Source organism: Parus major, chromosome 1 (genome assembly GCF_001522545.3).
Source record: "Parus major isolate Abel chromosome 1, Parus_major1.1, whole genome shotgun sequence".
NCBI lineage: Eukaryota > Metazoa > Chordata > Aves > Passeriformes > Paridae > Parus > Parus major.
The window spans coordinates 37,758,833-38,047,190 of record NC_031768.1 but is presented as its reverse complement, the minus strand read 5'-3'; the positions used below and the strand labels follow the sequence as shown (position 1 = coordinate 38,047,190).

Here is a 288,358-nt window from a genome sequence, read left to right as displayed (position 1 = left end):
GTCACTTTAGAAGATTTTCCTCTGCATAAACTGGAGCCTTACATGGCTAGCAGAGTGTATGGCCCCAGCCAGGCCTGCGTGAAGATAATCCTCATGCATTTGCAGAGGTGGCCATCCAGCATAAACATTTTTTTTCCCAGGCCACAGGGGCTTCTTCAGCCAGTGTTTAATAACTTTTTATTCAGAATGGTGACCTGAAATTCCCAGTCATATTGCACTTCACCCACATTCCCCCCCCCCAGACAAAACTTCCTAATGGCTCCTTCCCCATCCTCTCAGAGCCTGTAAATGCACCCACTCATTGGGGTATTCTTGCAGCTCAGGGACTGTTTCTCCTCTCCAAGCTTCATAGCTTTCTGTAGTGTAGTAAATACACTATTGATTTCAGAGAACCACTCAAGTAAATAAAAGGCCATGTGCTAAATTACCTACAGCACCGATTTCCACTCTGAGCCATTTTCCATGGCAGCCTGGAGTTAGAGACTCCCTCTGCAAGAGTATAGGGACCACACTGGTCCCTGTGCAGGCTCCCTACCTGCTCACAGTTCTGTGCAGCTGTCTATTCTCTCTCTGACTGTGGCTAAATCTGAACTATCTCCTGGGAAAGTATAAGAACATGCTGCTGCTCTGAATCCTCTCTGAGCCTCTGATTTCTAGCAGCTCAGGGGAGAATTTGAGTGAGTTATAGTTGCTAAGAGTTTAGTAGCTGTCAGTGGAGTTCCTTTCCATGAGCATGAACAAGTGTCCTTAACTTTTAGTAAGTGCACCATCCTGGGGCAATGAGTTCTTCCACAGCTCAGTTAGGACTTCTCTTTGTGCCTACTCTGAATGAGTGCTGCTCATCATATTTTCTGTAATAGAAATGATTTAGAAGTTGTTTCCTAACTTTTTGTAAGGGTATCGTATATAATACTTATAATTAAATTGTATTGCATTATAATTGCTGATATTATATTATTTATCATATTTTACCTCAGTATACTGCATTGCATGGCACATTTGGGGTTTTAAAACCGACATACCTATGAAAAATAGTAAAGCCAGTTAATTCAGATAGGCTATGTACAGTTAGGCCCATGACAGAACCACAACTACTTTATGGGGTCCTTCCACACATCTTACAGTGCTTCAGGGTCTCACATTTTACCACATTAACTCTTTTACCTCTGAAAGTTATGAGACTTGTCACTGGCTTCCATGGGAGCAGTACTGAGCTACATATGAACTGTTCAAGGGCACACAGGTATAAAGTATCAGGTGCAGGAAATGAACCTTTATTCTCCTGACTCTTTATGTATTACTTTAGCCTCAAGGTGAGCCTTTGTTTCCTTGCTTTTATTTGAAAAAATATTTTTACCAAAACATATTATTTTGTCCATGATGTTGCATGAATAATTCCTCTTAAAGTATGACTTTGTTACTTTTCTCATACATTTTTGATCTAGAAAGAAAAACAACATGCAGCATCTTCCAGCTAACTAAGTTCTCTGTTGAAAAATTAATGGAGCAATTTTGTACTTTCTGTTGGTCAGATCTTCAGGTTTGTAAGCCAAAACCTGGCCAGGAATCAAAATCCAAAATCTTGTTCAATTGCTTGCCCACAATTTTGCACACCTTTGAATAAGCTGTTATTAAAGTGAGGACTACTCCAGGGCCTGTAGGTGTTGAACACAGGCAGAAAACATGTTGGATAATTAGCTGGTGCCAAACCTTTGCACTCAGTTATCTGCCCAGGAATATGTGGAAAGACATGTGACTCCATGATCTGTTCATCTTATGATAACATATTGACAAAAAATGAGCAAAGAAGTTGTGAAAAACACATATCAGCACTTAAAATACTTCTGAAATTCATCCCCCAACACTTCTCTAAACAACCTCAGCCTTTTGGAAAGATTTTTGCCCATATAATTTATACTGAGGACCATAAGGGACAGCCAGCCAGAAACATGGAAATCTTCTAAGGGCAGTAAAATTATTTGTAACAGAATGTTCCCATGCTGCCAAATAGACCAGGCTCTATGGCAAGAGAAAAACAACTTAGAAACAAAAGGGCAGTAATCTCCATTATGATGCTCCTCTCTAAACATTCTCTGAAGGCATTTTATAAACCCATTTGCAGGAAATGAATCCATACAAGATATGGGATTAGGAGGGTGAAAACAGCATAAGCTGCTATTTATGTACACTGACCCCAGAAACTATATCAGATTGGCTGTCAGTCTCTGTGGAATAAGTTGAACAGCTCCTGACACTGGGGATTTATTTCTTTGCCTGCTTGTGTCATTTCTGTCCCAGAGATAGCTGTGGAATTACTGCTGTTTGCTGACACTTGCAGAAGTGTGGCTATTACCTCAGTAAAATCAAGGAAATATGACAAAGATCTGAATTAATTAAAAAAGAAAAGCAAGGGGGAATTCTGAATTTCATTGAGAAGTGCTGCTTGCTATGATGTAGCATACATGTGCAATACAGGCTACTACAGCTGGCACTTTGGGATGTGATGTAGCACAGGATTTGCATCACTGTCCAAGCAGTCCCCAGGTTTGGACTGTGCCAGGACTGACAGCTCATGATGGCACCTTTCTGTGTTGCTGCATTTGCTGTTTGCTGTGGTATTGGTGGACAGGAAAGAGCAGGACATGGAAGTGTATTTCTCATGTTGTGTCTGGTACAGCATGAAGCACGTGTTGCTTCTTTCTAGTCAGAGACAGACAGTCCTTTTCATGTTCTGTCGTTTACTCACAATGTGTTACAGTGACACTCTTCAAATAACTTTGAAATTTCTTTCACACCACTTCCACAGGCAGGCAAGATTATTGCTATATAGAATGTGAACAAATGTGCTTGAAGCCACTCAGTTATCTAGTACACCAAGTACAATGAACAACATTGAAGCATTGGTTATAAGAGTTGATTTTCAACAGAAATATACACTGAATAGTACCAAACCTTTAAAAATGATAATTTTATTTAAATTTTAACATGCTAATCATGGTAATAATTAGAAGTTAATATGTTAATAATTATATGTTATTGTATTCCCTGGATGTAGTTTCATTTTATAGAGTTGACAGAACAAATTCTCTTGATTCATGGTTTGGAGAAGTCTTGACTGTTAGTGAAGCCTTGTTAGCAGTGATATAGATTATTACAGCATTTTCACTTTGTTTCTTTTTCAGTACTGTCAGTCTGTCTCCAGACTTTCAGGAAATCTTGCTTCTTAAAAACACAAAAGCTGTCTGAAGACTGAACATTTCTAATGTCTGTGTTTCTACCCTTTGAACAATTTTCATGCTGTTTTTCACAAACTCTGTCTGACTGCATTTTTTTCGCTTTTAGCTGGAAGTTTTGTCCTAGCTCTATATCATCTTAATGGTTTACGATCCCAGTGAACTTCTGCATTTTCTTGATTTTACTTCTGAGTCTTGAATCCTGATCTGAGGCTGTCTCCTCTGCTCTGAGTCTTCTAATTGCCTTTTTCTCTAATTCCCATTTTACTCTACTTGGGAACTCCACAAGCCTACCAAGAAAGACGGTGTCTCTAACACTGGAGACATGGCTTTGTTATTGCTTTGCAAAGGATCCTGAGCCGGGTTCACATGCACAGAGACTTCTTTTTGGGGTCTGTAGCTACAAACATACATAAGCTGTAGTCCTGAAAGTTACTTCGGGGGGAAAATACTAGAAATAGAAGAGGGAGCAAGTTTAAAAAAAAAAAAAGCAGAAAGGCTTTCCCTAGAGAAAATTTCCTTTTTTCCAAGAGAAAAAGTGATGAGGCTCCCTTGTCAAACACTCTTTGTAGATGCCCTCTCCAGTGTATCAGGATCCTTTCTCACCCCCAAAACATTTTTTTGAGTGACTACATTTTCTTTTTTCAGAACCTGATCAAACTCTCTTTGGTTGTCTTGCTTACAGTGCTATCAGTGATAGGAGTATGCTTTGGTGAGGAGTTGCTGCTCTTGGTTGAAAAGCTCGGTGCATGCATATTATCATAGAATCATAGAATGTTAAAGGGTTGGAATGGATCTTAAGGAGCATTTAGTCCAAACCCTTTCTCCCATGGGCAGGCACACCTCCCACTGGACCAGGCTGCTCAAGGCCTTATCCAGCTTGGCTCTGAACACTGACAGGGTTGGGGCATCCACAGCCTCCTGGGCAGCCTGTTCCAGTGTCTCACCACTCTCACAGTAAGGAATTTACTCCTAATAGCTGACCTAAATTTCCACTTTTTCAATTTTCAGCCATCACTCCGTGTCCCATCACGACAGTTCCAGACAGAGTCCCTCTTGGGCTTCCCCGTAGGCCCCCTTCAGATGCTGGAAGGCTGCTCTGAGATCTCCACACAACCTTCTCTTCTCCAGGCTGAACAGCCCTGACTTCCTCAGCCTGTCTTCAGTAGGGGAGATGCTCCAGTCCTCTTATCCACTTCATGCCCTTCTCTGGACTTGCTCCAGCAGCTCCATGTCCTTCCTGTGTTGGTGGTACCGGTGCTGGATGCAGTGCTCCAGGGGGAGCCTCACAGGAGCAGAGCAGAAGGCAAGAATCACCTTCTTTGACCCACTGGCCACGCTGCTTTGGATGCAGCCCAGGATTTACTTGGCTTTCTGGGCTGTGAGCTCACACTGCTGGTTTATGGTGAGTTTCTCATCAACCACCACCCCCAAGTCTTTCTCTGCAGGGCTGCTCTCAATCACTTCTCTGTAGTGTGCCTGGGATTGCCATGAACCAGATATACAGAACCTTGCATTTTGCTTTGTTGAACTTCATGAATTTTGAATAAGCCCACCTCTAAAGTCAGTCAAGGTCCCTCTGAATGACGTTATTGTCTCAATGTAAATCAAACACTACAACCAAGGGTAGGAGACAGAGGGAAAAGGAGGTGGGATTCTCATGCCAACAACAAAAAGAAGATTCTATAATGGCACTTAACAGAGTTTGGAGATGCAAGGTCGTGAGAATAATAACATGAGAGCAATAGTATTAGAACAATAAGGAAAAAATCCATGCCTGGAGAATCTGGCAAATGCTGCTTTTTTTAGCCTGAGTGAGAGGGAATGGAGTCACCAGGAAAGGGTGGGCTGCAGAATTGTGACTGCAGCACCCACAGCAATGTAAAAGATACTGGGCACTGAGCACTTATGAAGTCCAAGATTTTCCCTAAATTTTTCACTTCTTATATGAAAATATACTTCAGTTCTTTATAGGATTATTTTGTAGTTCAAATCTCTTTAATGCTCCCAGATAACTGTCCTGTTCTTCCTCACTTAACTGCAGAGTGATAAACTTGAGCCTCTGACAGGAAATATTAAAGAAGAGTTTTTGAAGCATGAGGAAAAGATGGGTTGTTTTCCATTCTTGATGTGCTCTGAAAAGTTAATTAAGAGATAAATGAAGAACATGTCTGTGAAAGCAGAAGAAGAACTTGTACTAAAGGTATCCACTAAGTCTAATAGATCCCATTCAGACCAGAATGATGGATTTTCTAGTAAGCCAGACCAGAAGGTAGCCTACTTTTATGTTTGCCATCTCTGAAGATTCTGTCTGGGGCCCATAGAGGAACTACCTCTTACATAAATGAAGTCTGAGTAATCTTAGACATCTCAGAAAGCACAAGTCTTGATCTCCAAAGAGGGAAAAAGCTATAATTTCTAATTTCGTTGTTAGGGCTCACTTCATGCTCAAACTCCATTTTTTGTAAGGAGGGGTCTTTCCCCTTCAAAGCTTGCCACTATTCATTTTGTAGCTTTGAAAAGGCCCTTAGGCCCATCTCCTCTCTTCATTGCCTCTGCTTCTTTGGTAGACATGGCAGGAATTTTTTTCTGTGTGTCCTGTACCCACCTGTTATAAATGCCGTCCATTTGGAGGTTACCTGTTGCTTTCCTCAGGAAAAAAGGCAGTTTACAGATGTTTGTTGATATTTCAGTGAGATAATATTTCAGTGAGATAATGGAAATAAACCAGTAGGTGTGACATATGTGGCAAGGTCCAACACTCTCAAAAAAAAGTTTTGAGGGCAACTCCAGCGTACCAAGGGTTTCTTCTCAGGAATGAGAAGGTAATTCAGAATAGAGTCCAGATGGAGACTCATACATTGGCCATGATTTCCCCCTGTGGATGGTGGATCTGGAAATACCAGCAGGCTTTGTGTCACATGCAACAACTTCTTCCACTGAATTACAGGCACCAAATGTTAGAACAGATGATGCAAAATCATCCAGTTCTCTTCAACTCTCTCCAGATAAAGTTGCCTCTCTTCCCACCATTATCAGGAGAGAGGACAGAGGTGAGTTCTTCACGTGTTCTCTGTTGCTCAGTATAGCTGTAATACAGTGAGATAACAAGATAAGTGTTGCTAGCAGAGCAACAGATCCTAACAGATGAAAGCACTTCCATTTTATATATATAAAAACATCCAAGGCAAGCATTTATGTGAGAGGAAGCTTTGGGACTACAGACCTGCAAAGCGACACATGCATGTGTTTCCTAATTTGCTATAGGCAAAATCAGTCAGGTCATCTTCAACCAAAGATTTAAACTGTCTAAGACAATCAGTCTAAGTTTGCTTGAGAAGAATTATGGTGCTGTTCCACTGTCACATTGAACAATAGTTTCTGACAAGGGGTAGTCAGCATCTCTAGAGCTGGATAGGGAAAAGAAAAGCATTTCTGTGGCCTAAAAATGCTTGTAGAATTCAGCCTTTGGGAGGTGGTGTCACTTCCAGGCTGAGCATCAGAACCTCGGTCAATTGCAGTGAACCTTGCCAGTTACAGAGTAGGCATCCTTTTTCCTGTTAGTGCTGATAAGGAATGCAATACCTCCTTCAAGGTCCTGTCAGCACAGATTGTCCATCAAGGTAATACAAGTGTCATAAGAACACCCTTAGGAATGTCAGTCCCATGTTTTATCTGTGCAAGCTCTCTTTTGGTAATAAACACACTTTTTATTTCCTCCTTTAGACACCAGCAGAGAGATGTGGTTTTGCATTTCAGTAAGTGTATGCAATTCCATTAACAGTAAGAGAGATTGGAATGTGCAGCAAGAGAGGCTATATCCTAAGGCATTCATCTCTCATCTCTGCTGGAGAACTGTACTGTGTTTATCTAGGAGTACAGAAATTTCATCCTGGTCTTTTTGTGTAAATTCTATATAAACTGATAACTAAAAAGTCACCTTTTTTTCCCCTGAGATTTTTTAATGATAATTTTCTCTGTTTACCAATTGTGGAATATCAGCAGGTCATACATCGCCATAGATTATCTCCAAATCCCAAAGGCATTTATTACATATGAGAAAAAAAACCCAAACAATGTGGTTATGACAGAAAGGATATTTTGTCTCATTGATAGATGTGAGATTTGATGGGAAATCACCTAGATCACACTTTACTTGGGTGTGCTTGAAAGTGCTGTAAGAATGCATAAAACTATGAAGAAATCTCTGTTAAAAAAGAAAAAAAAAAAGTATTTTGTCTCTGTGTGTTTCCACCAAATATTGAAACTTGCAAGCCAGCCTAAAGGTAGGCTTGTAACCAAGTATAGACACTGATGTTTGGGTCTGCTTTTCAGAGGCAACTTCTGTATACACAGGTTTGAAACCTGTGGCTTTTAAGTAAAGGTACCTTTTCTCTTAAGAAGTTGGAGAGAGTTACAAAAGTGGGATTCTAAAAATTGGCCACAATCTGCATTTTCATGTCTATAATCTATGAATGAAATGTCTCAGAAAATGTTCCTGGGTAACTCTTTATTCCACTGAGAGAGAGATTAAAGAAAATGAAAAGCTGAAATGGGGCTGCAGCTAAGTAGGACTGGCAATTTGTTACTGGTGTGGGACTAGGAGAGCAAGAAAGAGTGACATTGAGGCTGAAACACAGACAAATGTCTTCAGAGTGAAATTAACAGCAGTGTATTTGATAGAAGTGAATTTTCTTCCTTTATTCAATGTTTTTGTGTCAGAAATTGGAAAATGCAATGACCCAATTATTTCTTTATTGTACTGGCATGACTTCAAGTGGCTGCCATTTCATGCTGATTGAAGATTATAGTTGCTAACTATGGTGCTGTAGAAATTGCAGAAGCTTTTTCACTTCCATCTGAAAGTGTTATGCTCAATGAAAATAGTCACTCTGTGCTAGGAATTGCAGTTCAGAAGTTTGTCCCACAGGTTTTCGATTATACTAAGGCAGCAAGATCAAGGGAATAAAGAAGGAATGAGGATGTAGAAGAAAATTATTTCCCAGTCTGACCCTTGTGACTAAAACACTGGAACACCTTGTTCAAGTCACTGTGGTCTTTATGCATGCTCAAAAGGAAATAACTTTCCCTTCATTTGCTGGTGAAGTGCCTTACAGTTCACAAAGTTTTAATTGGAAAGAATGACCTACATGCAATCCAGAGATTCAGTGATAGTGTGTATGAACAACAAAAGGTCAAAGGCTGAGGTAAAGCTTGTATCATCACCTCAGTCTTTTTTTTTTATTATGTACTAGGAACATTAACAGGCTAGGAGACCTCCTAAAACACTGATTCAGCTGTGAAATAAAATGCAATAATCTGTCATTTTATCAAACTATTCATGCATTGTTAAAAGGCTGCTGGGGATGGTAGAGCTTGAATTCATTTCTACATTAATTGGCTATGAAGATCTGAACTCCTCTGTACTTCTGCTATAAAAGAATTCACATATGAGTTTAATTAATGCTTGGCTTTAGAGTTATTCATTATGACTTACTGTGTTGTTATGGTTTATTGTAAATGTTTCATTTGAAAGGAGTTGACAAATTTGTGTCTGGAAGAGACGGCATTTTTAATTTTGCAGGTGATTAAAAGTATAGGCCAGATTCTGTCCCTAGATTTGACTTGATTTCTCTGAGACAGAGTCTGGCTTCAGTTTACAATGCACTTTTGCCAGTCTTCAAAGAAAGCTCATTTGCACAGTGTTGAAAAGATGATGTTCTACAAGGTATATAAAGCAGTTTAGCTTGTCTTTAACAGCAAACAAACTTATGTAGGTTTGAGCTAATTACTTTTTGGCACAGAGGGACCTGAAGTCTTAGTTGCTTGTTCTGAGCTGTCACTTATAAATTAACTGTCAAAAGACCCCAAACTGTTGTGAGTTCTGTGGCTTATTGCTTCAGCCAAAGGCAGCATAAAAGCTTTATATATCAATTTGTAAAATACATGGATATTGTCACTTGAACTCTTGGGAAGACCATTATTTTTCCTGTGTTAAGTTTACTTCACCCATTTACCATTTTTAGAAGTTTGGTGCTGAGGTACCTAAGCTTAGGCAACTACTGGGAAAACTCCTTAGGAAAGCATCTTACAAAAGGTAGAACCAGCTTAGCTGAGGCAATATTACAATTCCTGGTTAGAGAAATGGATCTCCCACTGACATGAGAATGCTTAGGATTGGACCTTTTGTGAATACATTTGAATTCTTACAGACTTCCACTGCTTTTCCCATGCTTTTCTAAACTGTGTTTTCTATGTTAGGAGGGGCCTGACTGTAAATCCAGAATAGACCCAGATCATAGTTTACTTGAATCTTCACATGAAATGATTTAAGTTGCATTCTAGAACACTATAAATTAAAATAATTTAATTTTATAGTCTGTTTTTTGTTTCTCGCACTGATTTCAAATGTGAATCTCTGAATCTATATGTAGACTAAAGAAGAAAGTTTCAAAACCAAGTGACTGGTATTGATTTCAGAAGTCTGATTGTAGTTAGACAGTTGGAAAGTATTGGCCTGAGATACCATGTACTTTGGAAGATTTCTCATGTAATAACTCTTTGAAACCTGATCATGCTTCATTGCAAATGATGTTATTGACCTGTGTATGGAAAAGACCTTTCTTCAGAGAATTTTCATTTCATATATTCCTCCTCTACTTTGCTTTGCTTTGGTTTGAAGTGTTTCTTTAGGGATTTTTCAGAAGTGGTTAGTAACTAGGAAAATATTCCTGTGTCTCCTCAGATATACAACTCCATGACTGTCTTGCTACTTACTATTATTTGGAATGCAGCCAAATGAATTATTAGTGGCAATTGTTCAGTTGATGATTAATGACTCAGCCTTCAGAAATGGTGGGAGAGAGCCAGTAATTAAGAGTTATAAAAGGCATTTCATAAGGCTATGCATGCAGCCTTACAGAAAAGTATTTACTCTCTCCTACTTTAGATCTACATCTGCTTTTCTTTTATCTCTAAGCAAAAAATTGAAAGCTGTTTTGTTATTTTACTCTCTGTTTTTTGAGGGCTTCATTATTTAATCTGATGCCAGCATCTGTGCAACTCCTAGTCAAATTTTTCTATTAAACACTTTTTTTTTGCCAGAAAACTCAAATCAAACATGGATGGAGCTTTTTCCCCACATACTTTCCTTTCTCCCTCATTCAGATTCTGGTTGCAGCTAGAAGATACTGTGACACTCTGATTTGTCAAAATTTCAACACCTTATTTCAACACCTTTGTGAGTACACATTTGTGCCTCTAATCTCTGCTTTGTATTCTGTTTGTTCATTTCCTCCATTTCCTTTTAATCAGGATATGATTATCTTATTTTTCGGTCAGTGAATATGATCTCCATGATCTTCATACCGTAGTTTTAGTCTGTAGTTACTGTAGTTTTAGTGTTTAGTTACTGTAATTTAGTCTGTGAATGGTAGAGCACGGTAGAAAAGGAGGATCCTCACAAGAATTCCCATCCCCCTGCAAATGAACCAATGTACATTAGGTTTCACTTGCCCTAGAGTGAACATATAAGATATAAACAATCCAAGTTGGTGGAGTTGAGAAAGGGGCATAAGTGAGGTAAGAATCCATCTGAAAATATTCCAGCCAATCTCCATCTTGCCTCATCTGAGCAAGGTGCTTCAGAAATTTTTAAGGTGCATAAATTACTGTATCATTGTTGTCAGATTTCTTATGAAAGATCTAATTGCAGATCTAATTTGCTTCCATGACAGACCAGCTAGAGCTTATGAAGATACACTATTTCTTCAGTCTGCATGCCCAAATCTAATGCTAAAACATTCCTCTGTAGTTGTAACTAGTGATGGCTGAAGCAAATTTTCTATTAATCAGATTATAATTATCAAAAAAATAAGTGTTTTAGTGAATGGGAATATTTTACTTGTGAGACTTTAGTGTGTGTGCAATCCACAAGTATAATGTTAGACTGTTGACTGGGAATTTGCAGTTGACCTGGAGAGCTGAGTACCGCTGCATACCTTCCCTGAAAGCTGCTGCTGAGCAAACCACAATGGTGTCCTACTGCAGAAAAGAAAAAAAAAGTTAATTCTTTACAGCAGGTAAAGAATATTCCTTGGAGCATTCATTTTGTCCCTCCCTGTGGAAAGGTGAACTTCCCTGGTGAAACATGCTGACAGCACTGGTTGTCGCTCTTAGAGTATCTTCATTTTGATTAAATCTGGATGCAATTTCTTCAACTAATCTTCACCATCTGTGGGTTTAATGCATAAATTTAAACTCCTTTTGTTGTCAGTAGAGGGAAAGAGGCTCTAAAGAAGTCAGCTCATCTCTTCTTTGGACAGTGGTTTGAAAGTGCAGTGTCACGATCAGCCAATATGAGATGTGATGGTGTTGAAATGATGGGCCCCAAGCCTATCCCCAGCCTAGCATCTGTGCTGCCTTCCCTGCAATGGGTCTAGAAAACCTTCCATAGCTAGGGTGACTATCAGTTCTGATTCCCCTCTCTCTTTCCTGTAACTATAGGAGATGCTAATTCTTAGAGGACATAAACTGGGTGAGATGAATCTTGCCATTTCATTTGGACAGTAAGAATAACTTGTTATGGACATACTGCAATACTTGGTTTGTTTTTGTACAGAAGAGCAGTCAAATTACAGTCTGACAGAAAGAGTTAATAGCGATTGAGGATTTGTGAGAAGCTATGATTAACTTCTATGCATTTCCTGGGAATTTATCCAGTATTTGTTTCCAAACATTCATACGATTTTCTGGAAGTAAATACAAATATTTATTCTTTTACTTGAGCTTTGTCTCCCTCTTCTTCTCTTACTATTTTCATTCACTCCTCATTCTTTACTTCCATAATGTCTTGCAAATGCTGTGTAAGATTTTTGAATAACAGTTCTGTCTTCAGGTAAGACCATCTGTGTAACCTGGGAGCCCAGAAACAGAATCATCCTTTTGTTATAGATAAGCAGCATCCTGAATTTCTTAATTCTTTTTCATGAAAAATGGAGTCTCAAGGTTAATTCAGGTGCAAACATTTATATTGTAAAGCTTAGTCTTCCAAGGCTAAGTTTACTCTCATCTTAGTTGCTGAAGATTTATGTCTGTATATCCATATGTCTGTATGTCCAGATGCCCAGTCTGGGAGCCTAGTTGCCCCTGCTCGCTGGAGACTTTTGCCAAATTACATCTATGTGGTTTCTCTGAGGCCTGCAAATGGAGGAACTTTGGCAGTAGCCTTTCTCTTGCTTTTTACAATTACAGGGTTTTCTCCTTTGCTAAGTAGGCTGATTTCACAGAAATTATGATCAATTATAGCACAGACATGTGTTTAAGGATACCTGCAGCTAGGTGGGTTGAATCCCATCTAGACTGGTCGTGCAAGACTGCCTCCAGAGAAAAACAGGCTGAAATGGGTCAGGAATTTAAAATAATTGCTATCCCTACATTAGTCTAAATGAGCATTTAAAAACAATGCTGGAGTTATCTCAACAGCAGCACAAAGTGCATTTACTGTGTGAGTAGAATACACATTTGAAAATTTCAATTAGATTTCATTGAGGGTTACCAAAAGTTCAAAGTGAATTGGAGCCTTAATATTGCAACTGGGCCTTCCTCTTAACTTCATCTGCACAGGATTAAGTCAATAGTGAAAAGGATGTTATCAATTAGATTCTACAACAAGTGACTCTTTCACTTAATTACCTGCAGCATTATCCTAGTTGTAAAAGATGCATTAGCAGTACATACTTGCTTCCAAAACAGACAACCCAGTTTCTCTAAAAACACATTGAAACTGAGGTTAAAATACCTTTGTGACACTTTTTCATGGCTCAGCAAATGCAGTAACAAAAATAAACTTACCTCTCACTTTGCCAGTTTGAATGATGCCTAACAATCATGAATATCAAGTTATCTCTTGGTGCAGAAACAGAACAGGCTGTATTGCCCTGTTCCTGAAAAGGCATGACCAAATGCACCTATGGCTAACAAAAAACTTAATAATTAAAGAGGCAGGTTTTCTTTTTTCAGTTCTTCCAGCATAGTTATTAACACACATCAATTTCTCAAATCTTTCCTGAGAATAGAACAGCAGTTTAAACAAAAGTAGCTCCATTATATTTCACATTGCTTTTCTTTGTCTTTATTCTGTTCTGGTGACAAGTTCACCTGAAGGTTAAGGAAGTCTAATCACATTAGCTATATAGCTTATATTAGCTATATAAGTGTTAACAGTAAGGAGTCATTTGATGCAATGACTTTTCTGGTGATAAAGATGTCTAAGAAGTTCCTACCTCTTCTCAAACCCATCAACATGTACCTGTCCTCTGGAGGCAAGCTAATCCCTCTTCTGAATTTTGTTCAGATAGCTGAAATAAATGTATGTTTATGCTCTAAATTGGATGAAGAAAGTGATCCAGATTCTGGAAAATTGTTCGAATATATGTTTGTGGGGTTTTTGTTAGTTTTTTTTTTTAAAAAAGTAATCTTCACTAGCTCTATGTTTATCATCAAACAGGAAATGAAGATGTTCAGTCAAATGCCAGGCAATCCAAGCTCTCACACATTCAATGAAATAGAACACAGGACAAAAGGTAAACCTACAGAAACTTTTTATTAGCTAGGTGAGCCTTGACTTCAATTCATTCAGTCTTTAAAGACAGCATAAACAATTTTTCCTAGCATAAAAAGCTTTCATTTTTCCATTTTGTCATTATGGGTATGGAGGATGTTGTGAGTTACATCTCTTCAATGCCTCAGTACTTTTCTGTTTGATGCTGGGATTCAGATGATCTTTTGACAGCTGCTTGCAGAGAATTTTCTGGGAATAGCAAATCATCATAGATCAGGAATAACCAATAACTTTTTTTGGTTAATAAAAGAATAACAGAAGTGTGTGGTCTTTTAGAAACAGTTTTATTTGTGCTGCTGGATATGAAACACAGTGGTGGGAGTCTGATGTGGTTTGACCCCAGTCAGAAGCTCAGCCACTCACAACCACTCACTCAATGCCCTGGTGGCATGAGGGAGAGAATCAGAAACCACAGAAAAGGTGAGACAGCTCATGGATTGGGATAAAGACAGTTCAATAGGTGAAGAAAACTGTGCACACAAGCAAAGCAAAGCAAAGCAAAGCAAAGCAAAGCAAAGCAAAGCAAAGCAAGATTCATTCACCACTTCTCATGGGCAGGCAGGCATTCAGGCATCCCCAGATAAACTCTCTTCCATTATCTGCAACAGTGACTCAGGAAGAAAAACAGCATTATTCCAAACATTTCCCCTTCCTTTTTTCTTCCCCCAACTTTGTATGCCAAGTATGATGCCATATGGTTTGGGATATCCCTGTGGTCACTTGGGGTCAGCTGTCCTGGCTGTGTCCCTCCAAACTCCTTGTGCACCCTCAGCCTGATCACTGATGGGGTGAGAGGCAGAAAAAGCCTTGACTCTGTACAAGCACTGCTCAGCAACAGCTGAAACATCCCTGAGTTATCAACACTGTTTGCAGCACAAATCCAAAACAATCCCATACCAGCTGCTGTGAAGAAAATTAGCTTTATTCCAGCCCAAACCAGCACAGGATTATATACAACTTGCTGGTGTTTGATTGCAAGGATTTTCTCAGTACACATGCATCTTCTTTGATCAAAGGCTCCTGCTGGTTGGGTTCTCTGACTAGACAGCTGTACTTGACCAAAAAGTCTGTTATAAAGAATGTACTTTGTACCTCACACTGCATAATCATCATGCTCAAGGTTCCCCAACAACTATTCAAAGATACTTCTGTAGAAGCAAACTTCTATTTACTTTTCATCCAGCTTCTCTCTTAGCAAAGATATTGTGGTGGGTGGAGCAGTCCTTTGAACACAGACAGGAGAACAGGACATATGCAACAGATTTCCTGCACAGGTGTTTGGTTTACCTACCACTTGGACAATTCTTATCTTTGCCATTCTTGAGACAAGTTTTCGGTCAGCTCCTGCTGTGGAAAAAAATGTCAGAATATATTTATTTTAGATTAGGTATTTCATTAGGAAAGTCTTCTGTAAGGGGAGGAACCACTTTGTTCCCAAGGGTAGTGGTGTGCTGCTTTTGTTTTTTTTTTTCCTTTTTGGGGAATGAATAGAAGCTCCTAAGTTAAATTGATATTGATATGCAGTAAGGATACAGAAACAATCTGTTCAGATCTGCAGCCACTCTAAATCACAATGGCGCAGAGGCTTCATGGCCACAAGACTTGGCTCAACCAAAATCAACCTGTATACAAGAGTTTTGCATTTTAATCAGCATGATCCAAGTGTTCTTCCCCACTAGTCTGTACTGCAAAGTATCTACTTGGTGGAAAAAAGCCATTAAGCACTTAAGAACAGTAGTTTTTATGATGTATGGTTCCCTTAATTATGCCCTGTAACTTTTCTGGGGTTGGTAGGTTGTTTTGTCCCAGGATTACATTTGGCAAATTTTTTTTAAAGCAATCTCAAGTTGAAGTGACTGGAAGATTTACTCAAATGAAGATGACTCTCTCTGATTTATTATTCTGCCTTAAAAAGGATGAATAAACACCGTGCTTAATCATGGCCTTGATAAGCTCTAGAAGGCGATGGCTCAGATACTGCTGGCTCAATCTCTCTTTGGGGTGGCTTTTGGACAAAGAATTAGGTGGAATCAATTTCGTATGTAATGGACCACATATCATTTATTTTTATGATCTTCAAAAAATAGTCAAATGCAAAGATTTACAGTAAGATTTACGCACTTTATGTTAGTGTGTCCCTACAGTCTTCATTTCAAAGCTTTCATAGTTCTGTCAGTCAATTTGATTCAACATCATCATAAAAGTAAGTCTAATTTTCCCGACTTTCAAAATACCTTTATTTTCAGCAAATCAAGCTTCCAATAGCAAGAATCAGAGTCATAGACTATCAGTGCAAGTAACAGATGAATCTCCCAGGGTAAGTAGTCATCTTTCATAAAGGGTGCACTGATTTATCTTCATTAAGGCATAACAAACAACCACAACATATCACACTTGCCCATTTATTTGTCTACCTTCCAATTCACATCTCTGAGTCTTCCATCAATTAAGAGAGGGGTGTTAACCCCATTTTTTAAAGTTACCAAAGACTTAGTTTTGACCTTGTTTTTTGGTTACTGAAAATTTTCAAATGCTTCTATGTCTAGAAACCCCTGTTAAGAACTGAGTGGAGCATTGCTAAGGGCTTATGCAAGTGTTCCTCTGCAGAATCAGGTAAGTAAAAGTAAAAATGACTCAAATATTTCTTTTCTGCCCTAAGGGGTGGGGAGCAAGAGAGACAGGTAAAATTGATGAGGCATTTTCAAGTTCAGTGTGATTTAAAAGGAGCCCAAGTTTTAAGTGGCTGTATATGAAATTATATGAGATGAGTGAAAAGGCTTGAGGCTGTGAGTGGAATTTGTCAGGGAAACAGCCTTTGCTGAAAGGAAGCAACTATGCTTGTTTTGTGGGGAATTGGTGTCATTTGACCAAGCTAAAAGCCTTGTCAAATTATGAGCTGTAGCTGTAAAATATGCAGCTTTTAAAAAATGAGCAGCACACATATGCATGGCAAACTTACTACATAATGAAAAGTCTAGTCAGGTAAATTGCTGCAATTCAGAGAATGCTCTTTGAAAAAGGTGCCTAGCAAGCCTTGTCAGGCACTAAATGACTGCTTGTGCAAAAAAGGGTTCCTGCTGACCTAGTAGGAGACATTTTGCTGCACTTATACCTCTTAGGGATATATTGCTTCCTGGCTATTGTCAGGGACAAACCAATGGATGACACAGAATTTTGGTTTAGTTCTGTGTGGCAACTCCTATATTTCTAAGAACGTAAATTTTACCTAAAACTGAAAAGCTAGTATCGCAGCCTGGGTTCTCCTAGGCAAAGCTCATTGCATTACAAAATGGAAATAATATTTAGTCTGGTTTCATCAGAGATTTTGCCATGCCACAAGGAAGCCCCTGGGCCAAGACCTCTGTTAATTTTTATACCCATCAGTAAGCGTGGATGTTTTCCTTTGCAGGCCAGATTCCCACCTGAAGGTTCAAGGATGGTCTTTTCTGCATCTGTGTTCTGAGTCTGTGGGAGAAGCTGTCCATACAGCTGCTCAGTACAGCTGCTGTCTTGCACTGTGCATTGGCCTCCACATCAACTATGTAGTGATTTTAGTGTCATTTCTGAAATCTCAAAAGAAACAACATCCTGACCTAAATAAACTTTTGTTTAAAAAAGACAACAAAGAATTTAAAATGAAAGAAACACAGCTCTGTAGGTATTTTCTGTAGGAATAGGGGTCTCCTTATCAAAGGTATTTGAGTGGTCAAATGTTTTGTGACGACTTAGCTTCTTTTGGTCTTGATTCTTAAAATACTCCTTAACTGCAGTCTCCTTCATATTACATATGCTTCCTCTCTAATATACCTTGCTTGGAATCAATTCACATGCAAGTTCTATCCAAAACATTTGCTGAAAGTACCTACTCCTGAGAGCACTAATCTCAATATTTAGTTAGTTATGCACTCATACTGAACATCCCCAGCTAATACAAAAGGCAATTAGTTTGCTGATTCATGGACTCTTTTAGTTCAGTTTCAGCTAGAAGCAATAAAAATTAAGGTTGAATGTGCCTCTGAAAAGGCATGGTTTACATGAGAACTTTGAGCTGAATGGCGGTTGATGTTTTGTTCAGTACTGGTGCAGACTTCTCCTCTGGGGAGCTGTTGAGCTCCTTGAAGGGAGAAACTCATTTAGGAGGGCTGCCTCAGGAAGAGCCACAGACCCCCTCATCCACATTACAACAGGGGAGTACCTGAACCCAAATGCCTACCACACAAAAAAGTCCAGCAAACAGCACAGGAGATCTGGTTCTGGTTGGAAGGTAACTGTTTGGGTCAGAGCAGCATCAACTACTCCTACCATATTCAGAATGCTGATCATTTTTAAAAGGAAAACTTTGAAGAAATAGTCATTTGAGCTCCTGTGTGTTTCAGCTCTTAAAATCAAGCAGGGCATGATGCCATATTTCCCTCTCTCTGGGACTCGTTTCAGGAGACTGACTCCCGAAGAGCTGTCAGCCAGCTGTGCTTCTTAGCAGTGATGCTGAAGCATTGACTCAGGAAAGGAGGTAGGAGGCATTTAAATCACTGTCTCAGGCTGCCAAGATCAAAGCAGAAGTTGCACATTTTTAAAAGTGTAATGTGGCAGAACATCTAATAGCTGTAGCATGGCAGCTCAGCCAGTGCTAGGACTGCGACACATGAGTGGCCTTTGCCTAGGACACGGCTGGTGGCAGCAGCAGGAGTTGCCTAGCCCAGTGGGAGAGTGAGGGGGGAGAGACACAGAGCTTCCTTCTAGAAGGCTGAAGCAGGAAAATTAGGTCAACACTGTTCTGGGAAAAATAAGTCAAAGAAGGGGAAGGGAAATATCCCCCAATTACTCTAAGGACCTGGAGAAGGAGCAGACAACTCTAGATTTTGACTTCAGAGTGCAATTAGGTATTTAAGGACCCATGCCCAGAAGCTCTCAGTCACCAGAGGGCAAAAAAACATAGGCTTAGTATGGTGCCTACTCTTAACTCCATCGCTGCAAAATTCACCTGATTGAAATTGCTGCTGATGCAGGGAAGAAAGCAGGGTAATTAGGCAGCCGTGTCACTACTCCTGTTTAATTTGTATTACCAAAGCAGCAAGAAACAGGAGGCATTTCTGTGTCACTATGTGTTACACAAATACAGAACAAAGAGACGGTCCCTTTCCTCAAAACCTGCAATTTTAATATCCACAGACAAGAGACCTTACAGAGACAGCAAAAATGTTGAGATTCATGAGAGGTAGCAGGCTGAGCATTTCCCCAGGACCTGCTTGTGGTGAGGGAGAGAGGAGGAAGAGGGGGTTGAAGAGGAGGAAGGCACATATGACCTCTGGCTGATGCAGCAGAGATGCTGAAAGGTTGTGTGGAGAGAGTGAAATGGCAAAGTCATGGGTTTAGGGAGAAAATCTTTGTGGTGATGTGCTGGCTGCACCTCAACAGCACAAGATGACATTTGTCATTTCTGGGGAAAAATTTGTTGCACTGGCTGAGGCAAAGGATTTTAATGCTGGGAAAAAGTCAGCAAAATATCCAGCGCATGTTCAAGTGCATCCCAGGCAGTCTGTGTCATCTCTGAGGAGCAGAAATTACAGGTAAGGACAAGGTACTGTTTGTGAGGCTGGACAGTCAATTGTAGCCAGAAGCATTTCCTTAAAAAAAAAATAAAATAAATCCAAACCCAGACAATTCCCTCACTGCCACAGGATTCAGACCTTGTCAAAGATGTCAGTCTGACAGTCCTGGAGCCTGAAGTTCTCTCATTATCCACAGAGCAGGTGCAGCACAGGGAGCAGAAGGACAGGTTTTTCAGTGCTGATCTGACAAGTCTGCCTTTAGCAGTAAGATGCCACTTTTCTGTGACAGATAAATTGTTGATCTCCTGATGGAGTCTGTAATTTGTGGTGGTTGGAGCAGTGGAGTTCAGAGACTGATTGCACTCTCATGGAGAGCTGAGTTGAGGCAAACCACCTGCTTTGGATCTCTTGAGTGAGAAGTCCATCAGAAGCAATGCCTTACAGTCAAAACACGTTACAGTGTAATTTAAACCACCACCTCAGACAAAAAATTAGAGCCCCACTTCAACACTACATTTTCTCAACAAAGTTCTTTATGTTGGCTTTCAGACCCTTGAATCATTCAGTATCTTCAAAATTCCTCTCTTTGACCTTATTATCCTTCCTGACCTGCCTCAATAACTAGGGATGTGAAGATTTTAGGAGAAACTATTGAGAGGGGCATGACACAATTCTGATGTAGCATTAGCAGAGCCACCTCACATGGGTACTGCACCCAATCATAGGTACCTTCACCTGGAAGTGTTTTTCTTTGCTTGTCATATGGTAAAATGCACATATGCACCATGGTCCACCTCTCAGGGTGTCCCATGTCAGACAGCTCCTAGAATACCTGACAAGGGCTTCCTCTTTCTGACTTGGTCATGAGGATGTCTTGTCTCAATGCCATAGTTTCCTACAACTCCAATCTCTATTCCTAATCTATTCCCATGGATGGAGCAGAGTTTATAGATTGTTAAACCATAGGTTTATTCTAAGCTAAGGATTTAGCACATTTGGGAACTTGGAAAGCACTGGTAGATCAAAAACTGCTCATGCCTTATAAATGTGTGATATGTAGGTACAAAAACTTTTTCTTAATTATTGCTCATGTCTTGAACAATTTTATATCTTCTTCTCAGCCTTTAAATACTGACAGAGCCTGCTGCTAGCAATGGTTTAACTGGGGGTTTTAGTTTGCTGTCTTCTGTTTTCATATCAGTCAAACCAGCTTGCAAACCTCCTGCACTCACTTAAGAGTTGGAATTATACTGGTTGTGCTCACGAGTTCACTAGTTTTACCAAGTCCCTGAGGTAGATATTTTATTTTTCAGGATATCTGTATACCTTTTTGACTCGCATTTTGGTATTCTGAACTGCCACTGCAATTGTCACTACTTTCCAATATCAGTCCAAAATGAAATGATCATTTCAGGAAGGTCCTTCCCTACTTCCCTTTCACATATAGATTATTTCTCTTTATGCAACATAGAACGTGTGCTTTATCAAACAATTCCCTACCACCCTTTTGGATATCAATAGCAGCATTCTCCAACAGCATCAAATAGGCTGGATACCCCTTCTTCTCTGATTTAAAACATGGAATGTGACGTAAAATTAATGTTTTTAAACCATTGCTTTCCATTTTTGCCATTTGCATGTGTGTTATTTGAAAGGATGCTTGTTTTCTTCTGAGTATGTTCTGAGTAGCTTTTAGTACCTTTATCACTATTGACTGCTTTCCTTATCCATATTTGCGGCATTTCCTTTAATCTACTCTTTAGGTATCCAGTCTTTAAGCATTGATGTGTTAATTTTTTTTATTAAACATCAGTGCTTAACTCATTTTTCAAAGCAAGGAGTTTCTTGCCCAGAAGATTTCTGCAAACTTTAACTTTAGAGCATTTTTGAATCACATTTAAAATCATGAGCTATGCCAACAGTTGTTTTAATTTTTAGAAAATGTGTTTTCAAAGACATATTTTATACAGCATCTATGGGTATCCTGTCTGTTTTTACAACACAAGTGCAATCTTTATCATTGCTACCTGGGCAACAGTTAATTTTTGTGTCATTTTGTACTAGTGATTGTCTCATATAATACTCCATTCCCTGGAAACAGGCACTTATTGTTTTGTGTGAGAGAAAACTCTCTGGTCTAAACAGCAGCTATTTACTGTCAAATGTAAGCAATCACTGTAAAGTCATTAAAAAATATAGAATGCCTTTAAGCATTGGTCCTTAAATTTTGATAGCATGGGCTGTTCTATTACCTGAACAAGTTACTCATCCAAGTAACTTGGATAACTTCTGAAGTGATCAGTAGCAAATGATCAGCCCCCCAGAGTGGGAAGACAGCTATTGTATCAGCTCAGAATATCTTGTTTTGTGGGGGATTCAGTCCATTCCATCCGCATACACCCTAGGGGAAGCACATGGGTTCAGGAACATTCTGTTGTTTCTGGACTGGCAGCTTCAAGGCATGCACTTCTCCTCCCTCCTGTGTAAAAGTGAAGCATTGCCAGGTGTGACTAGGAAATTAACTCAAGCCTCTGGACTTTGTGGAAAATTGGTCTGATCTTGCCTGCCAGTTTTGCTGATAAGGAGGGACTGAGTGAATGTGATGGCTTCTTATTCTACAGAACTCTTAAATTACAGCTTGGAGTCTCCTGCATAGCTGCTATTCCCTGTTTTGCTCCTTCCTGGATGAGCCGACTCTACCTAACAGCTAATATCACCACCAAGACCATGTCAAACACTTGCAGAAACATTACTGTTATCCAGGATGGCATAGTCACATTCTCCATCTAGTGATTGGAAAATTTACCTCCATGTCCCTTTGGTCAGACAGAAGTCATTAAATCAGATTATATTGCCATCTATGCATCTTTAAGAGAGGAAGATGGGACTTTACACATCAATGGACAGAAACTGTGCGTCATTTTAGCATTAAGTAGGGGAAACCTCCCCAGAGGAATTGCATGCACCCCATGCCTGGAAGTATTTAAAGCCAGGTTGGTTGGTCTTTGAACAGCCTGGTCTAATGGAAGGTGTCCCTGCCCATGGCAGGGGAGTTGGGACTGGATGGTCTTTAAGGTCCCTTTGAACCCAAGCCATTCTGTGATTCCATGATTCTATGAAACAGGACATATTTATAATAACTTCCCAACCTTACATATTTGAAACACTTGGGTAAGATAACCACTCAGCTTTTTAAGTGGTTGCCATAGGAGAAAAGAGAAACATTTACATGAAGTGAAAGAGAACTAAAGCAAGTCTTGTGAGGTACTGCTCTGCATTATCTCAGGCACTTCAGTGTCAATGGGGAATTGGGCATGGCAGGCATCCAAATACTCAGCTTTTTACTACCAGTGATGTTCTCTTTAATGTTTTTGTCTTTGAGGGAAAATCATCAGATGTAAAACCTGAAGACACATTATACTCTTCTGATCATCCTTCATTATTGTTGTTCCATATGTGTTTTAATACAGCTGACCCCAAATGTTCAGAATTCACAAATCACACTCCTGCAAGTGATTCTTGAGTTAGAAGCCAGACATTTTAAAGGAAAAAATAATTTTTTATTTCCTTATCTTTTATGAGCTATTATTTTGGATGTATCATTATCATAAGGATTCTTTTTTGAAATTAAAGTCTAGATATTTCTCCTTGCTTTTTGCCTTTCCTTTTACCTTCCCTTTCCTTTCCTTCCCCTTTTCCCTTTCCCCTTTCCCCTTGTGGACAGGTCTCTCAGGATGCTCTTTAGTTGCCTTTTAGAATGTGTTTTTGAGGAATGATGCTTCTTTTTCTTCTTTCTGATTAAGGGAAGCCCTGGGTAAGGGAGATGTCCTGCTCCACTTTTTCTGTCCTAGCTTTGCACACTGAGTGGAAAGACTGTGGTCATTTCTCATGTCTTGCTTCAGGTCTTTAAAGTAGGGAGGATAATTTTGTGTTTAAGGCATGGCAAATCTGTGAGAATTTTCTGGCTTCCTGTGAGCCACAGCTTAAAAAAATATGATTAAATATTTGTTTTTTTTTAATTTTTCTTTAATGAACACAAAAGACCCTTGACTATTTAACATGACCTTTAAAAAAGTTATTTTACTTTTTTTTTTGGAGGGCTGATCATGGAGGTTAAATTAAATAAATTGAAGCGTCTCTCTGTGCTTCTGTGTCTGCTTATGCACTGTGTGCCAAGCCTCTGATACAGGCCTTGGAGAATTCTGGAGGAATTGCCTTGGATAAACACAGAGCTGTAGAGTAATTTTAGGTCAGTCAGCCTCCAGAGCCTCTTTCAGAAAGAGCAGTCTTCCATAAACTGGGGCTGTGCCTGCCCACCCTCTGCGCCTATCTGGGATATTGATGAGCTTCCCAGCCCCTTATGGGATCTGGGCATCTGAAATTGTGGTGTGTCAGGTGATGTGTGGGTGCCCAATGAATTCCTCTCCACACACTACTTAAGGAGTGATCTGTTAAGGTATTCTGAACACAGATGTACCACATATCTCTGATGCCCTGAAGGACACGTGGGCTGGACTGACAGAGCTGATGTCTTGCTCATATTTTGAGGCCATGGTGTGGAGGTAGTTGGGATGCCCTAGGGCACCTCCCATGAAACCAGAGAGCAGAACATGGAAAAATTAATTAATTTCTAATGTGTTGTCCAGATTTCCATGGAGTTTATTTGGAACTAAGAGACACAGCTTGCACCTTGAATAGTCTTAAACTGTGATCAGAATCCATGTTTGGTTGTTATAAGGTGCAAACATACGCTGTTTAAATCTCACGTAGGTATTTCATCCAGTGGTATTTGTACTACAAGGTGTTACATCTGTACAAACAAAAATTAGACATTCTCCTTTGTGTAAGAAAAAAAAAAAAAAAGGCAATGATTGCATAAACAATGCCTGGGAATTTTTTTGGCTCAGTTTCCAGATTATTACTTATTGTCTTTGTATGTCAGTGTTTCTTTCAGTTCAGTGATGTATTTTGAAATCTGTATTGCACACTTTCTAAATTCCCAAATGAATTATTAGAGAAGCACACCAAATTATGGGTTTTCAATGGTAAGATGGATATCTGCCTCTTTGCATATGCATTTTATGTAAAAATACAAACATGCTTCTAATTTACTCGCTACAGTGTGACCTTTGTATTATGGTTTTGCTATGGGAGTTTCAAAAGTTGTTTCAGACCAGTGGATCATGTCTGAAGCAACAAAACAGCAAATATATTGTAGCTTTTTATTAAGGCTAATGCATGCTAATAAATGCTAATACCATTTTCTAAAGTACCAAATAGTGATATTAGACTCCAGCATAAGAATCTGTGGATTAGTCTCAGGTAGCTGAGAGATAGAAAGACCTCTAAAGATCAGTTAAAAAGAGAAAATGGAAAACTCAGGGAAGAAAGCATGTGTTTTAAAACACTAAAGTCAGACTGCTTTTGTCTTTTGTTGATGGGGGGTCTCTGTCCAGATCTTCGCTGTTTTTCCCCAAGGCTCACATGCCTGTAAGCCTCCTGCTTCTTCCAGCCTCATGGGATCACCTCTTGTGCCTGCTGCTGTGTGAAACAGTGGTAGATGCTTGTTGTGGGCAATCAAACCAAAGGTGAAGGCTTGAGGTTTCACTGTTTGCTGAGATCATTAGGACATATTTGGCCTGGCTGTGCTGCTTTTATCCACCAGACATATCTGGTGTCCTCCCTGCTCTGTCTGAACATTCCCTACTGATATTTGAAGGATTCCTCTGCTCATGAAGTCAGTCAGTGATGAAAAAAATACTGCAAATAATAGAGAAAAATTAATGCCAAGGACTGAGTTGTTATAGACCCTTGTTAACTGAGGGGCTAGCAGTGATTTCTACCACTTCTTAAGTGAACAACTGAATTGTGAGGGTTTCACATGTTCTGGTCTTCTGTCTGAGCCAGACAACCGGTTATCACAAGAACTCTTATTTACCCAGGGTAGAAGTGAATGATGCATGAATATAATTCTTTCTCTCTGCTATAATTCTGGGACCTGCCCCAGCAGGCTGTGGCAACAGCTGCCCACCCACAAACACGGAGCCATGCGATAAGGCTATTGTGAAAAAGATTTAGTTAATTGGATTAATTGTACAATTACATAGACTCTCAGGAATAATCACAGGGAAACAGAAATCTCATAAAAGGCAAGAACTGTTTTTCAAAATTGTCTCTTCAAGACTGACAGAGAAGAGAGCACAGATTTCCACTGCAGAATTTTAAAAATAAAATTAAAAAAAAAATCTATTCAGTGATTAACTTCTTTAGAGTTGATGTCTTTGAGGAATCTGGGTGAGTCTGAGCCCTGCTCATGCCATATAGCCAGTAAATGCAAGCCTTTGGTGTTTAGGGATGGTACTGTGGCTGCAGAAATCTCTTGTGGTGCAGCCATCAGAAACACTGCAGAAGCTGGAAGTGAGACTCATTGAACATTGAAAGAAGGAGCTGTCACCATGTCTCCCTTTATTATTTGTAAAATATTTGGAAGAAGGCAGTTACTGTAAGCATTTTCCAACCCTTTCTTAGCCTTGTTACTACCCTTCTGCCCACTTTAACCAGAGTACACTAACAGCACAATTAAGAAGAGAGAGGATGTTTTTGGTTCCTTAAAATCAGAGGCTTGCTGTGCCTGGCTAGTATTGCTGCCTGTTAGCCAGGGGGAAAACTGATGGTTTTGCTTGTCTGGTACATTGAAAAATGCCTCATCCAAGAAATTAGAGAAAGAAAATAATGACTGAACATACAAAATAGCCAACAAGATGACAGCTAGATGATGACAATAATATGTAATCTTGAGCATGAATTTTGTTCATTAAGTCTGCAGGGATCCCACACTCAGTTTGTAAAACAAGATCGTTAAAAATGGACAGAAAGACTAAAATGGGCATAATACTTCCTTTTGTAAGTGATGAAGCAATCACCTTAAAACATTAACTGGGGCTCTGCAACGTGACTTGAGTCCTGACAAGGACCCAAAGACATGAGCCCTTTTCAAAAACAATTTTCATTGAAGAGTTATGAAATAAAACTATGAGAATAAAGGAAGTTGAATCTCTCTTTAAATAATACAGAGAGATGGTTGTAATTTTTGTTCTGCTGTTATTAATTGCATTCTGTATGCTATCCACTTTTTAAAATCCTCTGGAGATGCTCTTTTTTTCTTATGCTGTGTTTCTATTTCTGAAGTGAAACTCTGGACCTACTGAAATCCACAGAATTCTTGTCTTGTTTGTTGGCAAGGAGTCATATCTGGTTCACCTCGGCAGCCCAAAGAAAAATCTATGCTTTTTTATATATCCAAGCTATTTGTTTTCTCAGATAACCCTTCCTCATTCCTTTGCTGTTTTACTGAGGAGATGTGTTCTCATTCTTCCGACTTCACTGATAGCACTGGCAGTAGGTGCAGGAAGGTGCTCAAGGAGCACAGTAACTCCGGCAACAGATGGAATTAGCTCCATTATTGACACTATTGGCAACTGTGTAGTGAGGGTTTATGTATTATTTGTAGTATGATGGAGCTGAAGAACCATGTTTGCAGGCAGAGAAAAAGAACTTGATCAATCAACACATTCACTTTTTCACGTTGAAATGACTTTTTAAGATTTGTCAGTAAGTAATAGAAACACATTGAAGGTATGTTTAACATACATTAGGTTGGAATGGCATAATTTTATTCATATGAGGTGTCTTTCCACAATTAACAAGACTGAGACGAGAAAACCTGGTTTTATCTTTAATTTTTGCTTGTTGGTAGTTAGATGTTTTTTGCAAATGTGTGGAGTAAGGAAAGCCAACCTTCAAAGAAAATGGAAAACTATATTTATTGCACAAAGACCTGTTAATGAATAGGCTGGTAGGAGGACAAACAAGTTAAATGTTATGGGCAAAAATCAGTCGAGCCTGTGTAAACTCATCAATTAAACCTTGCAGAGTCTGGTGGGGCAGTCTGCATGGGAGCTGTGACCTCTGCTGTTACTGACTGAGACCAGGCTTTTCTAATTAACATGACTCTCCAGGGACCACTGAATTGGTGATGAGTTTTGTGCAGGTACCTGATCACCATTGCAAATAGAAGCTCAGAAATTCAGATTGCAGGTGCTTCGCTCTGTGCTGCTTAGATGAGTTTTCTCTGTGCATGCAAAACACAGAGTCCTACTAAACTGTTGCCCAGGCACTACTCTGAAAATTCAGTCCACAGAACTCAGCTTCTTTTTCATTCTTGTCATTCAGCCTTGCTGAGACTGAGTGTGACCTTCCCTTTATATGATTCTATTTAAGCGATAAATTGCCTACTTCATGAGAGTGTATTTTCTCATGATTTCCAATGGTATTTAAATACACCAGAGGTTTCTGCTTTGTCTATTTCTGGTGGGAAGTTGCTGTGTATGGACACTTTTGCCTCAACAGAGGAGAGGAATGCCTTATTAAAACTGGTAGTTTCTACTACATGACCTTTTCAAAAAGCATTTTACATTTTACTTAAGAGTCTCAAGAAGTTGAAAGGCTATATTCACATTACATTTCTGTTCCATTTAATTTCCTCGCTCCTATTTTGAAACAATTAGAAAATGGACTTCACTCTAGCTTTGAGGAAGAGACTAATTCTTAATGGAATGCAAACAGGACCTTCTCAGAAACAACATTATATCCTTACACCATGGAGATACAGGCAATGGGCAGTGTCTAAATAATCTGGGCTGCCTTTCCATTAGGAAAATAAGAAGTGTCAGAATTGTGGGCTATGCCAGACCACACAGAGGGGATCAGTTTCAATTGCATGGGCTGGCTTCAGGCTTCACGTACTCCCAAACAAACTGGCAAAGACTCTCATTCCTCTCAATTATGTGTTGTAAGTATATTTCAAATACCCCTTGGGATTAAGTTACAGGTCAGGCACCTCAACCAAGAAAGCTGTTCAGAAAAGGAAAAGGGTGTTGGAAGTAAGTGGTGTAAAGCTGGAAATAGTTTTGTCTTTGCTATGGTAAGGTGGAGTCAGAGATACAAGTGAGGAGAAGTCCCACAGCTGCCAGATTAAATCCAACAGGGAGAGAGCTGGCAAAAGGATATAGAGATCTGGGGTTTCAGCTGCAACAGAAGCCACAGGGGAAAATAAAAATAATAGAGAAAGAAAGATGATGTCAGAAAGCTTGGATATGCGAGGGTTTGATTGTGAAGTTGAGATTCTGTGAGGAGTTCCACTGAATATTAACCCTTGGTGAAGCGTGGAGGTCCTCAGCAGCCAACTCACACTTTTTGATTTATGTGGCAGATTTGCCAACATAATTCAAAATGCCTGGTGTTTGCTTCCACAATGGCATTACCCCCATTTTCTGAGGAAAGGAACATGTGGGATGAAGGTAAAGAACAGTGACACAAGGGTTAACATCCCTGGGAACTTCAATTTAATGTTTCTTTCTCAGAAGACCGTTTCTGGTGCCATGCTGGGATGCTAACAGATGAAGCATGTCTGGATCCATGTCCCTTCATATTTCAACCTTTTATCTTCTGGTCCAGTGAGGAAGTGGTGCAGAACTGAAATGCCACCCATACTGTGACAATTCAATTGTTGTTTTATATTTTAAAAATGTCCTGTTGTTCACAGAAATACGACACCAACAAAAACCCAATAGGAACTAGATGGAATTATTTACTTGCCTAAAACACCAGCTTCTTTATCTGCAGAAAATACATGTTTCTTTTGTAAGTATCTGCTAGTGATGGGGCCAGCTGGATTAAAATAATTGAGGAGTTAAAGTATCAACCCAGGAAAAATGCTCATTAAAAATAGTGCAAGGCCAAAAGGAAGCCGCCCAAAAATGTTGCCATTGTTCCTTAACTTTTTATTGTATTTCAGAACAGAAAATGAGGTTTGACGTTAAATGACATACAATAATCCAAACAGCTTGTGTACCTATGTTTGTAAAGTTTATCAATTACATATTTTTCTTTTTCTTTTTAATAATTTTGGACTTTTACATTTCCATCTTGGCATTTCTAATATGTTTGCTGCAAGTGGAAAGGATGATAGCAAAACACTTCAGAACAGCTTCCAATTATATTGACCTTGAATTATAAACCCTTTTCTGGCAGGATAAGCTGGCTACTGCTGCCCCTCAAACAAGGCTGGTTGACCGAGAGCATCTAAACATGAAGGTGAGCAATAGTGGGTCACAAATTATCGATATGTGCATGCACAAGGCTGAACCCATATTTGAATATAATTCAAGAAATATGTGGTTTGATGTCCTGAGGGGTTGTGTTTGTCACATGTGTTCATTTGATACCGTCAACAAGTAATAATGGGACCCTACAAGACCCCCCCAAAAAACCAGGAAGAGTTATTTGTAACAAGCTCTCCGTTTACAGGAATAATTCTGTATCCTTTCCTATGCTATATAACACACAGTTGTATATCAACTATGTCTGAAAGGAAAATTGCTTTTATATAAAATAACTGATTTTGAAATTGAAGAGCAAGTAAGAACACTGTACATTTTAATATAAATTTGTAATGTAAGTGTTCTTAATAAAAGGGGACTGTTATTTTTTCAATAAGCTTTTATTTCTAGTCGCTAAAACCTTTACTACTACACTGCAGTAAAAGAAAGCCAAGTGATTATTGACGTATGCTCTAATTAATCATTTTCCTCTTCCAGAACTATGTCAGCACCATCATTACTCCTATTTTAACAACAGAAGATGAAAAAATAGGCATAATTCAAAACTGCTGCTTAGTATAACATGGATGGGGGTGTAGAACACCAGACAAAATCAAGCAGACAAGTAGAAGTAAAATGATTAATGATTTCTTCAAAAAACACCATTGATTTAATAATTTGGGGTTGAATGTGGTGCATTTTGGAAAGTCCAATTAACTGCTGGTTAGGAGGAGATAACTGTGTGTGGAGTGCCTTTGCTGAGTGCATAAAGACAGCGGTATCTAAAGGTTAAAAATGGATGCAGGAGAAAATGCTTGGAAACAATTCAGGGCTGAACATGCATGAGGTCAAGTGTGACAACTGTTTCCTGCTTATTCTGTTTTTTATCTCCAAGCAGAGAAGAAATCAATAATCCCATATAGTGCACACTTCTGAATAAGAACTAGCCACCCCATCCTGAGTAGTCCATTCACATGAGCTCCATGCATTGACAATAATAAAAAAAGAAAGAAAGGACCTTTTTTCTCCATTGCCACAAATTAGGAACAGTATTTTACCTCATCCCCTCAGTGCTGCTTTAGACACGGGTTAGCTTACTGCCATTGCACACCTGAGAGGGACACAAAAGGTAACATTCAGCTATTTGGATATAAAATGAAAATACATCACACAAACTGCTTTAACTTAAGCAGACTCTGCAGGTGAAGCTGAAACATCCCAGAATGGGCAGAGTACTTATCCTAATTCATGGAGCAGCATTTTACCATCCTTTCATCTTTCCTTTCTCCTTTTTAAACATAGGTGATTGTCTACAGGAGCCAAGGCAGGAACCATAGACCCCATTCCACGAGTCAGTTCCTTTCAGTGAAGATGATTTTCTTTTCTCCATTAGCAAACATTGATTTTCCTAGTTTTGTTTCTTTGGACCTATACTCTGCAAGGCTCCGCCTGCTCCCATTGTGCTGCTGCAGATCATCAGTAACAGCAAGAAAAACTCTGACAATAATACAGGCTACTTACCTGCTGGTTTTGAGCCAGCAGAGAAAGCACAAAAGTACAAAAGGATGCAGAATAAAGATGCTCTGGTGGTTAATCCCTTCTTAAAACCTTCCTCTATTGCGGTGCCAGCATCAAAACTTGACAGTGGTCAAGCTGCAGCTGAGCAGAGACCTCTGCCCAACGCTGTGGTTGGAAACATTCTTTCAGCCTGTGGTCTCTTGTATTTCTCCATCTGATTTACCCACCATTTGTAAAATATTTTAGGTAGGCACTATCTTTTCAACTGCTATGTCACAGGAAGATGCCACACTGTGCTGTTTAAACCCAATCTAGATAAAAGAGGCCTATTTACTTATTATTGACATATAAGGTAACAAGAAATCACTGAAACACACATTCAAGACATACACAACAGGCAAACCACAGCACTAGATGTTGAAAAATCCTTAATGAATGCTGAGAAATTTCTGGACATCTTTCTATAACAATCCCTAGGATGTTTTAATCCCATGCCATCTCGCAGTCCCCTCAGCAGTGGGTGTCCTGCTCATGGGTGCAGGTGTCTCAGCCTCATGGGTAGTCCTGCTGCTCCTCCCAGCCTGCCGAACCGCAGCCCTGGCATTTCCAGAAAGCCATCTCTGCTGTTTAACTTAACCCAGGATCCTTACCTAAAACATCAGGATGTGACTCACATCCTGTAACAAAGCTAAACGTGTGCATTATTTTGCTGCGTGCTTTGTAGCCCCCACTGAGCGATCCAGAGGTGCTGATGTGCTTGTGTTGGAGCTTGGGCTTGGCAAAAGAGTGGGGAGAAATCCTGGTTTTGTCTCTTGTTTTGCAGGGAGAGCATAAACTGATTGAACTTTTTATTTTTAATTGAAGTATTTCAGGATTTAGTTACCACTGCTGCAACAAAAGGCTTTTGCAGAACCATCATTTTTTCCGAGGTTTAGAAATATATGTTTAATTTCCGTCCTAAATTTATTCATGGCCACTTTTTACTCACCAGTGCTTGCACAAGCAATGTTCATTAGTCTGAGTAACAGCTATTTCACAGGCTGCAGCACTGGAGGCCTGGTAGAAAGCTTCAACAGCCAGACTTGTGGGCATCCTAAATCCATTTTTCAAGGAATTCTTCAAGGCTGGAGGAGCAGCTTGGTGTGATAGCTGCATGGAAGCCAGACTCTCAGCTGGGGGGGAATTCTAGCAACAGTAGGAAAGATTTCTGGATGAAAACCAATAAATGCATGGTTACACAGGATTTTACATGCGGTGGGACACAGTTAGCTTCATTTGGGAGTAGACGATGAATTTTCCTTTGCCTTTCCTTATCTATCTCCCACACCTGATGCAAGATGACTTCCAAGGGAAGACAGAAACTCTTCAGAAGAAAGTTAAATTTTCATCTGGATATTTAGCTGCATTATCATAGATTTTATTAAACAAAAGGAAGAACAGATTTAGTTTGCATGCAAGAGTGTTTAAGTCAACATGAAAATGAGTTTGCCAGTGTCCATGTGTCGTCCCAGGGGAGCCTCTGATAGCTTCACTTGATAAGGGAAGAAGTAATTTGTGGCTTTGTATCTGTGAGCTGGTTATGCTCATTTATAGTCCTATTGGGAGGCAGAAGCCTCTCCCTCAGAACACAGCCTGCTCTTCATTGCTGTGTCCTCTCCTTCTGACCAGGGTCACTTGAGAAGCGTTCAGCTTCAAGAATCTCCAGACGATCAACAAAGCTTCCACGGAGGCAGGGCACCAGCTCTCTCTTCTCAGGACCTTCATTGGGTCTCAGCTGAGGAAAAAATTATCTTTTTCATGCATGGCTAAATCAAATAATCAAAGGCTTCCCTGGCACAAACAGTGTTGATCCTGTGCTCTGTTTGATTGCCCATAGACTAGGGGTATTACCTTGCCTAGGTATGTCCAAAATTTAGTGTAAGGTGTCAAAGTTAAGTCACAGTTTCTTCTTGCAACTCCTAGAGAAGTCCTGGAACTACTACTGCTCCTTCCAAAGTGCCATGAGCCTGGAGGTGCCTTCACAGACATGCCCTATCCATACTGGATTAATTCCCGGTTTTTAGGTGTCCTGGATTTCTGCATATAGCATCCAGGTTTGACTGTTTGCCTAAAAAGTAATATTTTCTTACTTAAAGCTAGAGAATCAGGTTTGTCTACCTGAGAAGGAGAAAATAGTTTCCATAATTTTCATATAATCACCCTTTCAAACCACATCAAGAAATGAATCTGAGTATTTATATATTTATATTATATGAAGTGCAAACATTCACTGTTAGCTTTGGTTTTAAAATATTGCCTTCTCAGAGTTCACTGATGACTTTCAGATAGTTGGGAACATGTTATGGCTCTGGCAGACATCCTGGGAAATTCATAAGTGCAACAATTCTCTAGTTCTTCAGGGGTCTTTGATTAAACTTGCATGTCAGCATAATGAAAACAAGCAGCAAGCTGCTGTTGGTAGTCAGGGACCTTATAAGACTACCCTGGGATAGGAGGTTCTGGAACTTAATAACCTTTAAAATTCTGCTTTTAAAAATGTAGATGCAAATAATTGTGTATATATATGTGAATCAAGATCAAAAAGAATGAACTGTGGAAAGAGATTTATTTGTGTAGGTCATTTCTCAGCTTGGGTGGAGTAATTCAGCTGGATGAGAAGTAGTATTATTTAAAAGCATATGGAAAAATGAGGAAATATTTCTGCTGAAGTCAGACTCCTGAGTTTTCAGATGATGTAGTGGCAGGACTGTGACTTTGAGGAATAGGCCACTTGAGCTGCAAGTCTAGCTAGTAACAGGACAGAATTTACTCATATATGCAAGGCAGTTTTTCTCTGGAGTTCAGAAGCTGATTAAACTGATGTATTTCAGGTTGCCACATATCACAGACAAACTTCTTTCAAGATGATTCTTGTTGTTTATGCACATTTTGCATGTCAGATGGGGCCCATGCTCTACACATACAATGCTGTTATACTTCCTCTGATGATGGGGATTGGAACTAGATGATCTCTAGAGTCCCCTTCCAATACAGATTATTCTATGATTCTGTGAGGGCCTGTCCTTGGTCTGTTGCTTAAAGGAGAAGGCCACGTGATATTTGGCTGCTGTTGAAAGAGACAATGTCCAAGCTGAGCTTTGAATGTGGGGCTGTGCCAAAGATCCCAGATATTTCTGCGTATGGGAGGACACAGAAGGAGGAAGAGCCTTAGAGGCAGAGGTTTGTGGAGTAGGAAGCATCTGGGTAAGTCTCCCACTCAGCAGTGGCATTGTCTGGTAAGCTGAGAACCCCACCCAGCTGAGTTGTGTCACGTTTTCCCCCATAAACTGCAGACTACAAAGGGACAATCCTCAGCCTCAACTATACAGCTACAGACACCTACAGACTTCTGTAAGTGAAAACTTTCCCATAGCTTTCCATAGCCACCTTCTATAGCCCAGGGATGAGTACTGAGATGTCTTCCAGTGCTTCAAAAGAAGCCAGTTTTGGTAAAAAAGACTTTTAGTTGAAAGTAGGCACGGTGAGCGTTACTTTGAAGCGGACAGGAGCAAGGCAGCAGTGGAGCTGTATTTCCTAACATTTTGACACGACAGGAGCAGTTCTGCTCAGGAATTTGGGAAAGTTCCCTTAAGCAGTTCGTGGAGAATCACCAGGCTATGGGCTGAGGAGAGGCAGCTGCAGCAGCTTTAGAGCCTGGCACATGTGAGCAGGGCATGGGTGTCACTGGTTTGGTTATGGCAAATGAGATCTGCAGCACAGACTTGTGCCAGTGGCTTTTGCAGGTGTTCCCTCCAGTGCCTGGACATCTGACAGCTGTGTGCCACAGGCTGGACACATCTCTGCAACGGCATTTTATAAAATGCTCCATTCCTGCTGGTGTCAAGGATCTTCATGTCTATAGTGGTGTGGCCCCAGGCTTTTCTCCACAGGAATTTAAAGATTCTTTTAAAAGTCCTTTGGGGGAAAAATTTCCTCTTTCTATGCATTTTAGAGCATCAAGGAGACCTGAGCTTAGCAGAAACTGTCAAATAAAAAGCACTGCTTTTGTGTGTCTCCCAGATATATATATATATATATATATAAGTACTGTTCTTGGCAGGGAGACCTTTCTCCGAAAACAAGGAGATGATAAAATAATTATTATTTGTAGCCTGAAAAGCCTGACTTTGCAAACTCAGAGTAGTTTTAAAGCAAATCTACTTTAAAGTTTGTTTTAACTGTGTTCTTTCATCACTTATCTCAGCAAAAGAACAATGGCCAGGGCTTTCATGTTTGGTAGCTCATATTGCATTTGTGTTTACATGTCCTGCAGTGCCCCTCATCAGTTGGAAACAGCAATGTAAAATAAAAAGGAAACTAAAATCTGATTCTATGTTGCCTTGTTTTGTCTGTTGTTATTAACAGAGATTCACAGGAGAAGAGTAGCAATTAAAAAACTGCTGGAATCGCTTTGAGTCAGTTTTTATTATTTGTCACAATAGGATTACAGGTCAATGTAGCAAAGGTTTACTACTCCTGCCAGAGAAGCCACAGCTGTATTTTCACTGAGATCACACGGTTTGCTGCTTCAGGCAGGTATCATGACCAAGAGGATGCCGTCAATGGCAGGTTGCCTCAGGTGAGCACACTAAAATCAAAGGACACGTCAGGTATGAAGGTATTTGGAAAAGACAAGCAAGGATCCATTTGTGTTGGTGGTAGCTTGGCCAGAGGTATTTTATCTAGTGGACAAGAAACATATGAGACCTTCACAGCACAAACAAATGCAAGGAAAAACTTGTTACTGCATCTCTGTTTGGCAAATGGTGAGCCATTGGTATCCCAAATCTTCCAACCAGCTCCATGGCAGCTGGCTCACAAGACTTGCAGAACAAGGTGAAGAAAGATGAAAAAGCATATTTCTCAAATCAGAAGGCCACATATCCAGTCCCTGAGTAGACTCTGTCAAATGTCCCTGGGAGCTGTGCAGTCTTTTTTGTTTTACTTGTACATCAGACAGATTTCTGCTGGCTAGACCTATTCTTTATTCTGTCTCATCTCAGTAAAAAGGCAAAAAGCTTTTCCACATTGTGCCACACAACAGGAGAACTATTGTTCACCATAGTAGTACAACAAACTATACCAGAAAAGGCTTGTCTTCTACTTTATGTGGTATTTCAATATATATTATAGTCCTATGAAATATTACTATAATATAGTGGAAATAGAAAGCAAATACTGCTAGTAGGATGCTTCTGATCATTTCTGTTGTATCTCCCTTGTATTGCTTACAACTTCAGAAGACCAAAAAAAGGCACAAATACTATTAAAGGATTTTATTTTCACTCAAGTATTTAAAGTTTTTCTTGTAGTTGCTCTTACAGACCTAACCATAAAACCAGAAGATTGGCTTCACTGAGCCAATCTAAAGATCCAATATCCTGCCTTTGGCAGAGAGCAATGACAGATGCTTGCAGAAAGAATGTAAGAAATAGCACATTTATAGAGTGATCTTTCCCCTGGTATGCACTCGCTGTTTCCAGCAATAACCATTTAAGAGTTTCCTGTGCCAGCCGTGGCATCCCGACCATCATGTTTAATGAGGAACTCCTCTCACTGGGCTGTCACCAGGTTGTTGTAATTAGGTCCCGAGTAATTCTGCGCCAGCTGGAGCTGGGCAGAGTCCAGATGCCTCCTGAAAAGGGCTCCAAGGTGCAGTCCCTGGGGCAGACCTCCTGCCTGGCACTCTCCTGCAGAAGGTGGAGCTGCCACTCATCCACTCCTGGGGCGGTGGGACACTGTGTGTGCTGAAACCCAGGCCAGCCACCCTGGGCACAGGTGCTGTGCTATGCAATGCTGTTCCTTGGGCTGAGCTGGCAATTGAAGAAAAAAAGAAATAAAGGAAGAAATATGAAACACAAGCCTTTCCAAGAGCCTTCCTGAAAACTTTTACTGCTGGTAAGCTGTAATTTTGCATGTTTGAGGAAAAAGAAGTAAGCTTGCATACACTTCCCTTTGTGAAGCAGCCTTGTGAAAGTGTTAAGTGCCTGAATGAAGGTGATGTCCTTAAAGTGAGAGTAGGTTTAGATTAGATATCTGGAAGGAGTTCAGTGATGTGTCCCTGGAACACATTACGCAGAGCAGTTGTAGATACCCCATCTCTGGAAGTGTTCAAGGGTATTTTGATAGACTTTGAGCAACCTGGCCTAATGAAGGGTGTTCCTGCCTATGTCCCTTCCAAACCAAACCATTTTATGGTTCTCTAAGTCCATGATTCTTGTTTAACCCCATTGTGAAAAAGAAGGGAGGAAACATGTATGGCACACATAAGAGACAGCAGAAAGAACCTTCAATTAGAAGACCGTCATGGTTGAGAATTGCTGCTTTTGTTTTCAACATCTTTCACCCACCGCTCTGTAACAGAAAAGCTTCATCAGAGACCACCCTCACTCTCTTTTCCACTATCTCAACATATCCCAGACTCATTTTCAGTGGTGCTTATATATCATTCTTTCTCACCTGACTAATCTCTATGCTGAGCTTGTGCAGCATCAGCCTGATTCCTTTGTTTGAGGGAGAGCGCTTTTACTGAAGAGGTTGACACCTGAAATAAAGCAGGGTGTCACGGTTCTGGTTCTTGGTTCCAGTAATGCCCTTGGCTTTGAAGCAGCCTGATACACCATCATCTACAAGAGGAAATGTTTTCCCTTTGTGCTCTAAGGAATTAATTCTCCCTCTGACTATTAATTTTGCAGTGTACTATGCACTCACTTGCAGGTGTTAGTGAAGATAATTTTTGTGCCAATTAAAGCTCTGACTTGGCACAGAGATGATACAGCTTTGCAGGTTGCTTTTCTCCTGCCTGGAGAACATATGTTTCCCTCTTAATTCCACACCTCAGCTTTGGGGACAGCACCGTGATAAACAGTGGCACGACCTGTCTTCCTGAGCTGTTCCCTATGATTTTAAACAGAAGTTACTGGAGACACATCTGAGGCAATGGCTGTCCCTGATTACCCAGTCTTGCAGTGCTGACATGTGAACTCACCTTACTACCATGTGTGACTGGTCCCATGTCCTTTGCAAATAACCCCAAAGCCCACTGACTACCACAAAGGCCCTTGAGCTGGAACCCCCTTCATGGCTGCCCCCCTCACTGTGACATCCCTGGCACCCTAAGGACCAGCCCCACACCAGCTAAACTACCAGTTAGTAATGACAAAGGAACAGCAGGCCCCTGCAAGGCCCTGCCTACTCACTTCTGCAGATGGAAAGAAAACTAGTATCTGCTGGAAAGCGCTGTAAAGTTTTCCTGAAAATTTATTTTATGCATCTTTCTTACATTCTACCTTTGCTGCTGTCCATTGCACATCTTTAGGACTTGCAGCCATTGGAGGGCTTTATCAAGTAGACAGATTCAGTAAAAAAAACTTCCAGACCTTTCTCAGCCTCTTCTTTGTGGGCTGAGGAAAGTGATGCATGGGAACATGCTGCCTAGAGGATCCTGTGGATGCCTCATCCCTGGGCGTGTTAAAGGCCAGGTGTGATGGGGCTCTGAGCAATCTCATCTAGTGGAAGGTGTCCCTGCCTTTGTCTGGTGGAACTAGGGGATCTTTAAGGTTCCTTTCAACCCAAACCATTCTCTGATTCTGTGATCTTTCCCACATCTTTCTTCTGGGCCTTTGGTGGAGGAATCCTCTCACCACTGTACAGCTCTAACTTTGCTGCAGCCTGCTTGCATTTATCAACAGAATGATCACAGGAATTTCCAGCAATTCCTTCACATGGGCTGAACCTCAGCTCCTTCTTACCAACTAAATGTTGGAATTGGAAAGAAACAATGCAAGGTTTTTACACTGATTTGGGCTCCAGATTACATTTTTCTACTGATAGGTATCTCACTACACACAGGAAAGAAAAATCTCTCTGTGTCTTGTTGCTTCCCCAGCACACAAAAGCTGAGCAATGCAGGCAGTGTTTAACTGTGATACCAAAGCAAAAGGAAATCACAAGAGCAAACCTGCCCTCGCTGCAAGGTAGAAGTGCCTTGTGTGCTCACAGGTTGTGGGCTGCTTCCTGGACACTGCTTTACAATGCATTTGAAGCAATTTCCAGATGTGCACTGGAGTTTTCAAATTAAATTCATGCACAGTTCAAGCTGATTAATCCCTTGCTGAGAGTTTACCCAGGAAATATTCTGATATGGCAGAAAGTCTTGTGGTTCATGTTAGAGGAACCCTTGAGGAGGAAGCACAGGATGTAATTTGAAGTGAAGATGTGAGCATGTGACTGAATGTGGGTGAACCACAACTGGACAAGTCACTGCACACAGCTGGGAGCTGCACACATGTGGGCATCTGAAGTGGAAATGAATCACATTAGTCCAAAGTCCATTGCACCTGTCCATTAAAGAGGGACACCAGGGGCTTAGTGCAACTGCAAGAAAACTTCATGCTGCTTTTAGTGGATATTGTGCACCATTCTGTGCTTCTCTTCCCCTCTTTTCCCTTTACTGTAAAAAATTGTTATGAAAAAATTACCCCAAGCACTCCCTGTTTTCTTGATAATGCACAGAAAGCAAGCTGTACTTTCAAATATTTCTCAAAATGATTAACTATCCATCAACAAATATAATCTGTTGTGGTATTTCTCATCTAACCATAGCTTGTAAGTGAACATATGTGGATACTTGCAGCCAGGCAAAGAAAATCCAGAAACAGAAAGTAAGCATCGTGAAAAGCAGGCATTACTCATCAAATTATTGAGCAGAATTTCTGTGTCCAAGAAGTGAAACGTGTATTTATTTTGTGGCATAAGGCTTTTGGCATCCTTAGCTATTTGTTTCTTCAGTGTTAGTATCTGGATTTTGAAAATGGTCTTATGAATTTTCCTGAGAATTGATATGCAAATTTAAACTGCATTTCATCTGACATGCAAATATTATAGCCACTAGAGATCCAGAAAATGGAATGCTGCTGCTAACTAAATCTTCTATTACAACTTCTGTGCACATCATATGCAAGTGGGAATTCAAATGTCATTTGTTTCCCAAAAAGTCACGCTTCCACAAACAAAATCAAGCAGCTTTTCTAGAAGTACTATAAGGTCAATGAAAGGTCCCTTGTTATATAATGATGGTAGAAATATCTTGTCACTGCAGTGTCTAAACACTCTACAAACTGAAATAATTAATCCAATATTAAACCACTACCACAAAGAGGATCAAGCTATCTTGTGTGAATGTGTGCAGAGACCAGTGCAAAGTAACGCCAGCCCTCTAGTGTTAAGAGTTCACAATTGTCATAGTTCTGTGGTACCTTGGTAGGAGTTTCAGCTGTCAGAAGTTGTTGAGATGGTCTGTTTTTGGCAAATCTGACTGTCCATCTCCAGGGGAATATAATGTTTGATTACAACTGTGGATGACTGATTGTATATTAAAACTCTCTAGTTAGATTAGCTCAGAAAACAGGTCTTAGAAATGGTATGAAAACCTTCTGATGAGAAGCACTGATTTGATTGAAAGTAGAAAGGGTTTGGTGAAGGCAATCTGAGCTCAAGTCAACTGTTGGTGTCTAGATGTGTGCTTTGTTCAGCTCAGTCATCTGGGATAAGGCAAGGAATGTATTGCACCAGCCACAGCATGGAACTGAGAGGATGTTCCACATACTCTGTGGCATGCAGGAAAGATTGCAGAAATATTGGGCGTTGAAGAGCTGCTCACACCATATCCAAGGACTGCATGAGGTGGAGGGAATCTTACCCAATACAGACTCACCTGAAATGACTCCTCATGAGTGGTTATTGGTATAAATTGCCCCAAACTTCCCAACAATATCTTGTGGCAAATCGGTTGGAGCATCACATGGCAGAGCCAGGGCTGCCTTGGTGCTGGGTTCTATGGATGCTCAGGCAGTAGGGAGACAGATGCTTCTGAGACAGCTTCTAGTTATCATCTCAGCTGCTGCTAGAGATCATAAGAAGGGCCTCCTCTACGCAAAGGACTTGGCACCACATAATTAAAGGTGCAGGTATTAAGAGGGCTGATGTGTAGACCTGTGGGAGCACTCTTGCCATTTGAGTAAAAGCAAGGTTATTTGGGTTTAAATGTAGATCAATATAAAAAAATCTTTAAACTGAAATAAGAATTTCCACAGGTATTCAAAGTGATTTAGAGAAATCAGTTTGCAATAACAGGTTAAATTTAAGCTGGTCCAACTTCCTCACGTAGATAATCCCTTACAGATACACACTGAATTGATGAATGCATAAAAAGTTGAAATACATCTATAGGCCAGCATCAGATAAATATTCTTGCTGTTGCTGATGCAATTAAGATGAAGGTTTTAATACCTGGATTTTAAAATCTGGAGCATTTTACAAGTCTCAGAAGAAGTAACTGGGTGAGGGGTAAACTGGCCAACTTCAGAGCATTGTACCTTCTGGTGGAAGAGCTGGAGCCAGCTACGAACAACTGCATTTGACAGCAACCAAACCTGTTACTGGATCACACCCTTGGGTGTGATCCATTCCTCTGCAGCAGAGGAATGGATAAATTATAGACCTAATATGACTGATCTGAGAGTGCTGGCAAGAAAGCTTAGGCAAGCCCTTCTGTGTCTGTTGGCTGCTCTTGGCTGCCCAAGCACCATGGTGACAGAGGTGTCCCACCCCTGACAGAGCAGCCTGAGGGGACCTGCATCTTCCCAGCCCCTGATGACATCTTTAGAGCATTAACTCCTCCCCACTGTGGGTACAGTGAAAAAGAGGAGTTTTGTCATGGAGGACAGAAGCACAGGTACCTATTGGCACCTACCAGCTTTGAGAAGGAAGTGGTTGTCCAGCACTTTAAAACTCACTACCAGGTCTCTGGTGGCACTGGAGGACTTGGCAGGCAGCTGAGAAGGACCTGGGAAGAGTGATTTGTTTTTCTCCTTGATGATGTTTATTTCTTGAAATACTTGAATTGCTTGGGAAGGAGATCCAGTGATGCCAGCAATGCAACATTTTCTCTGAATAAATTTCTGTAAATAGAGTGAAATGTTCTTGTTGTGCAGTGTTCAGCACTTTATAATAACACATTATCACTATAGAACTAAGGCAGTGTTCATCTTCCTCCTGGGTGCCATTTTTCTGTATGCCAGGTAAAACAATTCAGTAAACATAGAATGATTTGACTTGGAAGGATTTTAAAAGAGGACCTAGCTCAAGCCCCCTGCCATAGGCAGAGACACCTTCCACTAGACCAAGCTACTGAAAGCCTGATCCAACATGGCCTTGAACACTCCCAGGGATGGGGAATCCACAACTCTGGGAAACATGTTCCAGTTCCTTACCACCCTCAAAGTGAATGATTTCTTGCTAATATCTAATTTAAATCTACTCACTTTCAGTTTAAGACCATTAACCCTTGTCTTGTCACTACAGACCTTGATAAAATGTCTCTCTCTGCCTTATTATCACCCTGCTTTAGGTACTGGAAGGTGCTGTAAAGTCTCCCCTGAGCCTTCCTCAGGCTGAATAGTCCCAGCTGTCTTCACAAGAAAGGGGCTCCAGCCCTCTGATCCTTGTGGCTCTCCTCTGGATTTGCTCCAACAGATCCATGTCTTGTTTGTGTCAGGGACCCCAGAGCTGGACACAGCACTCCAGATGGGATCTCAGAGTGGAGCAGAGGAGCAGAGTCCCCTCCCTCTACCTGTTGGTCACACTGTATTTGATGCAGCCTAGGATATGCTTTGCTTTCTGGGATGGAAACTCACATTCCTGGTTCATGACTAGTTTTTCAGCCAGACAAACTTTTTCCTGGAGGACTTAAAAAAAAAAAAAATTGGGTGAATTTTATGCATGATAAAAATGTATGGGGAAAATCAGTTTTTCATAACTAAAATACTGATAATTTTTAGTCAAAATCAGGACATAGGTTTTGATGAAATTTAAAAATTAAAAGTAAAGACAAAATGTGAAAGCTCTTCATTTCAAAACAGGTGCATTTGAAAAACAGAGACATTAAAAGTAAAACTTTTCTTGTTTTCTTAGATTGGTCAGAAAAATTGAGAAGCTTGTCTTTGTATAGAAACAAAGATTTATTTATTTTTAAATAGCTGCTAAAATAAAAAGCAAAAAAGAAAAAGCCAAAAAAGAGCAACACTTACTACCCTTATAAACTGGCATCCTATATGTTTTAGTGAAATCACAACTGTTGAATCTCCTGTTTCTTGGGAGGACATGATGAGAGTGAAAAATATGCTTAGACACTGTCTACCCTATATGAAATTGGAGAGCAAAACATAAAAGGAAACCAGAAAACAGGGCATGAGAGATGATGTAAAATCCAGCTTCTCTTCCAATGAACTCAAGGGTGAACTCCCTTTTACCTTTGAGGGAAGATATACTTACTGACAGCAATCCCACCAGAGTGACTTCCAGCATGTGGAGGACCCAGTCATAACCAGACTGCCCAAGTCTCTAGGACACACTGATATCTACCTGGTATAAACCAGTTTGTTTCCAACAACAGCAAAAGCTTTCCTGAAATATAGTAACTCCCACTGAGACACTGGAGGCTTGTGCCACTTTTGGTTGATGCCCAAATTCATAAAGAAGAGAATGCTAATGCCAACAGCTCTTCAGGTTGGTGATAGTGCTTTGGGTTTCCCTCTTCCTTTTCTACACGTACTAAAGACATTTCTTGTGTTTCCAGTAAGATACCCTTGTATGAAACACACTTTTGTAGGTGCTCAGGTAGTTCACCCAAATTCCCCAGGGCAGATATGCAAGTCAGGTAAAAGTATGAAGCCAGTAAGGGTACTGGAATAGCCATCTGAGACACAAACCTGTGGAAGGGGGATAAAGTGCCACTGCCCATCCACTTAGCTCACTGATGGGTTAATAACTTCATGCTTAGAGGTTCTTCATTGAGAACAATGGGCAACAGCTGCTAATGGGGTCTGACACCAGCACCCTTGGGATGAAGAGGAAGGTTAATTGAATTCTAGTGAGGCTCCCTTTGTGTTTCAGAGCAATTGAACAAACCAGGGCAGCCAACTTCCCAGCATCAGCCTATGCATTGTGGCAAGTTTATCTGTGGTGTGACTAAATTGCCTTCAATAGCAGGAGTGAATTCAGGCTCTGAAAGCTAGACTCAGGGAGACTGAGATAATCCTATTGGAAATTTTGATTGATAACTCAGGCCTGTGTTTGTTTTTGCTTGCGGAAACACTGCAGAAGGAATTTTGGATGGGAGGTTGCTCGCTGGTCCTCCAAATGTACTCGTACAACAGTGCAAACTCTTCTACTTCAGTTATTCATGGACACCCTAATCTGCATGGGCATCTTGTGAATAAAAGAAGAGAACAAAATAGATTATTTTCACAAAGTTATTTGCTTTCTCTTGGCATTTAATCTTTGGCTTCTCAGAAGCTGGGATACTGGTCTTTGTATGCAGACAATACCGAATGTAATGTTATTTTGAAGATGTTTAAGCCTGATTGCTCCACATTAATTAAAACAAAGATGGTATTTTCAAGTTGTAAAAGCATACTTTATGTTTTCAGTTCTTAATTCAGTTTGATGTCCTCCAAAAGCAAATGGTTTCAGGTTATTAATTTCTTCATTAAAAAAGTGATTGTCTGAAATCCCACCTGACTTTGGAATGATATTGATATGCGTCTTTGCTGTGTATTCTCAGACTTCCCACAAGCAGGTTTTTATTTTAGCACTGAAAATATGCACTACACTTTCTGTCCAATAAAGCCATGAACACTTTAACAGCTTGCTTCCTGTGAAACAGATCTTTATTAGTGGATGAAAAGAAGCCTATTCCTTTATTCAGTTATATAGGATAACTCTGCAGTTAGTACTATTCCCCCAGCAATTTCTTGTTTACCTTTGCTTAGGATCTACTCCTGTTTGAACTTTTCTCTAAGGCAGTCTGGATTGACTCTGACTTCCTGACACACTATTTCCTCTTTGTGTCTATCCATTGTTGGTGTAAGCTCTTTGAACTTCAGTTATCCTTCAGCTCTCTTCTCTGCTTCTTCACCTTCATGTGCAAATGTGCATTGGTTTCTCTGCTGCAGAGTAGGACCTTCCTCAGTTATGTTGGCAATGCTGTGCTAGGGAGGTTTTCACCTTAAACTGCTTGTGTGCCTGTGTATATATTGTTTTCGTATCTTTGCAACTTCATTCTACTTCCTATATCTGCAGAAGTAAAATGGCACATACATATACACACACACACACACGTAAACTCACACATACTCACATCCAGGTTCTGAAGCAAAAAAAAGTGGCTTAAATAAATAGTGAACAGTAATATTTAGTCCAATTTTTTTGACTGAGACCCCTTGTGGCAGTACTGATGAGGTCAGTTGCTGGAGTGAAAAAACAAAGACCCTCAATTACAAGAGTTTGAAAGCACCCCTACATAATCCTGTACAAACCACAGAGATTGTTACTATGCAGCATTATCATGGATGAGCCACATATAACCAGTGCAGTTACAATTAAAACCAGAGGGAGGAATATTGCTTAAAGCAACTCACTTTTATTGACAATGTACTGTAAGGCAAGGAAAAATGTTTGCCAGATTTTTTAAAAAGGCTTGCAGCAAGAGTGATCTGCAGCTCAATGTATTATTGAACTGTCAAAGATACTCTCTTTTATAAATCCAATATTTATCTTTTTGTTATATGTACAAAAGCTCAACTTAAACAAGCACAAAACAGAACAAAGTAATGGATTTGCATATGAAGTTTTGTTGATGGTTCATGGTCTAGTAAACAAGAGAATGCACATATTCTTTTACTATAGAGTTACAGTTGACTAGATTTAAACTTAAATATACCCCAAAACACATAAACCCCCCCCCCCCCCCCCCACAAAATACAGATGTGTTCAATATGACTATTTTAGAAAAAAAAATCAAAACAGTGTTCAACCATACTCTGGGAAAAAACATTGACAGATGCCAAGAAAGCTGTATTTGATGGCCAAAACTAATTTTGCATTTTTGGTGAAGGCATCTGTGTGTTTTCACTGTTGTATTCTGACCACTTTAAATTAATATCTCGGCCAGAAAAATTTGCAAAACACTGGCTTTTGTCTGCTTTGAAAGGATATCTTTTTGAAGTGGTGATGTAAATAAACTGTGAGCCTCTTACAAGATCTCACATTAGGCCATGTAACAAACTATCATTTCCATAGGAAACAATGGTAACAGAAAGGTCCCAGCTATGCTATAAAACCTAGTCAGGGGCCAAGCAACAAAATCTGCAACCTCTTAGTTCTTCCCTGAGGGAAGGGCACAATTTTACCCCACATTCTTTTGACAGCCTTAGTTTCTGAAACTAGCAAACACAGTTGTGTTTTGTGGCTTTCCTTCTCCACCTCCATATCCGTATAGCACTGGCCTTTCACTGGAAAAGCTTTCATGAAAACGACAGCTGCTTTTTCACCAGCAATAATGTAGCACTATTGGTGGCCCATAAAACAAATGAAGGCTAACATGTCAAATATGATGTGTTGGGATAAAAGGGACAAAGATACTTAGCCACAGCACAGTGCCATGCCTTACCACTGCAGGCCTGTAGCATGAGCAGTAACATGGGTAAGTAAAATTCTACCTATACAGGCAAAACTGAATGTATTTTTAAAGACATACAATACTATTTTGTAATTAGAATCCCCAACATGCTGATTTTTATCACAGACAAGAAGAAAATCTTATGACTATGAGAAAAATGGGACCCAATTAAAAGAAGAATAATGACACCACACATATGTAATTAATATTTGCTGAAAATGAAGCATAAACTCATGTTTTTCATGTGAAACTCTTCTGCTGGATGCTTAAATGCACAGTTTTTAATGTATTTTTTCCTCCCTCCCCCCATTTTCTCTATGAAAATCAAGCTCTTTGCATAATTAACCAAACCTCAAAGATATTTACATTTTAAAAGCCAATCCTTCACCTTCTGATTTTAAAATGAGTAAGTCTGTATCTTGCATATTTTACAAAAAGATCCAGAGAAAGCTTAGAATCATAATGCAGTATCTGTACTTAGTAAAATACTTCCCTTGAACATGAAGTCAGTGCTGACCTCTTCAGGTTATTTGTGAATAATAAAATTTTTCTAAAGAGAGGTTACTAAGTAAGAACTGAGGGAAAACACAACAAGAAGAAATACATTATCCCTGTATTGTAAAGTGTTGCCACTTTAAAGTATTGTAAAGGTTGAAGGAAAACACAGAGGTGTATATATCCAACTTGCACTATGATTCTACAGAACACATTAAATCTTTCAAAGCTCTGTCTGCTAAAGGCAATATAGTCTTTCTGGCTTTGTTAGTACTGCTATAGTATACAGGTTTCTCAGAGTACAGTTAGTACCTACAGAAGTCAATTCTAGCACAGAAGTGTGTGCTACACTTCATATGGCAGGAGGATAAGCGTAAGAGAAAATTTATTACATTGATTTTAAAGAAATCATACATCACACAGCATCTTTAATTCTAAACATAGAAAATTAGATTGTGATATGACTTAAATGTTCTCAGATATCAAGAAGGTCCTCTCCACTCTCATCACTCTCCACAGTTAATTGTCTTGTCCACCATTTCTTGACTTCTGATCCACAGGAAGCAGCATCAGACATTGGATTCATTTTGCATGCAACAGATTTCATAGTTGAACGTCCACCAAAACGGAGGTTGACTGAAGACACTGAATGGCTTATTGGTTTGGGGGCTAGGAAATGAAACAGAAAGTTCAGAAGGTCCTGTATTAGAGTTGATCTGCTTCTTGAACATTTTTGCTTAGAATTCAGGTATAGAGAGCTAGCTAGACTAGGGCACCTTTAAACTGATTTAGTTCAGAAAGAGTAGGGCTCTGTTCTAATTTGTTTGTTTTCCCAGCTCCAGATGTTCACACTACTCCCACTAATCTCCTGGTAGAGAGGCACTGAGCAGTGCCTCATTTCCTTCTGCTGGGATAACTGATGCAAGAGATCTCTTCTTATCCAGCTAATTGAAAACTAAATGATTTAGGCAGTACTAACATGAGCTAACCTGCTGGCAAAACGGTGAAAGTTGTAAATATGAGGAAGGGGGGTGAGGGTGCTTTTAGGAGTGGCTGCTACATCTAGAAAGTGATACTTTACAATGCCCTAGGGGTTGAAGTCAGTACAAGTTGCTGGAGTGGCACTAAACCACAGGTCTAAGTATATAAACCCCACAATGGATCTTACTTATGCTATTCATGATCTTAAATACCTGTCCTTGCTGGACTGGAGGCAGACTACTTATCTGTCAGCTGTATTGCACATGGAAATGACCCTCCTTTTTAGGACCATCCACTGAAGAATATTCAAAACTGACACAGACTAGATCGGTGCTAAGAAAGAAAACCCTGGGCTATTCATTCAAGATTTCTCACTTGAAAAACATATGCAGTTGACCACAGTAGTATGACTCCTCCTTAGCATGCTTCCTCTTTCACTCTCTCTTTTCCAACAAAATGTTGGTCTTTGCTGCTCAGTGATATTTAAATGGAAATCATGGATTGAAAGTTTTCTATTAAACTATCCTGTTTCTTGGACAAGTACACTGGTAACAAAAGTAGGGTCAATGGTAGTCAACAGAACAGCATGACTGTCTCTACTCTTCCACTTAGATATGGTTAGGGTCTGAACAGTGGCAGCCTTTGGGGGCAGCACCCGGATTCAGAATAGGACTGACGTAAAAGGTCCTGAGTAAATGTATGAAAAAAAGTAAAAAATGTAACCACTTGCACAGGGCAATGCTTGAGTCCATCTTCCAAACTTTCTGAATTGTGAAGAAAGGCTTTATTCCAAAAAGCATGAGGACAGGAAAGCCCTGATGTGGGTGCAAGCAGCAGCCAGGAGGGAGAATTGTGAATCACGAAGCCTCTTTTGGCCTTGTTATTGCATAACAGGAATTGTGCATGTGGGCACTTCACTGATAAGCCTTTTTCGCTTACCTGATGGCAAGCGCCATTGTCCAAATTTCCGCTGAGGTTTCCCAGCATCTCCCGTCTCTTGTCTATAGCCACCTCTGTCAGAAAGTGTTGGGCTAAGCAGCTGCTGCTGGCTACTTGTCTGAACAGAAAAAAATTAATCTCAGTCATAACTCCCCTAGGTAACCTTAGGAAGGGATACCTTTCTATTCTGTTTCAAGCTTTACCACGAATACAAACAAAACATATTGCCATTGGTTAGGGCAGCATGACTTCTGCTCTTTAGTACCCCAGAAAACTACTACTAACAGACAAAAGTAAAAAGGTCATGTTGGCTCTCAATGCCATTCATCCTATTGATGGATATGAAATTATTCTCAGCCTACTACAACCATTGTAGAAAGCAACCCTTGCATGGTACCTTCTATTTTTCCTATCCTGGAAGAGCCCAGGAGACTTCCTCAGAGGTCCCAGCATGCCCAGTGCTCTCACTCTCAGTGTAAATACCAGTTCAGATTGTCTGAACTGGAAAGCTTCACATCCCCAAGCCTGCACACAGCTCATGCAAGAGATGAAAGCTGGGGCTGTCAGAGTCATACAGCTGAGTGTACCCTTTAAGGTATTTAGCACCATATGAATTTAGCAAGACAGCTAAATATGTTATGGAATTACTACCTTACAGCATCTTCCCTTTACATCTGATGGCAAAAACTGTAGCAAAACAAGGTATTGTTTTTAATTTTTTTTTTTTTCAGTTAAAATGATGTTTTAAAAAGAACAAATAAGAAACATGGAAGGTTTCTGAATTTGTTATGAGGAACTGATATTTTTCTGGATAACACACCTCTGGCTGTGCACTGTTATCTTGATTAATAGCATTCATATCTTCACTTGGCTGTGTTGTCTCAATGCTGGGAGGATTCAGAAATCGGCTCAACTCCTGCTGTTGGCTCTCTCGTAGGCTGTGGATAATGCTGCACGACTGCTGCTGTTTCTATCAAGGTACAATATGGGATGAAAAAAATGTTCTCATTGGTGTGTCACACTAATGTGTTTCTTTCTTTTTTTAAAGCATTCCAAATATTTAACTGAACAGTGAGCACCAGCTGTGGATCCCAGGTGCATCAATAAAGATCCATGTATTAGATGTTGCTATTTAAACAAAGTGAATTCCAGCATATTTCTAACCTTTAGGGAATAGAGGATGAAATTTATGAACTACATTAAGTGGAAAGCATGTTTCTCAATTTTTGGTTTAAACCTAGAGTTTAAACACAAGCAAAGTTTTGAATTTATCAGTTAAAAGTTCTTGCAAAGAAAAAGAAAACAGGAAATTGGTAGAGATTCACAGGGAATTACATGAAGGCAATGAAAAATTCTGATTTCTTTCATGGACTTTGAAGTAGGCTGTCAATAAGACTGAATAAAATAGTAGTGAAAACCTTGGGACTAAGTATAGATTTACAGTAAAAATAGAAAAAAAAACCAACCTACTACCATTATGGTTTTACAATCTAATTTGCTTTTAAATTAAAATAAACAGCACTTAGGAAGGGTTTTGCTTTTCTTGGTAGTTTTCACATGATCCTTCTAGGGAGATTTAGAGAATAACAAGAGAATTTGAAAATATATCTTAACTTTTGCAATTACATTCAATTTATAAAAGGTTCATAGAATGTGAAATGATCTGAACCATATTATTAGAGTGAAATGAATAGCATATTTACTTTAACATAGTGTACTTCAATATCATAATGAAATGAACAACAGAGTTAAACAAACCCAGACTGAGAGCTGAGATTAAATTTACTGCCATTATTATTACAGAGATGAAATCAAAATAAAATTATGCAGTGTATGAACACTGATGTTTCACCTGGAATGTATATGATTTCAAAATGTCCAGCTAAATACTTTAATAAATTTACAAACAGAAGATAGGTGCCATGATCACAGACCACTATGGAAAATCTCCTATCACAAAAAGTAATTTTTTTATGAAAACAAAAAATATATGTGTCTAAGCATGGAGTCAGACTCCTAGCAACTGAAAAATTGGTCATCAATGCAACCAGGTTGTGACTTGGTCCATACACCTGCTTTCCACGTACACACTCTGCTCATTTGCACACACATTAACTGTAATGGCTCACTCAAATGATTTATCTTAAAACAGGCTCCATCTGGAGAGTCATCCACAGGTTTCTCATCTGCCAGCAGAGGCAAAGAAGTTACACAATTACATTCTGTGAGGAAAGATTAGGCCTATGAAGTTCCATCGAATTACATTATTTTTTCTTTAGTCCTTTGACTTTGATCTCTGCATATGCATCTTTCTGCTGTATTGAAAAGAATGATAAAGTTTGGGCAGGAAGAGAGTTTTTGCTTTCAAAAAGCACTTATTTTTGTAGCACTGTAAAGCTGTAACAAACAGCTCTATTTTTCTAGAGCTGTAACAAACTTTCTTTTGCTCACTTAGCAACTGCTACATACTTCAAATATGTAGTATCATGACTCCAGTGTAAATGAAGCATAGGGACAGCAGATTCCAGCATTGTTGAGCAGCTCAATTTATGCAACCATTTAGAAACTGCTTTAGCTTGACTTACTGCTCTGATTCTCTTTAAGCACTTTTTCAGCCACATTCGTATGGTCTGTTTGGCCACCTCCTCTTCTATGGTATATTCCAGCTGTTCCCTAGCAAGCAGCTCCTCCAGCTGAAGACTTTTTCTGATATCAACTGACCTGTATGAAAGCATGCTGGAAGAAACACAATTTATTTATTTTTAAATGCAGGTGCCTTTGCATTTTTTAGAGAATCAGAGCTCATACTTAAGACCTTAGTGTGAAAGTACATAATTTAGGTGTGCACAGTAAATTCACATTAGAAACTAAAAAATTGATGACATTATTCTAGAAGAGACTTATTGTGCTCAAAACAAAGGCCCTGTCACCTACAACCAGCTATCCAATACAAGTGAACTGCATTTGTGGTGGTTTGAGTTTTTTCCCCCCTAAGTGTTTATGCTTGGATAATGTTTCCATTTCTATTTTACTTCTAGTCAGGCTCACTGTCATATTGCTAAACTTGAAGGTATATTTCATTAGTTAGGATACAAGAGGAACATGTGACTGTAGTTTGTGACAAATCTGCAATGAAAATGTTAAAATTCCTTGGAGCTGATTCCCTAGGAACTGTGTTTCTCATCACTAATATTTTTACAGAAAAAAAAAGGAAAACTAATTTTCGTAAAACATTTAAAATTGCAGTTCCTCTGTTGATACCAGTCTTAGCTTCTCCTGAGCCTAATGGCTCAACCTGTTAGCCTGGAAAGGTATTTGTTCTAAAAACAGGGAGAAAATCTCAGGGTACCTGAGTACGTCATGAAAAGTGACATCACCACCATTATGGAGACGCTCCATTTCATAACACATGTGCTTGAACAGCAGCTTGTCCTTGTCAAGATCCACCTCCAGCCTGCCTCGCAGAAGCCTCAGCAGGAATTTCACTCGGAAGGTAGGGATTACACCCTGTATTAAATTGCATAATTGATGGTAAAATATTACTGTTATCTAGCAACTAACTCAGACATTCAACTTGATCACTGAGAGAAAAACTATTTCTTCTAGCATATTTAAGTCACTGTGAAAACACTGCAGAAGAATGTGCACATTCAGCCATTTCATCAGTAAGTTCACAGAAGTTTTTGTGGTTATTTGACTCATATATAATGAGAATCTATACTGTTAATTTTGCCAGAATTTTTCAAAATTGCTTGGGGATTTAGTTTCCCCATTTGCATTCATCTGTAATTAGAATCATATTCCCAAAGAGTTGCCCTTGTAAAATGGAAATTAAAGTATAGTTTAAACACTCATAGCCATATTTATAATTTGTTATAGACCTGTGCCCTTCTCTGTGTATCCTGAATGAACAGGAGAATGTTGAGAGTTTACTGGCTTTCTAAAGATTATCTGCTCTAAGAGGTAGCACATCCTGCACTTTTGGTAACAATTTCTACCTGTTGTTACAAAATTAGGACTGAAAGTTCTTCCTTCTGAAACTGTGGTATTCCCAATCTTCAAATTTTTTTTTTTTTTCTGCTAAATGAGACTCATCAGAACTATTTTTGCTGTAAGGTGTTTCACATCAGAGAGTGATATCAGTGCTGGACACGATGGATTCAGAACACTCTACCCCTGTGAGTACAGACTGCAGCTTCCCTCTCCAGCACAGCCATGTGCCAACTATAAACAACCAAATACTTTCACCATAATGTTTTTCACATTCAAATCTCAGTGATGTCATAAATCATTCAGATTTAATTTGTGTGAGCATCTGAGCAGCTCAGTCTCCCAGATGTTATTCTCATTTCAGAATCACAAAATGGTTGAGGATGGAAGGAAACTCTGGAGCTCACCTTGTCTCACCCCTCTGCTTAAACACAGTCTCCTGAAGCCAGTTTCCCAGGATCAGGTCCAGATGGCTTTTGAGTATCTCCAAGGATAGAGACTCCACCATCTCCCTGGGAAACCTGTGCCAGTGCTCGGCCACTCTCACAGTGACAAACAGTTCCCTGATGTTCAGAGGTAACTCTTTGTGTTCCAGGTTGTGCTTGTTGCCTTCAGTTCTGTCACTGTCACTGGGCATCACTGAGCAGAGCCTGGCTCTGTCCTCTTTGCACCCTCTCTGCAGGTATTTATATACACTGATGGGATCCCCCTGAGCCTTCTCTAGGCTGAAGAGTGCTAGTATTCTCAGCTTTTCCTCTCAGGAGACATGCTCCAATCTCTTCATCATCTTTGTGTCCCTTTGCTGGACTCTCTCCAGTATGTCTATGCCTTTGTGTACAGAGGAGCCCAGAACCAAACCCAGGACCCCAAGTGTGACCTCACCAGGGCTGAGCAGAGCAGGAGGATCCTCTCTGCCTTGGCCTGCTGGAAATACTTTGTCTAATGCAGCCCAGGATACCATTGGTCCTCTTTTCTATAAGGGCAGTAGTGGCTCATGTTCAACTTGGTGTCCATTGGGGCCCCCAGGACTTTTACTGCCAAACTACTTTCCAGGTGGGTGGCCTCAGCTTGTACTGTGCCTTGGTTTAATCTTCTCCAGGTGCAAAACTTCACAGTTCTCCTTGCTGAACTTCATGAAGCTTCTGTGAGCCTATTTCTCCAGCCTGTGAGGGTCCCTCTGGATGGCAGCACCATTGTGGCATATCAGTCACTCTGCCCAGCTTGGTGTCAACAGTAAATGTGCTGGAGGTGCCCTCTGCCACTCTGTCCGTGTCATTAATGAGGATGCTGAACAGGACTGGACCCAGTATTGACCCCTGTCAATACTGTCAATACCCCCTGCCCCTGACTGGCACACAATGAGTTACTGGCCTCCAACTAGAACCTGTCCTGCTGATCCTCACACTCTGGGACTGACTATGCTGACAGTTTTCAGTCCAATTCATTGTCTTCTCACCCAGCCCATACTTAAGTAGTCTCTCCATAAAAATTTTACAAGAGACAGTGCTGAAATCTCAGCAAAGATCTTCTCAAGAACAAACACAAAAAATGAATATGAATCTGCAGGCTTCCAAGCGAACAAATCTCAGGGAGCTGGGAGGAAACATGCTATTATATTTATCCTATAAATAGGTACTTTTGCTTGTAAATCTGCTATCATAAGCACTTCACAGAATACAGGTTTGTATTTGAAGGGCCATGAACAACAGTTGATCATGCTCATTTCTCAAATTTGAACAGTAACTACTCAGAGAATTTTGTCAATACACTTTTCTCCCATATTAATTTTCAAGAAAAACTGGAAGTTTACTGTGTCTCTGTGCTTATTATCGAGAAATTATTATTTCTTACCTCTCTTTTGTCATCAACCATGTTCCATATAATTTGAAAATGCCTTAGATCATTATAACTTAAAAGCTGATCTTCTTCAGTTGAGTAAAACAATGAGAAATTCTCCACAATGATAGCTGAAAACCACAAGAACAAAATACACCTAAATAAAGCCTGTAGTTACATTGTAACATCTAATTCTATTGTGAAAACTCCTCATTAAAAAAAGCCTGTATGCTCAGACAAGGATTTTGAATACATAATATACTGTCTTGCCACATCAATGTTTACCACCCTTTTTAAAAGCTGTATCTTAAATGCTGATGAGACACCTAATCTAACATCTAAGATTGATTAAGTGAATTCCAATGATGTTTGAACAAAGAAATAAAAGCTTAGAAAACAGTGTTCTGTAGGTCAACCCTGCAAACAGAAAATATATCTTTTTTCCAAAAGCTTTAATTCCAAAACTTCCTGAGGTTTGGCACTCCTGTGCCAAAGAAATACCAAAAGCATTATATGCATGCAAGGTATCATTGAAGGTACAAGGTAGCCTCATACCTGAGCAGCACAACAGACTCACATCTAACATACTATATGCCAAGATGTAGTAACAACCTTGTTGTTATTAATGCCTATTTTCACTTACCAACAAGCAAATTTAGCATGATGTATGCAATGATGACATAGAAAGAACAGAAATACATTAGAGCACCAGCATAATTTCCACAGTCTGTTTTCCAGTAGGTGCTGTTATCTGGTGTACAAAATGGAGGCTGAACCTTCAAAACAAAATAAAATGAAGTAAAATAATAATAATAGAAAGAGGTTATTCATTTCACTGCAATCAATATAATATTTAAGACTATTATGTCTTTAAGGCTTCCCAATTAGGGAATTATACTGTGGGCATTATTGTGGACAGGTTGTTTTTCTTCCTTTAGTAGACAGAAACCAGGAAAAAGAGAGAGGTATGACAAGAAAGGCTGAGGCATGGATCTTACTACCACACAGAGGACACATTGTGCATTATGCCACTGTACAGGAACAACCTGGTGCTTTGAAGCATAGTGGTTTTCAAAATGTTTTTTCCCTGCTCATTAATTTTAAAAAGGAGAGGCATGTGATCTTCCTTGCAATGGAAAGCACAGATAAACATTTACTTGGGCAAAACATAATGATTCAAGGAGGAATTTTGAGGTCATCAAGACTATCATTCACATGGAATGAGCCAAAGAGTAGGAATGAAAGACTAGGTTAATCTGAAAAGACACCTTGCCCCAGTCAAAGCAATAATAGTGAAAAAGTGAGTTACTAAATTTCTGATTTTGAAAACATCTGTTTATTTTTGTTTTTAAATCATCTAATTGCATAGCTCCATGAAACACTATACTGTATGTGACTGGAACTTCAATTTGTGCATCATGTTCTGAGGTTTAGTGAAAATTATTTTCTTGAAGAGATAAAGGCAAACCCAACATTTGTTGTACAAAGCTAAAATACTGAAAACAGAGATGGAAGGGTATCTCTCATTTCTTGTCTACTTATCTCTGGTGGTATTGTAATTACCATGCAGTCATGCATAATTTTGTTCCAGTCTTCTCCAGTAACTATTCTGAAGAGTACAGTAATAGCCTTGCCAGCTGATGAAAAATTTGCATGTCTGTTTTAAAGAAAGAGAGAGAGATTGAGAGTGAGAGATTGTTTCACTTCCCAGAATTAAAACATTAGGCAAGAAAAAAATGTTTCCATTTTCTACTGTTCTACTATTTTAAACCAAAAATAGTTACAGTATTACTTGAATCATTTATTTAAAGACTTAAGATACAATAACTGAACTCTAACTCAGACACAGGTCTGAGTATTTCAACTCATCAGAGAGCTAAAGGAAACTCAAGGCCAGATCCCACTTTCTGTCTCCATTTTGATTTGTAAGCCAGATGATGACTGGGAAATCTCCAGCTAAGAGCCAGTTCAGAGAACTATCTCCTTTCTGTATCAGCCTGGTATATGGATCCTGTTCCTGGGTGATGCCAGTAAAGTGCAGTAGGTACTTTGTTTCAGCATCTTGTGGGCTAGCACAGTTCTGCCTTGAAACATCTTTCAGCTGGCATAATGAAGAACAGCTCTCAGTCTACTCTGGGTTGGATCAGGTGTCATTTGGTCCAATGCACAAGGACTGGAAAGCTGGCTCACTGTCTCTTATCAGAAATTCTCTTTAGAGCACTTCAGCCAGACCTGCAGATCTGTCTGGTTTTTACCACAGATAAACTTCTCTAGCACCATGTGATTTCTTCAGGCTGTTTGAAGAACAGCCCTGTGAGGTGGGAACTCCATACTGTACCTGTTAATGTTCTCTCCATATTTCACTGTACCAAACAACACCACTCCAGCGAAAGCATAACAAAGAAGCAGTAAGAACATTCCCACTATGATGAAGAAACTTTTGTACATGCTGACAACCACAGTCAGGAGAAGCATTTTTAGTGTTACCTGCAAAGACAGAAAGAAAGCAATCCATAAGAGCATTCAGGAAAGCAAAGATAAAACCTAAAAGAGAGTTCTTGCACTTGCCATTTTGACATCAAATCCTTTAGACACATTCATCAATGGATGAGCTCAGTAAAATGGTACATTATGAATGTGAACTGTGTGTGCTTTTTACTTGTCATAGATACGAGCATATCTTCCTTATTTACAAGGCCAAGGTGTTCCTCCAAAAAAGTATATAGAGGATAATACAGCGTAGATTATTACAGTGATGGTACAACATAAGCTTAACTATAATATTCTAGGATCAGTATTCTTCTGAAGTATCAGCATTGACATTGCATGAACAGTGGTGCAATAAACTACTTTGGGCTTATCTGAAAGTGATCCTAACTGTTAGAAACCACAGGTACTGTGGCCTACCTAAAGGAATATTTTCATTTATGGAGAAGATTTAAGATCAGTAAGCTTAAGATCAGTACAGCTTTTTTAAGCTGGTAATTTCTCATGGAAGTTTGTGGAAGATCAGGGACACCTTCCAGAAGCCTTCCAGTACCTAAGTGGGGCTGACAGGAGAGCTGGAGAGGGACTTTTTACAAGAGCATGTAGTGACAGAACAAGAGCAAGTGGCTTTAAGCTAAAAGAGGTTAGGCTTAGATTTGGTATTGGGAAGAAATTCTTCACTTTGAGGGTGGTGAGGCACTAGAGCAAGTTGCCCAAACTAGTTGTGGATGCCCCACCCCTGGATGTGTTCAAGGACAGGTTGAATGGGGCTTTGAGTAACTTGGTCCAGTAGCAAGTGTCTCTGCCCATGGCAGGGGGGTTGGAATGAGATGCTCTTTAGGGTCCCTTCCAACCCAAACCATTCTGTGAGTCTATGATTCTGCAAAGTTGGCCAAAAAACACAAAATGAGAGCATAATTTTGAAAATTCCATAGGCTGTGTGCCTTGATAATAGATATTACTTTCCCATGCATGTATATTTTGCATTTTACTCTTGATAAATTTATTGCCCTATATTGTCCTAAGACTCTCAAATTATTTGGATATGATGAAAAATCCCCTTTAACGGGACTGAGGGTTTCATTTTTCTTTATAATCATGCCAAATTCCTGCTGACCTTTAGCCATCACATTGCATCAGGATGGGTAAATTAATGAAACTAATACAGCTGGTAACATGAAAGTACAAATGACTAGGTTAAAACCTTGAAAAAAACATCAGAATTAATCAGAAAGCTTTGAAGGCAATCACTTGGTCTGGATGCATAGAAGAAGCAAGGATTTTTCATTTGACTTCCAAGGCTCTACAGGCTCTGTACAGTCTGATTGAAAGAAAACTTTTTATCTTTACTCAAAAAACCCTTTGACTTACTGTTCTTAACCCTGGCAACCTAGTACAGCAGTTTTTTCATCACATTTACTTTAATATGTCAGACTTCACAGAAAATATTTGGATAGTCTAAGAAGTTCTACAGCAAGGGAATGCAGTGTCACCACTTGTTAAATAAATGTGTTTGTTCTCTGCCTATGTTTATTCTGCCAGTCTACTCTCAATTACACCAGAGGAAATCCAAACACAAAAGAAATGTAAACTTGAGAAGTGACTTGCTTTGTCACCATCCCAGTATTTCCAGAAGAACATCTCAGCCCAAAATTATTTTTAAATTGAATATAAATCCTTTACTGTGACAAGACATACATTGTAGAGACAAAAGACACAAACCTGCACTCTGGAAAAAGAAGCCTTTTTAAGAGACCACTGTCATAACAAGAGGAGTGCATTCAACCACCACTACAATAGTCTTGCAGAGAAAATAAATAAAGAGCATGCCCATCACATCTCACTGAAACGGAAAGGGCTGAAAGTAGCACAGTGCATGTTCAGAGTTGTAGAGAGCATTTTTAAAAGCTGTGGTATTGCAGCTGCACTTTGTTTTCTGAAAAAATTCAGCTTTTCCAGTAACCATAGCACTTATATACAATCTACTTAAAATCCTGACATTTTAAGGACAGCATGTAAAGTTGCAGACTGTTGTTTCATTTTTTTTTGTTTTTGCCTAGAAAACAGAGCCTTACAGAATTTGCATGAGAGATGCACAGCATCTAGTCCTTTAATCTATACATGAGCACTGCAATGATTGCAGTTTCTAATTTATACTTACATGCTTCCCACAAATGGAGAAAAACCTGAAGACAATTACACATGCCCCCATCATGTATGTGTATGCATTCTGGAACACAAACACAAAAGATTTAATACATGGTTCCCCAGGAATCTCTTGAACAGATTGTGGTAACTGATGTTTTAGTAATGTAGGGCAGTGCCCATATGAAATAAGCTAAATAATAAACTATTAGCAACAATATGAAGAACACAAACCAAATCTCCCCACACATCAAGCCAAAACCCCTTCAGTCCTCTATTAATTATGCACATCAGGCCCAGTTTACTTGTCTAGGAAACTGCTGGATTATAGATTACAGAAACTCCCCAGGCCTACTTAGTAGCAGGGAGAAACTGTGAATGTCAGGGCAAAATGACTAGTCACACAAAGCAGGTTTTCCTTCAAACAGAACTTGGGGCAGACAAGAGACAATCCTGCAGACATTATAGTGTTGGGACTTTGACAACTTGTGACTGATGACAAGCATCAACCATTCCCTCTCCTTCCCCTGTAAACAAAGAAACCAGGAGTGTAGTCAAATTTTAAAAATTGGTGTGAAATGGAGGGAGAGCTGATTTCTTCCTGTCTCTCCTACATGTCTTGAATTAAACACTGCCCCTTAACCAAAACCAGTGGTACAGAATCACTTTTGGGCTTGGGAAAGTTTGTATTGAACAGCAGTTTTGAACCTATGCCTTCTTCCAGTCCTCTGCTCTTGTTTGTATTCTGTGCCTTGCTTCTTTTTTCCTTCAGGCTCATAAGATCTTTGTTAGCAAGAGCTCTCACTCTCTGCAGTCTCCTTCCTTTTCTCACATCCCTCTTAAAGACTTGTTTCCTACCACATTTACAGACTCTAACGTGCATCAGTAAGACAATTTTTGCACTACATGATTGTCCAAGACAATGATTCATTTCTCTTAGCATGAAGCTTAGTTTCTTTCAGACATATTTCAGCCTTATTAAACATTCAAAGATTTATCTGGATATATAGCAGCAATCCTTCCGCTGGTATTTAAAGATAAATAATTTTAATCACTGGAATTACATTTTGTGTATCTTACCAGTAAGGCAAAGTGAAGTATGACCCATATAACTCCAAGAGATGTCACCAAGAGATCATACCGATTTCTTCTGCTTTGCCAGAAGCCAGAAGGTGACATGGCAATAATCTTCATTGTGACCTATGGATAAAAGAACATCTCACTTGAAATGAAGAAATGATTATTCCTTCCATTCCTTGAATGGAAGATCCTCTTCCATTCTCCAAAATGTTTGATTGGTTCATTTTATGAAATAGTTTCAAACAACAAGGGGCAGATTTAATCTCATTTAATCTCATTTAATCTAAATATTCCCATGTGGACTAACTGGATAATATTAGCTTCCATTAGGTGGAGGAAAACTGGTACTTGTGTAAGACTACAGATGACCAAGACCAAGGGATGAACATCATTCTGAATTGTCTCTCTGTCTCCACCAAGTATCAAAGACAGAAGTGCAGCTAACTACCTCAGACTGACTGCTGAGGTGAATGTGGCCTTGAAGTTAAACAAGTCATGTCTATAACATGTAGCTAAAAAAGGTAGCAGTGTCCTGTCTGTCTGTAGGAAAGCTAAAATTACATAAGCACATCTGATCTCAGGAATATAATTGTGTTCTGCAGGATCTACAGTTCAAATTTATTAAAAAGCTTTCCTATATTGCAAATATTTCTTGCTTTAAGGAACACTCTGTATTCAGCACCATCTGTACCCAGCAGCATGTCAGAGAAAAAAGCTAAGAACAGTAAAGGCAGTATATTTGACAATGTACCTGGTAAAAGGCAGCTTCCAAAGTGCTTGATATTTCCAATTTAGGTAACAGAAATGCAGACAAGAAGCTCAAGAATAGATACTAATAGTTACAGAAATAGTCACATCAGGTAACAGATACAAAAGTAGAGCGATGCATGTAGAGGGAACACCTAAGGGCTTCCCATACACAAGTTCTATTAAGTCTTTGAGCAGGTTAAGAGTTACTGTATAAAGGCTATAAATGTCAGGCATTCATTACACTATTTTTTCTATCCCACCTTGCAACCCTGCCATTTAACATTTCTGAAAACAAAACCAGATATAAGAGAACACTAGCTTGAGGTAAAAGGATGATTTTCCAGTTAGCTTTTTGCTTTATAATATTTTCTGAAACCTGAGTACAAAGCGAACAATATGGTCTCTGAATCTCTAATTACCATTTGAGTTACCTAAGGTATCTTGCCTTCAGTTACCTGAGCTGCCTTAGAGAACTGAAGATGGATGGATGGGGCTGACATAAGACCTGTAAACAGCCACGGCCTTCTGGAGTGGCTAGTTGAGGTAACTGAATCTCACTCTTCATCTCCCTTGATCACAAGTAACAGCTTAAACACCTATTTCACACGTAGAATTTTAACATCTAGCTTCAGCTGTCCATAATCTTGAACTGAATACCACACCATGGAAATTAAAAAAAAATCACATCTCCCTTTGGTCTGTCATCATCAGTGTGGTAACAAAAGTGAAATCTTGAAATTCTTCCTGTTTTCTATACCACATATATATGATTTGAGCAGTAGAGGTTTAAGGCTAAATCAGGAGTTAGACTGGACACAGGGCCATCAGCTATGCAGAAAACAGACTCTGTGACTGGACTATGCTGCATTAAGGAAGCTCCTGGGCAGGAAGCTGCTTCCTCTCTCTATAAATTGTGTACACTCACAGTGTGATAGCTTGCCTGTTGAGACAGTCAACAAATTTTTCTTGGCTCTGACAAAGTTCCTTTGAAATTCTAGAAGTGTATTTGTTTCCTCTGGCAGTACAGGAGAAAAAAGTATTTCAAAAGACATAGTTACTAGGTAAATTAAAACCTGCCTGTGTATTGCACAAATAAAACTTTTCTGTGTTTGCTCAGTCTCTCCAGAGACACTGATTTCTCCTGGGTAGGGAAAAAAGAAGCAACAACATGGACATACTCTAGCTACAGCTGCTACAAGGTATTTACTTCATTGTTTATTCATCACTACTGGCAAAACCTATCAATGGAACATAAGAACTGTCAGATTGGATTAGAGCAGTGGGAAACGTAGCCTACTATCCTGTTTCTGATAGTGGTCAGTATCAGCTATTCAGAAGGGACTGACAAGAAAAGTAGTCAACCAAAAACTTATAAAGAATTATGTACTATCCTAACCACAGAGGAAGCATCTTCTTTATTGTTAAATCAATATCCTTACACATTAAAAAAGTATGTTTTTCAAAATCACTGGATTCCAGTCTTATGAAAATAGGCTAAATACACCTTACAGAGATTGTAATAACAATATTCTTGTAGATTGAGAACTGCCACCATATTGAAGCCAGACTAGTGCGGCAAAAGATAGACAATACTGGAGCTGGGGAGTAGCTTATTAAAAGATACTGAAATGAAATATGATATTTAAAACAAAAAAAAAAGGTGAGAGAGGTTTGATTTTGTCACAGGTACAGAATAGTGGGGATTATTAACAGATTAGGCAAAACATAAATGAATGAAGAACTGTGAGAACACAGACCTTCTGTTGTATGGAGGGAATGTAACATGATAAGTTCTGCAAGAAAAGGGTTCACTGGGTTCACCAAAACACACTGTTAAATACTCAGACTTGAATATATATGAAAAGACACAAAGCTCAATGTTGTAGAGAAGTATGACTCTAACCCATTAAAAATTTCTTCTCACAATACATGCTTAAAGACAAGTGACATGGAGAGCCCTGAATGTACACATTTAGAAATAAACACCCTAGTGAAGAATGAGAAGCATCCCAAAAGACAAAATGAAAAATATATATATATATATATACAAGTCTTAATCTCAAGAAGTCATAAAATATATTACTTTACCTCAAGGACAAAAATGAAGGTGAAAACAACAGACATTGTTGCTAAAGGCACGGTCACTGGATCTGCAGCATCCCACTGAAAAGCAAGGATAATTCATTTATAGAAGAATAGCTGTTAAACAGAATAAATGCCTCTTCATTGCCTTAACTTGAGGATTTTATTAATGAATAAATTTCACTTTAAAGTATACTCGGACAAGAATGGCATCTTGCTGTACTATTCTCTCAGATTTACAGTTTACCTAGAAATTAAAAATAGTGGACCAGACTATAAAAAGGCAGAAATTGACTGATTTTCACAAGTTACAAATAATCTACAGTGATATATGCCAACTGAGATTGCTGTACCTAGAAATCAAATTTCCTTGCATTCATCACACTAATGGCTCAATTGATCATTAATTTGTGTTAGGAAATGTGCAAACACATGCTGTACTACTGTAATGAAGTGCTTAAGAGAAACACAATTACCTTAACTGATAACAACACAGACTGGGCCAGAACTAGTACAGCAATAGTCCTCTTAAAAAATGGATGCTGAGTTATATCATACATCTTCGCTCTAAAGCCATCGTTATCTGTAAAAGAAAGAGTTTGAGGAGGAGAGTTAAAATATGCAATAACATTTCCCCCTGATTTCTTGACATATTTTCCATGTCCATTAGAGACAAAATAATCCTTTCCCATTTTCAAAATACATTTCTAATTTTCTTCCACAATTTTCCATATCAAATAGGGCTTCTGAACATATAATTCAAATACTGATCACCAGTGTTGCATGAAAGCTTCGGTACTTTTAGGGCAAGTGCATCATTCAACTGCTGTCAGGTTAATACATTCCATTCATATCATTACAGCCAACTGCAAATATTTTTCATTTAGAAATTCATTTTTTCATTAAGGCTTATCTTAAAACCATCGAAGCACAACCTTTTTTGGGTTGATTTTAATAGCCTTATGGAGAGATCTGTAGTTGGAGCCTGTTTCCACATTAACTTATGCACAACCTCCTAGTGGCCTCACGATTACAGTTTTAATTTGAATCGCAGACTCCTGGGGAATTACGAACACTAGGGCTCAACATGAATAAAATCAAAATATCTTTGATACCCGGACGAGGTGGGAGATGAAGAGGTTGTGCTATCTTCAGTCTGCTTTTCAGATCTTCCCATCGTCTCTGATCTACAGTCAGCAAAGCTGTCCCCTTAATAAACAAAGAGAAGCATATAAAGCTTTTGTCATTTAACAGCACTGCAACATGAAAACAACATTCTCTTTGGTGCCTGAAATAAAGTTACATACACAAGTTCCCTTAAATAACATACAGCTTAGGGAAAGGAGTCTGAAGTATCAGCTATTACTCAAGAGGATTTCTGGATGCATTAGCTGTGAGTTTCTGGGACTCAACTCAGCGGGCACAGTTGCTGCTCTTTGTAGCAGCAGCCCAGTGTGGGCAAAGAAACACTGCAGGAGGTCTTCCATTTGACTGATCACCATTTGCCAGGAAGCAAAGTGGTGGATTTTGTCTGGATTTTGCAGCAGAAAATCTTATAGCTTGCTAGTGCCACTAGTTTCTTCAGGGAAGGAGCCCTCCAGGAGACCACTGCTGCTCTCCACAGCTCTTCTGCTTGGGGTGTAATTGAAATAATATAAAACTATGCTATGAATCTACAAGAGCTCTCCACTGAGGAAGCACAAAGAGAGGTGAAGACATACTTTTAGAGTGGACGGTGGTAGCTAGTAATGTGTATAAATGTTCAAGTAACATAGAAAACTTCAAACAGAATTCAACATTATCTAAAAGTGACCTTCAAAACAAAATGAGTTCCATATGACTTTAGAGAATTGTAAAATCACACAGACGGATTCTAGAGTTACAAAAACAAAGGAGACCTTTTCAAGGTAAATGTTAAAAAGTCTGTCTCCCAGACACTTGGTTCCTGTCCCTGTCAGAAAGGAGCTGCACTGAGCTGGGTGAGGGCTGGTATGGTTTTTGCCCTTACCTGGGCATTGGCTTGTCTAGATGCTGAAACTGTGGCTAGCTGTTCAACTGGTAAGGTCAGGACTTCTCCCTCTCAGTGAACATAATCTCTTTATGGAATTGTGTCCCTAGATGGTACCCTGGGAAGAGGTGCCTTCCAACACAATGTGGACAAAGTGACCGATGTAAAGATGCTGACTACTCCCGTCAGGCCCGAACAGCACCATTTAGAAACACTTAGATTAAAAGACAACCCTAAGGAGTGTGTCTGGCATATATTGCTGGGAGAGCCTTCACGGCAAAGAAGACAAAAAGTGGCAAAAATGTGGACTTTTGTAAGATCTAGTGGTGCCAAATTACTTTGTTGCTCAGAAACCAGCAGTTCCACAAGCAGGATCATCATAAGGGAACCACAGAGCAGAGCACTGCAAGCAGGTTGAGGGTTGGAGGAGCTGTGCTTGCATTTGGACTTAGTGCCAGGTAATATTTGAGTCCTTCACATCTTCACTGCTGGCTGAACTCCTGGCACTTGGGAGCTGTGACAAGTGATAGTTGGGGATTGAAATGTGATTGGGGGTTGGAATAATTTGGGATATTGCCCTGTCACTGGGACAGCAAATGACAGAGTCCAGGACTTGCTGTGGTACTTCCCAGTCTAATGTTTCCACACCTACAGTTCCAACAACTCATACAAAAAACGAGCATATCTGAAATGATCATATCTTTTTTCTTTTTAGAAAATTGTTTGTTCTTATGTAAAATAGTTTGTTCAGTAATTGTCCAACTCTGATCCTCATCAACAACTCCTGTAATTGTTCTAACCATATATCAGCCATGAAATTTCTAAAGAAAATATCTACTTTAAACACTAATACATTGGTCAAGTAACTAGTTTTAAGAAAATGTGACCAAACCTTACACTGTGAATTGTTTTACTCTACTTTCTGGGCTAGTTGTCAGCCATCTCTCTATATATTTTTTTTAGTTTCTGGACATTTCTTCAGTCTACTTGAATATTAATTGGGCTGAAACTCTTGCCCACTTAATTAACATTAATCTTTCCAACTCAAATCTGAAAACATTTTCTTTTCTCCTTAGTAAATACATAAAAAGCAAGTAGTCATGAAAAAGGAAATAAAAACAAGTGTTACATGACACTTCAGGTTCCTAAGAAACAACTGAAGAAGCTGAACCAGAAGATATAAAAGATTTATACTTGAAGTATCATGTGAATTCTATAGGAATATTGCCTGATGTGCCTGATCAGTGCAATTTACAGGGAACTGTTACTAGTGAGCAAGGACAAAAAAGCATAAAGCTTTTTGTAGTCATCAATGTATTGAAAAATTTGAAGGAAAAGTAATATTGCACAGCTGAACAAAAAGTGACAAAAGCATCTATAAAAATTCAGTAGAGTTCTCATACTGTACAAATTTCAGCTTTGTTAATTCATAGCCAAAATTTAGTGAATAAGAAAAGAAATTATAAGTACATTCCTCCTTGTTCCCTAGAATAGATAAATTTTAACAGGAATGACTGCACTTCATCTTACCAAAATTACACCAACGTTATGCAAACATAAAAAATACCTTCAGAACACTAGAGGTTATAGGTTATTTATTTGTCTCACAATCTGCTTGATCCCATTTCATGATGCCTTGCTTGCCCACATTAATGCACAGTAACGTGCAGCTCGGCTCCCTTCCTGAAGGAGTCAAGTGGTTTGCCTGATGGACAAACTCAATGGTGGTGGTTTCTACTGGGCTCAGGTCAGGGCCATAGCCAGCACCCAGCTCCAACACAAGCACACTGGGCTGTCACACATCTCCACAAGCTATAGTGTGTAATCACCCTTTCCCTTCAGAGGCATGAATGGTAAAAGTATCATATCTCATTATTTTTGTGACTTTGAACTGAAAGATGAAAAAAATTAATAATTTTGTCTTTTGTCATAAGAGGCTCAGAAAAAACCCTCAGACTAAAGGTTGTGCAGTGTGTGTGCAGCAGTCCCATTCAGAGGATTCTATCTTTTAACAAGTGTAGACATGAGTTGGTCTGAAACAGTTCGCCTGAGGGCAGGTTTTTCTGCTTTTCAAAGTAATCCAAAAAGCCCATGTGAACTTTCCCAGAATACTAGCTACATTTTTATTTGAGTGATGGACAATTATTTTTACAATGTACACTGTGGTTTGTAAAGAAAAAGCCACACAGCTTTACTTTGGATCTGAAATACTGCAATGGCAGGGTTCTAGAGTTGCAACGCAGGCAAGCATAACACATCTTTTTATCTGCCACCACATGTATGCCTACATGAAACTAACCAGAACCTGTAAATACGTACTGCTTTATGTTCAATCTCCATCTAGCAGCACAGCTGTACTAGAAATAAACTAACAGTTTTGATAGAGTGTGTGATGGATTGCTGCCATCACAGGCTTCAAATTTCTAGCAAGTATGGATTGGGTGTACCTGAAGCCATATTTTCAGTCTTGCAAAATGTAAGACTGGTAAGCCAGTACTAAAGGCAGCCTTACCTGGTAATGTAGACAGTGCAATACCAATTTCAGGTTTCTCACAGAGCCAGTTCTACATCCAATCAACCCTCTCACTCAGAATAAACCACCTCACTTAGTACCTTGTTTTCATTAAAATTGGCGATGACAACTCCAACAAAAAGGGTCAGTCCAATCATGCAGCCAAGGAATACAAAAACATGGATGTAGATTCCATGGATCTGAATAGACAAAAATAAGATTAATAGTTAAAAAACCACAACCCATCATTATTTGTTGTAGAATTCAAAGAATCTGATGTGTTTCCTTACCGGCCCAACACGATGAATAATAACATCTCTGACTTCCACCCAGCCTTTTAATGACAGAACTTCAAATAGTGCCAGCATTGCATTGCCCACATTGTCAAAATTAAAATTTCGAGGATTTGCCCTGAAATGCAGTACACAAATAGGTGTAACCAGCAACATTTAAATACCTTGCAAAGTTGGGGTGAAAGCCTCTGAAACATAGAAAAGTTCCATATCAAGAATGAGAAAACAATAGTGACAGCAATAAATATGTAAAAATAATTTTTTTAGATCCCTATGTATGTTTTATTTTCTTACTCAGAATCTGACTCACAGCAATAAAGCTTAAAACATGTTCAAGGCCAGGCTGGATGGGGCTTTGAGCAACCTGGTGTGGTGCAAGGTGTCCCTGTTCATGGCAGGAGGGGTTGAAACCAGAGAATCTTTAAGATTCCTTCCAACCCAAACCATTCTATGACTCTATGTTGCTGCATTTTAAAGCTTTTGCCAATGAAATAAGAAAAATACATCATTCATGGAAAAAATTGATCTGATGGCAATGGCCAGATTCTAAAATAAATTTACCTGCAGGAAATAATTCTCTAACCCACATAAATGATTTGGACTCCATGGTCAGTGAGATTGTTTAGAAAATATGTTCCCTACTTCATTATCGTGAGGAACTGTTAGCTTAAAGCAAAACTTACTGAGAGGACATCACATCTTCTTGGCTTTCCTATACCATGTGCTCCGTCCTTTTTTATCAGTTGAGATTCAAGAGAACATTTCCAGTGGAAGATTAAAAGTATGCTCTTTGGGCTAAGTTAGCACACTGCCCTGTCTCTACAATCCAAGCCAGATAATCCAAGGAGCCCAATGACTTTTCAACAGTTTATAAGGTAAATAGTTGTACTCCAGAAGAGTTATTAAGTGTTTGGTGCTTCTTAAAACCAACCATTCAGTGAAAAGAGAGCTCTCAGATGGAGATACTTCTTTTTAATGCAGTCCTTATACTGACATCTGGCTCTTGAAAATCTGGCCTAACAGCCAACAGGTGGTATAAATGTCTTTGTGGTAAAACATTTTTCTGAAATAACAAAACATTCCCCAAAGTTTACAGTTATGCTGATTAAGACAGTTTTTGCTTATTTCTGGATCAAGCTGAACAGGATTGAATTTGCTTACTTGAGGAAGAATTTCTCTGAAGCATACAGAAACAAAGACTTCTGCAGATGTCAGAATTTCACTGACTGTTCAAATCACAGCATACTATTTCATTAGTGTAGGGTGCCTCTGAATCTACCACTGCTGGTACATTCTTTATCCACACACATGGCCAATTAAAATAATCATGGCTGTTAAGTTAATTTTGCAAAATGCCAACCAAGTGAAAAATATAAACAATTAAAAATTTTGAGTTTTGCCTGTTCAGGTGTTGGGAACTATTTCAGGACCTTATTAGAATACTAATAAAAAACTTACATTAGCTTTTAAATAAATTTTACTGCACTTCTGTACCACATAGACCACAAGGATTCCCTACACTGGAAAAAAAAGAAACTGCTAGCTGGCATGGTACATGGTCATAGAAGAGAAAGGCTGTTTTTAGACATGATATAATAATTTGTTTTTATGGGTAGCTGTAGGCAGGTTGATTTCCATTTCTTTTCCTTCCCATCTTCTGCTATTTATTCTTAGGCTCTATTGTTGCTTTATGGCTCTCAGGTTGCCTTCATAATAGTACTAAAGAATAACTAAGTGATGATACTTTTCAAGAAAATAACTCCCACTGTAATAATAATAATAACCAAATCAAATCTAATTCCTATTCAGGTTCAGTACCTAGAGGGGTTTATTTTCCTTTCTGTTTTATGAAGTGGAGGCTAAGTCTGGAAAATTTCATATATCTGGCTTTTTACTAAATATACCAGAATTTTTTCTCTTAGTATCATTTGAATTACAATAAAACCCCTCCATCAGTAATTTAATGTCATCACATTTGAGCCATTTTTTCTACACCAACAGTTGCACTTTTGAAGAAACATAGGCCAAAGTGTAGCAACTCACCAGACTCGTGGCACCCAAAATCCAGGCTTTTTCTCTCCAGGTCTTAACTTTAAATTGAGATTTTTGGAAACACTTACATTTATTCTGAAGATGCCATGACAATCTTCCTATAGTGAAATAAACCACAGCCCGAGATTAAACAGAAGCCTGTGAGAAATGCTGACATGCCAGCATAAACAGCATATTTGCCATGATGGGAAAGCAATGTACACAAAAATGAAAGGTTATTTATATGTCAGTGATTAATAGTCATGGACCTTTACCTAAATGAAAAATGCATCTTAGTCAGTGTATACCATTTTCCTTCAGGACTGACAGAGCTTTTCAATTGGAAAGACGATGTAGCCTTTCACCTCTTTCCTAAAGACCACTGTGCTCTTTAGGTCATGATGATATTTCTCCAAATGGAGAAAGAAACACAGATAACTTTCTCCATGTAACCCACATGGTGTCCCCAGTGATTTGGACCTTTAGCAGTCTAACCTGTTTTTCAGTTGTGGATCTGGGAATGCAAAGGTGCTATTTTCCATGATTAATTCCATGTTCTATCCAGTCCTTTGCAAATAACATGGCATTAATTTGACAACTTTTTTTAAAGACAGCCCCCAATAGTTAGACCTGCTTTACTTGGAAACCCCTGCTTTATATGGAAACCCATCCTTACCCTCATTTGCTGACTCCTTAATCACCTTTCCCTCCACTATCCTACTTCTGAACAATAAAGTGCCTAAGATCTCAGTTTTTCATATGAGAGTTCTTTCCCCAGCAGGCAAAAAATGGCACAACATACCATTATTTGGAAGCAGAAAAGCAGTTCTTACCCTAGAGATGATGTGAGGGTCATTGCATTTAGCCAGTTTTCCAGCAAATAGCTGCACTCCAAAGCTTGCGAAAACAAGCATTAATGTCAGCAGAAGAATAGAAACCTGTAAAGATGAAGTTGGACTTGTCAAGCTCCTCTTCTGCAGACTTGAGAAAGGGGGTCAGATCCCTTGGTGAACTGCAGGGAGGATCGTTTTGTGGTATAAACCTGCAGATACAGCTTTTGTGACAGACGTGTTTCTTTAGGTCCTGGTCCAGTAAGCAGGTGCTGCGTTATATTTATCTTATTTTAAACACAGGATCTAAGAATTGCAGATATGGATAAAAGCTTTCTTGTGCTCAGTGTACCACCTTGCTAAATTCTGTATGCATAAGAATTGCAAACTCACTTTAAATAAACTGTTTGAGTGCTTGCATATGTTCTGGTTTGTTTTGCTGATTCAGTCTAATTAATCTGATTAAGCCATTGTAAGATATTTAATTCCAGGATAGCTCCAATAAAGATAAGCATGAGCAAATTAAGATGTAAATGTCTTTAACAGAATACAGTATTTATGAAATGCCAACTAGCTTCATACTTTTTGTCCTTGCTCTGTTACTGTCTGCAAATATTTTGTAGCTTAGTGTTTTATAACAACCTGACCTAATAAAACCTTCTGTTAAGGAATAAGATGGCTCTTGCTTAAGCTGACCAATATCACATAGGATCCCAAGACAACAGACTATGTCTGATCAAGCAATCACAGACTTCATTGTTGTTCTTATTACTGTAAGGATGGCCATGATCATTATAATAACTACAATGACATAAGAAAGAGATCCAGATCTGTGATGAATAGCTGTATTGTTTTTGTCTGCCTCTCAAAAAGCTTGAAGGTAGAGACCTGCAGCTCGGAAGCCAGGTTTGCAGAGCTGCCATACACTACTTCTCATCTTCCTTGACCAACTAGAACTGTGTAAAAGGGAAAGATTTTTTTCAGTAATCCTCCTTTGTAATTATGACTAAAAGTATGCTAAAGAAGTAATATAATTTCTAAAAGAATTATTACTACAGCTTTACTCAGTATGAGTTACTTATATTCTAATTTTTAGCTTATGTGGTCATCTGCAGTGATACCTCAATGAAAAGTAAACGGACAACAACAGCAAAAAGAATAGAAAACATGAATTTTATATCAAAATGTTATCTTATATTCATATATTCATATATTTTCACAAGAAAAAAATAATTGGGACATACCAAAAAGATTTCCTTAAAGCCACTAAATAGCTCTCGCACCACTTTCCTCATCTGAGGGACCAGTTTGAAAATTCGAAGAGGTCGGAGGCAGCGGAGCACCATTAAGAGCTGAGCTCCAGATTTGGCAGGGACGTTCTGAGGCATCCAGCACAGGAATATCAAACTCACCTGGAGGTGGCAGGATAGGAAGAGGCAAAGAAAGGTCAGGCTTACAATTTCTTACTTGGCATAGACACAGGACAGAAGGTCAATGAACACTTCTTTACCTTAAAGAAAAGAATAAGGCAAGAGAGCATCTAATTTAGGAAAAGGGCTTAGATCTCTTATGTCCTGGCTTATTGTTCTAAATAAAGGGCACCAGCTTGTCTTTGTCTCCCCCTTTGACTAAAAATCTATTTTATACACTTAGATGGAATATTTCTAAAAGGTGAAATCAATTTGGCTGATTCAAAAGAGGGACACAAACTATATTTTTGGAGCAGGAAGCATTATTTCTGTCCCTCCTTCTCATTTCAGAGATTCTACCCTGGAACTGAGAAATCCTCACCTGGAAAGTCTGTTAACAGTTTTCCTGACAGTTTTTCCTACCACTTTGTTACAGACATAAGTGGTTTTGTCACCATGTGGTTTCACTACACGAATGTTATGTTTTTGGAAGTGTTTTCAAACAGCATAGTTGTGTTATGTAGCCTGGACAATCTGTGACAAATGGTTATTGATTTCACATCTCTTAAGTGCTTCTTTTTTTTTAAAAGCCAGTGTTATCACAGGGGGACAGAGGTGAGAGTACTACAAAGAAGTGCACAAAAAAATGAAGGATCGAGTTGATATTACCAATTATTTAAAACTTGATACAATTTGTTTAAAAAACTGATAAAAGGCAGCCACCCCAGCAAAACAAACAGACTTGACAGCACTTCTGACTTTCTTCCACAGTCACTTAAGATCATCACAGTCACATTTGGAATATCCAAACTACACCACCTAAATTTTTCCTTCAGAAAAGCACAGGGATTCAGAGAGATTTCAAGAAACTAAAGCACATGAGAATTATGCATACTACAGTAGGAGTTTTGTACAAGTATGCATATTTTTATTTATGCTAACAATAGAATCTTTGATACAAACTGATAGTGACAAATTTTATGCAGCCCATCTGCCTTGTGGATTAATCTCTGAAAGATTTAATCTAAATCCATCAAAGCCATTTTTCTCAGTAATTTCTTCAGTTAGAAAATATTTCATACTCTATTATACTGAGCACTGGTTTTGACACATTCTGTGGTGTTTACTGTCATATGTGAAGAGGAAATGGACACCCTCCTCTTGTATTTTAATGGAATGCAAGAGATTTCCCAGAAAATGTTTAGAACTCTTGAGAAACTTTTTTCCCTGAGAACCACTATTGATAGATATGGGATATAGGTTTTTTTACTTTCTACAGTAGCAACACCAGCAACAAAGACGTGCCCTCTGTGAAATGGTAAAGGCTTTTGAAACACCCTCAATAAAGTAGGAATACTTTTGAGAGGGGAAGAAACAATATCTATGAAACATGTAAAATTAAGATTCTCCTGCATAAAAATGAAGTAAGGTCAGAGTTCTCGAGTCTACTCTGAAGGAATATCAGATCTGATACTGAAAACATATCAACAAATAAAGAACTAAAAGGGGCCATACAATGACCCCACACTAAATTGCAGGGTGTTCATCACATCTCTGTATCACTACTGCATATGTATCAGGGTACAGAGCCAAGCTTTTTCACACTACTAAACATTTATATAACCAAATATATCAGAATTAAGAATGTCACAAAAACCTTCCATAAATATCCAAACTTACAAGATATATAAATATGTCCATAACTCCTCCAAAGTCCCTAATGACAGCTGTTGGTGTAAAGAACAAGCCATCTGCCATAATCTTCAGATTAAGCTCAATGCTCATGAATATTACAAAAACATATTCAGCAATCTGAAAACAAAAGCAGAGAACAACCATAATTTAGGAATAGGCAGTGAAGAAAAGCAAGGTGACTGTGGTTCAATAATTGTAAAACAATTCAGTGGCAGTACCTGGAGTGTTGGAGCATGCATAACTCTTCTAAAAGGGGATTCGAACATCATGGAAATGCAGGAGCATATTGTAACAATGATCATGACCCAGTCCAGGTAAGTAACCAAACCCAGCAAGTCACTGTGAACAACATATAAGGAAATGCCATTACAGGAATGCCCTTAGCTCTGTGTACTTGCATTGTGCCTACACTACAGTTAAGTGCTTTCCTATGAAAAATAAATTGAGCTGAGAAGTGTCAAAGATTTCAGTATTTCAGAAATGCATAGGAAAACTAGAGAAGTTGCATGCAAGTGAAGAATTAAAGTCAGATTAAAAAATTCTGTTCCTGTTCATCCTTCTCTCCAGACAGCTCCATGATAAGAAAAACCTTTTTTGGAAAAAAAAGGAAAAAAAAAAAAAGAAAAAAAAAAAGGGAAAAAAAAAGGGACATACACATGTGCATGCACATTTACACACATCCATGCAAGTGTGTGCACACACACTTATACTGCAGGCTTATCAGACCAAGCAAAGTTACTTTTGCAGCGCTTACTAAAGCTGATGGTATTTGGTATTTTTCACAGCTCCAGTAACAGGATCTGTTTTAGAACTATAAAAAGAAGAAAAGATAGTCATTTACATTTTATTTTAGTCAGCATTATAATTATACCATGCATCCATCAATTCAAAGTAATTTCTGTCCAAAATCAAGGCACCATTTTATGCTGTCTTTATTTTAAATGTCTGTATAAGTTTCATATAATTCTATGCAATTAGATATTATAAACACTTTAACTCATTGCATACCTGTAATTCCTCTAAGATTCTGTGAACTGACAGGTTTTTTTGGGTCTTGATTTTGTAAATAAGGATTTAATCTTGTAATTTTCTTGTGAAAAAGGTATATAACCTGCTACTGAATATTATGTACCAAAATACTCTTTACAATTACTTCAAAACTTCTTGGACTGTGGCTGGATGAGGCTCTGAGCAACCTGGCCTAGTGAAAAGTGTCCCTGTCCAAGGCAGAGGTATTTGACCTAGATGATCCTTAAGGCCCCTTGCATCTCAAACCACTCTATGATTTTGTGATCATATGATATGTGATATTATATGATATCCTCAGTTAACACACACACACACACACACACACACACATATGCGCACTTGTGAAAGGTCCTCCTTCCATATGTCTTTTATTACTTCTTTAATATTTTTCTGATTAATATTTTTTGATTGTCTGTATCTGAATTTTCCCATGTAATTGCTGTGTTCCACCTGCCATATCCGAACACCCACCATTGGGCAGTCCAAGAGTGGGAACTACTCTATAAGTAGTATGCACATATCTAGGTGACATGTGTTAAGTTCCTGCTGCAGCAATTTATCAATTTCATACAAAGCAGAATGACTGCTGTGGGAGAAGCTACAAGAAACTTTCCAAGAAGCCTTCCCTGACCCACTGGTTTTAGGCAGTTGTCTTCCAACTCCCCTAGGAAATCATGTCAAGACAGGATCTGCACTGACATATCCTATATTTCATTGGAGGGCTCTAGCCATTGGGATGTGAAATTGCCATTACTTCCTTGCTAAGCTTAAAGTGGAAAATGGACTGAACAGACTTGAGGAATCGCCACCAGAGAGATATCATGGTTATGAATTACAGGAATGCACAAGATGCAGGGAGAACAAGAAACATCTTCCATAGGCCAGGTTCAGCCACTTAGACCAGTAAGCACACAGAACACACTGGATTAGGTGCCTTCCCACTGAATCCACAGACTTTTACTTCTTAAACTCATGCCTCTCCCTACATTGTACATAGCAGCATTCTTCAGCCTTTTTTTTGTTAGAAGAAAATATGTATCCTTTCAGTTTGAAAATGATACCGGGAATATCTTCCTTGGTAAACTAGATGGAACAACAAATAAAGCAGGAGGGATTTAAGTAAATTTAAAAAAACCCCACAAAACTTTAAGAAAATAGGTTTATTCTTATAATTGCAAACATTTTATTTAAACTGTTTTAATATGAATATCCTGTTACCACTGGGCACTCAACAATGCTAAGCAGTACTGACAAGTACTTGCTAAGGGGATTTGATTGACTGTGTTTTGTTTTTCTGTTTTAATTTGCAACTGCTTCATGGACCAGTGCACCACAATCAAGTTAGCAGTTGCATAGAAAAGTGGTGATGTAGCTCAAGGACATGTCTGTAAAAAGGTGGCAGAAACTTACATATAGGTATTATACCTGAGTATCTAACCATCCTGTCATTCTAACTGGAAGTAATCTGTTGAAGGACACAGAGAAAATCAATGGTAAAGCAGCTGCTGAAACCAGTCCTTCTAAGTGCCAAGCTCATGGCCTCAAGCTATCTTCTCTCTTACACTGCTCTATGCCAGGTGACATGCATTAACCCTTTAAAATCAGGGTGCCAGCAACAGACAGAGGTTTAAAAGAAGAGTTGTGAGATGATTTTATAGAAAGCTGCTTGTACATGGATCTCTACCTGCCACACTCACATACACCTACAAATTAGTTGCTGAGTCCTCCTAGTTTTCATTTGGTTTCAGCTTTTCTCCTTTTATCTCCCACAGCTGAGCACCTCCCCAGCCCACTCTGAGTCCCTTATTATGGGATACAGAGTATTTTGGTGGGCATAGGTGCAATTCATTTCTCTTCACATTTTTCTGTTCTATGAGAAACTGTTGGTATATTAAAACTTCTTGCCTTATGATGAGGAGTAAGATAGAAATAGCAAGCTGATTCCCAAATGTCTGAAAGTGGGAAACATTAGCCTTTCCTCTCAGCTCATGCCTGCAGTTTCCTCACAGTCTTGTTCATCTCACCATCACAGACTGCTCAAACACTTCTGCCCTAACACAGCATTTTATTGCTTCCTTTCCTCCAGCAGCAAGACTACACCACAGACAACTGGCTTCCAGCTTATGTGGTGACCACACTATAAGCAGTTTTAAAGTGTATATAAGCAGTTATAAGTGTAAAAGGAAAGTTAGAGCTTGATTTCTGAGGACATGGAGGAGAGCAGCGGTTGGAACCCACGTTGTTATGAAATGAACTTACGCATTGAAGCGAGCCCGTACCACCACTCGGCAGAAGTTCCTGAATCTGTGCTCACGGCCAACTATGAAAAGGGGTTTATCAAAATATGGGTGATTCTCTCGTAGCTCCTCCTCCTGGACTTTCCTTTTGAAAAAAAGTAAATTATCAAGTGTTACACATTATCCCTGGCAAAAAATATCCCTTACACTTTGTACTCTTTTTCATGTTGACTCTTAATACTTTCAACTTCATACAGAGAATAGTTAATACAGAAAATGTGCGCTCAGACTTTTGATTTTTAAATACCTTTTCATTTCAGCTTGTTCCTTTTTTTCTTGGATCATCTTTATCTCACTGTCTTCTCTCTGTGCATTTCTGTATCTCACTGTGTTGGAGTGCTGGAAGCAAAATGATTCCTTTTAATCGAGGTCTAAGGGTTGTTATTTTTTAATGTTTCAGATGAAAGTAAGATATGGTATTTTACATAGAAATATTCAAATGAAAGATCTTTATTTCCAAATGTACTGCACATCAACTCATTCAAGCATATTGCATAGTATTTTCTATCTACAGCATAAGGCTCCTTATTTTCATCAAGGTTAATTTCAGTTCTAATTTCATGCTTGAGGCTCCATCCAATCTAACTTTTAACTTTAAAACCAGAGGTCCTGTAACACCAGCCAACCTCTCTGAACTGCAATGAATACAATCAAATTTATTAAGGGCAAAGACTGGGAAAGAAAAGGCTTTAGACACCCTTTCAGCTTCTCAAGTCTTCTGCATGGCTGCCAGACTACGAGGCATGCAGATCATACAGTTAGTGACTGCTGAGTGCAGGGATGAAGGGGAGAGAGGGAGGGAGGGAAGGAGGAAGGCAGGATGCTGTCTGAGCTCATGCAGAGGAGGGAACTATCAGCATTACTATTCTGAGTTATGTGAATCTTTGAAGCACTCCTGGTGGGGTAATGCTGGGTGATATCCTTACTGTTAGATACTAGCAAAGCCACATCTGCTTTAGTTACCTTTAAAGACTGAGATAGTTTGGAAATGGGGTGACTAATATGCATCTTGAAATTTCATTGCTACAGAGATCCACAAAATATCGTATGAATTTGCAGAAATGAATATGCTCTTAACTGCATGAAATTACACGACAGTGAAATCCATGATTACTATTCTCCCTTTTAGTCTTTGTCCCTTTGTATGACAGTTTTGCTGCTTGGAAAATATTGCTAAACTTCCATCAGAAATTTTGAAGTGCTGTTTTGCCAGCCTGAGTGATTTGTATAATTCCAGAGTAACGCTTTTTAAGGTGTCCTGGGCAGCAATTGTTGTGCTCTTAATGCAGTGTCTACAGATTCAGTGAATCTGTCTCAGCAAGTGTTCCAAAACTATAAGTCTATCAATGAAACAACCATTTCAATTATTTTGAGGATAATTCTAATGCAGTTACAGCATTTGTCTTACGACTTCCTTTCAAGATTTCAAAAGACTAATTGCAAGCAAGCTCATAAATATAATTAGTCTTCCACAAGCATTTATTTGATAGTATATATTCTAATTTCTTGTATTCTCAAGCTGAAACCAGCATTTCTATGAGGACTTACATCTTGAGTCAATGTTTCAAGAGATTTTCCTCTGCTGATTCGCTGGCTGTTCGAACCATGTCTCAGTGACCTGAAACAATCATAATCAATTTAACAATACATCTCAAGATGAAATTTTGACCTTTATGAGATGACCATTATAAAGCACTTTTCTCCAGCCACCCAATATCTCAAATTCTTATCATTTTTCTCTTGCTAACATCAGAAGCTTATATGCTCTTCAATTGTTTTCAATCTCGTCTAACATAAGCCAATTTCTTTTCTTCTGATCTTTAAATTGATAGCTTTGTAGTCAGCAAAGGAAATGACATTTGAAATAAAAAGGCATTTTTTTCCATTTATACAGTACAATGAATTTCATTATGGTTACAATGAAGAATGGTGAATTCAGTTCTCTGCACAAGGAGGTAGTTTTGGCTTTTCACATGTTAGGGATTGCTCAAATTTATTTCCTTTTGTTACCTTTATTTTAAGAATATTTTAAAACCACCCCTTCAGTCCATTTTTACCTGCGTTCTTGTCGTATATGATGCTGGACACTAAGTATTGATCTTTCCTTTGCTGGCTGCCCCTCAAATGATCCGCTCAGCATACGTTGTCTAGTGCAGGCCCTACAAAGAAATGTAAAGATGATGACATGGAGTTTTCAGTATAAATGGTAATTTCAGAGGTAGCACATTCAGAGAAATCAGCTTGGCTTTATGGCTCAAGAACAAAATAAAGTAACAGTGCAAGAGCAATGGACTTTCCATGAAAATATTCCCAAAGCAATGGGCTCCCACTCTGCAACCCTACTGGTCATCTGATGAACCTTTTCCACACCTTAGCAAGGACCATCTATGAATTTTTTTCAGTTTGCTGTAGAATTTTTGGTCCCTCAAGACTTGACTAAGTGTGGAATGGGTCAAGCAATGCACTGACCATCAGTAAAACCAGTTTCTCAGCAATAACGAAGGGACTAGAACAACAGCAATTTTAGTCCCTTTCGGGGCTATACATACATGCTTAGGATCTAGAACATAACTTGGAGTGTTCAAAACAACTGGTACTCTATCTGATATGAAATGAAAAGCCGCACACTGTGATATTCTGTAATATGAAACGTCTGCTCTCCGGTGATGCAGTCAACTTACAGCATTTTGTTGTGTGGGTGTTCTCACTTGTTTGTTCATAATTCATTTTGTTTTTTGCTTAATTTTGGCAAACACATTTTACACATTTTGGCAGAAATGAGTATTTGTTGGCCAGCAAGTGTACCACAGCTAAACAGAGCATGCGTATCTTTATCTTGATGGCTACAATGAAATTAATTTGCTTAAGAAAGAGAGGTTTCCACTAAAAGAGCTCAGACAGATCCCTCTGATGGCTGAGAAAAGGAACTTCAACATTGGAAACATATTTTAACTTTCCAGAATTGTTCAATTTAAAGTTTACACTGTGTGTTCCTTATTGCTCATTTTGTATTATGAGACCATTTAGAGAAACACAAGACTCAGCTGGTAATATTCCATACTTTTTATTGAACTGAATCTTCACTTTTTTTTTTCTGAAAAGATGAAAACAGCCCTACACCCTTTGTGTAACCACTCTATCTGCCAGTCTGTAAGGCTTAGATAAATGCCTTGGCAGCATGGGATGATCATGCTTGATGTCAAAAGATGTCCATGACATGTTCTTTTTCCACTGTGGTTTTGTTTTTCACTCTTCTCCACTTTTTCTCCTTCTTTTGGATTTAAACACATAACTGATACAAGTAGGAATCCAAAGTGATATCTGGAACAAAAATGAGAAGCTTAGAATGTTTGTCAGTGTCACCATTGCCAATCAGATTAGCATGCTAGAAAAATACGTTGTGTTACACTTGTTACAGAAAGCATTAGGTTACACTACACTGAACTAAAGTATCATGACATATAAGAAAATTACTGTATGTCTTATAAAATACAGCTCATCTTAGACAAATAATGAACATTTTAATACCAAAGAATTTTAAGCATTATATTGTAGAGGATAATACCACATGACACTGTCAGAAAACAACCAAGATATTTTAATACCTTTGCAATTTTTGATTGAATAACAGAAAGAAAAAGAATTATTTCCTAAAAATAGATCCTGTCTCACTCCATTAAAATGATGATCCAGTTTCTCCCAGCAGAGACAACGAAAAGTTCTGGTGTCTGACTTCTATATAGAGGCTTCTTGGTGTGACAAAGAGGGTAATTTATCTCTTTTTTAATCTTTTCTTGTAGATATAAATTATTATGCTCTGCTTCTAATAGCTAAAAATTATTTTCTTGACATCAAAACATAACTTCTACATAAACTTTTCATGCTCTTGTACATAGCAACTTGAATTCCAAATTACATAATCAGTTTTCATAATAAAAGTCAGCTTTAAATGCTTAAGTGATAAATTCTTTACCTGAATAATGAACAAGATGGCTTATTTGATTGTTAATAGTGTTGTGAAATAGACATATACTGTGGGCATACTATGGTAGAATGGGAATGTATAAAAAGTAACACCTATAGAAAGTATTGTTTATGGTCTCTAAGTTCTGGAAGCCCTGCAGCTCTTGTGAAGTCAACAGAGAAATAATGAAATACCAGTTGTTTAGCACAGAGATCAGAAATTTTTATCAAGCAATTGCAAAGGAACATTTTTGTATTTCCAAAGAAAAATAGATGTGCTGAAAAGGCCTTGTCTACTTTAGACAGCTTCTCTCCTGGTATTCTCCACTTCATGGGAATTAGTGCCTTGAGAATTAATCTTCCTTGTATGAACTCTTAGTAAGAGCCACACTTAGTTATCCTTTTGACTCAGAATCTGGATATTTTTCAGCTGCCTTGACACGTAGAGTTTCAGATCTTTGGGGACCTTTGAAAAATATGGTAGGTGCCATGTATTTTTCAGACTTCCAGAGTTGCCAGTTTTAATGTCTGCAATAGGGTTTGTGTTCTCATTGTAGACACGCACACACGCATGCTTCCTCTCAGTGCCTGCCTGTGAGCCACTTGTCCAAAGTTTTAGCCAACTCATAGCCAATGGAGGATTAGGACCCAATTAAACTGGCTGTACAGAGGTGGCCAGCACCACCTGCCATGCCTTGGAGTATTGTGCTTTGCTTCCAGCTGCTGTTCCAGCAGAGTGCAATATCCCTATAAGTTTGTGTATTCCCTGCTATCTTCCAGAGGATGTTTTGGACATACTCTTTCATCTCACAAATTACTCTATGTCCATATGTGAACAACTTCATTGAATGCTTGGTCAATTATTTTAATTAAAGATGTTTGGAAGGTATTAAAGTAACCATAAATTGGGCATCTAAAGACAAAGCAGTCAGCTAAAGATCTCACTGGACTCCATTACCTTTATTGGTTAGACTTTTGTCAACTAGATGGTAGAGTACATCCCTTAGCTTACAGGCAGATTTGGCTACCTGGAGTTGAATCCCACACCAGGCACAATCAACATGCCACAGTGCTAAGAATTCAGTTCTATGTGGTTTGAAAATTGGAGTTTTTAAAAAACATTTTTCTTGCCTTGATACATTTTTATGTAACTGTAGCTGGTCAGAATCTTTTGACCTTTCTTCAAACAATAGATACAAAATTTCCCTTTTTAGTTAAAACTGCCCTTTCCATCTTCCTATACCACATAGCTGAAATATTAGGTTTATTTTCACTAGTGGAGGAATAAGGAAGGTATGAAACAAAGGAGAAGAGACAAGAAACATGTCAGCCTTCTGGATTTTGTACTCACCTTGCAGAACTCTGAACACAATTCAGCAGCTGCAAACCACACGCTCCAAATTTGCCTTGAAAAGTAATAAATTTGCCTTGAAAAGCAAATGTAATAAACTAGCCTGAAAGAGAAAATGCAGTTTTTTAGGTAACCAGAAAGTCAGGTGAAGATCACACAGAATAAGACAATACTAGTATACCGTGTAGTTTGTATTACCTGCAACCAATTAGGAGGTCCACATTTTTGAAGTCTTTCAAACTATTTCATGCCTTGGAATTCCTGAAAAATAAGTCATGAACAGAGTGTCCAAGTACCATTCTTTGACCAAATGTAAAATGTTAAAGGTTTTGATCAATAATTTGAAATACTGTACCTTTCATGAGTATTCTGAGGTCTCTTGCAGAGGGCAAGCATGTGGCTCATGCTTTTCAGTCAGGCATCCTTTCTGCAAAATTGTTCACTCATCTTGCATTCCAGTATAACACTGCTTTGTTTGTTTTTTTTCTGTATTTTAATGAGTGAGTATTTACGTAGTAATTGTAGAAACTACATATATTACTATGTACTTTTGTTGTTCTCTCTGAAACATGCTCACATAGAAACATTAGTAGTCTGGTGAACTCCAGTGTGTTGAAGTCTAGAATACAGAATTTGTGCCCTTGTTTCTGATACTTAGTTATAAGATCTAAAAAACCACTTAATTTCATATAATATGAAATTCATGAGCATGTTTTCATGGTGAAACATGAAAACAAATGTTAAAGTTAGATAGAAAAAGCTAAAAGAGTAAGTGTGTAAATTAAAAAGCTTTTTTAATCATTGAGTGAAAGTTTAGAGAACAGGAGACAAGATAGAAGATTTAGGGTGTTGTCCCTTCTTCTTTTTTCTTCATGTTCTTTTCCTAGAGGTTTTTGGGTAATAGTAAGTGATTGGATAGAAAATGTCGCAGTGCATCACAGAGGTGATGGGTCATTGGGTCATCAAGAAAAATAATATACGTGTCTACTGTTAATTGGGTAAAAATAAGTATAAAAATAAAAGAACTGCGTAGTTTATAGCCATTTTGTGCATCAGACATGAAGAGAGCCACAGAGCCTTGTTTGTGCTATCAGAAGAAAGAAATGTACCAGATTGCAAAGATTAACCTTGTGTAACCAGCCTGGAGAGACCTGTTAAGTTTTGTGATCACCTGTTAATAAACATGAGAAACAAGATTTTAATGAACTCGAGAGTTTTCTTTGAATCAGAAGAACTGAGATAAGCAAAACTCCCCACGAAGGAAGATCCCAAAAAAATTCAGTCCAAAGGACGCTGAGAAATCCAAGAATATAAAGAAAAAATACAGAAGAGATGTAGCAGAAACAAAGAAACAGAAAAAGGACTTTTTAGAAAAAAGTTACACAGTGCAGTTATCAGCATCATTCAGCACTGTTTTCACTCTCTAGGACTCTCTATCCTTACTAAATCTTTCTATGTTCTCATTGTAATTCCATATAACTTGGAGTATATGGTTAAATGTGACAGCCTAAGATTCATGGGCACTCCACCTGAGAGGCATCGTAGTGTTTCTTTCCTTCATTTTTAAATTTAATTTAGTAAGGTGCTTTTTAAAGAGCAAGTACAATGAACATTTTCACCACATCTACAGTACTGTTCTTTGTGGGAAAAAGATACTATTTTTAATAGAAATCTGAATATGGCTGGTGAAATAAAATGGATTATTAATACAACTTAGGAAAGTCAGTATTTTTTCTTTTCTATGTTTTTTCTTGTTTCCTTTCTTATGTCTCTAAAGCGAAAAACCAAATAGTCACTTGTTTTCTTTAGTGACTGCTCAGGCAGTTGAGCTACGGTAGGAGACCTTTTCTTCAGCAATTTTTATTGTGATTATCATTTTTGCCTTGCTGTTTCAGCTTCTCCTCTCACAGATGTTTATATAATAACAATTTTTATTGGACTGTAGAAGAATCAATAAAAGGAGTGCAGAAGAAGAAACCTCAAGTGGCTATCCAGTCTACCACCTCTCTCAGAATGGGATCAATTCCATACCTGCAGTGTTGGAGACTCCACAGCCCAAAAACTCCGCTTCCAGTCTTTCTTTTTGTTTGTCTTTGCATCAGGCAGGTGAAATCCAGTGATGCCGTACACTTGTAGAGATTTAGGAACGTGGTGACTAAGTTTGGATTTTGCATGGAGTGACAACAACCATCAATGGAACTTACCTGGAACATTTGTTCTGAGAAATGCATGGGGTCAAACCCTCAAAGTTATGAAGAAAGAAATCACATTCTTAAGAGAGAAAACATAAAATATATGGCAAGAATTTTGTTGCAAGTGAGTCAGAATCACCTAATACAAGTCAGTTATTTAACAAAGACAAATTTCTAATAAAGGATACCAAAGGTGTATCTTCTAGGATCAGAGAATCATAGAATCATTTAGGTTGTAAAAGATCTGAGCTCGTTCTCTGTATTTGTGTTCAGGGAGATTTTATTTAGTGATAAACTTCATAGCTTTCCTAGAAATCACTATATTTTGCAGAAATACTTGTATGAACAAAGTCTGAATTATCTTCTAGCATATTAACAAACTAGAAAGGATACTTAATTCAAGCAATTCTTTCTCCCCTCTCTCCCTTCTCCATGCCTCTCCTGCCCCCAGAATTCTCAGTTTCAAACAAAAGATAAATGCACTTCATTCAGTTAGTTGTTTATGAAACTGAATATTCCACTTAAGCCTGAGTTATGTTACTCCCTCAGGACCAGGAAGCACATCAGACAAATCTTGTCTAGAACAGTGAAAATCCTATTGCACACCCCTGTTTAATCAATTTATGCCTTTACTATAGCATCAGTTGAAATGAAAAGCAAATAAAAAGCTGCCCATTTGGAAAAAAAAAAAAAAAAAAGTTTCCCAAACTGTCACAATATATATTTTATATCTATGTTGTAGAGTCTCCTTCCCTGGAGATATTCAAAAGGTGTCTGGATGTGGTTCTGGGCAACTTGTTCTGGGGTGGTCCTGCTTGAGCAGGAAGGTTGGCCCAGGTGACCTTCAGAGGTCCCTTTGAACCTCAACCATTCTCTAATTCTGCGAAGCACAGTTTAATTCACACCAGAATCAGGTTTTGCACTATTGGCACTTTGATTGTATTCTGGACTATGTGAGTATGTGTTATTCTCATTTTCCCCACCATTCTGTGCTGTTTACAATTTATCCTCAGCACTGGAGAGAATGAATTGATTTCTACACAGCATTTTGACTGGACCTGCTCTATTCTCTCTACTTCAGAAAGCCAGTGGGACTAACAAAGGACTAGAACTCACTCTTAGATAACAATCGAGCAAGGAATGAGGGTCAGAAGAACCACAGGCACAAAAACTGCTTTTAAGAGAAAAAGCAGTATTTGCACCAACACAGAGTGAGAGAAAAGTGTGAAGCATTGAAAGTATGCAGGGAAAGTAAATTTGCTAGAAGTGGTTATTGCTGCTAAGGGAAATGCATTGCAATTTTCAGAAAGGAATAGAGCTGATTGCAATTCAGAGGCTCTATTAAAATGGATCTTGTTTTGAAAAAGTTTTTCTAAATGTCTGTAAGTCACTTGTACTTTATTTAATTTTTCAAGGTTGAAGTCTTCACTTCAGAATGGATTTATGGTGAAGAGTTAAGGCTTTCATGCTCTGGCCACTGGCATTGGTGATGCAAAGCACCGATCAAAGTACCAGAACAGTAGTTGCTACATCCTTGAGTTGGTTCCCATGCCTAATTGCACAAAGACCTCAAGGAGGCAAGGTGAAGGTTAGCTTCTAAACAAGGATGCTCGGAAATGAGACACTTCCCTAGGGGTGCAGCAAGAAAGCTGCAGGAAAACAAAGATACCCAAGACATCAGTTTTGCTGCACAATGTAACAGCAGATGAGCAGGTGGGACACCTGGGACTGAATGCATGAACCATCTCTCTTGGTGTTCAAAGGCTATTACTGTCCTTCTGCCTCATCTTGGGGAAGAAGATGTCAAGCTGAAGTTCAGCATATAAAAGGGATAAATGGAGACTGGATAGAGAAGGATGCACAAGAGAAACATGAAGGCTATGTGTAATGCATGGTCCTTCTATACAGTTGGCTGTACTGAAACATTCACAATTTGATTAAAAAATAATTCGGCAAGGTTTAAAAAGTAGAGGGGGGGAAGATCAGAGGTGGCCTTAGGCTGGAACTGACTTAAAATTTCCTTTCCGCACATCAATTTTATCAAGCTGAAGTTGCCCCTGGGCAGCTTTACATATAGAGGTATTGCTTTAGAAAAATGCTTCTTAATTCAGGTAGACAAAAATTTAAATTATGCTAGAAGCAATCTTTTCAGAAGAAAAATTCTGAGTTAACTCTTATTGTTCTTGGCAGAAATGACATTTCTTCTTTTGTCAGATAATCTGAATACTTGAGAATCACCTAGTTTTATAAGGGAGTTTACAGCATTTACAACTAAAGCAAAAATAAGAACTATAATCTCTCATGTGTTGAGAGTTTGAATTTTCCTGTGTTACTTAAACTGAATCTGAAATTTCAGTTGCAAATATTATCACTTCTTTTCCTGTCTGTAAAATTCCCCTGCGTCAACAGGGCTGTCCCTGTCATTAACCTGGAAACACTGGCAGTGCTCAGGACGAGTCAGCTCATCACTGGCAATTTCTATCAGTTTGCCCACCAGATGCACCATGAACACAATCTTCTTATGCTGGAACAGATGAATTGCAAGTGTCATTACATCAGAGCTTATTTAACAGTTTTGAGTCAATAACAAGGAACAATAAACAGTATTTGTTCTTTTTCTCAGAAGAGAGAAGATTCTTTGTAAGATTCTTTGTAAATCAGCCCAAGAAAGTGTTAGAGGACGTGATCCCTGTTTTTCTTACTTGATGGAAGTTCCCTCCTTTTCTCTGTGTTCCTCAAAATTTATTGCTGATGATCCAGGAAATAGATTGGAAAACTCAGTAAATAAAGATTAAATTAACAGAGTGAATAGATAATTAAAAACAAAGCAGTAGATGATTAAATGAAAATTCTATTATTCTGCCTCTGAAACTTCAGAGGAATTCAGGTGAATTGAAAAGGAGTCCTTTTACATACATGACTTTGGCAGAAGCCATGATCTGACAGACCAAGTGAAATTCAGCAGGATTGAAATTGTCAGGACTGATTTCTGGTACTGTCCTTGCATCTCTGAGAACTTGGTGAAGTCCAAACAATTCTTTGCTTGGATTCTCCTCCCACTATTTCAGACTTCTCCTAATAAGGAGAGAGTTCTGTGCTGATGGGGGAATTCTGAAATTCAATTTCCAGAATTTAAGTTTTTCCTCCTATCTAAGAAAGAATGGAGCTTCTACAATATCAGTTTTTTGGTCTTTTTTTAAATTTTTTTGTCTACATTTTTCCTCATGCAGTATAGTATATGAAAAACACCAAACAAACTGACATTTGTGGAGCCCTGGAGGTGTCAATAACATTTCACTGTTCTTATATAACACAGAATTTCATTACAAATGTTTTACTGAAATACTGCCAGGATGCCTGTATCTAAACCTGTATTTTTAGAAGTATTTTGCTTATTCTACCTGTAACAGTAATTCCTGTGAAATCAAGGCACACAGCTGAAAGAAATGCTTACAAATAGTGCACTAAATTTTGTTAAGATTGAATACTTATGATATTACATTTACTTTTATCAATAATATTTTTACAGTGAGTATTCATTTGAATTAGTAATTGTTTATGTTGTCATTATATGGGTTTAAAGAGAGAAGAAGTTTCATGTTAATTTCTACAGTTCTCCCTGTTCTGTATTCTTATAGAGCATTAAAAAGAACCAGAGCTGCAAGACTTCTCAAACGGTTTTCAAGAAACTTCACGATTCAGAAATAACACAGAACCCCTTGTGCACTGCTCCTCATAAAACATTGCCTTACTTAACCTGCACTTTTCACATCAGTGTTCCTATTAATACAATGTATTTACCTGGCACCTCTCACTGACAAAACACAAGCATCACTATAAAAAAAACAGTGACCTATAAATAGTTTGCATTATTAATTCACCAATAGTGGCATGAAAAACTGAAGCTCAGAGTTACCTAAATAACTTCAGAATTGGGTCTTGGAGACTTAGGCTTGCATTATTTGCTTATGGTGCTGTGTAGTTACTTGATAAGGAATACAAAAAGGAGTGATCACTATTAAAACATTCAGGAAATGTTTCTACAGAAGCCATGGTTGTGAAATCTTCACTGTCCACTTGGTACTTGGAATATGACTAGCTGTAGTCTATGCTTCTAGCCCAAAATCCCTGAACACATTTATGTGCAGATATTTGCAAGAATCAGGTTAGAATTATTTAGGCAAAATAACAGACATGTTTTGGTTAATTCAGAAGGAAGAAGTGAAGAGAGCTAAAATATGATCTTACTGCATGATACAATTGAAATATATACTGAAGAAGTACAATCCCTTTTTTTTTGTTGTTCAAGCATATAAAATAGCCAAAGAGCAACTTACCTTTGATAATGAAGGCAATAGATGTACTACAAAGACATCCGCTATTATGAATATTATACATCCAGTAACATGCATGATAAACAAGGTTGTGAGAAATCAGATGACAGTCAAAACAATATCAAATCACATCTGACTCTTACCTTAGAATTTTATTGATTGCCGTCTCTTTTTCCAGAAGGTTTCTTGCTCTGATGCTGAAAACAGATTTACGGAGCTATAAAATTAAGAAAAAGACAGCATACTTTTTAATTGTCTTAAAATATAATGTGTATGTGACAGAAGAATTAAATATAATGATGCTGAGTGCATAAAAAGGATGGTGGAAAGCAGTCAAAATGCTTATGTACATCTTTTGGCCTTCCAATCCCAATTGTTAGGTAGTTCTGTGTAGAAAGCAGATAGTTTTGCTTGCTAGCAGAAATTTGCTTTATTACACATTTCTTCTCCACTTGGCCAATTCATACTGTTTTGGTACTCCTTCTTCACTTTGGATTTTGACTAGGCTGGATCATACTCTGGAGATGCCTTGATTGTACAAAACAGCCAGCAAACAAAGCTCAGATGTCTCATTTCAATGTCTTTTTTTTTTTTTTTTTTCCCACAGATGCAGAGAAAAAAATGTGTTGAGCAAAATATGCTTATGCTTGCCTCTGGTCATGAACAGTGTTTCAGGAATCTTCTTGTGAACAGGACTTCCTGAACATGAAATGAAAGGACTGAGATACATGAAGAAACAAGCAAGTGATTAACAAATATGACAAATCAAGGAGCAAACCACAGCTGAAGAATTTAGCTCAGGAATTGCATCTGTGATGAACAGAAAGCCTCTGGCACATCATAAGATTTCAATCTGTCAACTGTTTAGAGATTGTTATCTTGAAGAAAATGGTTGAGAGAGATTTGGAAAGTCTTAGCAATCTGTGTCCTGGTTTTGATCAATCTGAAATGGAATCTTTAAGCACGTTTCTTTACATGTTCTTTAAATTTTCTAAAATACTAGCTCAAATCAAGAGTAATTTGACAAATAATTTTGCCAGAACTTCTCTGAAGACTCTTATTGACTCTGAGCTGCAGTAAGATCTTACTTTGTAGAGAAACAGAAGCCTAGAAAATACCTTAAAGACTCGCTAATTATACTGGCTGTACTTAATGAAATGGGTACTGTTTTTTAAACCACTACTCTAACAGCAAACTACAACCTCTTTCCTACCCTTTGCCTTTACAAGTGTGGCCCCTTTAACCTTTCTTGAGTCCTAGCTCTTCTCTGTACAGCCTGGAGAAGTAATAATACAGATGATTTGAAAACACCCCTATTTTGAGAATCTGTGGGTTCCTTAATAAACCGGGAACTTGAAAATGGAAATGAAGCATGCACCACTTCAGAATGTAGTTTGGAAAAGAAGGTATTGGAATTTCAGTTAAGATTACAGAAAGAGTAATAAACTTGTTGAATATTTGAATATAAACAAGAGAAATTTCCATTGCCTGGATATGGTTAACACAAAACTGAAATGAAAATCCTAGTATGAGATACACCTGTTGAGGAATACATCCAGTGCAGGCTGGGTGTGCAGCTGCAGTTTGAGCTGCAGATTGAACTCTGGGGGTGCAAGAGCCTGAGCCCAAGGCAGGAGGCTGTGAACTGATGACCCTTTGCCTAACAAAGGCCACAGGGACCTGTGGCACTCAAAGACATGGCAGGAGCTGATGACCCCAGACGTTTTCTTGCTTAGACTGTGAGGCTATAAATGCCTGGGGTGCCTTTGCTTGGGGTGTCTCCTTGAAGGCACCCAGCTCAAGCTGCTATTTTATTATTCAGTTATTGTACCAAGATTAAATAATTTTAAGGATCTGGATGTCTGGGACTCTGCTTTGGGAAATGTGGGGTCAAGCTGGTGAGGAAACCTGGTGTGACTGTGTGAGTGTGGGGTGTGTAGCTGGGGACGGGACTTGGCACCAGATGCCAGAGTGACTGCCAAAGGGGCTCCTGGATGATCAGACAGGGAAGTAATAAACCATTACAATAAATATCCTGTCGGTACAAATATGTCATATATTGAAACACTTTTGTGTAGATTTTAACTCATTTTCAGTATCTAGACACAGGTTTAGTGAATTTATCAGCATTGTACTTAATTACGGATTTATATACATCTGATTATTATGCTGAAAGCAATGGCAACTCTTTCACATATTTTCTTTTTCTAATGTCAGTGAAATTTATGTCAGTGAATGCTGTGTAACCTTTTTTCCCTTAGCAGAATTGTAGGAAGAAGCCTCTAAATTATGGGAGGACCTATTTTAAAATATGTTTGTTGATATTTTTTAGGGCTCAAACTTATGGAAGTAACGAGGGTGGAAAACCAGAAGTTTTGTCTCAGTTCTTTTTTCCTGTTATAAATAAACGCTTTAGAATAATTGCAACTACATGAAGTAGTTCTACATCAGTGAAAAAAAAGCATGCTACCTAGTAATGTGTTATGTCCATTACTATGGACATATTTCTAGTAACAAAATTTTGTTGACTTCTTAGAAATTGAAGCTATTTCAAACATAGGAAGCATTAATTTTCTACCAATTTTCTAGTTTTTGCCCATCTGATTTCAGTAAAAAAAGCTGAGTCATATAATTTTTTCTTGAAACTTTTCTACAGCTCCTTATCCGTCATAGACCACTACTTTCCAGTGTTTTAATTAGGTGACAGAACACCTTGGCCTTAAAGGTGTGGCCCAAACAAGGAAATTCACCCAGGTAGTCAGCAAGTGAACATGCCCTGGGAAAGCAGAAATGAGGAGTCTGTACTTCCAAAGACTCCAGAAGGACATTGAGCAGTCACTTAGTGCTTCCACAAGCCAAATGTTAAACTTCCTCTAGCCAGCAAGAAGAACATCTAAAGAAAAGGTGCTGGCAGGTCTAGGACATGGGCTACTTATACAGTAAGTTTGTAACCCACACCAGGGACTGCTGAACCCTTGCTCTAGGCAGCAAGACTAACAAAACAGACAGTGCTGTATGTTTTACATAAAAACACTGCTAAATCCCTATGCCACCCCAGCTGGAAATGGTTTGACCCCCTGTGCTTGATGCCTTCAATGAGCACATTAGTTGTCTGCTGGGGATGTGCAAGAGCAGTGCTGTGTTATGATACTTGGCTGTCACACAGCCAGAGGTGCAGCAGCCAGAGAGATGAAGGGAAGCTGTAGGAAGGAGAGCATGTCTGGAGCCACTCAGCTGGGAGAGAAAAGACTGGGTTCTGTTTGCATTTTCAAAGCTGTTCATGAATTTTATTTAGTGATGCTTGAACAAATAAATAACAGAATTACAGAATCACAGAATCAGATGAGTTGGAAGGGATTCAAAGGCTCATGAAGTCCAACTCCTGCCCCTGCAAAGGACACCTGAAGAGTCACACCATTTACCTGAAAGTGTTGTCCTAACACGAACTCTGCCAGGCTGGTGCTGTGACCCCTTCCTTGGGGAGCCTGTTCCAGTGCCCAACCACCCTCTGGGTGAAGAACCTTTTTCTAATATCCAACCTAAATCTCCCCTGACACAACTGCAGGCCATTCTTTCAGCCCTGTCATTGGTCACCAGAGAGAAGAGACCAGTGCCTGCCCCTCCTCTTCCCTTCAGGAGGAAGCTGTAGACTGTGATGAGGTTTCCTCTGACTCTCTTCTCCAGGAAGAAGAGATCAAGTGACCCCAGCTGCTCCTCATATGGCTTCCCCTCCATGCCTAAGAAGTCATAGGAATGGAGAAAGGTATGAGAACAGGGTGTTGCATCACATTATTAGTGTAGAGTGCATTTTTTTCAGGACTAGCTGTGAAACTTGCAGCTGAGACAGGACATCCTTGGGCACCCCTTGGCCTAAACACACCCAATGGACTGCAGCTTAGGCAAAGTTTTGAAGTTTTTTTTACAATCCTGTCTGTGTCTGGACTGTGATGGAATTTAGATTGGAGTCAGGTATCCATTCTTTAATCCAGAATACATAGGCACATACAAGATCCTAGAGTTCGGTGCCTAGAGAACTCAGTGGTCCAAAATGGAATTCACAAAACAACCCGGCACTTCCAAGGATTATGGCTTTTGAAGACAATGGTCCTCCTTCCTCTTTAGGAATCAGGAGCCATTCTTTCAGCAGAACACTGGTGAATTTATCTTGAGTCAAAAATATCCAGAAGAAGCAATGCAAGAAAATATTTTTAGATAACACAACTGATCTATTTCTCATATTCAAAGGAGTCAGCAGTCAGTCAAATAGCAACACACATATGTCAATATGCATGCTGAAGAAAATCAAATATTACTAGTGTTTTTTAAATTATGCATCCTTATTTCTATATTAGATAAATGAAATAAACTACTTCCCATTTAATTTTACAAATTTGCATAGCACACCAGGCAAATGCAATGGGACTGTGCAAACAGAAAATGGGGGTGATGATCAGTATTTTGTTTAATAATGTCTAGATGCCTCATGCTGGTGCAGAATGAGGCTGGCAATTAAAACTTGTGATACCTGCCGAGTTCTGGTATGTTGCAGAGGAAATTATAAACAGTGCTAACATACAAAATACATTACTCAATCAGACAATATGAAATTAAATAAGTACAGTACACTCTACTGATGTTATTTTAGGGTATATCTGTTTAGCCTGCTGGGTTTTTTTATTACAGATTGTGCTGTACTGCGAGGACACCCTCAGTGTACCTTTATTAGCTTTTATTTATTTATTTATTTACTTCTCTATACCACCTATAAGTACACTTCATGCAGAAACCACAGTGTCATATAGATTTCTGCTAAATAACATTATTTTTTAGCATTTGACACTGTCTTAAAATCACATAAAGGCATCTGATTACTCTAAAATACGTTTTCAGCAACACACTTTAGAGAACTATTGCATGTTACTTTAAACTGCAATGATCTGCTGTAGCAGGTCAGCAAATTCCCAATAGTATTTCCTGGATGAAAAAGCTTTAGATAAATATAATGTGCTGCTACTATACCATGAACAAAGCTTGTGTCTTGGTTCTCATATTTCTTTGAGTTTATTTACACAGACATGACCACAGAATTAGGAAATCTGCAGGTAGTGCTTCTTTTCCACAAGTGTTGACAACCTTCTCTGCTGCTGTTGGCAGTACAGACTTTAGGCAGACAAAATAACTCAGTTCAGAGTGAACCTGGTCTAAATGCTACATCCCATGAAATCCCATTTGTCGACAAGGACACAGCAACCGTTGTAAAATAAGCTAAATCACAGAACATTGTTGCTCTGCAAGTGCCACCCTCTGCTTTGAAAAGGTACTGCAGACATTTTCAATAGTACTGTTTGTTTAGCAGTGTATTTCAAAAATCAAGGCTTTCTACCCTGGAAGAAGAAAATCCTTGGCATAAGATTAAAAGCCAAGCAACACAGGAAAATACCTTTGTGAAGTGTCAGGAAATGGCTGTGGACCAATCCTATATACTAAGCATACTGGCACAGCACTGCTGACTTCAGGGGGATCTATGCCAATTTATACCAGCTAAGATATGGCTGAATGGTTTTATGTTTTGAGAAATGCTGTATATTTTGATTTACTAAGGTTTGATGTATTTCTCTAGCAACGTGTTTGCAGTGCCCAGACCTCAGTGAATGCTACACAAAGCAATTATTTTCATCTTGAATTTGATAAATGATTGTATGCTATCAACAGGTAAAATATGTGGTGATGAAGTGTATGATTTTTGTATCCGGCTACTTCAAAGTTGGAAGAAGAGACAAGTATTGGTGGGTGTTCAGGAACACAAGGTGAGACAAGGTCATAAACAAATCATGAAATATGAATATCTGAAATATTTACTTGACAGTAGAAAAAAAAAAGCAGTGCATGCAATACATTTTTCTAAGGTAATTTCTTAAGTGTTATATGAAAATAAGTAGTTTTGGCCTAGAGTTGTTAATAATACTCTTATAGGCAACTGCAGGACCATATGGGAATAGTCTGCTGTGCCATGCCAGAAATTCCAAGGAAGGAAAAAAAAAATCCAGAGCTTCTGTTTCAGTTTGGAATTTGTTGCATGCCAATGGATGGTTTATGTAGACTTGCAAAATGAACAGATTGTTAGGTATTGTATTGTTATTTAAACATGTACAGCTACTAGGAAAAATATGAAGAGTCAGTACAATAACCAATATATCAGAATAGTTTTTACAAGAGAGCAAGGAAGTATTTAGGAAGAATTTGTTCAAAGCTTGAGCATTCTATAAACATAGGATATTCCTGGTCCACAGGAGTTTGCTGTTTAGCCTCTCAAATGCAAATATTTGTTCAACAACATTCTGCCAATGTATCTTTGATGTGAAGAGATTGGACTCTTTCAAAATGAGTGTGACAAAAGTCACACAAAGCACCATGGAAGGCGAGACTTCAAGTTTTTGGTAGATACTTAACAAAATGTTCACAAAAATTTAAGCAAGTTAAGTGACTAAATCCTATATGTAGCTAGGAACTTCTTAATCTCTTTTGAAAACTTTGAATAAAGGCAGCAATTACAAGACAGCTCTAGAGATCACTAATCCATTTCCCTCTCTCAAACTAGAACTAAGTATTTCATCTGGGCTTTGAAAATCTGGCCCTGTGTGAGGTTGTCCTATGTAAGAAGTAGGCTTACTACACAGTCAGGAAAGTGGTCTAGCATTATGTAAATGCCACAAGGACTCATAGGCTGTCTCTTTGGATTAGATGTCTAGAATGAGAGGTGGGCATAATCTCCTAAACTCTTGGGAGTCATTGACCTGAAATAGCTTTGATTCATTTTGTAGCCCTTGATTGCTGCCTCTCTCTTAAGGAAGGTAAAGTTCTTCTAATTAGCTGACTACTGGTCTGGAAAATCTACATGTCTTTTCATAACCAAGAACCTTTTTCAATTAAGTCTGAGAATGTGGACAAGGCTATTAGCAGTCATAAAATCTCTAAAGACCTAAAGAGGGCGTAGTCCATCTCAGACTCATGGAGGAGCAGCTCCAGGGAAAGAGAAGAATCCCTCTCTTTTATGCCTTATAATGACATGTTTTGTTTTGTTTTGTTTTGTTCTGTTTTTTACTTTGGTATACCTGAGTTCTAAACTTTCATAGGTTTAATGGGTAGATTTTCTGCAAAAATATAGAATGGTTTGGGTTGGAAGAGACCTTGAAAAACCATTTAGTCCAATCCCTGTGCAATGTGCAGAAACATCTTCAACTAGATCAGGTTGCTTAGAGAGTCCCATCCAATCTGAAAGTGAATGTTTTCAGGAATGGGGAGCTCACCATCTTGCTGGGCAACTTGTTTCACTGTTTCACCACTGCCATCACAAAAATTTTTTTCCTTATATCTAGCCTGACTTTACCCTTGTTTAGTTTAAAACCATTACCCTTTGTCCTATTGCTACAGGCCCTTGTAAAAAAAGTCTGTCCCAATACTATGAGCCCCCTTCAACTAGTGAAAGGCTTCTAAAAGGTTTCCCCAGAAGTTTCCTTCTCCAGGCTGAAAAACCCTCTTTCAGCTTGTTTTCATAGGAGATGCAATTCATCCCTCTGATCATTTTGGCAAGTGCAGCCTTGAATAGATTTTCTTCCTTTTGTTTTCTAGCTACTCAGTGCAGCAGTCAGGGAGACCCTGTGCAAAGCTGATAAAGAGCAGAGGGTAGATTGCTCATGGCAGCCAACAGCAGGTGGAACTGAGGACTCCTGGCCAAGCTGATGTGGGGTTTTTATACATTCAGCTGGGTTTATAGCACTGCAGGAGAAGGCTCCCCTCCACACTTTGAGCTGGGGATCTTGAAGCTCTAGGGATGAAGGGACTGTCAGGCTGGGCTGGGCTGGGGATGGAAGATATGGATAGGGAGTTTCAAGGGAGAGGTAAGGAACTTCTGGCTGTACAAGCACATGCACTTGCCTCCACTAGAAATAATTGATCATTACTATTGTTAATCAGTTCTTGTGAATGAGTCCTGTGAGTGGATGGAGGACACTGAAGGGCTGGAGATGGAAATCTGGATTCTTTGGTAAAAGCAGGAAAAAGTAATGTAGAAGGTTCAAAGAGAAAGGCTTTCCTGTAACTCAATCCCTCATTGCCTCTTTCCTCCACACCAAAGTAATGTGTGCTCTTTGTTAAAGTACTAAAGTAAGTACTTTGTTAATTGCACTAAAACTTTTGTTTTTATTTTGTTTGATTAAAGAAAAAAGAGAAATGGGAACATATCCTTGTATCTCAATACATATTCAAAGCTTTTGTATCAAACACTTGAAATATTTTAGTGTAAAACTGATGAAGTAGAAAGCAAATGCCAGCAGGAGTCCTGAATTATGGCTCTTTTTGAAAATGGCAAAATATCCAGTCCCTCACTTCCTTTCTCTCAAAATGTAATTGAAAACTGGAATTTTTTCAGGCAGACTTTTGAACATACTATGCAGAGGCAAGAGTGACAAAGCAATTTAAAATCATTAGAAATCAGAGACAGACCACAACAAAACAGTCTTGCTACTGTTGCAGTTTTGTCTTCTCCACTCTGAAGGCAAACATGGTCAGAGAATTAAAATATTACCAGCTCAAATGTGTATTTGGTAAAATGCTCAATGAGAAATAAATCTATACGTTGGTTATTTAGACATAGAGACATTTTTACATATCCTTTTTTTATGAAAACAGGAAAATCTTTAAAATGTAAAAGCAATAAAAAGGTCAGCTGATTTTCAGTAAACCTGAAATACATCACTGTATTTTCGTCTATTAACTTCATTAGAAATAACTGATGAGAACATACATGGGAAAAAATCATCTTTGAAAATCATGACTGTAATGAGTCAGAAAATGTTGGATCCATAAGCCATTATCATTCCAGCAGGTACATTGTTTTAATGACTTTTCTGAAGGTCATAACAAGATAGATTTTGGTATTTTCCTGTGAATGATGTAAATAGGTAAGACTTGAAGCACTTGGCTATGTTTAATTAACAAGTGGTATATGGAAACCAAAACAGTAGGACAGAATTGGGTTCTGACAAATTAAGAAAATTAATAAAAAGTTTGAATTATTTTTGTTGATATGCATGAAATTCTGCAATAATTACTTCAGAAAAAAATGTATTTAGTAGTATTTAAAAATAATATTTTCTACTTGGAATACATGTGCATTTACACTTTATTAATTTCTGCTATATTCAAAAATAATGTAATAAAATTATTCTTTCAAGTTACTTACAGAAAAGAATAATTAGGAACACAACACTATTGTATCTTTTGTGCCAAAATTCTGCTTTGCACAATGGAATGCCCAAAATAAAGTTTAGAGAGGTTGATTAACTTGGGACATATATTTATTATAGTAAGAAACAGAATTCTGAAAATTGTAATTTATGAATAAATATTCTATCCATAGTTTTAAGGAAAAAATGTACAAATAAAATATATGAGCATGTCTTCGTGCCTGATGTTTTTCTGCAAGGTATCTTGGGACACCCTGTCTTCCATACTAAAATATATGCCTTAGAAAACCTGAAAGGGTATTTCAGCTTTTGCAATTACAAGTACTTTCTGCAGGAAAAGTCCTTTTGGAATACTCTCAGAAGCCTGGGGTGTTTTTTCTCAAGAAACAGAATAGTTAAAGAAGCTGAGCACAGATCAGAAAAAATCCCAAACATAGAACATATATCCAGATGATACAAAAACATCAAGATTAGGTGGCATGTTTCAGCAGCTCAAAAAAGCAGTATCTATGATATTAACAAAATATGTTAAACACAGATTCCAGCACGAGGTCTTTGGAAATTGCAAGCACAGAAAGCTCTCAAAATCTTGTAAATGCAAGTTTAGACATAGACATGGACACCGGGTTTGATCTAAGGCCTTGGAGAAAGCTCCCAGATTTAGAATCATAAGTAAGAATACGAGTTTAAATAGGAAGACATTAAGTTATGTTGTAGGAAATTTCAAGGTTTTAAAGTTCAGATATAGAAGTAGTTATAAAGGTAATAAGAAGTTTAAGGTATAACAAGTAGTTTTGTGTGTCATTATATGATTGGTTAAGAATATTTGCACTGTGGCAAAGAAGTATAGAACAAAATAATTAACTATTGGTGTGAAAGTAGAAATATTCTTTGTGGCACTAGTTTATTGGCTAATTACCCTTTAAAAAACCTTGCGGCCTGTAGTCTTGTGACCACTCTCCGTGAACATTTAGTAAACATTGTGAAGATGCTCTCATGACTTCATGAGACTGTAGAAGATTAATAAATCATGCTTTAAAATGCCTTTAAGTGGTCTCATCTCTTTCACAAAATCCCAATAGAGGTCTGCTGCTTAATATTCACAGTCCTCCATGATAATATCTCTGGCTACCTCTGAGATTGGCTCTCACTTCCTGACCATAGCTTCCCTTCACAAAGGAATGTTCTGCTGGAAACAGGAAATCAACGAGAGAGCTATATGGTGTGGGAGGTCAAGCTTTCCCAGGAGCTAGACTGGCTCCCACTGGACAAAGGAATGACTACTAACTGCACTGCTTGTAAAACTAAAATCAAAACTCATACATGTGAAAGGAATCAGAAAATGATAGAAAGATGATAGAAAAGAGAGAAAAGAGACATTTGCTACTATCCAGTTAATCTTATAAGCGGAGAAATAAGCGAGACGACTTGATTGTATTCCCTCGATTAAGTGGGAGATGCTCCAAGTCTGAACTATAAAACATATGGATATATTAAACGCTCTTGTGCTTTCTTGTGTAATTTACTCCTGCTTTGCCACTGTTGTAAGCATGCACATGGGTTATCTGTATTATCTGTACATATCGAACCAAAAGCATTTTCAAAGTTCATCTCATGAGTCTGTCAGTTTTGAACTTTAACAGCCATGTGCTGTGTTGTATGGCCAAGGATTAAGGATTAACAAGGATTAATGTTAAGGGTAACTAATCAGTTCAGAAGTGTCCATCTCACAATAATTTTCTGCAAGGTTTGCTAAAAGTTGAGTGTCTCTTAGGAAAGCACTTTGAAGGGTTTCTGTGCCACTCTGATTCCAGTCTTGAAGTTAAGAAGACAAAGCCCATGCTCTACAGCCAACTCAGATGTATTTCACTGGACACCTGATTTGTTGTAAATATCACATTAATTTAATTTTTGTCCCCCTGAAATTTGCTGCAAATATACCTCAGGCTATGTGAAAGCCACTGAGATGTCCTTATTTTCTTCCAAGTACCTTTCTTCTCATCCGACCACTTGCACTAAAATTATGTTTCCGTATATTTTGAATCCATTTTTATCCAGTTCTTCTGGACAAGAATTTACTGAAATATTGGCAATCTAAGGAAATTCCCAGTATACTGGGAATAATTTTCATACAAGTGAAGAAGTATAAAAGAACACTTACCACTCTGTCCCTAAAACTCCCTTTCCCCTGCATCTACAATGTACATTTAATACCCTAAATCCCTCTTTTAACCTCATACTTTTTCCAAGAAATCTTCCTTCTTTAACCAGAAAATACCTTCACAGTGCTTTCTACTACAACAGGGGAATGCTCACCAATCTGAACAGTCCCGGTTTCTCTAATTTGACCATGGCTTTTTCAAATCATGGCCTGCAGACCACATCAGGACAGACCAGAACAGCATTCAGGGGGGCAGGTCTGTGGCAAGATCACTGATCTTTAGTAAATTTGCTATGCAGGACCTCAAGTGGAGAGCAAAAAATGATCATCCTCCATCTCCAGCAGTATTAAGTTCAGAGAACCCCAGAGAATCCAAGTTTTACACACAAGATGTTACAGATAATAATAAACAAGTCAAACAAAGCAAAGTGCTAAGCTGCCCATCAAGCATCTGTATGTGGGAGAGCCCAGGTGTTGCTGGAGTTGGATGTAGAAGGAAGAACATGATACAATCTGCATCCACACACCTACTCACTCCATACACTGACAGAGAACTCTTAGGGGATGCATGAAATGTAAAGGGCATTTAGGTATCTAAAAGTGATTTTTTTTGTAATAGTGTTTGGTTAGTTTATAACTTTCATAATAGTTTAAAAATTTGGAAGAGTTAGAAGAAATGACGGAACTCACAGACGTGACTAGAAAAAAAGGATTATAGCAGAGAAATCTGATTTCCAAAGCTGTTCTTTTGATTTGGCATAGATGAAAATCATATCAAATGGATTGTAGTCATGGTTACAGTGATTTACACCAAAAATAATTTTTTTCCAATTTTTTCGAGAAGGTAGACTATCTTAAAATAAAAAAAATAAAAAAAAAATAAAGAAAGAAAAGAAAAAAGGAAGAATGCACTGAAAATCTACTCTCTCTTTGCACCTTAGAGCTACTTTTAAAGGAAGTGGTCAATTTTAATAATTATAATACTGAAAACTCTAACTAAATTCACTCTATAAGAGAACTTATATAAAATCTGCTTTATTGATCATCACAAATTATGGGGCAGATTGATTCTGAACACAAAACCATATAGTGGCAGATTTCCAGACAATGAAAAAAGAATATTGCTGAAGTGGAAGTAAGGGAAAAACAGGGGAATGTAAGGACTTCCTATCAATTCAGCAGGTGTGGAACATAGAGATACTGACTTAGGTCCAGGAGTAAATGGAGGGAGCAGCCACAGTTCAGCTACCACAAAAGAAGGACAGTCAGATCTGCCAGCAAGATCTCACCTTTTGATTCTGCCTTTTAATTCCACTTCTTTTTCATCAGCTACAATGTAAAAGCATGTGAAAATTTTCTGAAACCATCCCACCACTAACAGGAGCAGTGAAGAGGCATCCTGCCAGGCATTGAGATCAGTAAAATATTTTGTCATGTTTCTTTTTTTACAAAGAAAAGTAAAGTATAGATGTAAAGTTAATACTTAGGCAGAACCAGCCATTCCAAGCTTGTTTTAAGGATATTTTTAAGAAGACTTTTTCATACAAAAGTGAGGTTGCCTTGGCAACTGTAACTATAGAAAGCTCGAGTAATTACTTTCAAAAATCCTTCTTAGTGCTTTCTCCTCTTAATAGGAATATGTAAATACCTTGTTTTAAGCTACATTTATCAGAAATACTACTCATCATTGTTTCTACCCTTGAGGCATGGGGATCCTAGAGTATGTGCTTAAAGCAGGTCGAATAGTGCAAAACCAATTTGCAAATGCTTATTTAAATTCAAAAATTAAAGTCAGATAATGCATATTTGCTTTTGAAGGGAAGCAAAAATTTGAAAAGAATGCAGCATTCTGTTTTCATATTGCAAGATCTCACTGAATAAACTGTGCCATGTATTCATCTGTCTTCAAACACAGTAACAATTCACTTTTGTAAACAGCAAGCAAAAGGAATTAAGATGGAACTTAATACACCTAAATTATATTAAGGTAAACAGATCTACTGAGCCACTGCACAGCTCTGTATTGCATACTGTGGACTTACCTGGGTGGCTGAGACAACTTTAAGGTCTTTGTTCATCTCTTCATTACATGGTAGAAATGTATTCTGATTACCCTGGCATAGTGTTTGAGATCCATTATTAGTGTTTGAGATCCATTATTAGTAATATTTGGCATAGTTCTCCTAGCCCCTAGGCTTGTCATTAATAACTTATTCAGTTTTCCTGCTGTGCTTGTTAAAGCAGATGATGTCCATTTAGGCTTGACTCCTTCCTACAGCCTTCTTGGCCTGATATGCCATATTTTGACACAGTTCTCCCTCCCAGGTCATGCTGCCCAGCATTCTGATTCTATGGCTTACTGATGCCATAGAATACATCAGCTACAAGAACGGGTTCTTGCAGAAACCTAGGGATGGCAATTTACACTGGTTCACAAATTGTCTATTTTCATTCATTATCAGAAGAGTAATGTTTTTCCCAACTCTCCTTTCCCAATTCTGCCTCCCAGCTCTGCAACTGCCTGTATGTAACACACACTAGGAAAGGCAGTTATACAATATAACAGCAATGCATAGACTCTATTTTTTTTTCTTCTCTGTGGTTCTGTAACTTAAAATGTATTTAAAAAACACAGATGTTAATATTCAAAGAGGACTCAACAATGAACAATAGTGAAACAATACTGAAACATTACAATACTGAAAGCAATTTTCTTTTGTCTATAAAAATGTCACTAAACTATGCAATATTACAAGTGATCAAGGACTGATATGCAGGTGCCACTAGAAATATGGGAAACCACTAACTTCCATGATGCACATGAATATTGTTTTCTGCCCCTTTAGTTTTATAAGGTGTCAGAAGTCACATACATTTACTTATGCTGCATCATCACCATCATCATCCTCATCATCATGCTCATTATTCCAAGCAGTGTTAGTATATTTCAAATCCATGGATGAATTCCACGGAATTCATCCATGGAAGACTAGCAGCTTTTAGCACAATGGGTATCAAATATATCTGTTCAGTGTCTATTTTTTAGTGATTCCCAGGTTTACAGATAAGGTAATATCCTTTAAATAATTAGAATAATTTTTAATTTTTTACTCATCTTCAGTGATTACACAGAGATCTTAATAATTTATCCAATTTTTCTGCTCTGCTTGTTAAAGCAGATGATGTCCATTTAGGCTTGATTCCTTCCTTCACAGTTCCTTCACAGTTCCTTCACACTTCCTTCACACTTCCTTCACACTTCCTTCAGTGAAGTGTATTTTCAAGATTGCAATAGTATCAAGGTACTCAAAAATCCAGTGTGCTATTCAGAAATTTTAATTTTCCACTAGCTTCTCAGTGTATAACAGCAAAACGATTTTTAAAAAAATGCTTCAAATAATGCATGTATTAAACAAATAATGTATCAAATCTTGAATTTTGAATTCAAAGGAGGTGGAAGAATTTTAACCAAAAGAAGATCTACTATGATGCCTGTTTTAGGCTAAGTTAAACATAACCTTTTAGCCTATGTTCAATCATCCTAGCTTTTATTCACTTTTTATGTAGTTTGACAAACTGAATAACCTGATGCCTTTTCTCACAGTACTCTAGGCAACATATATACCACCCTATACTCTTGATTTACCTTTTGATCAATATATCTGTTTTCTTCAATTGCTGATCTTTTAGAGTGGTCACACGAGGAAGAAGATGCTGAAGGAAGCCTTCGCAGCAAACAGCTGGTGTCTTGTTGCTGGCGATCAATAAACTGCTTCATGAAACTTTCCCTTGTGAACAAATAGAGGATATTGACACATTAAAACCCCAAGAAGAGTTAATATTTGTTTTTCCTTATGAAATATCACAATTCATTACTGCTGAGATAGATAAACTCCTGAGAAAAAGTTGTACTGGGGTATAGATGTATAAATGAACAGAGTGCCTGAACAACTGACAACCCTTGAATTAATTTATTAAAGAAATCCATAAAATAATTGAGAACTGAATCTCTTGCATGTGGATTAAAAAAAAATTAAAAAATATTGCTTTATTTTTATTTATTTTCCAATTAAAGTGCTAAATATTTCAAGTGCCTTTTGCAGTTTTCAGCTCTATTGAGCTCATTAAACAGCAAGTTGTTACTTCAATGTAAATCAAATGCTGATATAATCCAAAGGAAACATACTCTCTGCATGAAGTTCTTTCTTGAAGATTTCAAACAACATCTGTTCATATAACTGCTTTGAATGTCAGTATTAAGGCACTTCAGCAATTCCGTGCCTCACACATGCCATGTTTAAAAAGCAGAAGCATTTCTGTTTACAACAAATATACATTCATCATACCATATTTTATGTTCAGTAGAGTTGCCTGTTTTCAGTGTAATCTATGTCAAAACTATTTTTTCTCTGGAGAGATATTTTTACATAGCACAATAGCTTCAGATTTAAAGATATGATTTGCTCCTGCTAGTCTGAAGTTTGTTTCAGTAGTTAATAGGATCACAAGTGAGTACAGAATATGCTGGGAAAAACACAACTAGAAAGAAATACCAAAAAAGACCAAGACTAGGTATATAACATATACATATAACCATATGGTAACATATATATATATATAACCATACGGTAATTTGATACTAAAAGTAAAACGTCAGTGATTGTTGAGGTTTGGAAGGCTGTTTTCTTGACCCTTCTGACCAGCATGATTTCTTTGGTTCAGATAAGGTACTACAAACAGGTCAAACCAGTTGTCTTAACTTCCTTGTGAATTTAATCAAAAGAAATGCAACCTTGGGAGACTCAGAACAATGGCAGCACATTGTTTCACATCATCTTCTCTTCTGGTATGTGCTTGTTGAGGATATTGAAATGGGCACGGCATCTGCTCAGCCAGCTTGTGCTATTTCAGCAGACTTTGCTGCCTGTATATACTAGAGCAGCCCTTGGATTTCTCTCAGATTTTTTTGACACCAAGGAAAAATAATTGTACTCTAACTGATGATCACAGATTTGTAGAATAGTTTGGGTTGGAAGGGACCTTAGACATCATCTTGTTCCAGTCTGCCTGCCAAGGGCAGGGACACCTTCCAACAGACCAGGTTGTTCAGAGCTCCATCCAGTGTGGCCTTGAACACTTCCAGGGATGGAGCCTCTACAACTTTTCTGGGCAACCTGTCCCAGTGCTGCACCACCCTCACAGTAAAGAATGATCTAGTGGATCACTGAGTGTCTGATCTTTATTTAAGGTGATTTTCACAGGAAAGTGGTAACTACGCAAATACAAATAAGGGACAGGGTCATCACAGGCTAACTTGGAATAGATGATCTGTTTTACCCTCTCTAATTATTTCCTCCTGCCAGTTCACCCTAGCTTTAAAAACCTACATGAAAATCCATTAGACTGCTAGTTGTCTATGTGAGCCAAGAAACTAAAATCCAAATGAAAGAGGAGAAACAACACACTTTTCAATTATATTGTACTTGTGTCAGTTCTGATCAATCTAGCTGCTTCCATGAATAAGGTATAAGGAATGCTGGGATTGCTTTTCCCCAAATGAGAGAAATGAGAAATACCCAAAATGCCACATCTTTTGAATGTCTATGTTAATTCTGTTTCATTTCTTATTTTCTGAACTATCTGCCTAACACACAAGAAAAGAAATAAATATTTTGGGTGTTATATAGCCCCAGAAAAGGGGGGCACAGCATGCTAGCAAAGGAAATATTTCAATACCTTATTTTTGGAACTGTGAAATCTGAAGGAAGCTTTGAGATTTTCACCATTTGTGGCCTGTTTGGAAATTTTTCAAAGATGCGTAGACGCAAGGGAAGCTTCTCCTTTGTATCTGCATTAGCTTCACTTTGCTTTAGCTGAAAACAAAGAAATTAAAAAAATAACATTAAGGGCAATTTTTCTCTGTAATAGCCCACTAATTTTTCAGAATCCAAATAACAACGGCAATCATTTAAAGAAACAGAAGATGGCAGCAAAGACCTACAGAAGGTATATCTGATAGGAATTAATGGCTAGAAGATTATAAATGCCTAACAATACCATGCCTGTAACTGAAAGACAAAATAGAAGGATTGCTAATAATTTTTATTTTAAAAAACAAAGCATTAAAGCTTTAAAATTAAAGCATATTTGCATAATATTCAATATGCTAATTTCTATGTTTTCTTCATCGATTCTAAGACTTTCATCAAATAAACACCCATGATCTTTTTTATCAGGCACATCTTCCTGTATATGCTGACAGCTCTTTGATACTCAAAGACAACATAGCACTGTAAAAGGTAGAAATTTGAAGACAATCCAGCACCCAGAACACAAATAACAGGAAAATTACATATAGATGAGTATTATAAGTAATGACAAAGAACTCATAAGAATCCATATACATCAGCGATACTCAGGTATGGCAAATCACATAACAAATATTGCATTTATAATAATCCAAAAACAGTTATTCAATGGAATACCACCCGTCCAAATACAGAAAAGGGAGATACATCTATGTGGACAGGTGATGGCTAAATAAATGATATAAGATAAATGGATATGATATAGAGATACGATTCTTGAATACTGATGACCTTTACACAGAAATTCAGGTGTGTTATTGCAACAAAATACCAAGTCAAAAAGAAACACTGAAATTAATTTTCACATTTGTTTTAAACTGTATGCGTACTGTATACAATTTCAGTAACCATCCAACTGAAATTTCAATTCTTCTTCTCACCCCTGTGTGTAAGCAAAGGATTAGAGCTTAGATTTTAAAAGACATTTTCACCATCAGCACCTGCAGGGAATACTGCTGATAGACATCAGCTACAGATTTTTACCAGGGGCAATTGTCCATGAATTCAGACAGAGCTTTAACTCTCATTTGCCCTGCCTAGTGAAAGTCATGCTCCCACAGCATGCTATAGAAGAAAAACTGCTCTGCTGCACTGTCACACTATCAGCAACAGCACCACTTCCAGCCACAGGACAGCTTAAACTAAAAATCAATTCATATTTGGTTGGATAGAAGTTGTCATGTGGACTGAAAATTGAAGAGAACTGAACAGCTACAAACAAAGACTAATGATTAATGGTTAAACTGAATCAGAATAAAAGGGAAATGTTGCATAAATCTGTATTGTGTCCAGTACTGTTTCACTTTATTAATGATCCTTAAAAGGAAGAAATTATGACATTTGTGCATACAATATTAAAATGTGAAGAATTGCAAATACCCCACTGGACAAGGAAAAGGACACATTTAGAAACAGTGGCAGGAAATAAGAGACTGAAAAAATTCTAGATAAAGAATAAGAGCAGAAACTAAACAAGAACCTGGACTTCCATATAGCATCAAAAGGCCAATTTGGGCACCAATTGCATTACCAGCCAAAGGCTATGTTCACAACCAAGCTCTGTTGGTTAGGTATTACAGAGGTATGAAAAATGATACAGAAGTTCCCAGCTTGTCTCTGTGCTCTTTTGAAGAGAGCATATCTGGGTATGCACTAATTTCTAAATGCCATTTTACCATTTTCTCACTGACAAGAAAAAATAGTGCTGAAGAGAGCCATAAAACCAGGGGAGGGCTGTGTAAACCAACTGGGACAAGGGAAAAAAAAGAAAAGAAAGACTAAAGCATCCCAGTATTTATTTCCCATCTACCATAACTGATAATAAAGTAAGAGCAGAGGAGATGAAGCAAATGTACATAATTATGTAAGAAATATTTGAAAACAAATAACTTCAAGAATACAATAGTATACAGCAAATAAGGGAATGAGAGAATGAAATTCAGAAACAGAATTTCTAGGATGGGAATAAAGATTACTAGCCTTGTGGGGAAATCTCTGAGTGTTCAGAGAGATCTCCAGAGGGAAGTGCCTCATCATTTCAAAATCAGACAAGTCAGAACCCCTGAAATGTCAGAGTATTGCCAAAAGAAATCGTTCACTGAAAAGGAAATTAATTAGATAATCTAATAGGGCTTTTCTGCAATATTGTACTGTTGAAAGCTTTGGGAAGGGATTATTTTTAGAGGAAAAAAAGGTTTCCAATTACTGACATTTGTTTTTCAATAAGAAAGAATTGCATAAATATGCATAATTTTGGCACAGACAATGTCACTTACAGCTATGAACTCCTGTTTTCATCAGTCAGTGTATACAGAATAGAAAGCACTGCAATGTTTGAAGTCTTAGTGCAGAAAAGAGCGGGGAGAGTTGAAGGCAGAAAACTGTATAGTTCAAAAGGTAAGGAAGGGGATAGGAGAATGATTTAAGATAGGCTTTAAAAAAACCTAAAGTCAAGGCAGTTCTATAGAATATCTCCAATTACTCATGCTGTGATAATATTACATATTGGGGAGTTTGAGGTGTTTAGCTTCCCTGAGTTGTTCTTTGTGCATTTAGGGTGTAATTGTTGCTCCATGTGACACACATCCTGTTTTGTATTGCTGCTTAGAACCTTTATATTTCAACTTTCTCTAACACTTGAAAAACGTATTTTTTTTTAAGGTATAGGACTATTTGAAATGGGGCTATGATGGTGCGGAATGTTTCTTGTAACAGCTAGATCCAAATAACCAAATAAATAAAATATCTGGATATTTTTCTCTATGATTTTTAGGTTTAATTTATTACTCTTAATATTGACAAGGAAATGCACACTTGTCACCCTGGGAATTGGAGCCTTCTGATAATGTTTTCATAGTTTTAGTTACTTTCCCATGCAAGTGCTATAAACATAAGCTGTTTATCACATTCCTGGTTGTCCTAAATACACATAGTAGGATGAATGATGGTGAAAGTGGAAGTCTGGGAAAGGCAGGGCACAATAAAGGAGACAGCAGATAATGACTGTGCATGAGAAACACCTAGACATACTGTCACCCAGACAGTATTCACTGTAAATGTGGCCAGGGGTGAAAGTAGTGAGCTCTTTTAAAGTACATAAAGAAACTCCTTTAAGAGCAGGGTTTCTGAAAAATCACTAGAGAACTGAAATCAGACAATCATCAGGAGCTGATTACGAGAGCTGCATTTCCATAATCTCTCCCTGTGTTTGGCAGAAGAGACATGCCACAGTGCATTTCAGATATCCAGCTGAATGCAAGGCAGCGTCACACCTGCCCTCCAGCTGACATCCTCTTCTGTGAAAGCAGGATGTGAGAAGTGCCTGCACATGCAGAACTCTCATGATGTTCTCAGGTGGAAGCTGACAGTCTGAAAGGTGGAAGTGCTCCAGGATCTGGTAATATGAACAAGATCACTTGAACAGTTCAAAGGACAAACTAACATGACTATATTTTAATATCACTGATTTGCATTTAGGGACAGAAACAACTTAAAAGTATTGATCTTGCCGAAACAAACCAAAAGCTCAAATTTAACACAGTCATTGAGTTTCTAAGACATTGACACTTTGGTGTGAACATGCTAAAGGAGATATAGAATTAACCATATCTAAAGGGTAAGACCTACCCATACTAACTTTATGTTTTGTTCTCTATTCATTTAGTTCTGATCATGGAAGAGGAGCCAGTAATGTGCAGAGTGGAAAGAGTGAAAGATGCAGTTTTCATATGGTGTATGACACAAGTGTATGTGAAACTCACTTAAATGCTCTGTAAGTATTTCAATGAAATCAAATGATTAAAAAAAAATATACAGCAATGCTCTAAATCTTTCATTTTAGTTGACAGGCTGAAATGAATAATTCCAAATTAAAAGCTTTGCCACTGATGTCCACACAACATATTTAGGAACTGGCCAGATGCCCAAAATAATTTTATGGTGGCCGAAAAGTTCAAACCTTTTGCCAAAGTTCAGGAGTCTCACTAGTGGATGATTTTAAATTAATATTGTTTGGTACATTACAGTGCACTTCTAAATATCAACATTTTTCACTGCAAATCTTCTTTAGTGACTGCATGCTTAGCAGGATATCGTGCTCCAACATCAAACACTTTGAGCACAAGCGTGCACACGGATGAAAGACATTATAAACTGATACCAGCACCCAACCAACAGCTTTACAGATTTTTTTTATTTTTCCAAGTTCTCAGATTTACCATCACCTTTGACTTGTCAAAAAGAGCTTTGAATGAAACCCAAGTAATTAGCACTAAATGACATCAATTAAGAAACTAAAAATCAGAAAGGCAGGTTAAATGAGCTTCTTTTTTCCTTTCTGTTATTCTGAAATCCTATGGACCTGGCAGATTTCTGGACATGAATGATCTATATGAAAAGAAGATATGCATATGGGTAAGCTGTCACATCACACACTTGGATTTGGCATCAAATTGTAACATTTTTCTACCTGCATTTGATTTAAAATTCAACACAAATCAGTTACTATTATTTACACATTCAATTTCATTTACAAAGAAAAAAATTTTTTTTTGAGCACCCGCACCATGAAATAAAAAGAAGGTAAAATCAACCTGGAAATTAGTATAAAAAAATTGGATAAATAGAATTTGGGTAAAACCAACACTTGCAGTGTTAAAAAGAAGTATTTATGAAGAGTAGATCTTATTAGTATGTCTGCAGTCCTATATAAAAGACTGACAAAAGCCTAATCCATTGCCTAAAGTCACATGACACATGGTGAGTTCAAGCCATAATATTTGCCTCTTGGTTCTTCTAGGCCCTGTGTGGTGGCCCTGAGAAATGATTATACCAGTTATTTTTCTCCAGGTTTTCCAATTCTTCAAGACATCTGAAACAACATGTGAGCTTTTGTGTGCAATTCTCCTGCACAGAACTTCTGTGGCATGACATTTGGTTGTTCACTGCCTAAGTGAGAGGCAGTTAGGTGGCAGGTGGGAGAGCACTACAGAACTGTGTGTCTTAGACTCCAACCTGGTGGAGTCTTGTCTCTTCTTTCTTTGAAAGCAGTCTCTCAATTAAAATATTACTTGAACTATATCAAAGTATTGTCTGGAATAAAGTACCAGGAGCTAAAGGAGAGAGCCAGCAGTGAGGGAAGAGTTTTGCACTGTGCACAGACAAGTGTTCAATGTTTCAGCTTGTTCTCTTGTCCTCTTTTACTGCTTAGATGTACCAGTAGTGAATTTCGCCCTTTGGGTTCACCTAAACAAAGGGGATGTTGCAAATGTAAAAAATTCTCCCGTGTATGTATGGTTAAACAGAACCTTAATTGATTTGTGTACATGTTCAGTACTGCCATGAGGAATTTTCAGTGAAATATACCAGAAACTACAATCACAGTGGTGCTGGCATTCAGAGACAAGAGTGCACTGTTGATAATATAAGAGTAAAATAAACTGAAAAAGTTCCTGACAGATGGAGGAACCAGACTACACGCATATCTCATAGGCACAAGATCTGTTTTTGTAACAAACGACTTCTCTCTGTAACAGGATATGTAAGCTGTGTGTAGTATGGTTTGGTGCTGTGACTACTATCCCCTAGTTGTTCATTTAGATAACTCTTTCTTAACTTTTGCATTAAATCTTCCAAATTTAACAGATATTGAGTAAGATTTCACAAATGTGGGATTTTTAATAACTTCCTTCCAATAATTGTAGCTCCTATCAGTTCTTCAGGAACAAATGCTGCTGACAAGACATGATTCCAATTCAAATAGTGGAAAACTTATCTAGCAAAATTTGGCTAAGATATAGTCTGTTAATTTAAAAGAAGACAGGAATTCAAATTTTCATAGTTTCTCTGTGATCAACTGAGATAAGTAAGATGAATTTTTCAGAGCTATTACTTCTTACTGACTACAGGCTGGCAAACATTGCTACATGGTTTACACTTTAGACTTCTAAATATTTCCAAATATTTTTGCCTCTTCAGGGGCAAGTATTACACAACTTAAAGAAAATGGGCAATCCAAGATTCTGTGCAGTCAGAGTTTGTAATCAGGCCCCAGGAATGTGCTTACCACACCAGATTCAACCTTCTTGTCTTTAGACTGAAGTAGCCACCTAAATTCATTTAGTTATGTCTTTTGATAGCCAAAAATGATGAAGAGACACTTGTTGAGGTCAGTTCAGATCTTTGGTTGGCTATTTGTTTCACACATTTACTTTTTGTCCACAGACTAAATAGGGAACTTGAACCAGTATGTTCTTTAAATCAGATGCCTGACTCCCAGTGTTAGCCAGGATGAATCCAAGCCACAGCATCTATGACAACATTCATCTCAGCGAATGACAGTCCTCCAAATGGGATTGTACACTGTACATTGTACAATCATCTAGACATTTCTTACATTCAACTGGAAAAGGTATCTCCAGATATGGGCTCATCCCATAGTAACACATAAATGAGACAAGCAAGATGGCCTTGGTCACCTGAGGGTAACTCCTTCACTGAATACAGGGTGTAAGGCCACACCTGTACCAGTAGTGGGGTATGGGCCTGTGAACTGGAATAAGATTGCCCATTGTGTTATACTGTTAGCAAGACTGACTGCATGTTTTTTGTCTTGGCCAGCTAGCACTCTCCCTGATCATGCCTGAGCACAGTTTGTCACTTATTCCAACTGGGCATTTTTCCTTTAGGCAATATGGACACTTTTAAACGGTAGGTTGTTTTGGGAGAGGAAAATAACTGCTGTATATGCAAGCCAGGCTGTGCCAGCTGGCCAGCTTTAAGGACAGAGAGCACATCCTGGACAGTTTTCTCTCTTGATACAGATTGGCTAAATTATTATCTTTGAGAAGATGCTTTAGGGTCAGGAAGATAAAATAGTTTATTATTTATATTTAATAGTTTAATAGATAAAATAGTTTATTATTTATTATATATATATTTATTATTTATATTATTAAAATAGATTCATGGAATCATTTAGGTTGGGAAAGCCCTCTAAGAGCATATCAAACCACTGTTTGGATAAGACATCTTGGATAAGACATCTTGGATAAGATAAACCACACCTTTGTTTTAAGACAGTTCAGGGGTATGCACATATTTTGCTGGATAGTTTAAAATAGATAATGAGAGCGAAACATAAATTTCATGCTAACATGCTTAACTCTTATTTTAATAGCTATTTCACATATAAATGACATGAAAATACTATTTTCATATTCATTATTTTTCTCTTGGGATAAGTAGCAGATACATTTTTGTTTCCATACAAAGGTTAGTGAGTTACAAAAAAATATCCATTATAATAGAAAATGCATTACATGCTCCATTTCACCAAGGGAATCTTCTTGAGACTTCATGTAAACTAGGTATCATTATTGGTTACGAACTATGTATGTGATGAACAACAAGCAACTAAAATATTTTCAAGTGAACAAAAGCACAAGATGCATGAATTTGGCTCTTGTACAAATGTAAACATTCAATATTGACTAGTTACAATGTGTTCATCTTCAAGATTAAGGGAAAAATTCATTAAAACCTGAAAGGGTGCTTCTCCATGGGAAGCAAACAAATTACCATTGCAAGACAATTCAGAGATTCTTAATATTTGCTTTCCTATTCTAGTTTCTACACAAAGGAAGATTCCTGGAGGTAGCTTTGCAAATGGTCCTTACCTATATGTAGCTGAGACACACATATCTTCATCTGCTCTGCCAGGTTCACGGGAAAACAGAGCCAATCTGGAAAATTTTAATTGTGAACTGACTTTCAATGGTTCTCACCATAAGCAGCTCTCATTTATGTAAAAAAGAGCTGAAGACACTCGGCAAACTGGGTCATGATTGACTGACAAAGTCATCATCTTGACTTTCTATCAGGATACAGACAGTGAGAGGTATTTCAAATGCTGAAGAGCAGAGAGGTCATAGGGATAAATGACTTAGTCTGCAGAGAATGTGTATGTCCCTGCCCATAGTTTAACAAAGGAAGATAACTTTTACCTAGGTCTTCTTAGTACCTAAGTACAGAAAACCTGAAATTTTTCCCATACATGCAAAACTTTTATTCCATGTGATTTGTATAGGCGGCTCTATGCCTTGTATGGGGACAGAAGGCATATCCAGCTTGACCCACTACTTAGTTTCATCTGCATGGTAAGAAACACACTGTGCTGGTTTTGGCTGGGGTAGAGTTAATTCCCTTCAGAGCGCTTGACATGGGGCTGTGATTTGCATTCTTGCTGCAAACAGTGCTGACAGCATAGGGTTGTTCTCCTTATCACTGTGCAGTACTTCAACAGAATCAAGGCCTCTTCTGCATCTCATCCCACTCTACCAGTGAGGAGGTTAGAGAGGCACAAGAGGTTGGGAGCTGACCCCAGCTGACCAAAGGGATATTCCAGAACATATGGCATCATGCTCAGTATATAAAGCTGGGGAGATGTTTGAAATGATGGTGTCTCTCTTCCCAAGTCACCGTTACATGTGATGGAAGATGGCTTTCCTAGGGATGGCTGTATACCTGCCTGCCCATGGCAAATAGTGAATGAATCCTTATTTTGCTTTGCTTGCATGTATGGGTTTTGCTTTACCTATTAAACTGCCTGTATTTCAATCCATGAGTTTTCTCACTTTTACCCTTCTGATTCTTAGAGTGAAGGAGCAACTGTATGGCTGGGGTTAAACTTCTCCACATACCTTTGCTACGTGAACCTAACTCCAATTTTCAAATACAACCTATGTGATTCATATAAATTTTTAAGTGCCGCCTGGGGTGGAAGGAGTTTTGTGTAGGTGCTGAAAAATATTTGTCACAGATTATGATGTAGGTGCTTGTGCAGCAGATGGCATTTTGCTTCTGTTGGCTGTGGCAATGCAAACCTGTGTTTCCTTCTTTTTAGGTGTACTACAGTGTGTTTGGACACTCTTGTAAATGGAAATCTTGCTGGCACAGGCCAATATTACAATATCTTCTAACACACAAATTATCTCTAAAAAGACCAAACAGATGACCTACTGTAGCTAGGACAAGAATGTTTCATTTGCAACATGAAACACAATTCAGATGAGACACTAGATAAACATTCCTAAAAATCCACTTAGATAAGTACCAAATGTAATAATGAGTTCATTATTCTTGCTCTTATTCACAGGAGTAAGCAGACATCAACCACAGAGCACAGTACTTTTTCTGTACTTTTTTTCAAGTGTTTTTGTTATAAGCACCATTATCATGTGCATTTGGTTCCTTAAAGGTATTCATCTAAATATGCATGTGGCTGTACACTTGATCTGATCTCCATGTAATTGGATTTGTTTGGGATTGCCACATTGGAGAGGGTCTGTGGAGGGGCTGCAGAAATTTTTTTCTGTTATGCATTTCTAGAGAATATAAAAGAAGACTCTTCACAAAGAGACCTAGTCACAAGACAGGAAGCAAAGAATAAGCCATTTGCTTAATGAGAGAGTCTCTCTAGATAGAACAAAGCAATTCTTCATTATGAAGACAACCGCTGGAATAAGGTGTCTAGACAAGCCAAGGATATTTTATCACTGGGGATATCCAGGACGTGACCTGATAGGACACAGGGTAACCTCATCTAATTGCCTGCTTTCAATACAGGTTGGACCAGGTGTTCTTCAGAAGTTCCTTCCAGCACAGACTTTTCTATGATTCTATGATTTGCTGATAGCTATGGACTTCAGGACAACAGATAATTATGCTCTTCAGTTTCACTGTTGTGCATAGGCATACATCTGTCGCCCTGAAAACTCGGCTTTTGAGCTTGCTAACATAGTTTTCTAAAGACTTCCCCAGGACAGTAACCGTAAACATAGATATGTGTACATTCTTTCTGTTACACGTCTTCTGATGGGCATCTCTCATGGCCAGTGCAGTGACAAAGTGTTATCCTGACCAACCAATCCCTGGCTGTGGCCAAAAGCCTATAAATCCTGGGAGGAAAAAAAACCTCTACTCTTCTTTTCACCACACCTCGACCTGTGTCTGTGTGATTTATTCATCTTCAGCAGCAACATACATTAACTCTCAATAACTTCTACTTTTATCCAAATCATTATTGGGCCCTATTAGACTCTCTTGGAAGATAACTAATACAACTTAGATTTGAGTATTTGCCATCCACATAGTGGAGTAATTTTTACAATCAAATATCCTTACTTAGAAAATATAACTGAAGTTGAAAAAAAATCCACAGATGTAGCTGAGACCAAAATCCAGGACATTTCTTTAAACAGGAGAGACTTTGTCTTTGCACAAATTACCTTCCCCTTGCCTTTTTGTGGATGGTTGGTTTGCTCATTTTGAACTAGAGGCAGAATACTTAATTTGACATAAGTGGTCTCAGTTTTAATTCATTACAGTTACAAAGTATTTTTCCAGTACAGAAGTTCAGATAGAAGATGTATTTTACTAAAGGACACACAGAGACAAAGCTATACAAGTGGTAAATGGGAGGTCACAAAGGCTGATCCAAACTACTTCAGAAACCTTCTGGGCTGAGATAGATGCAAACACAAATAACATGATGTTACTGGATGCCCTTTCTCCATGCAAGTTTGCTGATGAAATTTGAGCCAGGGCTAGATTTCTCAGTGCTGTTATTCCTTTTCACAAGAGATGAAGATGTCTTCTTTATGTCTTTGTGGTTATGGACTGTTTCTTTAAAGAGAAAGATATGTGTAAGAATTCTCCCTTCATTCCAAAATAGTGCTCCCACTCATTGGATATTATGCAGGAAAACCCTGCAGGCTTCCTCATCTTCTGTCACATTTTTAAAAGAGTGCCCGGTCCATTCTTGAGGAACTATAAAAGGATAACTCCTCTGAATTCTAAGTGGAAAAGAAGTGTCTGTCTTAGGATCAAAAAAAAAAAAAAATCCAGTAAATCAGTTCTTCTAAGCTGCTAGCTCTTTTTAATGAAGCAGGAATTAAATCTCATGCAGAGGCCAGGCCTCTACTTTTTTTTTCAAGAATGCAGAAGTTAATTACAATGTGTACAAAAGTGCATAGATTCAAAGGTCCTATGGGCCTAAAACAGTTCAAGAGTTCAAACAGTTCAAACAGCTCATTCATTCAGAAATGCAGACCTTTGTGGCACAGAAGGACACAAAGGCAAACACAGCATGGATTTTAAATAATCCAACTGCTATCAAAATAACTAGCAATGCTACCATAAGCTCTTCATTCCAAACTGCTGTAGGACTGTCCCTTAAATCAGAGGACAGAGCATCAAGAATCACTCATGTACCCTGACAAGCACTTTCATTTTCCTTTGCTATCAACTAAATAAAACAAAAAATAAAGATTAAATGAGCTCCTGGTGATAGAAAAGCTAGGTAAGCATTTTATTCCCTAGTGATATAGATGAAGCTGCAGAAACTTACATTTACATTTTTGTTACTGCTATTCCCACATCCATAGCAAATAGAACTCCCATCCCTCCTCCTTGAAAAATGTGTGCTTTGAAAATGTTCCTTGGCTAGAATATTCAAGGGTCTCTATTTTATAACATTTTATACCATAAAACCTTCCTCTTGAATTTTTTTGAGTTTTTTTGGCAGATTGCATATATCAGAAATTGACAGCTTCTGAATTAATACTTAGGTGTTTATTTCACCTTTACAAGTAGAACATATCACCCAGAATTTGTGATCCATTGATGCTGTTTTTTAAAAAAGTGTCAGATGAGGTAAGAGGTAGGAAAAAAATTCAAACAACACTGGTGTCTTGGAGTTACAGCCATCAAGGGATTTTCAAAACTTTCATAGTTATTAAAAAAGAAATAGTCTAGCATGAGTAGTTTCCCAGATGACCTTATTTTCCAGTCTTGAAAGGTTGCCTTGTCTTCTAGAAATGGATTCAGTCTCTGTAAAACTTACTACTTTCGAAATAATGCCTATTTAAATGTTCTGCGTATGTCCCAGAACAGGGGACCAATTTGAATTTTGTGAAAATTCTATCTTCCCTCTATGATAAAAAGAAGAATTTTATGCATTTTATGTAGTACATAAATTTTAGTGTGGAACCATTACTGTACTTACCATTGGTTAATGAAATGTGCTTGACACTTATCTTCCCTGCCACTTGTTAAAAATCCATTCACATGGAATCAGATATAATGAAAAGGTAATTTTTCATTTTTATTCTATTTTATAGTTATTTCCCATTTAGAATTACCTCAAGCACTGTTCTCAGAATAAAAATACTCTGGAGGCAAGTAACTCTAACTAGGCTTAAAAAAAGCTCCTTGATCTTCACACACAAATTCACATATATAAAATTTTATGCCAAATGTGTTTAAATTAGATATACCAATTATAACACCTTGTTCACACAATATGTTCATGAAAAATCCCTATGCTGAAACTCCCACTTTAATGCTGAAGCCTCGACACACAAAATTTAGAAGCGATGCCACTGCTGAAATTGTCATTGGAGTCTTCCTGGATCTTCTGAATGCCTGGAGGTGTTTGGTGAAAGGCACAGGGCTCTGGCAATGTATTCTCACCAAATGTGTTCAGCATCCCAAATCCTGTCTTTCCAACTCCTCCTCTACTGACAGACAAAATGTCGCTTCTGAGGTATCACTCAACATAGCTTCTGGAGCCAGGTACTTGAAAAGCCAGTTACTAGTGTTTGACCTGTCATTGTTCATGGTATCAATTAAAAAGATTAGTGAACTGTGTGCTCTGGTTCTACTTAATCAGGGGAGAAGGGAGCAGAGGGGAAGAAAAGGTCCTGCACACTCAAAAGTAAAACTGGGTCATAAAGTATGAGGACTGGTTTGCTCCTCACTGAATAAAGGAGTTGTTAATATGTCTGTCAAAATGATATTTGCATTACCAGGATAATGAGACTCATTGGTATTAACAGGAGTAACATCAGAACTGTCTTCTGAATGAATAAGGACTGCATCTGGATGGCCAGGACTTCCCCTATAAACACCTTGCGTTCAAATACTAAGCCACCTCACAAGAAAAGAGATCTGAGGAGAGCAAGTGAAGAAAAAGGGAAAGCAAAAAACTAAATCCATGAAAAACAGGACTACAGTAAAGCATCAGCAAGCTAGCTGCATGCAGGGAGATTGGACTTGCTAGTATCTTTTCTATTGTGGACTAGGTATTTTGAATTCTTGTTAAAAATAAAACAAGAAAACTTTAAAGAAAAAATGTTACAGAAATTCTATTCTAATAATTTCACATGCTGACTGATTTACTTTGAAAAAAAACAATAAAAGAGGGAGTTTCTAAGAAATACTAAACATGACTTTTTCAAAGATGTGTTAGTTTAACTGCCAAATTTTCTTGCAAAAGGAGATCACTTAAAATAGAGTTACCCAGTGAAAAGAAACTTTGGTCTGATTCTAAAGCTAAATGTACAGGTGCACAAAGACAGAAAACACAGGAAGTAGTAACAGGTACTGTAGGAAAGTCAGAGCACTGAAGAACCATTTGACTGGAATGACTGAACATCACAGGCTAGAGGGCATCAAATGGAAAAATCAAGTGGAAGGCTCATTAGTTGAAAAAGAAATATCTTTTCACAAGGTGCATTGTTAAATTTATCTTTGCTACTGCAGCCAGTAAATGCTAGAATATACCCAGATTTGAAAACTGAATTAACAGACAGGCAAGAAAAAAATCCATCAAGAACTAAAAGACAAAGATACACCATGTTGGACACTGGAAGCTCCTATATCTGTGGAAAGTAACTAACACTCAAGTATGAAATATCATCAGAGAAAGAAATACCACTTTGTGATTGCCCATTTCTTGTGTTAGTTCCTAAACATATTTTTCTGACTACTGTCAGAAACTAGATACTGATCCAGGAAGAACTTTGCTTTCGTCCAGCAGACCTGTTTATTCCAAGCCTAGAGATTCTTCCTCAGTAAGCTTCATAATAATTGTATTGGTATTTGGCACTGTTTTTTTTTTTTTACCAGAAACATATGATGAAATTCTACCAATCACTGGCCACAAGGAACTGCCAAGCAACTGTGAACGCCTTGGTTCTACTTTCAGGTGACACTGACAGTGACAAAGCATAGTGCCAATAACGCTAAGGCTGCACGCTCAATCCCAGGATGGGCTATTTGCTGAAAGAGTTGGACTCAATGATCCTTGTGAGTCCCTTCCAGCTCAGAACAGTCTGTGATTTAGTGACATAATCAGAGCTACTACAGAGGCATGAAGCTATGGCTTACTAGGATTCGAGAGGCTTTCCTCTGATGTCAGTGCTTGTCATGCTGAATACCAAGCAACGCCCTACTTAAGGAGAAGCAATTTTAGTGTAGAGGTCTGAAAGGATTTACATTTAAACACAGTACACCTACCAAAATAAAAGTCTTTAGTAGGACAATCCACTGTCAATACAAGCAACATATGTATTTATTCCGTACCATTTCATTACTGAGAATAGATAAAATAATATTGTGGAATTATGACATTCTTATTGGGGGGAAAAAAGTGCTAAACAGAAGGAATCTCATTAGAGGCACTATTGGAGATGTTAAGGATTTAAGGATTTTGTTTTAAAGAAGAATAAAGGCATTCACATACATTTTCAAGATTTGAGAATACATTCAGCATTTCATAAAACTGGCATGATTTGAAAAAGGATCTGTTTTTCTGCAAACTGTAAAAATCGGTCACTTTGAAAAACTCTGTATATTTGGCAAGTTTGTTGTATGTGGGTGCGTGTGTGCATGCCTGCACTGACCTATGCATGTGTACCAAAGGTATCTGGAGGACCTGAAATGGAGAAAAACTAATGATTCTGAAATGGTTGGAACATATGTGTATGTCTGTGTAGTTTCAAAATCACAGGCTGCTTGTATTAGAGAGCAAAAATATATACTATGCTTTTATGGTAAACAGACCCAAAATATAGATAGGATATGATAATCAGATCCATAGAATAGAAAAACAAGCATCTGCAAATACACTCAGGAGATCTAAAATTTCTTATACTCTTTTAAAAGAACATGGAAACAACTGCAGAAAGAAGAGCTTGTCCTGTCACTTTGGTGCCTTTTTGCCCTGAACATAATTGCTTATACTACTGCCTAAAGGGTACCTCATCCTCTGAATTCACGTTATTTTTAATGCAGAATGGAATGTAGCACATTGCAAGCTTTTGAACTACCCCAAGGCACTGACAGTATATCTGTATATCTCATTCAGAGTTTTTTGGTATGCTTTAGACAATGAATATTAAGACTCTTTACTTTTTTGCCCTGGAAAGGGGTTTGGATCAGATGATCTTCCAACACTAATGGTTCTCTGTTCTCATTGTGAATGATCTTATGACTTTCTCCAGCCCCTGCTCATGCTTAGTCAAAATTGTCACATTATTGTGAGCTTAGGGAGAGCCAGGGAAATTCCCACACATACACATAAAAATATGCATTCTCAGTCACACCTTGAAGATAAAAAGGTATTGATTGAAACTCTTACCATCTCTTAAAAATTGCGGCTTTCAACAAGTTTCCCCAAATATTTTTTTCCCACCTATTTGCAATAATACTTAAATGCGTTACAGGCTTTCAAGTCAGTTTTTCAAGGCAAACACATTTGAAAGAAAAAGAAAATATGAGTGGTGCCAAATATAAATGTGCACATTGTGGCTCTCGTGGAGAAAATCTTTTACAATTCCTGAACTCTTATACAAGCTGCAGCTTCAGCAAATGAGCCAGGAAAGTTTGATCTCCTAGAACTAAACCAGAAAATAATTTTCTTCTGGCATCAAGAAGGCTTTTTAGAGAAGCTTGATGCAGATCTGTTGATATCACAGTTCAAAGTTTAAAAATAACAGACACCATTAACAGTTTCAGTTCATAGAGCCATTGCAAGCAGCTTGATTATATTTCTTCAACTCCTAAATCCATATTAAAAAGAAAGCTTTTATTTTTGTACTGCTTCTGGCATCCATGATGCCAGAATTATACATTAAATTATTCTTCATACCAGACAAGCTTTCTTCTCCTACTAGAATCAAGGTTAGGTAGACCTTGGCCTCACTCATGGTACTGGAGAACACGGACTTCAGTTTGGTTGACAATCAGATTTTAACTCCTCTCGTTTCTAGGACCAGCTCTGCTTTCTGTTAGCCCTCAACTCTGCAAGGCTCTCACAGGGATTTAATTATGAAGACTTCTTGACAAAAACTAATGGATGAATGCAGAAATATTTATTTTTAGAAGCTCACAGTTAAAAGTTAAAGAAAAACAAGCAGTGCACTTAGTTCAAGTTGTTGTTGCCTTTATTTGTTCTACAGACAATAATGCAAAAAGGCAGCAGCAGGAGCATCTAGCAGAAGTTATAAAAATAGCATGTATTTTCACTAGAGAAGTGAACTGTTTCAGTTGTTAGAACTGCTTTACATGAAGATGTTGTGAATATCTGAAGGGCAAGAGTGTATAGAAACCAAATTTCACAGCTTAGTATCTAGAAATAGTGAAAAAAGCAAACAAAAAATGAAAAGGCATAAACATACAGATTGACTGCTTCACCAATCATCATGAATGTATACTCAAGAGGTCAGTAGTAAAACCTTGGCCTTCTCCTCCTGGTATTTGATTTCAACAGAACAACAACACCAAAAACCCCCAAACCTAAAAATGAGTTAAAATCTGCAGCCATCCCAAGCACTGAAAGCAGAAAGATGCTATGTGTGCAAGAGACAAAATAGCTAATGGAAGATTAGGCTGCAGACCTGAGTTCTGTATTTCATTCAGGAAAACATTATTAAAATATTTTATTCTTTTTGTGAGTATAATTTTCATGCTGAAAACCTCGTCTGTGTGAAAGACATCTCTCACATCATGAATTTCAGCCCACTATATGCCTGGGACATAGAAACAATTATAAAAGATTATTAGAGGATGTTTTAGTCCAAAAAAGAGAGGAATGAATATTCCCAGAGCAAGAGCCAACTTGAAAAATGAGAGATACCCTTAAAAATGAGAGATTCAAGGAAACCAACACTCCATCTGTGGATGTCTGGAAGCTCTCCTAATAAACAGATTGTTGTTTTGCAAATTTCCAGCAGTGGATGGATGGGTAAACTCCTTTGACAATGACCATGGAGAAGTGACCATTGGCACTAAGAAATGTATGTTCTAATGTAAAGAAAAAACAGCACTAACTCTTTCTGGATGTGAAAGCTGAGAAAATGGGAGCCATAATGGTGGTGATGAAAGGAGAAAGGTGATAAACATATTGGCAAGAATAATACTGGAACAACATAGTAATCACAAAAAGGGAATTCCAGTGTCTTGATATTGATGCAGCAACACTTGTTAACATGTCATTGCTGAGAATATAAGATGGATATCCTCAACATCATTGTCACAGCAGTGAAACCTCATTCTCTGGGGAAGCAATTATTTGTTTCTTTATCTTTTAAGACCAAATATAACTACAAAGTCTTAGTGGGATACATTAAAATGTGCAATAGCAACATTTCTGACATATTCCCATAGCAAATGGTGAATGTCTGGTTTCACACAGACCACACTGCTTTTGCCACTCAGCATACGTTTTGCTCCACAAGTGAGGCAGGGCCTGTACTGCCTTCTGAACCAAACCAGGTGGAGGTCAGGAACCTCTACAAAGATTCTGTCAAATTTGTGCTATGTATCCTTAAAAACTGAGGTGCAAATTCCAGGGACTTGCTATTTTATGAACCAAATTCACAAATGCAGGCTTTGTTTTCTGCTGTGAATGAGGAGAGATGATCAACTCTGAATGCTGACTTTCATCCTTCTTTGTTGCCATTATCATCTAAGTCCCTAACCTAAATTAGGATCCCAGCCTAGACATTTCAGTAAGGTGCCTGCTGTTACACACTGTGATTTTTGGCTTCATTAATGTGAAAGCACCCATATGATTAAATGTCAATGAAATACAGGTTCCTAATTCATTAAACTTGGATATTTATGTCGCTTAACGTTATCCACTGAAAGTCAGGCATTTTGCCTAATTAACTGTCTAGACTTCCCCTGTAACAGAAAAAAGAGACCCCCCTACTTGGAGGGGATGAATCATTCCCTGGAGGGTAACTATGACTACAGGCAAGTGTTAAAATATTCCAACCTATATCTAAATTAATCAGAATTTTTTTTCCTTGAATACAAGTGTTTAAAAACTTGAAGATAGTTGCTCCTAAACACCTGAGAGCTGGCTTAAATATAAAAACATTAAAACTTTTGTTATGATGCTTACTGCATAAGAGTACAGTATTATCATGATTTATTTTTTTTAGGGCATGTCAGAAGATAATCTTACTTCTTTCTTAAAAATAATTGCATTTAAGTGCATGAAGATTTTTATTCTTGGAAGGTTTCTTTTACATGGATTAAAAATGTGAATCCAATTGCTCTGAGTTAGCAATGAAAAGCACAGACACTGGAATCAAAGTAATAAGTGCAAAATCAACAAATGTTTGCACATGAATTTAAGACCGAAAGTACAAACTGTGCTTCTTCTCTTCAGCTTAGAGACAAAGAAAGATGAATACTATAGGAATCACAGTAAGAAAATTTCATGTTTCCTCTGGGGCTGTAAGTTTGGATTGTTTGGCATATAAATACTGCTTTAGTTCTTACAGATTCCAACTCTGTAAGCAAACAAGCATCTGTGAGTTTTCCAAAATCAAAAGGATACTGTGGTGATCAGTCAGGAAACAATAAAAAATACTTTATTCTACTTAATATAAATATTTGATTTGAAACTTCTATTCTAATGCACTTTAGAGAAAAATGTAGGACTCAGCACTATCGCTTTAGGGACTGACTTGCTTTGTCTTGACTAAAATGAACCAAAAATCCACTTATGTATTCTTGCATAAAAGGGAAGCAGTGTCAAATGCATATTTAGCATACATGTGCCAGAATTATCTTTACCAATGTTCAGAATCAGATAATCTCCCTTTAGATAGCAGGCCACCAAAAGTCTTATTATAAATCAGGGAATTTTTTGAGTACTGAAAAAGGAAAAGTATCTGTGTAGTGATAAAAAAAAAAGAAAAAAAAAAAGTGTAAATTGCTATGTTTCCCTGACAACAAGAACAGAAAAAATAGAGTAGATTTTAAGATAAGAGGAATTAACATATAAATATTTATTAGTTTTATAAAATTATTTTCAAAGTAGCCTATCCTCTGCTGCATTAATTCTGGACAATTAGGTGGCAGTAGATCCCAGTCTGGACCTCCCTATTGCCTCCATCACTATCACCACCACCACCAAAACACCCCAAGCATTACAGAATGAGATTCCAGAATAGTTCTGCCATTTTTGATGACACTCAAATCCTAATTTACTTTATTCTACTGCAATTGTGCTTTCTTATGAGACAGATTGCCTAATGGATTCCTTTTATTTCTTTTATGCTTTTGCTGTGAAAGCTCTGGAAAGACCACTAAAATTTGCTTAACTGCCTCTTTTTTGAAAAGTTTGTAAGCATTTCAAAATGTGATCCTGAACCACTGGCATCAAACTGAAGTGTTCAGACATTAAACATTGTTGAAAACAAGAATCTATCTCAACGGACAAAGCCAACAAAGAATCCATCATTATCTCCTAGCTTTTTTATAAAAGCCTGTTTTCAATATAAAAGAGTTAAAAGTGAGATTTAAGAGAAAAAATGAACATGGTAAAAATACACTACTTCTCAAGTATAAATCTAAAGGCATCTCATTTAAAAAAGAAAATGCATACTATAAGTAGAAATAAATATATACCATGATATATAGGTATATATATACAACTCTGTGGTGCTTGCTGCTTTGATATGGATTTAGGGGAAAAAGAAATCTTACACATATTTTATTGTGTGGAGCAGAACTGGAGGGAAAGGAGCATGAACATCTGTCAAGTACCTTCACTGGTTAGAGTGTAAATTTAATCAAATTAGAAGAAAAATGTCCCTACTGCATATTGTTGTTTACTCCTCCAAGAATTTCTGTTGCCAGGTAGTAAGGCACAGGGAAAATATTTTTAGTAATGGATGTCATCTGTACTGATGTTGTAAGTGTGCACTAGAGAGCACAGACAGTACATGTGTGATATGACAGAAATCTGATCTTCTTTAAGGGATTTTTTCTTGAAGCAGAGAACTACACTTACGTGAGATTTCAGCAATTGAAAAGTGGACATATGTTCCTGATTGACTCAAGGGGCCTAAGACCTAAACCAGACTTTTTTTTGATTCCTCATCATACTGGGAATTTGTGTATAAACCTAGGGATGTCACTTCAGCTTTGATTCTCCAGTATTAAAATAGGGACACAATAATCTTACCTGACACAAACTCCAAGATAAACCCTCTAAAGTTAGTGAGGTAAGCTGGGTTTGTAATAACAAGCATAAGGTAAACAAAGAAAATGTTATATTTCAATAGCTAAAATTATATATAGATATAAAAAATATGTATCTTACTATGGAATTCCATGAAATAGGATTACAGAGGTAAGATTACAAGGTCAAGGAAGACCATGTCTCATGCTCAGAGATGCTTGAGGTGCTTGCTCTTTTCCTTGTGGAACTATAAAACAGTAAAGTGATCACACACAAGGTTTTAGCCACCAATGGGTTCATCCCTATGCTATTTGCAAATTTTTTCTGAAATCCAATTCAGATTATGAAACACCAGAGGTGTAAGAATGAATGCACTATGTTAGATGCAAGGTCCATCTATCCAGTACCCTTTTTCTGACAAGGATCAGCCAAAGGGTTCTGAGATATAAGAACAGATCAAAGACAGAGTAGTCTTATTTCCTGTCTGCTTTCCCAGGAAAGCTGGGATATGCACTTGAGAAGCAGTGCCACACAGGTTTCATTGCTGTAAGCCACAAAGCATGCTGCAGATGAAGGGCAGTTCATACAGTGAGGATGGCTTGAGTCTAATCTCATAGCTGGCTTCAAATTTTCTTGTAGCTGCCCTATAAAAAAATATAAGTCTCTCAAAATTTCCCTCTGAAAGTATCTGCTACTATTCAGTGACTAGAGAAGGAATTCCATATGAATATTTCAAACTGTATATACAACATTATAATGGTGTAGTGAGATGAATTCTACCCAGGTGTTTAAATCTTCATAAATGTTTTAAGGAACTTCACTGGCTGCAAAAGCTGTTAAAGGAGCAGGTACTAAAACAGTAGAGTAAGCCCAGATTGAAGTAGTCAACTAGGCAAACATGAGTCTCTCCATAGAGAATGAAGCTATGGTAAATCTAAAAGTTTATAAAATTCTGATAGGAAACAAAAAAAAAAACCCTAAAAAATAAAGACATATTAAGGACAGGACATAAAACTCTACAAGAATAATACATATACAGGCTTTTATATTAATTACAAAATTTTAAATTCCCCCATGGTTGCATTAGAATTTCTGTTATTAAAAAACAGGCAATGTATTATCCAGATGGAGAGTACCTGGCACCTGGTTACAGAATGTTATAGAAATTCTTCAATCAATGCAGTGAATAATGTAAATGCATATAAAAAACCACAGGATCCATGTGCATTGAAACTGTGTCTCAAACTGGCAGAAATATTCTGCACATGTGTAAATGAAGATTATAAAACAATTTCAAAATGCAAAATAGTATTCAAAGCCAAAAGACAAGCAGTAATAACACTGGGAAGCCTTTGTTTACCCTCATGTATGTTTAGAAGAAAGGGAAGAAGATATTAACTTTTTACTCATAAGTGACTCCTTGCTGACTTATATAGCCAGAGAACACCTAAGTCAAGAAACATCTCACGGTATTGAGTACTGAGCAAAATCTATTTAATGGCATAAATATCAAAAAAGCTCTTCTGTAACAGTGATAAAAATGGTCTCAAATTCAGATTTAACTTTAGAAGTAGAAAGTCAAATCTACCTATTATACTGAATTTAAATGAAATAATTAATTACTTAAATTCATAAATCTTTTGAAAAGAAATTTCAAGGAATGGACAAATGACGGAAACTGAGAAGCGGGAGTGTGTGGAGTAGCTTTAAATATCCTGTTTTATTAGCAGAATACATCTACCACCTACAGAAAAACTCGAAGAAGGTCAACAAGACCAGCAATGTCAAATGGAGTGCAAAGAAGACTTAAAAGTAAATGGATACATTTAGAAAAGAAAGCCATATGCTAAGCAAAGAATAGAGGAAAAAACCCTCAACATAAATTTTAGCACTTTTTGGTATAAAAATAATGGCAGATCATGAAAAAATTTGAGGGGCTAGTTTCTAAAGAAATAAACTCTAATAAGAAAGCTCTTAAGGACATAAGGAAAGGAGGAAGTCTAAAAGAGCAACAGACTATTAATTGTGTTCTGAAAAATAAAACCAAAGCAAGAAATTAAAATAAACAGTTTTGACCACAGACAGATTTAAAGAAGACTCTAAGCTGTGCCAAAGACTGATCTACAAAAATGTCAGGAGAAAAGTTTTTGGAAGATAACTGACACAAGGTCAATTTGTGACTCCCTGAGTCCTCTCTCAAGACTTCTAAAGGATCTCAGATATAGCAAGGCTGACATACAACAATGATAGATAATTTGTCACTTAAATAAACTTTGGAGTGAGAGAAAAGGAAGTGGCAAATGTGACTAACTTTAAAAGACAGATCCAGGGTAGAGCATGAGAAGTGAGAATCTAAACAGTCTGACTTTGTATCTATGCAAATTGATAGAAATATGTAACAATGGAAAAAGTAAGTATATGGAAAATATAATGGGAAAAGTTAAAACAGCTGCTGCAAGACAAAGTCATGCTTCAAAATCTGTTAAGGGTGATGAATTTCTAAAAAGAAAATTTATCACAAAAGGCAAAAGACATCAAAGAAATTCTCTCAGTTTCTTTTTAACTTTGGGACAATAGTTTAGGGAGAGTGTGGAGAAGACAGGTGTGAATGAGAAGGAAGTCAGGATTGTAGTTGATAGATTTCTTGTGCCTGAGTTTGATATCATCTGCATAACTGATTTACTGAATGCCAGAGAAAAGGGCTCCATGGGAAGATGAGCAGGATCAAGGTCATACCTGGAGACTCAGAAGTTTGTTAGGGTCAGTCTGGGTCGCTGCAGAGGGTCAAGTTTATTGCACAGATAGGTAGTGACCATGAGCTATAGTAAAAACACTTTCAACTTGAGCTACGATGGCAGACAGACAAGAGGATGAGATGTGGCAGAGGTTGGGAGATGCATTGCAAGTAAACAGAGCTGTAAGGATACAGAGAATGACTGTTCTTAAACCGGCTGAATTGTGTCTTGGAAAAGCAGATTCTGTTCTTATGTGTACCTGTGTTGCTAAGTAAATCTCTTAAATTAAACTCTCACAAGTTTTATGTTTGTTCTACATACTTATGTGGTGTACCATAAAAAAGACAGAAAGGAGATTAATAGACTTGTCTTTGTAGCAAAGCCTGAATGCTGTGCAATAAATAATGCACAGGATCACACACTGTACAATAAATGGACTAGTAGCTTATTAAAAGGGACACTACCTACTCTTTGCACTGAGGCCAGAGTTTTGAAATTTATATTATGTAATGAGGTAATTAAAAACCGAATCATGATGCACATCCTTAACTAAATTTGCACTGGCATATTTAATTCTAAAGGTTTACTTTCTTTTAAATAAATTATATTATAGTCTTACTTAGACTCTCCTATTTACTGAAGCAACACGAATACGAAGTGTTTACATATCATTTTACATTCTAGAGTACATTGCAAATATTAAGTAATTAATCCTCTCCCAAAAATTTGAAAGTTAAATAATAAATTTTTTCTTATGAAGTTCCAGAAAAGAAATTAAGCCACAATTAAGAAGAACACAGTTCAAAAGGGATTCTTAGGTAGGTGTGATTTCTGGCACAAATATATTCTCCTTCCTTCCTTGAAAATCATTCAGTATTTCATCATCGAAAATGCTCTGGGACTTGAGCTTTAAAATCTGTAAAGGCAGGGATAAAAATACATCCCCAAGGATTGAGAGCATTACAATTTCATAATTTTCAACCAACCACTGTCTTTTACATTAAGTTTGAATTATTTGCCTCCTCTCTTTCAACACCATTAATCTTTTAATTACAAATGTAAATTTTTTTTCTGTGCAGCAATACAGATTTCTTTTTTTATAGAAATGGTCTTGATCAAAACATAACAATTACCTTATAATCCTGCTTCTTCTTAAGTCCATTTTTTAATTGAAAATTCAAAATTATCATTCAATTAAAAAACTCTTTTTGCTTTATCTTCTGAGATAAGACAATCAATATTTCAGCACGGTAGAGTACAGTCACCATCAGCACTGAACCTGTTGCACCATTGTATTTATCCCTCAGGAAATCTTTTCTGTTCTTGGCACTTAAGCAGTTGTACATTCATTCTACTAATCTCATATCATTGAGATCCAGGAAATGATCCCTTGCCTCCTTTCACCTTAAGCATTTTTAAAATACGCAACACCTTGTACAACATTCATTTGCATAAAATATCAAAAGGGAATGCAATCAATAGAACTGAGTAATAATCTAAGAGGAGACACGACTGTTCAAGAAAACATTTGAGAAACATAAGTACAAAGGAAGCAGCGTCAGCCACCTTGGCCATTTTTATGCACCAGGATGGTGTATGATATGCATCATAACACATGTAGAATCCATACACCATTATGCCAGTCAACCCAGCTGGTGTGTCCAATGGCACAGTGCTGTGCTCTGGTTAAATGCCCTCTTGGGTCACAGTCTGTCAGCAGCACAGTAGCTAGAATGTCTGGTGGCTGGGGCAGCAATTTTGTTCTGGCCTAGCACTACTCTCATGTAGTTATGCTGCTGCAGTCTCAAAGCTATGAAGTTGAGAGATTTTTAAAAAATATAGTTATGTTTTTCATTTAAGTGTTCTCTATTGTTATCACAAAGACAGAATTCCTACCAGGCTAATAAAATTTCAGACTGAAATGTGGCAAGCATTGCTAGTGGTGGCCTCTCATTATTGCTTTTTGCCCACCACTTCCAAAGCAGGTGGCTAAAGCACAAAGCCATGCTGTTGCCATTTAATAAGCAAAAATAGGGACTTTTAAAGTGGTTTATGAATCAAAGATGTGACATTTCACACAAAAAAACACTGGATTTCACATCTCAAGCTCTTCACTTTGGAAAATTTATTTGTGCTCATAACTCATGCAGACACTATGAAAAATTTCCTGTAAGATTATCAGTATGATATGACATTGCTTACCACATCTGAGCCATTTTCATTTCAGATCATATTACCTCTTGAGACTGATAAAGAGAAAAATTAATGCCTTCGATTTGGCCTACTCAGTTTGCATACTCAAGACTGTCCCACCATCCCAGAATCATCTGTAAGATCTCTCACTCATGTAAACTGATCAACTGAAGTCCAGTATTTGTGTTTCATTGTTGCAGAAAATGCTTGTCCTTTTAACTTATTTTAAGTTTGCAATACATATGGATATTTAATACTGCAACAGCAAAAGCAGCATTGATTTCTGCATTGAATTCTATAAATAAAAACTGAAAGTATATAATATAGTAATGTAGAACTACAGTGTACAATATCTCAATTGTCTGAGTGAACTGAACGAACATAATTCTATGGCAATTGCTGAGGCACATGAAAGATGAACAAAAGCAGCAAATGATGGCTATAAGCCAAATATTACAGAAGAAGTTGCCATGTGTTAGTTCATGCTATTTCATGCATGAAATAGTGAAATGTTGATGACTTTGCTTCTCTCTGTACAGATTAAAGGACATTTAAAAGCTATGGGTACCTTCGTCTCTGGTGGTTTGTGCACAAGGTCAGAATTTAATTTTTCCTTAAGGTTTTGTGATAGTAAACCATCCAACAAAATACTGCTAGTCACTTCTACATGTATTGTTTTGCTCATTGTGATGGAGATATTTCCCATCTTCTGCCACACAAAATACCAGTAAAGTAAAATGCCTTACTGAAATTACTTCCAAGCACAATAAAAACATGTTCTTACTTGTTTAAGTTTCTTTAGATCTTCATCAAGTTCCAGGTTGTCCAAAATAACAGCAACAAACAAGCTGAGTAGAATCTACAAAACAAGTAAGTGATTTGTTAAAGTGAATCTTAAGAAAGTGTACTTTCTTAATAAGTATTATTAAATAACATGGAAAAATGACAGCCCAAATGATCTAAATGGGATTCTTGCCTTTGACATCTGTTGAACTAGTAACACCTGCTACTATATATCTGCTAGCCATTTTGCAAGTAGTAAATTATTTTTTATCTCACCATAAAATTATTATGAGCTTAAAAATGCTGAATTCTAGGTCTTATGACCAGTGCATTATATATGTTGAACAATATACTCATTAAAATGTACTTCACATGAAAAGAAAATTAAATTAATCAGAAATAATAACAAAAATCCCAACAACAACAACAACAACAACAACAACAATAATAATAATAAAAGAAATGCAAAGCAAAATCCTAAAACATCTTGTAAAGCTTAGGTGGCTTTCAATTAATGTGTGACCTTTTAGTCATTTTACAGCCATTTACTTTGTGGACTTCCTTTATACTCAGAGTGCCTCTGTGAAAAGTAGCTAAATCCACTTTGGAAGAAAAGTTAGCTGTTTCATTATTTGCATGCATCACATGTATACAAAACTCATGTCACAGAAGAGGAAAATCAAGTGCCTCCATTTACTCTACATTAAATATTGTTTAGGTAATTTTCTAGGAGGAAGAATTCCAGGGAGAAAAAAAAAAGCGTGTATCAGTATCAGATTATTACATTTCCCTTGTGTACAGATGCTGACCAGAGGCCAAAGAAGCTGAAAATGTGACTGATATAGCAAACAGAATTAGGAGTATCGTGGGTGAGGGAGGATACCACTGCTCAGCATATATTATCAGACAACTTCTATCTAAGGCAGTCAATATGGACACATACATAACTCAACAGATGTCAGTAACTGCTGAAGTTTTAATCTCTGAAGTTTGATGCAAACATCCTCAAGCACAATTGAGTTTCTACAGGCAAGCAGTTTCTGATACAGAAGAGAGGTACCAGAAGATATAATAACTCTTTTTTTAGATAGAGTTACAGGCCTAGAATTTTTCTGCTGTCTTGGACCACTAAGTGACAACCATATCCTTCCACTTGTAAAGGAAGACTACTTGTAAATGAAGTGGAAGTTTGCCTGTCACACTGGAAATTTATTCCCCACCTTTACAGAAGATGAAATTTACATGGTTTAATATAACAGACAAGTAGTTTGGAAATCAAAATACATCTAAATTGAATGGACCTTATTCCAAGGCAGGATTTTCTTTTGCTCCATGAACTATAAAAGTAAAGAAGACATATGAAGGACTCTGGCCCATACATTTAAAAAATGTCAGTACTCAGAAAAAAACAACATTCTTTTAACAAGAAGCTGGCTTTAGCAACATGTAGAATTTCCTGCAGCTATTCAAAATGACATATTATATGTGCCACATAAGAATACATCATATAATTTTCAATGATCCAACTACTACAAACAGTGGAAGTAAAGATTGCATTCAGAACAGCAATGCAAGACACAATTCCAATAAAATACACAATACTTAGCATAGTGTAGAGGCCTGGAGAAGGTGACAGGATAGCCTGTGGTGGTGCACCCCTTCTCCCACTCAGGCCACACTGTGAGCTGAGAAATGCTCATTAGGCCTCACTCAGCCTGGATGAACTGCACTTGGACTAAGCCCCTCTTGAGCCTATCAGAAACACTGTCTGTTCCCAGGAATTAACAGGTGTCTAACGAGTGCCTGATCTTAACCTGGGAAACATACTTTTCTTGCCTGCAAAACAGCCAAGAGGAATAATATTTCTGTTGTTGAACCTTCAAAGAAAGTGACTCAAATTATGGCCAGGATGGAAAATGACTGTGACTAAAACCCACTCTCTAATGATCCTATAAACAGCGGTCCAAAGTGAGATCTGTTTGAGCTCTCAGTTCCCAGAGGAAGGGGTGAATGTGTGTCTCACACAGCAACAGCTGGACAGCTGTGGAGCCAGCCAAAGGCCATTAGTAATGACAGGCAAAACTCGTTGGTAATCATCAAGAACTATAGGTACTACAATGCCATGAGAAAGAACAAGGTTTGGAAAACCAGTGTGAGGCAGAGATAGGGCAGCACTTTTACACCAGCTAAAAAACAACACAGCACAGTGCAAGTGCAAGAATGACTTGACATGGACATGGCCATGGCATAGGCATGGACTATAGGGTGGGATTGACACCACAAAAGACCCCCAAAGCCCTCAAGCCCATTTCCAGGAAGGCCTGAATGAACAGACTGTAAATGATAATTAATTAGCATAGAAAGAGAGAAACCTCAACATAAAAAGGTCCTCCCCAAGCCCAAGCAGCACCCTCCAGTACCTTAAACATCCCACTGGCCATACTGACACAGATGGATCAACACTTGCCAGCTGGATAATCACCCCCAGGATCCTGGACATCTCATGAGCTAGAGTGATGCTGCTGGATTGATGCTGAAACCAAGCTCATCACCCCTCCAGCTGGATGAATGCTGGAAGCAGCACTAGTGATCTCTTCTGCTGTCTCTCTTTCTTTCTTTAATTCATCTATACCTCTTTAATGTCTCTCTTCCCTTTCACCTTACTGCATTATCCAAAACCCACTGCCATGCACTTATATAGTAGGTCAGGGACTAACATACTAATTTCCATGCCAAGTGGAACTTTCTGATTGTTTTTGGACCCTCTGACCTTTGTCATTCCTTGTGACCAACAACAATTTATGAAAACTACTTTGATCCCTAGTTGCTAATGAACAGTTTTGCTATAACTGTTCACATTTTACAGTATGGTGTTTTCCTTCTTCAGATATCCTGTTCATTCCATGATAATCCAGTGCTGCTCAAAGGATACCAGTTAAGGAAGTTCAGTTCCATGCTCATTAAATACATCACCCCTCACAGTTTTGCTGATTCATACACTGATACGTATCAAGGAAAGACTTTCATTAACTCCCTTCTTGCTTTTTTTTTCAACAAGAACCAAAGACAAGGTACCACAAAAGAAAAGTTAAATGCAATCTTGTTATTTGTTTAATTTCCTCTGCTGCAATCTCAACAAATAAAAGTCCTTGTTTCCAAGAGAGGGAATTCTCTTTGAACTTCAGTTTTTCTTTGCCTTCTAATGTGAAACCTTTTAATTTCTTTCCAAGTCTCTGTAGTCTGCTATGCCAAATGCCTGCAGTTATCATTCTCACTTCTTTTTCCCCATTTCTGGTTGGTGAAAGTAACTTCTTCATTTGACTTTACTCCTATTATTCTCTGATGGCTGTTTATTCTTAGAGTGCTTCTTTTTTGGTTTTAGTAGCAGCCCAACAATTTTCATGCTCCCTTACCAGTTCCATGCTGTTTTCTTTTAAATTTCTTTTGCCTACAGACAACTTTGTCCTACATATTTTTTCCTTCCAAGGTCTAAGGAAGATCTTAGATCTGAAACTAAAATTTTATAAGCCCAGATAATTCTGCAAAGTTGTCGTTGCAGGGTTTCCTCATTCATGTAGAATTTGCATAGGTGAATAAGAAGAAAAGTGTACCCTTATGGAGCAAAGCAAGGACTGTGTATTTAAATGCAAATTCCCTTCAAAAGGACTGAGGATGGTGTACTGAAAAGTGACTTCGCTCCTAGCAAAATCAGTGCTTTCAGTAAACAAACAGAGAAGTCCCAGATGACTCTTTCAAAACAGGAAACAAAACAGAATATTAAAATTGATCTTACAGCTAAATTATTTCTCAATTAAGATGTGAATTTTTAGCAGAGAGGTCACCTGACATATTTTACTTTATGGACTTGCTTAATACTTCTCTATCTAAGAAGTAAAAATGGATTCTTGATTAGCAAATGTTCTTGATGAAGCATCAAAGACACATCAATAAGATTCTCTTATCAGTAACTGCTTTCAAATCTATGACCAAAAAATCACTTCCCTTTTGCTTTATAAACTCAAATTCCAAGGAGTTTAAAAGAACACTCCAGCATGAAAAGCTGTATTTTCTGACCCCTGTGAGCAAATTACGTGTGCTATATATCTTCTGATACATACATTTGTTTGGCTTATTCTTTGATGTAATTAAGCAGCTCTAAGAGCATGAAGTGCACTTTATTGCCTTTTATAAAGTGTGTATAAGTATAAAGTCAAGTTTTCAGTCCATATGAAGTAATCCATTGCACCCACAATTGTAGTCTGATTATTCAGTCTTTATAAGTGAAATGGGATATACTGTGAAGTAAAAGAAGTAGATAGAAGCTGGTGGAGATTGTATTAATACACTTAGGGCCTTATGTAAGTAGACATCTGAACAAAGAAAGAAAATGGAATGGAAAAAAGTGAAAATAAAACTAAGTACATCAAAACCTGCAGTCAAAGGAAAATCCAAAATGAACAATAGTAGGAGTGAATTAACGGTGCATAAAATAGTTATTTTCCTGATTATGGTATTTTCTCTTTGTTGTTATTCAAATAAAGTAACAAGCCCTTATTGATACAGGATAACCAGGGATGTTTTCCTTCCCATTTTCCCTGTAAAAGAATGCAATAATCACATTTGAAATGCATACAGAAAAAATAGTTGTTTTTAGGATTTTTTATATAATCCACATTTCTGTTTATGTGCATATGTATGTTTATGTACATATATCTGTATATGTTTATGAACTAACTGCTGTATTAGTTCTCATAATTTATTGATTGACATACTATATCATATATTCTTCATGCATTGATTTCGTATCAGGCAACAGGACAGTAGAGATGACTACTTAAGGGTTTATATCTTAAGGTTTTACACTTCTCATTTTGATTGCTGCTGCAAAGAGAATGCAATGAAAGCTGAGGAGACCAGTCCTACATGGTAAATAAAATCACTTCACTGGAATCATTCGAGCTGCAAAGGTACAAGACAGATAATAATTATATTGTTAGTCTGGCAGTGTGACCTGGGTCTAAGTAGAACACCACCTCACACCAGAACAAAGGCCACCACCCCGTGTCACATGGCTGAGGGGTAAATTTATTCTACCACATCCACAAACTAAAAGCTGCCTATGTTAAAAATGAGTACCACAATTAGTTTTAACTAACTGAGAATAGTAAGTAGTACAAGAGCTATGAGAGTAGTTCAAAATTAAATGAAGCACAGCACATATGCAAGTGAAAACTTACCAGAGTAGCAAAAAGATGATATAGTATAAAATAAATAGCAACTACTGGTGCCCACATATGTCCTACAGCATTCAGTGTCTGATCCATGACATCCACCCATCCCTCCTGTGTGAGAATCTGAAACATTGACATGAATGCCTGCAAGAAATAAAATTGCAAACATATTAACAAGTTATACTAATATGGTTTTATTGACACATTCCTATAACTGATTTAACAGAGACACATACCTGTTTTGGTTTTATTTTTTCAACCTTAACAAATGTATTTAACTTTCAAAGCCAAGTAAAAGGCTACTCATGAGCTAAAGGAGAAATAAATAGCTTGATCTTTGACAGAACCATAATCTTAATTTGGTAACACAGTCCTAGCTTCATCAGTCCATACAAAGAATGATCTGGTTTCCTTCATGGCTCAAAAATTAGGATAAATATCCTGAGCATCAGAGATTAGTGTTCTGAATATTTTACAGTATTGTGATTTTTTGATTATGCTTTTTCTTCCACGTTTCCTCTCTCGAAATATACCTATAATAAAGCATTATAATTAAATGTGATCATAAATTATGTTATCTTAATAGTAGAAGCATTTGAGGCACTCCACAGATGAGAATAATCAACACGGCAAGGTCTCTGCACCTGCACTTGATTCAGTCAGTCAGACTCTTCCTCTATATTTTGTAAATAGCATTTTTTGGTGGAACTACTGTAACATTTTCAAATTCCTTGAGACCAGGTATACATGTCAACAATAGAGGAAATAATGGGAATGTTGCAAACAATTTATTTATTTAGCGGTGGGAAGATATGAAATCAGATAAGCCGAGAACACAGACAACTTTGAAACCCCAGCTGGAGCCTACAGCACTAACCAGAATTGAACTCAACATGAGAAATGTGTAACTGCAAGATGTACATCCTACACAGACATTGAGGAATGCACACTGCCTTGGAAACAGAAGTTTGAGAATGGTATGAAAGTGAAATATCTTGACAGTCTCAACTGTCTCAAGGAGGCCAAACTGTTGCACAAGTTTCTTTTGCTTTTGCCTGACATTGAAAGTATTCTCTTTCCAGACAGAAAGGATCAAAGCTGGTATCTTACTTTTGGTTTATGCATAATAAAATGTGTTAGAAACTGAAAACAACAATGCAGCTTACAGCTAACAAGATTCTGAGAATTCAAAATATTGACACAGTTACAAGGATATATTAGATCCTTGCTCAGTGTGCCCAGCAGCAGCAGATTAGCACATTAGCGTGATGGCACAAAGAGAAAACGATTCTTCTTGTCAAACCTATGAGGAAACAGTATCCAGACAGCTCTTCACATCAATTTACCCTAAGTCAAAACCCGTGCTGGAAAAGCTGAAAACAAGTAGCTGTACAAACTTTTGTGTTTGGGAAACAATGAAATTGTTCTAATTAATTTTTAAAGCTGCTGGCAAAAACAATTGTGTGGGAGACTTCAAGTTTATATTATTATTATAAACCACAGGAAAATACTTTGCTTGGGCTCTTTTTCAAGTTTATAGTGGAGTTTTCCAAACAAAACAATTTCTTCCAATGCAAACAGAACTGTTAAGGTTATACCCCCACCCTTAGGGGACTCCACCCCAGACTGTCACTTCTCACCTGCAGTAAAAGCAAATTTAATCTAGACTGTCCATGTGCATGCACACAGCACTTGGTTTTGGCTCTATGTGAGATCCTATGACTAACAGTCATTAATATTTGGTGACAAGAAGCTGGTCCAAACTATCTGAAATAACAAGGAGGCTGTGGTATGACTTGCTACATGCTGATCCTGTATCATGAAATGAATATAAAGGTCTATCTGCCTAAAATTTGGAAGGAGGGCCTGCAATTACAAAGCATGCTGAGATGGTGTAACAGGGCTGGGTAAGGCAGGGACAATCTAATCCAGCCCATCATCTTGTTATACAGGCACTGCATAAAAGGCACTGCCTTTTTGGAGTGCCCAGTGTGAGAGGACAATTTCCATGTTTGTACCCAGTGATTGCCTTGGAGAAAGTTTGCTGGAAACAGAAAAAAAGTTGACAACTAAGTACCAGAAGACCACTGAGACTACCCGTCCATTCTTTCACTGACTGCAGATAAGGATCCTAGCACTAAATCTTTTTCTCCTCTGTTGATTTAAATAATACGTACTTTAAAGTGCAAAAACTGAATCATGTTGCCTCTAGGTCATATTCAGAGGAAGAACTATGAATTTTTACTCTGTTACAGGGTTCACAAACATTTAGCTGCTGAGGGTTTTATAAGTAATTTGCCTGCTGACTCACACAAAAAGGCTTCTCACCAAAGTCCAACGCGGTTTCTTATTGCTGCTGTGTTTTTGGCACTCTGAAGCAGATAGAAGCACAAACACCCTGCTAGATTAAGAAGTTTGGGAGTTATCTTTACAGCTGCTTTTCAGAATTAACTCACACTAATCAAATTTTCAGAGATGCTTAGACCTACAAGTCCAAATTACAAGATGTGAAGCTGCGATGAACATGGGGCAGATCAGGGCATCCATATGAGCAATCACACATGTTCAGAGAGAAGATAAATATCAGACTTTAATTTCTACACTAGAAACATCCTGACCAAATGTAAATTCCCAGGCTTTCTTTTGAACATGAAGATCCCACAGAGGACAGAGGCTAGATGAACTAGAAGCAGCAGAGAAAAATGCTGGCAACTACTTTTCTGTAAACTTCTGTAAATCTGTAAATAGGGTGGTTAAAGTCATGTATGTCATGTATTTGAAGACACCAAGCAAGAGGGCTGAAATTTGCACAGTACCCTCTGCTTTATGTTTCTGCCAGTAAACTTGGCCTTAACCAGCACATTGCCAACCTGCAGCCATATCCTCCCTTCAAATCAGTGCCCCCTCCCAGCCATGTGCACAGACTCTATACTGTACAAAATTACAACTCTTACTATTAGTTCTTTTCCTTATATAAAAATAATTTGGTCCCCACGCAAGTGATGCAGAGAAAGAAACATTTGGGATCTTTAGCTATGCAAGGCCTTTCGTAGCCAGCTGAGCATGCATGAAACAAGCAGAAAATTCAGTCTCCTTTAGATCTGCCAGGGGTGCTTTAGGGTGAAGAAGACAAGGACCCCAGCAATGGCCAGCACTACTTCTCAGGTCTCAGGTTCCCTTTGTAATGGGGAGCTGAAGCTAAACCAGGCAGCTGTTGTTTGTCTGCACTCAGAGCCCATGGCCATTGTACCTGATTGGTGTGGCACTGCCTGCTGAAGCATAAGGTGGGCACTACATTAAGTAACACACCCCACTGCCGGCTTGAAAACATCTGGGGGACTGGAAAACTGAACTAGTGCAGTATCTTTTCTTCTGAATCACACTTAATTACTACAGCTTACTGCTTTTTAAAAATATGTATTTTACTTAATTCTTCAAGGTATAAAAATACCATCAGTACTTTATTTTGGACTCCTCTTTAATACAATTAATAATAGATTAATTGGAGAAGATATTCTTTTAATATTAAAGAAACCTAATCTTCCATCCAAACAAGTTGTCCATAAAGCATATAGTTTTATAAAATGGGCTTTCAATATAATTTAAGCATTTTATTATGACATGAAATTCCAGTATAATGCAAAACATTAGTATTAAGTAAATAAAGCAGTGCACAATGAATATGTTCTTTGCACCAAGCAATCTTTAGAGCAAGTTATTTTTAGCTGAAAGGTGTACCTCCCACTGTTCATTTTAAAATTAATTTGAAATGCAACTAGCTGACAGAATCAACATCTGTGAAGACGAGACTTAGAAATTTATGCAAATGGTGATTTTCTGAATTAATTTGTGTTATAGAAAAGACTGTCAATTTCTTTGAGTATTTATGCCCTATTACTTAATGAGCTGTTTTGATGATGGAAGTCAAACTACCTTTTTATTTATAGTTTAAGATTGGCAAAGGTTTGGTAGAATATATGAGCCAAAGTGCCAGTTCTGACATCTTGTCCAACTGTTGGACAGGTGGTGCCACACAAATTACTATTTACAGTTGTAACGTACTTGTCTTGTAACTGGTGCTTGCCCACAAAATTTTGGGGACCAAATTCTACTGGCCTAATTCATAGAAGCAGTTCTCCAATGATAGGGATTGCTTCTGCAAATTAAATTAATGAGATTTAGGACATTGCTGAAATATCTTTGCAAGATGTTCTACCAGCAGAAATGTACGTTTTCCTCCTGACACAGTCACAAGGGCTCAGTAATGCCCTGAAAGAAGAGGAGCCATCCTTTAAAAATGTGGCAGTGATACTGAGATTTTAGTGGCATCAGAGAATTAAGACTTCATTGTTCATCTTTGTTTAATGGGTATTGCTTAGGTTGAATTAATATTTCACATCATGAACTTTTACAAGTTCATGATGTGAAATCACACAGAGCAGACACGTGCTTTTGTGAAAACCGGGGAATTGTTGCTGCTATCAGTTGGGCCTGGCTTTCATCTTGTGTTGACCCATTTAAAAGAAGGACAGCATTCCCAACTTTGTAAATTAAGACAGAGCAGTCAGCACACAGCCACAAACTCCAAAAGAAACCAGGGCATAGAAGTCAGAGGCACTAACAATGTGTTTTGTTCTCCATAAAGTACATTTTCTTAGCAGCCACCTTACACCTATGCCTTCTTCAGGAGGCCCAGCCACCCCTGTCCTTCCTCATGGCTCAATATGTGCAGCCCAAGAAGATGTGCAAAAATAACAGATAGCAGATGGTTAAAAACAAAAAAGCAAACATCTATATTTTTGTACTTAGTATTAGAGAGAAAGTCAGTCCATTTGGCAAGCTGTAATGGCCAAAAGAAGGGTGAAATTAGTAGCTATGGCAACATTGAGCTTGTGCCTATTGATTTTCATCAGGAAACCATGTGAAAACATGCAATTTAGAGACATTAGCAAAAGGAGGAGGTCTATTTGTTCCAAAACCCATAGTGTGCCTTCTTATAAAGCACTTAGTTTCAAAATGATTTTAGGTTTTGTCGGTTTCAGTATAGAAAGCACTTTAATGTACAAACTCAAAATTTAGTGTCACCATTTTTGTTATCATGCTTTTCCTCTGTATTTGTAACTGAAAAAATTCACAGCAACAGTCCTGGCTATTTAAGGTTTGCTCTTCTTTGAGGTCAAGTTACACTAATTTATCTTTGCAAATTCTGGTACTGCAGACTTCTTATAATCTAGTATGTTATATAGCATGTCTTCAGTCACGCTTTGAAAATAATTATAATTGTCTTATTGCAAACTGATTCAGTGATCTTTCTTCAGGAAAGGAAATTTGAAAGCTCCCAGACTTCTCTAGGAAGACCCACTCCTTCAGAGGGATGCCACTATTTCACATGATCTATCACAATTTTGAGTAAAAAAAAATTCATTATTTTAACCAAATAAGAGATACTTCACTATAAAACTACAAAAAGTAACCAAATACTGTAAATTATGCATTTCTGAAACAAATATAATGAGGTGAATATGAATACATTAAACAAAATAATGAGGGACTCATGCTGCTGGCTATCATATGAAAAATACTGAAAACATTTCAATTCAGTATTGCTGGAACACTCTTCTATTTTCTAGCTGTTGCTAACAGCTCTTCTCTTTTCCACTAATTGTCATAAAATAGAAGACCAGTAAAATAATTTTCTGTTTGTAAAAGCTGTATGATTTATTGGAGAAAATATTTTCTCACTCTTCAAGCATGTATTTAGTATTTAGTATTACATATACCTGTTAAAATTCAAGATGCTAGAAGCCCTTATTTAAGCTTAAATGTCAGCAGATTAAAATGCTCAATATAATCCAAAACTTTACTAATATATTGACATAAATTGGCCATTTTTCATTGCAAGTGGATCTTTCTCAGGTACTTATATCAATTTATCTAGTTAAAATGTGAAGGTGATTGCAATCTTATCTTATTTTGATCATACTACAATTATTCTTTCAGGACTTTCATTGACATTTTGCATAAATAATAAAATAATTCTAAACCAAAATTCCATGGTGATTTGAAACCTGCAGTTTTTTCAGAAGTTGTGCATGGGAATTGAAAATAGAATATGATGGTAATATCACCTGATTTAGAGACCTGACTTAATTAGGAAAGCTTAAGTTCTATTTTTTTTTTTTAATTCAGCATTTAATGAATGATACTGAATATCTAATTCTTGTGGCTACTTTTCTAAGCATGTTTTCCAAAATAGGAAGCATGGTTACATTATTCCCTGTGGGTAAGCATTGTCTCACTTTGGATGGCCAGCTTCCCATACATCAAGTTCAGTTTGATAATTACAAATTGTTGTTTAGCCATTTTGTTCGCTAAATACATGACCCTTGAGGCTGCATCATTCATTGTTATTTAATTGTTCCAACCAATGCACTTTCACTAAAATAGATACATTGGATACCCAAACTGGAATGACAGAAACAAATAAATTGTCACTGGAACCAATCCATGTACACTCAGTCTAATCCACTATTAAAGAAATTGCACTATTTTCATTCAGAACAGTGTGCTTCAATAAATACATTAGCTTCAATTTCCACTGATTTTCAGTGTTCTGTTCTGAATTAACGCAATGCCCATAAATAACCATTATATATACCCAAAAGGCAAACACTTATTTTGTCAGTGCAGACAGGTTTTATAATCCTGCGTAAAACAAGCATTCCTGTACACATCAAGAACAACCAGTTTCATAATATGAAGACATAAATCATGTGTAGACATGTTTTATATAAATTCTTGGGATAATGTTCATGGCTGTGGACATGAATCCTCTTCCTGTAACATGATAGAGTACTGTTAAAGCCATATGCTGTGCTGTGTCATCATCATGGTACATGGGTAAAATTTCTCTGAGTTCCCTTGACAGCAGAAATAGAATACCTATTACAAGGAAAGATGGTTTTCACTATACAAGGACTACAGGAAGACTATTACACACAGAAAATATATTTTTTTTACTCCATACATATGGAGATAAACTGCATCACATTGCTCAGAAGGAAAGTAAGACTGCTAATGTAATAACAAATATGATAGAATCTGTCCTGGTTTGGTCAGGAATAGGACTAATTTTCTTCCTAGTAGTTGGCACAGTGCTATATTTTGGATTTAAGATGAGAACAATATTGACAATACTCTGATTTTTGGTGCTGAGCAGTGTTTGCATAGAGTTAGGGCTTTTCCTACCTCTCATCCCACCAGTGAACAAGCTGAGCGTGCACAAGAGGTTGTGAGGGCAAGCAGCCAGGACAAGTGACCCCAAATGACTAAAGGGATAGATATCCCATCCTATATGGCATCGTGGTCCCCATATAAACTAGGGAAAATCTGGTTATGAGCTGAGGGCTGGCTGAGCATCAGTCAACATACACTCAGCAACGGCATTGTGAGCCACAATGTATTTGTTTATTTTGTATACAAATACAATGATTTTGTATATTCTAATTATTTTATCATTATTGTCTCCCCTTCCGTTCCTGTCCTACTAAATTTCTTCATCTCAGACCACAAATTTTGCTTTTTTTCCCCCTCACTTCTCTCCTCTATCCCACTGCAGGGGGAGGATTGAACAAGTGGCTGTGTAATGTTTAGCGCTACTTGCTAGATTAAACCCAAACAGAATCACAGAATTGTTAGGATGGAAAGGACCTTTAAGATCACTAGGTCCAATCATTTACCAAACACTGTCAAATCTGAAATCAATGGTAAGAAAATATCCATGATAAGAAAATAGTGACAAGCAAATGAGTAATCAGTGCTGTTTATACTTGCCCTTGGAAAGGTTGTAAATCTATCCAGCTCTTCCACAAAGCAAAACATCTGTAAACTGATTGCTGACATTACGATCAAAAGGCTGGCAGTAAATACTACCAAACTCCCAAGTTTTTTTCCTGGTCCAAATATCTTATACACAAAATCTTCCAATGCAGGAGAAATCTTTATAAGCCGAACTACTCTAAGAACCTGCAAAGAAAGAGAAGAATGCAACTGTATCAATTATTCGATTATTGCATTAATAAAAAACTTTCAAAATCTTGGACATTCATGGCCAAAAAGGGACCTGCAGCCTTGCAGACCAATAAACATCAAGTTGCCACCACTTGTAATAGATGAGAAGTTGTGTGTCAGGTTAAAAACACAAAACCAGGAGCATAAGCAGCGTTGAGGCTTACAGGAATGGGATGATAGTACAGGCAAGCCCAAATTCCCCAAGGCTGTAGTTAGCTCACGAGTCCTGAAGAGTCATTTCAGAAATGCAATTGAGTGAAGCCAGTTTTGGGGTAACAAAGGGAACAAACACATAGACAAAACACATCACAGATATCAAATATGAATGTAATGTGGAATCAGAGACCAAAGGAGGTTTATAGTGTGTTACCAAACATAAGAATGCCTTCAGGTAGGAGTTAAACCACATCAGCCTAGATTTAGCAACAGAGAATCTACTGAAGTGCTAGGTAAATAGATCCTGTTTGATTATCATCCCTGTTAAAATTTCATTCATATACTAAATGGACAGGGTTCTGAAAAGTCTTTGATGAAAGCTCTGCCTTGAGCAGCAGGCTCAATAATATGGCTTTGAAAAGCCACTTCCAACTTAGATTTCTCTGATTTTATGATGTTTTTTATACCAGACTACATATTCACACAAAGAACTGCCAAGTCTTTTTCCAAAGATCATCTCTCTGTTTCAGTGACCTGAAGCAAAATTGTTTGGCATTATGTACCAAATAACCTAGCAAATTTGGTAATGAACATATTTTGCTATTTCATATTATATATAATGTGGCAAATTTTGGGTCATGTTTCTCAGTATCAGAGAAACTCAGTATCTCACAATAGCACTGTTTGCCCCTGACATATTTGACACCTCTCAGTACTGGCAGCAAAACTTTGATCTTGTGTGGAACTCCTGACCCATCCACTGCTGAGTCTACTTTGAAAGAGCTGCTGACAGCTTTGATTCTCTTATTTCTGCATTGATGTTGACACAGTGACACAAACATCAGTATCAACAAGAGTCAGTGGCAGCCACAGCAGTTGCTGAAAACAATGGACAGCAGCATATGGGCCAACTGAGATTCTGCAGTTCTTAGGAAGAAAAAGGCTCTCTATTCCAAGGTATCACCTGGATTTCCACAGGAATCATACTGAAACTGAAAGGTAGGAATTACAGTGCAATTATTGTCTGACCTTATGTACAAGTCAAATACAATTTCTATGCTGTTTCTGGAAAGAAAGAAAATATCACAGAAGCTGTTCATAGAATGAATTCACTGTGCCCTGTAGTTTGCTAATAATGCACACCTTTGGATTTCACATGAAGCTCATGTCCCTACCCATTTGTAAGCTATGCAGAATATGCTTGCCATCTAGATTTAACCACCAAAGGGGAGGAAGAAAGAGTCGGCTCAAGAGAGGAACTTATACTAAACATACCTGAGCCATTATGTGAGATGGGATAAACATTCACTGTCTTCAGTAGCAAAGAAGGGTCCTAGATTCAAAGGTTACACTAGACAGCTTAACTTTCACAACATTAGCACAAGGTGAGATAAAGCCTGTGCTTTCATATTGGTATCAAGACTACATTACATATAATCTGAACATATGAAACTGGCTACCAAGGCCGACAGTGAGATGAGGGGGATTTCCAAGTACTATTAAAATGTAAACATGGTGCCTTCTTACTTACAAGATTTACTCATGGTATAAATGTTAGCTCTGCTCCCATCAATACTAGTTTCAACACAGACCCCAGTGGGGAGATTTCATGCTAGTTGGTATTCTGAGTGGTGTTTTAGATTAACTCAATTATCTGCCTTACTTTTTTCCCCTTTCTTTGGGGAACTTTAATTGACCTTTAAGCAACACACTAATCTTATTGATACTATTTGGTTTCTTCATTTATTTTCATTAAGTAACAAATTGAATCTAGCATAAGTACACTCTAATGAATTTATGCATTTTGTGTAATTGGATTGCAAATTGTATTAAATTTAGGAGCTGTAGAAGATGCACTATTTGGATTAAATATAAAAATACATTAAAAACAAATCAAAATGAATAATACAAAAAAGGAACCACAGCTTTGTTACAAATAATGGCTGTATCTTCTGCATGGGATGATAATTATTTAGAAAATGACTCAGCAGCATTTTCCTCAGGAACAAATACAATACCATCTCTTCAGGCCAGTATAGGTTAAATTGTGTTTAAATCTCTCCCTTTTATGCTGGTTCATTACACATCTCTGCAAAATCTGTCATTTCTTCACTAATTTTATGTCTTACAGACATATCTATGTAACAGTCCTTTGCTGTAGTCTTCCACAGAGGGCTTTGCAAAGTGTCTTGAACGAATGTGCAGTGAATGCAAGGAAGATAGGTGGGAGGGTGGACAGTAGTCAATGTAGTAAAGACTGAGTGATATGTTGGGAAAGGGTAATGATATAGACCAATGAATAATGCAAACTGAAATGTATGCAAGGAGGACTGGACAAGCCAAACAATAATTCTTGCTTGCTATCCTGCAATGTGTCAAGAAGGACTTTTGTCTTCAGTAATCTGTTTTGTTGGTTGACAAGGAACACATTTATCCTGTCATCATGAATACTTAAATGTCTGGATATCTGCCTAACATTAAAAAGTATTCATGTGAAAAAGACTTTTTGACCTTGGTTGACTTGTAAATATGTTATCTAGCTTGCCCAGAACTTAACTGTGGAGGAATATGGCGTGTGCCTTACATGCTGACATCAAAGGTATTTTGCAACCTTCCAATCATTCACCTACTAGGGAGATTGGATTGCAAAATACAACCCAAATCTTTCAGTGTAGCAGGTGTTTCTGCTTGTAAAACATATGTCTTTCATGTATTTTGGAAAAAAAAAATCACATCTTGAAATTTTCTGAAATAAAAGCCAGCACTGTGTAATTAAAATACCACCACCACCATTGCTCCACTAAACTAATTAAATACATTATAAAGAAAAGATTTATTATTTTAATACCAGCATCTGCCTACATTTTAATTATACTTTCAATCCTGTGAGTTAGTGATTATGTCATCCATTTAGTCCAACATTTATAGTTTATGCTGAAAATTCTTACAAAGAAACCACCAGTCATAAGTGGACTATGTCCTAATAAATACCAACCAATTATTAACTAAATTGCTGACTGCTTTAACTGAGAGCTCCCAGCTACACTCCCTGTGTGCTTTTGACACAAGAGTGAAATTGCATACACCTGACAGATCATCCTTCCTTGCATCCTTGATGTATCATGCTGCATTGAGTAACAACATTCTACATATTTGGATGGCAAAATAAAAGCTGTAACAACTTAAAAGTCTTCAAATTATATCAAGTGAAAACAAAATATATTTTTTCATCCAGAAATCTTTCTTGAAGTTTGCAGAACCATTTAGAAAAAATACTGGATGACATTTGCAGGAATCTGAAAAGGCCATTATGTTTCAACCCACACTTGGGGAGACTGCTTCGCCCATGAAGTATTCATTTTCACAGTATTTGTCATTATAATTAATCATATTTATTGACAGGACACTGTCTGATGATTTATTATTTTCTCTTTTTGAGTTTTACTTATGCACATGCCAATCCATTGCTGAATAATGAGCAGATATAAAGGCTTTAATAAATATTTTTAAAAAAAAATCCTTCCTTCAGCACTGTGGAACGTAACACATAATGAGTCCCAGTGCTTTCTACCAAAACTCTGTTTTAGGGATCAGCCCTAAGCACTTGAAGGAGGATGAATGGGGAATTGGTTGGGCTGGCTGACAAGAAGAATCATAAGTCAGAATTAATCAGTCTTTTTTTGTCTCTCTTTCCTGCTCTTCACCCAAGTGAAAATGCAGGAAAAGCCTCAATAAACACATTTTCCCTCAAGTTAAGGAGTGGCTGAAGAGCTATAAAACCCAAGCCTAGGATGATTCTGGAGAAATTACTACAGAAGACCCATGGTAACTTAGCTTAGCACGTGATTCCCACAGAGATAAAAACTTGGAGAAACAACAGCAAGTAAATTGAGGCCACAGGGCGAGCAGTCAGGAAAGGAGCAGTGGGCACTACAGGAAGGTGATGTGAACAGCTGTGTAAAAGGTCAAGGCTCAGTGAAGAACAATGAAGAAACAAACCAGAACTTACTGAACAGTGAAGCTCAGATAAGAAATGGGAGTTACTGATAACAGAAAGGACTTCTCAGCAAGGTTAGAAAGAATCCTATTTTTGTAAATCCACCCAATGACTATAGTTAAAAACAGAGATTTTTTATTTTAAAGTTATTTTCAAAATTAGTTAATACTGTGAGAAAATTGAAATTTGTGTGAAATGTGGATGGGTAACGTTTTAATTTATTATATAGGGTAGAAAGTAGAAGTAGCTGATCATACCTGAAAATATGTAAATTGAGAGTGATAGAGGTCTGGATAAATATGGAGAGTGGTTCCGATTACAAGCAGTAACTCAAACTTGTGAAGAGATGAGCTGATGTATCCTGTGAAACCCAAACACCAGATCTTCAGAAGAGCTTCTAAATCAAACAGAACTGTAAAAGCAACCTAGACGAATATACAAAATAAGAAAGAGGAATTCAAAACACTGAGTTAAATTAGATGTTTCTATGTCATGATGTGTATGAGGGCTTTGTATGATAAAAATAAAGATCTAATAATATTCATAAAAATATAATATTCATAAAAAGACACCATATTCTAATCAGAATGAACAATAAAAAACTACACTTCATAAAATTTTCTAGAGTCAACACAGACAGGTAGATTTCATGATTTGGAAAGCATGAAGTAATAAATCTATCCAGATGACCTTTCACTTTAAATACATATATAAAAAAGAAAATATGATTTATGACTCTTTCAAAATATTAAGTTACACATATGAGATTTCTGAAGAACTTTAAGAGATCTAAGAAAGATATCAACGTTTGAAATTTGCTACTTCAGTTTTCTAAAACATCCATAGTAATATGAGGACCAAAACAGATAGAAAAGAGGTAATGTTTTTTAAGCATTAAACAATTAAACAATTTTTAAAAAAAAAAAAACACACTAAAAATATTTTAAAAGGAGAGGAAATTCAAAGTTCAGTCCAGAATTAGTTAATTTTCATAATGATGTTATAGAACTTGGAGATAGTGGAAAGTTACAAGGGAAGAAATCTACTTGTAGAGAATGATTATGGGATTCTTCCAGAGGCCTTTCTTGAAATATTTTCACAGTAAAATGCATAATGTTCAGTTTGAAAAAAAGCAGAGGTTGCATCTTTAAGATTCATTTTATCTTCTCTCACTACCAAAAATCCTTCTGGCTGGCACACTTCCTCATGTGCCTTCTTAATTTACCACTGTATATACTCTGAGATGCTCTCTTCCACACTTTCCAACAGCCAGGATATGCAATGGAAATACTTTTCTGTGACTCAGAAATGTTCTTCTCTGACCCTTTACACAAGCTGAGGCTTAAAAGAGAGACACTAAAGTAACATCAGGTCACATCTAAATACAAGTAATGCTTTCAAAGTGCAGTACAAATAAAGAAAATGTAGCTTACATATCCTTTGAAGACAAGCATTATTAGTCTGTTAAGATGGAGAGAGACCAATTGACTGTGGGCCATGAGGTCTACTGAAATTTGCAGGGGATAAAAAAGTTAGAGACTAAGATTTTAATCCTGACCCTGACAATGAAAATCTCTGTGATGCTGCCTTAAGTATTTACGTTATTTAAAATTTAAACTCTACAGTCCATCAAAAATATATTTATCAACATGAAAGAGGGAGGTTGTGAGATAGCTATATAGAATTTTATGTATTTTATGTGTACAGGACTGTCACAGGCAGGATTGGAGATGGAAATTAAACACTTAAGTTTATGCCATCTGTTTATTCTCCTAGTCCACACAGCTATTTACAAGCAGTGCTACTAGCTATATTATATGACTTCCTCAAGGCATGTAAAATAGTTATCAAGATTCAAATGTCCGCAGAATGATTAAATCGAGTCAAAATGCTTTATAGCACTCAAGAAATCTCATCAGGAGATTTTCCTTTTCTTAGGAAAGAAAGACTACTAAGAAACATTTGTGTGCTTTCATTCACAGACAGTGAAGGGGCACATTTATGCCCTTATCCTCAAATGGATCTGGTCAGTTTTTCAGCCTGTGTTCTGGGATCTCAAAGAGCTCCAGGAGAACAATGAGCCAGGTTTGAAGAGACTACTGCTTTACATGAAAATGTCTAAGACACAAGGAAGACGTTGTAGCAGAAAAAAAATCTTAGAAGTAAAGCTCGCTTTTAATGACACAACAGCTAACTGAGTCCTAAAAGAAGAAGGGCATTGAATTAGGCAAAATGGAACAGTGGTTAGAAAGCAGCTGGGATTCAACTCAGAGCAGGTGGAATAACAATGGCATTTAAATACACACATACACACTTCAGAGCACATAGGCTTCCTATTAGAACAAGACTAACAAATATGATGTTAAGTGTATTTTAATTTATTCTAAAAATGTGTGGGCAGGATCATTTGCATTTCACATACTTGTCAAATGAATTCAAACCACTGGCACTTAAAAATGTATCAAATGGTTTGCATAACATCTGATTACATTTATACACCTGTCTTCCTGCTGACAGAGCTTGTATTTTTTTCCTTCCTTGTAATTAATTACAGGAGAAGATTCAGAATATCTGACTAGAACTTTTTGTTAGGTGTGAAATGCAATACAATTTTATAGTTTCATGAGTTTTTTTTAAAGTTGGAAAAATTCCTTTCATTGCTGTAGAGACAAGGCAAAAGCAAACTCACATAAGAAGACAGAGCAGAAAAAACAGGTGTAACACATAAGCAATTGCCAAGCAGCCACCCTCCACTATGTTGCCAATTCTGCTTTGGGGAGGACAAAGAGGAGCTAACAGGAGTGGGCCATTTCCCTGATAGTCATGTCCCTTTTGGCCAGCTGGAAATTTTACAGCACCTTCATTGACATTAACTTTTCTGAGTAGCCACTCAGCGTTTTTTTTGGCAGAGGCAAAGCTCACTATCAGTCAGTATTCAACACTGACATTGTTTTTTTAATTTGTAACTGTGTCCTACTTAAAAGGTTATCAAGCTGTCAGGAAAGGTAAGAATTCTTCCAAGGAGGATCAGTGCAATTAAGGGCACAGACCTCTAGCATTTCCCTCACTACCCAATTTGACACAGCATTCAGTCCTTCCCTCATCCAGGACAAGGCAAAGGCTACTCAAAGGCAGCAGTGCAAGAGAACAAGTTACAAAAGGAATCTAGGAGAAACTATATAGGAACACCTGGTTTTGGACTCCAGTCTTCAGACAGTATTTGTAGGAACCATACTCAAATAAGACAGCTAGTCTGTAACATGTTATAATGGAAGACCCATATAAAAACAAACATCCATCACTATTCTGTCTAGGTATTGAGCACTTAAAGTCAGCATCCTCATTAAAAATTACCAAAGTGTGTTTGAAGCTCTCCTCTTTCCAGGATACTGTGCTGGGGCTTTGAGTCATCCTGTTAAAATTCTGGTTTTGCTTAATATGCAGAACTGATGCATACAAGCTGAAATGCCTGTCAGAACCTCTTATTTACTACTGGGTATACAAAATTATGCAAACAATGGGATCTGGGTATAGATTATTTTCTTTTATCTTCTTGTTTAACCTTTGCTTTCTTGGGTTTGTCTTATCTTTCCAACAATGAAAACAGGTTTCATTTCTTGGTATGGGGCATCTCAATAAATTCATGTAGATTTGCCCACTGAATTTAAGCAGATGTATTTCTACAATTCTAGGCCACTACAATGTGTGATACATAGAATAGACCAAGTGAGATATTTTATTAGACATGTCTTCTCCTAAAACCAGCAGCTTTCAAGATAACTTCTGGAAAATATATCAGAAAGCCAGATATGCTTGCTGTAGTCTATCTGGCTATTTCCTTTAGCAAAGTGAATCCTCACTGCTGTTGGCTGCTCAAGTCAGCTCCCACTGAAGTGAAAGCTTTTTGTAGCCTTCTCTAATGGAAAAGACAGAGCAACACAAGTGCATCCTGCTCCAACTCATCCTCTTCACCAAGCAGACAAACACTGTTGAATAACCTGCATTGTTTGAGTATTCTGCTTCTTCAAGGCTCTTAGAAATATTTCCTTTGTACACCCTTTGTGCTACAAAAAAGAAGTTCCACAACAACCAAATAGGAAATGACGCCAGCTTATCAATTTTTCCTCTCTCTCAGGATTCTTTTTTTATTCTTCTGCTCTTGTGATACTTTGTTCCTTCTATAACATACTAGGATTCTGTTAGTTTGATTTTTATAGTGCCTCTAGTAAAAGCATCACAGGATTAAAAAAAAAAAGAGAAACAAAACCAGGAAATCCAATTTATGGACATAAGAAATGGTTTGCAAATAAAAAAACCCCATCTTTCTCTATCCCAGAATAATTCACCTCATATACTTGGAAATATAAAAATATGAAAAAATGAGTTTTCTGACAACCTCTCCACTAAGAAATCAATTATCTAAGCTATGCAGAAAGAGAAAAATGTATTGTTAAGGAAAACTGGACATTGCTTATAGGACAGAATTATAATACACTAGTCTACATTATATACTCACCTTGAATAAACCCTGGCAAGTATTTCTACTGAAAAAAAAAATCTTCTGCAAACTTTATATTTGAAATAAATGTTGAAGAGATTGTTTCTAGCACTGATTAATAAAAGCATAATTATACTATATATTCAGAACCAAAATAGAAATAGGACATGCAACGTTCCCTATTTTGAATATAAATAGAATGAATGCTATTTTGTTAAGAATCCAGGCTCCACTTGCTGCATCCTGGGCACAAAGCAAAAATGTCTGCTGTGCAGAGTTCATGGCCTCAGGCTTTAATGCTGACTTAATTATTTGTTTCCAGCCAAGGATATTGTATTGGATTTGCCTGTGACAGAGTTAATTTTCCCCATCATAGTTTGTATGGTGCTATTTTGGATTTGTGCTGGAAACAGTGTTGGTAACACGTGCTTGTTTCAGCTGTTGCTGAGCAGTGCTTGTACAGACTCAAGGCTTTTTCTTCCTCTCACCCCATCAGTGATCAGGCTGGGGGCGCCCAAAGAGTGGGGAGGGGGAAGCAGCCAGGATAGATGATCCCAACTGAACACAAGGCTATCCTATGCCACAGGACGTTTTGTCAAGCATATAAGGCTAGAGGAAGAAGAAGGAAGTGGGGTGATATTTAAAGTGACACTGTCTTCCCAAGTTAGTGTTGTACGGCTGATGGAGCCTGGTTTTCCTGGAGACAGTTTCCCTGTCTATGGGAAATGGTGAATTAATCCCTTGGTTTGCTTGTGTGCATGACTTTTGCTTTACCTATTAAATTGTTTTTACCTCAGCCCATGAGTTATGTCACTTTTGTTCTGACCATTCTCTGCCCCATCCCACTGAGGGAGAGTAAACAACAGGATGCATGGGGCTGAGCTGCTGGCTGGGGTTAAACCATCATGGAGATTAAAATGAGTTTCGCTGTCCTCAATTCTGCTCTAAAATCTGTGGAGCATTTTATATGAGAACACAGCATTTGCTGGTTTTATTACAATGTCTTATTTTCATGATAATAATTTTAATGTTCATGTTGTTCTTCAAATAGTCTTAGAAGCTGAGATAAAATAAGACAACACATTTCATAATTATTCTTGTAATTGCTGCTCACAACAACATTGACTCAATACTCATACAAAATACAGCAATCCCCAGCAGCATGAGAGACAATGAAGAATGATGCAGCATTGCTGTCTATAATCTGTACTTTTTTTAAAGGTTTGGACTCTGGTGATGTTTTTAACAGGTTTTTTTTGCTCTCATTTCTGTCCCAGAACCAGTGAACTTCATATATGAACTTCATATAATTTTAAGAGATCAAATACAAATTCTAAAACTAAGATAAAAAATATGTACCAACTTAACCTTCCTTAATAAAAGGAGATTCATAAAGTATTGTACTGTTGAGGACTGAAGGGTTTAAAATTGGGCATGTGAGTCTGAATATCAAATATATTTAGATATAGAAAACCACACAACAACCAAAACCAGAGAAACAACCAGGAATATTCTTCTGTCATTCGTTCTAGTCTAAGAACGACCCCTCTGGCTCTAAAGGACTGTGTAACTATTGAAGCCAGGGAAACTGCAGTGAGCATAAAGTAGAAATGTGCCCAGTCCAGGCAAGGTTCTAGGATCTCTAGTGCATGCTCTACAGTAGGATCCTTGCCCAGCTAATGACTCAAGCAGGCTCCTGTCAGAATATCACTTGTGCCTCCAATTCACTAGTTCAGGAGCACAGACTCCTCCTTTACACAATTCATGACTGCATAAATCTTTTTTTTGTGATGTGTTCTTGCAATTGCTGAAGCCAGACAGTTTGTAACACTATTTTGTTTATGCTTATGGATCTTCTGTCAGCTAAGTATGTAAACAAAATAAAGATGATTTTGGAAGAAGTTCTATATCATATTTTTTAAATGCAATGTTTTGTCATCTTCTTAAAGTTATATTCTTCTGATTGTTACACTTCTGACAGAGAAAGATAGCAACTCAGCAGCCATGCATTGCAAGCAGATGTTATACTTAAGCCTCAGCTCATGACCGCTAACATTTTGTTTGAGGAAATTACCTTTCAAAATGTTGTAAGATAGGGCTGTCAGCCATTGTCAGGCAGAGGAAGTTGAACAAGTTAGCAAAGTATTCTTGGAATGCTTAAGGGAATAAAAAATTACATGCTAAAAGGTTCTTGACAGTCACATTTTTTACTTTAGCTTCTCTTGAAAATTACCCAGATAGTCATATCAGCATACTCACCTCAGCAAGGTAAAATTCATCATATTGTCTCTTGAAATTTTCTCCTTTATAGTAGTTGCTAGCAGCAACAATCACATCGACAGCAACCATGCTTAGTATGAACATATGAAACACAGATGACCTCATCATTTTCTACAAAAGAAAAAGAAAATTTTATCATCAAAAGGAGTCAAACTATGTGCATTTTAAAGTCCTATTACTTTGTCAAAACATAATCAACTATAATATCATGTTACTCTAAAGCTTCTTCATATGATTCTAATTTATTACTCTTTAAAATATGTTTTAATATATTGCTTCAATGGGTTTATATGTGCAGGTTTTGAGATTTTCTTTTTTTACTTTTTAGTTTTTATTTGCCAATTGACTTCTTACTGAAGTTTTACAATTTAATATGATATCCATTACTTTAGTATGTTTTAAAGTATAAAGAGCACATCTACCTAGTCATTTGGTCTCGTTTAATACTCCTGCATTATGATTTATTCATTAAAATCTCGATGACTTATTGTTCAGGAAAAAGTTATATAATTTCTATCTTGTGTACTGCTTTTTTCAAGAAACACATATTTTATGGTATTCACTTGATGTCAAACTATTGCCCAAATGAATTAAACACATCTACATACAGTAGATATACACATCTGGGCCTATGAGCTATGAAGTACTCACAGATAATTCTTGTATCTGTGTACTTAATGCTTTATGTCACTGCTGATGCAGCCACACAGGAAAGAGAAAAAGAGGCACAGAGCACTGTCCAGGAGTTTACATCTGTGAGATGCCAAAACATTACTGATGAGATACATAAGATGTATGCAGAAGTTCAAAGAAGTAACTTCTAAGCCCCACCACAAAGACCATGGACTTACAAATTACCTTGAAAACTTAACCACTTCCCTCACTGGGTAAGCCACAGAAGAAATTAGTCAAACATACAGAACATACTGTTATTTTACATTAAAAAGTCTTTGAATTAATGGTCATTAATACTGATATTGTTTTACAAATTTCCACATGTAATACAGTTCAGGTCTTTAATATGAGTAAGTTATGTACCATTATGGTTCCTTGTCTTTGTGTGTAAGCTGCACTTACAGTGGAAAAGACCATTTTTATTTGTTCCTGAGTTTATATGTAAAAGTACCTAAAAAATTTCAGGAAAAACAGAACTCAAAATTTAGAAGAACTCTGCCTCCTTTCATCTTTCCCCTAAAGATTCTGTGTACATGTACTGGTTTATGTTCACATAATCACATAATTATTTATATTGGAAGGGACTTTATATGATCTAGTTTGGCACTGCCTGCCTAAGCAGAATCAGCTAGAGCAGGTATTTTGGAATTTTGTTCAGTTAGAGTTTGAGTATCTTGACAGATGAAGGCTTTGCAACCTGTCTCTGCAACCTGTTCCACTGTTTGACCACCTTCACAGTGGAAGAGTATTTTGTTTTGTTCAGCTGTTCATCATGGCTCCAGACTTTCTCTTAAAACTCAGGGGCTTGAGATTCCTGAAGGTCAGTCTTACCTATCAAGATGGGTGAAAAAGGCCTCAATCATTTCTCTGTCATTGCCTTGCCTTGTAAGGTCTCCTAATCCTTTCAACAGCAGGCACACATTTTTCTAGTCTTTCTTTTGCTTCTCTTACATATGTAGAAGCCCTTCTTGCTGCCTTCCATGTTGTGTCATGGAAGATTCAGTCCTATACCTCAGCTCTCAGATAGGTATTTGTATTCCTCCTGGGCCACTTGGCCCTAATTCCATCTTTTGTATGCTTCCTTTTCAATTCTGAGTTTTGTCCAGAGCTACTGGTTCAATTATGTGGACCTCCTGCCACATTTGTTTGATTTCCTACTCTTGGAAGGAGACCATTTTTAAACTTGAAGGAGGAAGATCCTTCAATCACTTCTTCAGGAACCTTTAATCTCTAGTATTCTATAATCACTGTATATAATCACTGTATATAATCACTGTATACTGTGGGATTCTTCCAAGCAGAAAACTGAACATGAAAAAGTCTGAACACCAGGGTTGTGGTCCCATCTTTTGGCTTTGTTCCTCCCTGAACTCCACATTCTCATGGTCATTGCAAAAGAGAATGCTCCTGAATCTCACAACCTTGACAATTTCTCCTTCCTGGCAAGTATGAGGTCCCTCCAGAAATTCTGATCTCATCAGTATATGTTTTAGGAAGTTACTACCACTGCAGTGCAGAAACTTGGATTGTTTTCTGCTGTATTGTCCTTCTAGCAGAGTAGTTACACTGCCCTAGGAGAACTGAGACTTGTGAATGTGAAACTCATAGAATCATGGAATGGTTTAGGTTGAAAGGAATCTCAAAGATTATCTACTTCAGTAGTATGTAAAATTTAAGGAACACACATTTTTACATTTGTAAAGATATATTGACATGTTAGAAAATTCATATATATCGTTGTAAAATACTGTCTCAGTCTTTAATGAGCTGAGATTGTTCATGAATTGTTAGCATTAACATTTTATGTTTAACCCTGCCTGAAGCTCAGTCTTAACCAAGCTATTCTTCATACAGGGTTGTCGTGTGTTTCTTTTTTGATGAAATTAGTACATAATATGGGATGTATGGGAGGCTGCAAAGACTAGTACTTGCTCAGCTTTTAGCAAAGCCTCATGCCTGCCTACTGAAGAATTCATCCCCTCTTCAATTCCACTGGAATTTAAGACAGCTTGCTTAAATTGAAGCTGAATGGAGACAGACATATTTAAGGACAGACATATTTACAAGCATACAAGCTGATAGAATTGCCTCTTGTCTCTTAATATCTGGACTTTTTTAGCATTGCAGACAGAAGACAGCTCAAACCCTTCTCATGCAAGATGGCTTTCTTTTGACCCTAGTGACATAAAATGGTTGTATATTCTATTCTAGAAAGAGAGGTTTAGGAGATAAACCTTACATTCAGAAATTTACAGAATAAGCAGGGCTTAATAATACCTAAAGCACATGTAATTCACCAAAATAGTGGCTAAATGAGGTCTTGCTTTTTAATCCACAACTCAAGCTATAAGAATACAATAATTAAAGGTAGGGCTACTGGCGTCAATCATGCCTTTTTTTCAGTGGTGTGATTCAAAACAGGTGTCATTCTATCCTTTATATTTCCATTTCACACAAATTCTAACCAGATAGTCTCTCTGCATATTTTACACTGTATTTTTAATGGTGTTAAAATTTCCATCAAAATAATGAAGTGTTCTGTCTCAATTGTAAAAGTACTTGCTAAAAGAAACTAGTAAGTGAGGTTGCAAAAGGCACTTTTATCTCCTTTCACAGGGAAGCAGAATGGTAATATAGGAAAAGTAAAAATGCATAAACTGTCTTGATATGCATATACATATATTCATACTTTGTCACCCTAGTCTGTACCTTTGGGCACTGGTGATTTAGGAATGCTACTCCTCAGTTTAGTGCTCCAAACCACACTGCCACGTGCTCACTCCCCCTGTCCCCCTCCCCCGCTGGTGGCTGAAGAGGAGAATTGAAGGCACACAAGGTAAAGATTGCAAACTAAGGACAATTTACTGGAGATGGCAATGAGATAAGAAAGTGAACAGTTACAGCAACAACATTAATAACAAGCATACAAGAGAGAGGTGAATGAATCATATGCAAAATGTTCAGAATCAGAATTACCTGAGCACTCCCCCTGCCACTCCCTCTGGAAGGAGACTCTTCTCATTGCAAGGGACTCCTTCCCCCCTGGCCCCAGCAATGACATGAGGTGGTACAGAATAATCTCCAGGTTCTAGTCATGCCCTGTTCTGGCCACTGCAAAGACTAATCTTGTCCTGGCCAGAACCAGAACAGACAGTCATAAAAAGATTTTGCAGTGGCATATTTAATCCTGGAAGATAAATAGCAATAACAGAAATAATATCCTAATCATAGTTTGGTTCATAGAATCACAGAATGCTTAAAGTTGGAAAAGACTGAAGACCATCAAGTCTAACCTAGCACCACCACCACCATGTTCACTGTTATACTGTGTCCCCAAGTGACATAGCCACAGGTTTTCTTAAAATTCCAGGGATGGTGACTCCACCACTTCCCTGGGCAGTCTATTCCAATGTTTGACCACCCTTTCCATTAAGAAATTTCTTCTAATATCTAGTTTAAACCTCCCATGGTGCAATTTGAAGCCATTTCCTCTCATCATGTCACTTGTAACCTGCAGAAGAGACTGACCCCCATCTCACTAAAATCTCCTTACAAGTAGTTAAAGAGGTCCTCCTCAAGCCTCCTGTTCTCCAGGCTAAACATCCCCAGCTCCCTCTTTGTAAGACTTCTGCTCCAGCCCATTTACCAGGGTCCTTGCCCTTCTCTGGACTCTTTGCAGCACCATTTATTTTCCAGTAAGATTCAATAAAGCTTGTTATCAAGGTCACCTTCTCAATTAAACTGAAAAGAGACTATTTAGCTAGTAGAAAGTATTACCCTGGCATAACGTGATTCAACATTAAGATAATAAGGAAGGAGGCTCACACAGGATGCAAGCCAGGCACAGGCAATGTGAAGGCAGGAACAGCTGGCTGAGGCAACAAATTAAGGTAACTGTGGGGACGAACAATAAAAGCACCTAGGTGCTGGCAGAGAGACAGAGAGCACAGAAGGCCAGCAAGGTAGAGGTATCTGAGCAAATACCTCCACCGCACACACAGCTAAAATGCTATGCTGAGGAGATTAAAAAAAAAAAAAAATTGTTATTTTTAAATCCCAGGACTGGCCAGTTCATGGGGGTAAGATTGGTATCTGTGTTTCTTGATTTTCTTTTACGTCATGTCAGAATCTAGCTGCTCACTTGTCACAAATGCTGGGCATGATAAGCAGCTTTGCTGTTGGACTCAGACAGACTGCTGTATCTTTAGGAGATCAATCACAGTACTCTCACCCACACACCTACTGTGCCCAGCTTTCTCCCTACTCTAATCTGCCTTAGTTTGTTTTTTCCGCATCACAGAATTTTAATTTGTATTTGCACCCTTAAAACAGTTCAGACACACCTCTGCTGCTATGTTCGACCATGAGAATCCACTGTCTCTTTATGTATTTCTGTATTTGGAATGAGGCCTAAATGAAAGCTGAATTTAGTCCACAGCTCTTTCCCAAGCCCTGAAAGTCATTTTGGATCATCGGATCAGCAGTGTATCATTTGGATTACAGCCCTTTTCAGAGCACATAGGCATGGAAAATTTTCCATGCAAACTTGAAAGAGGAGATATAATGCCAATTTTTGTTCTTGTTTAATTTACTGACCTTTTTTTAGCCCTTGGATGTATGTTTCCTAAGCTGTGTAGGAATGAGATGAAAGAAATGTTCTGATGTTGCTGTCAGCTAGATACATGGTAAATTGTATCTAATATTAAATTGGATTTAAGATTAGCTGTGTTGAAGAAGTCTCAAGTGAAATGCCCTGCTGCTGCCATCAATCAACTACAACAGCGATGAATTTCTTACATTTGCTATGAATTACCTATAATACTGGCATCTGACTTTATGCAGGATGCTAATTCTCAGTGTCCAGGACACGGAAGAACCTGTATGGCACAGTGCATTAGAGATGCAGTGGCCCTAAAAACCAGTACATGGCAAACTGTTAATCATCCAAATTCTTTCATTGTTTGGAAACACAAAAAGGAGCCAAGGATTTGTTTTGTGCTTAGATGGGAATTTCATAAATGCAAAAAAGACTTCTTAGATACTACTAATTTCTTTAACACTAGGGACATGCTTGGTGCAGCTGAAGAACTCTGAATGAAAAACTGTATGAAATATCCCAGATTGACCCAAAAACTCAAGTAATGACACTGCAATTGCTGACAGGTAGAGACTACCTGGCTCACTTAGTCTTACAGAGCATTACCATGCATGGCCTAAAGCAGTATTATGTCACTCTCATAGTATCAGAATGGGGCACACTGCTTTAATACTCCTCCCATGTTCCTGCATGGCAGAGGAAGGATGAGTGACATAAATTTGCCTTTGCCAGCTCACTGCCCTGGAGAATATCCACAGCAACTGCCACTTTGCACAGCCAGAGCCACAGACGCTGGCTCAGGAAAGCAGTGGTCCATGTGAAATGCAGTCACTAAGTAAACTGGAATTACTGAATATGAAACTACATTTTCCTAATGCTAGATTCCCTTTGGGGGCTTGATATGTACATCAGGTCACTCATTGTATCACCAAAAATCCTTCATATAGGATTTTTGTTTCAAGTCCATAATAGGTCTTACTTACCAAGCAAGATGGTACACTTTGCAAACTTGTAGCATCTGACAGACTTAACAATGCAAGAACCCATGAGCCATATTACCCTGATATTACTAACTCAAAACTGACCCAGCTGATAATTAATATTATTGTGTGAAACCTTGAAAAAGGTGTCCTCAAAGGGCTCAGTGGTTTCAGTTTAGAGCTACAGAAATTTAGACTGCATCTGATAATGCTAACAGTCTTGGTGGTGGTCTAAGAAAAAAAAAAACAAAAAACAAATAGTCTTGAAGAATAAAAAATTACCTACAAACACATCAAACTTAGTAATGAGAAAGACATGGTGAGGATCTGATATGTAGAAAAACTTTCCTTACTTTGGCTATTTAGTGTGTGAAAAGCTTTGAGTGCATAATTGTGAAACTGGCAGGGTAGCTCTTGAAAAGTACCAAACCAATTAATAAACAGTGTAAACATAATTTAACTAAAAGACTTTGGTAATCATTTGCTTATATGGGTAAGCAGCTTCCTTTCCACATTTTGATACTCTTAAATTATGCATTCATCAATCATAAAAATGCAGTCGTATCTGTATTTCTTTAGATTTTAAATAAACTTTAATGCTTCATAAACCTTTAGCATCTCCTCCTCTGTGTCATAATGGAATGGCTCTGACAAGGCTCTTACTTCCTTTTTGTCTTCATTGGCTTTTGCTATTTGCACAAGGAAGCTAGACCCTGCTAAAAGATCCCAGCCAAGCTTCCAGCTATACCTGTTTAAAGGCATTATACTGGCAACATGATCACTGTGGTTCAGTTTACACACATCATTATAAATAATAATGCTGTATGTTATTTGTACTCCTGTCTTTACATGCCTACTGGAAGACCATCCTTTCTGGTAGTTAGATTTGATTTATTAAAGTTGTTTAGATGTGCACAAAAGAGTTGGGATGATAATTATTGAACAGCAACTGAAAAGCTTACATTTGTGCTAATCCAGCCTTTTTTAATTATGGGCCTGTTGGAGCCATGATCCTTCCACTGCAGTGACACAAAGGCAAATGCAAGTCCCAGCTTATTTCCATTCACGGAATCACCTTGATGTGTGAAGATGCATTCTGGAACAGAACTGCAAATCTTATGGTACCATTTCACTCCATAAAGCCCAATTATCTGGAGTTATCTGGGCATCACAGAATACAGAAAACTTGTTCAGAAGAGTTTTTATGGGTTTTATAGAGCAAGGCCAGTTTAAGGTGTGTGTGTAGAATTTACACCACTAAGAAAGGAACATGATTGCCAGTCATTCTTGATTCAATGTTGAAAGCAGGACGCATCAAGCGCCTCAGAAACTATTATAATGTACAAGACTAGAAATAGCAAAATCCCCTTGACTTTAGGATTCTATGACATGATATTTCTGAGAGTCAATAAGCAAAGATTCAATCCTGGCCTAAAGAAAAGGGCAAGTTTTTTTATCCCATACATGTTTAGTATACTTATGGTGTTTATTTCATCTCTTATTTTTTTTTGCAAAGTGCTTGAAGATACCTTGAATATGAAAGAAGCTTTAGAAAATCACATTCTATACACTGCTAATCACAGATAATTCATAGCGTGAATAGGATAAATTTGATTTTCATCATGTTGGTTAATGGCCATCTGAGCAAGTACAAAATTGTGAAATTGCAGAAAATTTTCCCTTTTGTTTGCAGTACATTGTGGAGCATTTTTACAAGTATGTAACTAATTTTCTATAAACCATTTTGCTTTCAACTTACTTTATGACTGCCTGACAAAGATATACTTGTGAGGAGAATTTAGCAATTATTCCCATGCTCTGCAATCTGAACATTTCTGAAAATTATTTAGCATTAACCAGAAATTTTATGGGAACAAGCTTTTTAAAACCTGATATTGATGCAGTTATATATCAGTGTGGGACATTAAGAAACATTGTAAATCTAAGATACCACCTACTGTATTTGAGAGGAACTTCAATGCTAGATGAATTCAACTAATGCAACTTCATTGAGTTAAAAAGGTGAAGGAGTTTTAAAGATGCTGGAAGAGGTGGCTTTTAGACACTGCAAAGGAAGTAAGTCAAAAGCCACAACTCAGATATTTGATGATGTCAAGGGGGAAGTCTTGGCTTTACAGTACAGGCTGAGTGTCCCAGCGCAATGAGAGCAGGGTGGTTCTTCAGCAATTTTGTCTACAAAGACTTGCTTTAACAATTTTATTATAATAGAGAGGAAGTTCTTAGGGTAGTGATATAGTAGAGATGAATGTAAAGACCCTTTAAGATCCACAGTCCAATGAAAAATCTCCTTAGAAACTCTATGTTACTTTCAGATAACCTTAGCACAGAACCTCTGTTATCAGCTGCAGGAGATAATTTAGGTGGTATAGTGATAGTCAAAGGAAGAAAATGGTCCCGAAAACACAAATTTCATAACTCTTCCAAGTTTTAGAACATGCATTTGGAAACTCTTCTATAAATGTTTTCTGCCTGCAGCAGAGGTGACACTGGCCTAGCAGAGAGAGCACTATAGACAGTATATTATTGTGGCTAATAAAATATTCTGCAAGTTTCGCTCTACTGTGCTTCTCTTTCCACCTTCTACCACATCTGATCAGGATAAAAAACTCAAGGCAGCCACCCTATCTGTGTTTTCACAAGGCTTTCTATCATGCAGCCTCAAAATAAGCTGGAAATGGGACTATTACTGAATAAAGGTAACATTTCAGGACATGCAAATATGTTCTCCAGTCAGTAAGCATGGGATTCTGTGCTACCACAATATGGTTTTAAGGCAACACACATAATTTTCAGATGACATGGTATAGCTAAAATCATAAAGGAATCAGAAGTAGTTAAGATCTTCCAATAATCTAAATGTCTCCACAACATTTGAAACGACAGAACAGTCATTAACCTGTCATATTTACAGATTCTCCTGCTTTTTAGCATAGCTAATTTTTATTTGAAAATTAAAAGCTACTTTAAAAAAGGCAAACTGAATTCTGATCAAAGGAACAAAGTAAAGTCAATAACACAGCAAGAACAAGAAAATATACACTTAGGAAGCAAACAAATGGAAATAATGATAGAAAGCCTAATGAAGATAAATGAAAACTTAGAGGTTTTTGAGTAACCAAGCTTTTAAAGCTAAAGTTTCTGTCAGAAATTAGATACATTTTTTCCCCTTACATCCTAGGTTTGAAAGCCAAATTTCTATTTCTGCCATAGGGCTAAAGAATGTGTTGCATATGCCTTTTTCAGACTAGCTGCATCCTGTTAATTCACATCCTGCAACAAGAGGATAAAGCAGTAGCATAGATACACTTCTCTATGCCTCTTACTAACAGCAGCCACTTTTCTCCTCCCACAAACTTCTAACAGAACAGTCAAAAAAGAAAATGGTGACTCTTCTGCCCTAAAAATACATTAAATAATGGCTTCTTTGAAACTAAACGACTCTCCTCCCCACCACTTTATAAATCAGCTAACACAGTATGTCATTTTCTTTGCAAGAAGAGAGGAAGTAAGCAGCCTTTCAGCAACTGCAATCTGACTTAGAGAAATTGAGAGCAGCTGCTGCAACATAAAAGAAATCTAAAAATACTATTTAAATTGTTCACAATAACAACAATGCATAGAAATTGTTACCTACCTGTCAGATTTTTAGAACTGTTAATAAGTATATCATCACCTCAGCAGCAATTTTCTCTAAATCTACATAGTATGAAATGCAAAACAGAACCCAAATAATATGAAGTTTTATTCTTTTTCCTAAATATAGCAATACAGATCAATTCAGAAAATATGAGTCAAAATAATTAATGACTAAAATGTGAAATTAAATAGGCCAAATTAATTTTTATTTTATATCTAGTGACTTCATTAAAGCTGTAAGGTGGACATTCACTCACTACTATACTAAAGTGCAATTAACCACCTACCTGTCCTATGGGGATTAATATGCTCCCTAGTCCCAGAGTATTTGCAAAGAGAAAGCGTAAAAGTTTTTTTCCTCTCACAATAAAAAATACTGAACTAGATTAAAATCACAATGCTAAACATGTTTAATTTAAGTGCATTTAATATATATTAAAAGGCATTTAACCTTAATGCATTTTATATGTGTTAACCTTAATGCATTTAACCTATGTGAGTGACCACACACTGGAACAGGTTGCCCAGAGAGGTTGTGGAGTCTCCCTCACCGGAGATATCCAAAACCCTCTGGACACAATCCTGGGCAACGTGCTCTAGTGTGATCCTGCTTGAGCAGGGAGGTTGAAGCAGAAGTCCCATTGTGATGTCTTCCAAGCTTAGGCAGTCTGTGAACCTCAGGTACAGGAAGAGGTATAGACACACTCCCACCTGCTCACATTATGGATAAACAGCACAGAAGTACATAATTACATAAACAATATATGTATGCACGTATATACATTTATATAAATAGACACTTATAGGGCAGGCCAAATTTATAGCCAATTGCTGATGCTGTCCTCAGTCAATCACCTTAAAATGGACGCACTTGACATTTTTAACCTGTATTTTCTAATTTCTTCTCTGAAAACTCCAGCTGATTTACTATCTGCATTATAGCGTTATCTGTGTTTACATATTGTTGCCAAATCCTCTAGATATAGTCTTCTATTTTATGTATGTCAACAATGTTGACATTTCCTATGTTTTCATATTTATATTTTGAAAATATGTTGACCACAAAAGAAAAACAAAAAAGTAATAATGTTTGGCTTACTCTGCAGCAAGATAGCACCATCTCTAACACTACATCTATTCCCTACCATTTATTGCAACATTCTAAATATTGCTAATATTTAGAAGCTGTGGCATTTATGAGCTGTGATACCGAATATATTGCTCACTCCTTCAGATGCACACTAAACATAATTTTGACAAGTAATTGATTATTACAGGGCTTCAACTTTCCCCCAGATTTCAGGGAAGGTGAGTGATGATGGAAAGAATTTGGAGACTACCTGTGCTGTGGTTTTTTCAATGCCTTCAAAATTTCTGTAACTTTTATGTTTTAGAACTCCAGGAACTTCACTTCCAACAATTTTCAATTAACACTTGTTCCTTGAATTATATGCCTTTGAAGATCTCACCTGGAAGGCCTCCCTGAAATTGCTTCAATAGAATACTTACTCTTTCACTTACATTTCAATTCAAGACTCATTTCTCTGAAATGCTATTTATTAACCAGGTGTGAATCGGCCATTTTCACTGCCTCTGTTTTCTTTGGCCTTTTATTTCTCAATTAATTAGAATAATTTTTATTTTTATGTTATTGCAGTATTGTACATTTACTAGCTGTTTCATAAATATGAAGGAAAAGGTTGCTATTATTATAATGATTAACTCATGAGCTGAAAGAGCAGTAGACTGTAATGTAAGAATTGCACCTCATTCTGCAATTAGTATTTAGGATCATCATGAAATCCTTCAGAATTCTTTATATTATTTTTAGGAAATTACCCATGTACCAAGACAGGTGCAGCCGTGCTAGAGAATAGTGAAATGCACTGCCTGCCCTTCTCTTTGTTTGCCCCCTCAGAGTTTAAACCATGTGCTCAAGAATTCAGCGCAGATTCTGTTTTGTGGCTGTGCCAACTCCACGGAGCGAGTTGCTCATATCAAAGTTGGTATCTACTAACTCTGCAAATATTCTGTGGGGGACATGGCTCAGTGCTGGCCACATGTGCTGTCACCCAGTTCTCCTCACAATAGTGTTTGTGTCTCATGAATGACTTGGGTGGGTGTTCTGTTGACTGTATAAAGTGACAGAAGGCCGGAAAGAGCTTACAGTACTCAGAATGAGTTGGAGGACTGAAATGTAAATCCTGCTGCTAGGAAGACTTTAGGGCATATCTTTACTTATGGGCTTGTGGAAAAACAACATAGAGAGCAATTCATGATTAGCAGAGATTGAATTTCTATTTGCCTGCAACCTCTTGTACAATGATGAAGTGCTATTTTAAACTCCCAACTACTGAGAAAGCACAAACAATTTAAGAGAAAAGAAGAACAATAAAAGAAAAAGAGAGATGGGGAACAATTTTTTTCATTTTGAAGAAATGATGGTGAAACAGAATTAAATCCAAATGTTTCAAGGAAGCTTTTGCTTTTCTGACATGGAAACAGCAAAAAAAGATGTCCATCTAAATTCCTTTTCTAACATCAAAATATACATGTGGATGCATCTACTTTTGTCTTTGGACAATCTGCTGTCTGTATTTCCAAACAGCATGAGAGCCTGGAAAATGAGATTTTTAAAAAGTATTTATTCATGAACGGGAACATTTATTTAGTGGGTTTTCTTTGTATTATCATTGTCTTTCCTGGAAAACACACAAAGATAAAACCCTCCTTCATGGAAAAGTTTTATATACAGCTAGAGCTTCTTATATCCTCTTGGTACTTATTACAGCTTTTTATCTTAGTACAATAATTATTATAACATGTGTGCTTTGAAATTCTTTACATGGCTGAGCTAAATTTCAGTGGTTTTTCACAGCTTTGGTATTATTGAGCTGTTAAAATTTAGAGACTTGATCAGCATTAGAAAAATTAGAATACTTCAGTTCTTTGGTAACTCCCCTTCTGAATTAAAAGGTGCTAAATGTGTACTTTAGGCAATTAAGACAACTCTACCCAGAATTAATGAAAATCTTTTCCTGGGTCATACTGGTCATTTATATTGATTATTGGTTTCTGATTGCAATGCCTTGCCTCACAGAGTACATTAATCTTCTTAGTTACTGTATGTTCTGCATTTGCCTTGGGAACATGGTGTACAGTGCAGTTCAGACTATCAATTGCTACCTCCTTTGGAAGCCTATATAAATAAATATCAAACATTTTAACAGAATTTCCACCTTTTGATTAGAACAGTTTTTCCTTGCATTTTCCTTGCATAATTTAATTAGCACACTCTCAAACTCGTGATTTACATATAAAAAGCAGAGATTACTTTGAAATAAATCAAATGCTCCATTAAAGAAGTGATCAGATGAATAATTAGAAGCAAAAAAAATATTTTTTGCACTTAGGCTCAAAACCTACTTTCTAGTAAAGTGGCTTCCAATCAAATGAAATTTGACACAGAGAGAACAGAAGTATTTCTTCCTACCTGAAATATCACTGGAAACTGTGGACAATTTAGGCTCTATTGCCTTGGGCAGGGGGATAGCAGAGCTAATCAGAGATTTTGATTGCCATTAATTCAGAGGGCAAGGGACAGTGATTGGCTTTGTACTTCCCTTTTTCTTGCAAAGCATCCAGCTTTATCTGCCACATTATCTTTACTGCAGTCAAATTGTGATATCCCTTTTTCCTTCAGTAAGGTAAAATCAGTGCTTAGACCTGTCTAACGAAAAGGATATGGAATGACTACTCAGTGGCTTGGATGAAACACAGTAGCATCCCAGAATGAAAATACATTTATTGTTTTTAATTGCTTCCATCTCACAGGTAGTAGCAGAAGAAATTATTTCCCCACTTTCTAAAAAATTCATGATGTTAAGGTTGGATTTGGACTGGACCACGCTGGAATCATGTCTCGTAAATCTCTTGGAGATGCTGTAGTCATACGACAAAGGAGACTGCAACCTTCTGTTTATATTCTAGAAATATCCACACAATTTCCAGTGGGTTTTTTTTTTTATGTTTTTCCAAATAAGATTAAGAAGAGTTCAAAATTTAGGTGCCATATAAAAAGAAATAAGCATAATGTGCAGTGTTACTGCACGTAATTATGCAGTAACTATGGACATAGAGCATAAAGCCAAGCAGGTCCTACAAAAGACAAACCAACAGATGCACCAGATGCAGGTATTATATGTCTTCTTTCAAAGGCTGGGAGATTGTGTGTAGAGGGGTACAAGGCAATTTTTGGACTCCTTTCACCATTTCAGCTTCACAGAGCTGTATTAACTTCTGCTCATCTATACCCAGCAAACTAAAAGAGCAGTTCAGTTGCTTGTAAAGCTGATTTATAACACTGACAGCTTTAGCACTACCTAAACAAGAGCTGCTTCACTGACTGCAACTAGAGATGGATGTGATTACACAAAATAAATAGGACTGAACAAGCAGTAAAGACAATAGAGACACATAAGGTAATGTGTGATTTTGAATGAAAATCATAAATTCTGTGGAATGACCTCAATACTGAGAAGAGACATGGCTAGAAAGAAGTTGATCAAGTAAGAGAGAGTAAAGAAAATACATAATTTTCCTTTCCTACAAATTCCCGAACTTTTAAAAAACCCCAAAATTTCTTCTCCCTATAACCCATTCTTTCAAAAGTTATTCCCATATTTCCTTTAATGAATTTTGCCTTCAAATATACTTTCTTGATGTGAAAGCATACATACAGGGAAGAATTTAAGAAATGTTCACACCAGGGAAGGACAGAAAAGCAGAAGAGCAAAGGAGGAAAAACGGGTTTAGTACCATGGTGAACTTTGTAAGAGTGTTTGACAGAACTGTGGTGGGATCTTGTAGGGAAATTACTGTTCATGGGCTATGAAAATCATTCTACAAAAAGGATTTGTATGAGCCTCACTTCCAGCTCCTGCTCTTCAGCTGGTGAGTGCATTGTCTGCCTGAAAACACAGAGCATTAAATCAGGCTGGGAATTAATAAGAAAGAAAATTAAATAATAGAAGGCAGGTTAAAAGTTTGCCATCAGCACATACACAGCTGTTTTTAAAAGTTTAATTACTAAAAAAATCTATAATTGTGATTTGATTTTGTTATATGCTAAATCAAAATGAAGCAGCTAATTAGTAAACTAAATCTTGTCTGGTCTGTATGGCAAGAGTTTCTATTGAAGTGAACTTCAAAGGATTTCTTCAAAAATATGAGCATCAAACATTTTTTTGAACAACAAAGGAATATCCTTTGATAGAAAAATGTGGTTGTCCTATATTTGTAAAATATAATTCTTATTTAATAATTCTCAATGGAATTCTAAGGTATCTCATAAGACTTTAGAAAAGTAGAAGTATACTGTAATTAAATGATAAAACAAACTAATAATATGTCTGACAATATTGGTGCAAGTTCTGCAAATTTAGATGTTTTCTTATTTGAAAATCATTCAGCTTATTTTATTTTTCCAAGTAAGATCTATAGCACTTTTAAAAATTGTCACATCAATAACATTTTCATTTACAGTCATTCCTGAAAAATGGGAAATTACAGAATTTCTGGATTTTTTTAATGTGATAGATTTATATAATTTTGACTGTATCAATACAAAGAAATTAGTCTTTTTTGAAAATCATCTCTTTAATTACGGAATTGAAATACATCCAAAACTGAATGCTTCCCATTATGACCATGATGGTGGTTTAGACCTATAGGAAGAGTAAGGCTTATCGAAAATGCATTACCACACTATGCTATTCAGTATTTCCACTGTGAATTCAGCTGGAATATTAACATTTAAATGACCAAGGTTTTGAGTTATCATCAATGACTGTCTTAAAATTACATGAATTACCTCTTGTTGATGCCTTTTTCTTTTGATTATAAAGTGCCTAAGGTGATCAACTCCTATCAGTTCATTTAATTGCCAGACTCATAAGACTGCCAAATAAATTCCATTCCTTCTATGTCTATGTCTGTACAACCATACCTATGCATAGCTATCTATTCTTGCCCTCATTCCCACCCCTAAGGCTTTTAAGTATTTTTAAAATTAATTTCTAGTTAATATTGCTATCCCACCAGTGCAAAGAATAAAATCATTAAAATTAAAATGGTATCTATCACTGCCATACATCCCCTTCTAAGCTGCAGTTTTATTCCATTATTCACCCTTTGCACACTGTATCTTATTAGTCTTTTAAACAACCAGCAGGATTAACCTTACAGGTTGTATATATAATGATTAATGATGAACTGAAACAGTGTGTACAGGTTAAACTGTACATTAATTTGCAATGTGTGTGGGGGGGTTTGTGTCAAAAAGGAACTTCAGTGTCAGCATTAGTACAGGCAGTTTCCAACTGATCTGCAAAAGTAACTGCAATGGTTTACCATCCTGTCACTTCAATGATGATGCAAGTCCATACCTTTTTTTTTAATACACTTGCATTATCACAATCCACAAAAATAAATAAGTTCCTGGCATAAAACATGAGTCATATATATACTTACCTGTCTCAATATAAACTCCTTACTGGTTTATGAAAACTCAGTACACTCAAAAACACTGAAGAGTTTTCTTAGAGGTCAGGAGTTTCAAAGCAGTCAAATGGATTTAGAAAGGTAAATTCCATTAATGTAATTAAATTCCATTAATTCCATTAATGAAATAAAAAAAGCAATTCTTGGAATTGCTGAAGCATACTACATCATTAATTCTGAGAACTAGGCCTTATTCTAGAAATGTTAGCAATACTGAGTGAAGTAAATTTAAGGAACTCCCTTTTTTCATTATATTTATAGCTGAAATAAATAAACATCTAGTTTCTCCCATACATTCCTAAATCTTTGTATTTTTAAGGAGGAACACTCAGCAAGTACATGGCTCTTTAACATCACGGATTTTTGGCATTTTTATTTGTTTCAATACTGTTTGATATGTAGCTTTGTTTCAGACTGCCATTTTTAACGACTACAAATCCATTGTTCTATATTTAAAACATTAGAAATTAAATCCTTCTGCAGAGCAGTCAGTGACAAAACTCTCACTGATTTTGATGATGCAACGGTTCTATTTCTTCTCTTCTACACTTCCCCTAAACTAAAGGGGAAAAAATCTGTAGGAAGAGTGGAAAAAACCCTGTGCTAGTCTCATTCCCTTCCCTCCTCACCTCTTCTCGGAGGAATGCGTAGATGAAGACCAAGAACTAGTGTTTGACTCTACTTAGCTCTGCAGTACATCGAGAATCCCCCATCAATTTTCTCTCAGAAACCCAGTAAAAGAGCAGTGAATCATCCTCTTTTGCAGCTCAATCAGTGAATAACAACCTGCCTCAGAATACTCAGCTGTAAGACTGACAAGCTAAAGCTGGTATTTCTGTATCACACACAGCTCTTTGCCCAAGTACCATTGCAGGCAAATCTTTACTACAGGTTTGGTTTTAGTTTACTCAACAGCAGACTCAGCTACAATAAACTCCACTCAATCTGCTCTATATCCTAGGAAGTTACTCCTATCACTTCTTGAAGGATGTTACTCACTGCCACCTCTAAGTCCCCTGACATAAACTAGAAGCTGCCAATACTGTAACACAGCTATACCTTGCCAGACTTCATCCACATCCTTTGCAGTCTTCATGTGAAGCATTTTCAGTAGTATCCTTGAAAAAAGAAACAGTTCTACCTGCTCCCACAGAAATCCTTCTGGACTGGTAGCAGCACAGGAGCCATCATGGTTCCACAAAGCATAAGAAGTCAGGAATTCAGCAGAAAAGGAAGACCCCCACCAGAAGAAATGGTACAGATCATCTTTCAGAGACAGAACATAAGATTTTTCACCCATGAAAAACTTGCTAAGAGAGCTCTTCCAGTTGTTTGCATTGTTTCTGTCCTGTTTCAGTGACTGATATACATAAAGCTGTACAAATGTGTACACATGTGAGTGGAGGAACATGTTTATAAGTTCTGATTAAGCAAGAGCAACTAAAGGGAAGAGAGAGAGTTGTTCTAAGCAGTGGCGATTATCAGCCTTGGCTAAGGACAGAGAGCATTGAGCAAAGGTTGCTGAACCCTGACTAAAGAAGAAAGAAATAAGAATTTAAGGGTCTGTGAATAGACCTATTGGTAGTGGCTTCTGTGCTATGAAGCATTAGGAAATTTTACTTTGGGCAGAGGAAGAAATGTACCTCCTGAGAGTAAAAATAGTAAGACTTCTCTTGCAAACAACCATGAATAGTCAGTAGGAGGGAGTTTCTCAGTAAAAGAGAAGTGGCTTACAGGATCCTAAAGAAAACTGAGATATTCAGGATTATATGAATAACTGAATAATATGAATAACTGAATAACAGACTGGATGGCAAAGGTTTATGCAGCTAAAGAGAGGATGAAGCAGGGAATTGGATGTACAGTCTGCTTTCACTAATTAGTGTTTCAGTTCCTCCTCTCAGTTATCTAGGATCAGGGAAGCGAAGGCCAGAAATAAAGAAACACAGCACATGTACTGCCAACTCTGCTATATTATCAGTGTCTGTGGTAAAACACCTTCTGAAATCAAGCCCACTAGTGCATATATTTGCTTTCCTCAGCCAAATCTTCTGAAAAGTTTATGACGGAGAAAAGGAAATTATTTATATACACACTTGGTAATGGGCAATTAATAAAATGTCACCACATGTAATACATGCACCAGGTGGCATTAATAGCAAAATAATATATGGCACTTAAAGTATGATGTTTCAGGCTACTATTCAAAGGATGAGGTGAAGATTCAATGACAATGACAGATTATGGAAATTAATTATGAAAGTTCCTGAAATATTGCAATTTAAATATGTTGTGGGTCTAGGCCTATAAAAATGGAAAAATCTGTCACAACTGTTAAGACTGTGATTACTCAGAGATGCCTGTGCCTCAATTAAGGTGAAAACAAGAGCATATGCTAAGGTCAATATTAATGATTTTATTTAACAATAAAATTTCAGGTGGAGAGACAGAAAGAAATGGAGGGGAAAGGAGGGTGGGGAAAGGAGAAAGAGAGAGAGAGCTCAAGAAGACAGCCACCACTCATGGACCCAGCAGCATCCCATTGACCATTTTTTTTTACCCTGGGCTTCTTGGTGGTAGGGGGTCCTGAGGTCATTCAAAACTTGTCACTATTTATACATTTTACCAAACAAAGGAATTAATGCTCATTGGATAAATTATTCCCTTGCCTCTAGTGGTAATTAGTCTGCATTTCTCAGTGTTTCTCATCTTTTGGGTTGGTGAATTTCTGGGGAAGATGGTCTATGAGTTGGTCATCATGATCTCTCCCTTGTGGAACTCTTTACCCAGTCAAAGTTGATTTCAGCACAGTTGCTGGGTTAGCTTTCCTTGTGGCTGCATTCTTTATGTCCATCATCAGAGATGCATTCTTCTTCCCCAGATTTGTTTACACTCCCCAAGATCTGAGATAGTACTTGAACAGCAGTACCACCTTTCTCTTATCTCAAACTCTTGTCACAGGGGCTAAATTCACAATCCAGGTTTCAGGCATCCATGGGGCTTCAGTGATCCCAGATGCCATCTGTCCTATAACGTGGGGTGATGTTCACTGGAGCAGTAATATGTGCACAAGCAGTTGCTTCTTTACACAGTTTGCTGCAGTGGGAATTTTTGTCTGGATGTATTACCTAAGATGTGCTAGCCAGATCTCACTTCTGCCAGGCTTGGAGTTAGGCCATCCTGTTGTACCATTCTGTGCTTATCTCATGGCAAAATTCTTTTCTGGCCCTAACAGTGTTTGAGATAGGCAACTGTGATCTTTAAGTACTTATAACAACTAGCAAAGAAATTGTCTTCTCTCCACTAAATACAACTCTTTGCCTCAGTTGGACAAATAATTTTTAAATAACTGAAGTAAGTTAAATGTCCATTCCTGTCCACAGGAACAACTGGTTACTGTTTATGAAGAAATAATATGGTAGTGTTTTGCCAACCGTCCTGACAAGAAGGAAGCCCAAGTAACAGCTCTACACTAAACCGAGGTGGAAATATCAAGGCTCCTTGTATAGACAAAAGGCAAAGCCGAGGAAAGAACCCAACACAGCTGAGTGCCTTTTTTACAGCTGTGATTAATTTTTGCCTTTCTCAAAGAAACATAGGATCACAAAATTGTCAGGGTTGGAAGAAACTTCTGGAGATTTCTCCTCCCCTGTCAAGGCAGGATCCCCTAGAGCAGATCACATAGGAATTTGTCAATGTGGGTTTTGAATTTCCAGAGAGGGAGACTCCACAACCTCCCTGGGCAGTCTGCTCCTGCCACCCTCAATGTAAAGAAGTTCTTCCTCATGTTGGGGCAGAACTTTCTGTATTTTAGTTTATGGACACTCCTTTTCTTTTGCTGGGCACCACTGAAAACTAGTTCATTTCACAAGAGAGAAAAATGACAATCTGCTGCACTATACCCTTATCCCTACCAATGCAGAATTACTTTCTAGCATTTTTGTTCCGTTTGGCCTGACAATGGCTGCAGACATTGGAAGGGTATTTTCCTGCTACCACACAAACTCTTCCACAGACTCTGCAACATATATTAATGGCCATCATTTTTTTCTGATTTTAATCATGGATTCATAGAATCATAGAATGTTAAGGGGTTGTAATGGACCTTAAATATTATCTAATCCCAACCCTCTCTGCTATGGGCAGGGACAACTCTTACTAGACCAGGTTGCTCAAGGCCTTATGCAACTTGGATTTGAACACTGCCAGGTTTTGGGCATCCACAATCTCCCTGGGCAACCTGTTCCAGTTTCTAAGCATCCCCACTGTGAAAAATTTCTTCTTAATATCTAACCTAAACTTCCCATCTTTCATTTTGCATCCATTACTCCTTGTAATGATCATAGTTGCTTGTATTATATAATGTATAATGTATATCCTGCTCTACCCTATCCTAATTTTCTGGCCTCTGAAATCACTCCTTTAAAATACTTATCATTAAAAATCAGGCATGTTTGTTTTTTGTGTCTAAGTATTGTACTGTATAGTTTTTGACTCTGTGTTATTAAAGAATTTGTTAAAAACTTCTCACTTGAGGAAAACTCATTCTCTGCTACCATCTGGTACTTTCATTCTGTTAAAAAAATGAAAGCCAAGAACCACAAAAACTGATGGCCTGTCTGCTTAAGTGTCAGGTGCATGCATGTGTCTGGTTCGGACCTCTTCAGAGAGTTCTGCTTAAAAAACTGGCCAAGCATGGTTCTCTCCATTCTGTACAATTGTCTAATATCACAAAAGTCTTTGCACCCTTGAACAATCTCAGTCACCCTGGTATCAAACCTGACAGCATGCATGACCTCAGCACCACACCATTATCATTCTGGTGAGCCACCACTACTACCCTTAATTTATTCTGGATACCCAGAAGAGAAATAATTGTGCCTGAAAGACACAGGGATGCCATGGAGCCCCAAAAGAGAAAAAGGGACAAGCACTATGTAAGGTGGACATGACTGATCTTTATGGAGAAGGAAGTTCGGAGGGTTATAGTCCATGTCCAGTAACATCTAGGCCAGGTATCCTTCTTTAGCTAGAAAAATAAAAGTAAATATTGTCTTCCTATAAGATGGAAAGCACACTCTGATTGTAACAGTTTGGTTTCATATACTGTCTGAAAGCTCTAAGACAAGAACATTACAGGGTTTTTTTTGTTTTGGTTTTTTTTTGCGTAGAAGTATTGAAAGAACAGATTTAAAAAAGAGCTCAAACTTCAATATACTCACCCTGAATACAAAATGAAATCTAGGCCTAGAAATCAAAGTACATCTATGCTAACAAAGGGTTGCAAACATGTGCTATCTGTTCACATCCATTAAACACGAAGAAAGCCAGTCACCTTTGTCCATATGCCACATTGCCAGCTTTCTTCTTTGCTCCTGTTGAGCCTCAAAGATCCTCTTTCCAAAGGTCTGAAGAAAGAATAGCAAAAAAATGGAATCCCAGGAAAGGGAAACAAAACTGTGAGGAAATCAGCTTGATGATCTGAATCTACTGTATTTCACTGCAGCCTTCAGCTTGTTAAAATGCATAGGGCAGATAAAGATGCTGCTCTTCAGTTATTACTCTAAAAATTCATGAAGGATAAAGGTTGGTAACTTCGACACGATTGTGCAAACACTCTCTGTAAAACAGCTGCATTTATGTGAATGAAATCACTCATAGGAAAATATGATTCTGAAAACTCTAGGTACCTTCTACTGATTTCAGTATGATTTAATAAATGCAAAATACTTGTGAAAATCCAGTATGCATGTTTGCTGAAGCAGGATTTAATTTTTCTTTAAATCTTCACATCAGAAATATATTATTAAGGCCTACTGAAGACAAAGGAGGTACAGACTTTGGCTTTAGTGATTCACAAGAAAAACACTGGCACACCTACAATAGGAAGGTAAACACCTGCAGTCCAATATGGCCTGTAGAGTGATGGACTGGATTCAGATCCTCCACTGCCCTCTGGAAATGCTCATTGCTTTCCATTGGCTCTGTGTCACTATGGTCCTACCACTGGCATCTGTTTGGGTCTTAAAGATACATGAGATAAGTCAGGACCACACTGATTCTCAAGAGTCAACCAAGAGTAATAAAAAAGATATTACGAAGTGATTTGTTTTGAAGGGTTTCAAAAGTCTAAAAATTACCCTAGAAAGAAAAAAACTAATAACCTACAGAGCTGTAGTACAGGATATTCTTTGCAGTCCCAATGAAAAGAGACCTTTCTTTGTGAAATATTAGAAATAGGGAAAATACTGCAAGGTAAAACAACCCACATGAAGCAAACATACCAAAACCGAAACCCTGCTAGCTTTATTCCAAGACTCTGCAGTGTTCCACTTTGCTCAGATTTGTTGTCCAAATTACAGCTCCAAAAGAAGTCATGCTGCTCCTGCTGCTGCTCCTAACACTTTGATTTCTCTAATTGTGCTAAGCACAGAAAAGCCACATGACAATTTAAATACCTGTTTTCAATTTGATAGGATTTGAAACACTGGACATATTTAACTCCAGAAGTAAGACTTTCTAAAGGAAACTCAGATTAACTTCAATTTTAGTGGCATTACTGAATAGTTCCTATAATCCACTGACACTTATGTGGCCAAAAATTTCTAAGTACAAATTATAAGTACAATCTGTACTGAAGTCCATTACTAAAAAGAATGCTAGAAAAATGCCTGCTCAGGTCAAAGAAAAAGATAGAGGTAAAAAAAAAACAAACCAACAAGAAAAACACTTAACTGAAGCAGCCTTTAACAAAAAATTAAAGCAATTTGCATATTTTATTGTAGAAGATTTTTGGCTTATTAGTTTGACCAGGATGTTGTAAGAACTGAATGTGTCTGCCTAATGGATGAACTCTTGTGGTGAATTGAACCTGCCTGGATGCCAGGTTCCTACTGAGCCACTCTATCATATTCACCTCCTCAGCTGGAAAGACTGAGGGGAGAAAAAGTTCATTGGTCAAGATAAAGGCAAGTTAATGAAGTACAAGCAAAGGCTACATGTGAAGGCAAGGGAAAACAAAATTTATTCTCTCCTTCCCATCAGCAGGTGAAGCCCAGACACTTCCTAGGAAGCAGGGCTTCAGCATGCCTAGCAGTTTCTCTAGAAGAAACATTTTGTAGCAACAAATATGTGTGTGTCTTCTCCTTTCTCTTAGCTTGTATAGCTGAGCAGACATTCTATGATATAGAATATCCCTTTGGTCATCTGGGGTCAGATATCCTGGCTCAGTACCCTCTTCAGACCTTGTCCAACCTCAGCCTCCTGGTGAGGGGGGGAATGTCGGAATGAGCCTTTACGCTGTTTAAGCACTGCTCAGCAGCAGCCAAAACGCCTTTCTAACAAAGCACAGCACTATGAGAGCTTCTGTGGGGAAAATTACCTCCATCTCAGCCAGACCAAACATGTCTCTACAGACCTGTACAAAAGAAGATCAAGATTTATAAACATTCCTTGTGTAAAATCTGTTTCTTCTGGAGAAGATTTTCTGTGGACCCATTTGAAAATCAAGGGATACACAAAAGGTTCTACTTTAAGCTTGTCAAAAAACAAGAAGTTTCAGACACTTTGACTAACTGTGTCAGCCAATCCTTGTGGCTGGATGGCCATGCCCAGAAAGTAGTGGTGAATGGAGTTACATCCAGCTGGCAGCTGGTCACCAGTGGGGCTCCCCAGGGCTCAGTGTTGGGACCAGTCCTGGGTAATATCTGTATCAATTAACTAGACGAGGGGATGGAGTGCACCCTCAGTCAGCTCACAGAGGACACCAAGTCTGGAAGTGTTGATTTGCTGGAGAGCAGGAAGGCTCTGCAGAGGAATCTGAACAGAACAGATCAATGGTCCAAGGCCAATTGTATTAGGTTCAACAAGGTCAAGTGTTGGGTCCTGCACTTGGGTCACAACAAGCCCGTGTAGTGCTACAGGACTGGGGGTAAGTGGCTGGAAAACTGCCTGGCAGAAAGGACATGGGGGTGCTGGTCCAGAGCTGCTGAACATGAGCTGGCAGTGAGCCCAGCTGTCCAAGAAGGCCAATGGCATCCTGGCCTGTATCAGCAATAGCGTGGCCAGCAGGACCAGGACAGTGATTGGCCCCCTGTGCTCAGCACTGGTGAGGCCACACCTCAAGCACTGTGCTCAGTTTGGGGCCCCTCACTACAAAAAAGACACTGAGGTTCTGGAGCACATCCAGAGAAGGGCAACAGAACTGGGGAAGGGTGTTATCAGAAACAGGGAGCTGAGGGAGCTGGGGTTGTTTAGTCTATCTGAAATAAAGTTTTAGTGAGATGGGGACCAGTGTCTTCTCCAAAGTGACAAATGACTTGAGAAAAAATGAGTTAAAATGGCCACAAATTTCACCAGGGGAGGGTTAGATTGGATATTAAGAAAAATTTCTCCACAGAAAGGGTTCTCAGACATTGGAACAGGCTGCCCAAGGGATTGATGGAATCACCATCCCTGAAAGTGATTAAATGTTTAGAGGTGACAACATATGGCAATGTTGGGTTAATGGTTGGACTTATTGATCTTAGAAATCTTTTCCAAGCCTAAGAATTCAATGATTATATGATATAACTCTGACAAAGAAAAGTTTTTGAAAACCTACTAATATTCAAAATATTTGATCCTAAATCTCTCTAGAAGATGCCAGGAGCCTGATGTGACCAAGTTTTCTGTTGCAGAAGGCTCTCTGCTAATAAGAACTACTGCCAAGGAAAACTAATACCCTTTCATAAGCTTAATCATATTGTCTTTTAGATGTGATTTCTATCTTTTAAATCTGCAGGGAATTTCCATGTTCAGAATGAGTAAGTCATGCTTTATTTTTCTAAATGCAAATCAGTGAGAATAATATTTCTTTCTTTTTTTGTTTAGTTTTGGGAGGTACATTGCTACAAACTGTGGCTAGTCATTTACTTTGGTTGCAATGAACAAGAACAGACAGTTTGGCAAGTAAATGGAAAGCTATAGAGAAAAAAATAAGAACACAAAAGAACTGTGCCTAACTCATTGTTAACATATGTGGTTTGGTATAATAGTTACAAAGAAAAAGACAGGCAAGAAAGAGGAAGGAGGGAGATCAGGAGGGAGGCTGTATATCTTGCAAACTGGAAACATGCATGCAGTTCTGTATCCCCTTTTTAAAGAAATTACTTTTCTTTTTGATGCAAGTATGCAATAACAAAGAAATAAAAGCACAGACAAAATTACGGTGGGGATCTAATAACTATGATGTTAATTAATATTTGTTAATGTCAGAAGTTACTTATGGGAAGATTTAAAAGTTGTCTTAAAAATGACAGCCTTGTCACCAAATACATAAATGTCTTTTTATAACACTCCTTACTGATATCCAAAGCCTGTTTCCTTTTCTGATGTTTCCTCAGCTTTGGGAGTTCTATTTGCATACACAGACACAAACAAAAAGCAACCATGTCCCATGGCTGGTATTTATAATTCTCAGACACTCCTGCCTACCTTCCTCTTGTTAGTGATTGCATGTTACAACAACCTATATTCCTGATTGTCAAGTTTTGCTGTTTCAATTCTTTGTTTTATTGAAACTGAGCACCCATCTCAAAATTGCAACCAATAATCTTTGCACTGCTTTGTGTTATTTCTGCATAATTTCAGGAAAATAATTTCATTAATTTGCAACTGCAATCAATTAAAATGCTGCACTGTTACTTTATGTAACTTCTCCCTATGAACAAGTTCTGGTGGCCAAAACGATAAATGGGTTAAAAAAAAAGGCTAGACAAGTAGATAGGTGATAAATCTATCACTGGGTACTAAATATAATAGCCTTAATTTAACATCCACTCCAGAAAGTCCCTAAATGACCTACTGCTGGAGTGCAAGACAGGGAATGAGGGCATAAACGGGTATCCAGAAGTTCAGAAAAGTATGAGCTATATATGCCTATTTCTGGGACTGGCCAATATTTAAGACATGGAAAATGCACTGTTTATCTGCTAGTTTTATGAGCACTGCAAGGTTTCCAGTAACCTATGACATTCCTGGATATCCATCCAAAAAAAGGAATCAAAAGGAAAGCAATATGTTAAAGTATTATTTTTTTGGGGGGATAGCACCCCAAATAGGCTTTAATCTTATTAAATGTGAATTACTGACCAAAATACTGTGAAAAGAAAACAAAATCTTAAAATCTGGTTAAACCCAAAGATCTTTACTAATCCCACCATGCATTATTGTTTCAGTTCTATCAAACCAAATGAAAATGAATGTAGACTTCCTTAAAAATAATGCATTTGCAATATATTGAAGGCATCCTTTATTTATTAAGACTCTAGTGAGAGATATATTGGCTATTTTCAAAGGGTCTGGGTGAGTTTTGTTGCTCAGGAACATGGTGCATAAATTTGAATCTATGAAAGAGTTAATCAGATTGGAAAATATATATCCTGTTTTTAGGACACTTTAAATTAATATGCATTCTTCTGGCCTTTCTTAGCTAAGTATATTGTCGCTGAATATCCTGTGAAATTTTAATTAAAATTTGCAGGAAGTTTGGTTTTATTAATTCTTCTCTGGGCTTTGGAAATGCTACTACTCCAAAAATGAAAGGGCCTATTATTAAAAGTTCTGTTTCAACAGTTGCATGAGTCTGGGCCTGTCCTTTGGTGAAACTCTACTTATTTAATTTACTGGGTTATTTAGAATTTAGTTCCTCAACACACTATATTGTGCACTGGGAGAAGAAATTTCCTAATGGCTAAGGGAATGGAGAGGGACTCTGGAGATCTGGGTTCAATTTATTGTCTAAGAACAAATTTCCTGTAGACCTTAAGAAAACTACTTAATAGGTTTCTTGCTGTAGTTCACATTCCTTATAGTGGAAAAAATTATCCCTGTGAGATTTGGCTACTGTGGTATTTAAACATATTAACCTAACTAACTACTTGAGAGGCACTGCAATAAGATCAGACTTTTCTATCTGATAGATAAATAGTGCTGATAATAGTCTGAGTTGGGAAATAGATATATCCAACTCTCTAAAGCAGGGAGTGATGGAGGAAAGATTAACTTGATTTACGTGTGGTGTGTTAACAAAAATCTCCTCCCAAATACCTGCTTTGGAAGACACTTAGAATCACAGAATAACTTGAATTGGAAGGGACCCATAAAGATGACCAAGTCCAGCTACTTCCATGGAACTTCCATGCTACAGCCACTTTCCATGGACCAGCTAGATCTGTTGGGTTTTACTAGTCTGGTCTTTGTATAATGATGCTTGCTCCCCCAGACCAGGGCAGGGTTTTGCCCTTTCAGGCCTCTCGCTATCCAAGGCAAAACATTGCAATGGTGCGTGGAGCAATGCAAGTCTGGTGCTATGTCTGAGCAAACAATAATTCAGACAGAAATACCCTACAGGATCTGTGCAGAGCCTTTGTAACTCTCTTTGTGTCACACAAATGTGACAAACTGCTCAGTTAGGTAAAACAAATGAGGAGGTTAACCATATCTTTACTTCTGTGGCAGCTGATCTACAAAGAGGGTTTTCAAAGGAGTTCCAGCATCTCACCTGGTGAGTAGTGTGCCTTGGTATGTCTAACCTGCTGGGTTGGTGAATGACACTGGGCTTGCCAAGATACCCCTCTTGTCTCTCCTGGGAGCCCACTGGCCTATCCTCAGGGTGCACGGCATACTTGCAGAGCAGAACCAACATGCATGGACAGATAGGGGACCTGCAAGGGACTCTTGCATACAGCAGTACAGTAGCTTAAAGTAAATCGGACTAGACTGTGACAAGAGGGCAGGAAAAATGGGCATTATGGTGTTTTTAAAGAACTTTAACTCAGTCACCTAGGTTTTCCTTAATTTTACAGAAGTGGCTGGAATTGGCAACATGAAAAAAATAGTATGGTTTTTCTGATTATGACACATCCTAATGTGGGCCAAAGAAGCTTTTATTTTGGTATAATGGTATTATATTTATTGCATTTTCTTTTTGAGTGTTCCCAAAGGTGCTTTGTGGTCTTTTGTTACTTGTTCTCACTGTTCCCTATGACTGGCATTGATTTAAAATATTGATTTTCTTTTCTTACTGAAAAATAATCTTTGTGTTTTCCATTTCAACATGAACCATTTGGCATGAATGCATGCTGAGGCTCCCACGTTGCCACATTATTTTGCTGTTGTTGATATTACTTTAACATATTGTAGTGTGTTAGAACTTCCTGCCTACCATGAGTTACTCCTACAAGCTCAGTAGGAAGCTTTAGGTTCACAAATAAAGAAAAAATGAAGACCAGTTTTCAGAAAAAAAGCCTTTAAAATTCTTTGAGCAAGTATTTACCCTTTAAAGGTAAGTTATATCTCATATTTTTCTTTTCCTTTTAATTTTAGAGGTTGCTCATGATTTTGTCACTGCTTTCTTCTTTTTGTCTCCCTGTCTGCAAAGACATTTAAAACTGAACTGGAAAGATTCAACTCATACCATCCATGAAACTGTGGTTGGTATTACTAACTTCAAGTAATGACATCTTCAGCTTTCTCAATACATAGTTTTGTAATGAACAGAAAAATTATGAACACTTTCCCAATGTGGCTCCTGTGTGAAACAATGAGCCAGACAGTAGCTCCCTATTTATGTTAATAGTTTGGGCAAAAATGAAATGCACAGCTGAAAAGCATGAGGACACTGTGTCAGATATGTCAGCATAAATGGAAGTGGTCACTTACAAACTCTGTGTGCACTCTGACAGTAAAATCTTCAACAGATTAAATATACTATGTTCACTTTTAATCATATGTGCTTCACCTACGAAAGAAATAGAAGGTCACAAAGCTATGATATGAGCAAGTGACATTATTTTTACAGCACTTTTGAGCATATGATTAGTGTCAGAAATTTAAGCATACCTTTTTGCATCAAAAAAAGGTCAGTCCTTCATGCTATGTATTATCTCAATTTGTTAAAGAATTCTGTAAAATTACAGAACTCTAGAGAAACTTGAAGGAGACAAAAAGATGAAAAGCAATATCCAAAGGCATAAAAAACATAAAGGGTGGAAAAGACATAGCCAGAGAAGAAGGAATTGAGTGTTTTAGCAGTTTCATGATTGGATATATTGAATGTGAGAGACACGAAATAAAGCAGTACTTAGGGATTTTCACTGCAAGAACAACAGAAGAGAACACAAGTGGGTTTTCTCTTCTCTCATGGGCAATAATTATTGGTGAACAAAAAAGTTGGTAGTCTATTTATATACTATTTTGACCTTTAGTGTAACTTAGGAATCAACAGCAGAAAGTGTGCCTACTCTGTCCTATTATATTCTTATCTACAGTGTCTTTCATTAAATTGTATACATGTATTTCTTCCAATTAACTGGGATCTTCTCTTACAGTGGAAAAAAAAATCTTCTCTTTCAGTTTGCTAAAATTAAGTTTTTATTTGAATGAGTTTATTATTTGTGTATATGAGTTTATTCAGAAGATTAACTGATTCCAAATCCTAAACTTCTGAGGCTGCAATTAAAAATAACCCTTCTTTATTTTATGCCCTGTTCTCATTTAGAAAGCCTAGAAATTGCACCATTTAACAGAAGCTTGGACACTTTCAGTGATGCACTTAGCACTGAAACAGTACAGAAAACCAACCATATTAGTTTTACTGAGGAGACTCAGGAACAGAATATGTCAAGTGTAATGTAAAAGCAAACTGTTAGTTTTGGTAAGGTAAAAACAGTTAAAAAACGAGGAGGAATGGGAGGCTCTATGGAGAAACAAAACATGTTGGCAACAGAAGAACATACACAATACAGTCCAACTGCATCCCATCTTGCTATCCTCAGTTGTATATGGGGAGATAGTAAATACTGGGCATTATGAAAAAAATAAACAAAAAGAATTCCATTATTTTCTACTTGTACATAGAGTATGGGAAGAAATGGTGAAAGTTTGGTGAATAGTGTAGAGGGATGGATACTCCAATATCTGGCTAACTGTCAGAAACTGGCTGGGGATTCACAAATGAACTGTTTTTAAATGTGTGCTTAGTTTTAGCTTTATGCTACTTCAGATGAGGAAGGTAAAAGTGCTACCATTCTCTGATGTTTGCTTGCCTCCTTTTTACAGAGGCCTTAAGCATAGTAGCAGCTACAACTGAAGGGACATGTTTACTCCTCAGATACCTCAGTTCCCTGTCTTGTCTGATAATATAAACTGGCCTTCAGCTTATGTTAATAAAAGAACTTATGAATTCAGGTGGCTGAAATGATTGCAGTTAATTCAACTAGAGGAAGGATGGGACAGGACAAATAAAATGTAAATGTAAGTGGCAAGAACCACTTCCTTTTCTGTTATGAATTAAAAAGATAATCCCATAACACTAAAGAACCAAACATATTTTGCCCATATAATTTTTTTTGCATACTGTAATTCACCATTTTTTATTGAAAGAGCCCAGAAAAACAGTAAGCTTCTCATGCACCTTGGAGCCCTTCTGTTGAACTGGAGTCAGTTTGTCAGTATTCTGATTGCATCGGGAGCCCAAAACCAGACACAGTATCTGGATTAAGGCTTGCAGCACTGAGCAACAGGAGATAATTCCGTCCACACAATAACCCAGGATCCTGTCAACTTCCTCTGTTGCCAGGGAAGGCCTCTGGCTTCTGTTCAGCATGCTGTCTATTAAGACTCCCAGGGCACTTTCAGCAGAGCCCAGCCTCAGTTTATGTTGCCACAGCTGGTTCCTCCTCAAGTGCAACCTGTCCTCAGTGAATTTAAACTAATGTCCCTGCTGGTCCTTCTCCCAGGCCTGCTTATTTCCCCTGAATAGCAGCTCTGCCTTTAACTGTTTCCTTCCCAATCCTGCAATATGGACAAACATGCTGCATGTGCCTTCACAGACATTAATCTACCACTTAAAGATGTAAATTTGTGAAGGTTTATTAAATTTTCAATTTAAAAATCAAGCTTGTCACTTGATACATGTGAAGTAAAGACCAACCAGAGGTCAGGCAGTGTTTTTCTATCCCAACTGAAGTAGGCTCATTCTTACAGAGAGTGGAGTTTTGCATTACTCTAAGCTGGGAGAGGAGAGAGTGAGACTACTCGAACCTGCCCTTCAGTACTTCAGACTCCCTGTCACAAAAGAATTTCAACATGAAACATTTGGGATAGAGATAGGCTGCTGCATGGGGGAACAGTTCCACTCTTACATGAGCACTAGAAAAAAATTTAAAAAGTTATGCACTATTTTTCCCATAAAATTATCACCTAATATTCACAGATGCCATCTCTAGAAAGGTGTGTTCTCATAAATCAATGTATGTTCTCATAAAATCAATGTATCACAGAATAGTTAGGGTCAGAAAGGACCTCTGGAGATCATCCAGTCCAGCCCCCCTGTCAAGTCAAGGTCACCTAGAACAATGACAGAGGAATATGTCTCTTGGGTTTTGGATTTCACCAGAGATGGAGTCTCCATGACCTCCCTGTCAGCCTGTAAAAAATGTGTTTTGCAAGTTACTTGTTTTGTCTGTGACTTTGGTTCTCAGTCAGGAATGCTACATAACTTGTATTAGTGGTCTTGTGGACTTAAATTTTAAATTTGTTTTAATGCCTTTAATGAAAAGGGGATGAGTCTGTTGGGGATGCAACACAGACTTTAAACAATTACTTAAAAATTTTACTGTCAGAATCAGATGTAGGGCAGAACTCTAGGGCCATATCCCACAGAAGTCCAATGTAGCCATTAAGACTCTGCAACATCAACATGTTTAAAAAAGTCTAAAGGTTTTATTAAACACAAAAGCGCATTCTCTGCTGTGTTATGTTTCTTTATCTTCATTTTTCCATGCACTGCATAGCTGCCTACTGAGACAGTATTGCACTTTTTTTGTAGCTTATCAGGATATATACCCTGAAACAATTGAAGAATTAAAGGACACATGGTTTAGCTGAGTTCTTTCACTCCCAGACATTAATAACATGTAGTTTCTTCCACAGTTAACCTTGAAACAGTTAGGTTTCAAAGCTAATATCCTGCCAAACTAAGTGTAGGCTTAAAACTCTCATAGCTACCTCTTTTGTTTTGCAGATACTCTTTGCAAATGTTGCCTGGAGGAAGATAAGAAGAAGTCTCAAATTTGCTTAAAATACAGCAAATATGACAGCCAAAAATCAAATGCATCAAGCTTTGTCAGCCAGCATTTGGATTTTAATCAGCAATTGTTTGGGGTTTTTTCCCCAAATTAAATCAGGGTCAGTCCCGAAGATCCAAACACACTTAAGTATCTACTTGTAGGAAATCCTAACGAAGAGAAAGGGAACATTGTTCACGGCATTGCTGATCACCTTAATCAAGTTAAGATCAGCTGTGGCATTTGCAAGTTCTCATTCACGATTTCTCTTAGAAATTGTTTGTTCTTATTTTCTTCTGTTAAGCAAGAAATGCTTGTTTTCTAATCAGCAATCTCACCAACATTTTTATATGAAAAGCTTAAAGGCAAGCAGTTACTCATTCTAGTTAATGCAGTGGAGGAGGGAAAGGTGATGGTAGTCAGCCACAGCCTGAACATATGTCTATAAGGTGGTGTACTTAAGAGGTAAAGGCTCCCTACATAATGTCCTTTGTCGTCCCACTGGGGATATATTTACACTGTGAGCTCATCTTGTCCTGTTTTGTTCGCAAATCATAATTCCTCAGTGTGCCATAACACCCCCCTAACACTCAGCATCTTCTGGTGGGGAACCCACAAGAACGGAAGAAGACAGGTTGAAAGAATGTACTAGGTACAGTCTACATCTATTCTGCACACCTGAGGTGAAGTGTGGAGCAGTTTATTCCATGCACCAAAGCCAATCTGCCAGTACTGCCTCCAACAGCCCTGTATCTTTCCCATACAACCTATATCCACCGGGCTCAGGTCTCCATGCTACCAAAACCACTCAAGCAAGGACATTGAGAGACAGTTTTCCAGGACAGCTACTAAATATTTCCAAAGATGGAAACTCCACCACCCTGGGCAACCTTGCCAGCACCCAGTTACCCTCAGAGTAAAAAAGTGTTTCTTGGTATTCAGAAGAACCTCCCATTGTTTAATGCTGTGTCCATTGCTTCTGGCCCTGTCTGTGAAAAAGGATGTTAATGCTTTTGCAGGGAACCAAGGAGTTGGAAGTTAGTTAATATACTACATTCTAGTGTATAACTAAGCAGGTACAACAGGACAGCCCCTGTAAAATCTCTGGTTCATGTCAGGGAAAACTGCAGAGATGTCCTCAGTGCCATCAGCAACTCATGGTTAGCACTAGACAGGTCTTTAATCTCAAATATGTGAAATACTTCCTCCAGTTAACTTGACAAGTATTTTTCTACCAGAATTTGGCCTTCAAACCCACAAATCTCAGCAGCACAAATCTTTAAAACCAGGCAGTAGATAGGGCCTGCTGCTTCTATTTAAAACTTTCCTCAGTTGTTGCTTAAATTGCTTCTACCTCTATTTCATTTTTCTCCGCAATATTATTATCTGATATTGCTATACCACAACCACCACACACCACCTCTGAAGTCCATTAGGTTCCTACAGGTAACTGGAAACTATCCATGGCCATGGAGAAATGCATCTCCAGCCACCTATGACCTCTATGTTCCACACCTCTGCACCCCATTGTTGTCCTACAAGTAGCTAGAATGCGTCTTTAAACATGTGTGTTTATACAGGTATTTGACATGCAGACATGTACATATAAAAATGTACATAAATAAAGTGTACCTATGAATAAATCTGAGAGCTGCACAGAGGAAACTGAGTGGTTGGATGCCACCAGCTCTGAGTATCTGAGGTTCCTAGGATCTGGCTACACAGGGTAGCAGACCAGCTGTCTCTCTGAGACTGGCCCAATACAAAACAAGAAACAAAAAAAAATTATATAGCTGATTTTTATAGTCATTTACATACGTCTTCTAAAATAAACTGGATTGAAATTTATTGTAGTCAGGCCTTATAGATCACTGCTGCTGCAGGAAGCAGTTCTCACATTCCTAGACCGCTCCCACTAATGTTCTCATCCCTTTCCTGTGTCAGAAAAAACATTTATGCTGCTGCAGGGAGTCTGATCAATAACAAATTCACTCCTTTCCCCCTGCCAACTTTGATTCCATTCCCTGAACAAATGCATAAATACTTTGCCAGCTCAGGCATGTAGTAAGTACAGCAATAAGAAAGAGTAAGACTATCTTCTTTCTGAAATTCTCAGATTATGATTTGATGAAGAACAAAGAATCCATTTCTCAGAACATTTTAAAATCATCAGACCACCCTAATATGTGTAGACTGGCAGCTAAAATCCACAAAAAGTATTACAACACACAGAATACTTATATTTATGAATGAGAGCTATCAAATGCATGGAAGTTACATATTATAAAAAGCAAGTCCTACTGCTCAACTCTTATTTCTGATATCTAAAAGTTAAAGCATGCATAAGGCACATAAAACATAGAACAGCATGTTCACTGCCTCCATGATGACAAAACCAACTCAATACAGCTTGTTTATCGATAGAGAGAGTAATGTCATGAAGGATAAAGTTACTAATGGAGATTAGGACATGGACTTCATACAGTTAATGGACTATTCGATTAATGGACACCTAACAGAGATCATGTAGTTTAATGTCTTAAAATGGGCACTTTAGAACTGTTTCAGAGCTTCCCCTATTCCACAAAATGATGAAGAAAAAGAAGAAAACTTCTAGTTGAGTGGCAAATATAAAAAGTTGAATGTATGAGTTTTATGTCCACGGGAACACAATTTACTGTGTTCACATGATTCCTGTAAGGGACAAAAATGCAATACCACAAAGGTAGACCAGGTAACTCAGACGGTATCTTAATTTTCATCTGAAGTTATTTTCACTGTGAGTTCAGCTACATTTTATCCACATACCTGAGACTGTTACTTGAGAACACCACAAATGATGTTCCTGTTGCTGTCAAAATCAAGAATGAAATTGGGAAGATAAATTATCTGTTAAAACATATGCTATAATCAAATATATGGCAGTGGTTTGGCAAAGCAGAGATATTTGAGAGTGAACAGTTTGTGGAGGGGATTGAAGGTGCTTGCCAGCTTAGGGTTCAGCAATGTACATACTGCCAACAAGAACATGTATTTTAGCTTACACATTAAAACAAATATAACCAAAATTTCCAGAAAATTCTATAGTAAAGATTTGGCTTTTTATTCTGAAGTTAGTTTGTTTTATCCAGAAATGACATTATTTAACTCACAAATAAAAATTTAAGCTGCTGTACAGTGCTCTGTTCAAAAAATGGATTTATAAAAAATTGCTTATCTTAGTCTGGGTTTATTTAAAAAATGAGGATGGAGTTTTACAAATTAACTTTTATCCAAGTAGGAATATCAAATCTGGAAGTTTCAAACACTGCATTGCTTGCTCCCTACATGCTTCCTCTCCCCCTGTTCCATGAGCCTATTTTCACAAGGGAACAAGAGAAATTAGGTACTTCTGTGTTTATTATGATTAGTCATGCTTCTTGGCTTGTGTTATTGTATTTTGCATTTAATAAACAAGCATTTATGTTGCAAATAACCTAGGAGTAGAATATATTTGTATATAAATTCTGAGAGATAGAACATGATTAACTACTTTTTTCCAAAATCTTAAATCTTTCTCTCATAAGCACACAAAACAGAACCTTATCAGGAAATTTTTTTCTAATCTTCTCCCTTTGGGTGTGGCACATCTTTCTTTGTTGATCTGTGATTTTCAAGAAAAAATCTACACTGTAGAAAGCAATGGATTTAAAAAAAACATGACTAAAACGATGGTAGCTATTTCTCAGCATAATGTCCTTATGGCAGCATTTGAGTGATGCTGGTTACACACACTGATTTATTAAAAAACAATGTCATACCTGTAGACATGCAGGAGCTCTGCCTTGGGGTTTATTCACATCAACAGCCACAAGCTGCCAACCTCCAGCAGCATCTTCATGAAACATCTAGAAAGGGAAGACTGCTGTCAGAAATGTTTTATGTGGCAATAAATACAAGTGAGATCTAATATATTCCCCTTAAGGGCCAGCATACATTTTCATGATAGGTAGTTTAAAATAACAGAGGAATTATTCTTTCTGCTACAGAAAAAAAAAGTAACATGCTTTTTCCAACATTAATTGTCTGAATTTTACTCATATAACATTGAGTACAATTCAGACTAATTTCTATATGAGTCCTAATATAGAAAGCAATTTAGTTTATCTCTGACCAGCATCGTTAGATGGTGGTACCTATTCAGAATAATTTCCTTACTAAGGTAAGCTTATCCTAAGTACACACATATACATTGTGACCATATAAATAAGCTTCATGGAACATTTGGCAATAGCAGACAACCTCATCATTTTTACTGGAAAAATTATTTTACTGTAAGGACCACTTTATTTTTGTTGCACTGATGCATATCAAGAGTAGCTGGACAGTCCTTATGTATTGTTTCACAGAGCTTATAATTCCTGTAAACAGCTGAATACTTCGAGGCTCTAATGATGGCAATGGAAAAGGCTCTCTTGACCACAGTAGTATTCACATTTTATCAAGCCTCTGGAAGAGTAGACATAGGCATTCTGTTTTGTTGGATTTTTCCCTCAGAAATTAGGACACATAATTATGCAGACTGCTGGACATAAGGAACAGCGAGACACCATTCCTGAAAGTGATTAACACTGTCCTTGAAAATGTCCTTGGAAGAAAATGAATGGTTCCAGCACTTTGAGTTGCCACCTGCATATACCATGCAATGAAGTGTGGCAAAGTTCCCACCTCACTCCCACCTTTTCCTTGACACCCAGCATTCAAACGAGTCACCTCAAGAACACAGCCACAAGAGCATGGTTGAAGTTTAAAAGTCATCCTGAGAGAAGTACTCATTAGACTGGGGACAGTGTCACCCAAATAAGGTTGTAATTCTTCCAAGTCTTTATTTAGCATCTCTGCACTGAAGAGTTGCCAATTAAGATCAGCACAGTTACTCCTCTTCTTACCATGCTTTAAAGTGCAGTGCTAAAGTGCTTTAGAAGAACCTCCTTTTATCATTTTCTAGAGATCACCTAGACTTCGACTCCTTGACACTCATTTTCTTTTCTATAGGAATAAGTTTGGGGAGCAGCTCAGTAATGCATGAACTGGGAAAATTAAGGCAGATATTTCAAGGCTACTTCATGCACAAAACAAACATGGGTTTTAATTTTTGTGTTATCTGATTCTTTGAACAAGAAATCCTGCAAGATATTTTCTGTCCATCTTAATGCAGAAAAAGATAAATAATTTTTGCAGTTTGGGAACCTGGACTCTCTTGATATCCCATTATGCCACTGACTCGAGGAATGAAGCAAGCATTCAAACCATTTGCTTGTCTGCAGCCAGCAAGTTATTTTTAATTTGTGTGATGCAGATTATATTCAACATGTTTGTGTTCTTTGAATCTTAACATTATTTTGGATATTTTAAATTTCTTAATGTTGGCTGCTTCTTGTGTTTCCCTACACTGAACTCTCTGTTCCATCTTCTAGTTCAGAGTATGTTGAATAAGCCTATATGGCTCAGGATTTGTCCTATGAACATTAAGTTCCCCAGGCTAAGCATATGTCATGTAGAAAAGTCAGTTTTTTTAGATTTTAAATTGATATCACAAAGTCTGCTTTGACAAAGACATATAGAGTATAGAAATTTATACCACAAAGTCTATTTGAGGAAAAAAATGTAGCAGCCAGCAGAAAAGGACTAGATTACTAGATTTACATATGAATTAAAGAAATATAGAAAAGAATATAAAAATATTCATTAATTAATTTTGAAAACTTAAATCCTTTGGCCTAGGAAAATAAATAATCTCCAACTACATGGTTAGAAAAAATTCCCGCATAGGTATGTTTCTCATATCTGTCTTTCTAAGAGCTTTTTGCAGGCAGTTGGTACTGGTTCTTCTCAGAGATGGCAAACCACACTAGCCTGGAAAAGCCTGGTCTTTTGGAACACATAATCTGATTGTTAAAATAATGAGGGAGAGAATTAACATCCCAAACCAGTAGCTCTTCTTTTTCATACTGTGTTCCTTCCCACTACCCAGTCCACCCTTCCTATCACGGCTTTCTCTTATTTGTTATTTCTATTTGGGGTCTCACTTTCTGTGGCTGTCCCAGCTGCGAGCACAGCTCTTTCCCTGCCCCTACAGCCTATCCTTCCTTGATGTCAGCACACCCTTCTCACTTCCAGGACCAGCTTCCCCAAACACTTCAGCTACTGAACTCTGACCCCTCTTCTTCAAGCCACAACTTTGGGATTTCAGCTCTTATTTCTTAGCATAGGAAGTGATATCCAATAGCAACCCTGACTTCCAAACCACCAATGATGTGATAAAAAAGCATTACCATACTTTGTTAAAGAGAACACAAACACAGCAATAACATACCTAGCCATATAGAGGACCATATTACAGTCTTCTCTATTATTTGTTTTTAAGAAAGACTAGTTAGATAATGCAACCAAGAATTTAATCTTTTATGAAAATTCGTATATCAGGTTTAGAATATAGATAGTAACATGTAAAGTAAAATATATCATATATGACAGGAATTTTTGCTTATTATTAATTCATAAATGAAACTAAATTGAATCCCCAAAGATTCTCAGCATCTCAAGTGCTTCACCTGGGTGGTGGCGGTTGAAGTAGTACTGCTCCTGGATCCCCACATCTGCTGGAACTGCACTCTAATTTCTGCAAACGTTTCAATGATGACTGCAATAAAAACATTCTGAAAAAAGAATAAGAAAGAAGGACTGACAGAAAGCTCAGCATGCAGAAAAGAGAAGAAATTAATTCTAATATGATCTATGTTTAAGATCAATTAAAAAAGACATATTTTTCAGTACCTTAACAAGCCAGGCCAGAAAGAAAATTAAGGTGATGAAATAGAAATATGAACGCCATCGGGGAAAACTGTCAATTGCTCGGTACATAAGGAACACCCAGCCTTCCTGAGAAGCAGCTTCATAAACAGTAAATATGCTTGTGCCTGTCAGAGGAAAAAATGAAATTTTTTGGATTAAACCTCCCTGAAAGTTTCTAGTATCAGCAAACAAACTTTTATCTATCCTAATTTTGTTTTTTTCTAAAGGGTATCATCTCTCCTCCTTCAAAGAGAAGATTTTCTGGTGCATTTCCACATTTCTTCCTTTTGCAATTGAATATGAATTGGTTTTGTCTGATCAGACTGACTCCCCTCCCTGGACAGACATGAATAATCCCTTAGAAGGGTTCACTAGCAGTATGCAAATGCCTCCAAAAGCAGAATTTGTCCCATCATTTGCATTCAGCAGCATCCCTGAGAAAAGGCAGATTTAACAAGGATCAACATTCAGTAGGTTAAAAAAATCACCTTTAATATCAGCAACACTGAGCAAGCAGCAATACAGCAAGAAGGTGCCTGACACTAGCAAGCACAGGTAAGCATCTACAACAAGCTACTGAACTGTCTTGAAATTGAGTTAGTAGCTGCATTAATATACGTATGTTGCCTTAAAAAAGCATTTTTAAGCGGAACTTGCTATATCATTCTGAGGGGGCTGGAGAGAAGATGAAAGGAAAGTTATGAGAGACCTTCGTGTGCAGAAACCACTTCTGAGTAACAGCTATAAAGCTACTAATTTTAAACTTAAAGTCCAAAATAAACCTAATGTCTGATATGCTTTAGCCAGCTTGGTCTTCCTCCTTATCTCTGCAATGAAACCTTCAAAATAGAGACTGGTTATGGCTTGTAAGTCACTCTTGTTTAAAGCAATTTTTTTGTTCCAAGAAGAAACACAATTAAACTGTGAAATTAAACTGTGAAATCTCACAAACTGCTGTGAAATCACAGAATTGTCCTACAGCCACCTGCTAGCTCTGCTCCACTACTGCTTTGTTTCATGGAATGCCTTTGATAAAAGAGAGGGAGCATAAGGAGCACTGCCCTTAGCAAAACACAGCAGCTGCTAGCAATATAAAGATAGAAAGTTGACTATCTGATCCTTTCTACAGAGAAAGAAGCGGTTCTGGGCAGAAATTCCAGAGTCCAGGAGTTTCCTAAAAAAACCACACCATAGTGTAAGGAGCTCTGTGTTTTTATTTTCCCACTGAATTTGCAACATCTATATATTTTTGTCTATTAACATGGACTGGATGAACCTGGAACCATTTTTGTCTCAGGGTGTTCCTTCTGCAGATAAATCTTCACTGATGAGAGAGGGAAAAATTTATTTTTTTCTCTATAACACCTGCTTTTGTTAGGTGGTTGTCAAATGGTTTAGATGGGCATGGTGGATAGCCAAAACTGTTAGTTTTTTCAGTTATTACATTCTTTCTTTTTCCTGCACATGGTTATTAGGACCAAGGGAAAGAAATGAAAACAAAAGGAAAGGAAAAGCATTAAAGCATAGAAAGCAAAACCCTTTCTATTTCTTTAGAAGAAAAAGTGGTCTCTATCAATACTGAAATATTCATCAGTGATTACTTCATGGGTATTTTACATTTCAAAAATTCAAAAAGTAATGGTTCAATTGTCTAATAATATACTGTTGCTGAACTGATTAAATTATTGAACAAAACAGTGCTGTTAAGGACAGGCAGAGATTAAGGAAAAAAAAAGGAATCTATTAAAAGTTGCTGGCTAGAAAATTGTCATTAGTCATTATCAATGGGAAAGTCACAGTGAAGATTAGTAAAATAGAGGGAATGTCATGCAAAGTATTTATAACACATCACTGGGCCATCTGCCACAGTAAAGCAATACTGTGAATGAACAAAAATGCACAATTAACCCAATTAAAATGAGTTTGCCTGTGACACTAAAGTAAAAATGTCTCTATAGTGTATATCTGGTAGAGGTATTCTTAAGGATATTAGAAAGCAATCCCTCTTAAGAATATACCTTCTTGCTTAACATATGTGACTAGAAAGTAATAAAACATTCATTACTGATGCTAGGAACCACGCTGTTCACTATCTCTGGAAATCCTCTTTCATATAGAATAAGGGATGCAACACCTTGAAATGTTTTGCCTTCAAAAATAAGAATAATTCTTAGTTAACATCTACCTTACTGCATGTTTTTGCTTTTCTGTTTTTTTCTGATTATTTCTTTAATTTCGAACTACATCTTCCTAAAGCCAATGAGTAAGTTATTAAAAGACTCTCCTCTCACAGCAACATATTCTGTTTTTCTCACCATGTTCAAAGCCATATGGAGGGTGAGAAAATATCAAAATTTTAAGTGATGGTAGGATACATCCCAAAAAACCAGACATGGGAATGCTGCCATAAACGAAACCTAACATATGCCCCTCAGATCAAATGGCAATTTTATTGTTTTCCACAGATGTCTGTATTCTATCAGTGACATAGTGTCTTTTCCTACTGGTTCAAAGGGCTTAAATAATGACAGTGTAGTGCAAAGAGTCTCATGTTAGGGTGTATGAGAACACAGATTGCTCGGAAGCAGGAATATGGGTGCCACAGGGAATGAGGACAGGAAAACCTGCAGGGCCTGGCTATTCAATACATAACAGGCCCTGCTACTTCAGAACACAGTCACTTCTTGTCAAAGTCCTGAACATTAGGATCATGATTTATGCAATATAACTGCAGACACTGGTGAGGCTTTTCAGTCACGATAAAGCTTTGAATCATGAAGAGTTAAACACATGGCTGTTATGACACTGCTCATCAGCTTAGGCATGTTGGCATGGGTAACTTGCTGAATTTGAGATATAAAGATATCTAGCAAATATTTATGATAATTTTCCTATTTATTTCAGTAAATGGCTAAACCTTGATGGCATTCAATATTAATTTGGGAAGAACTTCCTGATGATAAAAGAGTTAAATAAAGTAACATGTTTTGAAGTTTTTGTGTTTTGTTTGAAGTTGTCTAATAAATTCCATGTTTTGATGTTACGATAAAAGAATTCCTTTAAACACAATGATAGTTAAAAAAAATGGAAAGAAGAAAAACACTTCTCAGTAGAGATTAAAACTTAATAAATCAACATCATAACCTATATCAAACTCAAATGACTACTTTTATCTAAGCAAGAAATACTCCTGCCTTTGGAAATGTTTTACAGCTGTACATGGTTAAAACAAAAAAGAAAACAAAGAAAGTTCAGAAAATGAAACATTTAGTGAAATACTGGGAAAGAGACTGAATCTTGCTCAATTTCTGTGACATTTTCACTTGCTCCATACTGTATAGAAGAAAAGACAGCAACCAGAGACAAATTGTATCCTTACTGATATTGTATGTTTATGTATGGGGATTCAGCACCAAAGTGCAGGGGGTTTATTTTTTCTTCAAAACATGTGCCATTCAGATTTAGAAGATGGGAACATTAATCTGAAGGGGCTTGGAGAAAATATGTGCTTTAACACTTAAATAATTGTAATAAAAGAAAATCCTAATGGTATCCATGTCTAATCAGGAGCAAGGTAACATGGCTCTTCTATGCTCTACAAATAAGAAAATTACCAAGGAAACAAAAAGAATTAGAAGAGCCAGGGAAAAAGGTAGTGATTCTTCTTGGGGGAGTAAAATCATCTATCCTGCCAAAAGGCTATCTTTTAAATATATGAAGAATATAGGAGGTGTGTATTTTTTTAAAAAGGGACTAAAATTTAACAGAAAAATAGTATTACTATGCAGGGATGGTCTTTAATGTACTGCATTTTATATTTATGCACATTTTGTACATACACAGGATTTTCTGCTTGTTTCTGTTACTCTGACACCACCATGCTCTGTGACATCATCTCTTTCTGTAACCAGTTCATTCTGCAAATGGACATCATGAGAAAGGGAGTGCACTGAACAATGCTGTAGTTTTATAATAGCAGAATTAAAGGAGCAAAGCTAGAAGGTCACATGGAAAATTCGCTGAATCTGGACTCAAAACCCTGTCCTCCTCACTCAATGATCCATTCTTGCTTCTTGATTCAAAATCCCATATTATTTGAGGAAGAGAATGTATGGTGCAAAGGAGTTGGTTTTCATTAATTAATATCTCTGTGCTATGTGTAGTTATTTCAAGTGAGATACAAAAACTGAAAACTAAGTTTATCTATTCATTAAAACCAGCAATCTCTGCATGTGTCATTTATTTTTATTCACTACCTTGGCTTACCATGTTAGGATTTTCTCAGTTTTCTTGTGATGTCTGTGAAGCTGTTGAGAAAGAAAATCTTCAAGAAGGCCACTTTATTTAAAAAAAAACAAAAAAAACCACCTAAAAACAACTCAGAAAGTTTTCTTTTTTAACTTCTTGTTTTTCTTTTCAATCAGGAATTATTCAGGCAAGTAGAAATGCATGCGTTGTTGTTAAAAGCTTAGAGCACTACCCACCGCCACGCATGGAACGCGCGGATGCGAGGCAGAGGCGCGCTCCTTTCCCTCGGCTGACAGCGGCCGCTAGATGGGGGTCGTGCACCTCGGGCACATCTGGAACATCAGGCGGCGGCGGCGGAGCAGCCACCCCGGAGAGCGCAGACTGCCAACCTCTCGGTGCGCCCGCGAAAGGATTGATTCTCCCATTTGCCGGCAAAACTAAGCCGCCTTCTGGCAGGTGCTGCTGTCTAATTTCACTCTGTTGTGCTGCACGCTGCAAGGCAGCCTTCCTTAACACGGCTCTGTGGGTGATTGTCCAAAAAGCAATGACCTCTTCCTTAGCTATGGAAACACTATCATGCCTGTTTCTGTCCCTGCTTTCCTTCACTCATAAAATCACAAAGCTGTATGTTTCTGCAGGGCATGGGTATTTCAAATGACCAGTCAGCTTTTAATTTATGTTGTCTTTCAGTATTAAGGTATTTCTAAAACACAGCATGGGGTGAGGGTTTTTCAAGTGTTTAACACTATAGCTTCAGTAAAACTAGAAAGGACTAAAAATTGTCCAGAGATGCAAGGACAAAGGTGTTAACACCTCTGGGAAGCAGCTGGCAGTCAGGACGGAAATCAACTGAAATATCAAATGCTGAAAGGCTTCATTGGGTTTCTTGTTTGTCCCTGAGTGAGCAACCTATTTTGCTTTCCCAAACCAACCCTCACCAGACTGTTTGCCAGCCAGCAGAAATTAAGAGGAAAAGAAAAAAAACGAAACATGCCTATGCTCTGCTCCTCTGTTGAAACCTCAAGCCCCAGTGCTGTATTCCTGTTACTGAGCTGCTGAAAAACTGATTTACAAGAGCAGAAAAAACCCACACTGCCAGTCTGAATACAGTATTTTAAAACTTGCCAAACGTAGTGACATAAAATAAACAGCAGTGATATGTCACTGATTCTTCATTTTGAAAATTCATTTGCTTATGAGAAGATGAAGCTTTTATGTATGAAAACAGGCTATAAACAGAAACTGTACAGATAAAAGCACCAATTCGGAGATAAAGAAACATTGCAAATATAAGTCTTATGATCAATGCATTCTGATCTACAGACTTAGTAATGAAAGGACAGAAAGTCAACTTCTGGAAAAATAAGTGGACTCATCTGCACTGTTTGCAAGTATTTCAGATGTATTCAATATTTAGAAGAGTCAGCCTACCAATATGAATGTAGCAATGCTGGCCACATGTATTGACTGCACAGGGTTAAATGGGAGCGTGCTCTGGGTAAAGAAGTACACGCTTAGTTGTACCATTAATGTCTTACATGTGATACAACTTAAGCTCCCTGATATACATATATATATATATAATACTTTATGCTTTGAAAAGAGAAATCCACTTTACATTTTTGAACAAATCCAAGGTGTAAAGAAAGATGAACATTCTTCAGAATGACTTTATGTGTGCTTTGTTTATGGGCATTTAGCCAGAATAGCATTTATATCTACTTTTCTTTAATATTTTTTTGATTACAATAGAGCTATAGATTCACAAACAACAAACAGAGATCCAAGAATGTCAACAGAGCTTATAACCTGACTTTATGTGTAGAAATACTGTCTGCTTTTTCCTTTTGTCAATTACACAGCTGTAGGGCTAATACACTGTCTGTCTCATAATCACTTTTGTGAATGTGGGGAGGCAACTTTACAAATTCGGTGGCAGCTGATGACAATCAAGTAAATGTTGACCTGCAGCACACATGGCTAGCTGGAAGCTCTGCAGCACAATCAAGACTCCCACCTCTCCTTTGCTCTAGAAAGTATTTTTAAGGATACAACTTTTCTCAGATCTCTGGGGTCTCATCCAGAACAAAATGGGCAGAGCTTCAGGCTGAAGCCTAGAAGTAGGACACTGCCATAGCTGTGCTTTTCCTTAGCAAACAGTAAAAATACTCTGCAGATCTAGAAACCAAAAATACAGAAATCCCTAGGCCTTGGCTTTAAGAGTGACAAATGCTGTGAAGATGAGCCAGCCACCACCTCAGTCTTTCCAATGAAATGCCTCTGATTTAAAGCACAGTCATAGTGGAGTGAATGCCTGTTACAGTAAATATTATGACAAAAGTGTATAACATAAAAAAAGTTCAGCAGAGGAATCTCTTTAATTTAATAACTGACTCCTTTGAAAATGAACCATCTTTTTATTGGACTGCTCCCTCCTCTTTTAAAATGCATTACATATGCAAATGCATTTCTAGAGTATAAGTGGCAGCCCAGAAATCAAAATTTAGAAATTCCCCAAAATTGTTATATTTCAAATTTAATGAACTCTTGAAGTGTTATCATATTAAAGAGGAAAGTTTAAGGCAGAATTCTTACTACAGATATTATGTATTCAGATTGTCATTCAGTCAAATGCTGGGAATGACTACTAAAAACAAGATAGTGATGGATTACTTTGTTAGAGAGAAAACAAAGTATGCAAATCTTCCTTGACATAAAGCATGTAAATTCAGCACTGAATTTTATACACTGTTAATCAAAACTATTCACTTGTTGCATAACCTTTCCCAGTGGCAACAGACAGAGCAATCTAATTCATTATAAATACAATCATGAAACAGCACAGCTGCTTGGTCCTAAAGCTCTATTTCAGCTTCATTTGGTTCCTCTGGGAACACCTGTGAATTGTAGGCACTTCTCTGAGGATGTACTTGCTCTCTTAAAATGAAGAGGTAAGTCCCTTACTCTTGAATGGATAACATTTTCAAAAGCAGTTGCATGAGATTTTATCACAATCAGTGGTAAAACTGCTGTCATTTTAAATAAGATGCTTTTAAACCCCACCCCACCCCCAAGAATCCTAATTTGATTTGCTTCAGCTATAGTGCATATCTGAACAAGATTTTATACTTGTATAAAAATTTCACCAAAGGGCAACAGTAGAAAATCGCAACTAACGAGGTCTGCTGAGTATTCAGTGAACAGAAATAAGACAGTAAGAGCAGTTAGATCAATGCATTTCTCTAAGAAAAAATAACAGACAGTAAAGCTGGTTAAGTAGACATTATAAAAATCAATATGTTAGAAATCTCATTAGCCTCCACACATCAGAATAACAGCAGCAAATATACAGTGTCAAATGCATCTTAAGAGACTAATCCAACTGAAGAGACACTAACTTCCCTTTCTAAATGGAAGGAAGGAGCCCTATGATTGACTGTTTCAAGAAAACCCAAATGACACTCACTCAATGACTTGTTTATCTATTAGTAAGTACTCCCTGGTGCCTTTTACATGCCACTAGAAGGAAAATAATTCACCTACTTTGTTGATGTGAGGGAGTGGTTTGCCCACTACCCTAATACTTGCAGTTAGAGAGAGTGTGGAGCAGAGAAGTGGTTTAGTGAGCGGATAGTTCACTGAATCCCACAGCAACTTTATGAGATAAGCATATTGTCCTGGTTCAGAGATGGCTATATTAAGTTAGGGACTCTGAGACTCTTCTCAAGCTGCGACACAATCAATGTCTAAGATGAAACTATCTTAAAGATTTCTGTTTTTACAACAGCTGGGTGTCAAAAGAGAAAGAACCTCATTTTTATTTTTTTTTTTTAATAAAAAACCCATATGTAGATGTCAGCAAAAAGCCAGCAACTTTTTTTCCTTTCCTTCAGAAAACAAAATACTAAATTGGAAAGAAAACCAATTCTTGTAAACTGTGAATTTTTTTATTCTAGACTGACTTAAAGAAATTATTTGCATGACCAGAGATCTACTGATTATCAAAAGAATTCTTGAAAGACTAGCACTAATAGACTAAAGCAGCTGGCAGGTTTATTTGATGAAAATCAAAACATCTGGCAAGAAAAGCTGTATAAACTGCCAGGTAGTTCTTGGGAGAGAGAATTTCCAAAGTTTAAATACACTCTGTTTAAACCTTGTCTTCAGTATTATCTGCTTCTGTAGAACTTCTTTCTGATCTTTATGCACTACTGAAAATAATCCCACACACCCATAACAGAAATTTCTGGGATTTCTCACTGTCAAATCAATGTGTTGTTTTTGTTTTTTTTTTTTCCTCAGATAGGTATTTTTCTTTTTTTCTCAGCATCAAGTTTACCTGCAAAGATGTTTATTCTTTGAGTAGGTGTGTGTCAAATCTGTGCTTTGACTCAAAGCTGCATTAATTTCCTATAGACCAATGATATTTAACATATTTTTACTTCAAAGCTTTTTGCTAAAGCAGAAAATGTGGCATTTTGTAGTGAGACACATGAACATGTGGTTTGAAAAAAAGGGCTGTGTACGAAAAAAATAAGTTTTGACATTGCTCAGTGAAGCAGTTTCACAAGAAATACACATCAGACCTACTCTGAGAAAATTTTTTATCAAAGGATGAGCTAAAGAGACCTCATTTTCCATATGAAAATAATTTTCAGTGAGTGAAATAAAATCAGAGCTTTTAGATCTAAAGGTGCAAACAAGTGCTATGCATAAATTCAGGGTTGATTTTCTGCATGCCATTCACTTCACAGTGACTACCTCTTCGTCTACTTTTCAATTAAAAAAAACAACCTTGGAAGTCTATTCACTCCCTTCACTGAAGTAAAAGGCACCTCTAAAAGCACACATAAGTATATTTACTGCTGGACATTATAATAAACATGTTGTTATCCTCAATAATGTGTCTGAAAACCCTACCATGACTTGGGTAGAAATTTTGTGTTGTTACATTATGGCCCCGAATTTTTCATAACAAAAAACAAATCCTGATTGTAACTTTTGCCAGGACATTTCTGTAAGATTTTGGAGAAGAAAATTATGTTCCAAATTTTTAAATTGCACTGCCCAAAGTCAGACATGTGAGCTGATGTTCAGATAGCTGGATATAGTCAGATTCTTTGAGACATGGAAGGACACAACAATTTTCAACTCTGGCCTAAATGCTAATGCTTGAAGCAAAAGAAGAATTTATCATTCCTTTAGTAGAAACAGAGTTAAATTTATGGTTCTGAGAGTCTACCATTTAAGTCCCCATAAAGCATAAAAGATGCTGGGAAAATGGTGTATTTGATCAACATGGTGTTTTCAAAACACTTATTAAATTGCCTGCCACATAAAAAATAAAACCAGAGATAAATACTATGAGATGCAGTCATGAGTAAAAAAAGCACAACTGTTTCCAGACCCATTAATTCTACAACCTCTTGGAAATGGGCTTCCTAAATGAAGACAAATTCAACAGGAGAACCTCACAGAAATACCTGCTTCCAAAACTGACCATCAGGTAGATCTCTGGTACCCTGGCACTAAAACCCTTTCCAGCTACTTTCCTAAGAAGTAAAAGTACCAACTAAATGGTCTTAGTAGGATTCATGTGCTGGAGTCAGAGATAACTGTAATAGAGGAGAAACAACTGCTAGCAGACAATAGCAAGCACTGGAATAACTGGGAGTTTGTCTCCTTGGAGCTCTTTAAGACCACATCACCTAAGCATCTATAAGAAATAAGATAGGAACAGGTGACTCTGTCCTGCAGTGGCCTGGCAATGAGCTTGACCTTCAAATAGATATCTTTTTTAGGTTCATACTAATTTTTTTGAATTTTACAGCAACAAAGAATTCTCTAAAGCCAGTGCAGCATCTTATCTTTATTAGTTATTAAAACAAAACAATGTATTAACATGGATAAAATAATCTGTATCTGTTTAGGCAGCACATAGACACTACAAAGAAATGAAGATCAAAGTTCAAAAAGCAAGTTGCTTTTGGGTTTTGCCTCAAAAGTGTTGTAGGAGTGGTGGTGCATAGCCAAGTTCCATTGCTTCTAAACTGGTTAAATCATATTTTTCAGCAAATAAAACATTTTTTATTTTTCTCCCATAAAGGAAGCACTCATGAGTCATAGGTTGTGGTTCTAAATTCTGGAAAGTAGGAGATGTAAAAAACAACTGGGAATAAATAAAATGTCACACAGGACATGATTTTATGACAAATTAATTCTGTAAGGCTCTGACTACTGTGTTAAAAGCACCATAGCCAAATGACATCAAGTACTGATTTGCTATAAGCTGACTCTGCCCCTTAAAATCACCTTTTTTTTTGAGGGTTTCATTCTGTAATGAAAGGTTGAACACTTCAACTGGCATTGACTGTCTGCACCCCAACTTGCACCAGAGCAGGTCTGCTCTTCTACTTCCAGCATAAAGTTGTCCCAAAGGCATTAAGCTGGTACAATTTCAGCATTATGTGCCACCCTCAGTGATAGGGACAGTAACACATTCATGTGCCCTGCCTCATCCAACTGCTACTTGGGTCTCATCACATGTCAAACCACAGCCTGAGGCTACTGCACAGTTTTCCTGGGGGCACTTATGGTGTGAAATGCTGTAGCTGCAGCTCCCTGACCTTATCTGTGGATGGATGTGCCTGCACCAAGTCTGTCTCCTTTCAACCCCAGCACACACCTTCAGTACTATTCCAAACAGGATCACATCCTCAGCTTCTTCCACTGGCTGACATACCCACATGCCATCCATTCCTTCCATACTGGGTTATGAAATCACATCCCTGGTGAGCTGCAACAGCAAGATGTGGCACAATGCTCACAGAAACTCTGGACAGAAAATTCTCTTATTTGTTATTTATGTTTTAGGGTCACAGGTCTGACTCATGTGGTCAGCGGATATCAAAACCACCTCCTGTACATATGGATATCAACCATTCAGCGCTAGAATGGACCAGCCTTGAACACTGTAAACACTTGTCAGTCCACATCACATTGTTTGCAGACCAAAGACCAATGCCAAGTAGATGATTTCATTAACAGAAATCCTGCCCCCAGCACAGTTCCACAGTTCACATTACCACAGTACATGGCTCAGCAGCACTACACATCTGAAAGATACATGGCCAAATATCTAAGTGTGAGTACAACCAATGGCAGAATGAAGTTCCCAAGTCCAGCCTTCCAAAAAAAAAAAAAGAACACACAGAGGGCAAAATAGCACTAAGTACTCGTCTCTGGCCATAAAGAAAGACGAAGGATAATACTGGCATTGAAACAAGTAGAGATGAAATTGAGGTAGGTTGAATTTAGGTATTTTCTAATCATCAGAGAAATTAAGTCCTCAAAGAGTTTTTAATTTTGCCTCTTTTTCTAAGTCAGGACTTTGCACTTTGAAGAAGAATGGATATGACACAGTTCCCTATGGTCACAAGAAGAAGTAGACAAAATCCTCACCAAGGCTCTTTCCAGATGAAAAAAAAAGGTTTCACCTTTGAAAATCATGTGATGATATAGACCAAGAACAAACCTAACTCTTCTAAAATCAATATAGTCCAATTGTTTTAAATAACACAGGCTGAATCCTCAAGTAGAAAATGGTACAAAAATAAGATTTCATTTTCATTGGCTTCCTGACAGAGAAGATTTCTAAGAATTCTTGTAATGAAGTTATGCAGGAAGGATTAACACTGTGGTCTGTGCAGGAAGAACTCAGCAATGTGGCTGATTTAATAAAGTACTGCACAACCGCTGGGGAAAATAATTCTTTGGTACAGTGTCTAGTTTTGTTACCAAGTATGTGTTTACTCTGAACTTCACTGAAATTCTCCAGTGAACTCAGTTCCTGAGTTGCACCTTCCCCCTTGTGCCTGAAGATACTGTGGACACAGGTGCACTTGTGCATTTATCTGAGGAAAATGAATTGCATATAAAACTAATGGTATCTCTATATTTTGGTCAAAAATGTTCACTGCAGAAGCTCTAGCAGTTTGAACACTCTAAAAGCTGCAGTCAGTATAGTAGGTCAAATCTATTTATAATTCTAATATTTAACTGAAATGAAAGACTACTTAAGGACTAAAGGAACCAAGCATACATTCAGAAGGAAAGAAGAAAAAAAATAAAAAATAAAATTAAAATTATAATAAAAATAAAAACATCAAAAGAGAAAAATAAAAATAAAGAAAAAGGGAAAGAAAAAGAGAAAGAAAAAGAGAAAGAAAAAGAAAAAGAGGTCACAGCTCTTGGAGATATTAAGAGTCCACAGGTCCATGAAAGCATGTGTGTTATGGATTTCATAGCATTTCTAAGTAATGAATGAAATGAGAAAGCATCTGGAGCAAGACCTGCTGATGGAGACTTGCTTGTCTGGTATAACATAAAGCATCATATCTGACTAATTTGGTAAAATATTTGAGTAGAAATTAGAAACAGACAATGAAGTAACTAAAAGAGTTTATTTCACTTAGGTTTAAGCCACCTGTGAGACTGTGGTAGAAGGTTAAACACAGTTTGAGTAAGCACACAGTAGAAGCAGCATTCTTCAGTGGATAAAATGATCAGGTAAAAGCTGATAAAGACTAACCTGATTCTGAAATAACCAGAGACATATATTAAATTAATCCTACAACCTTCCCAGAGCAACTATTCAAAACCAATATTCTCCTATGACACTCCAAAATCTCTTCAGAATTTCAATTAATGCTCAAATTACTGCAGTCAATATCCTCAGCTACTTCCAGGGCATTTACCATCTTGCTTTGTGAATTTCAGTGAAATACATATTTTTGGCTACAGTATAATAATGGTAGAGTGCTGAATTTTAAAATGTTTTTTTAAGTATTCATTTCCATTTATTGCAACTACACCTTCATGAATCTTCATTATTGTTCCATAGTTTTGTATATGATAATAAGGAAAAAAAGAAAACATCCAGGTAATGACAGAATTATGATTCTACATGAAAAAAAAATTTAAATAGGGGAAAGAAAAAGCATATGGACTTTGCTCTAGAGAAAATGAAACAGTAATTCAACTGAAGCTTTTTGCTTCAAAGAGAGATGGTGGTAGACATTTAATTAATTGTCACTTAACCTCAGAATTCTAGTTAAAATACTTAAAAACATCAGATGTGAAACAAATGCAAGAAAAACGTTAACATGTACAATATAGCAATGGCTAATACAGAAGGATATGTAAGTAGTACTCATACCAGTATAAAAACCATGCAAAACCTGCCACAGGCAGGTAATTAGAAGAAAATAATACCACAGTTTATCAGAAGAGATGTACAAAAGTCCTGTTGTGATTAATTTATCTTATTTGAATTTGTCAGCCCCTGGGTATCTTCTGTCAAGATGAATCAGCTATATGTAGAGTCAGCTCCTCGAGATATAGAACAGATTTCTGAAGTTTTTATCTTGTACATATTATGATAGAGCATCTATGCTCCATGAACAGTTAGATACCCATCTTAGTGATGACTGACAAAGTCTTCTGACAGTATATTTGCTAACTGTTTTCACTTTTTTTGAATTTTATGCAAGAAATAACTTCTTTCAGTATCATTAATTTAAAATGTGTGCAGCTTAGCTGGAAATGAGCTCAAAGTCATCCAAGTTCACTGTAGCTGTTTAAATTAAGTGCCAAAATTTGGAGCTTAGTTACTGCAATATTCTTCATATTGGAGAGAAAAAGGTCATACTGCTGAATGGTTAAGTCATTTTCGGGTGTGAACTGAGACACTTGAGGGTTGATACAATGATGAAATGAGACAAAGTAGTGTTCATTCTGGTACTCTCTACAGCAAGGTGGCAGTAGCACATATTTGTTGGAAAAGTAGAGGATAGCTTTCTAAAAGAGTTTTTGATTGTGAGTGGAAAAGGATGACTGTAGTATGGGATATGTATGTTGACATTTCCCAAGATGGCCAGTCACTCCTTCCCTGGAGATGGAGTTACGTATTTTCAAAAAGTCTTAAAATCTGCTCAGTATTAAGGAGCACCTCCAAAGCAGCTTGAACAATTAAGCAGTCTGTCCACTGAAAACATCTGTAGATATTTTAGGAAAAATAGCAATTATTTGCATATTGAAACAGTTCACAGAACAAAAATGCCCTTGTGGCAAAGAGATCAAAATGGATTTCCCAACACTGTGTCCTAAGTATAGAGTAATACAGAAGTGGTAACTACTTTTAAGATGTGTTAAAGATTTATTCAACAGATTTAGTCAGATCACCTGCTAGATACTGCAAGATCTAGCTCTCAGGTTGTTTACAATCAAAACTTTTGATCAGAATAAAGAAACACACAAGGTATTTAATGGTCTTAGATAAGATATTGGTCTTTCAAGTCATTCCTATTCTTTCTCTGCTTCTATGAGAAAGGTAGTAACTGGAAATGACTGTTCTTACAGTTTTTTAAGAAGTATTTCAATATTTCACAGTGGATCCAAAATATTACACTATTCTTTTAGCTTGTAACCTAGATATTTTCTAATACCACTCAATCCTTACTAGATATTGTGTAAGAAGTTCTTCATGGGGCAATGTCATGACACTGACAATGGAATAGAATACAGTAGTTACCAAAAGTCTCTAAGAACAATGGAGAAAAGACACTTCAGAAAATAAGCATCCAATACTGAAATATTTGAATAACAGAGTAATAAAGTGGACTGTGCATTATCTAATGAAGAAGGAGCATGGCATTACACACTTGCTGCAGGGTAGCAGCATGTATGAAGCCAGTTACTGCAGATGAGCTGATGTGCTGGAGAGTCACACCTAAGCTGCTGCTCTGTGTGTGCTCCCCCCTCTCGAGTGACCATCTGTGAACTAGATTTTCTGGAACAGCATTATTCTCCGTTATTCCCCAGCAGAAGTGGGAAAGCCAAGCTGGAAGCTGGCCCTGTGTTATCAAATCAAAGGTCTTAAATAAAAAAAAAATTGGTAAGCTGCTCTAATTACAGTAACAGAGTGCATGTTGCATGAGTACTGCGCATTGTATTTCTAGCGGGTGGTTTTGCTCATTTCCACCAACTTTATGAAAATGATGTCTAGGATAAAATAATCAAATCTCAGGAGACAAGGTAAAAACCATGTGTTCCACACATTGCACAAGTGCTGAAGGTCAAAGCCTGTAAACTGGTCACATCCTGCAGCTCTTGTCTGAAAGTGAAAATCTTCCACTGTGAAAACAATTACCTCTATTACTTGGTAACTGCAGCTTTCATTATGCAGCGCTATATTGTCTTAATGGCACTGACTGATAATTAAACTGATAGGATCTAATTTTCTTGGTATGGAATGACAGGTTTCTAATTGCCTGACTTCATGCTCTGTCTATTGGCTAACAGTTTTCTACTCCTTACCATGGCTGAAATTAGTCACACTTTTTGTTTCTAGGCTGTTCACACACCTGTCACACCTTTAACTCCTCTTTCTATATTTTCACATTGTCCTTCATCCCTTGTCAGATTGTGAGTTGTAAAGTAGCTATCCACACAAACAGTTACTGTCTTTGACATAACCCTTCCTTCAATTCTCATGCAGATTGAAAACTGGTGGCCTGGGAGGTTGGTTTTTGGAGAAGCACCTCTTTCTATTTGTTTTGTTAGTAAATCCTCATTAAGGAAATTATCTTAGTGTGCATTTATTTCCCTTTGACCATGGTATATTAGCACACATGTCTAACATGTGTTAGGCCTTGCTGTGCTAGAGAAGGGGCAGTAGAAAGTAAGCATGAGAAGGTCACTGTGGAAATAGGATTTACACTGCATGCAACTCACACACAGCAGCAGTGAGCACTGGCAGGCTGAAGGGTTTCCAGGGGATGCAGTGCAAAGGTTGTTCCCAGCTAGGGGTACCCTCTGGGAGCCTGGATCATGCAGAGCCAGCAGCAATGTCTCCAGCACCACATTTCCCAGCAAGCTACAATCCAGGCTCTTGAAACCCTTATGCAATAGCACATATGTCTGTCCTCTTGATATGCAGAGCAGTAGGGAGTAAAGGGTGGGGATACTTAAGTGATTCACTAAGAACCTAACAGCTGTGCTGGTTCCAGTGAACTTCCCAGTGCTCTGCTGCTGCTGGATTTTTTGTTTGCTTGGTTGTTTGGTTTTTTTAATTTTTTTTTTTAATTTTTATTTTATTACACTTTTATCTCCTACCAGTCACAGGAGAAAACATACAGAATTTAAGACTATGCTATTTCAGAGCAATTAAGAAACAGTACATGAAGTTTTGTGTCAACAAGGCATCAATTCATCTGAGGTGATACAGCTTACAGTTCAAAGAACATAACAAGATGCAATTAAAACTTGCATTTGACCCACCTCAACATTCATTTTCTTATCCTCTTCTAATAAGTCTGACTTTCTGCCACATTTTGCTCTTCCATCTTTTCAGCTTATGATCAGTGACAGTTTATAGGCCTTTCACCTAACATCAGCAAGTATAATTTTTTTTTACCACTGTCATCTTTGTCAACACTGACAAAGTATGTATAAGTATACAAATACTTATTAGAAGGCATATAAGTATATACATAAGCATACGCAAGTACTTATTAGAAGGCATATTAGGAGAACTTAAAAAATAATTACTTCAAAAAAGAAATCTAACCAAAATATATTGCTTCAGTGTGCAAAAAACCCCTTCTTTCTCAGGAGCAGATGGGAATGAAAGAGAGAAGGAAGTGCACAGCATTGGACAGGTGATTAAATTCTGTGCAGCATACCATAACAACACAGGTGATATATCAAAATAGATACAGTAGCAAAAGATGCCCACCAGGAAAGGTCCACAATTACAAGTAAAACAGAGAACCAAAGAAAAAGTAAAGATTTCTGGAAATTTGTTTTATTCCATTATAGATCCACCTATTTAGCTACCAACACAGAACACCCCGAAATGGCAGAGGAAAGTATGTTTCATTGAAGACTCTCAGCAACAGTAAAGTTTTCTGTGACTGTCAGTATAACTATACTAATCTATTCACATTAGTTTCACCTGATTGCCTGGCTTAATGAAAGACTCAATTACTTTAGGATTAACACAGCAATAAATTAAAATTCTGGAGGGCTGCTCAAATTCCTCTAAGTTTCCAAAACTCTACAGCTTCCCACATACCATTTGTTAGTGTAAGAGCTAACTCAATAGACATTATTTGTGCAATTTTTTTCTAATCTACTACTTAAAAAGTCTTAATTAACTAGGAAACTAGAACGACTTAACTGAGAAAACTGAAATCTACAGGAACATCAAATACTAAGGAAGGGGTTTCTTTTGTTGCTTGGGTGGGAGTTTTTTGTTTATTGGTTTGGGCGTGGATTTTTGCTTTGTTTTCTTTGCTTGCTTTGGTTTTTGCCCAGTTTTTATGTTTGGTTTTGTTTGTTTGCTTGCTTGAGTTTTAATTCAGGCCAGTTCTTCAGTTGTCCAAATTCAGAAGTATTGTCTTAGTATTGTTTGTGGGTTTAGGTATCCCAAACACAGAAATACAAAGCGCTCACTGTGCAAGCTCACCAGCTGAGATATAACCTTTAGTTAAAGCCCATTGGTTTTCCACTGAACATTCAGGGTTGAAAGGCCTGTTCAGTCCTATAGCAATAATAGTTTTACCATGTGCCACTGAACTTTTGCTAAGCAGTGCTAATTGCTGCTCACCTTAAGATTTCTATCAGTGCCACATTGTTTGGTAACTACCACATCTCATCTCTAGCAGGAAGTAATAGTGAATCACATGCATTGGCCTGCTTTTTATAAACCTTTTCCATAACTAGTGAGTAGGAAAAACTGTATTTTTTAAGTATTATCTATAGGGATAGTCACTTACATATATAATTAACAGAGGGTTATGATCCCTGTCCTGTCAGGTTACAGGAGCAAGTGATTTACAAAAGATAAACAATATATATATTTACGACCAAAGGAAGTCAGTAAATAAGGCCAAATCCCTCATGTCTACTCAGCAGAAATCTCCATACAGAGGGTATCAGCATTTCTAAAACCAGTCTGCTGCTAGCCAGTCATCATCCTGGGAAATGTCTTAAGACTTGTTAGTGTGATTGTAAGTTTTATGAAACCTCAAAAAAACCTAAATCTAAATGGGGAATACAGGTATAATAAGGACAGGGCTGTCACCAAATAAAGAAAAAACGATTGCAATTTCAACAACCCATTATGAGTGTCTTTGGGCCCTCCCAATGTAGCAGCACAAATGTTCTGACAGCATTTATCTGAATAAAACATAGACAATTCTATTTGGAGCTGAGCTGAAGTTCATAAAGAAATGAACCATAAGATCTAATTTAAGGGGGTCAAGGGACAAGCATAAGGCAGGACATCCTTGCCATAGAAGCAGTGGACCACCATCACCTCACCCCACAGCAGCACAGTTGTGGAAACTGCAGAACTGATGACACACTTGGAAAATTATGCGGCTAATTTTAAAGTTCCTGATAATATTTCTTATTCAAGAGGTGCAGAAATAGGATCAAAACATAATGTCTACTTTGCAGAATGTGAAGATAGGCCAAGGGAAAAAATATTGGTGTCTGTTGTCTGCAAGGTGTTGGTTTACCAGGCTTTGCTTTACCATGCAATACAATGCAGGCACATGCCGTGGACACTGCCAAGGCAGGGAATATTTGTGTCATCTAAGCACACTTTTATAAATTAAGTTTGTCTAGTCTTCCTTTCTGTTTCTGCTCATAAGCAATAGTCCTTTCTTAGTCCACCAATCTGAGAATGAAATATTATTTTGCTTTTTAGACAAGTCTGAGTATCCTGTAACAGCAAAATGAATTTTCTACACACTGCATTGCAAAATCTCTTTGTTCTGTTAGTTAAAGATTACATCAGTTTTATTTTTTATTTCAAGGCTAAGTAATCAACTAAACTATTGGGTGTGTCAGCACTGGGGAAAGGATGGACCAGAATGCCTGAAACTGTTCTAATTATTCAGTTAGTAAGTTAATGGTATAAAATGCACTTGGAGGAAAAAGCACTCAAAAGAGAAGCCTTCTAGAGGAAAGGAAGAAGTGGTAACCTAGTGACACCTAGAAGAAGTGTCACCTAGGTGACATAAAATCATGAGAGACAGCATACTAACAAGGCATCAAAAATGTCATGACTTGGCAAACAGAATAAAAATCTTGAATTTGTAAGAAAAAAAATCAAGGATAATATATCTTTATTGCTTTGGTTCATAACAAGCGTACCCTAAGTGTTTCTACTTGATGTATCAAGAAAATTTCAGTGAGAGGAAAATTTGACCTCAAAGATATTATCCTGTAACCTATACAAGATCTAATGCTAACAAAAACACAATCAAGCATAATATAAGACAGAGCTCCAATGCTTTCTGACTCACCTGATGGCAAAAAATTACACATTGTACAGAAGAGCGTAATAGAAAAGGATGTTTGTGGGTAAAATCCTTATAGAAAGATGGTCATTATTACTTTCTGAAGCTAAGCTTCTACTCAAACTAGCATTTGGAACCTCAGAGGGAAAAATGGCTAAATAGTGAGTGGAGTCAAAGTTGAGCATCAGGAGAAATGAAAATTATGTCAAAAAATACAGCTTTTTTTGAATTCTGTGAAAACTGGACATACTGTAGATCTGCATTTTTTCACTGCAGAGAGGAAGAACAGGTTTAGAACTATTAAAAGTTTGGGGAACAGGAAAGTATCAAACCAGGAGTAAAGTGAACACCCCCCCCAGCCCTTTGCTGTTGTGTCATCTTGTCATACAAGGAGATCAAGTTGGTCAAGCAGGATCTTCCTTGAATGTTCGTCTTTTCCTAAATATATCTGTCTACATTCAACTTACAAAAACTAAATTTCATTAGTACCTTTTCTGCCAAATAAAACAAATTCCCAAAGGGAAGAAAAAAATAATTAACTCACACAGCCTTCCATTATGACAATTTTTTCTGATGAAAAACTAAACATGGCCTTGTAACCAGGTCTGTAAGAAGCTGAAAGCAGTGAAAACAGTGTAGTACTTTAAGTCCAAACAGAGATTTGTTAGTTGACTCACTTATTATAAGTGTAACTATATGTATATATAAGTATTATGGATCTACTCCTGATTCCTGCATCACTCCCCACATCAGATGCTGCAAGAGCAGAGTGGTAGGGACTAGGACATTGGGAGGAGACGACGGAAGATGAGACAGGCAAAGGAGGGAAGGCATTTTCCCTAAGTTTCTCTTTACCATTGGCCTTCCTTAGTTCTTAATACCCGAGTGAGTGTTATACTATGTTATACTATGTTAATTGGCAGTAAAACAAGTAAGTGAAATTCCCTGAGTTAGGACTTATCCACAACAGTGCCTCAGCTGGTGTCAGGGCTCTACTGCTCTCTGTCTTCAAGGCCTAGAAAGGAATTCCAGTGGAAAAAAAAATCTACCACCATTTTAAAAATAATGGTTTCTAGAGGTTTCTCACTCAGTGGACTAATGGGGCACGCTTTAAGTCGTTTTGGCTCACATTTAAAAATTTGTTGCTAGACAGTCTGAATGGCTTCCCTAATTACATTCTGACACCTTCGCACATTAACATCACTATCGCTTGTCATGTTACCACATGATAACGCCACATGTCGAAGTCATGGATGAAGAGCTTCTTACTAGACCTGCATGGAAGTCCCTGAATCAGAGTTGTGTTAGTGGAATAAATTAGATGCTTTTATCAAAATATTTAATCCTATGATATACTTGCTAGGATAAACAGAGCATGAAGACTCAATACATGTATCAAGCATACATATCATGCATAGATTAGAAGAGTCTGACTGAAAGTTTTGATGAAGTCATTATTAAACCAATGCTTATTTCCTAAGAGCTCAACCTTTCAGCCTTTAATGAGTACAATTAAATGGAGGCTCTGACTAAACAACTATATTCCCCCACTGCTTTCTATTATCCCAGATACCAAATGACTCAGAGCCCAGGGATTTGGGCTGTGGTGGTGATGCTGATCTGCATTTCTGGCCCTCTTTGTCTGTGCAAAGTGACACCAGCTTCACTCAGGAGACATGACTGTGTGAAAGGGCATCACAGGGAGGAATGATGCACATTGGGAGGCTGATTAAAAACCCTCACAATCCTTTTCACTATCAGCTGTATCTCCTACTTTGAGCAAATAACCTGCTAATGTAAATTTTATTCTGTTCATCAACCCATAATTAACTGCTTTTCATGGATGTTGAAGTCTCAGAGCTGGTAAAGTAGTCAATTGCATAGGACAGCAAATCAATCATAATCCTCCTGCCCCTCTTGCCTATGGCCAGGGACCTGGAAAAACCAAGTGGCTGCTAATACTGCCACCAAAAGCCAAGCTGCCTGGGTCAGGTGGGTGGGTAATGACAGAGTAACTAAACTAGCTTCTGCCACCAGTGAGGGGCACCTTTTCATGCAGTGGCAGCTGGAGTGTCAAGTGAGATGTTCAAGTGTTCTCTTTCATCTTGGTATGCCTTGTTAACATTCAGCCTCCTAAATGTTAAAGGTGTTTTTATCTGTCTTGGGGTGAGGTGGTCCATGGAGAAAAATTGAAATAATTTCACAGAATGATGAGGAGCAAGTCTTTACAGAACTCCCTTTAAAACCATTCTCCAGTTGCTTGCTTTCCAAAGGTGCCTGCAGCAGGAGTTCTTGCTGCTGCAGACTCAGAGGGAAAAGGAAGGAACCATGATCCGTTCAGCCCATGCATTGGGGTTAGTAGGGCATCCTTTCAGAATGGAGGTCTCTTCCTTTGACAACTGCACTAATATATAAAAACATGGGTCACTTCTAATTTAGTTTTAAAAATTTGTATCAAATTAATGATATAGATGTTTACATAAACAAATGGACTTGTAGCTCTGAATGCTTGCAGTTTCCAGGAGTACATAATTTGGCATCTGATTTAGACTCACTTTCAGTTTTTATTTTAGACTGGTGTGAGCATCCTTCCTCCTTCTCCAGATTTTTGTTAAGTGTTTATGGCATCACACCACTCAACAAACTCTGTGGCCATTCTGAACTCTAATCCAGGACATAGGTACCAAATTTCTTGGAAACATTACAATCTCTCATGGAAAATGTCCTTAATGGACTGTGGCAGATCCAGATTCACAGCATACTAACTTAATCCTAATTCCTTCCTTTTGAACAATGGACCTAATGCCACCCAATCTTCCAGTCTAAGAGCAATGCCTTTGCAAATCCAAAGTGTTGTACTCACATAAGTATTTCCCCCATCACAAAAGAACTTGTAAGAGAACCAAAGCCCTTCCCACATTTGGTAGACAAAATTTCAATTCATGCATAAACAAAGGAGTTATTTTGATCATTGCATGCGTATTTTATTAAAACAATGCCTATAAGCAAAATGAGGAAATTTGGCCCCACTGTGAAGTTTCCTTTCACAAACATTAAATTAGGTTCACTTTTAATCTAGCCATGGCAGACATTTTTCACAGTGACATATAAACTTTTTTCATATACTTATCTATTTTAAGAAGGCTCTCAAGAGTAACTTCTGGGTCCCACATTATATGGAAGAAGCCCTTTTAATAAAAACAGGAAATATCTGAGACCTCTCAGCTCTGTTGCTGTTTTACAGGCTATAAATCAGATGATTTTACTGGCTCACTGTGCCAATGAACAGTGTTCACTTCTACTGTAAGGCGAGTAAGGTTTAATACAGATGTAGTCTTGGTATATGGGCCTTGAAGCGCTCCTTACTTTTGAAATGTTGTTCTCTTTGAGACAGAATATCTCTGTTTATATCCTATATGTAAAATGGCCATTAATATGGCAGTCTTTGTCAAACACTCTTTGCAGGTACAGGAAGTAATTAGTCTCATTTAATAAGGTACTGGCCCTAGCAATTGGCAAATGGGTTGATAATATGGATAGAATTAGACCTCTTTTTCCTTTCAGAATGATCTCTCATGACCTAAAACCTCTCTTGCCTACTTTGTAGAATATTTTTAAACCTTTAGGTATCTTTATTCACTACTTCCTTTTCCTTTTGAGACTATTTGAAGCAATATGTAGCACTGTAAATCATGAAAAAAACCTTCTCCCGAATTATGTGCAGAGTAAAATCAGTGATGTGCTGCAAGTGTATATCTGTAGATGATTGCAGATGATTGCACCCATGAGGCATGTGGAATGATTACTAGCTGATGTAACAAAAACCTGAATGCAAAGGACTCAGTACTGTGTGGAAAGTGCAGGTAAGGAGGAAATCTGTACAGGATCCAGCAACAGGGGGGATTCTGGCATATTTGCATCTAGAAAGCACCCTGTTCAACTGCACCAACATAGTCAGCTCTGCCAGATCCTTAGTGTGTCCCTCATAGCAGTTACTGCTGTGCTAAATATTGACCAAAGGTAGATGCACACTCAGATAAACAATGAGATGGAAGGCAGAAGTACTTGTCATATAGCCCTCCAATTCCCAAGACTTGTATGCTCTTATTTAATTCAACAAATATATTTATGCTTTTTAGGTATATCAGATGCAAATACTTCAACAAATACAATAATATGAGAAATAATTTTTACAATTAGTACTGTCTGTTTACAAAAAAAAAAATTAATTTTTCTCAATATTTAGCTTAACTTTTTTTTATACACTTCATAATACTGTCATGCTCTCAGCTACACCCTATACAATTAAACACAGCTAGGAAAAATACAAGAAGAGAATAAAATCAGAAAGAAGAAACAGGCTAGCTGTGAATGTACCTGATACTCTCAGTGGGAGACAGGTTGTTCTAAGATGAAGAAAACATCAACCTTTTTATAGAAGCCCAAAACAAAACCAGCTAAAAATCTGAGAAACTGAAGAGCTTGACAGTACCATACAGGTACAGACAATAGCAAGGAATTTTACTACCCACATCCGCACAGCCAGCCAAGCCTTTCATTCATATCCTTTCTCTTACTTCCACCCAGTCCCACAGCATTCAAAAAATCTTTCAGGCATCCTGAAGAATAAAAGATTCAATTTTACATTAGGGCTCACATTGTGTAAGAACACCTACTTAAGAAGTCAAGTTCTCTGTCTAATTGTTGGAAAGAGCACTTGGGTTCTTGAACTCTACTGAGTTCATGAGGAATTTACTATAGGAAAGCAGGAACTTCCTCTAGCCTCCCATCAGGTGGAACCTGAAACAGCTGAAGTCAGCTCACCTACAAGGGTATCTTATTCTTTCTTCAATATTCCTTCCTCCCATTTCAGAACTTCACAAACAAAAGGATTTGAGGTACTGGGAGCTTAGCTAATTGGTTCACATTTCATTAATTCTTCAGTTTCACGAACAGTTATGTGTTGTGAGGTGCCTCAGGGAGACAAAGATTTAGTTTCAGATAAGCATTGTTAAAGTGAGAAGCATGACTGTAAGCCAAGCTAGTGAATTTTGACCTTCTGCTTTGGGGGATGGGCAGTGTGAGCCCTGGATGAAGTTGTCCCACCCCAAACCCCTTGTGAAGGGCAGCCCAGGAGTTCTGTTTGGGTTTGAGTCCCTGGGGGGTTTCTCCCTTGTTGTGTTTCTAGTGGTCACTGACCCCGAACTCCACTCAAAAGTGGAGACCCTCAAGGGTTCTGTCCTTCAAAACCCATCACCCTGCCTTTGTTCAGAACTCTTTGTCTCTGAATGAGTTTATTCCCGTGCTGAATAAATGATTTCATGAACAGAGGCCCGTCTCTTTTCTGTTCCATGCTGGTTCTCAGTAACTGTAGCTTCCCTGGACATGATCCTGCAGTTGCTGACAACAACAGTTATGAGTGAAACTTTTGCTAGAAATATGTACATTAAAGGACAGAGGCATTAGCTGTAGATATATGCTGATGTGGCCCATGTTGGAAAAATGATCTTCACAAGCATCCTGTGTAAGTATCATGCTATTAATATACATTAAAGGGTGCAGGCACTTGAGAACCTATGGCACAAATCTTCCTGTATCATTGCTGTATCAATGTGGAATGGAGGCAAGTTTTGTAAAGAGAAACACTTGATGATCTACATACATTAAAAGGCTTTTACAGGCTTTTAACATTGTCTCACCATGACAACACAGAGGAATGTGGCTAGGTGATACTGCTCTGTGATGAATGCAAAACTGTTCGTTAGGTGTCCTTATGAGCAGCTATTAATGAAACACTGTCAGAAAAGAAGTCAAAGTTCCAGAGTCTAATTTTGATCTGGTTCTATTTATTTTTTTACTTTTGATCAATATATAGAAAATAAGTTATACTCATGTAATTTCAGATAAAAGTAAACTAAAAGGTAGCGGAAGTAATCAGGAGGAGGAATTAAAACTCCTCAAGATCTTGCAAATTGAAGAAATAGTCTAGAAAAACAAAAGTAGGTATGCTGTTCAACAGAGACCAATGTAAGGGTTTATATTTAAAAATAAAGATATAAATAAACAAATAAAGGATTAGAAACAGTGATGGCAGCTCTTTCAGTTGGACACAAGGGCTGTAATAAATTAGAAAAACATTAATCACCCACAACATGCTATTCTGAAAATGGAAAATATCTCACTGGGATGTAGAAATTTTAACAGAGCTCAAACCCACATAAAATAATGGCTCTTTTGGGGTATTCTGGCAGTACTGCACTTCAACTAAGTGGTGGATCAGCCACCTCAGAATGTCTAGAGAAAGAGTAAGAACAATTTAAGGGATAAAATATAAATATTCTAGCAAAAGACTGAGACATTTAGAACCATATGGAAGGCATAATGAAAGATGCAGATAAGATTTTTTTTAAGGTTTTATCTATGCCAGTAGTGAATAAGGTGAGAAATTATGATCTTAAATTCCATAAAGAAGAAAGATTCAGGTTATAATTTAGGAAAATCTTCCTAAGAGCACAGACAATGAAGCAACACAATCAGTTGCCTGGAAAGATTATGGAGTCTGCTTCTCATCAGAAGGAGATGGTCTAAATTATCTTGACAAGCTATCTTCAAGCCACATTTATCAGTACTCTATAATTATGTTCTTCCTTAAACAATACATATATACCTGCATGGAAACATACATGAAACAGATAAACAGAACACCTCAAAACTAAAAATAGAAAACTTGGGAAATAAATATATTTTATTTATTTAAATAAGTGTCTAAAGTGACACTATCATCTTTCCAACCTTCATCCTTTGAAGTCAAAGCCACCTATAAAAATGGGACCAGGGCATGGCCAAAATCAAGGTATTTTCCAAATATGAAGCTATCTAATTGGCATATTTACAGTATTAAAAACTCTGTAAACTTTTACCTGATTATGACAGTTTGGTCTTCACCCAGTAATAAAATTGTAAAAATCCCTCCTTTTTTCTTTCAAGAGAAGAAAAATTAACAGAAATTATCAAATTCAAATATTCAAAAGTTGTAGTTATATGCTACAAATTAAGAGTTACTAATTATATAGTAGCTGCCAAACTGCTATGCTCTTGTGATTTTTGTAATGATAGATTTGAGGATCCAACAGGACAGGCTGTATCATATCTGCAAATAAAATACCAATGAATGTACAAAAAAATAGTATAAGTACACAGAAAATATTTATTTCATTACTTACTTGTTAACTACACACAAAGGTGCATCACAAAGTGGATATTTATAAAATATTGATGAACTTTCTGGTTATAATCCTGTTTTTAACAATCCTAATTTGAGGAAGCTTATTTAACATTTTTTGGGACAGTTTCTGTGTCTTACCTAGTATTTTAAAGTTTAGTTATCAGCTTTCAATTGATATTCAATTTAACTTCTGGCTACTGTTGAGAGGTGTTATATCCTGCTTACCTATTTCTAGATAAAAACAATTTATCAATTACAATTCTCCTAGGTCTATTACCAATTTCTGACCTTTAAAATGGAATACTCAGAAATACTTATCAATAATACCTGTGATTCAGGAGACCAGATTTTCAGTCTTGTTTTTTTAACCTGTTTTGAAGGCATCCATGGACAAACTATTTCATCTGTCTTTGCCAACCTGCCCCCATCATTAAAAACAAGCCATCCTCCTTTATTAAGAACATTGGGTCTCGTTCAACTCTACTACACATTGAAGATTGTCTAAGACATTGCAACTTCCCTGGTGATCAGGTAGGCAGCTAAAACAGTACCCTTCAAGGCCACAATTTTTTTTTCTCTTTAGAAGATAAGAAGGGTGATTTCAATCTGAGGCCTAATTATCCTGGCAATACCCCTATCTCATCCTCTCCTCCTAAACTACATGGAACTACAGAATGTGAATGTGGATGGTTTTAGGTTCTAGTGTGAAGTCAGCCCATGTTCATCCAGGCATGACAGTAAATCTGAAGGCTGACTGAGAGATCAGACTGAATTATCCTTTGAGATCTACGGAAGAAAAGAATTATAGGAAATTGTTACAATCTATGGTGTTATCCTTCTGACAGTACCGAACAAACAGTACGCATCTGGCTTCCAGAGGGAACAGAATAATGCTTGGCTGTAATCAGGTTTTTCTCCCTTTCTCACAAGAAAAAAGAAATGGCAGGTTTTGTTCATTCATTATTTGGTATTACAGAGTACCTGTAGAAGGACTCTGTGACCTCCTTGTAACTCTCTGGCTCATTGTGTATATCCAGAAACCTGAAAATTCAGGAACTAACTGAAGCAATTTCAGCCGCAAAGGCTTTCAATACTCAAGAAAACTTTTAGGATTTCAGTCATTTAGTCATTAAACCTTTTCATTACCTTCTAATTCAGCTGAAGCCAGGATAACAGTCTGGAGCTCAAGCCAGAAAAATGGGAAAAAAAAAAATCCCCAAAAAACAAACAAACAAACAAAACCCAAAAAAAACCCCCAAAAAACCCCAGAAAACCTAAAAAAAGTATCTAAGTGATGCATCAGAAAGAATTCAGCCTGTGGGTATATGCTATCATTGAAGGTACTTCCCTACCTGTCCTGGAATGAAAATTTACAGCTGCAGGCTCCTTTTGGACCTTAGTCTGCTCAATAAATGTGAAATAACCACAATGTTCTGACAGAGTAACTGCATATTTTAAATTTGGATGTGGATCTTAACATAGCTGCCCATGCTATTGCTACCTTTCCTGCTTTTGTGTTCTGCACTCATTTCCTCATGGGGATGGCACAACACATTGCAGCTGTCAGAAAACATATTCTCCTGGTAACTGCTGTGTTTTGCACAGAACACAAATTGCACCTGTATTGCAAACTTTGCCTGACTCTCAATCATTTTTCTGGCTGATTTTCTGACTTACACAGTTTGGACCAAGATTGCTACAGATACATGATATCATTTTTTCTCCCATCTTCTCTTTAGTAACAAGATGATTATCAAAGTATTTCTGGATTAAAAAAAAAAGATTATTTTTTTAATGGGAATTACTACTAAAATTAGACAAACAGGATTTTATACTCAAAAATGAATCAAAAATAAAACAGAAATTAGTCATCACATTTGCATACGGTGATAATCAGCAATTAACTCCTTATAAAGACATTGTTTAAAGGTATTTAAATCCTGGGATCCCAGGCTATGTAAAAATATATCATAACTGCAAAGCAAATAGCACAGCTTGTAATTCTGGCATGTGCTCTATTTGAGTAGAATACTGATTGCACTTGATGTCTTTTCAGCACAGACATGAACTATCCGTTCCATTCATTTCAAAAACATTTTTAAATGGATACTGAAATGGATTTTACCAGTAGGACAGACCTATCTCATTAAAGCCACTGTAGCCCAGCTCTTGCCTGCTTAGTCCCAGATCTTCAAGGTCCATGCATTTAAATCCAGGTGGGCACTGGTAACCTTCTTCTAGCTCTCTGGAACAGTGGGTGTCTGGGATAGCTAAATTATTCCAGGTTACATTTCTGTGAAAAATACAAAATTAACTTGTTACATAAACTCAGTCGATAGCAAAACTAAATATTTGAAAGTGAGATGACTAAAGTGAAAAGTTCATCAGCTTTTATTTTTACTATCTAATGTTATTTGGTATACACTATTTTCATTAATTAAGGACTTACTGTAAAGGGCAAGCTAACACACTCATAAAACTTCACCCTTATGTAATTACAATACAAATACTACCATCAGAAATTTCATACTAATGCCTAGAGACCCCATAAAAATGAAGACTCTCCAAGAAATGGAAGAATTAACATTCAGCTGCTCCAACTGGTCTTTAATGCAATTTGAAGACAATGTTTCAGGCTCCTTTGCAGATCCTGAGAGTGTGCTCAACTGCAGTCAATCCCACGACTTACAAAGGCATTACCTGTGCTTGGTTTGACACTCCTTAAAAGGATCCTTGTGGATGACTTGTCAGTCACCAGAGTGTTTGTAACCAGCTTTTTGTAACTTGGTCAGGACAGGTCTCCACCACACATGAAGGGTCACAGGAAAGAAGTCAAACCACTACATTTGTAGTGCAATTATTATCTAGGCACTGGTGTGACTGAAACAGACCTGACTTCCTTTTAGGTCAGTCCGATGATTTGGTAGAAGAGGTTAAAAAGTTTGAACTGGTTTAATAAGTTCAAGCTGATTTATGTAAGCGACAGTAGCATTTTAAAATACAAAGATCATGAGACAAGGGCCAATGCCCCAACACAATGTCACAGCATTGGCCATTTTGTACTGCTGTCAGAGGCTGAGCATCACTGGTTTTCCCAGTTCCTCTGGCAGATGTGGTTGAGCTGCTGGAAGCTTTGTCACACTGGACCACGGTGGGAATTTAGGTAGGACCAGAGCTAAAGGCCACAGAAGCTAAAAGGAGAGAGGACAAATTTGTTTCTCTCTATTCTATTAAATACATGCCTGTGGCATGGACACATAAATACGGGTTATCTAAGTACGGCCAAACTTTGGAAAGCGGAAGCTTAGGTAATTGATTCCCCCTAATCACTTACAGTGCCCAGTTAACAATCACAATACACAGTCCTTTGCCACAGGCTGACCACCCCATTTTTCCAGAAGTAGTTTAGTTAAGAGGTAACCTCAGCAAACCACCCCCTCCAATGAGCAGGTCCCTGCCAGGGTCTGCAAAGCAACACAGCACAGAACTTGTGCTGTGGGGCTGCTGGGAAAACCAAAGAAAAGAAAGGTCCAAATAATGCTCCAACTCTGCTGAAGGAGCACACAGCTAAGCAACAACTGGTTTTCTCCCTGCTTGTATTCTCTGATTCAGCATATGAAAATCCTGGTTTTTGGTTCAATCCTAGGGCAATTTCAAATCAGACGTGAAAAACTAATCATGGTGAGTTCTGGTCTGAGAAAAAAACAAAAACCCAAAAACCCCAAAAAACCCAAAAACCCCCAAAAAACCAGTAAACGGCATTCATGTTCAGGTTGGTTTTGACTTCCTGGTTATAGCACAGACTTTTGATAAAAAAACCCCAAAATGAATTGCTGAAAGTTATGAAAAAAATGTTGTAGTATTCACTCTGTTATCCTGAGGAATCAACCCGTGTCTTAAAATACATCATTTTAAATTATCTTGCTTGTCCACAGAAAAGGTGAAAATTTTCAGCCTGCCCTTTAATGTAATTAGTATCTTATTGTTCTTCTGAAAGTCCTTTTCCTTTAATGACTCACAGATGCATTTTGATCTAAACTGGGTGAACAGAAGCTTTTATTACTTTAATTACTTTTAATAACTTTTTTTTTATTGCTTTTATGCACTGCATGGAATAGCATTACATTATTTGAAATCTGTCAGTGTGAAACCAAAACATCTTACAAAATTTTTCCTAGGCAATTATAAATGCAGATAAATAACAATTGTGGCATCTATCCTGTAGTCATTTCTTTATGATACCAGAGAGACATATATATCTGCATGGATGCATACAGACATGTACAGTTCCAGATGGAGTTTTAAAGAACACCCTAAAATTTAGCAATATGTATAACTAAAAAGACAGATATACAAGCATATGTGTATTTGTTCCACCTTTGTAAAACATGCTCAGTGCATGTCACTTATGTATTTCAAAATTAATCTGTTCACCCTAATTCCTTTAAACTAGAAGATGTTAATTCATACCCAGTTGCATGCTTTATGTTAAATTTATGATACTGCCATCCAAAAGCCATTATTATATATAGGATTAACATAAAACAATATTTTACATATATTTTTAGAAATCAAAATTAATTCATTGGCTCAGACAGATTCAGAACCCCAGTTACTGGCAGCTAATGAATTACACATTACAGCTTGCATTAGAAAATCCCTCAAATCCCAAGAGGCCAGCAGTTTGCGGGCATATTATTAAAAGCACTGCTGGCTCTAAATCACTGCAATGCAAAGCATTCATTTAAATGCTTCATTTAAACTTAGATTATTTTTTTTTTAATTTAACCTCCTTTTGAAGGAAAATAAAAAGCTGTCTCCATGCATGGAGTATGATTCAGGCTAAAAATGAAGAATCTCTGCTTATAGTACCTGTACAGATACAGGCCTGTTTGGATCACTGTCACTTGGCAAGTTTTGTTCTGCCTCAAGACAGTAAATAAACATAGACTAGTACACACAGACTAGAGAATATTAGATACCTAGAAGTGACTAGAATATCACCAGATGTTTTCAATATAAGATGATTTAAATTTTATTTCTTCATAGATCATACTCAGTATCAATTAAGTACTGAGATACTGATTCAGCACATAACTAGTTTTAAACATCTAAAAAGTTCAATTAGGCAATGTGCTTAAATGTCTTTCTGAACAGGGTGCCTGGGTAAATTTATGAACAAGAAATAATTCATCCCAATAGACCAGTAATATTTCTATGCAGAGTATTCAGTCTGTGGAGTGCAGCATCAACCCAACAGGCAAGCTGAGAAATTAGTTCTCCACAGGAATGCTAAGGATGCAGAAGGAGATAATTGACTCTACTTCACTTGATAGGCATTCTTCAATAACAAGATTGTTGCTAAAGGCGTAGGATTGTTACTCTGACATGTTTTTAAATGCCTGAAGAATGTTATGATTACATACATATGTACAACACAAGAAGGACCTGAATTGATGTCTCTTGGGAGTACAGTGCCTGTTTTCCATGGCATCTGACACAAAACTGGTCTTTCAACCACCATGTTCTCATGTGAGAACAATCCCTCTTTAAGCACCTTCGATTTATTAGGGCAGTTCTTCAAAGAGGAGTTTTCACACCCTAAGAGATAAATTACTGTGATAGCTTCTAGCTTCTTGTTTTCTGCTAGCCTGACTTTCTCTTCTGAAAACAGAGATGGACAAAAAAAAAGGGGGATATTTTTTATTCTGGTATTTAATTTATTTTCTAAGATACCACCAAAAAGCCATTCTAACTTAGAAAGCTCCTTGTGTAGTTTTCAGATCTAGAAAATCTAAAAAAAAAAAACCAAAAAAACCCAAACGAAAACCTAAGAAGTATAATTATTGATAAGGTAATAAAAAATCATTTCAAATGCTTGATTAGGAAAAGAAGTTAATAAGTAAAAATTACTTAACTGGAGCTGAAGAATTTTGTGTATTTGTTAAAAGGAACCCTATGTCTGTCCGTCCCTGTACAAAACCAGGCACTTCCCAGCTTCCGACTGGAGAATTACTGCATGCTAAAAATACCATAGCAGACATAAAAAATGACTTGTAGATCATGAAGCAAAGAAGTAGCAACCATGCAGCTTCCAAAGAGGGAGAAATATATTAAATGGGGCTCAGAGGAATTGGCAGCGTGTTCTGTGCTATCCATTTTCATTAGTGACCTGGGGGACCCTATGAACCCAGCTTCATCAAAATCACACCAAGCATATGATGAAGGATAACAAAAACCTTTGAGAACAGAGAAAGATTATGCAGTTCTGAAGACTTTAAAGGTTACTCTCAATAACTGTGATTTAATGTCAAGCAACAAATTCAGAAAGTGATAGAACCTAAACACAAAATGGACACTGATGTATAGAAAGTATTAATACAGAAAAAAGCTTAGATCAGATGACTGATAAAAGATTTTTTTTTTAGATATCAAGAATTATATTTTTTTATTATGCTAGACATCTAACTCTGAAAGTGCAATTCTGAAAAAAGAAAAAAATCCATTCCTATATGTTTCAGAAGAGATGCTTCTGCTTTGCCATATTGCCAGAACAAGGGAAAAGCACCAAGCTAGTGAGACTCTAGCAGTAAACTTTAAATAAATCCAGACAACTCCACAGTACACAGAAGTAGTTCCTGATGCTCAGATTAAATGAATGTTGGGCTAGGATCTCTCAATAAATGCTTTCTGATGAAGTAATAGTGTCTTTCTACATTGACTTTAGACAAGTTATCTGATGAATATTAATGCACTGCTCTCATACATATATAGGTCAATGATATGTAATTAATTTGTCTTTATTCTGAAAATCAGGGTGATTTATTACCATGAAACAACTTCCCTACACAGTATGACACACCTATTATAGTCCATGAACTTATTTTTTAAATCTTTAAATTTTATCTTATATCAGTATTTTACAAAATGAATATAATTTACAAACTGAGTTCATAGTATGAAAGTAAAGTCAGTTGTGTCATGAGCATTCTGATTTTAACAATGTTTCGGAGCCTTTTTTTGTAACAACAAAATGTAAAAGCAAAATATATATAGATATATACTAATGGTAGTGGAACCTCTCAGGTCAAAAATCAGATATAGCAAATGCAAATTGCTAGGATAGCAAATAAAAACTTGTTTTTTACAAATTTATTTCTAATTTATTGAATCATACTAAAGAACAGATTTTTCACACCAAATCCACAATAAGTTGTTTAGTCACCAGCACTTCGCATTATCGATTTAAAGCTCCCTCTCACAACTGAGTCCATCCAAATAGCCAAGACTTGTAACTCAATTTTATTTTTCTCATACTGATTACTGGTGCCTCTGGGATGCCTCATGGTAGCCCTCTTAACATTTAGATATCTAGGAGGTTGCTGGTCTCTCAGAGCCCTGCATCCTAACTTGAGTGTCTTGGATATGCCTGCACATGGCTAAGTGCATCAAGTTAAAAACCCTTCAAATTAAAAAAAATGACACTTCCTATGATCAGCCAAATCATCAGCCTTAGTTTGTTTTCCCCTGTACCTCCAGACAGTTACAGAGCACATAACCTTCTTCTCCAATCAAAAGACTTTCCTTAAGGAAGATAATTTATAGAATGAAAAAGAAAAAAAGAATACTCATGGCATAACTATAACTAATGGCTGTAATTTTATACCAATAAAAATGAGAAAATCTGTGATTAAGATTCTTATGACAATATTATACAGAAACATTGTGCAGAAGGGAAGTTTTAAATTACTTTTCTAATTAGAACTTATCCTCTTAAAAGCTCAGATAGTTCATGGCAATTACTATACACCTGATGATACCATTGGGTAGTAAAAAATATCAGAATTTTTATTTAGTAGTGCAAGTTACATTTGTTTTTAGAAACTCTGGGAACTTGAAACATAGGAAGTCTAGATGAAAAATTGCTTGCTTTTTACCTGATTTCTTGCAAAAAGTAACATGGAGAAAGGTTAAAGTTTATTTGTTGCATAATGACCATAAAAACAATCTAAGCAATTTTAATTTGCTTAAACACTTAAAAGGATTTACACATCCTTTTAAATGTGTCTCTTATTCCCAGAGCCATATCTTAATTCTTAGTGTGCTCATCCAATCAAGTCCTTTTCCTTCTCTAAGTGGGAAACTGAACATACAACTGCTGTTAACAGATGGTTCCTTCTTCCTTACACTAGCGCTCTTTTTACAGGCCTAACAATAATAACAGCTGCCCCTGCACAATTGTTAGAATAAAAATAATAATATTGTGCTATAATAATTGTAACATCTTTGTGTCTATAATGAAGATTTCTATTTACCATTTTCATAATTATTAGCCCATTATGACCTCAGCTTAGCAAGGACAATATTAATGAATAAAACACTGATAATGATATTTCTCAAATTTGCAGTAGTAGTTAATCATTATGATTTGGCATAATTTTTTCAACATGCATGCAGTGTGAGCGAACTTTCCTGTCACTGTAGTCAGACACATATGTAATTGTTACCTTCAGTGAAATGGCACCATACTGCAATTGACTTCTATTGATACACCTTCTATTTTGTGGAGAAAGAGATGGCAACTTAGAACCATGCTGCTGCTGGTGTCATTACAGGCTCTAGAGAATCCAGTAACTGTTATCCAAAATCAATGGTGAAAGAAATTTCAGAGACTACCTTTCTGGTTTAAGGACTACAGATTTCTTTAGGCACAATTCTTCCTCTGATATTTTATAATCTTAGCATTCCTGAGGGTCATTTTTAAATGTTATGTTTTACTTTTGGTCAAATTTAAATCTAAAGTCTCATGTACCAAACTTTCAGAGCCAGTTTCCTGTTTTCAATTCAACAACAAAATCAGCGTTATCTTTTAAACTGAAAGTGTGAAAACTTCATCCATATTTAATGTTCCTGATAATTATATCTGTAATTATAACTATAAAGCTTTCAACTCTTTCTGGTAACAGATTGTTTCTTATATCTATTCATTACTTTTATCACATTAAAAGATATGACAGGGCATGCTTAAGGACTCATGGCTTTACAGAAAACATAAACACAAAGCTTAAGCTTTGGCAACATTCCATATTTTACATTTTAGCTTGGCAAACACAGATTCTACTAATCAAGAATTAGTAACTAAGGAGAATATCAGACAGCATCTGCTAGGGATAATTATATTCAAATCACCAAGCCCAAATAACTGAAGGCATCTCTGCTATTAATTTTTAATAAATCTTGAAATAGCAGGGAAATTCCTGAAGAACGCTAATGTGCCATTAATTTTTAAAGAACGAGAAGCTCAACTGCTTAGCCTGACATCAAGCAAGACAAAAGAAAGAGCAAGACAATAAAAAGTCTAATTGGTAAAGAGTAAAGAACATTAATGGAATAAATGGCAGCCAGAATGGATCTAGAGAAAATAATTCTCATTATAGTAACATGATTTTTATAAGATTAAAGATTTGTCAAATAAAATTGCCTAGCTTGGACTTTTTAAAGCAATTCATTCAGTAACACATGACTCATTAAAAAGTTGGCACTATATAATATCAATAAAGCACCAGCTAAATGGACTGAAAACTGATTAACTGACATGTCAAAAAAGTACTTGCCAGTGAAATGATCACCATGATCTACCAGAATCCATGAGGGAGAAACATGTAAAATTAATAAGGATAGAAACATAAATAACAATAAGGCATTATGACAAGTTATCATAATTACTTGGTTAGCTTGATCAAACAACCCAAAATGTGCTTTAATACAGCCAAATGCAAAGTTATAATGGCAGGATCACTGAAAGCAAATCTTGCGGCCTACAGCCTGTGGATTAAAAGGGATAAGAGGATGGAAATACTGTGTTATAGAAGGTAAGTGCCACATAAAAGTTTGAGATGAGGGGATAGAATAAGGCATCTTCTCACAATGGTCCCATTAATATCATGGCAAGGAAAAAAGCGCTTCCCCAGACTGTACACACAAAAGCAATAATGAATTAATGTTCCTCTCTGTATTTATACAAATTATGATTAGTATTACATATATATATATATATATATATATATTTGATGCCATTTTAATATTTGAAAAACTGAAGAAGTCATAGAAAAAAAATGAAATGACAACACTGAAGAACATGGTTTGCAGTAAAATACCTAAAGAGCTACATAATGTAAGTTCATTAAAAAGGATATTGAAAGGTGCTTCAATTGTTGTAAATGGATTCACACATCAAAAATAATAGGAATTAAGGTTCTGTAATCTGGCATAAAAAGTATAATAAGAATAGAAAGCTAACAGTTGAAGCCAGACAAATTAAAAATAATGAATTAGGAACATTTTTTAACAGTGAAATGGTTTTTATAAGAAACAAAAAATTCCCTTGCGTATGATTCCTCTTCTGCAAACTAGTCAGTAACAGATACATACCTAGGAGACACACTGGAGTCAGACATAAGCTATAAGGTTTCACAGAAGGGAAGCAAATTGAAGTCTGATTAGAGGATCTAATAGTTACCTTTAATTTTAAATTCAATATATAGATACTGTAATATTTTACTGCTGCTAATATACTTTCTTTCAGTATTTTTTCCCAAGGTAATTTTTTTTTTTAATATCTTGCAATTCAATTTAGATCTTTTATTCACTATTTATTCACTTTCAGGCATTGTATTGGGGGTTTTTTTGCCAGTTTTCACAATCTTGTAGTGTCTAAGTTGGAGTCTGTGGATGGAACTTGGATATTCTTACCTCTTTTTGAAATAATTTTACAAGCAGAAAGTTATCTACATGTTTATTCAACAAATTAAAAAAAGTAATGGTCTTACTTTCTACTCCTGCCCATACTCAGTAATGAGGCATCATTACATCACACTGCCTATTACGTGAGGCAGCAATACTGAGTAAAGTTTGGTTTGATTTTGATTGTAGTATTTTTTAATTTCATATATGACCTAAGTTAGGGTCTAAAAATGTACCTCTGATGTTCCTTCTATTGCTACTCACTGCACAGGAATTTCGAACAGATTCAGATTAAATCACCAACCTTATTTCACACTTCAGGGGGCAAAAGTTCAAAGATCCAACACTTCTTTGCTGAACCCCTAGAAGGAGCTACAGAAGTAAAGACTGCAACTCTGATATCCTGACTTTACCTTACCTCATTTTAGCCAATGAAGATAGAAATAAATCTCCAGAGGTTTAAGGTCAGCAGGTTCATCTACACTCCTGAGGGCACCTTTCTCTCTCTGACAGCCAGAGAAGAAATTCAGGGCATTTAGGTTCCTAGCACAGGTGCTAAGATCAAAGCCAGATGATTCTGTCCTCATGGCAGATCACTTTTGTCACACAAAGGCAATAGTGTATTTGCCCAAATGAAAACAGGATGGTTACAGCTACTTGACAAATTTGACAAGTTATTGGTTTGATCACTTGTTTCTAGCATTAGAGGAAATTAAATTCAACTTACTCAGCCATTACCCTTCAAAGTAACTAAGTTGCTCAAGTTCACCACAGAAAAATGAGTAAAAGAAGAAATATATCCTATGGAGAGTGCTGAAATGTACATGCAGACACTAGAAAAAAAAGCTCAAAAAAAGAAAATTTCTGAAGTTCCAGTATGCATTTGTTTATAAAGTAGCATGCACAAACCATACTATTTTGAGATTTCATCAAATTCCACATGACATAACAACTCTGACACCCCATTTTTGTGACTGCAACAATCAGTCACGACAGAGCTGAATTCAAATGGCAATTGAGTGATATGTATGCTAATGCAAAACTTGTTTCAGAGGAATCAAAATAACATGAATTAATGGCATTTACACAATGAAGGAGGCTGTCACAAGTGCTTAATATACATGAAATAAACAAGAAGAGTTCAAATCTATCTAGCTTGCATGAATCTGCATGTCACTGAGGTATATTAAATTAGACTTATTTACAAGCTGAAGTGATCTCAAACATATAGTACTATTATAATCCAGTACAGTATTTATTTATAGAATTTAAAAGTAAAAAACACCTCTCTTCTCATTTAAATTGCAAAGTCATAAACTGAAATGTATGAAACAATCTAAGCTGAAAACTGTATCCAAGTTGATTTTAAAGTATGTTCAGGACCATTTCAAAATCCCTAAGGTTACGTATCAGACTTCGCTGGATGAAATACAGAAAAATATCTTCTAAGATGCTGTCTAACCACTATGGGGAAAAACATAGGGCCAATAATCTGCACTGTAGGGTTTGAAAATCCTACAATCCAAGGATGAAGTCCATCTGGGAATTACTTCCATCAAATCTTACAAGCACTTTTGGATGCCTCACAAAGCTGCAACCAGTGAGTGGGGAAGGTTTTCTTGACTCCTTCTTTGAATCACTTCACCATGCAGTTTTATCTCACTAGACTTTTCCCTTAGGCACCAGACAGGGTGATCTTCAGCATGATACAAAAATACTGCCCTGAATCCAAATCTGAACTACATGCAAAACCAATTCCTTCCTAAAGGTTGTGTTGCAAAATGTCAAGACCATACACAGGATGCCTTCATCAAATGCATTTACACACACCAGTCACAAACATCTCAAGTGGCTGGAGATGTGACAGCCCAGCAGAAGGTGCTGCTACCACTGAGCACCTAAGAAAAAATTTACAACATCATCCAGCTAGCTCAAAAAGGAAACTATTTAGCATTTGGTGACTGCCTATCTGATGGGGCCCATCTGCCAAAGCTCTCACTTTACCTGAGTGAAAGCAGCTTGATATCTCCATTTGATAGCATGACTGGTACTCAAAGTAGGCAGGAAGACTTACTGCCAAAACTGGTTCACTGTTTTATCTGGTGAAAGGGCTTCTCTGTCAGGGCATTACAGACAGAAGTATCATTAAAATATGCATCTGAAGATCAAATAAAGTCAAATAACTTTTTCAGGAATCTAAAATATTCCTGTGTTTCCAAGAGACCCAAATGTAAAATCTGAAATTGGTCTAGCCTTCAAGTCTACAGGCTACCTCCTGCTCTAAAGGAAAATTAAATGAGGCATTGATAGTCTGTAACCAAAGCTTTGTCCTCAAATAGCAGCTGAAAAGCCCTTCTCATTAACCTGCCAGGTAGAAGGTGTACAATAAGTTGGCTTGGATTGTAGTTTTAACTGCAGCTGGGCAATGGCCATGACAATCAAAAGACAGCACAAAAGGCTAAACTGTAACAGGTAACTTGTTCCTGCTGCCTTGGCAGGGGCCCCAAGCCTTTATTTGAGGCAAACTGGAAATGAAGACAAGGAGCTAAAAGGAAGAAGGTGGCAGTGATGTATGAATTTGTGAAGAAAACTGGTTAAATCACACATCAATGAACCCAGCACAGCCTGCTACAGCAGGGACAAAAGGGTGGCAAGTATTTTAGGCACTGGAAAAGAGCAAATGTGGTATGCATTTGTGTCAAGTACAAACAGTGTAGTTCACTGAGTATAAAGGCAGGTCTTCTACACTAAGGAGTGACATTGGATTTGGGGACTTTTATTGAAATTTATTAAAAACTCTTCTATCTTACATGAGAGAAAGAGCAGAGGAGTGAGGGACCAACTACATAAGCAACTAAAAAAGCAGTGCTAGGGACAGGAGATGCATGTAAAGATTGAGTAGAAACATATTTTACATAACTGGAACACGAAAATTAGTAACAACACCTCTGATAATAAAAAGCATGTTTTGGTGTGAAGTTTGGCCATTCCATGTGGGGTAGGATGAAAAACAAAATTGGAACATTCGTGAATAGGCTCTCACCTAAGATAGTACACAAAGGGAGAAAAATAAAAACTGCAGAAAGCCACTCTCTTACTTCTGTCCTAATGTACAATCCTCCTCACTTCCAATGTATCACCCTTCGAAAGAGATGTAGCAAAGGCAAATATCTCTTCAGGTGCCCAGGATAACAATACCTTTTGTTATGTCAAGAAGGACCACATAAAATCACAAAAAAGTAAGGTTTGATACCAACACTCAACAGGACATAAAATATAGTTCTCTACCCCAGACTATTTCTACTTCTCCCAAGAGAAGTTTCCACTGTTTTAAAGATCCTCAGGAGTGAAACTGGGAGCCTCTCTAAAGAAATAGACAGGTGCAACTTTATCCCTACCACTGTAAACTTTTTTCCTAATATTCTATCTAACAGGAAATTTTCATCCTGAAATTTGATACATGTACTTCTTGTATTCTAGTGTATTACAGAAAGAGAGACCAGATTCCTTTACTCTATGCAAAAGTGCTTATCCACACAAAACCTGTGATATGTCTACTACTTTTTTAAAGTTAATAAACCGCTGAACACTCTTTCTCAGCTCTGCTCTCTCCCTCTACATATATTTGTCTACTTTAGACTGTCTCCAGATGATGCCTCTATCTTATAAGATACTACAATTTTACACTTTTACAAGAGCACAGTACTGTTGTTCCTCCAGTATGTTTCTAAATTACTTTACGAAGAACGGCCTTTTCCACATTACTCACCACGCTGTATTTGTACAGCTGGTTTTTCCTAAGTGCAGTATATTGTCCCTGCTGTCTTTCATCCAACTTTTCAGAGCATGTCTTCAATTTTTCAAGACCATTTCCATTTTAATCTTGCGTTCTTAAGCATGTGCAGTCCTTCCCAACCTCACATCATCTTCAGTGCAATAAATATATTCTATGTGCCACCATGCAGGATGTTAATGAAATTCCAAAAAGCACATGGCTGACTTATGTGGATCCCTGTTCTTTCTGTTCTGACATTAATAGCATCTCACTGAGCATGTTTTTTAAGCAGTTTTGGACTTATTCTATGATTATTTTCACCTTAACCGTGTTTTTCATTCCAGCTTACAAAAATGTCCTGTGAGACTGCTGCAAAGCCTTTCTAAACTAAAGAAATATGACTGACATCCACTCCAATTCACATGGCTGTCATGCTACCGTAGGCAGTTTTATTTGTTTGACATGGTTTATCCTTTAGAAATCCATATTAGCTCCTACTCACTTCCTTGTTTTCTTCCAACTGCTTACAAAATTTTTGTTTGTTTATTCGCCACAGAATTCTTTCAGGGAAAAAAGTTAAGCTTACAGTATTCCAGAGATAATTCCCTGGCTTTTCTTGTCCTGTCTCCTTCCTCATTTTTTAAACTTTTACTGTTTTCTTGCTTCCTACCCACCCTCCACAAGTTCTCAGAACTAATAAAATAGCTGAGATGATAGCTTCAGTCTGCTCACAAGTCAGGACATCCACAGCCTTCAATATTAGTTGCCTGGCTTCCTCTTGCAATATAAAGAACAGAACTTTCCTAGCTTCCTTTATATTTAAGAAATCAAACACTACCCAGTCACCCATCAGGCAGATTCAATGGAGATCACTTTTGAGATTCTGTATCTCTGGGGATGTGTGGTCTTTCCCTCAATTTTGTGATATACTATAGGATATTCTGGCATCCTGGACTCCTGCAGGTTTCTGTGGAAAGCTCAGTACTCACCAGGCCTTATTTCTGTACAGCGAGTATCAGGTAAAAATTTTGTGTCTCAGTATAAAACTTTCCTTACAGCAAAAAGGAAATTATGTAGTTATGTTATTCAAATATGTTTATTTATAGTCAACCATTTCCCCAATAATCTTTAAAATCCACTCCAGTTTACTCAAAAGGACTTATTCCCCCAAAAAATCCCATAAAGACTGACAGCCTGAGAAGAAATTCAATCAACTTTGATGTCTACACTGAGACAGAGAATTATGTAAACTTAAATGGCTCCAAATCTTAATACAGAAAAGTACATGTCATTACTAAGCCACCAGGAGCTAATTAGGTTCTCATCATTCTATCCTATACCATCAAGGAAAGGTCACCTTTTTGTTTAAAACGGAGCTGGATAAACAAAAACAGTGTAAAATCTGTGTTAAATGAATCAACAGTGTAATTACTTTGGGTAACTATCTGTATAGCAATTCTAATAAAAACCAGGATTTTTGCTCAGAAATCACAGGCCCCCTGAAAGTGACGAGAGCCCAGCTCCTGAAGGCTCTTTCCCCTGGGCACCAATACTGGTCACCACATCAGCACTCTCATCCATTCTTCCTGACATTCCATTTTAACTGAATTACTTCCCTTTTTGACTGATGCTGTATTTTAATTGGTTTTGGTTGTGGTTTAAACAACATCAGGCCCGGAAAGTAAATTTTTTTCCATTTCTCTTGTCCCTGAGGAGTTTATACTAGAGACATGCTACCAGTAAGAGAGATTGTGAATAAATCCCAAAGACAGTATTAAAACAGATCTGGTTGTTAACTAAAATCAATAAATTAATGTGCTCTGTTAAAGAAGTCCTGTTACATTGATTTTTCAAGCTTGGGCTTTGATTTCTTCCCTTTCTCAGAAACCTGATTACTCATTTTCACTTTCCCACTGCTGATGTAAGACAGTATCTCAAATTCCTTTTGTTCTTTTTAATCATATTTATTTCCTCTATTAGATATTGTGGTGAACTTTCAGCTTCAGAGTCTTTGAAACTTTTCTGATAGTTTCACGGCCTATCCATAGACAGATGGAAAGATGACCAGGAGCCTCTTAGATCTTTCCTTTACTCACTAATTATTTTTCTTATCTGTTTTCCTGGGCATCTCCTGCTTTAAACAAGAAGTTTACAAAGAAGGATTTTAAACTGACTGCCATGGTTACAAAGGAGATGGGTCTACAGAAATATTCAGCCTATACCTTATCAAAAGTGTTAAAAAAAAGATGCCTTAAAGAATAACTTTGGGAAAAAGGTAAATACTACAATTTATGGCAGTTAGCCATATTAGCTTTTTCTCTTTTGAGTAGGCTTCCTTTCCCTTAGCTCCAGTGCAGACTGAGATTTTCAAAAGGAAAATTTACTGTTGTGGAATACATATAAACCAATCACGCATTTTGGAATCATTCTTGTGTAGTCAAACATATTTTGTGAGTAAAAATAAAGAAAGCACTTATTAGCTACAGCAGTTATTTGGAAAAAAATTCTCTCTCCTTTACCATGTGAAAGTACCTTCTGTGTACTAGAGGTCACCAAGAGTAAATTACAGTTGATCTGGGAACACAGCTATTTTCACATTATATTTTATATCTCTGAAATTTCTCAGATATAACAAAAAAAAAACAACCCTGTCAAACTGTTTATAAAACAAAGATTTATCAAGATAATTGTATTATATATAGATTATCTTTCAAACATACTGTCTTTAAAGCAACTAAAGAAGATCCATACTATGGAAATCCACGTAATACACCAATTCTTGACAGAAAAAGATATATTGGTTGGAGATATCATCAGGAAAATTTTTACAGCATAGCTGAAAAAAGACAGGTCATAAACATGAGGAAATAGAGTAATAAAATTGTCTAAGAAGAAGACAATGTTCCCTATAGGGAAGACAATTGAAAGAATAAAGGAAAAGTGGACTTATCAAACAATAAACTTTTCAGCCTTTGTAAGCAGTCAGACTCTCCTGATTTCTCAGACAGAATAGACTGTGGTTGGCTCACTTCAGTATTTTTGTTTGTCAGAGATAACATCAGAAAATGACTGAGGAGGTGGAGAGACAGGAGGTCAGGCAGTGTGGGCATTGAGGACAGAAAGATAAAAGAACTTGCAGCAGTCAAAGAGGCAGTAAGTGTCTGATGAGGATAACAAGTCCTTTCAAATAAAAAACAATAGGAAGACATTAAGACACCATTTTCAAAAGAAAATTGACTCCCTAATAATAATAATAATAATAATAATAATAATAATAATAATAATAATAATAATAATAATAATAATAATAATAATAATAATAATTCATAAGACAGTAGACTTAAGAGTGATTTCTAAAATGTCAGAAATAGATGAAGTCTTGACCACAAAAATAAGATTTTACCCTTCCTGCTTGCCATGGAGTTCTGCATAATAAGAGGCAAAACACCTAAAACTGAAGTTCTCACAGGTGGTCACTAATTGGATGTTTTTCATTTTTCTAATCTTGACTTGGGAGCCCGGGGTCTGGTTTGAAAAAATACTGAACATTTACAGCTGTGGCTCATTAAAGAATGAAGTTATTTAAGGACAAGTACAGCCAACTTTGGCCCCTCTCCATTGCCTGGAACTGAGCCACCTGAAACAGAGAGACAGAAAGATTCAATCTCTGAGAGGAATGTTTAACCCTCGTTATAAAATTGAGAAACTGAACCTAAAAGACAAAAGTAAAATTTGGCAAGGCAATTTTCATACTTTTGTGCTCTATTACATCCCAGCTAATAAACTTTCCTGGATTCAGAAGTGACATGTCCCCTTCTAATTATATTTTTGAACCAATATCTGTCCATATTGTCCTCTTTTTGCACAAGTACTGTTATTTCCTTCTCTATATTTATTTTCCTAGCCCATGGTGGGAATTATAAATTCTGGAGCTAACTCCAGGAAGGAAGCTGACCTATATGAAGAAGGCACACACACCCTAACTCCAACCTGACCTTCTGCACTGCATTCCTCAAAATTTAAAAAATGAACAAATAGGTGTAAGTCTTCACAATATATAATGATGAATATTACAGACAAGAAGAGGAAGTTAGTATTTTTAGAGTAAGAATGAGCAGTATTCCAAAACAGCTCTACATCCGCATGTCAAAAACAAAGAAAAAAGTATGCTGTTCTTTGGAGGAGCATCATTCATCAGAATAATTGGAGGAACATTTTCAGGGAAAAAAAGTGCTGTCCAGTGTAACAGTAGTCATCATAAACAAACATAGGAGCCATTTAAAATTCTAGGTATGGTCTGGAGATGGCAAAATTGATTAACTGCTTGCTGAAGGAACCTATCCCAGGTACCTTAAAAGTAACTTAAATTAGTTTTCTAATATTTATACAGCTAAAAACATATACTTGATTATGTAAAAGAAAAAGGAGTTAAGGCTAGATATTCAACCTCAAGTCTAAAATTCCCTTAGTTCTGCATACTTGATTTTTCCAACTTTAACCCTATTTAGGCAGGTTTTAAAATATTTTTATACACTGGATATTTGTCCCTTTTAAGGTTTTCCTGTAATGCAGCCTTTCAAAAACCTAAACTTGAAGGGTTTCTGTATACCATTTTTTAAAAAATAGTAATGCCTTATTCAGAAAGCAACCCAACACATACAGAAAAAAATAGCCAAAACCTCCATGGGCATCCCCAAAGTTACAAATTTGTATTTCCATATGGCAAACATTATTATGTCACATTTCATCTTTTTATGCTGATTTAAAGGAAAAGTTATATTTAGTGACACAAGCAATTACATGATGCCAAATTTTTCCTGCATTGTGTATTTCACTTGTTTTTTCAAACAACTGTAACTCACAGAATTGCAGACCTTCTCATTACCACAAGCAAATCTCCTACAAAGAATTTTTTCCCCATGTCTACAGTAAACTGTCAAAAAATCTGTGCTTTGAAGATTTTCTCTTAAAAAGAGCAACAGAATGAACAAATTTATGTTCATGGAGTATATGAAGATCAGCTTCTTTTACTATATTATTGATTAAATAATTAGGAAAGTGTCCCAAAGTAATTTTTTAAAATTAACAAAATACCACATTAGGGTATTTGGTCTAGCATATTCTCAAATAATTTTATAACCTTTTTTGTATCAGCCGTTTCTAATTTTATATTTGATAGTTTTTTCGGTTCTAGTTTAGAAAAAGCTTTAACACAGTTTTGCAATCATCAGATATTTTATGCAGCTCACTAGCAGATTAAGTGGTGTTTTGCTTTCTTACAATGCTTCCTCTATTAATTTTATGATGTGAAAAATTCAATACAGAATTAAAAGAATCTAATTTTGACTAAAACAAAGGCCACAACTCCAGAGCCAACATCTCCCTATCCAAAGCAAGAGGATCCAAAGGAACAGGGACCAAGCAAAGAAACAGATGTAACAGAGTCTCACAATGTAACGACACTCCAAGGACACAGTCAAGCCCTCAATTCAACAGGATAGGTAAGAATATTATCTGTGATTTCATGAGCCATCTCAGTGACTCAAGAGGCTACACTGTACTTCAAAGTGATCTTGTGGTTAATTACATGCTGAATCAAGAATGTGATGTATACTCTATTACCAGTTTAAAATACTTATTATCAGTTCTTTTGCAAAGGCTGGGAAAAAAAAAGGGTCTTTGAATCTGAGCATCAGATCTCAGAGAAATTTTAATTCAGAAAGGGCCTGAGATAGAGGAAGTGGCTGCCAAGAGAGGCGGTGGATGCCCCATCCCTGGAAGCATACAAGGTCAGGTTAGACAGCGGCTCTGAGCAACCTGATCTAGTTGAAGAAGTCCCTGCTCATTGCAGGGAGGTTGGACTAGATGATCGTTAAAGGTCCCTTCCAGCCTGAACTTTTCCTCGATCCTATGATTCTAGGTCTTCTTTAGGTCTGGCCCCATAAAGAGACATTCTAGGAAAGGACAGAAGAGTGCAAAAGTTGATGAATCACCAGTCAGCCACAAGTGGCAAAGCTCTTCTTAAAAGTCCCTTCTGCTTTCCTGCTCTGTCACCTCCCTGCCCCATCCAACATACACAGTCACTCAGCCCCCTAAATCAGATCATAGCCAAATGCTACAAATTGTAATTTCTCTGTCACAATTAAAATTTGTATTTTTTATAATACTTACTACTTTGGTTTCCTCAATTTGTCTTATTGTATTTTGCTGGACTGCTTTTAATCTATTAAGTCCATTTTATATCTACTGATGCAACTGAAACAAAACACATACAATGAAAGAACAGGCACATGTCATGCCTGCACAGGCAAACTTACCCTGGCTGAGTGTCATCAGTCACACAATGGTACGTAAAAGTTCCAAACATTTGCACTCCCAGGATCCCATACAGGAGAAGAAAGAACAGAAGGAAAATCGAAACGCTCCATATTTGCTCTCCAGAACGCCTGGCAAAAAGATAAACAGGTCATTGAAAGCACAGGCAATGTGATGCCTCCTCTGAAGAGCTCTAGCATAGAAAATATGCTCATGCATAAGGGAGCAGTATTTCATCCTGTAGAAAATTTGTTCATAAAACTGTTCTCTCACTCTGTGCACAAATAGAAAAGGGAGCTGTGATTCTTTTCTAAACCCCTAAGTAAGGGTAATTAAACCAGCTGAAAACTGCAAAGGGTGGAACCAAAATACCCAAATAAAATGTGCAAAATAGTATTTAATGACTCATACAGACAAGATATGGTGACGAAATAAACTTGATACCAAATAAAGACCAAAAAACACTTTCACATTACCATGACATGTTTTTTTTGCCATTACATGCTGTACAAAGCACACTTACGCATGTTTGTTTGCATCTTTGTATATACAGCAATAAATGCACACTCGTAACTGGAATGATCAGGGCATGTGCTCACATACTGCTGTTTACAAATATTACCCTACTAAAGGTATTCACCTTGATTATTAAATGGCCATATTAATGGAACAGAATTTACTTCCATTGTTTGAAAATTGCTGGCTACAGTTATTAGCAAAATACTTCAAATTTTATTTAAATATTTGAAAGTTCTATAAAACTTGATGATTCCTTAAATATGGAAAATAGCAAGATTTTTTTGGCCAGAAAACTCAGGAGGAAAATGCCCATTAAGCATGAAGGGTCATTGATGGATTACACAGTCTTCTAAGTCAAAACTAAAATAAGCTCTGTTATTTTTCAGACAACAGCCTTACTTACTTCAGGATATTTGTTATCCTAGTTCTTGGCAGCTCAAAACGAAAATATATTCGGAATGCTCGAATCATAATGAGAGGTCGTGGAATCCGTAACATGCCCCAAGGTGACATTTGGTCAACTATTTCAGCTATTTCAAACACCTACAAAGAAAAGAATCAGTGGTTTGTCCTGATGACCCTGTCCTGCACCTGTGTTCACTTTCAGAGCTTTTAAATGTCCTAATACTACACATGATTTTTTTATTTTCATTTTCAATCTTGGCTTATTTTGCAGTTAATTTCAACCACACTTTTTAAAAAGAAAAGTCTTTTTAAATATTTTAATTCACTTCTAAATTACCCTAATGAAATTCACAAAATATACTCTGCCCATGATCATCATGTTTGAGTCTCAAACAAATCAAGACCGTGCAAGCTTGTGCCTGCTGCCTATTTCTGTGCTAGTCCTACCCCACACATTTCCCACAATACTGTTAATGATTAATATATATTTCAAAATATGAAAATCAGTATCTGTTAATCTCCCACAGCACTAAGATTTTTTACTATTATATAAAAGTACATGTACACAGTTTCCCTAATGAGTTGCAACGTGACTATAAATTCTCCATTAAATTCCAAGTGCAGTGCAAGACTGTACATCCTCTTCTCTTAGACTCCACATACAATATAAATTTCAGCCAAGGCACAGAACAGGGAACCATTTCCTCAATACACTGACAGGTTATGCACTCAATAAAAAGTATTTAGCTGAATGATTGGGTGCAGATGTCTTGTTTTAATCCTTGTCTCTCACTCTTGGAGAGTAACTGCTTGATTTAATGTTTGCTCAAAGTACTAAGAAAATGGAGGGAAAACCTGGCAATGCATCAACTGGGTAATGTACAGTTCTTATCTGTAATGATCAACCTTCACTCTGCATGTGTACAAGGTGTACCAAAGTCTCCCCTGTGTAAAAAGCAGAAAATTACGTGTCTTAAATTTGTCAGAAATTCATAAGTTCTTAACAGCAATCACTACAGAACTTTTACAATCCTTATGCTATTGTAAACTCAGTGTCAGTTTTCTACCTGTTCTTACCCAGAAAACCTGCTACAGTTAAGGGCTGATTGATTTGCAGGACAAAATTTCACCTATACCTTAACACTGTAATTTTTTTGCAATATGTTTAAGTTTCCTTCTTTATAAAAATGTATCAGACTGCTTTCAAATGTTTTGTTTTGTTTTGTTTTTTCATTGTGCTTTAACATGAATTTTGGAAAATGTTTTGCTAGGTATGAGTGATACTGCATGAAACCACTCCACTCACTGTATCATTACAACTACAGAATGGCAAACATCTAACATTGGAATAATTCTCCTTTTAGATGCCTGAGCTAGTCACCATGGAACCCTACTAGACTCACTGGTAGGAAATAAGCACAACTGTCATGTGCAGCAAGAGAGAAATATCTCTCTGAAGATCCTCTTTCTCCTTCTGACTACACAGGGTATATGTTTACAAACTGCAAATGAAATAAGAAAAAATAATCAAGATAAATTATACTACTAACGTAGATATGCTGCAACATGCAGTCATAAATTTGTTGAACTCAGCATGGTTTTCAAAACAATTTGATCCGTGTACAATTCTATTTCCACAACTCACATTTATTGAATTGCACCATGTATTTTTCAGAATTAAGGAACTATTCATTTTAAGAGGAAGTGAAATGATTACCTGTAAAACCAGTGACACCCAAAGACAAAAGACCATGAAGCCATCAAACACACACCAACGATCCTTTACATAGGAGCTATCACCCTACAAGAAAGGAAAGCTAAGAGGTTAATTTTTGTTTATTGCCAGAATTTACAAATATCATAATCAAGAGCTCTTGGAAGGAGAGTAAGAAGTCTTTCCTGTGCACTTTTAAAAGGCCACTTTTAAAAAACTCCAAAAGCCTAGTAACAGATTAGAATATGCTGGAAACATATATACACATTGTGTGGGTGAATAAATGCTAACTCCATTCTTGTGTGATATTTCTCAGTTTGCGTCAAAAAGAATGTACAAACACTTTTTGTAAATCAAAAAACACACAAAAAAATGAACACTGGACTTACTTTTCCACTGTATTTTCCATTATGAGATACTTACACAGGAAGATCAGTGTAAAATGCTAGCAGTCTAGTATAGTGCTATTCAATTAATACTGTTGAACAGCTTCAATTAAATCAGTATCATTTTACATTCATTTCTTCATAAATTTTCTATAATTTTCCATGCTCTAGAGAAGCCCTTCTATTTCAAAAACACGTGATAGTAACCACTGTAACAACATCAGAGCATGGTTTTGTTGACAAACCAATTCAGAGATCACTCCTAAAAGGCAGTATGGAGAATTCTGCATCCAAGCTCAGTTTCTGTTAAACTGTACTATTCTCAACCTCTGTTTCAATTTTCATGTTTCAATATCCTCAAGTTTCACACCATTCCTGAAAACATGCAACACAGGCCTTCTACTGCAAGCTATAAGAACACTTTGTTGGGCTGCTAATGCCTGACACTTCACTTCAAACACTGAACTCAAAAATATCTACATTAATTAGATAGATTATGGCTGGGGGTTAGATAGCTTTGTGTACCTCATGGAGCACAGAGGAAGTTGGGGAACAAATGCATGTAGAGAGATGAAGCTTGTTGAAAGGGAGACTAGACAAAAATACATATAAGGAAAGTGGATGTCCCATATATGTAGAAACACGCAGAGGCAATGACGGCACAAAATCACACCTTTTCAAATTAAGTTCCTCACAACAGATTTAATACATCCTTCCCTGCCTTATACACTTTTTGAGTCCTCTTAAGGGATTTACAGGTGAAAATGACAATGCTTGACATCCACTTTTCACAGCTGTAATTGGGGAAAAATTATTGTCATGTCTCAAGAATCCTGAAGCCATTGACAGACATTGGCCTCATATGTGAGTCCTGGCTTTATAAACATTTTTCTTTATCTCAGTTATAGTTATTTCAGTATTTTTTAAGTCTCAGCATTGTCATCAATTCTAAAAGCACAGACAAGATGTTTTGTTTTAATCTAGTATTTTCAGCAACATACACTATCCTAAAAATGATTTATCATTCCTTGCAGTAGGTGACAGCATGATATATTGTGAAAATAGAGACAAAATATATTTTAAAAATTTATTTCACTTGCAAAAATGCTTCAGGGTGGAAGTGAACTGTTAGGGAATCACGAAGATACAGTAAGTGATTTTCATATCATTAATAGAGGACAGAGAACGTTGGTACTATTTTCAGGCACGGATTTTCTAACACATAAGTACGTTAAAGTTCTCAATTCAAGAACTATGAGGAGGAAGACTGCAGATCAGGGAAGCAACAGAACAGGAACTTTTGCATCATATTTTTAGCCTGTCCTTCCTGAAGAAAGTAGACCTAGTTCCACAAGTAAACTCTGAGCTAATCAGTAGCTCTTCACTCAGGGCTGAGAGAATTCAGCTATTATTCAGTGGTTATACTCAGTACCTGTGAAGCAGAAACATGGTATTTATTTCAGAGATCAGCTACTCACACTCTAAATCTCTTACTCTGGAACAAATCTACAATGAGATTTGTATCAACATGCAACTTGAGTCGTTCAATTGTGTCTCAGAACAAAAATGCTGATTGGTCTTTCTCTTGCTGAAGAACTCATTGAAAATGACTTTTCTTCTCTTAAGCACCCTTTGTCTAAACAGAAAGTCATCCCTGAACTGTGCTGTACAGATCTGAGCAAGAACATGTGCAGGAGTTCCTGCATTCACCCTCCTTTGAATAACCCACCAAGTTCTCACTGAAAGCCAAATCTTTTTTTAGAAGCCGCTTTTTCTCTCCACAATAGGTGTGGTATGATTGTTAAGTAGCTTTGCTGTTTTCTCCTTACAAAGGAAGATGTCATGACCCTTTCCAGTCTTCTCATCAGTCAGGCTGCTTCACCACCTCACTGCTCTCATGTCACATCAGGCCTGCTTCCACTGCTACACCCTCCCAGTAAGGGTGGCTTTCAGTGGATCACTCACAGAAACTCAGCACACCTGAATTACATATGAAGAAAATACTCCTTTTAGGGGAGCTCCTGGTCTTTTCCATGTAGACAGGCTTTGGCTAAATCATATTAATGTTTGCCATTTGTCTGGCAGTGAATATGGTGGGGAACCTTTAATGCTTTTATATTATGTATTCACATGTGGATGTTAGTTGCTGTTGGAAGCATTTTTAAGGCAGGACCACATTCTGCTTAATTCAAAAATCAGAATACATGTGCTACTTCCATGAAAAATCTAATTCTGGCAAAATACAGGCTAGAACTTATATATTAATAATAATGAACAGTGAGTTTCATTCATATTTGAAAAAAAAGCTTTGGGCTGAAACACCACACTTGTAGTCAATGGTAGCTCTTAGACTTGGAAAGGAATACAGATAAATGACATTTAAATACCTCTGGTGACATCGTACCTAAAACAGCTGAAATATTGCAATGTGTTAACCCCACAACCTTTTTTCATTGTGTCTGCTGAAACCTGAGAATTATTGATGAAGTTTCATTTAGTATTCTTTTCTGAATGCACTATTCCAGAAAAGAAGGATTAGTACTGTAGACAAGAAGCCTTGAACAGAGACTAATCAAAACCTTTTATAGTCATTAAAGTTGCTGTACTGCCTACAGTGGATATTGGAGTATTCATGTGCACAGCAAGTCCTGAAAGCCTCTCCAGCAACATTATTTACAACCCATCTAGACAACAAAATCATTTGACACTCCTCCAGAATAAAGCAACACTACAAGGTGCTGGAAGATCCACTTTATCAGTTGTGCCGAGCACATTAAAGATAAAATGCCTATTGCCAGTATTAGGTGCCCTGGACAATCATTCTAGAAGTTCACAGGGATTAAAAAAAAAAAAATACCTAACATGTTGAAAATTTGAGTCAATACAAAATACAGAGAGAACTAATAACACTTGGGACAGTCACTTCATGAGAGCCATTACAGTTTAACTCATATGAGAAGACTAGATAGAATGGGAATTCTTTAATAAAACTCTTATTTCATTATGAACCTCACTGAAAACAAAATACTCTATGAAATTAACACCCAAATTAAATGAAGAAATCTGCTTGAAGATTGATTATGTCTGGTAATTTTCTTAAGCAATTTCAGTATCTGAAATCAGATGTCTGAAATCAGAATTGCCTTACCAGTGGTAAGGTAGACAGCTCAGCTAGATGATAGGACAGACAACCCTGAAGTCATTTCTGCCCTTCTTGTCTCTTAACACCTCAGGAACACCTTGGGATGAACAGCAAATCCCTGCAAATCAACAGCCTTCTCTGCCTCCCTGCTTGCCCTCAGGAATTTTTGTTTTTCTTTTATCCCTGACTACAACCTGTTCTCTCAGCCTTTCCCTCTTGCCTCTTTCCAGCTGACTCTGAAAGCTAAATAAAAGAAGTTATATGACATTTGCCCTGAATAATCAGATTTATCATCATTTGGAAAGGAGTCCTGCACTGTTGGATCTCTCGTTAGAACCTTAGTCTTCCATTTTTCCTCAAAGTCCCTGAAAAACAGGATAGCTGAAAGAATGCAGAGACACCTGCAAGCTCAATAACAATGAGCTACTGTGTCATTCTGTCATGATCACTGGATCCTGCACATGCTGGAAGTGGTAAACAAAGCACATCATCAACTCTGGTACACCCTTCAGATCATCCTGTGGGCTACTTCATAAAGCACTACAAACAAGCATTAAGGTGTGGAGGCTGACATTTATGGAGATTTTAGAAGCAGCAAAAAAAGCACAGGATGAAATGGAAGAAATAGAGGGAATAAGAATTGGGAGCGTATTTTTTTCTTCCAGATGAAGTGCCCATTATAGCACAGAGAAAGCAAGCTAGAAGAGAGAGCACAGCTGAGTCAGGGAAACCAACCTTCCCTTCCCCACTCTCTGACTCCACACAAACACTGTTGGGCACAGAGGTGTGAGTGGGACACAAAATTAAATCAGAGCTCAAGGGAGTACCTTGCCTAACCTCTCTCTCCCCTTGCATATGCAGATACATATACACACAGATGGCATGTATCTTTTACCTGGTCACAGACTATGCATACATTCCTTATAGTTTTGGCTCAGCTTCAAGCTTTCCCTATGTACTTTAAAACCTGCAGTTTACAGTCTGCTTAGCAGCAGAATGATATGGACAATCCAGTCCAGTCCCCATCCTGACAAACACTTCCAATATTTTACTCACACAGTAAAGACAATGAAGAAATATGGCCTAATCAAGAAAGAAAACTGCATCTGACTTCTATTCTCAATTCTCCTTTCCATCCCTCAAAATAAAACTATTTCACTAATGTTCTCATGTGTCAAACAAAGGTTGGGAACAAAGGGCAGAAAACAAAAGAAATTGTAAATTTCTTAGTTAGGACCATCCTAATAACTAAAGAAAAACTGACATATTTTAAAATAAGTGGTTCACCTCTAAGTTAGTCCTCTACAACAGGGATAGAATCACTTCAAAATAACCCAAAATATATTTAGTCTAAAAGTTTGTATTAAGAAACAATGTATGTGTGTGGAAATGACACAGCTTCTCAATTTCTGCAAATCTTTTTTATGATACAGTATCCTCATTCATAATGAAAGAACTTAAAATATACTCACGTAAGAGCAACTGATTTGAAACAGCCAATGGAATTACAATTTCTGTGTAAAACTTAACTCTGAATGTCTACAATGAGTAAAATATCACTTCATCATCACTGAATTTAACAAGTTCAATTTGTAACTACTCATGCATTGTACTGAACTACTCCACTATCAGATGCTTTAAGTTACACATCACAGAGTACATAATTTATCTTTTTCCTAACAGATAATGTAATATTGACAGTAATCTTGTATTCTATGCTAGAAAATAATTGAAAAATCATTAGATGTTACAGCACAAATCCCAAAATTCTCTATTTTTAGTTAATAAAATGAAACACAGCTCTTGCTGGTCCTTTTGGTAAAAGGACATGATCCCCACATGCTACAGACACACAACAACATAGTTAAAATTTACCATTACAAAGAAAACCTATAATCATTAGAGAACCACTCCTTCATCCTTTGCAATCATTACAATAATTGATTTTGAACTGAATTTGTTGAGATTTCCAGGTTGTTTTAGGAAGTGCTAATGAAGATACATGGCTATACATGAAGAACAATTCACTAAAGAACTGTTTCAAACCTTTTTGTAAGGCAGACTAGATTTTTGTTAATATACATAATTAACTACACTAAATATAGTATTTCATGTTTCATATCACACCGAGTGGATATTAAACCATAGTGTTCACATTTTATATGCTGTTTTTAAAAGAAAAAACCCAAACAATCAAAACACCAGAAAGACTGTAAGGAAAGAAACAATTCTCTCTGTGAAGCAAAACTCGAGACTTTCAGACAGACAAAGACCATTTTACTTGCTAAGAATCTTGTAACTGTTTTCTGTAAAAAATATGGGGTGGGGGAATTAGTAAGAGTTAAAAACCAGTGTTTTAAACCTAAACTATTAAGTTAAACAAACAAACAAACAACCCCACAAAACAAACAATAAGAAAACCACATTAAGAAAAACCCCAAACCCAAACAAGGGACAAGCACTGAAACGTTACACAACTCACGTCGAGTACAAAAATATCAAAGGGAGTAAGTGTTTCCACAAAACAACAGAAAGAAATGCCAAAACACACCACCTGTGTCACCCACAACATTGTAGAGCATCTCAGCTCAACCCAGTGTCAAGTACTTTGGACTGACCACTATTCAGAGCCTCCAGGCACACTCTTCAAAGCCTGTAGAGAAGAGAAGCTAATGCCCAACAGAAATACGGCTCCTAAACTTTGGAAGGGAGTTTTGCTGGTATGTTATATTGATGCTCTCTTGATACACCACCTTACCACTGCAGCTGGGTGTCATCATGCCCTGCAGAAATTTTATGGGTTACTGCACTGAAAGCCTGAACTTAATTTCCCTCTCCATCTGCTCATTAGCCATCTGTACTCAGTGCCCCAGGTATTGCCTTACTAGCTGACTCAGCTTCCCCAGATGTCTTAAGGGTTCAGCAAATCTAGAAGTGGCTGATCAGGAGGATTAGTAGGATTCCCCCACATGGAACAGTAGTCACTGTTTCCAGGAAAAAAAACCTCCACTGTGAGAACAGTTAAACATCCTCCACTGTGAGAACAGTTAAACATCCAATCACACTGCACGGAGAAATGCTAGCATATCTTTTGCTAGAAATATTTAAGACTCAGTTTCACAGGACCCTGACTAACCAACTCTGAGCCCTGCTTTTAGCAGCAAGTTGATCCAGACCATCTCTTCAGGTTCCTTCCAACACAGACTGTTCCCTAGTTTTGGGCATCTAAGCAATCTCCTCCAAATGACAGTTTTTTGGGGTTAACTCCAGTTCTACATCTAGTTCCAGATGCATGGACATCTGCTCATGCTCAGTACTCTGCAGACTCACAGAGGTGATGTGAAATAAACACTGCTGTGCTTCATTGAGCAGTATTCTGTCCTCCCCCAGCTCTAGCATTTATAGTGGATGCAATGGGCAGATTGGGATCCGAACGTCTCAAGGTGAAAGCTTTTACTTTGAAGTATCAACTATTGCCTGGAGGTTGAACAGAGAGATTTGATAGGCAAACAGTCTCATCTAACATGACAAAACTCAGATTTATGATTGACATTCAAAGCTCTCATTCAATAGAAAAAACCCCACAAAGATGAGGGTTGAAATACATAAGAAGGAGGCATTTTCCAGAAAGAGGATTATATTATTTGGTAATTGGCATTATAAAAAGCTGAAGAGTATTTTTTTTTACTACAGAGACCAGGAAAACTTTATTGAAACAAAAATCCTAGTATAGCTGTAAAAAAGCCGTGTTTATATTAATGGTGAAGAACACAATACTGTGAAATCCAATTTTACATTCAGCTTACTCTCTTAAAAATCCCACACAAATTTCATTTTCATGAAAATACAGCTGCACATAAATGTTCTTATTCCCTTCAATGGGGATTTGGATGTCATTAAGATTTGTTTATCTTCATGTCTTGTTTGATCCTCTCAAATTAAGAGAGAAGACAACATGGGAATAAAATAAAATAGAATTTTTTAGTTATAGCAGACTTCCTTGAAAATGCAAATTTCAACACAGAAAGGCACATTAGGAATCAATTTACCTCTCTTGCTACCTGAAAACATGTTATCCAGTATGTTGGTTTCACTGCTTTCCCAATATATGTATCATTTTACTGTGATATGAAGTAATACATTAAAAATATCACTCAATAATGGTTGTTTTCATAAAGAATAACAAGAAAGTAATCCTTGAAAGTGCTATTAGAGAGGAAAAAAATAACATTGCCAAAAAGTAAGGTTTTGTTCATCTAATTGGTCTGTATATTGAAAAAGCAATTTCTAGCTACATTATGAAAGTCAGTGTGCAGTATAGTTTTTCTTAGTAACTTTCAAGTTAAATTTTGAAGTCACTAAGTATTTTATTATATGGACACATACTTCAATCCATGCCCCAGAATAATTTCTCACTAAAAACTTCTGTGACCCCTGGACCAGTTAGAATAAATACCATTTTTATTTTGGAAATACTGTTTACGTACTTTCACCAAGTAATTTAAATGCATTTGATTTTCTAATGTGTTAATGCAAAAATGGTGCAAAAAGCCCCACTGTGTAATATGAGTCATTACTTTCCTGTAATAAACACTCCAGTAAAACCAGACACCAGTAACCATAGAAACAGGTGCGCGTATTCCAGTGCCATGGTCTCTAACCTTCCCTGGCCCACAGGCAGTAACACCCAACTAGCAGCATGCTGCAGGCAACTTCGAATTTCTTTTCCTCATGATAATCAGTTTTAATTTCTTTAATTTCCTGTGGCTGGAAACAGCATCAGGAGATTTTATGAGCAACACAATCCCAGTAGTCTGGGAACAGATGTCCTTACAATGGCTGTAGACACTCAGTAATGCAGCAACAAACACAGGAAAAAGGTGAGACAGAAGAATCAACTTTTGTAGACTGTTGTATTCAAATAATGGATATAAATACTTTTTATATTAAATAATATTTAAAACTATCAATCAAAGAATCACAGCTCCAACATGAAAATATTCCAGTATTAAGTTTTAAAACAATTTGTAATAACATATTCTTTGCCAACGCAGGGTAGCATAGGACCTGCACTACGCATCTAGGTTTCCAACAAAATTATACACAGTATAAAATTCAATATTTTACACACACACACACACACACACACACACGTGTATATATATATATATATACATATTTTAACATATATATATGTCTGTAAAATAATTTGTCACAAGGATAAGTAATTTTCATCTTATATACCCAAGGCATAGGGTAAAACAGAAAGTCAAATCTTATGACAAATGGTCTTTTTTGTGTTTGCTCAGTGAACTTTCTATGACCACAGTATGGAGTTTTCTCTTTTTTCCTCTTCACTCAGTTTAGTCAAAGCATCCCAAAATTTTCTTATCCTTGCCTCTGATTCTGCTGGTTATGTCCCTGCCCTCAAGATCAAGGTTCTCACTTTTGTTTGTGATTTGCACATCCCAAGACGGAGCTTTCAGCAGAGATATCATAAGCACATCAGAGCACGTTATTGCTGGATGGCAGGAACCACATATTCTGTTTTACTATCCAACCTTTGAAAAGAACAAAACTTCCTGATCCTTAAGTCATTTATAAACCATGGGTATACAGCACTTCTAAAGTCATGAAGTAAAATTAATTTCAAAATTTCAGTCTTCTATTTTCAGTCTGTAATGCAACAGAAACATCCTTGACAAAGTTACCAAAAGCTGGTAAGCCAGTTGACAGTGTTTCACCATAATTCTATTAATATTTCCATCACTTATCAGAAAGATTAAACTCATTTTGCAATTTCTCCATTTTTGTTTGATGAAAATGGCATGCTAATTAATATTAAAACTACTGAAAAGAATGCAAAACAAAAACTTGTAATAAAGTGCAGTAAAAATCAATCCTGTAATTGATAAGACAACCTTATGAATTAGAATGATTGTGGAAGAAATTAATTTAAGTATAAATGAGTTAATGTCAAAAGTATTAAAAAAGAATTTAGCATCACACTGTGGGCATATTTTCTGTATTCCCACCTGTCCACTGAGAATAAATATATGAGTTAGAGAAACTGCTGACTATGAGATACCTACAGGTAAGGTGTTACCCTGTGTACTTTAAGCTTCCTTTTCTATCAATGGAAAAAAAAATCCAGATAAATTATTGTTTGAAAGAGACTACTTTAGACACAAACAACTAATTGCAGACCACTGCAGTCCCTCAAAATTAGTGCTGAGGAATATTATTTTTCTTTTCCTATTTTAAGTAAAAAAAATCTGTTTTTTGCAAGCTCCACCCTCAATATTTTCCTCTTGAGAAGACACAGCAACTACAGCAACCAAAGCATCAATCACAAAAAAGGTGAGGAAATGATGAGGAAAATGTTCTCTCTAAACAGGACAAATGCTGCCTGGAAACACCCAACACGCTGGAAGCCACTGATTTCAGTTAACTAAGTAATTTGCTGTCTTTAGTACTAGACACAAGCAAGCAAAACTGGTGCCATCTATTTATGACTGTATTGGTAGCAGATGAAGCTTAGTTTCAGTTCCTGCCTGAATTCACCTAGAATTCAGAAAGCTAATGGTGTAACCATTCACTTCTGCTCCTTACAGGAGTTCTGAAGTCAGTGAAGAGCACACAGAGCTACTGAAATAAGACTCTAAAAAATCCACTCACAACTACTTCAGTTAGCACAAAAGTTTTGTTGTAAATGTAATTGATTTGACAATGGGGAAAATGTTAAGGACCCTTACTTATAACTTTTGGCAATCTCCTTTGTTAGCTGACATGTGTCACAACTGCACAGTAAAAAAAAGATATTTCTATTATATTTAGTGCCATGCTTGTGTTGTATAAAAAAACATTCTCGTTTTCAGCATTAAGTGTCAAAGAGGCTTTTTTAACAGACAGGAGAAGGAACTTTTGCTTTGTTTTTTACAATGTAACTCTCTTAATGGAGGAGTAGGATAAACCATGCCTCCCTTTCTCAACATGATTTCAGAGTAGGTTCTCTCATACCATCATGACAGTGATTAGAATCTGCAAGGAGGATGCAGTCTAATGAAGAAAATTTCATATATACGGTCTCTATGGAATAAAACCACATTCTCTCATCTTTCATTCCCTAAAGGCTGAATTATCATCTAAGATAACTGTTACTTGATTCCTTTTTGTTATAGTTTTTTGGCACATTTTCCTCTTTGGTTATTTAATTATATATAAAGCCATCAGTGCAACTGTGTCTAATACAAGCAATTTACCTGGAATATTTCTCTATCTCCCCATACACAAGCTGAAAGTAAATAGTTCTAATAAAGGTAAAAGATACCTTTAAAGTAAGGTATCCTTACCTCAGGCATACCCATATGAGATGACCTTCGTAAGATGCATTACTAGAAAGCATAAGGTAATCTTTTCATTCCCCTGATTAAAAGAAATAAAGACCTTCTATCACAGGTTAGGATGCCCTCTTTCTTTGAGAAGTCCAATGCTCATCTAATAACACATCTGTTTAAGGCTTGAAAGTTATCCTTCATTTCTTCAATTCCACCCCAGCTCCTTTTTCAAGGAGGGGATAATTTTGGAAACTTTCCTTGAATCAGAGAACAGACTTGTGTCAAGCACATACAGTCATGTTCTTAAGTGACATATGAGTGGGCACATCAATGTGAGCTTTGATTCTGAGGGACCATAAGACTTGTCAGTTAAGTTCCAGCTTGACTCATGAACGATTTTGACATACCCAAAGAGTAGTTCCTTCATGGTGCTCTCAGAAGCCTGCCAATCAATCAGTAAGTTATGCGTGTAATTTGGTAAGCCCTTTAAATTTTATTGATGATAAAGTGAAGAGATTGATCTGCTTTAATTTGACAGACAATACTTCCTTAATGCAGCTGATTTTTGCAAAGCTCTTTTTGACCAAGGAGCATGAAACATGACACGAATCAGAACCAAAGAGTCACTGAACCCTGTTTACATTCTGGGAACTAAAGAGCATGAGAACAAATCTAGGATCAGTTGAAGGAAGTGAAATTCTGAACTGAAAAGATCATGAAAATAAAAATGTTGAATTCAGTAAGCTTTAACTATGCACTATTACATTTTTTATTACATTTCTTATCCCAAGCCATCATTCTTCAATATAGAATGCTTATTTAATTCAATATAGAAGACTGTTGTTTAGAATGCAAGCATAAGAATATGTCCTACGAAACAAACTGACTTGCTCTAATTCTGTCTCTGCGTCATATAAGACTTCACAAACCACTGCAAATTCTTACTGCTTGTACATATATTTTGTAGAATGCAGACAGACAACATTAGGGAGACTGTCCTAGAATATTGTTTTTAATGATATTTCAATCAGTAAGAAATTACAGCCTGAATTTAATTTTTCAGATACAATTTCCAAAGTAAAGACAGATGTATTAATAGCATTAGTTCACTTGTTCATGACATGTGACAATAGCTGCAGGGGCAGCGCAAAGTTTGGATGGGTTTTACTAGCACAGCAACAATAACCCAGGAGGAAACATGAGCAATAAAAGACACAATACCACTGCAACATTTCACTTTAACTTTCCTTCTGGGATAAAAAAACTCTTGAACAGAGGCATTGGTCTCTTTTGTCACTTAGTTTACACAGAGAAAAGGGAATTTTTTTACAGACAAAAGGCTAGCAGTTTCAGAAACTACTTTTCTTGTCTAAAATGCCATAGAAACCAAAGAAATATTTTTCATTTGTCCTCAGAAGGTGTTAATTAGACATTTTCAAAATCTTCCTAGCTCAGCTATACTTACATTGTTATTAATTGGGACTTAAGTGGATGGTGCCTAACTTCTCCATAAATTAGGTTTCTTGCTGGACTATAATTTTGCATTAATCATGGCTCAAAGGTTTTTTAGCATTTCGGTTCCTAAAGCTTTTACAGAAATACAGAACATGTTAAAGTTCAGTATAACCATATGGCAATGCATTCATTGATACTACACTCACTAAAAGACTTGAATGCATTTAAATTAGGACATTGCAGTAACAAATTGCCTTATATAAAAGATGTTTCACATACAAACATCTTTAATAAATGCTAATAGGTCTCTACACAGTGCCATATTTACTTCATTTGCCACTATCTTTGGCAGTCCATGGATGAATACGCTCTTGGCAAAATTATAATATTAAACTAATATTTTCCCTAGAAACAATAATTCAAAGAATAAGTAAAATACTTCATTGAAAAGGATTATTCATTGAACAGCCTTGAAAGAAAAATGGAAAATTTTGATTAAGCATTACCAGAAATATGTTTTGCATAAGATTGGTTAAGCATTGGAATAGGCTGTTTAAAAAGCCTGTGGATTCTTCATCTTTGGATGAATCTGAGATTCCTCTGGACAACCCAAGCCATGGGCAACACTATCTAAGTGGACCTGCTTTGGGCAGCAGGTAAGACCAGATGACCTCTGGAGGTCCCTAACATCTAAGTTATTCTATGATTCCCCAAATGGTGCCAAAGAAGGTACTTCATTTCAGTATAATAATATTTACTGATTAATGCTACAAGACATCAAGTTTTAAGCAAATCCTCAATTGTTAAAGTAACAGTAAATGCAGCCATTTTCTACTCAAACTCCTTGCGTAACAGGGGTTGTATTTATTCTATTTTACTGTATTTTTATCTAATAAATGAAGACCAAAATGTCAGTGTGCATAAGAAAAAAAATCTGTGTTATCTAATACATTTATAACATGAATTGAGGCAATGCGACCAACTCCAGACAGCTATTACTTCTGTGTGCCCAGACTCATCAGACATGCTTCAAAGACAAGCTCACCATATGACAGAGACAAGTTCATCCTGTGCAGAGCAGCTAAGGACTCTAGGTCTGTCTAGTTCAGAGAACAGGAGGCTGAGGCATTACCTTGTTGTTCTCTACAGCTTCCCGAGGCGGGGAAATGGAGAATGAGGTGCTGACTTCCTTGGTACCTTGTGACAGGATGCGTGGGAATGGTTCAAAGCAGTGTCACAGAAGGTTCAGACTGGTAATTAGGAACCATTTCATAAAGAGGGTGGTTAAACTGGAACAGACTTCCTACAGAGATGCTCGATGCCCATGCCCAAATCCTGTGTTTAAGAGGCATTTGGACAATGCACTTAGTAAACATGCACTTTAAATTTTGGTCAGCCCTGAACTGGTCAAACATTTGGACTAGATTATAATTGTAGTTCCCTTCTGATCGGTCCCTTCAAACTATTCTGTTCTAGTCTAGTCTAGTCTATTCATCACAGAATAAGCTGAGTTGGAAGGGAACCATAAGGATCATTGAGTCCAATTCCCAGCCCTGTACAAGAAAGCTCCAAGAGTCACACCATATGCCTGAGCACATTGTCCACACTCTTCTTGAACTCTGTCAGGCTGGTGCTGGTGACCACTTCCCTGAGGAGCCTGTTCCAGTGCCCAACCACCCTCTGTGTGATAATATGCAACCTAAGTCACCCCTGACACAACTTCAGACCCTCAGGTCCTGTCACTGGTCACCAGAGAGAGAGAGATCAGTGTCTGCCCCTCATCTTCCCCTCATGAAGAAGTTGTAGAATGTGATGAGGTCTCTCCTCAGTTTCCTCTTCTCAGCTGAACAGACAAAGTGACCACAGCCTCTGCTCAGACAGCTTCACCTCAAGGCCCTTCACCATCTTTACTGCCCTCCTTTGGACACCCTCTGATAGTTTAATATCTTTCTTATATTGTGGCACTCAAAACTGCTGACTCATATTCAGCTTTCTGTAGACCTGGACCCTCAGGTCCCTTTCCATGGCACTGTTTTCCAGCTTCTCATTCCCCAGTCTGTACTGAATATCCAGGGTTGGCCCATCCTAGGTGAAGAATTCAGCATTTTCCCTTGCTGAACTTCATATGGGTTGTGATTGCCCAGCCCCTGAGGCCTCCCTGTAGGGCCCCCCTGCCCTCAAGGGAGACAACAGTTCCTCCCAGTTTTGCAGTGTCTGTGAACTTGCCTTCCAGTCCCATGTCCAAGCCACTAATGAAGAAGTTGAAGAGCACAGGGCTGAGGATGGAGCCCTGTGGAACCTCACTATTTACACGTCACCTGTCTGATGTCACCGCATCCATTGCAACCCTTTGTGCCTGACTCATGAGCCAGATGCTCACTCATCACATGATCTGTTTGTGCACTTATGTGCTGGACATTTTGTCCAGAAGGATCCTGTGAAAGCCAGTATTGAAAGCTTTACTGAAATCCAAAAAGATTACATCCACTGGCTTCCCTTGATGAACTAGTCGGGTTACCTTGTCATAAATGGAAATAAGATTTGATGAGTAGAACTTTCTCCTCATGAAGCCATGCTGACATTGTCTTTCAGGTGTTTTTCAATACCTCCCAGAATAATCTACATAACTTTACCAGACACTTAAGTGAGCCTCTGGGATGCTCCTTTTTGACCTTGTTGAAAATTGGGACAACATTCACCAGCTTCCAGTCAACTGGGACATCTCCAAATTCCCCAGAACACTCAAAAATCATCACAAGAGGTTTTGTGGTGACACCAGCAGCTCTTTGAAAATTCTCTGATATATCCCATCAGGCTCCATAGATTTGTAGGAATCCAGCTGGAGCAGCAGATTCTGAACATTTTCAGGGACAACTGGGAGATGATCATTCTTGCAGTAATGGTCATCCAGTTCAGAGGCTGAGATCCCCTTAGTGCATCATCCATGCTGAACACGGAGGCAAAGAATGTGTTAAACACCTCTGCCTTGTCCATGTCTCTGTGAGGTGACCATTCTCACCCTGTTAAGGGCTGATGTTATTCTTACACTCCCCATTGCCATTAATATACTTGAAAAAAATATTTTTATTGTTCCCCACAGTTCTGGCAGGTTTAACTCCAGCTGATCTTTGGCCCATGAATTTCTTCCCTACAGTGACAAGCAGTATCTTCCCATCTTCCCATGTCACCTGACTTTGCTTCCACTGGTCATACATCTTTTTTTTTTGCCTTATTTCCAAGAGAAGACTTTTTTAAGCCAAGCTGGCCTTCTGCCTTGTCTGCTTGACTTCTGACATTTGAGAATTGCCTGGTCCTGTGTCATTAAGAGATGACATTTAAAAAGTGACCAGAACTGATGGACCCCAGCATCTGCAAAAATATTTTCACCCAGGACTCCACTTACTAATTCACTGAACAGCCTGAAGTCTGATCTTCTCATGTCCAGAGCTGAGGTTTTGCTGTCATTTTTCCTCCTGTCAACAGAGATTTTAAACTCTTGCCAAGACAGCTGCTGATCTCCACTGATGAGATCAACTCTATTGACAAGCAGTAGATCAAAGAGGGCTTCTTTCTGAGTCACCTCCCTTAGGATCTGTTCCATAAAGTTGTCATCCAGGATTTTTAAGAATCTTCTGGCCCAGGTTGTACCAGCTATGTGATGCTCCCAGGTAATTTCTGGCAAGTTGAAGTCCCCCATAAAGACAATGGCAATCCTTAATATTCTTTTCTCACAAATGCACAAATTTAAACAGACCAGTAAAAACAATAAGCTATGCAGCACCTTTCATAGCCCCTAGGTGTTGACTGTGAGTGAAGTTGGTATTTGCATACTCAAAAGCTCAGAAATCAAGCCTTGTACAAAAGCATACTGTCGGCCACCCCTCCCTCTCTCTCTCTGCATTAATATCTACATTTCCTTTTCTCTGCAAAGGCTGTAATGGTTGTAATAGTAACTTTTTATTCCCACACTGTTCAAATGTTCACAATGGTCACTAATTCCCCATGCATAATCCTGTGTCTACATCTTCACTTTCTTCATGGACATCTCTGAATAAAAGAGCTCAGGTAGCAGCCAGAAACAGTACTTCACAAAGGATTACTCTGGCTTTACACAACCCATGAATATTTTCTCAGAATAATCTTATTACGGTAACTTCTAAATATTAATATCAATGACAATTAATATTCATTAAATATGATGACACAATAGGTCAGTTTCTCTGACTTTGTTTGCTTTCTGCAAACTCAAAAAAAATTAAGATCTTAAGTACAACATCAGATGTCTTTGGAGCCACCAGACCTTTAAGTAGTTAAAAGCAAGGATAACATAACACACATTATCTATTGTGTGCAGTAGTGCCATAATTGCATTGTCAGTAAGGTCTGCAAATGGATTTTATACATGAAAGCTGAATTTCTATCTTTTTGCAGAAGACTAGAAACAATCAATAAAATAACAGTACCAAATAATGATTACTAAAATACTCTGCAGTTTTGCAGCCTCCAATCCACTTATACAAATTAACCCACAACAAAAGCAGATGTATGATAAGAGAAGCATTTTGTTTACAAACATGGACTATCTCAAGGTAAAAAAATTCAAAGCAAGATCACTTTCTCTACTAGCTCACAGTAAGACTCACGTTCTTATTTACGCAAAGTACCAGACAATAACATATCCAGCCATATGAAATGAAAATTAAAATTCTAAGTCCATATATGGACCAACAGGCATTTACAAAATATTGTTGCTAAACTGTATGTACCTTATTTTTCATTTCATTCTTTATACCAATAAAATGAAACTATCTATTTGGTTTTTTAATAGGAAACCTTTCTTATGATGCTTGCATTATATTTTGGGGGGATTAAATATGCAGCAAAGCTACATCTTTATCCATCTGTCTTTTCAGTTTATACACCATGGCATTGCCTGCAGTTAAAAACAATCATAGCAAGAATATTTTGCAAGTTAAAAAACGAATACAAAATGCCATTAGCATACATTCAGATCACTGGAAGCACATAGAGAATACTGTTTAAATGCTTACCTTAACTATCCCACGGATATGCATTTTTGCTATCATCTCTGCAGTGTAAAGAAACATCAACAGAGTATCAAGAGCAAATGTCACATACTGGAGAGGCGGATAATGCTCAAAGGTTTTTGGAGTGTTCATACACACAGAAATAACACTGATGATGGCACAAATTCGTAGTAAAGAGTGCACCCACTGAAAAAAAAGAAGAAACAAAACAAAACCCAAACACAAGATTTTGCAAGATTGCTTTGATGTTCAAAAAAACTTTGAATACTTAGCTTCCATAACTTATCCTGGCACTCTTGTAAATGTACGTCTGTGTCTTTTTACATCACATACACATTTACATACAAAAGGTCTTAAACCAAAAAAAGCACTCCTAAATTACTTATACATATATAGACACATATATATTTTTATTAGTTAATTTGTGAGTTTGTATAATTCAGAAAACATGAATTAGGAGCCATGAAACTGAGAACTAAGGACTCCATCATTTCTACTTTGTGGTACTTGTAATTTAATTTCTGTTCAAATGACAGCTCATCACATTTATGGGCAGACAATAAGTAGAATTAGTTATAGTTAAAAATTGGGTGGATAGATTAAAAAAGATATTTGTGGAAAATTTTAGTTCAACACTCAGGAAGAAATTTTATTTAAATCAGTTCACAACTCAAAAAATTAAGTGAGAGTCACAGGATTAAAAGCATCCTTCCAGTTATGAAAAGAATAAATATAAAAAGAATAAAAATATAAAAGAGTATGTCACAGACAGCTACTTCTTTCAGGATTCACTTTTGTTCCAATCAAGTTTTGTTGCTATAGGAGAACAGTTCATTTCCATTACTAATTAGGACTCATTCCCACTCCTCATTGCCAGTCAGAGAGGGAGGTGTAACAAAAAAGCAGAACATAGGAGTACAGAGGTTTAGGCTTGGATTTTTTTTTTTTTAATCAAAACATGATTAAAACATCTTGAAGTCAAGCAAGTATAATGAATCATAGTTGGTAAGGCCCTATCTATTGTAACAAAAAGGAAAAGATACTTCAGCAAGAAAAAAATCTTTAAACAGAAACCACTGAAGAATATTTATCATAATGTTTCATCTGGGGAAAAATTCTACACTCATTTACAGCATACCTCAGACCATTCAATATCCAAAAGACTCAAGAACAGCCACTTAATACTCACTGTTCACTCACTTAAATGTAATGATATCTGAACTGAATTGAACAGCTCTATCATTTGCATACTCTGAGCCCTGATTAATAAATTGTAAGCAGAAGGCACCTGATGAATGATCCCAACATCCCTTTAACATCCCCTTTGTTTTGAACCTTGTTTCAACTGAAACAATTAACATAAGCATTAAAGTGTGGCTGATACAAAACTTCTTCTCTGCCACAGTAAAGTGTCAGTACTACAAACACTAAGCAATATAGAACTAGTCCATCACCATGACAAGAAAAAATTATTCCATGAAAACCTCATGCATTGTGTGATGAGAAATGTAAGTAAATACCCACCATATCTATGCAATGACATTTTGAGTTTATTACAGCAGCCAATATAAACATTCTGACATTAAATAACTGACAAGACAACATCCATATATTAATTCATGCTAAATAGTTTCAGGTGTTAAATCTCAGCAGCAAAGCTGGGGTGATCTGGCATCTTTACTACAAATGAGATGATGGTTTCTTTTAATGAATGCAGTGCTAACAACAGGTATTATTTCAGAATATTTTATTTCCTGCTTTTAAAAAGTAAAAAATTATACACTGTGATAGATTGGCACTAAGAGAAATTTGAAAATGCCTTCTCTGCAAAAACAGAAATCATTATTGGAATTCTGGATCCATGCTCAATGCTGAATAAATAATTCAATCATAATAACTATATTTATGTAGTAAAGACATTATCTTAATACTGTAGAGTCTATTAATAATTCCACTCCCAATGAAATTTTCCCCAGTTTAAAGTTGCCAGACACTTTTACATCTTTCTTTTTCTCAAGGCAGATTTTAGGTTAAATGGTACCAGAAAAATGAGCTGTACTTCAAAAAAAAAAAAAAACAACCAAAATAACAACACTTTTATATTCATAAATGTTTTAAAAGGAGAGATGTGAAAGTCAAAAATGCTTATTGCTGGCTGCCACTTGAGCAACAAAATCCTCCTTTAAACATACTTTTCAAAAGCTCATTTTATGAACTTGTAATTTCAATGAACATGTTAGGAACCAGAGATCATGAAAGGATGGCTGCTTTAGAAGAATCAATCCGATGAAAAGGTTGGGAAATACTGCTTGATCATCCCATAATTTTGCAACAGTCAAAAGAAACAATTTTATTTAGTATTTGATGTTTTTTAAAAAATTAACTGTTACACTAGCAACTATAGTTCAAAACTTGTTTCTGACTAATATCTAATTCAGAATTTTTTGTGGAAGTCATATTTCAACAATTCAAGTTACATTTAACTTAAAATTAGTAATTACATAAAGAGATACCTACAGGTTTGTTAATCCACAGAATATCTGCATTGTCTGACAAAGATTCATCGGGACCAAAATCTGTAACTGGCTGGGCTTCCACCCTGGAACTCTGTTTCCTTTTTAGCATCCTGAAGTTAACTTCTCTTATCTATAATCATGAAACCTCCTTGGTGAGAAAAAACAGAAAACATTAATTCACTTAAGCAATTTTATAATGCATTTTTAATAGTTTTGTAAATAACCCAAAGCATTTTGTTTTCATGCACACTTCTTTTGTACTTACTGATTAATAGGATATTGATTTTATTAAATGTAAATCACTGACATGACTCTTGTTAGTTTACAAAAAAATTACACAAAGGTATGCAACACAAACAATTACCAGAAACTTAGCAATGCTGACAGAAAATTTGTTCTAATATGCGAGGAATGATATTGCTATGAACTTCAACACAGAGTAATCATTGGATGGATTTGACCTGGAGCCATTTAATTAAATGGTGACATTTCCATTTATTACACTAGGCTAAGATAAATCCCAACATGCCAAAGGCAAACAGGCAATGTTAAGCAGCCAATAGATGTTAATGTTATTTACTGAAATCAGAAAAGCCTTTTTGCTATATACTACTATTAACATGTATTTTTCTATTACTTTTTTTGATGTTAACAATTATCTACCCAACAGCCAGACAGCTGGCTATCTGTGGGGCATGTGTTGGCACATAGAAGGACTGAGAAAAATGTGTTGTTTCCACAAGGTCAGGCTGAGTCTGGACATTGCTGCATGGGTGGCACTGACTGAGCCTTCTGTATGCTCACACATGTGAGCCACTACTAGGGGACATGCCACGAGAGCAATAAGGTGAGTTAGATATTAGTATTGACTTTCCCACAGACGCATTTCATGGGTCCCAGAGTCCAAACAAATACCAAGAGATGAGGAAGATACACTCTCATGAGAAGTAACTGCCCATGAAATACAATTCTATTCATGAAATACAACCCCCTAGAGAATTTTTTTTTTCAGCAATGTGAGGGGGAAGAAAGCAAGATCTTGGGACCTTGTTCTGGACCTTTACTCTGGACCAAGTGTTTGCAGGTGATAATTCCCTGTGACAACTAAAAGTTTGTCAAAAGTGGTATAAGATAGAATCATAGAATGGTTTGTGTTCAAAGAAACCTTTAAAGATAGTCTAATTCAGTTCTCCTGACATGGGCAGGAACATCTTTCACTAGATCAGATTGCTGAAAGCCCTGTCCACTTTTCAATGATAGGGCTACCACAATTTCTCTGAACAGCATGTTTGTATGTCTCACAACTTTCATTGTGAAGAATTTCTTCCTTATGTCCATCCTAAATCTTCCCTTTTCCAGTGTAACTCTGTTGCTCCCTTGTTCTGTCACTAGAGGCCCTGGTAATTACAGCCCCAAGTATCACAATGACAACTGTAATATTAATCCAAGAAACACTATCCTTGATTAGCTGGAGGCAACAGTGGGTTCAGGACTGCAGAAGTGCCCATGTGCTTGGTCTCAGCTGGCCTTTTCAACCCCATGGGCTGCTGCTTCATGTCCAAACACTATGCTTGCATCCTTGTCTGTCTCTTCTTTTTAGCTGTTATGTCGAATGTAAACCCTTAATCTTACTCCAAGCCCCTCAAAGTCTACCCCTGCTCTGTATTCTCTTTCAGATTCAAGAGGTCGGTTCCTGTCTCTGTAAAACCGAATCGGAGCCATTGGTCTTTGTACAAACCACACAATAACAGTGCTGAGGTCTTGTACTAATGTTCCCAGCTGAAGGAGGTGACATTATGCGATAACTGATTTTTAAAACAAACAGAAATAATATAAGGGCACAAAATAACAGATAAATTCTAACACCTATATTCATTTTAAATGGTCATTCGCAGAAACCTTAGCACGAGCAAAACTGGTAAGCTGTCACTAAAAACATGCAAACACTGTAAAATGAGTATTATATATTAATAACCCTTCTCTAACAAATGAAGAATGAAATAATATTCACAGAGGTTGCATGCTCAAGCTTCATGCTCTCACTTCTGTTTTGTATCTGAATTCACTACTTCTCCTCTTTAGAATTATTTTTTCCATTTTCTCCTATTTTTTTCCCAGTATAATGGATTGACCTTTTTTCTCTACTTAGACCAAAGCACAACCAGAAATGCTTCAAGTCTTAGAGTTGCTGTTGTGCTTTTGGAGGTCATGAAACCTTAAAATGGCTACATTTAGCATAGTGATAAGAAGTTACTGCAATGCCTCAGGAGCTGCATTTCCCAAAACCTTAGGGAAAAAAAAACACTGCCTAAAATGTTTCTGACAAGTATGTTCTTTTGGAAATTGTTACTCAAAAGCTAATCAGTGAAATAACAAAATAATTATTTTATGTTTACTATTTCTGGTAATGGCTATTACTGTGCTCCAGTAAGCTTTTAAGAAAAAATGTAGCAATAAACAGAGAATTAATAAGGTAAGTGCAATGAATAATTATGAGAAAAGGTTCAGGATATGAAAAACTGATTTTTGTTTAGCCACTTACTGTTTTTTTTTTTTTTTTAAATAAATGATGGTCTAAATAGCAAGCCATATCCATTTGGATAAGAAAGCAAATAATTATCAACAGTCTATTAAAAAGAGTATGTTGTTTTTATGCTTTTCTCAGTATTGCTTATTTATACATTTGATGTGCAGGAAGATTAGCCATACCCTTCTAATAAAATTCCCACTTATCCTTTTACCCAGTGCCTCTGTTTGTTCAAGTAATTTTTAATTGGTCCAAGCATGGAAAATAACATGAACTTTAGATGTTCATAATAAATGTCCATCATGGATTCAGTTCACGTACTCAAATCACAGAAATCACAGAATATTCTGAGTTGGAAGAGACCCAGAAGGATCATCAAGTCCAGCTCTTTAGTGAATGGCACATATGGATATCAAACCCACAGCCTTGGCATTGCTAGCACCATGCTCTGACCAACTGAGCTAATCAGTGTTGTGACTAAAGAGACTAGAATTCTCAAGAGGCAGCCTTAAATCAAAAAATCTCCATGTATATAAAACCAAATGAAAGGGAAGAAATGTTATGGAATATAAGAATCAGCTTGTTTACTTCTCTACTTGAAATGACCAGAAATGCACACAAAAACCTCAGAATGACGATGACAAACCAATAATATTTTGTAAATGGCCTTTAGTAAGATTATTCAAAATATATAGCACAGTTGCTTTCAAGCTTTTATGCAATTTTTTTTGCTGTTCTCACTACTTATAGCTTACATGGGAACACACGCTTTTCCATGTGCTGCACTTTCCAGACTCTGCCATGTAGGTAAAGAATTTTAACCCTTGTACTACTAATCCCTTTTGCACTTGTTTCTTCAGGGAGGAACCAGCTGAAGGATGAAGAGAAGGGGAGCTGTGCATGAACTCCTTCCAGCATGTGACACGCAGCGAGCAGCGCACCAAGCTGTGCTAATGGGGAGGATGTAGTCCTCCCTAACCCTGATACAAATCCACCCCTGCAGTTCCTGCGTTGGTTCCGACATACGTCATTAGGTCTTTCTTTGATCACAACCTGTTATTAATGTGAAAGGCTTAATAAATTCCCTAGGATGTATTTCTAGCTGCAGTGTTTTTAAGAAATTCTGGGTGCAGGGCAAAGACAGGCTTTAAGACAGGAAAATACCATGGAATTTTGGGTCTACAACCACTTCACATTTCTTTGGAGTACTTTCTTTATAGTAGCAATGAAAATTCACATTGCAGGTGTCAACCTTTTCAGGGAGCAATGTAGTGTCTTTTAAATTCCTACTCGAATTTTAGAAACAAAGGAAAATTAAAAAGAATAAAACAAAAATGTAAATTACACTCTGAGCCCCTTCAGATCCATTAGGGCAGCCTTGTTCTCTTCCTTTCTGTCTCTGAACTTGCAGGCATGTTCTGCAACCTCTACACTTTCTAAACCACCCCCACCCACTAAATTTGCAGCTTCTGCTGGAAGGAAAGTATGCCAGGACAATGGTTGGGGTAAACATAAGACCACTGTGCACTTTGGAAAAAAAGAAGATATATTTTTGACTTCTCAAAAAAGAGTCAGGAGAAGGTATAACACAGCCTGCAATATTCCCACTAAGTGTAAAACACTCCTGATGGAAATATGCAGTTCCTAAAAAAATCAAAAGACAAATTTTAAAAAGTATCTGATCCTCCACAACATCAAAAGCTGAGAAATCTGAGTCTCGTTTATAAAGTGAGCTCACTGTACAAAGCATTATCTGCCCAAAAGACCTCTCTATCACAAAGTCAGGAAAACATGCTTATAAAGGCTCCGGCTGACAAAGCAGGCAGGTGAAAAATGACTTCACAGAAATATAAACAGGAAAATAAAGCAGATATTCCTACCTATGACTTATGCAGAGAGAATTCAAAAATCAGACAAATCCTTGGAATCAGCAATGCCTGGCTTCCCAAGTATTTTTTTCTCACTGCCTATTGACTTTGTCACCTGACATCATGTGAGCTCTGCTTGAAGGTCCTCCCAAGGCAGGCCACCTACAAGCACTCTCTTCAATTCTCTCTTCTTTGAAGATGTCAACTCCACTTCCAACTTCTCCCAGAGCAGGGACACAGAAAGTGGCATACACACTTCAAGACAATAATTGTCTCTCTAATCTGTCTAATTGTGCTCTCACAAAAATGTGAGAGCTAAAATGTGTGGCAGGAAGATGATGTGAACACCCATAAACATAGCATGGTGACAAAATCCCATTTCCATACTATACATTAAAAAAGCCCAAAGTACAGGTTATCTTAAAGAAATTGATTTGTCTTAACTTCTGCATGCATTAGATGGTTACAGAAAAAATATAACTTCCTATTCTTTCATTGATAGCCTTCTCCTTTCCTTCTTTGCAAGCTGACACTGCTCCCTGCATCCACATGTTCTTTGATCTCTGATTTTGGGTACAGGTACAGTTAAATGGAATTTCAGTATTTGTTTTCATGTAGCAAAAATTTGAAGTGAGCAAGTTACATACACAACAGTATAGATATATTTATTTTAGAAGGGTAAAGACAATTCCAGTGGATATAATCACATGGAACATGCCACCACAGATGCTAATAATGCATAACTAATTTCAAGTAAGAGTTTATTTCAGTATTTTTTCTCTGTGTAGTATCATTATTGTATCTGATAAAATGTTCTGAAAGATCTCTTTGTTATTTAAGCATAATATACTGCTAATAACTGACCAAACTTGAGTATTAAAAACAAAGCTGTTTCCTCACCAAGAAGGTACACTGAAGGAAATATTCTAAAAATCAGTTACATTCACATTTTCAAATCATTTGGATACAGGTAGGAAAGAATGACTGATATCTTATACTTACTAAGAGGATCCCAGACCTGGGGTTCACAACTGAGAAGGGTTTAAAAATTGCTTGAGGCTGCCAATGTAAGAACATCTAGTCTGAAAACAGATAGGTGTTCAGACTTAAACTCTTTGCTCGCAATGCATTTTCTGTGTTTTGCCTTATTATCAATGTTCTTACAATAATTATTTCTTACATATAAAGTCTTCCTCTCAGATGTCACCAAAATCAGCAAGCAAAATCTGCTCAGCCAGGTCTAAAGCGACCTTTGTAGTAAAAAGCAGGTACACTCTCACATTCCAAAGTCCCAGTTCCCCATGAATCCCAAAGGCAGAACATATCCAAGCAAGAAGCAGCTATTTCCCTGTACAAGTAGCCAACTTTTGCTTTTCAGTGGAGACCAAGGCACAAGCCTGGTGAGCACCCTCCACCTCCCCCCAACAGGCTGGTTGTTGGCATGACCGGTCAACATGATAGCTTTCCAAGTCCTACAGTTATACTGTCAGAATGGCTGGTGAAATGCTAAAACATAATGATGGCTGCTGAATGCACAGCAATTATATGTAGAGAAAATACCAGTGGCAATGTATTTCCTTCACAGATACATTTGCACAGTTTAACACCCAGTCTACTTTGAAAGTTCAGTTTGACTGTGGGGCACCTACCCACCATTTGCTGACCTAGGATCAGTTGATTGCAATGTAGTCTATATATGTCAGAGCCCACTGCAGACAAAAAGACATGAAGCAACCTCCTTAGTAAAAATCATGCTAGAAAAAAACCAAAAAGTGTGCTGGGCTTCACTTTTGCAGCATAACCACATCCAGGTGGAAATTGTGTTCAGCCCTTTGTGAAAATGAGTGGACAGGAATTGTTTGAGTGGATTCAGTGAGCAACACACCTTCTCTCTATAATACCCCATGTTCAATAACATGCTCTGAGTACTGTGGATCAGTTTTTCAGGGTTTTAAAGGAAGGAATGAGGGCATTCTTCCCAGAATGACACAGGGGTGGAAAGGAACTTCTCTGTAGGCAGAGGGCTGGCAGCATGCCCACTTAAGTGATTATTTTAATGTTTCTGGGATTTTTTTGTATCATTAATTACATGCTAATGTACCTAGAACCTTGTATATCCATCTTTTCACTATTTAAATACCTAAAAACTAAAATAAATTGTGGTTATGTTCATTTAAATTTGTTACAATTTTTGCTAAAATAATTATTAATGAAACTGAAATATTCTAGTTCATCTTTCCTTCCCAAATTCTTCCTTTTTTATCCTTTAAGAAATTGCCAGAAAAAAAAGTTAGTCTATATATTTTAAACTTGAAGTCCTGAAAATAGAATTAGGGCGTTTTTTATCCTCTTATCTTCCCTCTGAAACAAACTAATTGACATGTCCTTGCTGTGTGGCAGTTCCTAGAAGTTGCACCATAACCTCTGGTATTTTAGGTACTGTACACAAAGGCTTTACTGTGGAGGGGGAAAAAAAAAAAAGGAAAACTGAGATCATAGCATCATCACAAAGCTAGTTCAGGATCTCAACTCTGTTCTTGTGAGACCCCTGCTAGATTCTCCAGGGACCCAGCTCCAGGGTGTGCAACACAAGACATTGATCTGTGGGAATGAGTCCAGAGCCACAAAGACGGGGTGGAGCACGTCTCCTATGAAGGCTGAGAGAGTTGGACCTGTTCAGCCTGGAGAAAGCTCCATGGAGACCTTAGAACACTTCTCCAATATCTAAAAGGGGTTACAGTCCCTGGGGAGGGACTTCTCACAAGGATATGTAATGACAAGACAAGAGCAAATGACCTAAAGATAAAGGATGGTAAGATTAGATTAGATATCAGAAAGAAATTTTTTACTGTGAGGGTGGTGAGGTACAGGAACAGGTTTCCCAGAGAAGTTGTGGATGTCCCATCCCTGTCAGTGTTCAAGACCAGGCTGGACAGAGCTTTGAGCAATCTTGTCTAGTGGAAGCTGTCCCTGCCCATAGCACTGGGGCTGGAGCTAGACAATCTTTAGGGTCCCTTACAACCCAAACCATTATTTGGTTCTATGATCTCAAAAGGTCTCCAGTCATACCTCCCGCTCAAGCAGTATCAACCCTGGCAACAGTCCAGGCTATTGCAGTTTACTCAGGTTACTCCAATCTGGTCTTGAAAACCTTCAACAAAGGAGGTTTTTTGATCAACTTGTTTCACTACTTGATTGTCCTCATCATGAGGAAAAAAAAAAAAAAAAAAAAAGAGATAAAAGATGAAAATATCACAGAAAATAAAGAAAGGAAAAATAAATTACCTAGTAGAACCACAACACTTTGCAACTGTAGTTTAGGACTGGTATTTTGCAAAGCAAGATATTTATCAGTATTTAACCAATCCAGGAAACTTCAGTTGAAATAAAAGATGCTATGAAGGTAATGAAAGGGGGAACAGAGAAAGGTTGGAAAGGAAAGAAAATATGATTCAACTTGTAACACCCACATTAGGCTGACCTTGTTCTTTATCCTCGAAAGATCTTGTGTTCAAAACCTACAGGAGATCCAACCATGGAAGCCTTCTATCAGTAACACAGTAAAAATTATTTTTGAATGCAAGACCTCTACTTTACTCATAAGCACATCAGAAATCTTATTTGTAACAGACTGAACTCCTAAATACCTAGGCAGGTGGGGAGGAAACCCACCTCCTCAGGAGCCAGCACCAGTTCTGTCTCATCATGAGCTACTCATGCCTCAAGAAGACATTCTCATCAGTAGAAGTCTTCTAGGGCCAAGTCCAGCAGCCCATTAAATGGCAATGAACTGTGATGGACCCGATTTCAGATTAAAATAAAACAGATACACCAAACAAGAAGAGTGAAGCACAAATGGCATGTCAATTGTTAAAATTTTGAAAGTTATCAAGCTCAAAAGGTAAAAAAACCAAACCAAACCAACAAACAAACAAAAACCACACCAAAAACAAACAATAAACCCAAACAAAAAGCCCCACTGAATAAAAGCAAACCCAACTGTTCCTAAAAGTCTCCAAAGGTATATGTATATACTTGAAAAGAGCTGGAGACTTCTAACATCCAGTGAGACCAACTCAAAGAAATGTCATTTCGCACCCCTTTCCCCAACTTAAGAAACTCCAGCTTTTGTGATTCATGCAGCAGAGCACAGTTCACTGTTAATAGGTATCATTTCTCTGTTGATCACTTGGAGGGCAGGTGGAATGGGGTTGCTGGGGAAGGAAAACAAAACGAACAACGAAATGAACCAGGAAATTGATGATGCTTAAGACAAACACAAAAGACTTAAATAGCATTTAGTTAGTGTTTTTTCGGGGTAAATATTTGCCTTGATGCAAGAACGGTTAACCTACCAAATCACAGCTGACTTAAAAGCCACGTTTGCACGTTCAGGCCATCAGAAACCTTGATCCTTTCTAGAAATGTGTGTCTGATTTTACTGAGAGAACTAAAATAAAAGGATGTCAATAACAAAAAAATACTAAACATCTCTCTCTCTATTCGATGTACGAACCCCTGACACTGCACGTTAAATAGATTTAGCCAGGCCTGGGTACATCGCTCCCTCCAGTCACGCCAAGCCCGCAGCCCCTGCGAACCAGCCGAACGCTCCCCATGGGGAGGGAGCTCTCCGCAGCCACCCCCGTCACAGGCCACAACCACCCCAGGAAATGGGTGCCCCCCGAAGAGGCCTGCTGGCCTCACGGCCCCGCTCCGCCTCACTGGCGGGGGCTGCGGAGGCCCCCGGGGCGCGGGGCAAGGCCGGCGGCGGCCGGCCCGGAGCGCCCCCTCCCACTGCGGGGGAAGGACGGCCGGGGCGGGCGATGCGGAGGGCGCCGCCGCCCCTTCCTCTGCCGCGGAGCCAGGCGGGCCTCTGGCCGCGCCCGTCCGTTCCCTGGGAGCCGCCAGCGCTCCCGGCACACCCGCGGCGGCTGCCGGCACCGAGGGGCCAGGGAGGAGGGCGGGGAGGCGCGGGGCCCCACCGCGCTCCGAGAGCGAGCCGCGCCCGCCGCCTCCGACCTACCGCCAGCATCTCCCTTCATGGCGCGGTCGGGAGCGGCCCCCGCGGGTGTGCGGGTGTTGCGGTGCTGTGCCAGCCTCGCACGCCGCCCTCCCCGCGATGGATCGGGGCGGTGAGGCCCGCCCGGCGGCGGCCGCGCTCAGTCTCTCGGCAACGGCGGCGGGGGCGGGCGGGGAGGGAGCAGGTGCGGAGGAGACGGTGCCGACCGCGCACGGGCGCCTCGGAATAAACAGACCCCCGCCTTGCTCAAGAACCCGACTGGGAAGAGAGATGGCTTAGCGGCCCCGCCGCCGAGGGTGATCCCCACGGCGGTCCCGTCTCGCAAAACACCCGCACAGCGGCCTGGAGCTGTGCTCGCTGCGCCCCGAAAGACGCGGGGGGTGCCGGCACGGCACGGAGCCCGCCGGGCGTCCCGCACTGCCCCTCTGCCCGCTGCAGCCCGGGCCCAGGTGCCGCTTGCTCTGGGGGGCTTTAGTTTGGGCTTCAGCTTTTTTTGTTTCTTGGTTGGTTTGGGGTTTATTTTTGTTTTTCATTATGCTCTTCAAGTGCTGGGATAGGTTATTTATTTTGGTAAGAAACTGTATTTGTACATCTTAGGGCTTTTTTTTAGTATTGGTGCATTTCTTTGCCCCTACTTCACTGGGTGGTCTGAAAATTTTTAAATTACTGAAGAGCCCAGTCTCGGGTTCCACAAATAATTAATTTTAATGAATTAAATTCATTTATTTAATAAATTCATAAAAATAAATTCATAAAAATACCTTCACTTGCTGGGCTAGATGGTCTTAGGGGTCTTTTTCCAGCCTAAATGATTCTATGGAAGAGACACCACAAATAAACAGATGAAGAAATAATTGGAAAATTGTTGCTGTAAATCAGGTTGACATGTTCCAATCTGTATTTATCTTTTTGAACAAATTAAAAAAAAAAAAAAGTAAAATTGTGTAAAATTTCTGTTTAAATGAAACTGGATGATGGGGAATAATGTAAGCCTATAACTTTCTGGAGATGGTAAAGATGTGGAATAGGATTCAAAAGACAAAGCCCCTAGCAAAATACCCCAGAAAACTGAAGGAAAGTTCATGGCATAAATTGTATTAGGTTCCTTTAAATTATATCTATTTGATGCTGGCAACCAAAACTAATAAGCCAGTTAGGGAGCTGGCCTCAGGATTACAGATGCAGTCCTGCCAGCACTACTTACAAGTATTACCAGCATTAGCAATTCCAGTAAATTTAAGCACCTAATTTTAGTGTTTGCTGTTTTTGATAGCAGTCAGCTGATATTTCATGAGAAAAAAATTTGTAAAGCAAAACAATTTAAGAATAAATGTGCTGACAAATAATACTCTTCCCATTTTGTCTCTTCCTCCCCACTTAATGTTTCATTACTTGGAATAAGTTGCTAGGCAGCATTATGCTGTTGGTGATAGCATCTCATAAATGAAAACTGACAGTTGCAAACAGTGAAACGTTGCAGCTATATGTAAACAAAGGAAATCAACATCTTCAAGCAGATGTGACTTTGTGTAACATTTTTTCTATGGATATACTGGCCTCTGAAAAATAATTCTCGACAGAACAATTTTCCAGTTGGAAGGGACCTCAGGAGGCCATCTGGTCTGACTGATCTGCTGAAACCAGGCTCAGAGATGAGATCACACCAGCTTGCTCAGGGCTTTATCCGGTTGGATCTTGAAAACCTCCCAAGAAAGAGACCGCACAGCTTCCCTGGTAAGCCTGTTTCAGTACTGGACTGGCCTCGCGCTGAAAGATTTTTTCTTGACATGCACTTGGACCCTCCCTTTTCAGCTGTCTCTCCTCCTGCAATACACCCTTGGGCATAGCCCAGCTTTTTCCTCTTGACATCTTCCTCATAGAATCTGGCAGACTGCTTCTAGGTGTCCCCAAACCCATCCTTCCTTCATGCTGAAAAAGCCAACCTCCTTCAGCCTCTCCTCATGCTCCAGTTCCAACCGCTTTGGTGGCCTGCCACCGAATTCACATATTAGCATCTGTCATGTGTTGGAAGGGGGTTCAAAATATGCTGCAGTAATTTAGATACTGTTTAATGAATTCCCTGAAAAAAAGTATTCACTTCCTTACAACTGGTTTGTGTTATATAGGCTATGTGTTTCTGTGTGTATTTGACACTTCTCCTTTCACCTGATGATGTATTTGGTAACATATTGTTACTACCTGCTCTTACTCACAACCCGCTAGTGGGGACCACACTTTCAGCAGAAGACTGGTTTCTCTGTGAGCACAACTTGCATCAGATGATGCTAATGCTGGAAGATGGGTTTAGCCCCTGATACCTTGATGTAGCTGCCTGTGTGCAAAAGCGAAAGAGTAGTCTTCCATTCATAGAATTGTGCAGATGGTGAAGGTCTCCTGTTGGCAAGAAAAAGCCCTTTCTTGCTTTGCTGTTTAACCACAAATTTACTTCCAGATTTGGCACATGAAAAGCAATTATGAACATTTTAGAACTTGAGTGGCGTTTAGCAGGCATATGAGGATAAAGAAGAAAACTTAGGTGTCTATAAAATTGCTGATATAATTTTTCAAAGAACCTCTTTAAAGTCTGTAATGATGTTTTAATATTTAGGGTAAAAGTTTTAATTCACACTGGCCTACAAAGCAAGCCATAAACATATAAATAAAGACAGAATTTTGGAGTTAATCTTACAATACTACTTTATGGTAATGTTAAATAGGTCAAAAATAAAATAAAAATAAAATAAATAGGTCAAAAATTTCTTTACTTTTTAGTAAAGAAATATCTCATCTCTACAAAAAAAACAAACAAACAAACCTCATCTCTACAAATCAAGACCAGATAAAGGAATTTCCTTATTCATCCTTCAAACTCCAACACATGTTTGAAATTGGTCATGGCAAAATGTCAATTTAAAAGAAAATTTTTGAAAATTACAGAAGATTTGTACTGAGAATTTAAGGGGAGAATTCTCAACCTTACCTGTAACTTTCATTTCTGTAACATAATCTGGAAATCCAGTAAGATCTTCATGTATTAAGAATAATTAACAAACCAAAGTTTCCTAGACCTGCTCACTCCTAAAAAAATGGGGAATTCAAAGCATCTATTTATAGTATATTTCCTTACAGAATCTGAATAGCCCTCAAGCCCTGGTTTTACTTCTGAATTTATTTAATCTTTATTTGCTTTATTGTCCTTACTTTCCCTAAGTATTTGCTAAGTAGTTGAAGAGTAATGTAAACAAATTTTTAGAACATCACAAGGAGATGATCTTATTGGGATTGTCATTGTTGGAATTTGATCTACCACTTATGAAAAAACACAGTGCTTGATCAGATTTCATACTGTCTATAATGACTAAAAGAATTCATGAAATATTCATTTTGAAATTATGCTTGAGCTTTTAAAAAAGGTCACAAAATATCATTTAGCGATTCAGAATTAAACTCCAGACCCAAAGTAAGATTTAATCATTTTGGCATAGGATACAAGTAAAAAACTGCTGAATTCCTTGCTCTTTAGCCTCAGGGTGTCCAAGTCCTTAGTCATCTTAATGGTGGTTACCAGAAAGTTCTCCCATAGTCTGAAGTCCTGCTCTGCGCATGCTGAGCAGCACCCTGGTATTATTGGGGGTGAATAACATGTGAATCAGATGAGCTGAGCAGCCCAGTTTGCTTCCACCTATCTGCTCTTTATGGCTCTGGCTAGTGGTGTGTAACTATAACAGAAATGGTCACAGAGCAACACCAGACAAATGACAGCAAGAGAAACTCAGTTAATGTTTATGAGTAACTTTGATTGGGATGGGTTAAAAACTGTCATTCTTGAGTGTCTGTGACCTGTGTCAACATTGAGGAACCAGAATAAAGGACATGGAGTATGGTTTTCTTAATTTCACACCTTACAGAGAGTCCCAAGTCTGCTACTAACTGTGTGTAGAATTAGTTTGCTTCCAGTAGGTATGGAGTTCACAGAAGGACAGTACTGGTGTTTTCCCACACTTCCTTTTTCTTAATTTCTCTCTCTCCTTCATATTGGATTTAACAGCAAGCAGTGCAAGACAGCATTGAAACCATACAAGATGGTTGCTGTTGCCCTGGAGTATTTGGTGTGCATGTGTTCAATTTAGGCATTCAACCTGAGTTACTGCAGTTTTGTCCTGAAGAAGTCAGCAGCATCTATTTTTAAAATTTGCTATCCATAGGAACAGCTCTTCGGTAAAAAGGATGAGAAAGATCCTTCATTGTGACTTATTCAGGTGACTAGTTAAAAAGATCACAAATACAACAGTATTTACCACTATTTTTGATTTTTCAAGATTCCCAGCATCAAGAAACCTTGTCCCTTTGAGAAATAAGGCACAAACTGACCATAAAGTAATAATTTGTGGTGAAAAATTATATGCCTTTTATTTCCTTTCTTGAGCTCTTTAATTATACTTTTACCTTGGCTTATGACAGAGCTTTACTTGGTTTCTGAAATAAATGCTAAACAGTTAATAACATAGTAGACTGGGTTTTAAAATGCACTATTGTTGCTGGCATTTTGAGCTTTCTTGCAAGACCATGCTTAAATATCTTCTGCCTACTTAAAGCCTCTGTAAAAGCAGGGTATTACTGCTGTGTAGGGGAATTCACTAGCAAACACTGAACAAACAAAAGACCTACCAGCTATTTAAAGTTTCAACTGAGGCATGAAGGAGTAAGCTAAGGTTTTATCCTAGAGTACACAAAATAACATCTTGATTAATGCTGGCCTATGAACTGTTTGTGTAGCTTATGTTCTGTACTATTCAGGCCAGCTACATTCAGACCAGCTCAGCTTTTATCTTGTTCTAACCTTGATCCTGTAACTCCAAAAGCTATTTGTATTCCCTGTGTGATACCATCAGCTCTCCCAGGTTCCATGTCATGCCAGCAAAATTAACACAAGGTTTTCAGTTCTGTACAGCTCTGGTGTACTCTGTCTCCTGCTTCCTTCCAGGGATGACATTCATCAGCACAGTGATGACTCTCAACAGTTGCATGCATTTCTGAACTGTTCAATTTAGACAGATTTTAGTTAACTCCATCAAGTACTTTGCTTCATGGCTGTTGAAGTGGCTTCTCATAGATCTTTACAGCCATCTACTTTAGTGATTGTATATCCTTGACAGAAGAATCACTGGACACTTCCAATTCTCTTTGTTCCACATTTTATGGAGGAACAATAACTTGTTTGATATGTGGGATTTTCAACTTGTGGTTAATTTTAGAAAATTTTGATGTAACTGAATGCCTCTGCATTTGAATGCCTCAGTCTCCACTCTTACAAACCCATGCTGTTACTAAAATGGCTTCAATGGAAACCCAGGAGGACTATTTGATAGATTTTGATGGTTTCCATTTTTCTTAAGCTTAGACTGTTCACTTTATGTGCTCTTTGATTTGTTTTATTAAGAAGAAAATCCTTAAGAATGGCATGGAATGTGTTTTGCAAAGCTGATGGCTTTATTAAAGTGACAACAAAATTAAAACATTCACTAGGAGGCTGTAATAAAGGAATAGGCGGAGTCCAACTGCCTCTCCAAACCAAATCAAACCTTCTTCAATAGCACATTATGCCATCAGAGTCATATAATTATGGAATATTTGAGGTTGGAAAGGATCTCTGGAGATTGTCTAGTCTAACCCACCTGCCCACAGCAGGATAGCCTAAAGCATGTTACCCAAACCCCAGATGGCTTTTGACTATGTCCAAGGCTGAAGATTCCACAGCATTTCTGGGCATTCTGCTCCATTATGAGAGCACACTTACAGTAAAATTTTTTTCCTTGTTTTTTAATATTATTCTTATTTGATTTGTTATATAAACAGTTCTGGTAAAGTTGAAGTTAAGACATTGCCTATAAAAAAATAAAATCACTGTCTATGAATTATCTTGTCTACCCCCAGGCTTGCAGCTTAGTTTTTACAGTTCAGAAGACTATGAAATCAAAAAAATAACCTTCACCAGTTTGGATAGAAAATTACCCTACTGGTTCCTCTACTGGTCAATAAAACTGCAGGGAAAAGGTTTATCCCAATCTCTACCTAATCCTGAAAACTTTTATCAAGAACAGTAAGAGGGATACAGTTTAAAAATGAGGTTTAAGTGTAAGTGTGCTTAATAGGACCTATTTTTTTTTAAATTCCCTATCTTCATTTGAAGTAATTTTGAGTCTGACATGTATTATTTAAACCTATTGCCTATTTTGAAAAGTCTGTTTAGTATTAGCAGGTATGTTACAGCTTCTCCTCCTAATCAGCAATATGCTTTCTCTTTTCTACCTTTACTCTGCAAGCAGTGGCATTACAACTTGTAAACTATACACTTACCAAGCAGGTCTAGAGCTTAGTCTGAAACTCCAGTGCATGAGAAAAGTAGCATTTTACAAGTGCTGTGCTTCCTGTAGGTGTTATCCAGTAAATAACAAAGTTCCTTAGGGTTATATACAGGAGCAGCTGAAAGGAAGTGAGCAATTCTCAAGGCAGCATGTGAGGTTCCCATTTAGAATGAGACTGACTTCTTTTAAATTGAATTTACAGTCTGTTTGGAAGCCAATTAGCTCCTGAACATGTCCACATCACATATACATATACATATACATATACATATACATATACATATACATATACATATACATATACATATACATATACATATACATATACATATACATATACNTACATATACATATACATATACATATACATATACATATACATATACATATACATATACATATACATATACATATACATATACATATACATATACATACATGCATGCAAACATTCTAGGCTTAAATAATTAAATAGTAATCTGAGATAGTGTTGTAATCCATTAAGGGAGCACTGAGATGTTCTATTAGAGACAGGTACTCATGAAAGCATTTATTAAATACAAGCTCTGGGTGCACATTTCAAATATGCACCCTTCAACTGTGTAAGTATGCTTTCTCTAAACGCAAAAAGTCCACAGTCAAAAGGTGTGTATTTCTTCAAAACATGACAGATGTAAATAAATAAAAAATAAGACAGTGATAAATTCATCATATCATGGTGAATGTCTTCTCTGCGTACATTTGAAGTTATAGTTTGTAGTCTACTTGAAAGTATTCTGAGTACCTGTCAGCAACAGTCTGCTCAGGGAAAAAGGAGGAAGGTGAACAGATGGCAGCCTTTAAATTTGTGGATTAAAGATAAATTTAGTGCTAAAAGGGAATTACTATTGTTTAAAATGCAAAGCTTTCTATTTATTCTTCTCTAAATTGACACTTCAGGCAGTACAATTTCTGACAATCACATTGTTCTTGAAAGTGCTCCTTTCTGTAATCTAAAGGGTTTTAATTTATAAATTTTCTTTTACTGCAGTATTATAAATTCATTTCAAAAACTATCACACAGATAGAACACATAGTGCTTCATTAAGCATGGACTTCAAAGTTCATGGACTGTCAGAAGTAAATGCCTGCCAATATTACTTCCTTTTTCACTAGATCCATCAAGGTAAGTCAAATGCATGGGGTTAGCAGGACTGTAAACATTCACAGACTGAAGCAAACAGATCATTCAACACAGGATTTTAATGATCTGTGTTGCTCAAGAAAACATTTTAACACATTTGCAATATGAAATATAAAGGGCAGCAAAACTGACAAAAATAGATTCAGTATACAACAGCTGTATATTGGGCTTCTAGATTTTTTTACATCCTAATTCTTCTTGCTTGTATTTTAGGGTAAAATTATGTTTCATAAAGAAGGTAATACACTTTGAGTAGAAAGTGAAGTTTTGCATCTCACAACTTCAAGATGACTTACTAAAATATGAAAAAAGTCTTGTGTTTTAATAGTCCATTGGAATAACATTTGGGTTTAACCTGTATATCTTCAAGGAATAAGAATGTATGTTTACCAATACGCTAGAGCAGATTTTGTCCAGTCTCTTCTTCTGTGTTTCAATAAAGTTTTATCCTCCAACTGAGTACTTGACTGAAAACTGGCCCCAAATTAGACTTTAAAGGTTTTTTTGTCATCTAGAAGGACAGAAGAACAAAGCTAAAATCCTTGATGCATTATTTTTTTTTCTTTTTTTTTGCAGGAAGATAACTAGCAGAACTAGTAACATTAGCAGGAATGCTGTAAATTGTAGCCTTTAGTTCACTATGTAAAATGCAAGACACCCACTTAAACTCATAGGAAAGGTGAACTCCAAGTCAGAAATTTTTAACTACATCTTAAAATGATTCCTGAAACGGTATAATCTGTGGAATATTAGATATTAAATATGAAATTAAAACAAGAGTGTTTTATTCTGAGAAAGCTACTGATCTTAATCTCCAATACAGGCTTCAAAGCCAGTGCAAGTTTCTGTCAGCTGCCTGCTTTAAAAACGCATATGTGTAGACTAGGACACCTTTAACTAACCATCTTTTGTGGTCTAAGTTTTTTTCTTTAAGACCTTCCCATCCCAGGGAGGTATCAGGCAACCAGCAATTTCCCAGGACAGCCAGAGGAGTCAAAAACCTTTCTGCGGCATGAAGAAGTGCACGTGGCCATATCCGCCAAAATTGATTCGTTTGGAGAAACTATCCTTCCTTTTAGCTTAAAGCAATTCAAAAATCTCCCACTGCTGACATGAAGTGTTGGTCTGTGTTTTAACAAGGCATTAGGAAATGGCTAACTTATAATACTTCTAATGTGCAGTCACTCATGCTGCTGCAGGTTGACAGCCCGCAGTGTCGCACGGAGCTGTGACGCGAGCAGGTGACCTTAGGGGAAGGAGGGAAGGGACGGACGTGGGGAGGCAGGCGCCAGGGAGGTGCTCCAGCAGCCAGGCGGGGATGCTGCAGCTGCGGAGCGCTGGTCCTGTCTCCTCCTCGGTACAAGTTTCACAGGTTATCCCAAGCAGCCGTCTGTCAAAGGACAGGGGGATACACATACCTCAAATATTTACGGTGCCTGCACTTTGAGAATGAGACAGTTCGTTCACATCTGTGAACGGGCCACTTTTAAAACATCAAAATAAACCATCTGGCTGCGCAACTGTTTCTAATTACTTCCCTGCCTAGACTGTAAACTTCGGGGTTTGGCACCGGCCTCCTTCCCAGAGTGCTGCCCAAATCCCGCTCCCAGGCAGCTAATCAGAGCCACTGCAGCACGGGGGGAGCAGCGCTGGAGCCGGGCTTGTCCAGCCCGCAGCTCTCCGCCCGCCTGGCGGGTCTGTCCGGCTGTCCGTCCGCCCGTCTGCAGCAGCGCTCCAGGTGCGGCTCAGCGCAGCTCGCACCATGTTCTCCCCGGCCCTGCTGCTGCTGCTGCTGCTGCTGGGCCCCGCGCTGCCCGCCGCGCCCCCGGCCCTGCGGTAAGTGCGGCTCTCAGGTCTCACGGGGGGGTGCGGCTGATTTCGAGGTGCCAGGAGTGTGCAAGCTGGGGTTGCGGAGGGAGTTGTGCAGCGCTTTGCTGGCTCTTCTTCTGCCTGCCTAAAGGTGACACTGACAGAAGCGCTCTAGGATCACTGGGAACCTCAGTAGGTAGGTGCCCGTGCAGACCGTGGAGTTACTTGCAACAACGCATTCGATGCCCCAAATGCATACTCTGAAAGCAGTGAAGGGGGAAGAGCTGGCTTGTGATGACCCTTTACACCCAAACCCCTGAATTCTGCTGGTTGTGTGGAGCAGGCACCTAACCACAGAACCTTGCTTATTGCTGCGCTTTGGTGTGGTGGCACAACGAGGTGCACTGCCCTTCACTCTCCACCTCCACACAGCCAGCGCACATTGGCTCCTAGAGCCAGCAGTCCTATGCTCCAGAGCCTTGCAAAATCTACTGTCTGACAGGAGCAGGTTCTAGTCATCTACATCTTCAGTATTGGGAAGACCTGGTTTTGGCCTGAGCAGTATTTTCTTTTTTTTATGTACGATTCAGCTCCTGATGACACAAAGTGTGATTTTCCCTGAGCATTCCTGAAAGTCCTGATCTCTGTGTGCTCCAGTGCATGGTACAATTGCAGGGCAGAGCTGCATATCTGCGGATCTAGAATTGGATTCTGCTGCCTTTACCGAAACCACAGCCACAGCCTACAGTGTTGGATGGAAAGCCATGATTACCTTGGTTTCCTTTTCCATTGGAAATATGGATCATATATGCTTGATCCATGACAACCAGAAGGATTGCTTTGGCAAACATTATTTTATTAGAATCAACCTTAAGTATGCTGTGTGATACATATTCCTGTTATGCTACCCAGATGTTTGGATGAATATGGTTTCTAAGCTTTTTGAAATAATTAAGATCAAAATGTTTCATGATGGGTAATCAAACCACACGTGTCTATGCATATATACCAGATATGCCTGATGGGAAAGTAAATGAGGCCGATGTAGTTAAAAAGGTAAGTAAAATAAAGTATAAGCATTCTTACAGGTAGCAATGAGATTTCTGATGGAAATTAATAAAATTGGTTGATTTGAGGCAAGCAATAATTTGCAACCATAGCTGAAGAGGTGGTAAGAACAATATCCTGGGTATTGGCTGAAGCCAGTGACAGGAGGGTGGTTTCAAATGATGAGCCAAGCTCTCATCAGCTCTGAGCTGCAGCCCCTGGCTTTGACCAAAGCTTATTCTGTTTGCTGTCCCCCACAGGAGCGGTTTGGGTATTCCTGCTCCCTGCCGGCTGTCCCGGGCTGAGTCGGAGCTCAGGTGCCGCGTCCCAGGGGGGAAGCTGTGCAATGACAGAGGCAGGTGTGAGTGCGGAGTCTGCATCTGCCAAGTGACTGAGTCTGGCAAATACTACGGTCCTCTCTGCGAGTGCCATGACTGGGTGTGCGAGACCTACGACGGGAAAATCTGCACAGGTAAGGAAGCCCTGATGATGACAGAAGCTTAGAAAATTGGGAGTATATATTAAAACCAGGAACACGGCACACTGAAACACTAGAGACATGATTATATATGGGTCTCTGGAACATGACTCTACATGGAATCGTGGGCACATCCAAGGATTTTGCCAGATTAAAGAATACAAGTTACAGGCACTGTGTCTGCCATAAAATGGGACTTAGCCTAGAGCAAGGTTTGTCTGCATCAGGGGCAAAAGCAGAAATTTCTTTGGGTTGGAGGCTCTGCAAACTGTGTTTTAAATCTAATACAGTATGTAATATTGCTCATAATTTTTATATTTCTTCATTTGAATTGCTTGCCTAATGATGGTTTATGGTATCTACCCTGGCTTTAAACTATCTCCAAACAATCAATTTTGTCCTGTGATGATTATTTTTTCCTTCTCCTGCTATAAGAAAAAAAACTTGTTGTAAGATGTACCACACTTACATTTGCTATATAAACATAAAAACTCTGTTTTTCTCTAAGTAATGATAATGCTTTCCAAATAAAGATTTAAAACAATGTAATTGTATTGTGGTTTCAGGGATTTCCCCACTGACACTTGATTCTTTAATAACATACATTTCTGGGACAAAATACAGTCCCTGCCAGTTGTTGCAACATGTCACTTTGGTTTATATCTAAGCATTATCACTCTTTCTTCTTTCCAGCTGTTTTTACTTAAGTTTCTGGGTTATTTCGGTCAGATTTTCATTTTTTTCCCTTTCTTTTTTTTATTTTTTTTTTTTCCTTTTCCTTTTAAAAGCAGCTTAGAATAGGATTTTAGAAAAAAGCAGGGAGAAGAAATGCCATCACATTCCTAAGGAGATTCAGCCTGGAGCTTGATGAAAGGGGCCAGAAGGGTACTTTATTTCTAGTATCCCTGTTTCAACAGCTTTACCAGATTCACAGAAACGTGTCATCTTTTCAGGCCAAAACCTGCAATTAGGTCAATGGGAATGGTACAGAAATTCTTCTAGTAAGAGGACAATAAAAATGCATTCCAGCAGTTGGTTTGGCAAATTTTGTAGAAAAAAAGACCAAATTTATTTTAGCAACAATTTATCCAGGAAGTCCAGTAATAACATGAAAAGACCAAGAATGAGATTACGAGAAAAAGGTTTATATTTTGTGCCTATGACTTTAGAGTTCTGTAGAGAAACTGATTTATAGAATCTGCAGTTAGCAGTGTTAAATCCCCCAAATAAGAAATACCATAGCATTTCAGTGCTTTGCTGTCCCAAAACTTAGTTTTTTGATTGGTAGTGTTATTTCAAAGTGCTTGCTGTTGTTGCGGGTTAATTGCACAAAGGGAAACTGAAAACTCCTTCAATTTTAATACTCCACTGTAAATTCCACCATCATGTTCCTGTTAATATCATGAACAGTGGCTGCAAGTTTTGTCAGGGCTTTGGTGGTAAAGTGCGCTCACAGAATAAACAGAGCCAAGAGATCTCTTAATGATATTTAGCTTTTGGGTGGCACTTCATCCAGCAGTTCAAAGATGTGAATGCTA

The 288,358-nt window shown here is 37.5% G+C and overlaps 2 protein-coding genes and 1 long non-coding RNA gene across 7 annotated transcripts in view; 1 reads left to right on the top strand and 2 right to left on the bottom strand.

Moving 5' to 3' along the window:
- Window positions 1-45,577: 45,577 nt before the first annotated feature.
- On the bottom strand, window positions 45,578-276,093 carry NALCN (sodium leak channel, non-selective). Of its 5 annotated transcripts, none has more exons than XM_015639136.2 (45): window positions 275,942-276,093; window positions 266,522-266,668; window positions 264,008-264,190; window positions 246,640-246,723; window positions 244,921-245,060; window positions 244,001-244,129; window positions 225,304-225,458; window positions 196,304-196,446; window positions 196,081-196,185; window positions 193,288-193,374; window positions 156,888-157,019; window positions 150,388-150,555; window positions 145,741-145,932; window positions 137,914-138,051; window positions 132,678-132,752; window positions 106,512-106,648; window positions 104,422-104,563; window positions 102,818-102,889; window positions 89,513-89,586; window positions 79,587-79,688; window positions 79,078-79,147; window positions 77,777-77,868; window positions 77,492-77,614; window positions 74,958-75,014; window positions 74,422-74,542; window positions 74,189-74,320; window positions 72,344-72,511; window positions 71,103-71,207; window positions 70,282-70,388; window positions 68,236-68,356; window positions 68,047-68,145; window positions 64,541-64,634; window positions 63,902-64,008; window positions 63,432-63,506; window positions 60,594-60,713; window positions 59,530-59,598; window positions 57,220-57,368; window positions 56,445-56,538; window positions 55,525-55,657; window positions 54,897-55,012; window positions 52,405-52,562; window positions 51,641-51,791; window positions 49,876-50,025; window positions 49,056-49,173; window positions 45,578-47,804 (listed from the first exon to the last, which is right to left on the bottom strand). In XM_015639136.2, the coding sequence occupies exons 2-45, from the start codon at window positions 266,627-266,629 to the stop codon at window positions 47,611-47,613; spliced, it is 5,289 nt and encodes a 1,762-aa protein (XP_015494622.1). In that variant the 5' UTR covers window positions 266,630-266,668; window positions 275,942-276,093; the 3' UTR covers window positions 45,578-47,610. The 5 variants fall into 5 exon arrangements, with proteins under 5 accessions (XP_015494622.1, XP_015494632.1, XP_015494642.1 ...); XM_015639146.2 differs by lacking the exon at window positions 275,942-276,093 and adding an exon at window positions 275,271-275,529; XM_015639156.2 differs by lacking the exon at window positions 74,958-75,014.
- LOC117244325 lies at window positions 79,697-83,592 on the bottom strand. Its single transcript, XR_004497190.1, has 4 exons — window positions 83,199-83,592; window positions 83,042-83,104; window positions 82,844-82,946; window positions 79,697-80,850 (listed from the first exon to the last, which is right to left on the bottom strand). It is a non-coding gene; the product is annotated as an uncharacterized LOC117244325 (long non-coding RNA).
- Window positions 276,094-284,938: 8,845 nt separating the features above from the next.
- Window positions 284,939-288,358, top strand: part of ITGBL1 (integrin subunit beta like 1) — a 125,254-nt gene continuing 121,834 nt past the window's right edge. Inside the window, exons 1-2 of the mRNA XM_015638116.3 lie at window positions 284,939-285,322; window positions 286,603-286,814. Coding sequence (XP_015493602.1) covers window positions 285,249-285,322; window positions 286,603-286,814 — 286 coding nt within the window. The 5' untranslated portion in view covers window positions 284,939-285,248. The remainder of the gene's footprint in view (window positions 285,323-286,602; window positions 286,815-288,358) is intronic.

Coding starts and splice junctions, on each gene's coding strand:
- NALCN (XM_015639136.2), bottom strand. CDS start 266,629: ATGCTAAAAAGGAAACAGAGTTCCAGGGTGGAAGCCCAGCCAGTTACA. Junction 68,146..68,235: donor TTATTCATCGTGTTGGGCCG/GTAAGGAAACAC, acceptor TTGTCTATTCAG/ATCCATGGAATCTACATCCA. Junction 49,174..49,875: donor ATAACAGTGCACAGCCAGAG/GTGTGTTATCCA, acceptor TTTTCTGTTCAG/ACAAGTAGCCAGCAGCAGCT.